This window comes from Phyllobates terribilis, unplaced genomic scaffold (genome assembly GCF_046119375.1).
Source record: "Phyllobates terribilis strain yellow unplaced genomic scaffold, ASM4611937v1 Scaffold_5__5_contigs__length_657084704, whole genome shotgun sequence".
In the NCBI taxonomy this organism is placed as follows: Eukaryota; Metazoa; Chordata; class Amphibia; order Anura; family Dendrobatidae; genus Phyllobates; species Phyllobates terribilis.
In genome coordinates, this window is record NW_027362765.1 from 110,829,699 (window position 1) to 111,118,056 (window position 288,358).

At 45.2% G+C, this 288,358-nt stretch overlaps 1 protein-coding gene across 3 annotated transcripts; it reads left to right on the plus strand.

Moving 5' to 3' along the window:
* The first annotated feature begins 68,166 nt into the window (after positions 1 to 68,166).
* DOK5 (docking protein 5) lies at positions 68,167 to 190,654 on the plus strand. Of its 3 annotated transcripts, none has more exons than XM_073682761.1 (8): positions 68,167 to 68,485; positions 149,579 to 149,686; positions 159,305 to 159,419; positions 167,137 to 167,256; positions 168,499 to 168,646; positions 169,858 to 169,993; positions 172,411 to 172,531; positions 187,143 to 190,654. In XM_073682761.1, the coding sequence occupies exons 1-8, from the start codon at positions 68,420 to 68,422 to the stop codon at positions 187,205 to 187,207; spliced, it is 879 nt and encodes a 292-aa protein (XP_073538862.1). In that variant the 5' UTR covers positions 68,167 to 68,419; the 3' UTR covers positions 187,208 to 190,654. The 3 variants fall into 3 exon arrangements, with proteins under 3 accessions (XP_073538862.1, XP_073538860.1, XP_073538859.1); XM_073682759.1 differs by having other exon boundaries at positions 68,169 to 68,485; positions 168,538 to 168,688; XM_073682758.1 differs by having other exon boundaries at positions 68,170 to 68,485; positions 168,499 to 168,688.
* Positions 190,655 to 288,358: the final 97,704 nt, after the last annotated feature.

A 288,358-nucleotide genomic window follows, 5' to 3' on the forward strand; every position in this document is an offset into this window, starting at 1 on the left:
ATTCTCCCCCTCTTCAGGCCATCCATGCTGAACAGACGGTATGGTGTAGTTGGCACAGCCTGTAGCGAAGGTAAACAGCTCCTGTTCCTCCTCCTCTTCATTATCTCCCAAACCCCATTGAGATGAGATGAGGCTGGGCTGTGTAGCATCACCTTGCATAGTTCCTTGCTCCAGCTCATTGTGCTCCGCCTGCAAAGCCTCCTCTTTATTTACAGCAGAACAGGTAGTGGTGTCACCCGCAGACACTGATTATGGACCCTGGCATTTGACCCTACTAGTCGGGTGCTTTGCTGTCATGTACCTGGTGTATGCTGGTGGTGGTCAGGCTGGTAGTTTTGCTGTCCCTGCTGATGCTGGCATGGCAGATGTTGCAAATGGCCTTTTTTGGGTTAACAGGACAGTTTTTAAAAAAGAGCCAGACTCGAGAAGACCTAATAGTTGGACTGGCAACTTCCCTCAAAACCAGGGGAGGAGTCCTGAGGAGATAATTTGCATATTCCCACTGCATTTTGCGGTAAGTGAAAAGTCTCCGCGAGCTCAAAGAACACTGGATTTTGGCTGTTGGAGCTGAAAAGAGGACATCGGTAAACCAGGGGAGGAGTCCTGAGGAGATAATTTGCATATTCCCACTGCATTTTGGGGTAAGTGAAGAGTCTCCGCGAGCTCAAAGAACACTGGATTTTGGCTGTTGGAGCTGAAAAGAGGACATCGGTAAACCAGGGGAGGAGTCCTGAGGAGATAATTTGCATATTCCCACTGCATTTTGGGGTAAGTGAAGAGTCTCCGCGAGCTCAAAGAACACTGGATTTTGGCTGTTGGAGCTGAAAAGAGGACATCGGTAAACCAGGGGAGGAGTCCTGAGGAGATAATTTGCATATTCCCACTGCATTTTGGGGTAAGTGAAGAGTCTCCGCGAGCTCAAAGAACACTGGATTTTGGCTGTTGGAGCTGAAAAGAGGACATCGGTAAACCAGGGGAGGAGTCCTGAGGAGATAATTTGCATATTCCCACTGCATTTTGGGGTAAGTGAAGAGTCTCCGCGAGCTCAAAGAACACTGGATTTTGGCTGTTGGAGCTGAAAAGAGGACATCGGTAAACCAGGGGAGGAGTCCTGAGGAGATAATTTGCATATTCCCACTGCATTTTGGGGTAAGTGAAGAGTCTCCGCGAGCTCAAAGAACACTGGATTTTGGCTGTTGGAGCTGAAAAGAGGACATCGGTAAACCAGGGGAGGAGTCCTGAGGAGATAATTTGCATATTCCCACTGCATTTTGGGGTAAGTGAAGAGTCTCCGCGAGCTCAAAGAACACTGGATTTTGGCTGTTGGAGCTGAAAAGAGGACATCGGTAAACCAGGGGAGGAGTCCTGAGGAGATAATTTGCATATTCCCACTGCATTTTGGGGTAAGTGAAGAGTCTCCGCGAGCTCAAAGAACACTGGATTTTGGCTGTTGGAGCTGAAAAGAGGACATCGGTAAACCAGGGGAGGAGTCCTGAGGAGATAATTTGCATATTCCCACTGCATTTTGGGGTAAGTGAAGAGTCTCCGCGAGCTCAAAGAACACTGGATTTTGGCTGTTGGAGCTGAAAAGAGGACATCGGTAAACCAGGGGAGGAGTCCTGAGGAGATAATTTGCATATTCCCACTGCATTTTGGGGTAAGTGAAGAGTCTCCGCGAGCTCAAAGAACACTGGATTTTGGCTGTTGGAGCTGAAAAGAGGACATCGGTAAACCAGGGGAGGAGTCCTGAGGAGATAATTTGCATATTCCCACTGCATTTTGGGGTAAGTGAAGAGTCTCCGCGAGCTCAAAGAACACTGGATTTTGGCTGTTGGAGCTGAAAAGAGGACATCGGTAAACCAGGGGAGGAGTCCTGAGGAGATAATTTGCATATTCCCACTGCATTTTGGGGTAAGTGAAGAGTCTCCGCGAGCTCAAAGAACACTGGATTTTGGCTGTTGGAGCTGAAAAGAGGACATCGGTAAACCAGGGGAGGAGTCCTGAGGAGATAATTTGCATATTCCCACTGCATTTTGGGGTAAGTGAAGAGTCTCCGCGAGCTCAAAGAACACTGGATTTTGGCTGTTGGAGCTGAAAAGAGGACATCGGTAAACCAGGGGAGGAGTCCTGAGGAGATAATTTGCATATTCCCACTGCATTTTGGGGTAAGTGAAGAGTCTCCGCGAGCTCAAAGAACACTGGATTTTGGCTGTTGGAGCTGAAAAGAGGACATCGGTAAACCAGGGGAGGAGTCCTGAGGAGATAATTTGCATATTCCCACTGCATTTTGGGGTAAGTGAAGAGTCTCCGCGAGCTCAAAGAACACTGGATTTTGGCTGTTGGAGCTGAAAAGAGGACATCGGTAAACCAGGGGAGGAGTCCTGAGGAGATAATTTGCATATTCCCACTGCATTTTGGGGTAAGTGAAGAGTCTCCGCGAGCTCAAAGAACACTGGATTTTGGCTGTTGGAGCTGAAAAGAGGACATCGGTAAACCAGGGGAGGAGTCCTGAGGAGATAATTTGCATATTCCCACTGCATTTTGAAGCTTTTTTTTTAAGCTTTTTTCACTGTTTTCAGAACATTAACAATAAGAACATGGAAGAGTCCAGGAGCCATTTGGTGAGCTGCATATCCTGCTACATGTTCACAGACTTGCCAGTGGAAAAGCCAAACTTCACATGCCAGAAATGCAAGCTTGTGTCCCTGTTGGAGGAAAAGTTGCGAAATCTAGAAGAGAGGTTAACTACCTTGAAAATCATTAAGGAAGGTGAAGAGTTCTTAGACAGAGCAGAATTATCTCTTCATGATTCAGAAAGAGAAGAAATTCGAACTGCACCTGACGAAACAGAGGAATGGAAGCATGTGACCCACAGAAGCAGGAGGATCGAGAGGCAGTCAGCACCCATACTGCTCAGGAACCAGTACCAGGCTCTCACGCAGGAGAACCATGAAGAAATACAGCAAAATAAGACTTTGCCAGCAATGAATAACCTTGTAAGCCCTCAGAATCCTCCTGGATGGAGAAAGAAGAATGTTGTGAAGAAAAAACGGAGAGTGGTGGTCATGGGGGATTCCCTGTTAAGAGGAACAGAGGCCGCTATCTGCAGACCAGACATAACCTCAAGAGAAATGTGCTGTCTTCCAGGAGCAAAAATTAAAGATGTGTCTGACAGGATATCAAGACTCTTCAGACCTACAGATCACTACCCATTCCTGCTAATACATGTGGGGACAAATGACACCGCAAGAAAGGACCTGGAAACCATCTGCAGTGACTTTGAAGACTTAGGCAAGAAAGTGAAAGAATTGGGAGCGCAGGTGGTCTTCTCATCCATCCTCCCAGTGGATGGCCATGGAACAATGAGGTGGAATAAGATTCTACAGGTGAACAACTGGCTACGTCGATGGTGCCGTCAACAAGGATTTGGATTTCTGGATCACGGAATGAATTACCTATACGATGGACTACTTGCTAGAGATGGGGTGCACCTTACGAAGACTGGAAAACATGTATTTGGAAGTCGCCTTGCTACACTCATCAGAAGAGCTTTAAACTAGAACAATGTGGGAAGGGAAGCAAAAGGCCAGAAAAAGCCATACAGCTGACAAATACTATTGAGATCTCTGCTACTGGAAGTGGAAAGGAAGAACAAAGACAAAACAATTTATATAATAAAAATATGGGAGGAAGAGAAACCAATCACAAACTAAAATGTTTTTATACAAATGCACAAAGCATGGGCAACAAACAAGGAGAATTGGAACTACTAATGCAGGAAAAGGAATATGATGTCATTGGAATCACTGAAACTTGGTGGGACGATACACATGATTGGAATAAAAGGCTAAAAGGATACAACTTATTTGCAAGAAACAGACTTGATAAACGAGGAGGAGGTGTTGCATTGTATGTTAGAAAAGCGTATATCTGCACAGAGATTGAAGCTTCAGAGACTGGGAGTTCTGTGGAAACTGTTTGGGTAAGAATACAAGGAGAGAACAACGGAAAGGACACCATTGTAGGCATTTACTACAGGCCACCTGGGCAAGCTGAAGATATGGATGAACTCTTTATGTATCAAATGACCAAGTTCTCCAAAAAATATGACGTAGTGGTCATGGGAGATTTCAACTATCCAGACATTTGTTGGGAATCTCTCTCAAGTAAAACTAACAGGTCAAGCAAATTCTTATCCTCTCTTGCTGACAACTTTATCTTCCAAAAGGTAGGGGAGAAAACAAGGGGATCTGCTACTTTGGATCTAATCCTTATAAACAGGGAGGAAATGGTTGAGGAGATAAAGGTGGCTGGGACCCTAGGAGGCAGCGATCATGCTATTATAGAATTTTGGATAACTAGAGGAGGAAGACATGTGAAGACTCAAACTTCAAGGTTAGATTTTAGAAAGGCAGATTTTAAGAGACTCAGAAAGAGAATAAGAGGGATCCAATGGCTGGATGTCCTTAAGGACAAAAATGTCCAGGAAGGATGGGAAATTTTTAAAAATGAGATTCTCAAAGCACAATCGTTAACAATCCCGAAAAGTAGGAAGAATGGGAAGCATTTAAGGAAACCAGGATGGATGAACACAGAACTTAAACACATGCTAAAAAGAAAGAAAGAAATGTTTATTAAATGGAAAGAGGGAGGCATATCTAAAGAAGATTATAATGCAGTCTGCAGATCCTGCAGGGCACGTATCAGGTTAGCTAAAGCTGACAATGAATTAAGGCTTGCAAGAGATGTCAAAAGCAATAAAAAAGGATTTTGGGGGTATGTCAAAAGTAAAAGAAAAGTCAAAGATGCTATAGGATTTTTACAGGATGAAAATGGAGAAATGGTAAGAGAGGATGTTGAGAAGGCCGAACTTTTTAATTCCTATTTTGCATCTGTTTTCTCTCAGAAAGAAAATGTAACATCAACTGATCTTCACTGTCCTTTTAAAGGAATAGAGGAATCCAAGTTATCTGTAAACAGAAAGATTGTGAGGGAATATTTAGCTAACATAAATGAGTTCAAGTCTCCAGGTCCAGATGAATTACACCCCAGAGTACTGAAGGAGATCGTAGAAGAAATTTTAGAACCACTCTCCATAATCTTTGAAAATTCTTGGAGAACAGGAGAAGTCCCAGAAGACTGGAGAAGAGCAAATGTTGTTCCTATCTTCAAAAAGGGGAAGAAGGTGGACCCAGGGAACTATAGGCCGGTGAGTCTGACTTCTATACCAGGAAAGATCTTTGAACAAATTATTAAACAACATGTATGTAAGTACATGGATAAGAATGAAGTGATTAACCAGAGTCAGCATGGGTTTGTAACTAACAAGTCATGTCAGACTAACTTAATTTCCTTCTATGACAGAATCACTGACTGGGTGGATCAGGGAAGTGCTGTAGATATAGTATATCTTGACTTCAGCAAAGCATTTGACAAAGTATCTCACACCATCCTTATTGAAAAAATGACCAAGTATGCAATGGACCAGGCAACTGTTAGGTGGATTCATAACTGGCTTAGTGATCGGACTCAAAGGGTGGTTGTAAATGGCTTCACATCCAGCTGGATGAATGTCTCAAGTGGGGTACCACAGGGCTCTGTCCTGGGACCTGTATTGTTCAACATCTTTATCAATGATTTAGATGAAGGAATTGAGGGTAAACTGATTAAATTTGCTGATGACACAAAGCTAGGAGGGATAGCTAATACTAGAGAAGAGAGAGAGAGGATTCAAAAAGACCTAAATAAACTGGAGCAGTGGGCAGCAACCAACAGAATGGTTTTTAACAGGGAAAAATGCAAAGTACTACATCTGGGCAATAAAAATGAAAAAAGCATATACAGAATGGGAGGAATAGAGCTAAGCAACAGTACATGTGAAAAAGACTTAGGTATACTAATAGATCATAGACTGAACATGAGTCAACAGTGTGATGCAGCAGCAAAAAAGGCAAATACAATTCTGGGATGTATTAACAGAAGCATACAGTCTAGATCACGTGAAGTCATTATCGGTCTTTACTCCTCTTTGGTCAGACCTCATCTGGAATACTGTGTACAGTTTTGGGCACCACATTTTAAAAAAGACATAGACAAACTGGAGCAAGTTCAGAGAAGAGCGACCAGAATGGTGACTGGTCTGCAAACCATGTCCTATGAGGAACGGTTGCAGGATTTGGGAATGTTTAGCTTGCAAAAAAGAAGACTGAGAGGAGACTTAATAGCTGTCTACAAATATGTCAAGGGCTGTCACATTGTAGAAGGATCATCATTATTCTCATTTGCACAAGGAAAGACTAGAAGCAATGGGATGAAACTAAATGGGAGGAGACACAGATTAGATATTAGAAAAAACTTTTTGACAGTTAGGGTGATTAATGAGTGGAACAGGCTGCCACGAGAGGTGGTGAGTTCCCCTTCAATGGACGTCTTCAAACAGAGGCTGGACAGACATCTGTCTGAGATGATCTAGTGAATCCTGCTTTGAGCAGGGGGTTGGACCAGATGACCCAGGAGGTCCCTTCCAACTCTACCATTCTATGATTCTATGATTCTATGATGTTTTGGGGAACAGTTGCCTGCCTTGTGTCTGTGGCCACCCCACTGCTTCTTCCTGCCTGTTGTGGGGCTACAGCTCCCTCCCCCTCTACTGCTGTCCTTGCTATGCATGTCACCTACGTAGGTTGGGTCAGTGACTTTCTGTCCATTGTGTCTCATCATCATCCACCTCTTGCGACAGTAATTGTACTTTCAGGAACAGCAGTGAGGGAGGGCATCACCCAAATAATCAAGAGAGGTCAACCCAAAGCATATGAAGCAATGATTGAGAACAAAGAGAGATATGCAAAAACTGGGGATCTCTCAAAAAATAAAAAAAATATATTTTTTATTTACGCATGATATATATATAGACAACAAAAAACAATTAAAAACAAAACAGCCCAAAAGGCACATTATTACAAACCATAGACTCCAAATAAAGACCCATGGCATACCCACACTAATAACAGGTGTTACAATAAAGGTACAAATAAACCAATTGATTAAAGAAGACTCATAAATTTGATACAAGGCTTTACCATGATCTGAGAATGAAAACTGGATAACCCTAGAGATTTGTTCAGAAAAATATTCGTGACCACATATCATATATAATATATAATACACAATTTATACAGATAAAGTGCCAGTGCATATAAGGGTTATTGATAAATCCACCAGTATTAAAATGCCATACAAAATAGTATAACCCTATATCCAAGATAACATCCTGAGCAAATACGAACATGGACATAACAATCCATTGTTAAGCAAAAGCTAATACAAAACCTGCATAGTCAAATAAAGTTAGGTAGGGTAAGAGCAACCCCACGTGTATCACTACAAAGAGGTTTAGCTTCCTCAGGGGCAATGGTATGAATGCCAAATACTTGTTACCAATATATATATATCACGATAATTTATTAATTATTTACCAGCTGGCGGCGAGAGGACACGATAATCCCGACTGGATGCAATAAGGAGTTCAAACGGTTTTTTACTGCGCTGCTGGTCATCCACATGGAAATGACGTCTCAAATCAAAAGATTCCAATAAGGATTTTCTTTTTTGTTTGTTACAAATTAAAAATCTACTCGTTTCGAAGTCTCTCCAACTTCTTCATCATGATGGGGTATAGCCCCGACGTCACAGTGTTTCAGGAAGTAGGTAAGTAACACAATACGATCACGTGGGATCACATGTTCGGCGCTAGCCAAAGAGGTGAAGGATGGAAGAAGATATTAGCGGAATCAAACTGCAAAGGACCTACTGCGCATGAGTACCCGGGCAAGAAATGAGCCGGAAGTTCAGTAATACACTGACGGAAATGTTCCGCAACAGACTATGGCGCAATATTTGGGCATCGCTGCATGCGATCTCCTCATTCCCCACTTGAAGTGGACAGAGCAAGAGGCCAGACTCTATAAATGAAAATGTGAACAGCTCTTTGGAGTGTCCAAGTGTGGTATTGACTCGCCCCCTGGGCCGTGGGGCACTCGAGACCGGACTTCAGGGCAATGCTGGGAGTAGTAGTGGCGACCCGGTCCCGTGGCTCAGGGTGGTCAGACCAGTGGCAGCCTTTTATATGTTTTAGGTAATGTCCGACTACGCCACCCGTGGATTGCGGTCAGAGAGGACCGCCGCTGCAAAGCAGACCGCTGAGGCTGGTGTTGGGGAGGCAGCAGGGAATAGTACAACTCCCCACGGGAGGAGTGTAGCCTCAGGGCAGTGTAATGGGATGCTGGGGGTGATGGTGCAGGCGCAGCAGTAACCACACAGAGTCCAATAATGCAGTCCAGGGTCTTTTACTGATCTTATCACAGACCCAACAGGAGTACAGGGTAGGAATGGACCTGGGTGTCTGAGGGCATTCAGGCAAGCTCCGCTGGTCAGGGTGAGTGAGTAGGCCTACCGTTCTCTCTCTGCCCTTGCTGACTATCTCCCCCTTTAGTGGTATGATAGCCCACGTCCCTGAGCTTGCCGTGTACTACACCTGTATGGCTTGCGACTCGGGCCTTAGGTACCTGTAGCTTCTCCGTGCTGTACCGGTCCCTCTGTGTGGCGGAACCTCCAGGCTTCTTGGCCAAGGGACCTGAAATCCCTTGCGGGTTGGTTATCTGCTGCAGGGTTTGCAACCCTGACAGCCTCGGACCCCAGTGTCCGGTTGTGTAGTCTCTCTCTGTCAGGACCGGCTCTCATCGCCTCTGTCCCTGGCTTTCTGTTCCTCCTTTGCCTCCTGGACTCCTCAGCTGCGGCTGACCTGTCCCTCTCTTCTGGGAACCCTTCTGGATGCTTCAGAAGTGGGTCCTGGTCCCTCTAACCCTGCCCTCAGTACCAGTTTTTATAGGGGCAGCCTGCTCCCCCCTACTGGCCTGGGACAGGAGGTGCGGCATGCAAATGGTCCATGAACAGAGAACCTCCCTCCTGCTCTCAGACACAGCTTTACAAGTTTGTGGCATCCAGGCCTGGGGTGACACATTCCCCCCTAGGAAAGCTTAGTACTCCGGGACTAAACGAGAAACACGATATAGGGTAAAAATTATAACATAAACATAACAGAGAAGAAAACAACAAACAACACCACATATTGAGTTCTTTAGGTCACAGTATGGCCTGTGACCGAGAGTGTCCATATCACCAACACAAGAAGAGGGTCACAGTATGATCCGTGACCGGGTGTCCATTTCACCAACACAACGGGAGCCTTAAGCAGGTGGGGGTCTGTCCTTGCCCCGAGTCCTTGACAGTCTCTATTCTTTCCTTTGGTTAGGCTCCGAACATATTTACAAGGAAGTCCCGGTTACTCAAAGTTCATAACCTTTTAGTCCATTTGTCACTAAGAAAAACTGGAAAACAGTATTAATAACCAGGGTACAAACATAACACATTAAATATATACATTATACATTTAGATCTTCCAGCGAGCTGGCATTTGACCCCTAGTGCTCCGGGTTGACCTCCGTAGCCCACTGTCTGGTGGTGGTCTAACCTGGCTTTCCCCACTATCATTGAGGGTACAGATACTAGCTGAGTGTACAGGTAGGGCAGGTAGCTGTCTGCGGGTCCTTTGGCTTACCGCAGGCATGGCAGGCTCACTGTCAGCAGTGGGTTGACTCTCCTGGGCTGCTGGCGTGGGTTCTTCCACCTCTGGGGCCGCTTGCTCTTCTTGTTCTTCCTCTCCTCCTGTAGGCTCCTGCTGGGTAGGCTGAAGGAAGTGAAGGACAGGTACCACTATTGCGCCATTTATCTGAGTCCAGGTCCGGGGTAACTCTCTGAGAACTGAGCTGATCATCTCTTCCTTGTCCTCTGTGGGTTCAAGGTCATCTTGATCTTCATTTGGACTCTGTAGTTGCTCGGGGCACCGTTTTAGGTGATCTCTGGAGATGGTGCTAGTGGTTTCTCCTCCATCCTTGGTAATCACACATACCTTCGGGTTGTCGTGGTCGGACTGCAGTACTGTGTACGGGTCTCTCTCCCACTGGTCATCCAGCTTGTGTAACCTTCTCTTCCGCTTCAGGACCTGCTCACCAGGTTCCAGGGGACCAGCAGGGGCGTGTTGGTTGAAGAGCCTCTCTTGCTTTTCTCTCGCTTGAGCCAGACTCCTCTCCACACTCTCCTGTACCTTCTTGTACTGTAGCCGCCGTTCCGTATCCCAGTCTGCAAATGGGGAGGTGTCCTCAGGTGTCAGGACTCCCATGTCCAGGTCTATCGGCAGTTTACCTGGTCTTGCTCGCATCAGGTAAGCCGGGGTGCAATTTGTAGCATTCACCGGGATGTGGTTGTACAAGTCAATCAGATCTGGCAGCTTCTCCGGCCACAGGCTGCGTTATTCCAGGGGTAACGTCTTGAGGAGATCGATGACGATATTGTTCATTTTCTCACACAGCCCGTTGGTTTGCGGGTGGTAAGGCATTGTCCGAATCTTCCTACAGCCGTAGAGGTTGCAGAACTCCTGGAATACTTCAGCCTCAAACCTTGATCTGTTAAGACCTGTTCCGGGTACCCATGTGGACGACAGAAGTGTTGCTGGAAGGCTCTGGCCGCTGTCTGGGCTGTCAGGTCTTTAACAGGAAACACCACCAGGAACCGGGAGTAATGGTCCACAATTGTCAGGGCATAGACGTAGCCCGACCGGCTCGGAGTCAATTTCACATGGTCCAGAGCTACCAGCTCAAGAGGCTGCCTGGTGACGATGGGCCTCAAGGGTGTCTGCTGGCTGGTACGGTCCTTCCTTCTGAGGTGACATGGGCCGCAGTCCCTGCTCCACTTCTCGATGGCCCTTCTCATGCCGACCCAGTAGAACCTCTCTCTCAGTAGGAACTCCAGTTTCTTCCACCCGAAGTGTCCTGCTCTGTCATGGTAGGCCTCCAGGACCATTGCTGCATCTCGCCTTGGGACCACTATCTGCCAGGTCAGCTCGTGCGTCCGGTGGTTGACAAGCCTTCTGCACAGCTTACCCTCATAGAGGAATAGTCTACTTTTCTCCTTCCATATCTGCTTGGCTTCCTCTGGATCGTCCGGGCCAGGGCTAGCGTCTTCCTGGGTTAACATGTCTTTCACCAGGCGTATTGCAGGGTCGCTATCTTGCATTTCAGCCCAGCCGTGGTGGGGTAAGGGGTTGAACATGACAGTGGTCAAGTCTTTGTCTCTTACCCGGTGAGAATACTGAGTGGCCCCATACCGGTGGAACGCAGGGAGCTCTATTTCTTCCAGCTCTTCCGAGTCGTCTTCTCCTTCAGGTAGGTGGGGCATTCTTGATAGGGCGTCTGCGTTGGCGTTGGTTCTGCCTGCCCGCTGTTCTAGGGCACCTAGTCTTGCATTGTCCAGATGTGTCAGCGGGTTGTTGTCCGTGTACACGGTGAACTTTGCGGAGGCCAGGTAATGCTTAAACCGTTCCGTGACGGCCCACACCACTGCCAAGAATTCTAGCTTGAAGGAGCTTTAATTCTCCGGGTTTCTTTCAGTGGGCCTCAGCTTCCGGCTGGCATATGCGATCACCCTTTCTCTGCCCTGTTGGTTCGGTGACAGTACGGCTCCCAGCCCCACATTGCTGGCATCTGTGTTGAGGATAAAAGGCTGACCATAATTGGGGTAGGCCAGGATCTCATCCCCCGTGAGGGCCATCTTCAACTGGCGGAAGGACTCCTCTTCCGGCTTGTACCACTTGAAGGTTGGCATGTGACTTCTGGATTTAGATTGCCCTATCAGGTGCTGCCATCTTAGTGAACCCGGGGATGAACCTTCGGTAGTAGCCTACCAACCCGAGGAATTGCCTCACTTCCTTGATGTTAGAGGGGCTTGGCCAGCTCTTGATGGCTGTGACTTTGTCGGGGTCGGGGGCTACTACCTCTGCACTCACCACGTGTCCTAGGTACTGGACCTTCGGTTTTAACAGGTGGCACTTAGAAGGCTTCACTTTCAGGCCGTAGCCTGCCAGGGCTTCGAACACCTCGGCCAGGTGCTTTAGATGGTCCTCGTAAGTCTTCGAATAGACGATCACGTCGTCCAGGTAAAGGAGGACCGTCTTGAAGTTTCGGTGCCCTAGACAGCATTCCATCAGCCTCTGGAAGGTTCCTGGTGCGTTGCAGAGCCCGAAGGGCATACAGTTGAACTCGCTCAGTCCCATCGGGGTGGTGAAGGCGGTCTTCTCCTTGTCAGCCTCTGCCACAGGAACCTGCCAGTACCCGCTAGTAAGGTCCAAAGTAGAGAAGAAATTAGCTGATTTTAGAGCTGCTAAAGACTCCTCTATCCTAGGTAATGGGTACGCATCTTTATGGGTGATACGATTGATTTGCCTATAGTCCACGCACATTCTCATGGTACCGTCTTTCTTTTTTACCAAAACTAAGGGAGCTGCCCAGGGGCTACAGCTATCTCTAATGACCCCAGCTTCTTTCATTTCTCTCAGCATACCCTTGGCGTTCTGATAATGTGCAGGGGGTACAGGCCTGTGTCTCTCTTTTATTGGTGGGTGGCTCCCCGTGGGGATATGGTGTTCTATCCCTTTTACTCTGCCGAAGTCTAGCGGGTGCTTACTAAAAATTCTCTCGTACTCTTGAACCACCCGGTAGACTCCTTGTTTTTGGTGCAGGGGAGTGGAGTCAGCACCCACATGGAGTTCCTGGCACCAGTCCTCCTTTTGTTTCTGGGAGCCATTACCCTCCGCCTGTGGAGATGGAGGCAACGGTTCCACGGCCCTGATAGCTTTGTGCTCAACAGCGAACAGTTTGGCAAGTGTAGCGTACCTGGGTAGGTGTACCTCCCTCTCCCCAATGTTGAGAATGCGAACTGGCACCCTCCCATGACGGACATCAACCACCCCCCGGGCTGTCAAAATGGTGGGCCTGCTGTCTGAGTACACGGGTTCTACCATGGCTTGGTAGTCTCTGCCTCTCAACCCGATTGCAGTCCGACACCAGATCATCATTTCACTTTTGGGAGGCATGGAAATGAGGAATGGGTCGCTCATCCTCACGCTACCGATCTCACCACCAGACAGTTCTACCTGCTGCCGTCTCATCAGGGCTCTTATCTCTTTCTGGAGGACCCTCTGTTGGCTGGAGCTCGCATTCATCGCCACCTGCTGTAAAATCACAATTACTTCTGAAAGACAGTTTTCAATCACATTAGTACCCACAGTGATTTTAGGGTGACTTTCACGACGGTCAATGTCCACAATGATCACTCCCTGTGCCGGCAGTTCCACCTTACCAATCTTGATGGTCATCTCTCTGAACCCCACCTGCGGCACGGGTTGGCCATTGCTGGCAATGATGCTTAAGTCATCGTCTGGGTAGCGGGTTATGTCAGCGTCACTCCAGTACCGCTTGAAAAGTACGTAGGGGATGGTAGTCACTTGAGACCCGGTGTCCAGCAGTGCACTCATGGGGATACCGTCCAGCACTACGGGTAAGACCGGGCGTCCTCCCACGTACTTATCACGCCAATTAGATGGGCCTGATGACCTTATGCCTGGGGGTTGGCCCTCTGCCCCGGGTCGGACCCATTTAAAGTACAGTACATTGCTATGTGTCCTGGCTGACTGCAACGGCAGCAAATCGGCTGTCCATCCTCAGCGTAGCGGTCGGCGGGCCTCCCTCTGAACGGCGGGATCCTCCTCTGTCGATGCCACGGGACATCCTCCGGACTGGAAGCCAGCTCGATTGGTCTTGACGGTTCCACCTGCAACGACTGTACGGTCCTGGTTAATGCAGCCACACTCTTTGTTAGCTCCTGGACCTGATGGTGCAGGTCTGCAGGCTGGGATGGATTTAGGGCCTGTGCATCAGCCCCCACAAGGTCTGCAGGGTAGGGCACTGCCCCCTGGTGGTAAATGATGGCACGGCGCCGGGAAGCTACAGCGCCACCTGCTGCGGGTTCTCTGAGCACTCGGATGGCCCGATCCTTGAACTGCGCAAAAGTCAAATCGGAGTTCTGTAGGGCCATGAGGCGCAGCTGGGTTCTGTGGGAGCTGGACAGCAGACCTTCTATGAACTGGTCAGTCAACAGTTTATCAGAGTCCTGCACGCTACCAGGGTCAGCTTGTTTGATAGCTTTCAGGACTTCTTGCAGGTTCAAGGCATAGTCTCTGATACTATCCTGGGCCCGCTGCTTACAGCCATAGAACCACATTTTTATTTCTGCTGAAGTACGGGTATCAAAGGTACTCCGCAGCCGGGTCAGAATGTCCTTTCCTGTCTTTTTCTCTTCATCTGACCATGATTTCACTTCCCGCTGGGCTGCACCGGTAAGCTGCCCCGTCAGAATGCTCACTTTCTGTTCTTCTGTCAGGGGATAAACTTTGAATAAACTGTGCAGTCTTTCCCTAAAGTCAGTTAAGGTATGAGGGTCCCCTGAGTATTGGGGTAGCCAGGCTGCTCCGGGGAGAACGGCATCACAGCTGCTGCAGCCCCGCTGGTTGTAGAAGGCCCCTCTGTGTCCGTCATTTTCCTCCCCCCAAGTTAAGCGTGGCCTACCTTCCGACGATCCTCTTCTGTAGGCCGCGGCTCCGCTAGTGCTGCTCCGTGTGAGGACCTTGCGTCGCGTCCTGGTGACGTCAGCGTCGCTCTCTCTCCCTTCCAGGACCTTGCGCAGCGTCGGTGCGTAGGGCGGGGCTTCAAGTCTCGCGCGCTTTGGACGTCCACGCCCCTCTTCTTCCCGCGCGGCATCCTGAAGATGGCGTCCGATGGCGGGAAAACGGCTGAAGATGGCGGGAACCGACGGAAGATAGCGGGAGACGGCTGAAAATGGCGGGAAACCGCTCCGGATGTGGGAAACCTCTTCTTCAGGTACGTGTACAGTCTTTTTCAGGTACGCAATACCCGTTTGTGGCGGGTTGGTCTCAATCCTGCCGACTACGCCAAAGCTGACTCGCCCCCTGGGCCATGGGGCACTCGAGACCGGACTTCAGGGCAATGCTGGGAGTAGTAGTGGCGAACCGGTGCCGTGGCTCAGGGTGGTCAGACCAGTGGCAGCCTTTTATATGTTTTAGGTAATGTGCGACTACGCCACCCAGGGTCAGTCTGGGCTGGCGGGATACCGGGAAATTTCCCGGTGGGCCCCGCCCCCTGCTGCAGAGTAGAGGGGGCAGAAGAGAACAAAAAAAAATCCTGCGGTTTTAAGGGGCACGGGCCCTTTAAAAGCGCAGGCACAGTGTATGCAGGGATGCGCGCACGTCCCAGTGAAGCAGCTGAAGCTGCGTGTCTCCCTTCGCCGGCCTGCGTATGACGTCATCGTCATGCGCCTGCTGTGAAGGAGGCGCGCAACTCAGGAGAAGGAGGACACCGCACGGGAGCGCAGGAAGGTAAGAGGTGTGTGTGTGTGTGTGTGTGTGTTTGTAATGGTCTGGACCCACTGGCTGGACACACAAGGCGGGGGCCAGCTGGACACACAAGGGAGGGCCCAGCTGGACACACAAGGGGGGGCCCAGCTGGACACACAAGGGGGGCCCAGCTGGACACACAAGGGGGGGCCCAGCTGGACACACAAGGGGGGGCCCAGCTGGACAGACACACAAGGGGGTAGCCTGGCTGGACACACAGGGGGGGAACCCTGGCTGGACACACAAGGGGCAACCCTGGCTGGACACACAAGGGGAGCCCAGCTGGACACACAAGGGGGTAGGCTGGCTGGACACACAAGGGGGGAGCCAACTGGATACAAAAGCGGTGGTCCTGGATGGACACACAAGGGGGGAACCCTGGCTGGACACACAAGGGGGGGCCCCTGGCTGGACACACAAGGGGGGGCACAGCTGGACACACAAGGGGGGAGCCGACTGGACACACAAGGAGGGGCCCTGGCTGTACACACAAGGGGGAACACTGGATGGACACACAAGGGGGGGCCCAGCTGGACACACTAGGGGGGCCCAGCTGGACACACAAGGGGGGCCCAGCTGGACACACAAGGAGGGGCCCAGCTGGACAGACACACAAGGGGGTAGCCTGGCTGGACACACAAGGGGGTAGCCTGGCTGGACACACAAGGGGGTAGCTGACTGGACACACAAGGGGGGAACCCTGGCTGGACACACAAGGGGGGAACCCTGGCGGGACACACAAGGGGGGAACCCTGGCGGGACACACAAGGGGGGAACCCTGGCTGGACACACAAGGGGGAAACCCTGGCTGGACACACAAGGGGGGGCCCATCTGGACAGACACACAAGGGGGTAGCCTGGCTGGACACACAAGGGGGTAGCCTGGCTGGACACACAAGGGGGTAGCTGACTGGACACACAAGGGGGGAACCCTGGCTGGACACACAAGGGGGGAACCCTGGTTGGACACACAAGGGGGGAACCCTGGCTGGACACACAAGGGGGGGCCCAGCTGGACAGACACACAAGGGGGTAGCCTGGCTGGACACACAGGGGGGAACCCTGGCTGGACACACAAGGTGCAACCCTGGCTGGACACACAAGGGGAGCCCAGCTGGACACACAAGGGGGTAGGCTGGCTGGACACACAAGGGGGAGCCAACTGGACACAAAAGCGGTGGTCCTGGATGGACACACAAGGGGGGAACCCTGGCTGGACACACAAGGGGGGCCCAGCTGGACACACAAGGGGGGAGCCGACTGGACACACAAGGGGGGGCCCTGGCTGTACACACAAGGGGGAACACTGGATGGACACACAAGGGGGGGCCCAGCTGGACACACAAGGGGGGGCCCAGCTGGACACACAAGGGGGGGCCCAGCTGGACAGACACACAAGGGGGTAGCCTGGCTGGACACACAAGGAGGTAGCCTGACTGGACACTCAAGGGGGGAACCCTGGCTGGACACACAAGGGGGAACCCTGGCGGGGCACACAAGGGGGGAACCCTGGCTGGACACACAAGGGGGGAACCTTGGCTGGACACATGAGGGGGGGCCCTGGCTGGACACACTAGGGGGGGCCCTGGCTGGACACACGAGGGGGGGCCAAGCTGGACACACGAGGGGGGGCCAAGCTGGACACACGAGGGTGGAGCCCTGGCTGGATACGCAAGGGGGTCCCTGGCTGGACACGCAAGGGGGAACCCTGGCTGGACACACAAGGGGGGGCCCGGCTGGACACACAATGGGGGGAGCCCTGGCTGGACACACAAGGGGGGGGAGCCCTGGCTGGACACACAAGGGGGAGCCCTGGCTGGACACACAAGGGGGAGCCCTGGCTGGACACACAAGGGGGGGCCCTGGCTGAACACACAAGGGGGAACCCTGGCTGGACCCAGGCAAAGGGGGGTGGGCAGGCTGGACACATGGAGGCCAGGATGGATATATGGGGGGCAGGATGGATATATGGGGGGGCAGGCTGGACTCATGGAGGCCAGGAAAGATATATGGGGGGGGCAGGCTGGACTCATGGAGGCCAGGATGGATATATGGGGGGGCAGGCTGAACACATGGAGGCCAGGATGGATATATGGGGGGGGGACAGGCTGGACACATGGGGGCTAGGATGAATATGTGGGGGGGCAGGCTCGATACACATGGGCTAGCATAAATATATGGAGGGGCACGCTGGATATATGCGGGGTGTCAGGATGGATATATGCAGGGGGTAAGGGCAGTATGGATATATGAGGGGGGAGGCTGGACACATGGAGGCCAGGATGGATATGTAGAGGACAGGCTGGACACATGGAGGATATATGGGTGGGATATATGGGGGCGCAGGCTGGAAACATGGAGGCAAGGATGGATATGTGGGGGGGGCAGACTGGCCACATGGGGGGGCTAGGATGGGTATATGGGAGGGGGCAGGCTCGATACACGTGTGCTAGGATAAATATATGGAGCGGTCACACTAGACAAATGGTGGCCAGAAGGGACATATGGGGGTGCCTGGCTAGACAAGGGACTTAATTACTGTCTGGGAGCCAGATTGAGGAACATACTTTATTAGTTTATGGTGATCAGTGGGGAACATTATTACTTTAGATTCCAATTATTATTATTACATTATTACTTCTGTAATATAATTTACTTTTTAGGAAATTGTTTTCCATGGGATGGGACAAAAGAGGGGTCCTGTTACTGTGCAGGACGGCACTATGTTGCTTTTTTTCTTCAACTGGTGTAGTGTAGAAGTCGGGGGGAAAAGTGGGAATATTTTCTAGAAGAGATCAGTTATTGATAACTGTGTGTTATTTTCTGCAGAGATGATTCCTGGCTGGAAGAAGTGATGGCTGTCTGTGCCAGATGAAGAAGAAAAGCGAAGATGAAGGACTTCACCTAGAGACATCACTGGAGAGTCAGTGTATTACATGTACACTTACACTACACACGTGGTCAAAATTGTTGGTACCCCTCGTTTAATGAAAGAAAAACCCACAATGGTCACAGAAATAACTTGAATCTGATAAATTACAAATTTTTGAAAATGAACAAATGAAAGTCAGACATTGCTTTTCTGCTTCCACAGAATTTAAAAAAAAATTAACCTCATGAAATAGGCCTGGACAGAAATGATGGTTCTTCTTAACTTAATATTTTGTTGAACAACCTTTTGTGGCAATCACTGCAATCAAACCATTCCTGTAACTGTCAATGAGACTTCTGCACCTCTCGACAGCTATTTTGGCCCACTCCTCATGAGCAAACTGCTCCAGTTGTCTTGTGTGTGAAGGTTGCCTTCTCCAGGCGGCATGTTTCAGCTCTTTCCAAAGATGCTCCATAGGATTTAGGTCAGGGCTCATAGAAGGCCACTTCAGAATAGTCTAATGTTTTCCTCTTAGCCATTCTTGGGTGTTTTTAGCTGTGTGTTTTGGGTCATTATCCTGTTGCAAGACCCATGACCTGCGACTGAGACCAAGCTTTCTGACACTGGGCAGCACATTTCTCTCTAGAATCCCTTGATAGTCTTGAGATTTCATTGTACCCTGCACAGATTCAAGACACCCTGTGCCAGATGCAGCCAAGCAGCCCCAGAACATAACAGCCTCCCCCATGTTTCACAGTAGGGACAGTGTTCTTTTCTTGATATGCTTCATTTTTCCATCTGTGAACATACAGCTGATGTGCCTTGCCAAAAACTTCCATTTTTGTCTCATCTGTCCATAGTACATTCTCCCAGAAGCTTTGTGGCTTGTCAACATGTAGTTTGGCAAATTCCAGTCTGGCTTTTTTATTATTATTTTTTTCAACAATGGTGTTCTCCTTGGTCGTCTTACATGAAGTCCACTTTGGATCAAACAACGGTGGATAGTACGATCTGACACTGATGTTCCTTGAGCTTGAAGTTCACCTTTAATCTCTTTAGAAGTTTTTCTGGACTCTTTTGCTACCATTCATATTATCCGTCTCTTTGATTTGTCATCAATTTTCCTCCTGCGGCCACGTCCAGGGAGGTTGGCTACAGTCCCATGGATCTTACATTTCTGAATAATATGTGCACCTGTAGTCACAGGAACATCAAGCTGCTTGGAGATGGTCTTATAACCTTTACCTTTTAACATGCTTTTCTATAATTTTCTTTCTAATCTCCTGAAACAACTCTTTCCTTTGCTTCCTCTGGTCCATGTTGAGTGTGGTACACACCATGTCACCAAACAACACAGTGAGTATCTGTAGCCCTATATACAAGCCCACTGACTGATTACAAGATTGTAGACACCTGTGATGCTAATTAGTGGACACAACTTGATTTAACATGTCCCTTTTGTCACATTATTTTCAGGGGTACCATCATTTCTGTCCAGGCCTATTTCATGAGTTTAATTTTTTTTTAAATTCAATGGAAGCAGAAAAGCAATGTCTGACTTTCATTTCTTCATTTTCATAGATTTTTAATTTATTATTACTTTTGTCAGATTCAAGTTATTTCTGTGACCATTGTGGGTTTTTCTTTCATTAAACGAGGGGTACCAACAATTCTGACTACGTGTGTATATAGTATATACAGAACTCCTGTGTAGGTCACTGGTGATCACTGTATTATGTATACACTATATACAGAGCTTCTGTGTATGTCACTGGTGACCACTGTATTACCTGTACACTATATACAGAGCTCCAGTGTATAATGTCACTGGTGATCACTGTATTACCTGTACACTGACACTATATACAGAGCTCCTGTGTATAATGTCACTGGTGATCCCTGTATTACCTGTACACTATACACTATATACAGAGCTCCTGTGTATAATGTCACTGGTGACCACTGTATTACCTGTACACTATATACAGAGCTCCTGTGTATAATGTCACTGGTGACCACTGTATTATCTGTACACTATATACAGAGCTCCTGTGTATAATGTCACTGGTGACCACTGTATTACCTGTGCACTATATACAGAGCTCCTGTGTATAATGTCACTGGTGATCACTGTATTACCTGTACACTATACACTATGTACAGATCTCCTGTGTATAATGTCACTGGTGACCACTGTATTACCTGTACACTATATACAGAGCTCCTGTGTATAATGTCACTGGTGACAACTGTATTACCTGTACACTATACACTATGTACAGAGCTCCTGTGTATAATGTCACTGGTGACCACTGTATTACCTGTGCACTATATACAGAGCTCCTGTGTATAATGTCACTGGTGATCACTGTATTACCTGTACACTATACACTATGTACAGATCTCCTGTGTATAATGTCACTGGTGACCACTGTATTACCTGTACACTATATACAGAGCTCCTGTGTATAATGTCACTGGTGACAACTGTATTACCTGTACACTATACACTATGTACAGAGCTCCTGTGTATAATGTCACTGGTGACCACTGTATTACCTGTACACTATATACAGAGCTCTTGTGTATAATGTCACTGGTGACCACTGTATTACCTGTACACTATATACCGAGCTCCTGTGTATAATGTCACTGGTGACCACTGTATTACCTGTACACTATATACAGAGCTCCTGTGTATAATGTCGCTGGTGGTAATAACAGTGTTGTTAGCATTGTGGTTTCTATTCATTATCAGTATTGTAGTATTTGGTCACTTTGGGGTGGTAATATGTGGTCTGGTCATGGTGTGGCCGTATTTGTTCCTTGTATGTGGTATTATTCAGTCACTATGTGGTGGTAATATGTGATCTAGTCATGGTGTGGCGATATTTGTCCCTTTTGTATGTGGTATTATTGGTGTTGATATAGTGGACTGTGTTGTGTATGGCAGTCATTTTGTACTTGCTGATATTAACTAGGAAAATATTTTTTTCCATTAGGCCACAGCCCCACCATTAGTATTCGGTCAGTATTTTTTCTCAGGAGTCGCTGCCAAAACCAGGAGTGGGTGATAAATGCAGAATTGGTGACTTGTTTCTATTATACCTTTTCTCTGATTGTTCCTCACCTGGTTTTGGCTCCCACTCCTGAGAAAATATACTGACCGAATACTGACCAAATACTGATAGTGGGGACGTGGCCTTAGAGATTAAATACTTGGACCAGAGCGGCAGAAATGCACTTACAGTGGTTCTCTGGTGAAAACAAGTAATCACCTCTCCACAGGATCAGTGATAATATTGATTGGTGGGGGTCTGACTGCTGGGACACAATCGGCAGAATGTGAAGCTTTTCACCCCATTAGACTGGAGCGGCATGTGAGATGCGACCACTGATCCATTCATTCCCTCAGTGACTGTGAGCGCTGCTCTTTTTTGGAAGCTGCATTTTAAAATGGGGATAAGTGTCCTGTCAGCGATGAAACTTCCCCATTCTTCTGATAGGCGCGTTTTCCAATGTTCGGACCCAAACGATCAATAAGTGATCACCGATCCTGTGGATCCCATGGATCGGTGATAACTTGTTTTAACCAAAGAACCCCTTTAATGCAAACTACAGTAATTGTACATCCCAGTTAGTGTCGCACAGTAGATGTGCAGGAGCCGCCTGTCAATGCTCCACTATAACAGGGATAGCGGATAACAGATATTTGCATATGGCTGTAGGTGGGCCCCTAGAGTCAGTTCTCCCTGTGGGCCCCAGACACCCCAGTCCGACCCTGACGCCACCCGTGGATTGCAGTCAGGGAGGACCGCCGCTGCAAAGCAGACCGCTGAGGCTGGTGTTGGGGAGGCAGCAGGGAATAGTACAACTCCCCACGGGAGGAGTGTAGCCTCAGGGCAGTGTAATAGGATGCTGGGGGTGATGGTGCTGGCGCAGCAGTAACCACACAGAGTCCAATAATGCAGTCCAGGGTCTTTTACTGATCTTATCACAGACCCAACAGGAGTACAGGGTAGGAATGGACCTGGGTGTCTGAGGGCATTCAGGCGAGCTCCGCTGGTCAGGGTGAGTGGGTAGGCCTACCGTTCTCTCTCTGCCCTTGCTGACTATCTCCCCCTTTAATGGTATGATAGCCCACGTCCCTGAGCTTGCTGTGTACTACGCCTGTATGGCTTGCGACTTGGGCCTTAGGTACCTGTAGCTTCTCCGTGCTGTACCGGTCCCTCTGTGTGGCGGAACCTCCAGGCTTCTTGGCCAAGGGACCTGAAATCCCTTGCGGGTTGGTTATCTGCTGCAGGGTTTGCAACCCTGACAGCCTCGGACCCCAGTGTCCGGTTGTGTTGTCTCTCTCTGTCAGGACCGGCTCTCGTCGCCTCTGTCCCTGGCTTTCTGTTCCTCCTTTGCCTTCTGGACTCCTCAGCTGCGGCTAACCTGTTCCTCTCTTCTGGGAACCCTTCTGAATGCTTCAGAAGTGGGTCCTGGTCCCTCTAACCCTGCCCTCAGTACCAGTTTTTATAGGGGCAGCCTGCTCCCCCTACTGGCCTGGGACAGGAGGTGCGGCATGCAAATGGTCCATGACCAGAGAACCTCCCTCCTGCTTTCAGACACAGCTTTACAAGTTTGTGGCATGCAGGCCTGGGGTGACACAGTATCATTTGTCTTCGGGAACTCGGCATGTTGGGAGGAAGGAGGATCAGGGTGAGGAATATATGGCTCACGACTACTGAGAGTGGACCGTGTGGAAGACAGGGTGGTGGTGGTGGTGGCCAACTGACTGGAAGCATTATTTGCTATCCAACCAACAACCTTTTCACACTGGTCTGGCTTCAAGAATGGTGTTCCGTGGCCCCTTAGAAAGTGAGACAGGAAGGTAGGTCGACATGATGTAGGTGCTTGTTGTGCTTCCTCAGCAGGCACAGTTTCATCTTGCCCAAGGCCTCAGCCTCTGCGTGCACCATCAGCATCACGTTCACTTCCCCATTCCTTACCACGCGCCCCGCCCATTTTAAATGTAATTTGCAGCTTGCAAAAAATGTCCGGATTATAACTGCAGTAATATTTGATCACCTCCGATGACCAATTTTTTATGCAGTGCCGGTATAGCGATGCTACTGGTCAGCGACCAAGTGTGGATATGTTTTGAATGCACAACTGTCAGACTTTAAATGGAGTATAATATTTGTCAGCTTCCAAAAAAATTCTGGATTATTACCACAGTAATATTTGACCACCTGAGATGATGGACAAGTTTCTCTGCTTGCACAATACAGCAATGCTATTCAAATCAACCAAATCTGGCTGCATGCTGCTGACAAGCAAATGGAGCAGTAAAAGTGATGTATTATATTGCTTTTCAACAAAATTAGCAGAATTAAGAGCAAAAAGAATATTATTAGCCCTGATATCTAGGGCTATGGATAGGAGTTCCAGCAGCAGAAACATCGTGCAATGGACCATTTTCTGTACTTTACTAGGTCTCTGCTTAACTACTGCTAACAGCAGTATTAATATTCATCAGAATGAGCCCTTACAAAGACTGTTAGTGCAGATGAAATTAATAATAGTGGTGTGGAATCTCTGTTTAAAACAACCGCCAATTCTCTCCGTTGCCTCTTTGACAGGTACATGAGCATAGGGACCCGGGTCTTATATAGACCTGATGATGCTGTGCGACCAGCCAATCACTGTAATGCCACAACCAACATGGCTACGGCATTACAGTTACTGCCAGGCAATCCCTGCATGGTAATTGGCTGCCTATTATGCGGCAAACATGCGGGGGGGACTCGAGCTCCCGCCCGAACATTCAAAAAATACTCGCCGAGTAACGAGCATCTCAAGCACTGTGATGCTCGGGCGAGTAATGAATAGTGACGAGCATGCTCGCTCATCACTACCCACCACCTCTCATGTGTAGTAGTCTCCATTATGACAGACCCCGGGAATGAGAGGTGTCACAAACTGAAGAGGAGTCATTTACCAGAGCAGGTCGGGGTGACGACCTTTAGCAGTACATTATCTATAGTGGCAGAATCACAATCACACGGCAATTGAAGTAAAGTGCGATCGTTAAATCCATGCTGATAAACTGTAATTAATAAAAATCGACCGTCACCTAGCGAGCGCCGAGAGCAGCCGGCTAATCTCACCCTCTAATTGATGGATTACGTCAATATGGTATGGACGGAGCAGAATAATAGAGCTGCTGTGTGTTATGATAGTATTGTGCGGGGGCGTAATGACTGAGAGGTGATATCATTCTATATGACACGGTCAATACGCCTGACAGGTCAGCTGTGCCAGCTCGGCTAGATTTTAGCCTGGGTTAATGCAATAAATCACAGTCAATTGCTGAAATGTTATAAACCAGTAGATACAGTCTACAAAATGTATGAAGGTAACGCAATGAATTTCACATGCAGCCCTATGTAATATCATATGATAATTCTCTGAGTACAGAAAATGTAGTAGACGTCACCCGCAGTCCTATGTAATATCAAAGATAATACATTGATAACTCTGAGTACAGATACTATATGTCCCATGCAGTCCTATGTAACACCACAGATAACAGTCAGTAACTCTCTAAGTGCAGATAATGTATTATATATGTTACCTGCAGTCCTATGTAACACTACAGATAACGCAGTGATAACTCTCTGAGTACAGATAATGTTAGATGTCACCTGCAGTCCTATGTAATGCTACAAATGACAGTAATAACTCTCTGTGTACAAATAATGTAGTAGATGTCATATGCAGTCCTATGTAACACTACAGATAGCACAGTGAGAATTCTTTGAGTACAGATAGTGTATTAGATGTCACCCGCAGTCCTATGTAATGTTACAAATGACAGTAATAACTCTCTGTGTACAAATAATGTAGTAGATGTCACGTACAGTCCTATGTAACACCACAGATAGCACAGTGATAACTCTCTGAGTACAGATAGTGTATTAGATGTCACCTGCAGTCCTATGTAATGCTACAAATGACAGTAATAACTCTCTGTGTACAAATTCTGTAGTAGATGCCACATGCAGTCCTATGTAACACGACAGATAACACACTGCTAATTCCCTGAGTACAGATAATTTTGTAGATGTCACTTGCAGTCCTATGTAACACTACATTGTGATCCATCTTCTCTATCTTATCTCTTATGCTATGTGTAACATGGCTGTGACCATTTTAGGTGATCCGGCTGAAAGAAATCAAGAAAATTATTCAGTTTCACAAACTTTGATGAATTTTGAAAAGTTTGTACTGAAATCAATTTGTGCAGAATGGATTTACTAATTTCTAGTAAACACATCAGTAATGATCCCTCACCTGCTCTGATCGTTACAATGTATCAGTGCAGGGAAAGTGTATCAGTCTGGTCAGCTGGTAAATAATTGCCAGGAGGGGGTACAAGTATTAGATCTGTCCAGGTTTTCTGTGAACAAAAATGTTATAATTTACTATCAGCAAGTGGAGATCTTAGAAATGGTAAGGTTGCAGAACTTTCTATTAATCAATAATGAACCCTCATTTCCATAACACTGGACGCTGGTCTGTTAACCTCTTAATACAGGAGAAAGCAGGAAACATCTCACAAGGTGCAATTATATAAAGTGTGTTCTCCATTTCATCAGTGTCGTGCTCAATTTCGATAAAGAAGCGATTGCAGCACCACGCCGTGTTGTGATACCACGCCGCTCCCCATACACTCAAATGGGGCTTCATTAAGGAAATGGTTTCAAGTTCTAATCCTTAAGTGGTTTCAGTGTCTCCATGTTGGCAAGAATCTCTGCTGAGCTCTACAAAAATGAAGGAATCAGAATGAGCAAGAGCTGCGATCCAGCGGTGATCCAGCCGTGGCCTTCATGACACCTGGAACATGTACTAATACATAGATCTAAATATTGTCTACAAGAAACCAGGAAACATGTCCAATCATGACGGTGGCGAAATTAGTCAGTAGTTTGCTTGTGCTGCACATTGGACTGTTATTAGAGAGGTTATATTATATAAAGGGAGGCTTTTTTGTCATCAACGGATTTTAGAGAATTCTACAGATTTCCATTAGTTGAACCCTATTTTTTGGCAACATAGATGCAGTAATTTTTAGTTTCAGATCCTTTGTGACATCTGTATGTGTTGAGGAATATCAGGCTGGTGACACTCAAGATTGGCATTAGAAGAGAAACCCAATATCTGACATATAAACTCAAGGAATTACCTGTGGCACCCTGCTACTACAGGTACCACAGGACCCAAAAGGGCGCATGGATGGACTTCTCCACAAGAGGCCCTCACTACAAACAGACACCTCCACCCTTCCACCTCATACCACCAGAGGGAGCCCTGTTAGGGATATATATACTGGAGGGTGGAGTTAGGCAGTCAGTCTCTCAGTCAGAGAGAGTGTGCTGGCACTTAGACCAGTGAAGGAGCAGCACGTGAGCTGCTGTGTTCTGAGGGCCCCAAGTGTGGCCGGAGGCAAAGAGGGGAGAAGGAAGGAGTTAAGGGGGCAGAGGAGCATCACAGGCTCACCCCAGAATACAAACTGGACACCGGGTCCACGCCTACAGGGTCCTCTACACCCAGTAGGGATTACCAGCATACCAGGAGGATTACAGATCCCTGGTCGACCTGAAGCTAAACCCTTAAAAGGACTAGGAACCACGAAGGCCCCAGCGTCCAGGCATAGTGGTTGCCAGAGAAAGGTCCTACTGCCAAGCGACAGGTGAGAGAACAACACAACACAGAAGCTAGGCCCAGTTGCAGGCTGGCCAGGAGCTTAGAGAAGGAGAAACGGACCAGGAGGCCTTATATCCGCTCACTGGGGAGAGTCCTGAAGTGCACCCTTCCTACCGAGTACCCTGGACCATACCTGACATCTGCACCAGTAAAGGTACTGAAGTGAATCTCCTGTCTCTGTCAGTTACTCCTGCTGCGCCATCTCTTCTGCACTACAACGCCCATCTGCACCTACACTGCCCTGGGGCTGTGCTCTGCCTGTGGCGAGTCGCACCAACCCAGCTGCCCTAACACCTGCCCCGGAGGTCTGCAGCAGCGCTGGTACCCGTTACCAGAGACCACAGGTGGCGTCACGAGACAAAAACTGTTACCGACCAAAAAAACCCTTTTTCAAGAGAGACCCCAGAGTACGGGCCCGGGAGCCGACTGCCGTGACATCCTAATCAAGGTAAAAGGCCCGGGTACCGAGTCCCCTATATCCCCCTGGGCGAGACACACCCCTAATATGGGCCTCAAGGACCATAATCTGAGGACATCAGTCAAAGTTAAGGACTATAGACCACACAGGAGAAATGGCCACAAAGAAAATCAAAGCAGCTAACAAGGTCCAAGCCTGGTCAGATCTAGAAGGACTGGACATGTTTGAGGAGTTCAGGGGTCATCGATAACGTCAAAGATCATGACAAAATAATGGACGCTCTGCACTCACAGTATTTAGATACCTGATTTATTAAACAGTTATTCCCAAGATAATATGGCATACCATGTTTATAGTATAGGTAATACCTTCCTGATCACTGTGGGACTGATCGCTGGGACACCCAGCAACCCTAAGAACAGTGCTCTGGAGCCAGGCTCTACAGAGTTCTATCATGAGTGGTGCATTCTCCACTTTCGCTATTTTAATTGTTGATGGGGCTTCTGAAGAAAGACGAACACTGTGCTCCACTATTTGAAGATCACGACACTCACTGGCATCATGAGTCACATTATGTATTATGAAAATGCTCTATATTCAGAATGGGCTCGGTGCTGCCTGGATAGATGAGTTAGGACATGGAGTGGATTAAAATATTAGTACTGATAATAGGATCCTCATCATTATATAGCCGTATTTGGCCTCACAATGCAAAACTGTCTATTGTAGCCCATAAACCTTGATTGGGATTATATTGCTAAAATCCTATCTCAACTGTTTGAGAACTAGATTCACTGATGGATAATAATCAACTCTGCAGGATGACGTTTAATATAATTCTAAGTAATGCCTTACAATATAAGACAAAGCTTTATACAAAACTCTGCAGAAAACTCGTATCACATTCATCTAATCTAGTAGTACTGAGCTGTGCAGCTGTGAATCTAGCCCTAAATTGAGATAAAATCATTTGGTAGAAGTTGCAGCACAACCTGTGAACGTGAAATTTTTAAAACATCTCGATTTGTTCAGTGTCAAGTATGAGTGTCTCATGCAGTATTCCCGGCACTTACAGCCTTGTCTGCTATCAATGAGGTAATTAATGGTTGTCTGAGGAATGTTCTGCCAAACTGAATGCACTTGGAAGATATTTTTTTTTGGCACGACAACACCAAGGCACATGTTGCGCTTGCTATTGTGAACCTAAATGAGATACCATGTCCTGCAGCGTTACAGGACTTGTCTAACATTGAGCAAATCTGGGATTTCATTGGTTGGCAATTTTTTTATGTTTTTACAAATTTTATTGTTTTTTTACTTTTACTTAGTGCCACTATGGGGCTTAAATATCTTTCAGTTTTTTTCATTGAGTACATGGCAGGCCCTAACAAGCCGCCATACACCAAGGTCAGTACATGGGCTGCGGTACTCGAGATCATGGGGTGCCAGTAGGGTCAAAGAAGGAGCACTCACCCTCTTTTAACCTTGTGTCTCGATTGACAATGACATTTAAGTGGTTAAACAGCCACAATCGGTGATAAAAACTGATCGAGACCGATGCCGAAGGGTATCAGCTGTCATATGCAGCCGAAAACCATGGCATTCTTGTCCATTGGGGGTGCAATTCATTTATTGCTCAGCGCCGTAAAAAGTTATTGCTGAGGAATAAGGCTCTTTAATCCTTTAACGACATGCACCTTACATGCAGTAAGAAGTGTGTCCCCACAAACAGCCGTACATGTATAGCACAAAGATCGAACCAGCTCACTAGCAGAGCCAACGAAATCATCAGCGGTTGTCAGCTATACTTCATAGATGACACCCTGCATTAACACCTGATTGCGGGTGTTTAACCCATCTGATAACACTGTCAATAGTGACAGCGACATCGATCTTTGCTCCCTCTTTGCGCTAATCAGCACAACGCCATTGCGATCACATCATGCCAATGATCTCCATGGTGACCCCAGGCCGAATAATCATCACGAGGTCACCCAAGTTCGGTGGCCTGTAAGGTCCTGCCGTGAGCAGAACCTGGCACGTCTACTGCCTGTGTGCGATTGACTGATCTAAAACCCTGCAGTGCAAAAGCATTGCAAAGTATTAGACCAGCGATCAGACCAAGGAAAGTTGATGTCTGATACTGGGACTCAGTAACAAAAAGTTTAACAAAAAGTGAAATAAAGTTAGAAAAAATGTAACAAAATAAAAAAGTATGGGAAAAATAAACAAAAGTAAAGGGGAAAAAAGTACATATTTGGTTTGATGAACACCATAAAAAATAATTAGAAAACACCCTAAAAATATAGCCATTTCCTCATACTGACACACAAAACATGAAAAAAGTGATACAAATATACAAAAAAAATTGCTATCAAAAACTTCATCTTGTCCTGCAAAACCAGGCCCTGTATAGCTCCCTTGACAAAAAAATAAAAAAGTTACATCTATCAGAGTATGACGATGGGAAAAAAAATGATTGTAAAAAACATAAAAAGCCCTATATAAAACTGTTATCACTTTGATCTAATGATTTGAAGCATAAAGCTGCCTGATCACGTTTATACTCAGTTTACCCTCAGTAAAAAAAATAATAAATAATAAAAACCATTTATGAATTTCTGGTTTTTGTTAATTCTGCCACTCAAAATCGAAGAAAAAAAAAAGCGATCAAAATAAGCTATGTAGGAAATGGTACGAATGAAAATGTCAACTTATCCCGCAGGAAAAAAAGCCCAAGCACGGCTCGTTTAGCTGAAAAATAAAAAAGTTATAGCTCTCACAATATGGCAATGCAATAACAAATACTTTTTTTGTAAATCAGTGTTTTAGCGAGCAAATTTGAAAATACTTTATAACCCTGGCATCACTGTAATTGTGCTGACCTGAAGAATAAAGTTGTCTAATCACGATTACCACATGGTGAACAGCGTAAAATGGCATAAAAAAATTAAAGACTAGTGATGAGTGAGCATGCTGGCCACTGCTCGGTACTCGCCCGAGCATCTCAGTACACGAGATGCTCGGAGCTCGCCGAGTACTTGCACGACGCTCGGGCGGGAGCTCGGGTCCCAGTCCTGCAAGTTTGGCGCTATTTAGAGCACCAATCATGCAGGGATTGTCTGCCACTCACTGTAATGTCACAGCCATGGTGGTTGTGGCATTACAGTGATTGCCCAAATCGATGGGAACAGTGCTCACAGTGAAACATGAAAAGCCGGCAATTCATCAGCGGCATACACCGGTACCCGACAATTTAGAACAGAAAGAATAGAGCATCACACATAGATTAGATAGATAGAAACATGTCAGTCACATATATAATAAGTACAGTGACAGTGTTGGTTACTGTACTTGTTATTTAGTGTTAAAGGATTTATTAAAAAAAAAAGAATAGTGTTTTTGTCTCTTTAAAAAAGCCAGCCGGCAATTCATCAGCGGCATACATGGGTACCCGATAATTTAGAACAGAAAGGTTAGAGCATCACACATAGATTAGATAGATAGAAACATGTCGGTTACATATATAATAAGTACAGTGACAGTGTTGGTTACTGTACTTGTCGTTTAGTGTTAAAATAAAGGATTTATTAAAAAAAAAAATTGACGTGGGGTAGATGTTTGAAGCCTGGGAAGGGGGTAATACCCACAGAGATTCCCGGGCTACTAATATCAGCCCCCAGCTGAATACCTAGCCTTTACTAGCTATTAAAATGGGGGACCCCCCCAAAAAAATGACGTGGGGTCCCCCCTATTTTAATAGCTAGCAAAGGCTAGGCAGACAGCTGGGGGCTGATATTAATAGCCCAGGAAGGGTGCCATGGATATTGGCCCCCTCCCAGGCTAGATACACCAGCCGTCGGCTGCACCAGAAATGGCGCATCCATAGGATGCGCCAATTCTGGCACTTAATGAAAAAACAAGCAAAGATGTCTCCAGCAGGACCAGGGTTGTAAATATTTTGTTAAAACATCACTTTTAATTTCGTGTTATAAAAACCAAGGATGAGTTACAAAAAAAGCAGTGTAACGGCTCTCAAATACAGCACATTCCAACGCGTTTCGGCTAAACCTTATTCCATGAATAAGGTTTAGCCGAAACGCGTTGGAATGTGCTGTATTTGAGAGCCGTTACACTGCTTTTTTTGTAACTTATCCTTGGTTTTTATAACACGAAATTAAAAGTGAAGTTTTAACAAGATATTTACAACCCTGGTCCTGCTGGAGACATCTTTGCTTGTTTTTTCATTACTTGAACCTTGGTAGCCCGTGACCTGGGCGTCTCCGCTGCAAGATTATTTTGGGACTGGATGAATCTGGCTACTACCCGGTGAGCTGACAACGTTTTCCCCTTTCCCTTTTCCTTTGCTTTATAAAAATTCTGGCACTTAGCCTCGCTCTTCCCACTGCCCTGTAGCGGTGGCAGTGGGATAATAGGGTTGGGGTTGATGTCAGCTTATAATGCCAGCTGACATGAAGCCCGGGTTAGTAATGGAGAGGTGTCTATAAGACACCCCCATTACTAACCCCATAGTGAAAGTTAAAAAAAAAACACAAACACCCAGAATAAAGTCCTTTAATTGAAATAAAGACACAATTCTTTAATGTTCTAAAGCACCTGTAAGTTTAATATACTCAACACACCCCTAGATGAATTCATTGAGGAGTATGGTTTCCAAAATGGGGTAATTTGTGCGGGGTTTCTACTCTTTTGGCAGTACAATGGCTCTACAAATGTGGCATGGTACCCGCAAACCATATGAGAAAAGTTTGCTTTCCAAAACGGTACTCCTTTTTTTGGAGCTCTACTGTGTGCCCGAACAGTAGTTTTCCCCCACATATGGGGCATCAATGTACTCAGGAGAAATTGCACAATAAATTGGGTGGCCTATTTTCTCTTGTTACCCTTGTGAAAATGAAACTCTTGGAGCTAATGCAACATTTTTGGGGAAAAAATTTAATTTTCCATTTTCACATTCCAACGTTATATAATCCTTTTAAGAACCTGTGGGTTCAAAATGCTCACCACACTCCTAGATAATTTGCTTGAGAGGTTTGGTTTCCAAAATTGGGTCATCTGTGGGGGTTACTGCTCTTTTGGCAGTACAAGTGCTCTAAAAATGCAGCATGGTGCCCTCAAACTATATGAGCAAAGTCTGCTTTCCAAAACAACACTTCTTCTTTTGGAGCTCTACTGTGTGCCCGAACAGTAGTTTTCCCCCACATATGGGGCATCAATGTACTCAGGAGAAATTGCACAATAAATTGAATGGTCTATTTTCTCCTTTTAACCTTATAAAGAACACCAATCATAGATGGGTAGTATAAATCACACCATGTGTGTAGATATAGGTATGATATGTACCTTTTATTAATTACTACCCTATATGGACTAAATGCGACTCCATCGCCAAATATAGAACTACCAGAGAAAAAAGCGAAGACCGAATCAACAATTCTGTAGCAAAAAATGGTCAATATTTATTATGATACAAAGATCAGACATATACAAAGGTCAGTACAATATTATAAAAAAGGACAATAAAATCAATAACAGCCCTCTCCACATGTGACTCCACACAGGGACCCATAATATAGGTAATCCATAGCAGACCTAGATCCTATGTATTTACTTTTATTATATCATATCCGCTGTATATATAACACGTATAAGCATTGAAATGGATACTATATATGCTGATTACCCTCACTGCTGTGTAGTAGAAACCAATCGAAGTCATTTACCATATCACCCTCCTATTATCTACTATTATTGTCATGTGCGGTGCACTAGATGAAGGGAACAGCCGAAACGCGCGTAGGGGCGTCTCTCTCGACATGTGCCTCCCCATTATGGACCCCTAACAGTGTTATTGCCCCCTGGTGATTACATTTGGATACTGGAGAGTTGCGGTAAGCATTCAATGGGGACTCCTATGTTCCCTCTATTCATCTAGTGCACCGCACATGACAATAATAGTAGATAATAGGAGGGTGATATGGTAAATGACTTCGATTGGTTTCTACTACACAGCAGTGAGGGTAATCAGCATATATAGTATCCATTTCAATGCTTATACGTGTTATATATACAGCGGATATGATATAATAAAAGTAAATACATAGGATCTAGGTCTGCTATGGATTACCTATATTATGGGTCCCTGTGTGGAGTCACATGTGGAGAGGGCTGTTATTGATTTTATTGTCCTTTTTTATAATATTGTACTGACCTTTGTATATGTCTGATCTTTGTATCATAATAAATATTGACCATTTTTTGCTACAGAATTGTTGATTCGTCCTTTTAACCTTGTAAAAATGAAAAATTTGGGGGTAAGGCAATGTTTTTTGAGAAAAAAACGTAATTTTTGATTTCCACGGTCCTATGTTTTAAAATTCAGTGAAACACTTGTGGGTTCAAGATGCCCACCACCCCCCTAGATAAATTTCTGGATGGGTATAGTTTTCAAAAAAGAGTATCTTGTGGGGGGAATGCTCTTGTTTTGGCACCTTGGTGGCTTTTCAAAGAGGACATGGCATCCGCAGTCTATTCCAGTCAAATCTGCGATAGAAAAGTAAAATAGGGGTCCCTCCCTTCTAAGCCCTCCTGTGTGCCCAAACAGTAGTTGTTCCCCACATATGGGACATCGACATACTCGGTGGTCCATTTTCTCCTGTTACCCTTGTGAAAAAGAAAAATTTAGGGCTAAAGCAACATTTTAGTGAAAAATACATAATTTTTTCTTATTTTCTTCCACTTTGCAATGATTCTTGTGAAGCATCTGAAGGGTTAACAAACTTTCTGAATGTGGTTTTAAATACCGTGAAGGAGTGACATTTTTACAATGGGGTTTTGTTTGGGGGTTTTCTGACACATAGAACCCTTGAAGTCACTTTAAAAATGAAGTGAAAATGTTTAAAAAATAATGCTGACATAAAGTCGACATCTGTTAAATGTTATTTTTTTATTATTTTATGCGGTAAGACTAACAGCAGCATTAAAATAGTGAAACAGTAGCAATCAAGGCTAGCACTGATTGCTGCTGTTAGGGGCATATGTAAGCTGTATAATAGAGCCATCATATGCCCTTCATGGAACTGGCAAAGCTCTTGAGCCCGCTCCATACACACACCCCCCGTAATCATGATGTACATGAACAGCAGGGTGCGAGAAGGGTTAACCATTATATACATGTTTGCAATGTCTCCACCAGCCCACCCACCCCTCGATGCATCTACGATCAAAAATGAAGAACTTGTTTTGGGTCTACAGCTCTAGGCAGAAGTATGCATCTCTATAGCAACAGAGAACAAGGAAACCCTGCATGGTCTAATCCTTCAGTGATTTTTTTTTTCATTCTGTTGCTTACTTGATGCTAACTTACATCCAGTAGGTTACTAAGAAATAGGGGACTAATGGAAGAAAGCAAAACTGCAGGTTTGCTTCTTGTCTGTTGCCTTGGAGACACACAGATTTGCATAGGAGCTGTTTATATATCAGGACATATCGCACAGTTCTGTCCCATTTTTATTTTAGATTCATTTGTGCATTAAAATAAAAAAATGGTTGCAAAGGAATGTAAGCCACAAGAAATATGAGTGTGGAGCCAGAGTAGCAACTCGATAAACACAGTGCCTTAGAGGCATCTGTAGCGGTGTCTGAAGAACACCACAAGGCAGGATTCAAGTACGGCACAGCAGACGAGAAGGCAGAAATAAAACTCCATCTTTATTATGTACAAAAGAATTATATGCTGGGAGATGAGAATAACAGTATTTACAATGACAATATCAATAACATGAACATGGGAAGAAATAACTAAAGCGAGTGACAGAACTATACTTCAGTTATGGCAATAAAAGCTCAATACAAACAGTACAAATCAAGTTTCACAAACTACTCTAGGTTAGTGCTCTATCTGGCTTTTCATTAATCGTGCAACTCTGCTACAGTGTCCTAACTAAAGAAAACTGCGCTAAACACTAGCACAGTTCACCACCGGTGAGTCACCCACAATTGTGCAGGTCAGGGACAGAAAGATAGCAGCTGCTTGTTTCAGACGTAGCTGTGCCGAATCAGTCACAATTGAATCTTTTCTCCTGTATATTGAATCTCTTTCCCTCTGCAGGTATGCAAACCTTGTTTCACTTTCAATGTTTCAGAAATGTCTGTTACTCTGTGTTGTCTGTACCTCAGGTCACCAATCCTCAGGAAAGCTGTTCTACCGAAAGGATGAAGTCCTCTACTTCTGGACACAGTCCTGTCAACAAATCTTTCAATAGTCTGTACTTTTATCTTTCCAGGAAATAATCAGTTCCTCTTTTAGTCTCTCCTTATCAGGAAACTGATAGAAGTCTCCCTGTTACCTCAGACACACAGAGGTCACTCTGCTTCCTGGTTCATTTCCCTCTCTCAGCACACACCAAAACAACAAGAGGGGGAGATGACTAGTCCAAAAGCAAAACTCAGAGGGGAGCATGATCTCTTAAAGCCGCAGTGTCATTCAATGTCCAGTAAGGGCTAACCCCCTACACATCTGTGACTAGTAAACTCAAACTTCTGGTGCATTTGTAGTATATGTGGTGTTGTGGGGACATACAGTACAGACCAAAAGTTTGGACACATCTTCTCATTTAAAGATTTTGCTGTATTTTCATGACTATGAAAATTGTACATTCACACTGAAGGCATAAAAACTATGAATTAACACATGTGGAATTATATACCTAACAAAAAAGTGTGAAACAACTGAAAATATGTCTTATATTCTAGGTTCTTCAAAGTAGCCACCTTTTGCTTTGATGACTGCTTTGCACACTCTTGGCATTCTCTTGATGAGCTTCAAGATGTAGTCACCGGAAATGGTTTTCACTTCACAGGTGTGCCCTGTCAAGTTTAATAAGTGGGATTTCTTGCCTTTTAAATGGAGTTGGGACCATCAGTTGTGTTGTGCAGAAGTCTGGTGGATACACAGCTGATAGTCCTACTGAATAGACTGTTAGAATTTGTATTATGGCAAGAAAAAAGCAGCTAAGTAAAGAAAAACGAGTGGCCATCATTACTTTAACAAATGAAGGTCAGTCAGTGCGAAAAATTGGGAAAACTTTGAGAGTGTCCCCAAGTGCAGTTGCAAAAACCATCAAGCGCTACAAAGAAACTGGCTCACATGAGGACCGCCCCAGGAAAGGAAGACCAAGAGTCACCTCTGCTTCTGAGGATAAGTTTATCTGAGTCACCAGTCTCAGAAATCGCAGGTTAACAGCAGCTCAGATTAGAGACCAGGTCAATGCCACACAGAGTTCTAGCAGCAGACACATCTCTTCAACAACTGTTAAGAGGAGACTTTGTGCAGCAGGCCTTCATGGTAAAATAGCTGCTAGGAAACCACTGCTAAGGACAGGCAACAAGCAGAAGAGACTTGTTTGGGCTAAAGAACACAAGGAATTTGACATTAGACCAGTGGAAATCTGTGCTTTGGTCTGATGAGTTCAAATTTGAGATATTTGGCTCCAACCACCATGTCTTTGTGCGACGCAGAAAAGGTGAACGGATGGACTCTACATGCCTAGTTCCCACCGTGAAGCATGGAGGAGGAGGTGTGATGGTGTGGGGGTGCTTTGCTGGTGACACTGTTGGGGATTTATTCAAAATTGAGGGCATACTGAACCAGCATGGCTACCACAGTATCTTGCAGCGGCATGCTATTCCATCCGGTTTGCGTTTAGTTGGACCATCATTTATTTTTCAACAGGACAATGACCCCAAACACACCTCCAGGCTGTGCAAGGGCTATTTGACCAAGGAGGAGAGTGATGGGGTGCTACGCCAGATGACCTGGCCTCCACAGTCACCAGACCTGAACCCAATCGAGATGGTTTGGGGTGAGCTGGACCGCAGAGTGAAGGCAAAAGGGCCAACAAGTGCTAAGCATCTCTGGGAACTCCTTCAAGATTGTTGGAAGACCATTTCCGGTGACTACCTCTTGAAGCTCATTAAGAGAATGCCAAGAGTGTGCAAAGCAGTCATCAAAGCAAAAGGTGGCTACTTTGAAGAACCTAGAATATAAGACATATTTTAAGTTGTTTCACACTTTTTTGTAAAGTATATAATTCCACATGTCTTAATTCATAGTTTTGATGCCTTCAGTATGAATGTACAATTTTCATAGTCATGAAAATACAGAAAAATCTTTAAATGAGAAGGTGTGTCCAAACTTTTGGTCTGTACTGTATGTGGCTGGTACTAATAGAGACATTTGAGACTTGCACAATAATAAAGGGGCATTTAAGGCCTCAACACTGCAAAGTGGGAGGCATGCTGCTGTGGGGCCATTTTAGGCTTGCACAATGTTATGGAGGCATATGAGGCTTATAAACCTATGGGGCATCTGAGGCGTTCATGTTGTTATGGAGCATCTGAAGCTTACATACTAAGGCCTGCATGCTGGTATAGGATCCTTTTAGGCTTCTGCAATGCTACTGTTACGGATCCGGGTGGTGGAACCTCTGTGCCACGGTGCAAGGAGAGACCCAGAGGGGCATGACTAAGTATCAACCCAGACCGACCCTGGTCGTACGGCGGTTAACGACTCCGTGACCAGGGAGGGACCGAGCAGAGGGACCAGGTGCTACTCTGGGGACGACCTTGTAAGAGAGCAGGTGGCTCCCACGGGTCAGCAGACTGGGACTGACCGGTATAGCAGAAGGACACAACAGGCAGGCAGAAGTCTCTGGATAGTTGACGGGTGGTCACGGCAAGTGATGGCAGTAGTCTCTAGGTGGTCACGGCAGGTGCTCCCAGGTGAGCGTGCTGGCAGGCACGGCAGGTAACAGGTAAGTGCTCCCAGGTGAGTGGGCTGGCAGGCATGGCAAGTAACAGGCAGGTAACAGGCAAGTGCTCCCAGGTGAGCGGACTGGCAGGCACGGCAGGTAACAGGCAGGTAACAGGCAGGTGCTCCCAGGTGAGCGGGCTGGCAAGCATGGCAGGTAACAGGCAGGTAACAGGAAAGTGCTCCCAGGTGAGCGGGCTGGCAGGCACGGCAGGTAACAGGCAGGTAACAGGCAGGAAACAGACTGGCGGGCAAGACTGGAAGTCAGGCTAGCAGCGGTAACTAAGGGCTGAGGCAGAGGTCAGAAACACTGTGCAACAACTTTTGCTCAGGTACCTCCATTTTGGAGGAGGTGCCTTATATATGGGAGAACCCTCGGCTATTGGCCGGGGACTCCTTAGGACGACGCGCGCGGCCCCTTTAAGAGAGAGGAAGCGCGCGCCCTAAGCACAGTGCCCGGGAAGCTGCGCGCGCCGGCAGCAGCAGGAAGAGGAGCGCAGGAGGATGCCGCGCGGGGAGCGGGGAGGTGAGAAGGACGGTGTCTCTGCCTGGCAGGGGGCAGAGACGCCGATGCTACAGTACCCCCCCCCCTTTACGCCCCCTCTTTTTTAGGCCAGAAAGAAATTTTTCAAGGAGAAGCGGGGCATGGATGTTCTCCCTGGGTTCCCAAGTTCTCTCCTCTGGGCCAAACCCCTTACAATCCACCAAAAAAAAGTTTTTTCCTCTTACCCTCTTGGTGGCCAGAATATTCTGTACCTCAAACACGTCCTCAGCAGAAACCGGAGCAGGGGAAGAACCTGGATTATTGGAAAAAGAGTTAAAGACAACTGGTTTGAGGAGAGATACGTGGAAGGAGTTGGGAATCCGTAAGGTGGCTGGGAGTTTTAACTTGTAGGCCATTGGATTGATTTGCTTAAGGACTTCAAATGGACCGATGAATCGGGGGCCCAACTTGTAGGAGGGTATTTTGAGCCGAACATGTTTGGAGGAGAGCCAAACCTTGTCTCCCGGACAGAATTGAGGCGGATCCAGACGTCTCTTGTCAGCATGTCTCTTCATCCGCTCAGCGGACTGAAGAAGTGCGGACCTAGTACTCTCCCAAATGGTGGAAAATTTGCTGACCAGAGACTCCGCGGCAGGGTTGTCCACAGAAGCGGAGACGGGAAACGGAATCCGGGGATGTTGACCATAAACTATAAAGAACGGAGACTTGGAAGATGATTCGCTCTCATGGTTGTTGTAGGAGAATTCGGCCCATGGCAGGAGATCCACCCAATCAGTATGGTGAGCATTAACAAAGTGCCGGAGGTAGCTGGTAAGGATCTGGTTGATCCGCTCCACTTGACCATTGGACTGTGGATGATAAGCGGAGGAGAAATCCAGGGTGACATCCAGCAGCTTACATGTAACTCGCCAGAAACGAGAGGTGAACTGAACCCCTCGATCCGACACGATGTGGAGGGGTAGGCCATGGAGACGGAAGATGTGGAGGAAGAAGTCCTTGGCTAGCACTGATGCAGACTGGAGACCAGGCAGAGGGATGAAGTGAGCCATTTTAGAAAAGCGGTCGGCTACCACCCAAATGACTGTACAACCGGCAGAGACAGGGAGATCTGTGATAAAGTCAATAGCAATGTGTTGCCACGGAGCATCAGGTACGGGAAGAGGCAGGAGACGACCGGCTGGTAGATGTCTGGGAACTTTGTTGCGGGCACAGGACGAACAGGCTGAAACGAAGTCTACCACATCCTTGCGCAGGGTAGGCCACCAGTAATGCCGGGCAATGAGCAAGAAGGTCTTCTTTTGGCCAGCATGGCTGGCTAGTTTAGATGAATGACCCCAGCGAAGAACCTTCACACGATCCGGTACTGCTACAAACGTCTTACCGGGTGGAAGACGAGTCAGATCCAAGGGGGCCACATTCATCACTTTGGAGGGGTCGACGATGTGCATAGTCTCCTCCTCTTGATCGGAGGACAAGAAGGAACGGGACAAGGCGTCGGCTTTGACATTCTTGTCCGCCGGGCGGAAGTGTAGGACGAAGTCGAAGCGGGCGAAGAACAAAGACCACCGGGCCTGGCGCGGGTTGAGTCTTTGGGCATTCTGGAGATATGGCAGGTTTTTGTGATCCGTATAGATGATCATCGGGTATAGAGCCCCTTCAAGCAGGTAACGCCACTCCTCCAAGCGCCAATTTAACGGCTAACAGTTCTCGGTCTCCTATAGAGTAGTTGCGCTCCGAGGAGGAGAAGAGTTTGGAGAAGAAGCCGCAGGTTACCATTCTCCCGGAAGAAGACTTTTGGGTGAGCACTGCTCCGGCTCCGGAGGAGGAAGCATCAACCTCCAGGTAGAACTGTTTGTTGCAATCCGGACGGTGCAGCACTGGGGCCGAGGAGAAGGCTTGCTTTAAGGAAAGGAAGGCCTCCTCAGCTTCGGGTGACCATTCCTTAGATTAGCTCCCTTAAGGGTGAGCGCAGATATGGGAGCAGTCTGAGAAGAGAAGTGCGGGATAAAGAGACGATAGTAGTTGGCGAAGACCAGGAATCGCTGAATCGCCTTCAACCCCTCCGGACGGGGCCACTTTAGGACAGCAGAGATCTTCTCAGGATCCATTCGTAGGCCTGTCTGGGAGATAACGTAGCCCAGGAAGGGAAGAGAGGTCTGCTCGAAGAGGCACTTCTTGTATTTTGCATAGAGGTGGTTCTGCCTGAGCCTAAGCAGGACGTGACGAACATCCCTCCGGTGTGTGGGAAGATCCGGAGAGAAGACCAAGATATCGTCCAGGTATACCACCACGCAGGAGTAAAGGAGATCACGGAAGATGTCGTTGACCAATTCTTGGAAGACAGCGGGAGCATTGCAGAGACCGAAGGGCATCACACGGTACTCATAGTGACCGTCCCGGGTATTGAATGCCGTCTTCCACTCATCTCCTTGACGGATTCGGACCAGGTTATACGCTCCACGTAGATCCAGCTTGGAAAAGATCCTGGCGCCCCTAAGGTCATCAAACAACTCGGAGATGAGCGGCAGGGGATATTTGCTTTTTACCGTGATCTGATTGAGTCCTCTATAATCAATACAGGGGAGTAGCGAACCATCCTTCTTTTTGACAAAGAAGAATCTGGCTCCAGCCGGGGAGGTAGATTTCTGGATGAATCCCCTAGTCAGATTCTCCTCAATGTACTCAGACATGGCCTGGGTTTCGGCCGCCGACAACGGGTAAATATGCCCACGGGTTGGAGTGGCGCCAGGTACCAGGTCGATCGGACAATCATATGGCCTATGAGGTGGCAGTGTCTCTGCTTCCTTTTTATCGAAGACATCCGCGTAGGACCAGTAAGGAGCCGGTAGACCGGGTAGATTAGCTGGGGTAGGTGGAGGACGAGTCGGGCGAACCGGAATCAGGCAGGTCCTATGGCAGTCCTGCCCCCAGCGGAGTACTTCACCAGATTGCCAGTTCAGCATGGGTTCATGTGTCTGGAGCCAGGGTAGACCTAGCAATAGGGAGTGAGAGAGTCCGGACAGCACATGGAAGGAGATTTTCTCCGAGTGCAGCATTCCCACCTGCAGGGTTAGGGGCTCAGTGACGAGCAGGATGGTCACCGGAAGGAGTCATCCATCCACAGAGGCAACGGACAAAGGTTCAGCCAGAGGTTTGGTGGGAATTCGGTATCTCTCTACCAGGGACTGGGAAATGAGGTTTCCAGCAGTTCCAGAATCCAGATGAGCAATTTCAAAGAGACGGTTCTCTCCCCAGGAGATAGAGACAGACAAAGTCAGGGATGGAGAGGGCTTACTTTTGCCTAGGATGACCTCTCCGAGCGGTCCTAGACACTGAAGTTTCCCGGCCTCTCCGGGCAGGAACGGATCAGGTGCTCTTTGCTGCCACAATAGAAACAGCTCCCCTCGGCTCGACGTGACTCTTGGCGAGATTTGACCATCTTGGTCTGGTCGATCTGCATGGGTTCGGGCGAGTGCGCCCGGAGAGTAACTGGTTGAGAGGCGGGTCTCTGGAAAGTAGGAGCAAGGCGGAGGAATTTTCCCTCCCGGGTGGTCTCTTTGGTGCATTCTTGGAACCGGATGTCAATCCGGGTAGCGAGTGACACCAGGTGATCCAGGGTGGTAGGAATGTCCCGACCGGCTAGCTCATCCTTAATCCGGCTGGAAAGGCCCTCCCAGAACACGGACACCAGAGCCTCGTTATCCCAGGCAAGCTCAGAAGCGAGGTTACGGAACCGTATGGCATATTGGCCCACGGTGAGACTCTCTTGGCGGAGACGTAGCAGAGAGGAGGCTGAAGAGGATTTTCGTCCTGGTTCATCGAAGACTTTCCGGAAAGCAGCGAGGAAAGATGATAGGTCGGACACCAGGGGATCCCCTCTCTCCCACAGGGGATTTAGCCATGCCAGTGCTTCCCCAGTGAGATGGGACATGATGAATGCCACCTTGGCCCGGTCGGAGATGAACTGATGTGCCAAGAGTTCAAAGTGCAGGGTGCACTGGTTTATGAAACCCCGAGCTAAGGCGGGGTTGCCAGAAAACGTGGAGGTGCCGAGAGCAGGGGTCCATAGCCGGAAGCCATAATAGGAGTAGTTGGTGGTGCCGCGGAAGTAGGCGCTGCCTGACCAGAGAAGGACACAGACGGATCGGATAATGCACCTAGGCGAGAGTTAACAGACCGCAGGTAGGACAGGACCGACTCCTGTTGAGCCCTATGACGTAAGACCTCCTGGTGCAGGTTGGATATTGCGGGGGTCTGGGGGCCACCGGGTTCCATGGCCTGAGCAAACTGTTACGGATCCGGGTGGTGGAACCTCTGTGCCGCGGTGCAAGGAGGGACCCAGAGGGGCGTGACTAAGTATCAACCCAGACCGACCCTGGTCGTATGGCGGCTAACGACTCCGTGACCAGGGAGGGACCGAGCAGAGGGACCAGGTGCTACTCTGGGGACGACCTTGTAAGAGAGCAGGTGGCTCCCACGGGTCAGAAGACTGGGACTGACCGGTATAGCAGAAGGACACAACAGGCAGGCAGAAGTCTCTGGATAGTTGATGGGTGGTCACGGCAAGTGACGGCAGGAGTCTCTAGGTGGTCACGGCAGGTGCTCCCAGGTGAGCGGGCTGGCAGGCACGGCAGGTAACAGGCAGGTAACAGGTAAGTGCTCCCAGGTGAGCGGGCTGGCAGGCACGGCAGGTAACAGGCAGGTAACAGGCAAGTGCTCCCAGGTGAGCGGGCTGGCAGGCACGGCAGGTAACAGGCAAGTGCTCCCAGGTGAGCGGGCTGGCAGGCACGGCAGGTAACAGGCAGGTAACAGGCAGGAAACAGACTGGCGGGCAAGACTGGAAGTCAGGCTAGCAGCGGGACCTGAGGGCTGAAGCAGAGGTCAGAAACACTGTGCAACAACTTTTGCTCGGGCACCTACATTTTGGAGGAGGTGCCTTATATATGGGAGGACCCTCGGCTATTGGCCGGGGACTCCTTAGGACGGCGCGCGCGGCCCCTTTAAGAGAGAGGAAGCGCGCGCGCCCTAAGCACAGTGCCCGGTAAGCTGCGCGCACCGGCAGCAGCAGGAAGAGGAGCGCAGGAGGACGCCGCGCGGGGAGCGGGGAGGTGAGAAGGACGGTGTCTCTGCCTGGCAGGGGGCAGAGACGCCGATGCTACAGCTATAGACTAAATATAGAGGCATCTGAGACATGAAAACTCTTATGGGGGAATTTGAGGTTTGGATGCCGTTATGGAGGCATCTCAAACATTCACGTTGAAATGAGGCATTTGAGGCTTTAATGCTGTTATGGCATATCAGGCCTGCAAACTATTATGGAGGCATTTTAGGGATGTAACAGTTATAGCAGCAACTGAGACTTTCATACTATTATGGGACATCTGAGGCTTACTCATCGTTCTTGGGGCATCCGAGACTTAGGGTATGTGCACACGATGCAGAAATGCTCAGGATGTTTTCCTGAGCATTTCTGCATCTCCCTGGCAGGAAAAAACGCATGCGGATTGTACATGCGGTTTCCTGCCAGGGACATGCGGAAATGAAGCGGTCTTCACTTTCATTTCCGCATGCGGGTTGACAAGCGCTTTCCAAGCGATTTTAGCATCACTTGGAAAGTGCTTGTCAACTTCACACTATATAAATCCATGCAAACAGCATGGATTTATATAGTGTGTGAATGTCAAAAAATAAAAAATAAATATATACTTTACCCTCTGATGTCCCCCGGTGTCCTGTTTCGCTCGGTCCCGGCTACCGGCAGTGAAGACTGAAGGACCTGCCGACGTCAGCGTCACGTGACCCGTCACATGACTCTGACGTCAGCGATGGTCCTTCTTCATTCAACCGCGAAGTGCCGGGAACCAAGCAGGAGCGCTGAGCGGGCCGTCAGAAGGTGAGTATATATATATTTTTTATTTTATTCTTTTTTTTTTAATGGTACCTGGGTACCATCCGCACATTAGACCGCATGGAATGCGCATCAACATATACAGTGATGCGGATTCCATGTGGTCTAATGCAAGTCAATGGCGCCAAAAAAGCAACGTTTCCGCAAAATTAATTGACATGCTGCGGATTTTTGAGCGCAGCGTTTACGCTGCGGAAAAATCTGCATCATGGGCACAGCACATGCGGATTTCAATTGGGGAACATTGCTGCCCTTCTACCATGCGTTTTTCATGCGTTTCCGCGGCGTTTATGCAACTGCAAAAATGCCGCGGAAACGCATTAAAAACGCATCGTGTGAACTCAGCCTAACATGCAGTTATCAAGGCTCCTCTAGTTTGTTTTTAGTTGCAGGACACTCCAAAGAAAGGACATGTAATGACATGGCTCCTTGATTATACCCTATATATCCTGCTAGCTGAGTGGGGATGGTGATTGTACATACGTGTACTTTTAATTTGAAGGGTTGGTTGTGGGTGGCTTCGTTTCTACAGGTTTGGATGTCCCCTTGTTGGTTCTTCCTATCTCTACCTATAAGCCCACTCTTCAAGGCAATATCACTGTTCATTAACCAGAGTCCCTCTGACTCATTTTGTTGTGACCCTGCTAAAAGAGGGAACGTGGTAACAACTGCCCTGTAGTTAATGAATGAAGTGGCAGATGAATGCTCACTACGTTGCGATGCATCACCAATTTGTAGACTTGACCTGCAGCAGGTCACTCCGGTAAAAGTGCGAGAAATATAAATCGGCTAAATTTAGCCGTATGAATCGCTTGATGGGTCTCAGTTTAGGTCGTCATGGAGATGCTACAATTAAGAGCTTAGTCTCCGGAATAAAAGCAGAAGACTTAAAACCAGAGTTGATAGACAGATGGGCAGAAGAGGAAAATTTTCCGTATGTTTGGCACCAGGAACGTTCCCGGCTGACAAATCTCAGAAAAGTCTTCCTAGTAACCCTTTCATTGCAAAAGCAATATGTTTTTTCACTCGCTAAGAAAAAAGCTAATTATTTTAGAGAAATCTATTTAAGCATGATATGGGGAAACTTTACACATACTGATCGATAGATACAGTATATCATCAATTACACACTAGTCACATCCAAAGCTGCAGTCGCAGTTGTTTTTAGTTATCATTGGGAATTAATTTTAACTGTACACCACTGCACTGAATTAGGCAAGTCTTTGTCCCCGATTTATTAAGACTGGTGTTTTGGAAGCCAGTCGTAATGATAGACGTGTAGGAATAAGAAGTGTCTAATTTATTAATAGGCGCATGAATGAAGAATGAATCTGATGAATCTTACTAGTAGCGTGTACCTCCGTGCCCCTCGTTAGAAACGATACTCCAGTTGGGTACTGGAATAACATTTTGAGCGCAAAGAACCCCACCATTTTTAATGAAATTGTCAGGCATCATGTTGCCATGCCCCATCTGTACTCCATCCAAGCTCTGCCCAAACTGGTGTGAAACTACTAAAAGTCGCAAAATTTGAGCAAAAAATCTGCAAGGTGTTTTACGTCACAGTTCTGTCTTAAACACCATGATGAATGGGGACCATAGTTTTTCTGGTTATAGTAAGGAACACTACAAATCTTAAACCAGCAGGGGTGTAGAATTGAGAATCGAAGGCCAATTGGGAAAACCTGATGCAATGTAGGGTCCATAATAAAATGACTGCAATACTGCCCCCTATGTAAAAAAACAAAACAAAAACAAAAACAATATGGCCCTCAAAGGAAATGTGAAGTGTCACCCGTATCTGCGGCATTGCGCCAATGTCTTACAGGAAATATTAAAGATACATTTTCTGGTGTAATCTAAGCATCGTGTGTGATCAGTGGCGAGGAGCTGAGCTAATGAAGACGAATGCAGCGACGGCTGCTTCTCGGTATAATTCTTTATGGCTGTTTTGGGCTCATTGTCCCGGCTTCATCATAGTGATATGGTAATAAGAATCTATCAGAGAGACACCTGGAATAACACAGATATCAGGACGACACTAAAAGCACATTCTGAATCTTTATCGGTTGTCACATAGGAAACAGATGGAGCTTTTCCTAGGACTTGATCCTCACCTGTGGAGGAGACATATTGGCTTTGTCTGCACTTTGTCTTCTCACTGCATAATTTAATGTCAACAATAAAATATGCATTAAAATCGCAACCGGAATACCGACGGGGATTTACATAGCACTGGATATAGAACCTTCCGGTAAGGTGTCGCTTTTCCTGATTTATTTATCATGATACCGTTATAAAGTTCTGCTCCTGATGATTATATGTCGTCTTAAATATGAATTAAAGGATCGTTTCACCCAACATGGCTCCATAATGCTGCATGACCGGCAAGAGGATGTGTACATTGTGAAAAAAACTATGCAAAGCAAGATGCAGGTACATAAAAGGGTACTGACATTTACATTAGATAGATTTGGTATCAGCCATGGGCGTAGCTAGGGCTTTGGTTCAGGGGGGGCAAAACTTCGGATGGGCCCCTTACCAGGTAACCCTGATTACAACTATGGTGGCGCACCCTAATAGTGGATGTAGGAGAACCTCAGCAGATGACCGCGCTGTTACTGAAAATAATCTCTATACAAAGATCAGCACTGATACTACTGCCATATGGTGATATATATTGATAGATGCTAGTCCTGCAGAACATATAAGAGATCACAGCACAGTTATATATATATAGTGACTTAAGGCCCCGTCACACTTATCGATGCTGCAACGATCCCGACAACGATACGACCTGTCAGGGATCGTTGCTGCGTCGCTATGTGGTCGCTGGTGAGCTGTCAAACAGGCAGGCTCACCAACGATCAGGGGAGCAGCGACATCGTGGAAAGAATCTTTCCACGATGTCCTGCTCCTGGTTACGAGCCTGCTGAAGCAGGAGCAGGCTGGTAACTATGGTAAACATCGGGTTACTAGGGGCACACGCGCTCCTAGTAACCCGTTGTTTATCATGGTTACCACTCTGCTACAGTGAGCGGGAGGTTACCGCTCACTTTAGCAGGCTCGTAATCATGATAAACAGCGGGTTACTAAGTGCGCGTGTGCCCCTAGTAACCCGATGTTTACCATAATTACCAGCCTGATCGCTGCTCCCGCTGGTCACACACAGCGATGTGTGCTGACCAGCGGGAGAGCAACGACCAAAAAATGGTCCAGGACACTTTGCAGCGATCAGCGACCTCACAGCAGGGACATCGCTGGTGAGGTCGCTGTTGCGTCACCAAAACCATGACACAGCAGCGATCTCGCTAGCGATCTCGCTATGTGAGACGGGGGCTTTACAGCTGACATTCTTTCTGATTAAATTGTTCACTTTTCCCATCTTGTCCAACTGGCCCAGACCGACACGACAACGTCTCCATCCAGGACTCAGAGTCTCGGGTCTCCAGAGATCACAACAAAGACACATTTGACTCCTTGCATTTCAGGCCCTGTCCTCATATATTCCCAACTTGCACAAACGCCTCATCCTGCTGATACCCCAATACTGAGTCGCTGCTGCTGTATGTGTCCCTATTTCTGCATCTGCTGTGCGCTCTCTAGATGGTAAAACAAGCCTCTAGAATATAGTAATGCCGTGTGCAAGTGCCCTAGAAAACAGTGCCCACATTTTGCCCCCTAGAAAGTAATAGTGCCCTCTGTGTGCCCCTTTGACAGTCACAATAACCTGAGTTCCCCTATAACGATAAGTGCCCACTTAACATTTAATAATGTCCTGAGTCTCCCCCCATGTACAGCTCCCCTCTACACAGTATGATGCTTTCTTATACACATTATAATTCCCCCTCACTGTATACTGACTCCTTAGTAGCCTCCAAACTGATGTCTCCAACACGGTATGATGCCTCCCACACTGTGCAAAGACCCCACATTATCTCTCACACTGTATGACCCCAACTGTAATCCCCACACTGTATAACTAGCCTACATATAGTATAATGCACCCCCATAGGCAGACTCTATATAGTATAATGCACCCTCATAGGCCTCTATATAGTATAATGCACTCCCCATAGTCCTCCATATAGTATAATGCATTCCCCATAGTCCTCCATATAGTATAATGCACCCCCATAGGCCTCCATATAGTATAATGTACCTCCATATAGTATAATGCACCCCCATAGGGAGACTATAGTAAAATACAACCCCATAGGCAGTCTATAGTATAATGCACCCCATAGGCAGACAATAGTATAATGCACCCCATAGGCAGTTTGTAGTATAATGCACCCCATAGGCAGTTTGTAGTATAATGCACCCCATAGGCAGAGTATATAGTATAATGCACCTCATAGGCAGACTATAGTATAATGCACCCCAAAGGCAGACTATAGTATAATGCACCCCATAGGCAGTCTATAGTATAATGCACCCCATAGGCAGTCAATAGTATAATGCACCCCATAGGCAGAGTATATAGTATAATGCACCCCATAGGCAGACTATAGTATAATGCACCCCAAAGGCAGACTATAGTATAATGCACACCATAGGCAGACTATAGTATAATGCACCCCCATAGGAAAAAATAAACACAATACTTACCTCTCCTCCTCGTTCCCCTGCTGCTCTGAGCGCCCGCACATCGCAGAACAGCCAGGCGCCAAGTGATGACGTCAGTGACGTCAGACGCAGTGGGGGGACTGATGAGAGAGGGAGCATCGCGCAGGGGGGCCTGATGTTGGCACCGGGGCTCCCCCCTGCTTAAGGGCCCGACAACGGCCGCCGGGCAGGGCAGTGACATCGAGTCTCCCTGCTCTGCACAGGAGTGTAACTGTATAAGTTACACTGGCGCAGCTCTGGGTGGGCCCCTAAGAGCACAGGGCCCGGAGCCACCGCCCCCTCTGTCACACTACTGGTATCAGCTAAAACTTCAGCAAAATGTTATCAGTAGTAGTAGTTAGTAGTCAGTTTCTGCGGATATAAATATAACTACTACAATACTGCCCCCTATGTACAAAAATATTACTACTATAATGCTGCCCCCATGTACAATAATATAACTACTATAATAGTGCTCCTATGTACAAGAATATAACTGCTATAATATTGCTCCTATGTACAAAAATATAACTACTATAATACTACCCTATGTACAAGAATATAATTACTATAATACTGCCCTCTATGTACAAGAATATTACTCCTATAATGCTGCCCCCATGTACAAGAATATAACTACTATAATACAGCCCCCTATGTAGAAGAATACAACTAGTATAATACCGTCCTCTATGTAGAATAATATATCTACAATAATACTGTCCCCATGTAGAAGGATATATCTACTATAATACTGCTTTCTATGTACAAGAATATAACTACTATAATACTGCCCCCTGTGTACAAGAATATAACCTCTATAATACCGCCCCATGTACAACAATGTAACCTCTATAATACTGCGCCAATGTACAAAAATATAGCTAATATAATACTGCCCCCATGTACAAGAATATAACTGCTATAATACTGCCTCAAATGTACAAGAATATAACTATAATACTGCTCCTATGTAAAAGAATATAACTACTATAATACTGCCCCAAATGTACAAGAATATAACAACTATAATACTGCTCCTATGTAAAAAAATATAATTAGTATAATACTGGTATGTAAAAGAATTTAACTACTATAATACTGTCACTATGTACAAGAATTTAACTGCTATATTACTGCTCCCTATGTACAAGAAGCATGTAACCTCTATAATACTGCTCCAATGTTCAAGAATATAACTACTATAATACTGATACTATGTAAAAGAATATAACTACTATTATACTGCCCCTATGATCAAGAATATAACTACTATAATACTATCTTCTATGTATAAGAATATAGCCTCTATAATACTGCTCCTGTGAAGAAGAATTTAACTACTATAATACTGTCACCTAAGTACAAGAATATAACTACCATAATACTGCACTATATATACAATAATATAACTACTATAATAATAATAATGCCTCCTATGTACAAGAATATAACTACTATAATAGTGCATTCTATGTACAAGAATATAACTACTATAATACTGCCCATATGTATAAGAACATAACTACTATAATACTTTCCTCTATGTATAAGAATATAGCATCTATAATACTGCTCCTATCAACAAGAATATAATACTGTACTCTATGTAGAAGAATTTTAACTACTATAATACTGTGCCCTATGTACAAGAATATAACTACAATAATACTGCACTATATGTACAATAATATAACTACTATAATAATAATGACTCCTATGTAAAAGAATATAACTACTATAATAGTGCCTTCTATTTACAAGAATATAACTACTATAATACTGACTTATATGTACAAGAATATAACTACTATAATACAGTCCCCTATATGCAAGAATATAACTTATATAATACTGCTTATATATACAAGAATATAATTACTATAATACTGCCCTCTATGTACAAGAATATAACTACTATAATACTGCTTCCTATGTACAAAAATATAACTACTATAATACTGCTCCTGTGTCCAAGAATATATCTATTATAATACTGCCCCCTATGTACAAGTATATAACTACTATAATACTGCTCCTATGTACAAGAATATAACTACTATAATACTGCCCCCTATGTACAAGAATATAACTGCTATGATACTGCCCCTATGTACAAGAATATAACTACTATAATACTGCTCCTATGTACAAGAATATAACTACTATAATGCTGCCTCCTTTGTACAAGAATATAACAAATAAAATAGTGCCCCCTATGTACAAGAATATAATTACTCTAATACTACCCCTACATAAAAGAATAAAACTACTATAATACTGCTTCCTGTATACAAGCATATAACTACTCTAATACTGCCCCTATGTACAAGAATATAACTACTATAATACTGTCCCCTTTGTACAAGAATATAACTACTATAATACTGCCCCATACATACAAGAATATAACCTCTATAATACTGCCTCGTATGTACATGAATACAACTACTATAATACTGACCCCTATGTACAAGAATATAACTACTATAATACTGCCCCCTATGTGCAAGAATATAACTACTATAATACTGCTCCTATGTAAAATAATATAACTACTACAATATTGCTAACTATGTACAAGAATATAACTACTAAAAAGCTGCCTTCTATGTAGGAAATTACTTACTTTATTACTGCTACCTAGTACAGAGAAGGATGAGGTCTTGTGAGGCTACAGTATCTTTATTTTTCAGACTGCAGTTGATACATGAAGATATATTGTAAACCAGATGGATACATGACATGTGCCCTGTGTGCTGTATCCTTATAAGCTGTGAGGCAGAGGTGACTGATAATATCAGTGACCTTTTCATGTAGCTGGTGAGGAATTTTTCGGCGCTGCACCATGTGGCGGGATAATACTGCGGGGCATCTGACAACACAGGTTATTGATATAACAGATGTGGAGATTGGTGACTTTACAGGAAAAGGTTACAGAAAAATTGCTTGTGTTGTATTGTACAATACATCATGTACATTCTCCAGTGGAGGGACCTGCACGGAGTTTATCTACTTCTCATGGGATATACAGTTATATGAAAAAGTTTGGGCACCCCTATTAATCTTAAGCTTAATGTTTTATAAAAATTGGTGTTTTTGCAACAGCTATTTCAGTTTGATATATGTAATAACTGTTGGACACAGTAATGTTTCTGCCTTGAAATGAGGTTTATTGCACTAACAGAAAATGTGCAATCTGCATTCAAACAAAATTTGACAGGTGCATAAGTATGGGCACCCTTATCATTTTCTTGCTTTAAATACTCCTACCTACTTTTTACTGATTTACTGAAGCACTTTTTTTGGTTTTGTAACCTCATTGAGCTTTGAACTTCATAGCCAGGTGTATGCAATCATGAGAAAAGCTACTTAAAGTGGCCACTTGCAAGTTGTTCTCCTCTTTCAATCTCCTCTGAAAAGTGGCATCATGGGCTCCTCAAAACAACTGTCAAATGATCTGAAAACAAAGATTATTCAACATAGTTGTTCAGGGGAAGGATACAAAAAGCTGTCTCAGCGATTTAACCTGTCAGTTTCCACTGTGAGGAACATAGTAAGGAAATGGAAGAACACAGGGACAGTTCTTGTTAAGGCCAGAAGTGTCAGGCCAAGAAAAACATCAGAAAGGCAGAGAAGAAGAATGGTGAGATCAGTCAAGGACAATCCTCAGACCACCTCCAGAGAGCTGCAGCATCAACTTGCTGCAGATGGTGTCACTGTGCATCGGTCAACTATACAACGCACTTTGCACAAGGAGAAGCTGTATGGGAGAGTGATGCGAAAGAAGCCGTTTCTGCAAGCACGCCACAAACAGAGTCGGCTGAGGTATGCAACAGCACATTTGGAGAAGCCAATTTCTTTTTGGAAGAAGGTCCTGTGGACTGATGAAACCAAGATTGAGTTGTTTGGTCATACAAAAAGGCATTATGCATGGCGGCAAAAAACACAGCATTCCAAGAAAAACACTTGCTACCCACAGTAAAATTTGGTGGAGGTTCCATCATGCTTTGGGGCTGTGTGGCTAATGCCGGTACCGGGAATCTTGTTAAAGTTGAGGGACGCATAGATTCCACTCAGTATCAGCAGATTCTTGACAATAATGTTCAAGAATCAGTGATAAAGTTGAAGTTACGCAGGGGATGGATCTTTCAGCAAGACAATGATCCAAAACACCGCTCCAAATCTACTCAGGCATTCATGCAGGGGAACAATTAAAATGTTCTGGAATGGCCATCCCAGTCCCCAGACCTGAATATCATTGAACATCTGTGGGATCATTTGAAGAGGGCTGTCCATGCTCGGCGACCATCAAACTTAACTGAACTGGAATTGTTTTGTAAAGAGGAATGGTCAAAAATACCTTCATCCAGGATCCAGAAACTCATTAAAAGCTACAGGAAGCGACTAGAGGCTGTTATTTTCGCAAAAGGAGGATCTACTAAATATTAATGTCACTTTTCTGGTGAGGTGCCCATACTTATGCACCTGTCAAATTTTGTTTGAATGCAGATTGCACATTTTCTGTTAGTACAATAAACCTCATTTCAAGGCAGAAACATTACTGTGTCCAACAGTTATTACATATATCAAACTGAAATAGCTGTTGCAAAAACACCAATTTTTATAAAACATTAAGCTTAAGATTAATAGGGGTGCCCAAACTTTTTCATATAACTGTATCTGTGTAGGTTTTTCTTAAAGGGAACCTGTCAAGTTGAACATACAGTCATATTTGCAGCTTGCTTTGTGAAAACCTCATATCTTATTTTGGGATTTGGAGTGCAATGGGCAGTCATATTTGTGATTGACAGTCTTCCTTATAGAAGTATTCATGCAGAGATAGATGACAATTATTAAGTAGGACCGCCCACTGGACACTTGAGTCTACAATGAACAGAAATTAAAACATGTTTATTAAAAATATGCCTATATTACAATGTGCTCACCTCCTTCTTTTCTATATTATTCTGCCCAAAGATCAAAGTTTATTTTTCAGTGATATTTACATCAATTAGCCACTAGGAGCGCTATTGGGTTCTATTCTCTAATGAATTATGCAGTTTTTAAACAGCTCATAAACCTGCAGTATTTATCTATTGTTTTCTGTTATCAGACAGTTTAGGGTAGGGAACATAAGGGTCCTTTTAACACAGTCTATTGATCGGTGGTCATTTAAGATCCTGTTTACACAGGCTGACCTGGCTTCAGATGCACACTGTCCAATCAGTAATAGATTATTCAGTGCACATAGGCTGCCATAATTCTGTTTACACAGGACAATGCACCTTTATGCAAACTAAAGGATCATTTCACCCAACGGTCGAGCACTTTGTTCATTCGTCGGGTGATCGGCAGCCTGTTTAGGCTGCACAATTATTGGGAAACAAGTAGTCCTAGGAACCCTCATTCATTCTAATTGTGCAGCGTAAATTGAACGTTAAACTGTAGAAAAGGTGAATACAATGTATTCCTCCTTGTAATCAGCCATTTGTTTGGGAAAAGTTATTTTTTTGGTTTTGTGCTGAGAACCTTCAGAGGCATATACAGTATATTAAAATTAAGCAAAAAAATTTTCAGGTTGAGGACAATGGTCCAGTGCCCAAGTCAGTAGTCTGTGTCCATCTTGCTAAAGTCCTGCAAACCTCTTGTTTCCTGCTGGCATCCCTGTCACCTCTGCTGATTAGTAAACTCTAAGCAATGCCATTGCCATCATTGAGGTGCGACACATGTATGACATCACTCTGAGCTTATCAATCAGAAGGGTTGCAGGAAAAGCGGGCAGGGAGGAGAAGGTTTTTGTCAGACTGTGGTGCCAAGGGCCCACTAGTAACCAACTCCAGGGCCCCAATTCTCAGCTACATGCAAATGTGACTTTATCCTCAATCACAAATGTACAGTGGGTACGGAAAGTATTCAGACCCCTTTAAATTTTTTACTCTTTGTTTCATTGCAGCCATTTGGTAAATTCTAAAAAGTTCATTTTTTTTCTCATTGAAGTACACTCTGCACGCCATCTTGACTGAAAAAAACAGAAATGTGATATTTCAGTTTTTCTTTTTTAATAAATTTGCAAAAATTTCTACATGGTCATAAGTATTCAGACCCTTTGCTCAGACACTCATATTTAAGTCACATGCTGTCCATTTCCTTGTGATCATCCTTGAGATGGTTCTACTCCTTCATTGGAGACCAACTGTGTTTAATTAACCCCTTAAGCCCCGGAGCATTTTCCGTTTTTGCATTTTCGTTTTTGCTCCCCTTGTTCCCAGAGCCATAGCGTTTTTATTTTTTGGTCAATATGGCCATGTGAGGGCTTATTTTTTGCGGGACGAGTTGTACTTTTCAACGTCATTACTAGTTTTACCATATCCTGTACGGGAAAACGGGAAAAAAATTCCAAGTGCGGTAAAATTGCAAAAAAAGTGCAATACCACAGTTGTTTTTTATTTATTTTTTTACCACGTTCACTGAATGCTAAAACGGACCTGCCCTTCTTATTCTACAGGTCATTACGAGTTCATAGACACCAAATATGTATAGGTTCTTTTATATTTAAGTGGTGAAAAAAAATTCCAAAATTTGGTAAAAAAAAAATAAATAAAAATAGCGCCATTTTCTAAGACCCGTAGCGTCTCCATTTTTCGTGATCTGGGGCTGATTGATGGCTTATTCTTTGTGCACCGGGCTGACGTTTTTATTGATAACATTTGGGGTAGATCCGATGTTTTGATCGCCCGTTATTGCATTTTATTGCAATTTTGCAGCGACCAAAAAACGTAATTCTGGCGTTTAGAATTTTTTTCTCGTTACGCCGTTTACCGATCGGATTAATTCTTTTTTTATATTGATAGATCGGGCGATTCTGAACGCGGCGATACCAAATATGTGTATGTAGGTTTTTTTTTTTATATTTTATTTTGAATGGGGCGAAAGGGGGGTGATTTAAACTTTTATATTTTTTTATTTTTTTTTTATATTTTTTAAAACTTTTTTTTTTTACTTTTTGCATGCTTCAATAGTCTCCATAGGAGACTAGAAGCAGCAACTGTCCGATCGCCTCTGCTACATACAGGGGACGAGCATGCAGCAGAAATGGTCCTGTGCTATGAGCGCCGACCACTATGTGGCGCTCATAGCGACAAGATCATGACAACCACAGGCGTCTGCTGCAGACCCTGGGTTGTCATGCCCACCCATCGGTGACCCGCGATCACGTGACGGGGTCGCCGGTGGGCGGGGCTTATGACGCGCTACCCGGAAGCGCGCGTTAAATGCCGCTGTCGGAGATTGACAGCGGCATTCAACATGTTAACAGCCGCGGGTGGATCGCGATTCCACCCGGGGCTGTTGCGGGCACATGTCAGCTGTAATAATCAGCTGACATGTGGTCGGTTCAGTGAGGGATCAGCGCAGCAGCCCTCACTGAACGGGCAGTACGCAAATATGTGTACTAATACGGCACCGGTAGTTAAGGGGTTAAACTGATAGGACTTGATTTGGAAAGGCACACACCTGTCACAGCTCACAGTGCATGTCAGACCAAATGAGAATCATGAGCTCAAAGGAACTGCACAAGGAGCTCAGAGACAAAATTGTGGCAAGGCACAGATCTAGCCAAGGTTACAAAAGAATTTCTGCATTACTCAAGGTTTCTAGGACCACAGTGGCCTCCATAATCCTTAAATGGAAAAAGTTTGGGACCACTAGAAGTCTTCCTAGACCTAGCCGTCCAACTAAACTGAGCAATTGTGGGAGAAGAGCCTTGGTGAGAGAGGTAAAGAAGACCCCAAGATCAATGTGGCTGAGCTCCGAGATGCAGTAGGGAGATGGGAGAAAGATTCACAAAGTCAACTATCACTGCAGCCCTCCACCTGCCTTTATGGCAGAGTGGCCCAACGGAAGCCTCTCCTCAGTGGAAGACATATGTAAGCCCGCATTTAGTTTGCTCAAAAACACATGAAGGACTCCCAGACTATGAGAAATAAGATTCTCTGGTCTGATAAGATGAAGAGAGAACTTTTTGGTGATAATTCTAAGCGGTATGTGTGGAGAAAACCAGGCACTGCTCATCACCTGCCCAATACAATCCCAACAGTGAAACATGGTGGTGGCAGCATCATGCTATGGGGGTGTTTTTCAGCTGCAGGGACAGGACTACTGGTTGCAATTGAAGGAAACATGAATGCGGCCAAGTACAGAGATATCCTGGATGAAAACCTCTTCCAGAGTGCTCTGGACCTCAGACTTGTCTGAAGGTTCACCTTCCAACAAGACAATGACCCAAAGCACACAGCTAAAATAGCAAAGGAGTGGCTTCAGAACAACTTTGTGACCATTCTTGACTGGCCCAGCCAGAGCCCTGACCTAAACCCAACTGAGCATATCTGGAGAGACCTGAAAATGGCTGTCTACCAACGTTCACCATCCAACCTGACGGAACTGAAGAGGATCTGCAAGAAAGAATGGCAGAGGATCCCCAAACCAGGTGTGAAAAACTCTTGTTGCATCATTCCCAAGGAGACTCATGGCTGTACTAGCTCAAAAGGGTGCTTCTACTCAATACTGATCAAAGGGTCTGAATACTTATGACCATGTGATATTTCAGTCTTTCTTTTTTAATACATTTTCAAAAATTTCTACATTTCTGTTTTTTTTTCAGTCAAGATGGGGTGCAGAGTGTACTTTAATGAGAAAAAAATGAACTTTTTAGAATTTACCAAATGGCTGCAATGAAACAAAGAGTGAAAAATTTAAAGAGGTCTGAATACTTTCCGTACCCACTGTATATAACAATGAACTGGGTAGTTTGGTAAATGAATAAGATACTGCCTTTGTCTGTACATAGTGATTCAAATATATGCCAAGTACTGCTCATATAAGAGGGTGGTGGCCCACTCCTGCACAGGGGCCCACCGAAGAATTCTCCTCTTCTCCTGTGGGCCAGTACAAGCCTGTGCAGTGCTGCAGTTTGGTAGCCACAGACTTCCAATCTGTCTGCTGTTGGGCCTTGTTCCTGCAAATCCTTTTGCTCAACCTATGAAATATTCATATATCTCACAGTTGAGCAAAAAAGATTTGTAGGATTATGGCCTAGCAGCAAGGTCAGAAGTCTATGGCCTCCAGACTGCAGTGCTGCAAACCTTCTCCTCCCTGCCCGTTACCTGTGACTCTTCTGATTGATAAGCTCAGAGTGACGTCATGCGTGCGTCGCACCTCAATGATGGCGGTGCGCTGGGTCTACTAATCATAATAGGCTCCGGGGATGTGCACCTCTAATTGTTATCTCTGAGCTTTGGCCAAAGACCCTTGTCCCCGTTAACTAAATATGTACTGATAGAAAACATGTGGAATGAGGTTTTCTCTCTAAAGCAGTAAACTCCTTCAATCAAAGGTGACATAGTAACATAGTCTTCCTTCAACCTTAAAAAACTGAGTCCATCTAGTTAAACCCATAGCCTAACATGTTGATCCAGAGGAAGGCAAAAAAAAACTATGTGGCAAACACTAAGCTCCACATTGGGGAAAAAAATTCCTTCCTGACTCCATACGACAATCAGACTAGTTCCCTGGATCAACGCCCTATCAAGGAATCTAGTATATAAAACCTGTAATGTTATACTTTTCAAGAAAGGCATCCATGCCCTTCTTAAATTTTAGTAGTGAATCACTCATTACAACATCATGCGGCAGAGAGTTCCATAGTCTCACTGCTCTTACAGTAAAGAATCCCCGTCTGTGATTATGATTAAACCTTCTTTCCTCCAGACGTAGAAGATGCCCCCTTGTCCCCGTCTCTGGCCTCAGAGTAAAAAGATCAGTAGACAGGTCTTTGTACTGTCCCCTCATATACTTGTACATAGTAATAAGATCACCCCTAAGCCTTCGCTTTTCCACAGTAAATAACCCCAAGTGTTATAACCTGTCTTGGTATTGCAGACCCCCCAGTCCTCTAATAACCTTGGTCGCTCTTCTCTGCACTCGCTCTAGTTCAGCTGTGTCTTTCTTATACACCGGAGTCCAAAACTGTACACAGTATTCTAAGTGTGGTCGCACTAGTGACTTGTATAGAGGTAAAATTATGTTCTCCTCATGAGCATCTATGCCTCTTTTAATGCATCCCATTATTTTATTTGCCTTTGCAGCAGCTGCCTGACACTGGCCACCAAACGTGAGCTTGTCGTCCACCAATACACCCAGGTCTTTTTCAGTTACAGTTTTGCCCAGTGATTTACAATTAAGCATATAATTATACATTTTATTTCCTCTGCCCAAGTGCATTACCTTACATTTATCCCCATTAAAGCTCATTTGCCATTTATCAGCCCAATCTTCTAGTTTACATAGATCCTCCTGTAATATAAAATTGTCCTCCTCTGTATTAATTACTCTGCAGAGTTTAGTGTAATCTGCAAATATTGAAATACTACTCTGTATGCCCCCTACAAGGTCATTAATAAATATGTTAAAAAGAAGGGGGCCCAATACTGACCCCTGTGGTACCCCACTGTTAACTGAGACCCAGTCTGAGTGTGTTCCATTAATAACCACCCTTTGTTTCCTATCACTGAGCCAATTATTAACCCACTTACATATATTTTCCCCTATCCCCATTGTTCTCATTTTATGTATCAACCTTTTGGAACCGTATCAAAAGCTTTTGAAAAAGTCCATATACACAACATCCACTGCATTTCCTTGGTCCAGTCCGGAACTTGCCTCCTCATAAAAGCTGATCGGATTAGTTTGACAGGAACGGTCCCTCGTAAACCCATGTTGATACTGGGTCATGAAGTTATTCTTCTTCAGATTCTCTAGTATAGCATCTTTTAGGAAACCCTCCAGGATTTTACCCACAGTAGAGGTTAAGCTTACTGGCCTATAATTTCCAAGTTTAGTTTGTGTCCCCTTTTTGAATATTGGCACCACATTTCCTATACGCCAGTCCTGTGGTACAGACCCTGTTATTATGGAATCTTTAATGATTAAAAATAATGGTCTATCTATGACGTTACTTAATTCCTGCAGTACTCGCGGGTGTATCCCATCCGGGCCCGGGGATTTGTCAACTTTAGTGATTTTTAGATGCCGCCGTACTTCCTGCTGGGTTAAGCAAGTGACATTTAATGGAGAATTTTTGTTATCACTGATCATGTTTTCTGTCATGTGATTTTCTTGTGTAAATACTGTTGAAAAAAAATCATTTAGCATATTGGCTTTTTCCTCATCCTCATCCACCATTTCACCCAGACTATTTTTAAGTGGGCCAATACTATAATTTTTTCATTTTTTACTATTTATGTAGTTATATTTTGTGATTATTTTTACTTTCTCTGGCAATGAGTCTCTCTGTCTCAATCTTTGCTGCCTTGATTTGGTTTTTACAGAATTTATTTAATTTTCTGTATTTATTTAATGCCTCATCACTACCTACTTGCTTTAGTTCTCTAAATGCTTTCTTTTTGTCACTTATTGCACCCCTTACAGCTCTATTTAGCCATAGTGGTTTCCTCCTATTTCTAGGATGTTTATTCCCATAGGGTATATATTGTGCACAGGTCCTGTTCAGGTTTCTAATAAATGTCTCCCATTTGCTTTGTGTAGTTTTCTGTCTCAGGATATCGTCCCAGTTTATTGCACTAAGATCATCTCTCAACCGTTGGAAATTTGCCTTCCTGAAGTTTAGTGTCCTTTTAACCCCTCTACTACACATCTTATTAAACGATACATGAAAACTTATTATTTTGTGATCACTATTAACCAAGTGACCCCCAACTCGTATATTTGATATGCGTACTGGCCTGTTGGTTAATATTAGGTCTAGCAGTGCCCCCCTTCTTGTTGGGTCCTGAACCAGTTGTGAAAGGTAATTGTCTCTCATAGTTGTCAAAAACCTATTACCTTTGCTGGAACTTCAGATTTCTGTTCCCCAATGTATTTCAGGGTAGTTAAAGTCCCCCACAATGATGACTTCTCCTTGAGTCAAATTGATTTTTGTATCACACTTTGTAATTTTTTTTTTTTTCTATTAATGCAATTGTTAGGACATTAAATGAATTTTCCATTACCAGACAACCTCAGCTTAATTGATGAAGAACCCCAACTGAAATGAAAACAGTATATACTCACCTTCCACGGCTGTGCAATTCCAGTGACATCAGGAAACAGTGGGAACAATAAAGGTGCAATATGGTGTTATCCAAATTACAGCGTTAGGGTGCTTTCGCACTGCACTATGACGTACGCTCAGGCGTATGAAGGGCCGCCATCAGGGCATTGCTGCCCTTACTGGCGTATGGGGTCCGGTGAGCAGAGGGGGCTTTCTGCTCACCTGGCTCCAGCAGCAGGATTCTGCAGGTTCACTTTAAATCTATTACCTTGCGGGAAGCTGCCCGCATGACAATAGTTAACAGCCGACGGCCAATCACAGGCCGGCGGCTGGCATTAGAGTACATGTCACTGGCGTATGATGTCACTGTCATGTGCCAGCGATCGTGCTTCGGGTGATGGGAGAGCCTGGCGCCGCTGGAGCCCTGCAAGGTAAGGATAAACTTTTTTTTTTTTACTTTTTTTTTTAAAGCTGTACCGTGGGGGCAGGATCTAAGCATGGGGCCCCTATGGAGGGAGAGACATCGGGACCTTATGGAGAGACACGGGGTCCTTATGGAGAGGCATGGGGGCCTTATGGAGAGACATGGGCGTCTTATGAAGACATGGAGGGCAAAATGGGAAACATGTAGGGCAGAATGGGAAATATGGAGGGCAGAATGGGAAACATGGAGGGCAGAATGGGAAACATGGAGGCAGAATGGGAGACATGGAGGCCGAATGGGAGACATTGGGGACAGGGTGGAAACATTGGGGGCAGGATGGAGACATTGGAGGCAGAATGGGGGTAGGATGAAGACAATGGGGGCAGGATGGAGACAATTGGGGCAGAATGGAGACAATGGGGGCAGGATGGAGACATTGAGGACAGGATGGAGACATTGGAGGCATGATGGAGACATTGGGGGCAGGATGGAGACATTGGGGGCAGAATGGAGACATTGGGGCAGAATGGAGACAAATGGAGATATGGAGGCAGGATGGAGAAACATTGGGGGCAGGATGGAGAGACATTGGGGGCAGGATGGAGAGACATTGGGGTCAGGATGGAGAGACAATGGGGTCAGGATGGAGACAATGTGGGCAGGATGGAGACAATGGGAGCAGGATGGAGACAATAGGGGCAGGATGGAGAGACATTGGGGGCAGGATGGAGAAATTGGGCAGATTGGGGCAGGATGGAGAGACATTGGGGTCAGAATAGAGACATTGGGGGCAGAATGGAGAGATATTGGGGGCAGAATGGGGAGACAATGGATGCAGGATGTAGAACATTATTACTGTAGGGGATAATTAAAGGATATTATTACTGCTGTGATGTATGTTATTTTTGAGGATACTGTTTTCAGTGAGGGGGGTCCTGTTACTGTGCAGGGTGACACTATGTCACTTTTTTTCTTCATCTGGTGTAGTCTAGAAGTTGGGGAAAATTGGGGAATGTGCTTTGTAAGCTGCTCTAGATAACTGTGTTATTTTATGCAGAGATGAGTCCTGGCTGGAAGAAGTGATGACAGTCTGCGCTGGATAAAAAGGAAAAGCGAAGATGGAGGACTTCAACTAGAGACGTCACCTGTGAGTCAGTGTGTTATCTGTACACTGACACTATACACTACATACTATATACAGGGCTCCTGTGCATAATGTCACTGGTAATCCCTGTATTACCTGTACACTGACACTATATACAGAGCTCCTGTGTATAATGTCACTGGTGATCCCTGTATTATCTGTACACTGACACTATACACTGTATACTATGTACAGAGCTACTGTGTATAATGGCACTTATGGTAATATTAGTATTCTGTTTTTTTATTCATGATCAGTATTGTAGTATTCGGTCACTATGTGGTGGTAATATGTGATCTAGTCACAGTGTGGCGGTATTTGTCCCTTGTATGTGGTATTATTCGGATACTATGTGGTGGTAATATGTGGTCTGGTCATGGTGTGACGGTATTTGTCCCTTGTATGAGGTATTATTTGGTCACTATGTGATGGTAATATAATAATAATAATCTTTTTATTTATATAGCGCCAACATATTCCGCAGCTCTACATTCCCTATCAGTATGTCTTTGGAGTGTGGTAGGAAACCAGAGAAACCAGAGGAAACCCGCGCAAACACGGAAAGAACATACAAACTCCTTGCAGATGTTGTCTGCCCCTAAGAAAACCCATTAAAACTATGGGTAGTGTGGTACTTTTTGGATATTTGTACAGACATAGGTTTAAATATACACTGCTCAAAAAAATAAAGGGAACATTGAAATAACACATCCTAGATCTGAATGAATGAAATATTCTCATTGAATACTTCGTTCTGTACAAAGTTGAATGTGCTGACAACAAAATCACACAAAAATCATCAATGGAAATCAAATTTATTAACCAATGGAGACCTGGATTTGGAGTCACCCCCAAAATTAAAGTGGAAAAACACACTACAGGCTGATCCAACTTTGATGTAATGTCCTTAAAACCAGTCAAAATGAGGCTCAGTATTGTGTGTGGCCTCCACGTGCCTGTATGACCTCCCTACAACGCCTGGGCATGCTCCTGATGAGGTTGCGGATGGTCTCCTGTGGGATCTCCTCCCAGACCTGGACTAAAACATCCGCCAACTCCTGGACAGTCTGTGGTGCAACGTGACGTTGGTGGATGGAGAGAGACATGATCTCCCAGATGTGCTCAATCGGATTCAGGTCTGGGGAACGGGCGGGCCAGTCCATAGCTTCAATGCCTTCATCTTGCAGGAACTGCTGACACACTCCAGCCACATGAGGTCTGGCATTGTCCTGCACTAGGAGGAACCCAGGGCCAACCGCACCAGCATATGGTCTCACAAGGGGTCTGAGGATCTCATCTCTGTACCTAATGGCAGTCAGGCTACCTCTGGCGAGCACATGGAGGGCTGTGCGGCCCTCCAAAGAAATGCCACCCCACACCATTACTGATCCACTGCCAAACCGGTCATGCTGAAGGATGTTGCAGGCAACAGATCGCTTCCCACGGCGTCTCCAGACTCTGTCACATCTGTCACATGTGCTCAGTGTGAACCTGCTTTCATCTGTGAAGAGCACAGGGCGCCAGTGGCAACTTTGCCAATCCTGGTGTTCTGTGGCAAATGCCAAGCGTCCTGCACGGTGTTGGGCTGTGAGCACAATCCCCATCTGTGGACATCGGGCCCTCATACCACCCTCATGAAGTCGGTTTCTAACCGTTTGTGCAGACACATGCACATTTGTGGCCTGCTGGAGGTCATTTTGCAGGGCTCTGGCAGTGCTCCTCCTGTTCCTCCTTGCACAAAGGCGGAGGTAGCGGTCCTGCTGCTGGGTTGCTGCCCTCCTACGGCCCCCCCCCATGTCTCCTGGTGTACTGGCCTGTCTCCTGGTAGCGCCTCCAGCCTCTGGACACTGCGCTGACAGACACAGAAAACCTTCTTGCCACAGCTCGCATTGATGTGTCATCCTGGATGAGCTGCACTACCTGAGCAACTTCTGTGGGTTGTAGAGTCCGTCTCATGCTACCATGAGTGTGAAAGCACAACCAACATTCAAAAGTGATCAAAACATCAGCCAGAAAGCATTGGTACTGAGATGTGGTCTGTGCTCCCCACCTGTAGAACCACTCCTTTATTGAGGGTGTCTTGATAATTGCCAATAATTTCCATCTATTGTCTATTCCATTTGCACAACAGCATGTGAAATTGATTGTCAATCAGTGTTGCTTCCTAAGTGGACAGTTTGATTTCACAGAAGTTTGATTTACTTGGAGTCATATTCTGTTGTTTAAGTGTTCCCTTTATTTTTTTTGAGCAGTGTATATATAATTATATCCATATATTTTTTCCGTAGCTATTACAACAGTAGGCTAACTACAAGGAAAACGGGAAAAAATTCCAAGTGCGGTGAAATTGCAAAAAAAGTTCCACAGTTATTTTTATTTTTACCACGTTCACTATATGGTATTATGATTCTCCAGGTCATTACGAGTGCATAGATGCCAAACATGTATAGGTTTTTTTTTATTTAAGTGGTGAAATAAAAATCCAAAGTTTCTTAAAAAAAAAAAAAAGTCGCCATTTTCCGAGACCCGTAGTGTCTCCATTTTTCAGGATCTGAGGCCGGATGAGGGCTTAATTTTTGCGCACCGAGCTGACGTTTTTATTGATACAATTTAGGGTAAAAAGATGTTTTGATCGCCCATTATTGCATTTTATCGCAATACTACGGCAACAAAAAAAACGTAATTCTGGCATTTTGATTCAATTAATTCTTTTTATAAATTGGTAGATTGGGCATTTTTGAATGTGGCGATACCTAATATGTGTATATTTGATTTTTTTATATTGTTTTATTTTAAATGGGGCGAAAGGGGGGTGATATAAACTTTTATATTTTAAACATTTTTTAAAAACTTTTTTTTTTACTTTTCACTTGCTTTAATAGTCTCCATGGGAGACTAAAAGCTGCGATCATCAGATCGCCAGTGTGTAGCAAAAATGCTCACTCGCTATAAGCCTCCCAGCAATGACAACTGCAGGGGTCTCTTGCAGACCCCAGGTTGTCATGCCAACCCATTGACGACTCGTGGTCATGTGAAAGGGGTGCCGATGGGAGGGACTTATGACGTCCTTCCGCCACGGCCATGTTAAATGCTGCTGTTAGAGATTGACAGCGGCATGTAACATGTTAACTGCCGTGGGTGCATCGCGATTCCACCCACGGCTGTTAGGGGCACATGACAGCTGATCAGATCAGCTGTCATGTCCTCGGAAAGATACAGGCTCATCGCCGGAGCCCGCGCCAAAGGGAGAGACACGACATGTGCCGTACATGTACGGCACACGTCGGAAAGGGGTTAAACTTCAGTTTCTGCAAAACGGATGCTGCAATTAGAACACTAAGGCCAGAGTCACACGAGCATATAACACGACCAAGTGCTATGTGATAAAACATCGCATAGCGCTCAGACCAATGTTATACTATGGGGCAGCTCAGATCTGCGATTATTTTCTCATGCTAATTCAGCATGAGAGAACATTCACAGCATGCTGCGATTGCATCCACAAATCACATCGCACACACCCATATAAGTCTATGGGTGTGTGTGAAACATTGCGCTGCACTCAGATATGATCCGAGTGCAGTGAGATTATTGCAGATGCTGGCAATAGAGGAGATGGAGAAATTACGTTCTCCGTCTCCTCCGCACCTGTACTGTGATTCTCTCATGCGAGATAATTGGAGCACTGACACTCAGCTCTCGCTCGCAGCAGAATTTAAACTGAGATATTCTCGCATCGGATGCTGTACGCTAATGTAACCCCGGCCTAAAGGTGCTATTTTTATAGAGGCCAGATCCCCTACAATGCTATGTGACTAGTCTATACTGTGAGTTTGGGCTGAAAGACTGCCTTTAAAGGGGTGGTTCAAAATACAAATTCATTTTAATTCTAAAGCTCTATCTATTTACTGCTATAATCTAATCTACTTTCCAATATATTTTAATTGAAAAGTCTCTACCCTTCCCTCAGTATTCAATCTATCGGGTCACTGCCACAGCCTCTGCCCCCTCCCTAAAATGAAGCATCAACACTCAACAGTGAACTTTGTTTCAGGAGTTAGGCTAGTCCCTGCACTATTGAGCATGTGTCGGTTGTCAATTCTGATGTATGCTCTGTAGATTCCTGACACTGCACAATACGCACAGTGCGCTACCTTGCTGGCTCTGATCAGACGTAACGAGCCAGCAACTGAGTGCACTGTCAGTGCTCAATATAAGAGGATCACCGGTGTACAGATACCATGGCCATCACTTGTAGGGGCGGTGCTGGTCTCAGCAAGCCGGGTATTCATCTTACAATGTGCTCTGGCAATGCGCTCTGTTGTTGGCTCGTTAATTCTGATCAGAGTCGGCGAGAGAGCGCACTGTCATTGTGCAGATTGCACTGAGACAAAAATCTACTGAATTATCAACTGCTGCATTCTAATAGAGCAGGGACTTGCCCAGTCCCTGAAACCAAAGTCACTGATGACGCTTCGTTTCAGGGAGGAGGAAGGGGCTGCGGCAGTGACCGCAGCCTCCGCTTCCTGATGACGCTGGGATTCGCAAACAAATCATCATCAAAATGGAAGCAGTAAAAAAAATAAATAAAGCAGTTAGTGTAGTGAGGGAAGGATAGGGACTTTTTAATTAAAGTATATTAGAAAATATATTTGATTATGGCATTAAATAGATAGTGATTTAGAATGGAAATTTATTTGTGATTCGGGCCACCCCTTCAGGTGATAAAATGTTGCTTTCTGCAAATATATTATTTGAAACTCCTGTGCCACAGGCTGCATTACCTTACGGTAACCACACAAATAAAGAAATAGCACAACCGTGCTGATGAAATAAACACACAGCATTGTCGTCTATGGAGGATGCACAGCGCAAGTGAATTCTTTTTCAAATGCTGTAATAGAGCGAGGATTCCTAAGGTTATGATAAGATGTTAGATCAATGCCAAAGCGGCAGAACAACAGCATCTCCAGCTCCCATGCAGTCCCCACAGCTCCACAGAGGATTTCAGCAGCTAAGGTGTCAGTAATTTTGCATTGACCTTTGTGGAAGATACATTGGATGCTACTGTTTGCTTTGCTTCTATGTTAATCAGAGAGAGAGAGAAGGAGAGAGTGTTTGCTTTCTCTCAGTGCTTCCCACACTGTGGAGGAGCTGAGGGTGGATGCTGCCATGGCTGCCGCAGGTTACCACAATGCACAACGCCTTCCCCCCCGTACGACAGCGACTTGCAGCAGAATGGTACATCCCAGAATAGAAACCAGGCAGATCTATCAGCTGCCGCCTGCCCCAGTCTCATTAGTTTTCCCAGCCTCTTTTTTTACATCTCACTTTCTTTTCCTTCGCTCCAAAGTGGATTTAAAAAAAAAAAAAGCGAAAGGAGGAAGAGTCCGATGAGCTCGCTCCTTGCTCAGCACACACGGTTTGGGCTTTGCTCCATCCTCCCAACTTTCCTACTCCTTGGTCCTTCTGACTCCTGCTGGTGATGGGTTCAAATTTTAACGATATTGTCAAACAGGGTTACGTCAGGATAAGAAGCAGGCGACTCGGGGTAAGTTACTTGCTCCTTATTAATTCTCTTTTTTTTTTTTTTTCTTTAATATATATATATTCCACGGTGCTGTACATAGGATTTATAAGTAATAATGAACTTTGTCTGTAAAGGGGCTAAATATCTAAAACAGGTATGGTAAGTCCCATTTTCTAAAATGCACTTAAGCCAAGTAAATCCATGAGAACAAGGGGAGAACATACAAACTCCATGCAGATGTTGCCTCCTGTGCATCATGCCTCCTTTTACCTGTCTACTGACTATCAATCTATTCTTCTGGATCCACACAATGCTTAAGAGTGATATATTGTATCTAATAAACAGGTGTTTACAGCTTGACTGCTACATTGTTGCCATAGCCAGGAGAAGGCAATGCACATGTAGGTAGAGCAAACAGCATTGTCTCATTCAGAAAATCAATCTCCCTACTTAAAAGGATTCTGCCTCCAGCTCTTCCCGAGATAACACAATAGGGCGCTGGGTACCCGGAGCCTCGGTGTAAGGAGCTGTGACATGTGAGTTTATGTCTATCGTTGCCGCTTTTTGCCATATTGTTGCTGAGGAGGGAGGGTCACACATCTTGATCATCAGGGAAGGTAGAGATTTATGAATGAAAGGCAGCTGTTACGCCTGTGCTGTTCTCCCACTGATCAGGACATGCTGGGAGTTGTGGTTTTGTAGCAGCCTAAGAGCCACAGGTTGGAAACCATTGCTTTAGGGAATGATCTGGTATAGGTGGAAAATGAATGAATTTTAGATACCGAATAGTGTATATACAGTAATAATAGTAACGATCATCACCATCATCACGATAATAACATGATGAAACCTTACATCACATACACGTTATGAGACAGCAATGATTTAGCATTTACAAAGAATTTTTGGTAGATCATTTTTTGTATTTTTTTATTAAATTAATTGGGGAAACTGTAAATTTTTCAAGGTTTGTTTTATCTGTAAATTTTTTATATTACAGTGTTTATTTGTAATATTCTAGAGTATTGTATGATGTCAATATATTAAGGCTATGTGCCCACGTTGCATTTATGAAGCAGAAAATTTCTGCTGCATAAATGCAAGTTCTCTCCCGGAAAAACGCATGCGGAATTCCGCACGCGTTTATCGCGCATTTTTCGCGCGTTTATCACGCGTTTTCCACATGCGGAATTGCCTTGCGTTTTTTATGCATTGGACAAAGGCAATTCCGCTTGCGGAAACGCAAAATTAAATGACATGCTGCGGATTTTTGAACGCGGCATAAACGCTGCGGAAAAATCCGCAGCATGTGCATAGAACTTGCGGAATCCCATTGGGGACCATGGGGTGCGGATATACATGCGTTTTTCAAGCGTTTACGCTGCGGAAATTCCGCAGCATATACGCTTGAAAAATGCTACGTGGGCACACAGCCTAAGTTACATTCTAGTATATTATATCTCAAATTATTATCATTAATAATACATACTACTAATAATACAAGTAATAATGTGTGATCATAATAATAATTTGGGATATAATATACTACAATGTAACTATGATATTATACAATATTTATTTATTTTACTCACTTATATAGCGCCATCAATTCCACAGCACTTTACGGACATTTTCAGCACTGTCCCCATTGGGGCTCACAATCTTTTTACCCTATCAGTATGTCTTTGTAGTGTGGGAGGAAACCGGAGAACCCTGAGGAAACCCACGCAAACACGGGGAGAACATACAAACTCCTTGCAGATGTTGTCATTCGTGGGATTTGAACCCAGGACCCCAGGGATGCAAGGCTATAGTGCTAACCACTGAGCCACCCTACTACCCAATATTCTATAATATTGCATTAATAATAATAATAATATCACACCTAGTATTATTAGCACAGATCATGGTTCCACCAAATTTTGCTGAGTCTGCCGATGATCTGTAGATAAATATCTCATGTCTATGGCCTTGTATAGGACAGTGATAATCGACTATCCACAGGCAAAGACAGGGTTAAGGGGGAACGGGTTAATGAATAACTGAATAGTAATTGTAGCAGAATTACTAAACTTCTTTTAATTTCATAAGTAGCAGAGATGAGTTTCTCCTTTGGTTCAGTTTATAGTGAAATCACAATGTGATATTTTGATATTACATAGGACTGCAGGTAAATTCATCCCAAAGCAAAACAATTACAAATTCAACTTAGCTTCATGTGTATAACCTGAGGGGGTCGGACACCAATGACAAAAAATGGATACGTCTCTCTTAAATCAGATATTTTGGAGTTAGAAAAAGTAGTTCCAAGAACTTACACTGTAATATTCAAGTCATTTGGAAATACAATGACAATGTAGTAATTTGACGAATTGAGAAATCCTGATTGATTCATTACTGTAGATCCCGCCCCATACCCCAAAGATTGCTGTCGACCGAACAATCGTTCAGTCAATCGTTCAGCTATCGACTCTGTCTCCTGACTCCCCCATACACAGGAAAACTCAGTTCTTTTGTTCTCTATGGGCGAGCGGTTGGCTGACTATCTCCTGAAGAACAAAAGGATCGGCCATTGGAAACCCAACAGGCAGTGTCCTTCTCTCTCCCGCGTCATCATCTATCGGAGGAGAGTCGGGGGGCCCACTTACAAATTAGACTGTCCATCGATTCTGTCGATATCAGTGTGTTTGGCCAATATTAATCTAATGTATGGGGGTACCTTAATTTGGTCCGTGACTATGAGATGACAAATGCATTGAAGCTGATCAATTGGTCAAGAACATGACACTCTTAAAGGGGAGTTCCACTTTAAGCAGATCAGAGGGCTGAACTCAGGAGAGAGCACTTGATTAGACACCTGAAGTCCTTTAGCTTCCAAGGGTTTGTGTCTATTTCTAAGCCCCGCGGACCCCTGATATTGTGAATCAGCAGCACACTTGTTATCTTACAGTCCATCCTAAGACAAAGATGTGGAATTCCCCTTTAAATGAAAAAATGATTACAATTATTAGGAAAAAAATCATTGCAATTACTATTCTACTCTGGTATCCTTGTGATATCGCTAGTATCATGTGATGCTCCTGTGTCCATTCTCCACCTCCATAAATCATTATTGTTCCATGGGAAACCTAAAACTTTGCTACACAATAACCTTCCCATGTAACAATGTAACCCCCCCCCTTCCCGTTAACTCCTTTAGTCCCAGACTTGACAGTAGCCAGCACAAAGAAAAGAAGCCTGCGGGCTGAATAAATATTTCACATGGTAGACATGAGCGCATTATGTTTCTGAGGCTGCCTCCTGTGCTGGGAATCAGCTGAGGTTACGGTGTGAAGGCAGCAAAATCCTGGAGGACAGAAGAAAAATTGGGGAATATCTGATGAATTCTCTAAGACCAGAGATATTTATATGCTGACCATTGGAAGATACGATCCTGCCTGTTTTACTAAAGGCCCCCATACACTTAAGATTAAAGTCGGTTGAAGCCACCAATATCGACAAGTTTGGCCAATGGTCTTATGTGTATGGGGGCACCGGCCGACTGTCGGCCAAGCGAGCGCTCCTGTATATGGGAGAGACAGATGAGATGGCTGTCTTACGAACAATCAGCCAAACCATCGTTCAGCCAACAACCATGTAATGTGTACGACTGGCCTAAGATCTGCTGTTTATCTGACGTGTGTGACCGCCACACATCAGATTGACTAAGGATCCAATGAAGCTGGATCTGCCACAGATAAATATCTCATGTGTATGGCCATCGTTAGGTCAATAATAGTTGACAATCCGCATGCAGAGACAGCAAAGACAGAGGCAAAATGGCATTGTATAATGAATAATCCAGAGTTTCATATGAAGCAGAGCTGAGTTTTTCCTTTGGCTCAATTTACAATGATATGTGTGTTGTTACATAGGACTGCAGGTAGACTCATCTCAGATTTGAGATATTAAATTCAACGTTGCTACATCTCTGTGAGTAGGCAGGGCAGGTCACACATCAGAGGATCAGCACAATATTCTCTTAAGTGGTCACTGTTATTTCAACAAACTGTGTATAAATGAATAGTATAAACGATTGTGAAAAGCTTTATAATACATCTTATCAGAAAATTCTGCATCTTTCTCCACTTATGAGCCATATTTCTACTCCCCCGTCCCCTAAACTCATCTGTCGCTCTGAAAAAAACTGTTAAAAATCTGTCATGCTCAAGCCAAGACAGACTGCCAGCTCACTGAAGGATCAGGTGCTGGAATCACATCTACACTGCTCAGTACTACTGTATAATATCCTCCTTACTACTGCTGCTTCTGACTATGAAGTTGGTGAGCAGGAAACCTTTGTGTCTGTGTGTACTGTGTATGGGAGACATTATAGCAGCTAATCTTTACCCACCAGCTCAGAGATAACTGAAAATTACAGCCTAAACCATAATAGTCATGGCTATGTAACTCTCAGGTTGTAATCTCCCACAAGATCAGCACATTCCTCTCCTGAAATACAATTTACAATGTGCTTACATACACTATATACAAAGACACATATGCATGTTTTTCTCAATAGTTGACATGAAATCAAAATAAACCTTTCCCGTAATAGGTCAATTAAAATTACCATAATTATTAATATTTGCCAAATGCCAGAATGATGAGAGAGAGAATGTTTTATGGCATTTTTATTACTTACTGAAAAGTCAAAAGTTGGAAGCCTAAGAACACCATCCCAACTGTGAAACACGGGGGTGGCAGCATCATGTTGTGGGGTTGTTTTGCTGCAGGAGGGACTGGTGCACTTCACAAAATAGATGGCACCATGAGAAAAGAAGATTATGTGGCAATACTGAAGCAACATCTCAAGACTTCAGCCAGGAAGTTAAAACATTCTCTCTCTCTCATATTACTCCGGCATTTGGCAAATATTAAAAATGATGGTAATCCTAATTGACCTAAAACGGGAAAGGTTTATTCTGATTTCATGTCAGATATTGAGAGAAACATATATATGTGTTTTTTTATATAGTGTATGTAAACTTCTGGTTTCAACTGTATGTATATGGACACTGTTCAGCCTAAATACTCTGCTACTGGAAAATCGAGCTCAACCTTTTTGTGCTAGATATACAGACCCTCTGTTCCGCCTAAATACTCTGTTCTGCTGTACGTTTAAGTTGACTGATTTTATGGAATGAGACTCCCATTGTTTCTGTGGTTCTTATTTTTGGTGGTTGCCTTCCCCTAACACAGTGAGTAATATTAGATCAGGTTGTATAACACAACATGGAGATTCCCCGTCTCCTCTAGGCCCAGAGCCAAAGTCTTCAGCACGTAGTGGACATTCCTCACCCCGAGTCCGAGGCTTTCACAAGGACAGAGATGGAAAAAGGAACACTGACCCCAGAGTCTCGAGACATCTATAAAATCCTCTGTCTGCTGGGTGCCCCTCCCCCGCCCACGACATGGTTATTTCTAGGACACAGCAGATTTATATAAAGTGCATTGATTAAAATAAATCCATCTGGCACATCTCTGCTGAATATGATCCGGGGACTGGGCTCTCCCATCACACATAGAAAATGTCAATCCTAAGACAGCGGCAAAACCAGCAGCATCAATGTAACACCGGCACTCCACTTGATACATTTGGAGCATCTTCTCAGTAGTGTGCGCCTCCGTGCACCTCGCCAGAAATGCTACTACAGACGGGGACTAGAGATACATGGATGATGTGAATTACGCTACTATAATGGGTTAACTTTTCATGAATTGGCCACCACCATACCCCATCCCACCCATCCTCCACCCACTTTTGTGGATGTTGCCCAGACCGGTGTGAAAAGGCCAAAAGTCGCCAAATTTTTGTGAACTTCACATTGTGCAATTTTTTTTTAAAGTTTTTACAGTATCTTATTCCAGTTTTCTGGTGTAAACACTTTCATATATCAGCCCTTCTGTGTTTAATAGGAGTTGTCTCATTGCCATGAAATGGCAAAATTGAAAAGTGTTTGTAAAAACAACCAAGTTTGCAATTTACTTCTTATTAAAAATCCTCTCCGATATCAAGAATAAAGACATTGTTAATGCTGCTGTGCACTGCTCATTGCCTAAGTTATAGTTCATCTCTGCAGCCTGTCAGTGGCAGCCGGTCTCCTAGGCACAGAGCAAAGCGCTTACAAGCTCCATGCTGTAGAGATTGTAAGCGATGCTCTGAAGCGGACCGGATCGCTGCATCCCTGCCACCTTCAGTCCCCTGTGGTGCAGAGGCAAAGCTGTCACTGCTTGGAGCATCAGAGAGCTCACAGTTCGGGCCAACGGTGTGACCATGCTGCTCACCCAAACTGACAGTCAATCAGGAGCGCCCTCCTCACCGCGAGGAGGAAGTCGAGAGGCAGAGAGCAGTGCGCCCTTAAAAAGCCATCATGAGAATAACTCTTTAATTTAAAAGGGTATTCCCATCTCCAAGATCCTATCCCAATATGTAGTAGGTGTAATAATAATAATATTAGCAAATACCTCCAATTAGAAATTTAGTATAGTTCTTCTGATTCGCTATGTCTCTTTCCTCATGTGCAGGCATTGCAGGACCTTAGGGATCCATGACCACTGATATAGTGACAGGTAGTTGCTAGTGGTTGTAACCATGGATACCTAAGGTCCTGCAATGCCTGCACATGAGGAAAGTTATAGCACATCAGAAGAGCTATGCAACATTTCTAATTGGAGGTATTTGCTAATATTATTATTATTATTACACCTACTACATATTGGGATAGGATTTTGGAGATGGGAATACCCCTTTAAGGATCTGTATAGACAGGACTGTAATAGATAATAAGCTGAGGGTGGCTCATAAGGAGTAATGATTCTATTCAGTGACAGCAAACCAAGAACTTATAAATCACCAGGAAATAAAGCAGGAGGTGTGGTAGAAAGTTTCAGAAGTTATTAAATGGATTTACAGAAGAGTGAACGATCTATTTAAAGGTAAATGACTGACAAGTCAGATGAGAGAAGGAGAGGTCCTAGGAAAAAGGGGCATAAGGCTGTTATTTGGATACCCTGGATGTTCCTATGATGGTTGAGGGGGCACTGTCACTTTTATAGGTGCACTTTGACTTTTATCGTAGCACCGTGACTTCTATTGTCCTGGGGGAACTGTGACTTGTTCTGATATTGGGGAACTGTGATTGCCATTGTACTGGGGGCAACGTGGCTTGTTTTCTGATGATGGCACTGTGCCTGATACTGTACTGGGGGACCTGTGGCTTGTTCTAATAAGGGGTGACTGTTCCGGTCTTTATCCTGGGGGCCCTATGGACTGTTTCAATATGGTGGAACTGTGTCTGTCATTGTACTGAGGGAAAAGTGGCTTGTTCTGATACGGTTGCACTGTGCCTGCTACTGTCCTGGGGGCAATGTGACTTGTTCTGATATGGGGAAACTGAGACGGCTATTCTACTGGCGGAAATGTGACTTCTTCTGAAATTGGAGGCACTGTGTCTGCTACTGTATTGAGAACAATATGGCTTGTTCTGATATGGGATAATTTTTCCTGCCATTGTAATGGGGGCATTGTGACTTGTTCTGACATTGGGGCACTGTGTCTGCCACCGTACTGGGGCAATATGGCTTTTTCTTATATAGGGCACTGTGTCTTCTACTCTACTGGGGGCACTATGATTTGTTCCGATATAGAAGAACTTTGTCTGCTACTCTACTAGGGGCAATGTGGCTTTTTTGATATAGGGGAACTGTGCCTACCATTGTACTGGGGGCAATGTGACATGTTCTGATATGGGGGCTCTGTGTCTGCTACCTTACTGGGGGCAATGTTGTTGTGTTGAGGACACTAAGGCTTGTTTTAATATGGGGGCACTTTGGCTTGTTCGGACATGTGGGCACTGTGCCTGCCATTGATGAGCGCTATGGTTTGTTCTAATATGGGGGCACTTTGGCTTGTCCGGTTATGTGGGCTCTGTACCTGCCATTGATGAGCACTGTGACTTGTAATATGGGGGCACTTTGGCTTGTCCGGTTATGTGGGCACTGTGCCTGCCATTGATGAGCACTGTGACTTGTTGTAATATGGGGGCACTTTGGCTTCCCGGTTATGTGGGCTCTGTACCTGCCATTGATGAGCACTGTGACTTGTTCTAGTATGGGGGCACTTTGGCTTGTCCGGTTATGTGGGCTCTGTACCTGCCATTGATGAGCACTGTGATTTGTTGTAATATGGGGGCACTTTGGCTTGCCCGGTTATGTGGGCTCTGTACCTGCCATTGATGAGCACTGTGACTTGTTCTAATATGGGGGCACTTTGGCTTGTCCGGTTATGTGGGCACTGTGCCTGCCATTGATGAGCACTGTGACTTGTTCTAATATGGGGGCACTTTGGCTTGTCCAGTTATGTGGGCTCTGTACCTGCCATTGATGAGCACTGTGGCTTGTTCTAATATGGGGGCACTTTGGCTTGCCCGGTTATGTGGGCTCTGTACCTGCCATTGATGAGCACTGTGATTTGTTGTAATATGGGGGCACTTTGGCTTGCCCGGTTATGTGGGCTCTGTACCTGCCATTGATGAGCACTGTGACTTGTTCTAATATGGGGGCACTTTGGCTTGTCCGGTTATGTGGGCACTGTGCCTGCCATTGATGAGCACTGTGACTTGTTCTAATATGGGGGCACTTTGGCTTGTCCAGTTATGTGGGCTCTGTACCTGCCATTGATGAGCACTGTGGCTTGTTCTAATATGGGGGCACTTTGGCTTGCCCGGTTATGTGGGCTCTGTACCTGCCATTGATGAGCACTGTGGCTTGTTCTAATATGGGGGCACTTTGGCTTGTCCGGTTATGTGGGCACTGTGCCTGCCATTGATGAGCACTGTGTCCCTTGACGATATCCTGCACACAATACATCCATGACAATGTATAGAAATTCTGCTGTTTACTACATTTTACATCTTTCTTGTAAAGTACATCAGATAGATTCTACAATATTAGTCTCATGACATTTTATGAACCGCCCGCTGCTTCAAAAAAATCCATTCCAGACGCAGGTTCCCTGGTGGCGGCTGCTCCGCTCGCCGTGACTCATCGCTCTTTGCCTACTAATAAAATGCTTTTTACCAGGGCCGTTAATATTGGGGGTTTTATCTTTGCTGTTTGAAAATCAATGTGGCTTCCCTCAATAAACCATACAAAAGGCGAAATACAAAGAGTGCACTTAGAGCGCCCGTCTTCTGCTCATCCTCAGGAGCTCAGTGCGTCCTGCGCTCAATATCTTAATTCAAATCCATTTTTCCTGGGAGAGTTCAGCTCCGGAGCTAAATTCCTTCTCAGAGTTAAGCAGTGGATAATGATTTGCTGCTAATGGCTCCTTAATGTCATTTCCTGCCATCAAGATTTATGCTTTGTGTACACACAGGGTTAATGTGAAGGACATGTCAGTCTTGAAAAAATCTACAATTCAGGACACAGATGAGAACAAATTATTGTAGAAATACATGAAAAGAAATGATCAGATCAAAACTGTAAATTGATCAATGACTCCAGCTTGGCTGCATTGTCTGTTGGAGTCAGAGGATGTCTAAAATCCACCTCCTGTCTCATAAGAAGCTCAGACAACTGTTCTGTCTCCCCCATACTTTATACTAATGCATTACTTTATTAGGACACAGCTATGACCAGTGACTCCAGCTTAGCTGCATTGTTTATTGGCATCTTGGGTAGTCTAAGATCCACCTCTTGTCTCAAGAAGCTCAGACGACTGTTCTGTCCCTCCTTACTTTACACTGAAAGTCTAATTCATCATCTGCATTGTTTGTTGGAGTTTAAGGTAGTCTGTAGTCAATGTCCTGTCTTATTACAGTTTTTAGCTGCTGTGCTTCTCCCCCATACTTTATTGTTACACGCACGCCGCTAGGTTCAGATAGGGGTAAGACAGGTTACATGAATTCTTTGGAATCCTGGGGGAACCGTTACTCAGGGCGACCATAGACCTTGTGCTGCAGCTTCTCTCAGGGATATTGACCCTCAGGCACAGACACGTAGGTTGTTTCACTTGCTGATCAGACACACTTGACAAGAGTCCTCATAAACAGTAGAACAGTAGCATTTAATAAGAAGCCGCACAGCCAGTGCAAGTTAAGTCTTATAAGCAACAGGCTCCAGTGACAAACAGTACAGTTTCCTTAGCAGCACAGCAGTTCACAGTCTTCCCAGTAGTACAGGACAGCACAGTTCTAATGCAAAGGCACATTAATGAGCACAGCATTCTTTACAGCACAGTGAGATGGAGGAGGGAGGGGAGTTTGCTGAGGGAGATGATCCCTGTGACACAATTTCTTCCAGTCCTTATCTTTCTGCCTGACAATACTCTGCCCTGCTAGTTCAGGAAATCTACCTGACCTGTGCTTAGCTTCACTCCTGACTTGAATCCTTTTCAATTGCAGGGGCACTTCTGTGAGGTACAGATCACACACACCACCTTTCTCTTTGGCTCCAGCCAGACAGTAAACAACTTCCCCACAGTCCCCCTGTGGCTCTGCTAAAACACTCCCCTTCTCCTGTGACTGTGTTAACCCCTCTAGTTGCTGGATGCTTCTGAAGCACAACACTTCCTGTCTCATGTGCTTGTGTTACTTCTAATAGTTGCTGAATGCTTTTAAAGCAACAGCACTACTTCTGCATGTCACATTATACTGATGCATTTCTTCGTTAAGGGACAGGTAAAACCAGTGACTCCAGATTATCTGCAATGTCTGTAGGAGTCAGAGGTAGTCGTAAATCAACTTCTTGTCCTATTAGATCTGCTGCTCTGTCGCTCCCTCCTATTTTACACTGAAGTTCTGCTCCATTAGGTCACAGCAGTGATTATTACCTGCAGCTAAGTTTTTCAGTGCAGATGTGTCAAAAAACCAGAATAGTTTCCTGGTCCCAGCAAAGTAAATGAGAATCCTGAAGTGTACACGTTGCTAATGAGTGGGGAAAAATCTGCACCAAACACGGATGTAAAAACACAGCAAAAACAAGGCAAATATGCAGTGTTTTTCTCGAGATGCACCAAATACTTATCGTGTGCGCATACCCTTAGTCTATGAGATAGTATGGCACTGCCACTGGTGGACACAGACAGGAGAGGTGTATCTAGATTTTCCAGCACTCGGGACAAGAATTTAGTTTGGTGCCTCCCCCAGCACATATGCGATTTGCACACTTAGTCAGGTGCCGATGAGCTGCTCTTCCAAATTCTCTCAATGTTTAGTGAAAAACTGAGAGAAGCAGAAAGAGAAGCGAGTTGTCACGTGACCGCAAGATTGAAAATCACATATGAGTGAAGTGGCCGTGTGATGACTGCTGGAATCTGCAACCAGAGCTGAATCCTGACAGTGAGTATATTACACGCTGTTAGGATTGGCTACAGGGCTTCATTTTAAAATTAAAGGCCTCATTTCCTTTGAGATAAAAATCTGCAGTCATTCTAGGTGACCGCAACCTTCTGAATTCTCACAGTGCATGGACTGCACACTTTTAGAATTCTCCCTTGCACAAGTATACGATTTGTATACTTCTGGCCACATTCCGACTAGACGTGTGCGGCCTTGCTCAATTCATTTTCATTGAGTGAGGCCACGCATGTCTAGTCTGCACGTGACCGCATGTATGTAAATCGCCAGCACGAGAGAATCCAGACAGCGTGCAGTGCAAACTGTGAAAATTCAGAAGTCTGCAGTCACATAGAATCACTGCAGACTCATCACAACCTTGACAATCCCTTTAATGCTACTAACATAAATAAAAATATGAGAATTAGTCAGTATCACAAAAAAAACATTTACATCCAGGTACTTTATAGATGACGTTGTCTCTGATTGGAATAATTCTCTTTCTTTTCTTCATCTTGTCTAGACGCCATGATGAGTTTTCTCATCTACAGCTCTCTGCAGACTTCCATCTTCTCCAGTCTTCTGCAGCACATCCCGACACGATGCCCTTATAGATAGCAGTGTCATTATAATGCTCCTGAATAAATATTTCAGCCCTACGCTGAGCCTCTGAATAAATAATTGCCCCTCACTATATTCCCTGCACAGAATATGACCCCACTCTGTACCTCTTATGGTACATGCCCTCCACACTGCCCTCTCCTTACCCACTGCTCTTCACACTGTCCTCTCAAACTGTGTCCCCCCTATAGCGACCAGTCTCTATACTGTACGTACTCCCCCTCCTTGGTATACTGTCCCCTCCAGGTTGTGTCCTTACACTGTTCTCCCATGACACCCCCCACACTACTCTACTGTCTCTTCACACTATTCCCCTCAACAGTCTCCTTACACGTTTCCCCCTCCCTCCTCATACTGTCTCCTCTCACATCCGCCTGCTAACCATACTGTCTCCTCATACATTTACCCTTTCACTCTCCATACTGCCTCCTCACACATCCCCCCAATTGCCCATACTGTGTCTGCATACATCCCATCACCTTCACTCACCATACTGTGTCTGCATACATTTTTCCCCTCGCTACTCATACTGTGTCTGCACCCATCCCACAACTCACCATACTGTGTCTGCACCCATCCCCCCATACTGTTTCCTCATACATGGCCCCCATCTCCCCCTTGCTCCTCATATTGTGTCTTCAAATTTCTCCTGCTCTCCATATTGTGTCTACACCTAACTCTTCCTTGCTCTCCAAACTTGTGTCCTCAAATCTGCCTCTGTTACACTAAATCTCCCCCACCACAGTAAATCTCCCCCGCCACACACAATAAATCTTCCCCGCCACACACAATAAATCTCCCCCCACATGCAGTAAATCTCCCCCACACACAGTAAATCTCTCCCCCCACACACAGTAAATCTCTAGCCCCAGACAGTAAATCACTCCCACCCACACACAGTAAATCCCCCCACACACAGTAAATCTCCCCCACTATACTCAGTAAATCTCCCCCACACATAGTAAATCTTCCCCCACCACACACAGTAAATCTCCCCCCATGCACCATAAATCTCACCCCCAGACAGTAATTCTGCCCCTACACACAGTAAATCTCCCCCCACACACAGTAAATTTCTCCCCCCATACACAGTAAATCTCCCCCACTATACTCAGTAAATCTCCCCCACCACACACAATAAATCTCCCTGACCACACACAGTAAATCTCCCCCCATGCACCATAAATCTCACCCCCACACAGTAATTCTGCCCCTACACACAGTAAATCTCCCCCCACACACAGTAAATTTCTCCCCCCATACACAGTAAATCTCCCCCACTATACTCAGTAAATCTCCCCCACCACACACAATAAATCTCCCTGACCACACACAGTAAATCTCCCCCCATGCACTGTAAATCTCCCCCTACACACAGTACAGTAAATCTCCCCCGCCCTAAATCTCCCATTACATTTGGTCTTTGGTGTCTTCACGCTTCGGCGCGCCGATGAGTGACGTCAGCAGCGTGATCACATGACCTGGCGGTCAGAGCTTCAATTGTACGCGTGTCTTTCAGACACAAGAATGCAGCCTCTGGAGGAGACACTTCGGACTGCCGCATTAGGCGGCCCAACTGCACCCCCCTGTTGGCTGCACCCATTGAAGATGCCCTGTCTGCCCCCCACCCCTAGATAAGCCTGTGACAAACAGAAGGGGGCCCCTTCTGTTAAGAACAATATATGTGCACTTTGCATTCCAATAGCTCATCATAATGTACAATTCCACCTGCTTTGGAGATGATAGTGGTCCCCTTACCTATTGGGCCCCTGTGAGTTTACACAGGTTGCACCAGTGATATGTTTGCTTCTGGGCACAGGGTCTGACTAGTCCAGCAGAGTACCACAGGATCTTTCATTGGGCCTTGACTCTTACCTTTGATAGGGCCCAAAAGTCAATGACTAGACAACCCCATTGGGGGTCAATCTCTGGCCCCTAAGGTTCATTCATTTTTTATTACCATATGTGCAATTATAAAATTGACTCTTTTTTGCACTCATGGTTGGCACATTGGTCAGTGCATTAGTGGGCACCAAATGTCAAGCAAGGTGTGGGAAAGACTTAGTGCAACACATAGGGAAGAGGGAAAGGGAGCCCAGACTCTAGGGGAAGGGGGAGTGGAGACCTCCTAGGCTGATCTAATATCACTCTGTCTCCACTAACGTCCCTGTATTGGCTCTTCACCAATCGCCACACGCGAACCTTGTCCTGTCTTTCCCTGGCGCTTGGCTCTGGCTATGGGAGGGAGGGGGATGAGTGCTAATCGATCCCCACTGACCACCAAAGACAACAAGGGGGAACAAACAAGGGAAGATAGCTTAGCTTTTAGTCGACTTCACAGAGATGAACACCCATTCTCATAGCTCCAGAAAGGATGAAGTAATGCAATTGCTCCGAGCCCTCACAAAGGGTAATGTGAGTATCGCCGGCACCTCCCTCTAGCAGACAGCAGGCATTTATACACCCAGGCCATGGTGTTAATTAGTCAGAGGACGGTAGCTGCTGGGTCCTAGAGAGACAGCCTTTAAGAAGGTGTCTGCAATGCCAAACGTAGAGATCTCTTCCAACCAACTGCAGAGCGGCTGTCTGTCACTTCTGACACACCCGTGACACCATGGCACCCACTAGTCCAGGGCTTTGTATAGAAGTTCTGATCCAAATAGAACACCATATAATGAAAGGTTTCCTTTAAATGACACTATGACAGTAAGGTTAAAGAGGATGGAGCAGCTCCATAACTAAGCAGTTTTGGTTGACACGGAGAACAGCTGATCAGCGGGGGGTGCCCGGTGTTGGACCATCACCGATCAGACATTGATGACCTATCCTAAGGACAGGCCATCAATATTAAAGTAGTGAACAACCTATTTAAGTTTTGTGGGGCTTTGTTGTCCTTACATAGTTCCTTATGGGAGAAGGGAGGTGGAATTGAAAGGGTGGGAGAATCGGACACTGCTCATGACTGCCACCTACAGGTAAGCAATCTTCAAAAAAGAAAGATAATTTGCAATTTTCCATCTCAGAAGTAATACAATCTTGAGATCTGAATCAGGAATGTTTCTTTACTGCAGTGAAGGCTCCTTGGCAGATGTTCGCTCTCAGGCCTGGAGATGACTCTAAGACGTAGCATTAGTTCTCAGTATCTCTGATTACTTTCCCAGTCCCCCTCTCTGGTGAGCTCCATATATCATAAGTTTGTCACACTATGATGATGTACAGAACCCTACGACAACCCTTCAAGTCACTCCCCGCCGCCGCTGCTCTACCGCAGTATGTATATCTTACTCAGATCTGACCGGTCGCCAATTTATGCGAACTCAGACTTGGCAGAAGATTCAGCCAAAGATTAAAAAGGAGGAAAATAAAATAAAAATGAGAGTCAATATTTGAGTCCTATTATCAGCACATCTCTCACTTAACTCCCCAATTTCTGTACTTTGCAGTTATATAGGTCTGCATAGAAGCTGCATACTCAAAACGGTTTTAACGTTTGGAAAAATACTTTACTGTTTATTTTAGATCCATCACAGCGATGATTAAAAAAAATTAGTTGGAAAACTGTACAGAATCATTTTAGGGAAAATGCAACGTGGTATCTGCAGCGTTAATATAGGAAGAGAGTAAAACGGCCTCTGCTACATCCCGCTGCACAGTGTTAGTTAATCACTGCACTAAATATCCCTCAAAACCCTCCATCCCTGCCAGGACCCACTGGAAGAACTATTAATTATCGATGGCAGCACTCTGAATTATTAATAGATCCCCGTCCCGATGATGATTTATGACATGTAGGATCCATAGTGGCTGTGCCGATCCCTGTACATCCCGTACACTTGCTGGTAATCCCGCTGCAGAGCCCATAATCCCACTGCTCTCACGGTGACTCAGTAAGTACACAATATTCTACACTTCTACTGATCTTGTTTTGTCTTCTACTCTAATCCAGAGCTGAGTTCACTATTGTAATCATTTTTATGTAAGTGACAGTAAAGTAGAAAAAGAGTACAGCTCCTGTAAAGCAATGCAGCATGTCTTGTACTCTGATATCACCAAGAGCTGCATTCAATATTCTTCTTATCACTTGTTCAATGGAAGGCAGACAAAGATCAGTAATGAGGTGGGAGGTCTGGTGGTCTGACAGTGAATGGAAAACAAGCGGAATAGTGAGTGCAGCTGTGGAGTATAATACAGGATGTAACTCAGGATCTGTACAGGATAAGTAATGTAATGTATGTACACAGTGACTGCACCAGCAGAATAGTGAGTGCAGCTCTGGAATATAATACAGGATGTAACTCAGGATCAGTACAGGATAAGTAATGTAATGTATGTACACAGTGATTGCACCAGCAGAATAGTGAGTGCAGCTCTGGAGTATAATACAGGATGTAACTCAGGATCAGTACAGGATAAGTAATGTAATGTATGTACACAGTGACTGCACCAGCAGAATAGTGAGTGCAGCTCTGGAGTATAATACAGGATGTAACTCAGGATCAGTACAGGATAAGTAATGTAATGTATGTACACAGTGACTGCACCAGCAGAATAGTGAGTGCAGCTCTGGAGTATAATACAGGATGTAACTCAGGATCTGTACAGGATAAGTAATGTAATGTATGTACGCAATGACTGCACCAGCAGAATAGTGAGTGCAGCTCTGGAATATAATACAGGATGTAACTCAGGATCAGTACAGGATAAGTAATGTAATGTATGTACACAGTGATTGCACCAGCAGAATAGTGAGTGCAGCTCTGGAGTATAATACAGGATGTAACTCAGGATCAGTACAGGATAAGTAATGTAATGTATGTACACAGTGACTGCACCAGCAGAATAGTGAGTGCAGCTCTGGAGTATAATACAGGATGTAACTCAGGATCAGTACAGGATAAGTAATGTAATGTATGTACACAGTGACTCCACCAGCAGAATAGTGAGTGCAGCTCTGAAGTATAATACAGGATGTAACTCAGGATCAGTACAGGATAAGTAATGTAATGTATGTACACAGTGACTGCACCAGCAGAATAGTGAGTGCAGCTCTGGAGTATAATACAGGGTGTAACTCAGGATCAGTACAGGATCAGTAATGTAATGTATGTACACAGTAACTCCACCAGCAGAATAGTGAGTGCAGCTCTGCAGTATAATACAGGATGTAACTCAGGATCAGTACAGGATAAGTAATGTAATGTATGCACACAGTGACTGCACCAGCAGAATAGTGAGTGCAGCTCTAGAGTATAATACAGGATGTAACTCAGGATCAGTACAGGATAAGTAATGTAATGTATATACACAGTGACTCCACCAGCAGAATAGTGAGTGCAGCTCTGGAGTACAATACATGATGTAACTCAGGATCAAGATAAGTAATTTATGTACACAGTAACTATATCAGCAGAATAGTGAGTGCAGCTCTGTAGTATAATACATGATGTAACTCAGGATCAAGATAAGTAATTTATGTACACAGTAACTATATCAGCAGAATAGTGAGTGCAGCTCTGGAGTATAATACAGGATATAACTCAGGATCTGTACAGAATAAGTAATGTAATGTATGTATACAGTGACTGCACCAGCAGAATAGTGAGTGGGGCTCTGGAGGGTAATACAGGATGTAACGCAGGATCAGTACAGGATAAGTAATGTAATGTAATGTATGTACACGATGACTCCATCAGCAGAATAGTGAGTGCAGCTCTGGAGTATAATACAGGATGTAACTCAGGATCAGGATAAGTAATTTATGTATACAGTGACTGCACCAGCAGAATAGTGAGTGCAGCTCTGGAGTATAATACAGGATATAACTCAGGATCTGTACAGGATAAGTAATGTAATGTATGTATACAGTGACTGCACCAGCAGAATAGTGAGTGGGGCTCTGGAGGGTAATACAGGATGTAACGCAGGATCAGTACAGGATAAGTAATGTAATGTAATGTATGTACACGATGACTCCATCAGCAGAATAGTGAGTGCAGCTCTGGAGTATAATACAGGATGTAACTCAGGATCTGTACAGGATAAGTAATGTAATGTATGTACACAGTGACTCCACCAGCAGAATAGTGAGTGCAGCTCTGGAGTATAATACAGGATATAACTCAGGATCTGTACAGGATAAGTAATGTAATGTATGTATACAGTGACTGCACCAGCAGAATAGTGAGTGGGGCTCTGGAGGGTAATACAGGATGTAACGCAGGATCAGTACAGGATAAGTAATGTAATGTAATGTATGTACACGATGACTCCATCAGCAGAATAGTGAGTGCAGCTCTGGAGTATAATACAGGATGTAACTCAGGATCAGGATAAGTAATTTATGTATACAGTGACTGCACCAGCAGAATAGTGAGTGCAGCTCTGGAGTATAATACAGGATATAACTCAGGATCAGTGCAGGATAAGTAATGTAATGTATGTACACAGTAACTATATCAGCAGAATAGTGAGCGCAGCTCTGGAGTATAATACAGGATGTAACTCACGATCAGTACAGGATAAGTAATGTAATGTATGTACACAGTGACTGCACCAGCAGAATAGTGCGTGCAGCTCTGGAGTATAATACAGGATATAACTCAGGATCAGTACAGGATAAGTAATGTAATGTATGTACACAGTGACTGCACCAGCAGAATAGTGAGTGCAGCTCTGGAGTATAATACAGGATGTAACTCAGGATCAGTACAGGATAAGTAATGTAATGTATGTACACAGTGACTCCACCAGCAGAATAGTGAGTGCAGCTCTGAAGTATAATACAGGATGTAACTCAGGATCAGTACAGGATAAGTAATGTAATGTATGTACACAGTGACTGCACCAGCAGAATAGTGAGTGCAGCTCTGGAGTATAATACAGGGTGTAACTCAGGATCAGTACAGGATCAGTAATGTAATGTATGTACACAGTAACTCCACCAGCAGAATAGTGAGTGCAGCTCTGCAGTATAATACAGGATGTAACTCAGGATCAGTACAGGATAAGTAATGTAATGTATGCACACAGTGACTGCACCAGCAGAATAGTGAGTGCAGCTCTAGAGTATAATACAGGATGTAACTCAGGATCAGTACAGGATAAGTAATGTAATGTATATACACAGTGACTCCACCAGCAGAATAGTGAGTGCAGCTCTGGAGTACAATACATGATGTAACTCAGGATCAAGATAAGTAATTTATGTACACAGTAACTATATCAGCAGAATAGTGAGTGCAGCTCTGTAGTATAATACATGATGTAACTCAGGATCAAGATAAGTAATTTATGTACACAGTAACTATATCAGCAGAATAGTGAGTGCAGCTCTGGAGTATAATACAGGATATAACTCAGGATCTGTACAGGATAAGTAATGTAATGTATGTATACAGTGACTGCACCAGCAGAATAGTGAGTGGGGCTCTGGAGGGTAATACAGGATGTAACGCAGGATCAGTACAGGATAAGTAATGTAATGTAATGTATGTACACGATGACTCCATCAGCAGAATAGTGAGTGCAGCTCTGGAGTATAATACAGGATGTAACTCAGGATCAGGATAAGTAATTTATGTATACAGTGACTGCACCAGCAGAATAGTGAGTGCAGCTCTGGAGTATAATACAGGATATAACTCAGGATCTGTACAGGATAAGTAATGTAATGTATGTATACAGTGACTGCACCAGCAGAATAGTGAGTGGGGCTCTGGAGGGTAATACAGGATGTAACGCAGGATCAGTACAGGATAAGTAATGTAATGTAATGTATGTACACGATGACTCCATCAGCAGAATAGTGAGTGCAGCTCTGGAGTATAATACAGGATGTAACTCAGGATCTGTACAGGATAAGTAATGTAATGTATGTACACAGTGACTCCACCAGCAGAATAGTGAGTGCAGCTCTGGAGTATAATACAGGATATAACTCAGGATCTGTACAGGATAAGTAATGTAATGTATGTATACAGTGACTGCACCAGCAGAATAGTGAGTGGGGCTCTGGAGGGTAATACAGGATGTAACGCAGGATCAGTACAGGATAAGTAATGTAATGTATGTACACAGTGACTCCACCAGCAGAATAGTGAGTGCAGCTCTGGAGTATAATACAGGATGTAACGCAGGATCAGTACAGGATAAGTAATGTAATGTAATGTATGTACACGATGACTCCATCAGCAGAATAGTGAGTGCAGCTCTGGAGTATAATACAGGATGTAACTCAGGATCAGGATAAGTAATTTATGTATACAGTGACTGCACCAGCAGAATAGTGAGTGCAGCTCTGGAGTATAATACAGGATATAACTCAGGATCAGTGCAGGATAAGTAATGTAATGTATGTACACAGTAACTATATCAGCAGAATAGTGAGCGCAGCTCTGGAGTATAATACAGGATGTAACTCACGATCAGTACAGGATAAGTAATGTAATGTATGTACACAGTGACTGCACCAGCAGAATAGTGAGTGCAGCTCTGGAGTATAATACAGGATGTAACTCACGATCAGTACAGGATAAGTAATGTAATGTATGTACACAGTGACTGCACCAGCAGAATAGTGAGATCAGCTCTGGAGTATAATACAGGATGTAACTCACGATCAGTACAGGATAAGTAATGTAATGTATGTACACAGTGACTGCACCAGCAGAATAGTGAGTGCAGTCTCTTTAACTCAGAGGTGTACAACTGGGTAGGCGCCTCCATTGGCTGACCGCTACAAATAATTTCTAGTTAGCTTAGTGTATCACACGTGGAATGCACGGTGCTTAGTATCAATGCAACGAAAAATCCTCCGATGATTAGGACCATACTCAGTGACCTGGTGAAGATGCGCTCTATGGAGCATGAGAGACTGGGCACAAGTAGGGTGCTAGTCTGGTCATCTCCTCTCCTGGTGGTGGGCTGCAGCTGACACCATAGATTTTTTGTTTAAGTCAATATACAGTGATGTAGGGCTGCAGGCGCTCAACTTGAGCTTTGTTAGTTGTGTTTTATGTTTATATTGTGATATGGTTCTGATTTACAGTATGTTGTGAATGTCTCTATATACTCTATAGAGGGAGACATGGGTGTAGGGTTAAGTGGAATGGGGGGGGTGGAAGGGAGGAGGTGAGTTTTTCTTGTGGAAATTTTGGGACATTGGGGAATTTGGTTGAGAACCTGGCGCTGGCCTGATCTGGCCTATGGACATGGACTGAATCATAAAGCGCAGGACTGCTCTCAGGTCAGTGCAGCGGTTGGGTGTCGTGAGCTCGGTGTGGAGGGTATAGCTTAGTTTGGACTTGTATATGTGTTTATTCATGTTGTTAGTATTTATTTAATATTATTTAAAAAAGTGTGTATATTTGTATTTATTTGGTCTAGGGTTAATGTATGTACATGTGTATACTAATAATATGTGTGTTTACTGATAGAATGAGTGGCTGGACCAGTTTTTCATTATATTAATTATTTACTTTACTGATTGATATTTTTTATATATTTCTTTTATTATTATTGTTATGTTTGTGATTTTTATAACAAAAAAAAATACAGATTTACAGTACAGGATATGTAATGCATTTATAGGGTGAATTCACTGTTAAAAATATAACCTATGAAATGCTGGTCAACCATGGACATTCCCTTTTAATCATTATATAGATGATCTCATTTAACCCCTTAACTGACGTGTATTACACATCATAGGCTGTGTCCCCCCCTTTTCCGGCACATGACAGCTGATCTGATCAGCTGTCATGTGCCCCCAACAGCCACCCGCGAACCACCCGTGGCTGTTAACTAGTTAAATGCCGCTGTCAATCTCTGACAGCGCCATTTAACTGGCACAAACCGGATGTGTTTCTTAACTTCGCCCATCGGCGCCCGTGTCACGTGACCGCGGGTCGCCGATGGGTTGGCATGACAACTCGGGGTCTGCAGGACTGCATTGCCGAACTGCTATGAGCGCCGCCCGGTGGTCGGTGCTCAAAGCAGATGAGCATTTTTGTTACACATAGCAGGGCTGCAGCCCTGCTATGTGTAACATAAGTAATCAGAAGATCGCAGCTGCTAGTCTCCCATGGAGACCATTGAAGGAAGTAAAAAGAAAAAGTTTTACGAATATTAAAAAAAATTAAAAAAATATAAAAGTTCAAATCACTCCGCTTTTGCCTCATTCAAAAAAAAAATACACATATTTGGTATCACCGTGTTCAGAATCGCCCGATCGCCCGAGTTTACACAGCATAATCCGCTTCTTGTTTTTTCTCTATCTCCACAGACAAATCAGCAATTAACAAACAAATGTCACAGTAAATGTCGGCCTTGTAGTTCCTTTGCTGACAGAACGGAGAATACTGCAACGCTGCAAAGCAAAACAAATGGTGCAAAGTAACGGAGAAGTCAGCAATACCCTTAATATGTCAAAGTCTGCGAAACTTCTCAGGGACAAGTATCTGAAAGGACAGAGCTCCATAAAATGATTGCAAAAGTAGGACAATGAGCAGAACCTGAGCAAAGGTTACTTTAATAATCCTGACCATTGGAGCTAACAATCCATGAGAAGGTCATGTGCCTAAATTCATGTTAAGTGTAGTCACAGTAACATATTTTGTCAACTGTGACCGCAGCAGGCAATCACTGGACTCAGCGGTCATAGAATCATAGAAGACCGCTAAGCTCAGTCATTGGTTGAAGCGGTCAGATGAGTTCTTGTCGTGGCATCACTGATGCAGCCAGGGGCAGCACGGAGAAGCATCTCTAGACCTGCGGAATGTGAGTTTCATTTATTTTCCCTAGTGCAAGTCTATGGACTAAAAAATAAAACAGAAAACCCCTTTACTAGAGGTCAGCTTCAAGAGTCTTGACTCAAAACCTAATAAAAGCTGAAATAGTTTGCTTTGATAATAGAGATATTTTTTACACTAAATCTACATCTCCAGGCCCATTACCCTAATTCAACTCCGAGATCTGGCTGTCTCAGAGCCATCATCATGGGTGACAACAGCTGGAGAGCAAGACAATAATGGTCTTATATTCAAGACACAGACAAGAAGTGGCAACATCATGTACTAATATAGAACAACTCCAGTCCTAACATGGAGATGTACTTAGGGTGACCGTATAGGATGGCATCTTATATATAGAAATATTATACATACAGTGTGTACAAGAGTGTAACCCTCCCATGGGTGAGAGAGATGGATGATAGATAGATAGATAGATAGATAGATAGATAGATATGAGATAGATAGACAGGATTAGATGGACTGTATGGAGAAAAGTATTGTGCCCTGTCCACATTACACCTACCGGAACTTTTATGACTTCCCATTCTTCATCCATTACGGTTAATACGTAGTCGGTCTCTTTGCAGCTATAACAGCTCGCAGTCTTCTACGAAGGTTTTGTATAAGATTTTGGAGATGTCTGTGAGCCCGAAGAGCATTTGGAAGGTCAGACACAGATATTGGAGCAGAGGCTCAAAATCTCCGATCTACTTCATCCCAAAGATGTTGTATGTTGTTGAGGTTGGAGCTCTGTGCGGCCGGTCATGTTCTTCCGAAAAAAACTCCACCTACCATGTCTGTATGGACCTTGCTTTGAGTACTGGGCACAGTCATGGGAAACAGAAAGGAACTTCCATAAACCTCTCCAGCAAAAGTTGGAAACTAAAATTGTCCAGAATGTATTGTATGCTGAATCATTATGATTATTAAAACTTAGGGTCTAAGGTCGACCCCTGGAAAACACTCCCATAGCATCATCCCTCCTCCACCAAACTTTAACCTCTTAAGGACCCTGGGATTTTCCTTTTTTGCATTTTCGTTATTTGCTCCCCTTGTTCCCAGAGCCATAGCGTTTTTATTTTTTGGTCAATATGGCTGTGTGAGAGCTTATTTTTTGCGGGACAAGTTGTACTTTTGAACAACATTACTGGTTTTACCATATCGTGTATGAGAAAACGGGAAAAAAATTCCAAGTGAGTTAAAATTTCAAAAAATGTGCAACACCACAGATGTTTTTTGTTTTTTTTTACCACGTTCACCAAATACTAAAACTGACCTGCCATTCTTATTCTCCAGGTCATTACGAGTTCGTAGATACCAAACATGTATAGGTTCTTTTTTATTTAAGTGGTGGAAAAAAAATCCAAAGTTTGCTAAAAAAAAAAAAAAAAATGGCGCCATTTACCAAGACCTGTAGCGTCTCCATTTTTCTGGATCTGGGTCCGGGTGAGGGCTTATTTTTTGCGTGCCGAGCTGAAGTTTTTAGTGATACCATTTTGGGGAAGATCCGATGTTTTGATCGCCCGTTATTGTATTTTATTGCAATGTTGCAGCAACAAAAAAACGTAATTCTGGCGTTTAGAATTTTTTTCTCGTTACGCCGTTTACAGTTCGGATTAATTATTTTTTTATATTGATAGATCGGGCTATTCTGAACGCGGCGATACCAAATATGTGTATGTGTGATTTTATTTTTATCATTTTATTTTGAATGGGGCAAAAGCACCCCTCTTTTGCCCCATTCAAAATAAAATGATAAAAAAAAAATGTTTTTCAATGGGGCAAAAGGGGGGTGATTTAAACTTTTATATTTTTTTAAAAACATTTTTTTTACACTTTTTGCTTGCTTCTATAGTCTCCATAGGAGACTAGAAGCAGCAACTGTCTGATCGCCTCTGCTACATAGAGGTGATCAGCAGATCACCTCTATGTAGCAGAAATGATCCTGTGCTATGAGCGCCGACCACTAGGTGGCGCTCATAGCGATCAGCACATAACAACCACTGGGGTCTGCTGCAAACCCAGGGTTGTCATGCCCACCCATCAGTGACCCGTGATCACGCGACGGGGTCACCGATAGGCAGGGTAAGTGACGCGCTTCCGGCGCGATGCTGTTAAATGTCGCTGTCAGAGATTGACAGCGGCATTTCACTGGTTAACAGCTGCGGGTGGATCGCAATTCCACCCGCGGCTGTTGCGGGCTCATATCAGCTGTATAAATCAGCTGACATGTGCCCGGTTCAGTGCGGGCTCAGCGCCTGGTGGCTTTACACTACTCCATCCAGCACTTGGCATTGTGCTTGGTGATGTAAAGCTGCATGCAGCTGCTTAGCTATAGAAACCCATGTCATAAAGTTTTTGTACTGAAGTTAATGTAAGAAATGTAAGAGGAGGTTGGCAATTTTTCATAAATCCACTCCTTGTTTTATCTACAACACCTGCATAAAAAACCTAAACAAAAACAGATGTTATGGCCTCACCCCAAGATAGATATTATCTAGATAGATATATGGATAGTTAGATATGCACATATGAGATACATCCACTGTATCCCTCTGCAGCCTATGTCCTTCTCCAGTCAAAAAGATAATAAGCAAGTGACTTTACGGTCTGTGGGCATTCTCTTGCTGTGATCAGACAGTAGTACATTCTTTATTCAAGTAATGTAGCAAGTTGCTACAGTATATACTCTATATATGATTGCTATATATGATTGGCAGGGTTCTATAATAAAGCCACTACTTGCCCTTTAAGACTTTCATACAACAGGTGAATGATCTCATTTGCATATTTCTCTATTTAGCATATTATGCAATAGACCCTCATTTAGTTTTCTAATTTATACAAGGGGGGAGACTTCTACCAAAGAGTGCTCACAAATTGAGTCACGCTTCAGCTCCCGCCTCATCTATTAAAACATAGACGGAATTTGCAGCAGGTTCAATTAGTAAAACCTTCAATGTGCTGTAAAATCGGGGGAGGGGAATATCCCGCGGGGTCTATTGTGCATTGTGTTTGTTGACCATTAATTAAGTCACATTCCCGTTAAAAAAAAAAGTATAAAATATTTTTCGCGTTTTTTTTTTTTAATTTTAAATGCCATTTTATTTTTGTGTTTCTTTGTGTTAGCGAGAGGCATGTGATAATAAATGATCTCGTTATATAATGCATCGCTTGCCAGATGTTTTAACATTGATTAAAGATTTAAAGGGATGTATATTTCCCTAGGCGGAGGGGATATTGCTTTCCTAGATTAATGACGGGCCCGAGAGAACGCCGACGATCTATATCTTAATCAAATGGCGTTCAAGAGACAAGCCGCAAAAATATAAGTGAATTAAACTGGCGGTATTCCCTTTAAAATGCCCACAAAGGGTTAATTATATCAGTGCGTATGACAGGGACTGTCAGGTCCAATTTACCAGGTTTATGGGAGAAATCGCTGGGCGCCTGTAATTAGAGACGAGGGGATAGATCAACGCGTTTCGGGTTCTGACTTTTTACCGGTCGTTTCATAGTTCTAGTATTTATCCTTGAGGAAAGCAGTAGGCTGGACCTTACGCTTCACACATTTATCTTCAGCATTTGGATGAACTTATATAACGAGTTTTTCATCTAAATTTTTATTATAGGGCTCAATGGGGCCACAATTCACAGCAATGTATTCCAGTATTAGCCTGGGTGGGGATTCTGCTTCACCTCTGTGCCCTGGATTTGACAACATCTCTGGCCACCACAGAGATAGCACTGAGAGCAGGTGTCACCTGTCATGGGATGAAATCAGCAAACTTGTGAGTCAGAAGAGCTGCTGCTTAACCTCTTTACCCCCGAAGGTGGTTTGCACGTTAATGACCAGGCCAATTTTTACAATTCTGACCACTGTCACGTTATGAGGTAATAACTCTAAAACGCTTCAACGGATCCCACTGATTCTGAGACTGTTTTTTTCGTGACATATTGTATTTCATGATAGTGGTAAAATTTCTTCGATATCACTTGAGATTGTTTGTGAAAAAAATGGAAATTTGGCAAAAATTTTGAAAATGTTGCAATTTTCAAACTTTGAATTTTCATGCCCTTAAATCAGAGAGATATGTCACACAAAATAGTTAATAAATAACATTTCCCACATGTCTACTTTACATCAGCACAATTTTGGAACCAAATTTTTTTTTTGTTAGGAAGGTTTAAGGGTTAAGAGTTGACCAGCGATTTCTCATTTTTCCAACAAAATTTACAATATCATTTTTTTAGGGACCACATCACATTTGAAGTGACTTTGAGGGGCCTTTATGAAAGAAAATACCCAAAAGTGACACCATTCTAAAAACTGCACCCCTCAAGGAGCTCAAAACCACATTCAAGAAGTTTATTAACCCTTCAGGTGCTTCACATGAATTTTTAGAATGTGGAAGAAAAAAATGAACATTTATTTTTTTTCACAAAATGTTACTTTAGACAAAATTTTTTTTTATTTTTGCAATGGTAACAGGACCCCAAAATTTGTTGTACAATTTCTCCTGAGCACGCAGATACCCCGTATGTGGGGAAAAAACACTGTTTGGGAACACGGCAGGCCTTGGAAGGTAAGGAGCGCCATTTGACTTTTTGAATGTAAAATTTGAATAAAAATAGCGGACGCCATGTCACGTTTGCGGAGCCCCTGATGTGCCTAAACAAGTGACACCATTTTGGAAACTAGACCCCTCAGGGAACTTATCTAGATGTGTGGTGAGCACCCTGAACCGCTAGGTGCTTCACAGAAGTTTATAACATGGAGCCATGAAAGTAAAAAAATTAAACTTTTTAGCCCCAAATTTTTTATTTTCACAAGAGTAAGAAGAGAAAATGGACCCCAAAAACTGTTGTGCAATTTCTTCTGAGTACGTCGATACCCCATATGTGGGGAAAATACACTGTTTGGGCGCACGGCAGGGTTCAGAAGGGAAGGAGAACTGTGTGAGTTTTTGAACGCAAAATTGGCTGGAATCGAGAGTGGACGCCATGTCCCATATGGAGAGGCTCTGATGTGCCTAAATAGTGGAAACCTCCACACGTGACCCCAATTTTGAAACTAGACCCCTCAAGGATTTTATCAAGGAGTATAGTGAACATTTTGAACCCAGAGGCACAACACAGAATTTGATAACATTAGGTCATCATATTGAACAAGTTGTCATTAGTCTTGAGTGCAAGTGCTCGCTACTTGAGTTTGCATCGGGTACTCGGGTATGCACCATGTATCGTGGGTGCTCGAGTGACATGCTCGAGTCCCCGCCCCGCATGTTTCACGGTTGTTAGACACCCAAAAAAAAACATGCAGGGATCGCTTGTGCATGGCAGGCAATCCCAGCGAGGTTTTTTTGGCCACAAAGCATATGGGGTGGAGACTCGAGCATGTCACTCGAGCACCCGCGATACTCGTGCATACCCGAGCACTCTATGCAAATTCAAGTATCAAGCACTTGCACTCCACCCTAGTGGCAATATCGTCATCATTTTTTTTTCTTTACTTTTGAAAAAATCCCAACGCCAGCACAACCCTAACCCTAGCACCACCCTAACCCTAGCACAACCCTAACCCTAGCAATAACCTAACCCTAGCATAACCCTAACCCTAGCACAACCCTAACCCTAGCATAATCCTAACCCTATCATAACTCTAAACCTAGCACAACCTTAACCCTAGCACAACCCTAACCCTAGCATGACTCTAACCCTAGCACAACCCGAACCCTAGCACAACCCTAACCCTAGCACAACCCCAACCCTAGCATAACCCTAACCCTAGCACAACCCTAACCCCAGCACAACCCTAACCCTAGCATTACCCTAACCCCTGCACAACCCTAACCCTAGCATAATCCTAACCCTATCATAACCCTAAACCTAGCACAACTTTAACCCTAGCACATCCTTAACCCTAACACAACCCTAAACCTAGCACAACCCTAACCCTAGCACAACCTAACCCTAGCACAACTCTAACTGTAACACAACCCTAATCCTAACACAACCCTAACCCTAGAGTTTGTTTTTTACGCCGTTCCTAGTGCGGTATAAGTGATTAGACGACTTTATTCTCCAGGTCAGAGCGATTACAGCGATTCATATCGGGTTTTTATGTTTGGCAGCTGTCATACACTAAAAGACGCTTGTTTTTGCAAAGACTAGTTTTTGCAATAATTTTTCCATATTTCGGCCAACAGAGTCATGGAAGGGCTTGTTTTTTGCAGGACAAGTTGACGTTTTTATTGGTTCAATTTTCAGGCACGTGACATTTTTTGATCACTTTCTATTCTGATTTTTGGGAGGCAGAATAAACAAAAACCAACAATTCAGGAATTGTTTATTTTTTTTTTATGCCATTTCGCGTGTGGTAAAATTGATAAGGTAGCTTTATTCTTCGGGTCAGTACGTTTACAGCAGTACCACATTTATATCATTTTTTTATGTTTTGGCGCTTTTACACAATAAAAACTATTTAACAGAAAAAAGAATTTCCTTTGCATCGCTTCATTCTAAGAGCTATAACTTTTTTATATTTTGGCTGATGGAGCTGTATGGTGTTTTTTTTTTTGTGGGACAAGATGACGTTTTCAGCTGTACCATTTTTATTTACATTCATATTTTTGATCGTGTTTTATTCCATTTTTTTTGGCGATATGATGATAAAGCATCGTTTTTTGCTTTGTTTTTTATTTATTTTACCGTGTTCACTAAAGGGGTTAAATAGTGGAACAGTTTTATAGGTCAGGCGATACCAAATATGTGTACTTTTATTGTTTTGGTTTTTTTCATGATAATATTTATTTATGGGTACAGTACATTTTTATTTTTTTGGATTACTTTTTTCATTTTTTTAATATTTTTACAATTTTTCTAACACTTTTTTTTACTTTTACACTTTGTCCCACTATGCGACTTTCATTTTTTGCAGGCTGATCACTAGCATAGCATAGAAATGCAGCAGCATCTCTATGCTATACAGCCTGTCAGTGCTGCATGCAGAAGTTACTTTGGTCGCGCACTGCCCATGATCAAAGTAACTTCCTGCTGCCTGGTGACTCGGATGTCGTCATGATGACATCAGGTCACCATGGCAACTACCGGAACCCGGCACAGACATCGCGGGACACCGGAGAGGAGGTAAGTAAGCCGCGCTTACCTCCCCTTGCTCCCGGAATGCTGCGATCGACATTATGTGCATGTCCATGAGGAATTAAAACACTGTACCTGGCCATTTTTTACTGCTGGCTCTATCTCTCATTTTTGGTTCTCTCTAGGCTAGAAGGGTGGAAAATAGCTGCTATGATGTCTCCCATATACAGCACGCTCAGAGAGATGGATTCCAGCTCTTCAGGAGCACACACAGACAGAAGAGAACCCCTGTGAAAGAACAATATACAGGCTTTTGGCAGTCTAGTAGCTCATCATAATGCACAATTCCACCTGCTTTGGAGTTGATATTGGCCACCTTACCTCATGGGCCCTGTGCGGCTGAATAGGTGGCTACAATTATATGTCCGCCCATGCAATTCTTTCTTCTTTGTAGCACAGAGAAAGAAGCAACAGTAGCAAAAAAGACATTATATAGCAGTACTGAGCTTTGTGGCTGTGAATTCAGCTCTGGAGTGAAATAAAACAGTTGCTTGAAGCTGTTGCCTGTGTCTGACTTTCTCGTACTGTGCTGAGTGCTCCTCATTAGCAATGAGCGGACCTGTGGATGTTCCGGTTCGTCGGATTTGACCAAACTATAGTTCAAAGTTCGGATCGGGAACCAGAACTGTACTCGAACTTGAACCTGAACCCAAACCCCATGGAAATCTCTCTCTCTCCTGTAAAAAGGACTTCCAGGAGAAGTCCATGTTCGGAGTTCAGCACTGGACACTAGGTGTCCGTTACGAACCCCAAACTTTACAGTTTGGGTTTGCTCATCCCTACTCCTCACTCCTCCCCCTTCTTTGCTCTCCATAGGGTATACAATAATAGGAGGTGGAACCTGTGCTGGCAGTCTTGCTTTGACTAAGAAGGATTTTAGTTGTTTTTTTTCAGAGAGGATGGGGAATTAAGAGGGCATGGGGAGGGAAAGAAGTGTCTCATAAGTGGAGAAAGAAGCAGATTTCTTTGACAAGATATATTACAAAGTTTCTACTCATCTGCTCTATTGTTTTATGCAAAGTTTATTGAAACGGTAGTGGCGATTAAAGGCCAGTGTAACTATCTCCATCATGTGTGTAACGGACTGCTGAGCTGCTGTATCTAACCCTATCATTTGTAATATTGTTTGATGTTATGTCTGTCAATTCTCAGATACAGTCCCAGAAAATTCGGGGCTTCCTATGCCAAAGGGTGGGAGGGGGTCCTCATCCAAAAATGGTCCTTCTAGGATGGGTGGAGCGCTCCCAGACGGGATTGGCACCAGGACTTATAAATCTATATTCCACAAAACAAATGTTGGAATCTGTGATATATGTGATGATAAAGTTCTTTGAGCCACATTATCTGTCAGGTGTGATACTTTCTGCTGAGCTGCTGTATCTAATCCTATCATGTGTGATACCATTGGCTGAGAACTGTTCTAAGAGCATTGATCAGTTTTGAAGAATAAATCTCACACTAGATATAAGACTAATAAATCTCAGTAATGGCGGCGAGGATTCGCTTCATCAATCATCATTTAGGGCACTTGGAAAATCTACAAATCTCGCTCTGGTGTCGGCCATATTGACATTTGTGACATTATTCAGATATATAGATATAAATGTGTTTATAGAGAAGTTTGTACAGAATTCTCGGCTTCCGAGGAGCAGTTGCCTGGAAACTCAGATTCTGATCTACAAGAACTAAAAAAGGAAGAAAAATCTGGTCCGTACAGGTCTCCGTGCCAGAGGGCGGGCGGCCACGAACCAATGCACCATTTACATCATGTTACATGGAATCAGCTGCTATAAAATATTTAGATTTAGATTTCATTTTAATTTACAATGGAATTGGCTAATTTCAACCGGATTTAAATTGGATTAGAATGGCTTTCTGGGCATCTTTACAATCACCTGGCTCATGAAACCGTGACACATGTAGACCAGGTTGGAATTTCACTTTAGCAATTCATTTCTTTTTCATTTTTTAAAAACATTTTTGTTACTCTAATTTATTCTACTTTATAATATTTAAAAGTGTAAATAGATGTTTAATAATAGATTTATAATTTTCCTCAAGGCCGGCTCCAGGTTTTTCTGGGCCCCGGGCGAAAAAGTCTCAGTGGGCCCCTTTAACCCATACCACGATTCATGATGCACAGATACCGCAGAGAAATATAGGTATAGTACAATGCTACAGATTTTACTTCTTAACATTACATAAATGAAATCTATTGTAAATTCCACAATAGCTCAGAAACCAGCAAATCCTTGAAGCGAACAGTGCGTGACCTGGGGGGATTAGAAAGTTTTCATTTTAGACCGTAATGTATAGTCCTCCATACAGTATTATGGGCACTACATAGTCCTCCATACAGAATTATGGGCACCACATAGTCCTCCATACAGTATTATGGGCACCACATAGTCCTCCATACAGTATTATGGGCACTACATAGTCCTCCATACAGTATTATGGGCACCACATAGTCATCCATTCAGTATTATGGGTACCACATAGCCCTCCATACAGTATTATGGGCACCACATAGTCTTCCACACAGTATAATGGCACCACATAGTCCTCCATACAGTATTATGGGCATTACATAGTCCTCCATACAGTATTATGGGCACCACATAGTCATCCATTCAGTATTATGGGTACCACATAGCCCTCCATACAGTATTATGGGTACCTCATAGTTTTCCATACAGTATAATGGCACCACATAGTCCTCCATACAGTATTATGGGCACCACATAGTCTTCCATACAGTATTATGGGCACCACATAGTCTTCCATACAGTATAATGGCACCACATAGTCCTCCATACAGTATTATGGGCACCACATAGTCTTCCATACAGTATTATGGGCACCACATAGTCTTCCATACAGTATCATGGGCACCACATAGTCCTCCATACAGTATAATGGGCACCACATAGTTTTCCATACAGTATAATGGCACCACATAGTCTTCCATACAGTATTATGGGCACCACATATTGCTCCATACAGTATTATGGACACCACATAGTGCTCCATACAGTATTATGGGCACCACATAGTGCTCCATACAGTATTATGGGCACCACATAGTCTTCCATATAGTATTATGGGCACCACATAATGCTCCAAACAGCATTATGGGCACCACATAGTCTTCCATACAGTATTATGGGCACCACATAATGCTCCAAACAGTATTATGGGCATCACATAGTGCTCCATACAGTATTATGAACCCCATATATTGCTCCATATAGTATAATGAGCCCCATATATTGCTACATATAGTATAAAGAGCCCCATATATTGCTCCATACAGAATAATGGGCCCCATATAATGTTCTATACAGAATGGACCCCATATAATGCTGCATACAGAATGGGCTGCATACAATGCTCCATACAGAATGGGCCCCATATAATGCTGCATATAGAATGGGCCCCATATAATGCTCTATACAGAATGGGCTCCATATAATGCTGCACACAGAATGAGCCCTATGCAATGCTCTATACAGAATGGGACCCATATAATGCTCCATACAGACTGGGCCCCATACAATGCTCTATACAGAATGGGCCCCATATAATGTTCCATACAGAATGGGCCCCATATAATGCTCCATACATAATAGGCCCCATATAATACTCCATACAGAATGGGCCCCATATAATTTTCCATACAGAATGGGCCCCATACAATTCTCTATGCAGAATGGGCTCCATATAATGCTCCGCGCTGAGATGTCACAGAGTCAGAAGACACGGAAGACACCAGAGCTGCGGAGGGACAGGGTGAGGTAAGGATTTCAGTTTAAAGCAAAGATGGGGGGAAGCCCAGTGCCAATGCCCGTGCTGGCACCGGGCCCCCCCTGACACACGGGCCGCATAGCGCGCCCGGGTGCGCCGGGTGGTGATGCCGGCCCTTATTTTCCTTGTAAGTAAAAGAAACAGTTTAAAATAATAAATAAAAGAAAGAAACATAAAAAAATTTGAAATAGAGACAGATAAATAAAAACAAATTAAACATCCTTCTAAAAAAGGGGTGGTCCATAGTCCAAAGTAATTTTCCTCCTAAATCCCAATCTAATTAGTGTCATAACCTAAACTATTTTCTAATATACTTGAATTAAAAATTCCCTATCCTTCCCTCACTATGCTTTTCATTATTTTTTTTCACTTCCTTTTTGATGATACTTCATTTGACAATCCCAGTGCATGCTGGGATACTCAAACAAAGCGTCCTCAGGGGCCAAAGGCTGGGGTCACTGCTGCAGCCCCTGACCCCTCCCTAAAACGAAGGGACATGAGCGACCTCTGTTTCAGGGGCTGGGTTTGTCCCTGTGTGATGTGCAATGTGTGATGTGCACAATGACAGTGTGCTCTCTGTTGTTGGCTCAGATCATCGATAACAAGCCGGCAACAGTGTGTTGTCAGAATACCCAGCGTACAGAGACCAGCGCCGCCTCTGCAAGTGACGTCACTGGTCTCATCATGCCGAGTATTCTGACAACACTGTTGCCGGCTCATTACTGCTGATCTGAGCCAAAACCGAGTATGCACTGTCATTGTGCACATCAAATTAGTTCAGCCCCTGAAATGAGCGTCACTGCTGACACTTCATGTCAGGGAGTGGGCAGAGGCTGCAGCAGTGACCGCAGCCTCTGCACCCTGATGACGCTTCTTTTGAGTATCCCAGCATGCACTGGGATTCTCAAACGAAGCGTCATCAAAAAGGAAGTGAAAAAAATAAGAAAAGTAAGTAAGTTAAGTAGTGTAGTGAGGGAAGGTTAGGGAATTTTTAATTCAAGTACATTAGAAAATAGTTTAGATTATGGCATTAAATAGATAAGGATTTAAGAGGGAAATTAATTTTTCTTTGGACCAGCTCTTTAGTAGTGATTTTCTTATTTCTAAGCATAAAAACCTACGCTAATCTTTAGGAAATAAAGACTATAGATCCATTTACACCAGCCCATAATCCTTCAGATTCTAATGGTAACAACTCATCATTCATGACAATTGTGTAATGCAATTGGATTGAGCAACTGAATGATGTGTCCAAAAACGCTTGTTCATCGCGCATGAAATTGTTCAGGTGAGCAGAAAAATTCTGGTTCATTTTTCAAATATTGTGTGATGTAAATGGAGATCGTTTGCTCATTCAACAATTGGACTGGCAAAAAGGAGGAGTGGAAATTTAAGTCCTAAATATGTCCGGCTATCAGTTGTTTGTTGATCATGTTCCGTGGAGACTGTTCAGTAACTGTTGGGAGCGTTGGGACAAGAACATGTTTGTGTCATATTGTTCCTCATCATTATTACAAATACTATTGCTGATATAAAACTATGAAATTGATTGTTTAAAGTGAATCTGACAGCTGATACATGGCCGATCCAGGGGCAGCAGTGATCAGACACTGATTGTATGATCTACCTCAGGTCTATTGGCTCTGAAATGCTGCGGCAAGTCTCAGCTTGCGTCTGCGTATAGGCAGACACCTATCAATTTCAGAGTCAAATATACCTGACTGAGATCATATGGCCTGTATCTGATACTGCTGTATCAGCTGTCAGTTGCACTTTAACATTTTATTGCTAAATTGATTACCTTTTCTTTGTACAGTAGCAATGGAAAAGTTTGGACAAAACTTTATGAATTCATGTATTTGAAATAAGTAGAATCACTTATGGGATATGAACGCTGAACCTACACGTTAGATTATCTGTCTGGGCATGATGTTCCAGGTTACGATGTAACGATCGCTGTTCAACCATTTCTTTCACGATTCTCATCCTGTATAAACACTTGTCTGACATAGTTTGTAAGTCGTGTGTTACGATCGCATCGTTCAGTGTTTAAACGATTATCTTCTTGTGTAAACGAAACCGTTGGTTACATTTTTTTGGCTGTTATAAAATAATAATGGGAGACATACTTACCGCCTGTCACCTTCCTTAGATGTAGCACAGGTGATGGGACAGGTAACTGGAACAGCGTGGCATTGTATGTTTCTCTGATGACTTGCTGCAGAGTAAACTGTGGGGTTGAAATGCACAGTATGCCAATTTATGTTGCGGATAGCCCAGCCGGCATATACCGTTTGTAATGCAAAATGGTAAAATCTGTAGAGATGCTGTTGCATTTCATTCTGCTGCAGGAGGTCCACAGTGGTAATGTCCCCTGGGACACACTCTTAGAGTTTGATCAATGGGGGCTTCATTGCCGACACTACCACCTATCAGCAGAATAAAGGGGCTGCTGTACTTCCTCTTCTTTAGTACCCCAAATGTGATGCTATATTTATAGTTGTAGCTGTTTCTGGTACTACAGTTCTATCCCAAAGCTTGTGGACATTCAGCAGACATTTATCTCTCCTGACTAACCAACCTCATGAACATTCGGTTTTGTGTTCATGTGATTTCAACAGGGAGAGGAAAAAGCCACTGCCACAAAATTGTGGCAGCGACTTATCTCCCTTGAAAACAAAAAGAATCGGGCATTGAAATGACTCGAGCCCAATCCTTCCATTCTCTGAAATTACCTATTGCTGGATTTCGGGAGGCCCAACACACATTTGATGGTCAACCGTTCAAATTGGCGGCTTTGAATTTCATTTACGTACTCCAGTATTGAAGTCCTGGCGCCCTGTAATACTGACAAGATAATGAAGTGGAATCTGGGTGTCACTTTGTGTATTCCCGCAGATGCAAAGTATTCTTCAGCTAGATTTACAGCACAAATTAGAAAGTGACTAAGAAAATCTGCATGACAATAGCAGGAAGGAAATTATAGTAATTCTCAGACTCGTTTCTTGCCGAGTCTCTCAATATAGGAAACCCTGGGAAGCACATGTACTTTTTATATCATGAGTCTGGATTTGGAAGCTTCTCCAACTTTATTTGGAGAAATTACAATATTTTATATATTTACTAGTGATGAGCAAGTGTGCTTACCGAGTATCTTTGACGTGCTCGTATATTATGTTCGAGTCCCTGCGTCAGCATGATTTACAGCTGTAAGACAGCCTCAACACGTGAGGATTCACTAACAAACACGCAATCCCTGCATGTATTGAGGCTTCTTACAGCTGTAAATCATGCAGACGCAGGGACTCAAACATAATATACAAGCACGTCGAAGATACTCGGCAAGCACCCGAGCATGCTCGGTTAAAGGGTTAAACGAGCACACTCTCTGATCACTTATATTTACCAAATTGAATAAATCACCTAGACAATAGTCAACCCTATATTCCCATGTGTAACCGTTTGATCGAAGGGGTTCTCCTACACTAAAAAAAAATCGATTGTCTTTTCCTAGGATTGGCCATCAAAATCAGGTGCCTATCGGACCCCCTCTTGACCACTATGTCTTCCTCCATTGTTTGCTATACACAGAGTGGTCCTTTTAGAAGTGTCTGTTTTGTAACTGGAGTTCCCCTTTAAATAAGGCTAAGATGCAGTGAGCTGCAGTATCAGGTTTAGCCACCACCATAAGTATGGCACTGTGCCTGGTAATCCATGAAAGATGAATACAATCAGATGCAGAAATATTGTACATATTTTTCACACTGTAATAGTTGATATTGTAAGCAGAAAATTACATGGAGAAGTAATATGCTAAACAAAATATCTGGCCAATCCTTGAGCAATATCTTGCCTGCAACTGAAATATTCAGCCACAAGAGGCAGTATAATATGTCTCATCCCCTGCAAAAAGAGATGAACTAAAACCCTTGCTTGATAGTATAACGTAGGAGTATTGATTTTTATTTCAATACCCCTCTATGGTTTTCTTAAAATCTGGACATTGCTGTGGGCTCCAGATTAAATCTTCCACCCTATATATATGTGGTATAAAAAACACTAAATCCAGAACTGTACAATAACCAAGCAAAACTGCAGGAAGCATCAGTGTGGGGGAGGACAGCCGGGAACAGCTTGTAGGACAAATATAGCAAATTGAATATATCCCACAAGTTGCTGTACATCAGGGGATCGCATTCACAGGGGGTCTGACACCTTGAATTGGATGTAAGGCATATAGACAGTGCCGATGTAGAATCTGCTGAGTTTTGGGGTGCCAGTTAAAGGGGTTTTCCCACGAACAAAAGTTAATTTTAATCAATAGATCTTGGAATAATAATAATTTCCACAATTGGATGTGTTTAAATAAAATGTTCCTGTGCTGAGATAATCTTATAAATGTGCCCCTGCTATGTGTAACACGGGTACTTTACAGTAGATGCAGTGACACAGAAACACAGAGCAGCCAATACGGGGTTAATAAACAGGGGAGGTTTATGATAACAGGGTCAACCTCCACGCAGGGAGTAACAGGGGAAAATATGGGGGAAAACAAGGGAAGCAGCAGGTAAAAGTCTATTACTGACAGTTCACAGTTTAACTAGATGTAGCAGAGTCGAACCGGTTGTAATCGACAGTTTTTTCACTTAGCTGACTCTTGCTCCTCACAAGGCAGTTGCCAGCTGGTGCCGGTGTTGATTTTTTCATGCGTCCCCGCCCAAACAATGCTCCGTCTTCTGACTGCAGCGGGAGGTCTCCGGTTTTACCCGCTGAGCCCCTAGTCCATAACAAGGCACCTCACGTGCTCGGCTCCACGGACCCTGCGTCTCTTCTCCCTCGAGTCGGCTTGACTCCTCCGGTCCACTGCACTCGGATCTTGCTCCAAGTACTGTAGCCAGGAGCCTGGACCCTCTCACACTGCTCTGCTGAGCAGGACCCAGCTCCGCTTTTCCGCGCAAACGTCCTCGTCTCTTCTTCTCTCTAGCCACGCAACCAGTTCCCCGGTCACCTGACCTCCCAGCTCTCTCTCTGGACACGCCCACAGCTTCCCAGTCACCTGACTCCTGTGCTCACAGTCTGTCTTCCCCCTGCAACCAGAGGCACGGCCCCGGCAGTTCCGGATCCCTTGCTCTGAAAGTACTTACACCCGGTCTTCCCCCTTACACTCCCGTTCTCCTTTAACTCTCCATTCCACGGGTGAGAGTTCCTTCATCAAACGTTCACATTCTTGGACTTCCTGGACAATACGGTACCATATGAATTGATCTTGTTCGTAACGGTGAGGAGGCACTCCTGCTGTTGTCCGTTCTGACTGGCGTAACTCAGTTTGACCGATGGGGGATGCAGGGTCACTCGGATTTCCAATCTCCGCCTGCTCGGTGGCTTCAACTGATGTCGTTCCCTCGCCGCCTGCACTGGGTACTGCAGGTAATCGAGTGCTGGGGCTCGGAAGTAGAATCAACAACTCTTCTTCATCCACATCGTGGCTTGGGGCAACTGTGACAGGACCCTCTCTAGAAGCAGGTGATTCTTCTCCATCCTCGTCATCTTTAGACAGACAGGGTCGCAGCATACTACGATGAACCACTCTGGTAGGGGCTCCTTCAGCCCCCTCGGGTTGAACTTCATACACAGGTCCTTCAGCGCCAATCCTGCGCTTCACTCGGTGCGGGGTCCGTTCCCACTGCCTACTCAATTTGCCCCGGGGACGCCTGTCCCGAACCAACACCCGCTCCCCGGGCCTCAGAGCTATCCCTCGAAGAGGCAATGTCTCATGATGTTTGAGCTCCTGAAACTTTTGTTGTACCAACCGTCGGAGGGTCTGCAGTCGATGCCAATGTTCCCGGACCCAGGAAGACACCCCCGTCCGTGGGTAGTCCTCCTCGGGGTCCAGCTCTAACTCGGTAATCTCTCACTCCTTTCGCCCGAACAGCAAGGTATAAGGAGTGAACCCCGTCGTACTATTCACTCGGTTGTTGTAGACCCACACCAGCTCGGCCACAAATTCAGGCCACCGTACCTTCCGATCTTCCTCCAACGTGCGGAGCATTTGGATCAGTGTCCAATTAAAGCGCTCACAGGCCCCATTTCCTTGAGAGTGGTAAGGAGTAGTCCGTGACTTCTCAATCTTGTACAACCGATGCAGCTCTTCCATCACCCGGCCTTGGAAGCAGGCGCCTTGATCAGAATGAATCCTCTTTGGGCAGCCATACACCCGAATGAAGTCTCGGCAGATGGCCTGCGCAGCTGACTCAGCGGTCTGCTCTCTGGTCGGGGTCACTACCGCAAACTTTGTGAAGTGGTCTGTCATTACCAGGCAATGTTCATACCCGAGATGCGCCGATCCAGCAGTCAATCATCAGCACCTCCAAGGGGGCAGAAGTCACAATGGTTTGTATGGGGACCCGCTGCTCCGGGGGCTTAACCAGCTCACAGCTCCGACATCTTCGACAAGTGTCTTCTATTGTTGCTCGCAGTCGGGGATGATACACCAGCCTCTGCAACCACTGAAACGTCTTCTCTGGTCCGAAGTGAGCCCCTTGTTCATGAGCCTCTTTAGCCACTACTCCGACCAACTTCTCTGGGATCACCACTTGCCAGGTGGTCCCGAACTACCGCAGTAGCTGCACCCGTCAGTACAGCAGCCCGTCTCGCAAACACAGTCTCTCCCATTGTCCCAGCATCTTCAGTGCTCCCGGGGACAGGGTACTCCTCTCTTCTCGACTGGGGACTTGCTGCAAAGCCACCCATTGACGTAATTGAGCAACTTCTCTGTCAGCCTGTTGAAGTCGGATCCAGTCATCTCTTGGCCGCCCTAGCACTTGTTCTTCCGACGTCTATCCGATCTGTCACTGCGCCGCGACCAGTGGTCCCACGAAACTTCGGAAGCTAGGGGTCTCATCCGCCTCCAAATCTTCATCGCGGTCATTCATATGTCACTCTGGAGAGGGCGTCGGCATGAGTATTCTCTGCCTTAGGCCAGTAGGCGATCTTATACCGGTACCTGGCCATGCGGGCCACCCACTGCTACTCCAGGGCCCCCATTTTCGCATTCTCCAGGTGGGCCAGCGGGTTGTTATCTGTTCTCACCAGTACTTCGGACCCGGACAAATACTCTGCAAACTTCTCGGTCTTTGCCCAAACCAGGGCCAGCAACTCTAATTTGAAAGAGCTATAATTATCCGGGTTCCTCTCGGAGTCGTGAAGGGAGTGGCTGGCGTACGCAATCACGCGCTCTTTCCCCTCCTGTACTTGGGATAACACGGCTCCCAGACCATGTAGGCTCCCATCGGTGTGGAGTATGAAGGGTTGGGAGAAATCCAGAAATCCGCATAGGCAATTATTGGGGCCTCGGTCAGGGCCATTTTTAGGGCACAGTAGGCCTCTTCCTGGCTGTTTCCCCACCGAATCGCCTGATTCTTGGAGCCCGCCAGCACTCCCTTAAGTAGCTACAGCAATGGATTGGCTATGCGGGTGAAGTTCTTCACGAATCTTCGGTAGTACCCGGCAAGTCCCAGGAAGGCCCGAACGTCCTTCACTGTCTTCGGGGTAGGCCACTCCTGTACGGCGGCCACCTTTTCCTGGGTGGGCCTGACTCCTTCACCGAACACAGTATGACCGAGATATTCAATCTGTTTGCAAAACAGGTGGCACTTCAGGGGCTTCACCTTTAGGCCATGACTCTGTAGGCGACTCAGTACTTGCTCCAGTCACTGGAGGTGCTCCTCGAAGGTGGCGGCATAGACAATTATGTCGTCAAGGTAAATCAGTGTCGCCTCGAAGTTTAAATCGCCCAGGCACCTCTCTATCAGACACTGGAACGTCCCGGGGGCGTTAGTCAGGCCGAAGGGCATCCGATTGAACTCGAACAGTCCCATGGGTAATATGAACGTCGTCTTCGCACAGTCATGTTCGGCCATGGGCACCTGCCAGTACCCACTGGCCAGATCCAAGGAGGAGAATATCTTGCCTTCCCTAAGGCTGACAGGGACTCTTCCATTTGGGGTAGTGGGTAAGAGTCCCGTACTGTACAGACATTCAGTCGTCTATAGTCCACACAGAACCGCAGGGTCCCATCTTTCTTCCGGACCAGGACAATCGGGGCTGCCCACGGGCTCTCACTCTCCCGTATCACACCATTCTGTAACATATGGGCTAGCATCTCCTTAACCTCTTTATACATCTGGGGAGGTATCTGCCAGTATCTCTTCCACACTGGGGCAGCGCTCCCCGTGGGAATCTCGTGGGTAATGGCTTCGGTGCAACCAAAATCATCCTCATGGCGAGCAGACTTCCTAGTACTGCTCCAGCACCTCCTCAACCTGCGGCACCTGTCGAGGTGTAAGTCCCGTCAATTCAGCCCACATTCATTCTAGGATTCTTCGTCCCCCCTCCGCACTAGCCCGGTGGGATTCCGGCGGCACGGTGACCGCGAGAGTCCAGGGTCTCCTCGTACAGCGGACAACTGTACCACATCAGGTCGCACCAACTTCTCTGGCATTCCCAGAATCTGGGCTATTTCCACCCTGGGAGGGAGTATGAGATCATCTTCGCCCAGATTAACACACCACACTATAACATTGCCACCCTGGACGGTGGCCAGTGTCCGAGCTACCAAGGGTCCGGGGGGTACTTTGTCCATCGATGTAGGTGCTATCTGAACTTCGACCCCCTCAAGAGGCGGGCAGGCCCTTGTGGTCTTCCCTTCACTAGACGTCTCCTGAGCCTGGGCAGCTCGGATTAGTTGTTGAAAGACCCTCCTTTGGGGAGTTTGCGGGTCCCACTGGTCTAGAGGAATCTCCTTTGGCTCACTAAGCAGGATTTGCCTGATCTCTTTCAGCACATTCATTTTGAGGGTCACCGGGGGCCCACTTCCGGTTCCCCCTGCGACCAGGACGACTCCTTTTTTTTCCACACACTCGGATCTTTATCCACACCACCCCTGTGACCGGGATGGGTAATTGATTAGCTGCCGTGAGTCTAATTACTGGTCCCCATTCAGGCCGCACTATCTCTGGAAATCGCTGTTGAAAGTAGGCTTCTGTCATCGTAGTCACCTGGGATCCCATGTCAATCAGGCAGTGAACAGCCCGACCACTTATTTCGGCCCAGACAGTTGGGCTGGTGGAAACCAGGTCCTAGGGACTTCCTCTTTTTCTTTCCCCTTCCTCAGGCTCCGGGCTGTGTCCCCCAAACACGGAGCCGGCTAGTTCAACGGCTGCCGCGACAGGGGCCGCACTTGGCTAGCACAGCCCCTGGCGTAATGTCCTGCGCCTCCACACTTCCAGCAGGTCATGTCTCTGTCTGTGTAGGTCTGCCTCACTTCTCTACGGAACTTTTCTGCAGGGCGGGGCCTGAATTCAATTCTTTCCATAACTGGGGCAATCGATCTTGGTATCTCTGGTGTCGGGGCAGGGGTCTTCTTGAGACTGGACCATTCATCCCGCATCTCCTGTATCTCTTTTTGCATCTCTCGAGCCCATTCCGGTTCAGCTGCAGGCGGGGTGGGTACCTCGTTACTCCGGACCATCCCTGCCATGGCCGTCACCCCCATCTCCTGCTCTCTCACACATGCCTCTGCCCCCACTTCTAGAAAAGTTATTCGTGGGTTGGCGTGCAGGCGCTCCCGCAAGGCCTGCTTCAGCTGAACATCCCTGAGGCCTGCCACAAACTGGTCCCTTAAGATCACGTCAGGGGGGCCCATTCCCAAATTCCCCATGTCGTCTTTTCTAGTGATATAGGCATGCACCCTCTGTAAGGCATTAACATACTGCGTCACAGTCTCCCCCTCCTGCTGCACTTGGTGAAACAGCCGTATCCTCAGCTCTCCTACATTGGTGGGATCCCCATGCATCTCCTCCAGTATCCGCACCACTTTTTCTACAGTATCCCAGTCATGGGGAGGGTGGTACATCACGGATTGTCGGGCCTCGCTGTCCAGGGCCAGTAAGGCTATTTCGACACCGAGGGCGGCAGGTTGCAGGGGGGCGGCAACAGCATGAAAAAGTTTAAAGAAAATCATTTTTTTTTTAATCTGCCCCTTTTTCTCCGATTGACATAGTGTCAATAAAGCTGTTTAAGTTTGGGAAGATGGGAGGGAGAAGGTGGTGAAAGTTGATGCGGTGAGCGCTGCATGGGCAGAGGAGCAGTGTTAAACTCCCTGCCAGGACAGAAGAGATAATTAATGCTAAAGGTGAAGGACCTGTGATGATGTCATCTCCATGTGACTAGTATGGGAGGAGCCATTCTAGAGATTGCTGGAAGTGAAGTGTTTTCCCATGCAGGTCAGGAAGCAGCAGCAGCAATAGCTGGAGAAGATGGGGCACAATTAACAGGTAACCAGGGTACAGGGGTACATGGGGTGCAGTCTGTATATGGGGGTGTGCAGTCTGTATATGGGGGTGTGCAGGCTGTAAAGGGGATGTGCAGTCTGTATATGGGGTTGTGCAGGCTGTATATGGGGGTGCAGTCTCTATATGGTGGTGTGCAGGCTATATATGGGGGGTGCTGTAGGAATATGGGAGGGTATAGCCTGTATATGGGGTGTACAGGCTGTTTATGGGGGTGCAAGTGGCATATGGGGGTGCAGTCTGTATATGGGTGTGCAGTGTGTATATAAGATAAGATAAGATATACTTTATTTATCCCGGAGGAAATTGCGGTATCACAGCAGCAGAACACAGATCTCGAACATGACACATATGATAACATAACATTTGGAATGCTTTAGACATTGCTTTTCAGACATTTGTTAAACACCCCCATAGCTGTTGGAACAAACGATCTCCTGTATTTTTCCTTTTTACACCTTAGTTGTATTAGGCGATTGCTGAATGTGCTCTTCTGTTTCGCAAACAGTTCATAAAGCGGGTGTGTGTTGTTGCCCATTATAGCTCTGCACTTCTTCTTAATCCTATCCTCTACCACCTCTTCAAAAGTCCCAAGCTGTAGGCCCACCGTCGCGCTAGCCTTCTTTATAAGTTTGTTGAGCTTGTTGGCGTCAGCAACACGCACACTGTTACCCCAGCAAATTATTGCCGCAAAGGTGGCACTAGCCACAATGGATTGGTAGAACACCTCAAGCATTTTGCCACACACATTAAAAGACCTTAACTTCCTTAGGAAGTACAATCTACTCATCCCCTTCTTGTAGACCTTCTCCATGTGGCACTTCCAGTCTAGCTTGCTATCCAGGTAAACCCCCAAATATTTGAAACTGTCCACCATCTCCACATCCTGACCGTCAATGGTAACAGGTAGGCATACCTTCTTGCACCTTCCATAGCTCATCACCAACTCCCTGGTTTTCTTAACATTTAGTTCTAGATGGTTAGCCTGGCACCATACTACAAAGTCCGCAACCACCCTTCTATATTCCTCTTCATCCTGGTCCTTCCCAATACCGCCAACTATCACAGAGTCATCCGAGTACTTCTGGAGGTGACAACGGTCTGATTTATACTGAAAGTCAGCTGTGTACAATGTAAAGAGGAATGGCGACAGCACTGTTCCCTGCGGGGCTCCGACACTGCTCAGTACACTATCTGATGTAGCCGTCCCCCACCTAACAAACTGTGGCCTATCCGACAGGTAGTCAATTATCCAGTTCACAAGTCCCTCATCCACCGCCATTTTAATCAACTTTCCACGCAGTAAGAGTGGCTGTAATGTGTTGAACGCACTAGAGAAATCAAAGAACAAAGCACGCACTGTGGTTCCATCATTGTCCAAAAAGGAATGTACTGTTTGTAGCAGAGACGCTATAGAATCGTCCACCCCCATTCCCTGCCGGTACGCAAACTGAAGAGCATCAGTATGCGCCATCACCCTCGGACACAAGTGAGCAAGTACTATTCTCTCCAAGGACTTCATCGCATGCGATGTTAAGGCCACCGGTCTATAGTCCCCCGGGGAAGCCGGGAAGGTAGTCTTGGGAACCGGCACCAGGCAGGAAGTCTTCCATAGCACTGGTACTCTCTTTGATTGTAAGCTCTGGTTAAAGAGATGCTGGAAGACAGTACACAACTCATTTGCACACACTCTGAGGACACGTGGACTGAGACCGTCAGGCCCTGCTGCTTTGCCAATGGCCAGCTTACTAAACTGGTCCCTCACGTCATTTTTGGAGACCGAGAAATGATCTATTTCACCCCCTGTTAATTTAGCTAGTTGTTCCCCGGCCTCCTCCCCCTTCCCTGCTGCTACCGCACCTTTATTGCTGAATCTATTGAAGAACTCATTCATTTCATTAGCCATTCTAAGTCCACCACCCCCCTGCTCCGACCTTGCCTTAAACCCAGTCACTAGCTTCATTCCAGCCCACACCTCTCTGGAGCTTTTTTGTGCAAATTGATTTTCTAATTTAACTCTGAATGCCTCACGAGCAATCTTAATTTTCCCCTTTAGGTCTCGCTGTATAATTTTCAATGCCTCCTTGTCCTTCCTTTTAAAAGCCAGTTTTTTCATGTTTAGTAAATGTTTCAACTCTTTTGTAATCCATGGCTTATTGTTTGCATAACACCGAATCTCTTGAACAGGTACTACAATGTCCATACAGAAGTTGATGTAATCAGTAACTCTGCCAGTAATCTCATTAACATCACAATTCTCTTTCATGGTACACAACTCCTCCCAGTCTGTACAATCAAAGCAGTCTTGTAACGCCTCCTCTGCTGCTGGACACCACTTCCTTATCTTTTTAATTGTCACTGGTTGTTTGCGGACGTCTGGTTGGTAAGCAGGAGACAATAGTATGAGGTTGTGGTCAGATTTCCCCAGGGGGGGTAATGCAGCCGATGAATAAGCATTCTTAACATTAGCAAAGAGGAGATCCAGTGTGTTGTTGTCCCGTGTAGGACATTTGACATATTGATAGAACTTTGGTATTGCAGATGATTGAAATCCCCAGAAATTACAGTTAGAGAGTTTGGGTGTTTAGTCTGAAGCCGGGCCATCACCCCTGACAACACATCCCCAGCAGCCTCTGGGTTCGCACATGGTGGTATATACATCACAACTACAATAACAAGAGTGAATTCTCTAGGCAGATAGTAAGGCCTGAGGCCCACTGCTAACAGTTCAATATTTGGACAGCAATGTTTCTCCTTAACAGTTACATGCCCCTGATTGCACCATCTGTTGTTAATGTAGAGTATCACTCCTCCACCTTTTTTCTTGCCGCATCTAACTCTCTCTCTATCAGCCCGAACCATTTGAAACCCTGGTACCGAGACACATGAATCTGGGACCTCCTCATGCAGCCAGGTTTCTGTAAAGCACATGAGACTGCATTCCCTAAACTCCTTCTGGGTCTTACTCAGAGCCAGCAGTTCATCCGACTTATTTCCCAGCGATCGTACGTTACCCATGATAATGGATGGGACCACTGGTTTAAACCTTCTCCTCCAGGACTTGATCTTCTTGCCTGCTCTGCAGCCTCTGAAAGGTCTCCTTATTTCCCGTGGAACATTCAGTATTGCCACTGCTGGAGAAGACTTTATCCTGCGCAGTTCCAGAAGACGATCCCTAGAATACACTGCTCGTTTAGCAACAGACCTAGGGTCCACCATCCCGTCATTGTTTCCACCCGTCACACCAGTCCTCTCCATGGCAAATCGTATGCAGTGACCTCCACCGCTCACATATGGCTGTATCCCTGTCACAGGCTGTGGGTAGCAGCATGCATCCTTCAGTAGCATTAGCTGAGATGGTCCGTATTGCGTGCCCCAGAGTGTCTGTACCTGCAGGAGACTTGTAAGTGGTAGAGGAAGATCCAGGTGCAGATCTCGTGCTGTGTGCCCAGCAGCAGTTGATAGTGTGGGAAGTGTTGCATATGGGGATGTGAAGTCTGCGTATGGGGGTGCAGTCTGTCTATGGCGATGCAGTCTGTATAGGGGTGTGCAGGCTGTATATGAGGATGTGCAACCTGTATATAGGGGTGTGCTGTCTGTATATGGGGGTACATGGCATGCAGGCTGTATGTGTGGTGGGATGCAGGCTCTATATGGGTGTGCAGGCTATATATGGGTGGTACATGGGGTGCAGACTGCATATGGAGGGGGATGCAGGCTGTATATGGGTGGTAAATGGGGTGCACGCTGCATATGGAGGGGGATGCAGGCTGTATATGTGGGTACATGGAGTGTAGGCTGAATGTGGGGGTGCAGGTTGTATATGAGGCTGAATATGGGTGAAATATGGAGTGCAGGCTGTACATGGGGGAAACATGGGGTGCAGGTTGTATGTGGTGGGTATATGGGCTGCTGGCTGCTTTGGGGTTACATGGGGCGCTGGCTGTGTGGAGCGTAAATGGGGGTGCAGGCTGTGTGCGATAGAGTGCAACAAAGGAGGGGAAGGAGTGTAAGGGAGGTATGGTGGTTATAGTATATAAGAGGGGATGGGGGAGGCAATATTTTGTAGGAGATGAGTCCATGTATCATAAGAGGGACAGTGTGGGTGGCATTTTTTGTGCAGGGAGCACAGTGAGGGGTAATTATGTATACGGTGACACAGCATAGGGCTTATTTAGGGCACAGTAGGGGCAGCTTTTATTCCGAAGGAATTTTAATGACACTTTTATTTTTAAGAGCACATAGCCTTAGACTGTAAGCTGAACACATTGATATTGGCGAGTGCGTCCGATGTTGGTCTAGTGTGTATAGGGGACCTTAAAGGAGTTATTCCAGGACTATATAATTTTTTTAACTATGGGCCTAAGAACTAACAGGCAAGTAGCTGCTAACCTGCCTGTTCTACCTGGCGCCGAACTCAGCAGGCACAGAGAGGTCACAGACCGTTCATGCCGGCGATTCTGCTTCTTCTGCTGACATCACTTCGATAGAGCAGCAGCTACTTTTCTGCTCTGCTCTGTTAATGGGGTGTGATCTGCCAATGTCATGGTGATTGACAGCTGGCTTCCCACTGCCTAACTGCGGTAAGCCAACTGTCAATCAGCATGACGTCGGCAGTCAAGCCCCGTCAACAGAGCAGCCCGGAAAAGGAAGAGTTGCTCTGTTGATGTGGAGCAGCTGAATCGCCAGCCAGAGCGGTCAATGACTGATCTGAGCCGGTGTCGGATAGAATAGGCAGGTTGTTAGCAACTACCTGCCGGTTAGCTTTTTGGCTCATACTAAAAAAAATATAGCCCTGGATAACTCCTTTAACTACTATCTAACGGGTATGTGCACTTTTAGTCTGACTTACCAGTAGGGGGCGTGACCACTTAAAGTGTCTAGGGCAGCATGAATGCCAAATAAGGCCCTGAGTATAGTCACCAGTGTAAACAAATCATCCAGACTGCAAGTTAAGGTACCGTCTTACATAACGACGCACCAGCGATCCCGACAACGATGTGACCTGGCCGATATCGCTGGTGCGTCGCTAAGTGATCGCTGGTGAGCTGTCAAACAGGCAGGCTCACCAGCGATCAGGGGAGCAGCGACATCATAGAAAGAATCTTTCCACGATGTCCTGCTCCTGGTTACCAGCCTGCTGCTGAAGCAGGAGCAGGCTGGTAACCATGATAAACAGCGGGTTACTAGGGGCACACGCGCACCGTAGCAGAGTGGTAACCATGATAAACAGCGGGTTACTAAGTGCGCGTGTGCCCCTAGTAACCCGCTGTTTATCATGGTTACCAGCCTGATCGCTGGTCCCGCTGGTCACACAGCGATGTGTGCTAACCAGCGGGAGGGCAAGGACCAAAAAATGGTCCAGGACACTTTGCAGCGATCATCGACCTCACAGCAGGGGCCTGATCGCTGCAAAGTGTCACACATAACGACATCGCTGGTGAGGTCGCTGTTGCGTCACCAAAACCGTGACTCAGCAGCGATCTCGCTAGCGATCTCGCTATGTGAGACGGGGGCTTAAGAAGCTTTCTCAAGCCCGTACCACAGACAGATCCTGGGTGTGGGTGATCCCTGTGCAGACTTTCACTTCCATAGATTGATCATGAGAGCAGAGACACTGACCAACGATAAGGGAATCACACCTGCGGCAACGTTTTGGGTGACATCCCCCTTTCTCTGCAATCTTTCTTCCATCCCCTCCTTTTACTGACGCACCGTATATATACTGAATGAAATATTTTTGGATAAATTATGAAGAAAAACAACTTGTGCCATTTTATGTTTTCTATGGTCAATCATAAGCCTCTTCATGAAGCAGGAGCATCGGACATGCGGCGTACACCTCTGTGTGCGCTTCTCCACAACTCCTACTCCAGTCCCTGCTGGAATAATTTGTAGCGTCTCCACACCCCCAGACCCACCACTGCTCGAGTCATTTCAGCGGAGCTAGGAGAAACCGATACAGTTGATATCTGTATTTTGTATGCAACCCCTTCTCATGTACGGAACCATGGAATCAATGGTGCTATATTAATAATAATAATAATAATAATAATAAACTGGAGTTAAGACACCAAAAGTCGTAAAATTTAGGTACAAATCCAAATTGCACCTACATTTTTCGACTTTTCAAATCTTTTACGTCAGAATTCTGGCATGAAAGTTGTGCTGAATCTAGCCTAAATATATGAATTTAACAAGACCAGTTTTTCATATGCCAGTATTGATTAATAGTGTGCTCACAGCTCTTTATAAATCTGGCATATCTTTGGGCTGACTGTGCACTAGAAAATGAATTCTACATCAGCCAGAAAATGGCATATACAGTATTATAGAATTAAATCTATATAATAATAATAGAAATGAGTCTATGGCACTCACCCAACTGTAATGGGCTCAACTGGTAACGTGGATTCTCTAAGCTTTAGGTCAGGGTGAGCAGCACGGACTGATGGAGTTGGTGCAGCGGAGTTGGACTTGTCAGACTGCACGTGGATCAAATATGACCAGTACAGCAGGGTATGCAGGATGGTATATGGGCGAGCGAAGCTAAAAGCACTAGATGCAGCTGGAGGGAAGTGACACACAAGAACAGCAGAAATGGGTATGCAGTCTGATATCTTGCAGCAAAGATGAAGTAACTGACAAGAACAGCAGTAAATTATCTTTGAACAGCAATATAAAGATACATACGTAATAAGGTTCTTTTTGCAGCAAAGTTGTGAGTGCAAAAGCACCTGCATTCTGAGGCATGTATTGTGTTTTTTTGCAAAAGCACCTGGTTTTAATAGACTTGGCTTGGAAGTAGAAATCGGCTGCTAGATAGCAGACAAGAGTTGCTGGGAAGATAATTAAATACCTGGCTGGAGCAGAATCAAGTTGAAACTCATGGAAAAGCATGAGATGGCAAAATGATATACGGTACCTCCTGAATATCCAGACGATGCCCAGCCTTCTGAGCCACCTTAAAAGGCATTGAATGATGATGTTAGAGGTGTTAGCAGGATTACCCTAGTAACAGGCCATGGAATAGCACAGATGGAGCTGGCGACAGGAGAGGGAAGCAGAGCCCGGCATTGGACCGAGACCGGTGAACAACATCAATAATTTTAAAAGGGTTGCCAACCGTCCAGAAATTCCAAGACAGTCTGTAAAAATAGAGCACGTTTTTGTCCTGTCTGTAAAAAAAAAATTAAGAAGTGTGATTTATTTTTTGAAGCTGAAGAAACTTATATAGATTATTTTGACTGTAATTAACATCATTGTACAGTTTACAGTGAATGCAGCTGATGTTTTCATATCAGAATTATTGGCTGTGGACATGGATCACTGATAATCTGAGTGATTTATTATGGTTTTCCAACGCGTCTGTAAAAATATTGTCTGTTCATGATTTTTTGTTAAGCTGTCCAGAAAAAATAAAACGGCAAGTTGGCAATCCTGAAACCGACCTTTCCAGACATAAGATATAGAACAAACAGTGTTGACCATTTCACGCTATTCAATGCTTCATATAGGCCTCAGCGTCTCATCTAACCACTTTCTACCCTGTTCTAAATAATTTATTAATAATTTATTAATAATACAAAGAAAAATACAAAAACACATTATAGAGGAGGTTTTAATTCTCACAATAAATTACTTCATTAAACCAATTAAATCACCCTTTTTAAAAATGGACTGAGATCATTCCTGTTATTCAGACCTAAATCTTCCAAAGACTCAATTTCAAGATCAATGCTCCTTCCTTGCACAGGAACACATTATGTATGTTACTCCTTGAGCTGGTAAGGGTTCAACATGCAGCAAACCAGCAAACTGCATTGCCTGAAGGATGCTGTTGTGAACCTGTCAAATATGCCTAAAAGGGTTTCCAGGACTTTAACATTGATGGCCTGTTCTTAAGATAGGTCATCAATGTCTGATCAGTGGGGGTTCGACATCCAGCACGCCTGCTGATTAGCTGTACCCGGTGTTGGCGGTGGACAGAATTGCTCAGTTACAGAGCTGCACAGCTAGACAGTGGCCATGGCAGGGTACTGCACACCTGCCACCTATTCAAATCAATAGGGGGCAGATGTGCAGTACCTGGCCGTCCCCACTATTCTGTCGACAGAGCTGTGCTGTGGAACTCCGTAACTGAGCAGTTCTGGCCGCCGCTGACACCAAGGACAGCTGATCGGTGGAGGTGCTGGGTGTCGCACCCCCACTGATCAGACATTGATGACCTATCTTAAGGATAGGCCATCAATGTTAAGATCCCGGAAACCCCTTTAATAAGTCTTGGTGAACCCAGACCTGTTTCTAAAAATCTTACGTGCTCACTAAACCAGGGTCAAAAATTACTGTATAGACCATGTAATTGGTTTTATATATCAGAAATTATTTCACAGCGAGAAGTGAACCCCCACAATTTAAGATCTTCACCATCTATTAATTGCATAAAATTTACACTGTCCACCTCTGTGACTGCCTCTTGGCAATGTGTTGTTTAATTAACTAGCGGTAGATTCATTAAAGCTTTTACTCGTAAGTGAGCTGAGCTGTGGAGGAGCCAGAGGGGGACAGGACATGGCTATGCCCATCCTTCAAATTTACCAAAAGGGATAGTTCTGACTTAGAATATGACTCCAGCGAGCCCATCATTAAAAATGGCATGTGCAAGTCTAAATGAACCAGCCTATTACAGCACTTCCAGCATCTAACATTTCACTTTTATTTCCTGATGACAGATCTAATAGTATATTCCATAAAACCATATTTAAATAAGAGCACAAGCCTTTTTTCCTTAATTATTTTCCTATATTTTAGGAAATGATTTGTGCTTTCTCTGGTTTAATCTTGCACTCAATTCTCCAGCTTGAGAAACAAACACCTCATCTTTATCATTAATATGCTGCAATCTTAAAAACTGCCCATATGGCAAGGAATTCTTTATGTGACATGGATCATAGCTGTCATATCTTAAAAGGAAATTAGTTGCTGTTTGCAAAAACTCTAGTGGAAATTGTGACATTAACCATATTAATTTCCACATCTGGAATTCAATTATATTGCCCCCTAAATTGCTGGTGAAGTGAATGTTCGCATCATTATTATTCATATAAGACATGAGTTCAGAAAATTGCACCACTGAGCCTGCCCAGATGAAAAATACATTGTCGATATTGTAATGATGATGATTGTAAATCATGAAGTCTTCAAAGTCGGCTAGAAAAATATTTGGGACCCCATTGCGGTCCCAGATATTTGTGTGAACCAGTGATTATCAAATACAAAAGAATTGTGGCTCAATAGAAAATCAAGTAATTCAAATACAAAATTCAGGAATGCACGATTTTACTCACTGGACAATTGATGTGTTTCAGAAATAAGTTCTAAGTAATATGAAAGTATTCATTTATCTGGTATGTAAACCCAGGATTGCAGAAGATGAAAGAAAAGCATTGTATAATCTTGCATCAAATGATAAAATAGTGTTAGACACAGGAGAAAATATCATTACTATATCCAAGCCAACAGTAAGCTTTGCATCAACTAAACTATAGGTCTCTATATGTACCTCTGACAGGAGATCCTGGACACACATTTCAAAAGATGCTTAAAAATTTGATGAGACATGCAGTGGAAGGTAGTGTATTGTCTATGTAAAGTCTTTCTGAAGCTATCTGCCCAAAATAACTTCCTCAGACAGACTTGGCTCAAGCCACTTTATATTATCAGATCTCAGAGGAAACTTAGCCTTCACTCTTAGCTCCTATAAAGTGATCTGCACTACGGGGCGCCCTGGTTTGCTTCTTGGGATTCCTGGAGTTCTTGCAGAAGGAACTGAGGAGGAACAAACTATTTTTGGATGGGAATATTGTCTGGGGCTAAATTTCCAAATATATGGATCTCTTTTTTAGATCAAGAGAAACTGTAGACACAACTGTACCCTCAGCAAGAGTAGGAATTAGTTTACAGTCCTCAGTGTGAAATGAATAGAAACTTCAGGAGAGTACATCTTCTTTAACTTTTTTAGTACTAGTTCTGAATATTACCGCAAAATGAAATCTAGAAGAGAACAAAGCGCATGTAATTTGCCTATGGTGTAATCTCAGAGCTGCTTCTAGATAAGTCAGATTTTTCTGGTCTGACCGCCTGTAATAACAATGAATTCATGTTTAGCCTTCTTTGCCAGCATTTAGCTTGATTGCCAACATTTCATGGTCACTGATATAGTAGTTTTTCTGTTATGACTGCCAAAGCACAATGATATGGGTAACGTACAAACCAGGAAGAAAAATACCTGAACCAGACAGGTCCCTGTTCAGGCTAAGAAAAATCCTTCTCTGACCCTGGTCTGTCCCTGCCTGAACGCGGAGGTTGGCCCCCTAAGGTGATGCAATGGCGCTTCCACTCGGCTGCTTCCTTAGCAGCTCCTAGAATCACTAGAGTAGCAGTTCCCTAAGGAATAAAGGAATCACACATAAAGAAACTGCAACCAACACAAACTACAGCACAGTGAATTAAACCAAAAAAGTCTATCACCAGCAGGAAACACCAAGAAGGGGAAGGTATTTAAGGCTGCACCCAAAAGGTGATAGAACAGCAAAACGGAGTAAGTAGAAAACATGTTACCCAAAACCAACAGAAACAAAGATAACAGAACTAAAACACCCAAAAAAAATCCATCAACGTTTTTATCCTCTTAATATACTGCAATCATCATATTATTTATTTTACTCACTCGTATAGCGACATTATTTCCGCAGCGCTTTACATGTATTGCCATCGCTCTTCCCATTGGGACTCACAATCTAGATTCCCTATCAGTATTTATTTGGAGTGTGTGAGAAACACAAGGAGAACATACAAACTCCTTTCAGATGTTGTACTTGGTAAGATTGGAACCCAGGACCTCAGCACTGCAAAGCTACAGTACTAACCACTGAGCCACTGTGCTATGCAGTTACAATTGCTCATTTTGCCTTTCTACACAGTTAATTCTCTTCTCTCTGCTCTGTGTAGAAACAGGACATCTCTTTTCCCTGCATCAGTCATCCCACTCTTCAACTTCAGACTCAGCTGCTTCGCTTTACCCCCTGCCAGGTACTTTTGCAATGATGACTCATGCAGTGAAAAGAGGCTTCCTAAAGCTGCACCCGAAAGGTAATGGGACAGACAAACAGAGTAAATGAAAAACACCTGTTACCCAAAACAGACAGAAACAAAGATCCGACAGCGTTTGTCTTGGGCAGGCACTTATATTATGACCAGACCCTTCACAGTGGCCACAAAAGAATCTGGAGGAGGAAACTGTACTAAAATGTTCTTACATTTAGAAAGTCCAATAGTGAACAGATGGCAGTGGTTCTAGTTAAACCATACATGCACCAATGCCACAACTCAGCAGTACGTATATCATCCTTAGTGTAGGGATGCTAATTTTATTTCTGCTACTACTACCTGGTCAGGGTTTTCATACAGGTGCCCAAAGACCACAAAAAATGAGTCAAATGAGGAAAGCTCTCAGGGGTTTGAGAGAAGGTTCAAACCTGGCGGTCAAACTGCAGCAAAAATATGATGAGTCTGATATGTTGGCTCTCAGAACCAGACAATGGTAGATGAAGTCTGAAGTACAAGCAACAGTTTTCCCTAAAGGTGATAAAGTCTTTATGGTTACCTGTAAATCAGTCAGGAGGGTCCACCGTAGGTTCTAGAATGGCTTGGGCCTGAATAGCTTCTTGACATTGCAGCTGTTCTTTAAGATCTTGAACCATTTAGGCCAAGTCTTGCATATGACATATTTAACAATTGTTGGTTCACCTAAAAAGCGGGGACCGGCATAGGTATCCCAGTGGTCCTTTCGCAAATATTTTCATAGTCTATTTTTATGACTAAATAATTTGCAATGTGATCAATCCATTTGTTAAGTGTTTGAAAATATACATTTTATTTATCGACATTGTAGTCGTCTGGGCAAGCGCAGAGGCCCAGTTTCCTGAATTCATGTCTGAAGTGAATAATAATGTGTTTTACCAGAAAATTAGGGCATAATTAAATTGAATTCCTTGATGTGGAAATTAGTATCGTTAATGATACAGTTCACATCAGAGCATACCACAAATCGACATTGGCTTATTTCTTTTTAAGATATGACAGCTATGATCCATATCACATAAAAAATAAATTGCCATAGTGGGTGCTTTTAAAATTGCAAGGTACCAATGATGAAGATGAGGTGTTTATTTCACATGCTGGAGAACAAAATAAGAAACGTACAGTACATCACTCCTAAGATACAAGAAACTAAAAAGGATAAAAGATATGTGTTCTCATTTAAATATAGTGATATGTAAGATATTATTAGGCCTGTATACTTATGTGTCCTCCCATTTATTTCTGGAGTTGCTCTAAAAAATTGTACAATTCCTTTGATGGTGTTCCAATTTAAGGGATATGCTGGCTAAAGCCAGAGTTTATGTAAAAAAAACATTTGAAATTGGGAGGATTCACTCCTCGTTGTGAAACAATTTATGATGTAAAACCAATTAAATGGTCTATACAGTAATTTGTAACTTTGGTTTCTTTTATATTGAAAAAACCATCCGCTCCATTTTTAAAAGGTTCAGTGATCACATGTATGTTATTTAGAAACAGGTGGTTTTATATAGTAATTTACATAGTAATGTGAATTCAAACTTGCTCTATAATGTGTATTTGTGTTTTTTATTACTTGTTTGAATGGAGTTAATTTAGAATAGGATATAAGGTTCGGTGTGGATAGATGAGATGCTCAGCCCTAGATGAAGCTCTGGTTAGCGCGAAACGGATGAAGCAGTTTGTTCTGTATCTCCTGTCTGTAACATGAATATGGGTTAGTTTTAAAGATTTATATAGTACTGTGCACATGTTTTAGGGAGGTGTGAAAATAATCGCCAAGTTAAAAATGCTTTAAAAATAGAAGTGTTAATCATTTATTTTTATTAGTTAACAAAATGCAAAGTGAATGAACAGAAGAGAAAACAAATCAATATTTGGTGTGACCGCCCTTTGCATTCAAAACATCATCTTTTTTTAGTCAATAGAGGTGAGTATCCAGCAACAGGATCAGGAGAGCGTGATTTAAAACAAACATTTTTTATTATGAATACATTAAAAGGCATTTTAATGTATTCATAATAAAAAAAAAAAAGTTTTTAATCACGCTCTCCTGATCCTGTTGCTGGATACTCACCTCTATTGCTTAGTCCTGCTGCCGACACAGCTGAATCCTTGCACTGCCGGAGGGCTCCTTTCACATTGGTGAGCTGGAAAAACTTTTTTTCTTTAACCCCTTAATAACATCTGACGTACTAATACGCGTCTGTGCCCTGGGACTTAAGAGCCAGACCCGTATTAGTACGTCATGGCGATCGCGCGCGCACACAGGCTGTGCGGGCGCGATCGCCGCCGGGTGTCAGCTGATTGTCACAGCTGACACCCGGTACTATGTGCAGGGAGCGGTCACGCACCGCTCCCAGCACATTAACCCCCGCGATGCTGCGATCGAAGTCGATCGAAGTCGATCGCGGCATTGCGGGGGCAAGGGGAGGTGATCGCCGATACTCACCTCCTCTTCCGGCTTCCAGCGCAGTCTGCAAAGGCTTCCCGGGTGTTGCCATGACGACCCGATGTCGTCATGACAACATCCGGGTCACCAGAGAGCAGGAAGATTGCTTGGACATGCGCAGTGCATCTCCAAGCAATCTTCACACTGTGCACTTCTGACAGCCTTCATGGCATAGGGATGGTGCTCCATTCCTGTGCCATGCAGGCGATCAGAAAAAAAAAAGTGAAAGTCCCAGAGTGGGACAAAGTAATAAAGTGTATAAACTGTGTGAAAGTGGAAAAAAAAAAAAAAAAAAAATGTGCAAAAATATTATAAAAAAATAAAAAAAATAATACACCAAAAATAAAAATATAATGTACCCATCAATAAATATTATTATAAAAAAAATAAAAAAAAAACAATAAAAGTACACATATTTGGTATCGCCGCGTCCGGAACAACCTGACCTATAAAACTGTCCCACTAGTTAACCCCTTCAGTGAACACGGTAAAAAAAAAAAAAAAAAAACCAAGCAAAAAACAATGCTTTATCACCATACCGCCAAACAAAAAGTGGAATAACACGCGATCAAAAAGACGCATATAAATAAAAATGATACCGCTGAAAACGTCATCTCGTCCCGCAAAAAACAAGCCGCCATATAGCTCAATCAGCCGAAAAATAAAAAAGTTATAGCTCTCAGAATAAAGCGATACTAAAAAATATTTTTTTCTATAAAATAGCTTTTATTGTGTATAAGCGCCAAAACATAGAAAAATTATACAAATGTGGTACCGCTGTAAACGTACTGACCCGAAGAGTAAAGCTGCCTCATCAATTTTACCACACGCGGAACAGAATAAAAAAAAAAAAAAAAAAACAATTCCTGAATTGTTGGTTTTTGTTTATTCTGCCTCCCAAAAATCGGAATAGAAAGCGATCAAAAAATGTCACGTGCCTGAAAATGGCACCAATAACAACGTCAAGTCATCCCGCAAAAAACGAGCCGTCACATGACTGTCTGCCAAAATTTGGAAAAATTATAGCTCTCAAAATATGGCGATGCAAAAACTAGATTTTACAAAAAATGCGTCTTTTAGTGTGTGACAGCTGTCAGTCATAAAAACCCCATATGATTCTGGCATTGCTGTAATCACACCGACCCGAAGAATAAAGTCGTCTAATCACTTATACCGCACAAGGAACGGCGTCAAAAATAAACTCTTGAGTTAGGATTGGGCTAGGGTTAGGGCTGGGTTTGGGGCTAGGGTTGTGCTGGGGCTAGGGTTGTGCTGGGGCTAGGGTTGTGCTGGGGCTAGGGTTGTGCTGGGGCTAGGGTTGTGCTGGGGCTAGGGTTGTGCTAGGGTTAGGGCTGGGGTTGGGATTTTTTTCAAAAGTAAGAAAAAAAGATGACGATATGGCGACTAGTGTTGAGAGCAAGTGCTCGCTACTTGAGTTTGCATCGGGTGCTCTGGTATGCATTTAGTATCGTGGGTATTTGAGTGACATGCTCGAGTCTCTGCCCCATATGCTTCGCGGCCAAAAAACTTTACGGGGATTGCCTGCCATGCACGAGCGATCCCCGCATGTTTTTTTTTGGGTGTCTAATAACCGTGAAACATGCGGAGCAGGGACTCGAGCATGTCACTCGAGCACACGCTGTACATGGTGCATACCTGAGTACCCGATGCAAACTCAAGTAGCGAGCACTTGCGCTCAAGAATAATGAAAACTTATTCAATATGATGACCTAATGTAAACAAATAATGTGCCGTACCTCTGGGTTCAAAATGTTCACTATACACCTTAATAAAATCTTTGAGGGGTATAGTTTCCAAAATGGGGACACTTGTGGGGGAGCTCCACTGTTTAGGCACATCACGGGCTCTCCAAACGCGACATGGTGTCCGCTAACAAATTGAATGGAAAATCGGCTCAAATTGTTAGCGGACGCCATGTTGCGTTTGGAGAGCCCCTGTGTGTCCAAACATTGGAGCTCCCCCACAAGTGACCCCATTTTGGAAACTAGACCCCCCAAGGCACCTATCTAGATGCATAGTGAGCACTTAGAACCCCCAGGTGCTTCACAAATTGATTCGTAAAAATGAAAAAGTGAAAATAAAACACTTTTTCATTTTTATGAATCAATTTGTGAAGCACCTGGGGGTTCCAACTGCTCACTATGCATCTAGATAGGTGCCTTGGGGGGTCTAGTTTCCAAAATGGGGTCACTTGTGGGGGAGCTCCAATGTTTGGGCACACAGGGACTCTCTAAATGCAACATGGTATCCGCTAACAAATTGAATGGAAAATCGGCTCAAATTGTTAGCGGACACCACATTGCGTTTGGAGAGCCCCTCTGTGCCCAAACTTTGGAGCTCCCCCACAAGTGACCCCATTTTGGAAACTAGATCCCCCAAGGCACCTTTCTAGATGCATAGTGAGCACTTGGAACCCCCAGGTGCTTCACAAATTGATTCGTAAAAATGAAAAAGTGAAAAAAAAAACACTTTTTCATTTTTATGAATCAATTTGTGAAGCACCTGGGGTTCCAAGTGCTCACTATGAATCTAGATAGGTGCCTTGGGGGGTCTAGTTTCCAAAATGGGGTCACTTGTGGGGGAGCTCCAATGTTTGAGCACACAGGGACTCTCCAAATGCAACATGATATCCGCTAACAAATTGTCGGCTCAAATTGTTAGCGGATATCATGTTGCATTTGGAGAGTCCCTGTGTGCCCAAACATTGGAGCTCCTCCACAAGTGACCCCATTTTGGAAACTAGACCCCCCAAGGCACCTATCTAGATGCATAGTGAGCACTTAGAACCCCCAGGTGCTTCACAAATTGATTCGTAAAAATGAAAAAGTGAAAATAAAACACTTTTTCATTTTTATGAATCAATTTGTGAAGCACCTGGGGGTTCCAACTGCTCACTATGCATCTAGATAGGTGCCTTGGGGGGTCTAGTTTCCAAAATGGGGTCACTTGTGGGGGAGCTCCAATGTTTGGGCACACAGGGACTCTCTAAATGCAACATGGTATCCGCTAACAAATTGAATGGAAAATCGGCTCAAATTGTTAGCGGACACCACATTGCGTTTGGAGAGCCCCTCTGTGCCCAAACTTTGGAGCTCCCCCACAAGTGACCCCATTTTGGAAACTAGATCCCCCAAGGCACCTTTCTAGATGCATAGTGAGCACTTGGAACCCCCAGGTGCTTCACAAATTGATTCGTAAAAATGAAAAAGTGAAAAAAAAAACACTTTTTCATTTTTATGAATCAATTTGTGAAGCACCTGGGGTTCCAAGTGCTCACTATGAATCTAGATAGGTGCCTTGGGGGGTCTAGTTTCCAAAATGGGGTCACTTGTGGGGGAGCTCCAATGTTTGAGCACACAGGGACTCTCCAAATGCAACATGATATCCGCTAACAAATTGTCGGCTCAAATTGTTAGCGGATATCATGTTGCATTTGGAGAGTCCCTGTGTGCCCAAACATTGGAGCTCCTCCACAAGTGACCCCATTTTGGAAACTAGACCCCCCAAGGCACCTATCTAGATGCATAGTGAGCACTTGGAACCCCTAGGTGCTTCACAAATTAATTCGTAAAAATGAAAAAGTGTTTTTTTTTTCACGTTTCATTATTACGAATCAATTTGTGAAGCACCTGGGGGTTCCAAGTGCTCACTATGCATCTAGAAAGGTGCCTTGGGGGGTCTAGTTTCCAAAATGGGGTCACTTGTGGGGGAGCTCCAAAGTTTGGGCACAGAGGGGCTCTCCAAACGCAATGTGGCGTCCGCTAACAATTTGAGCCGATTTTCCATTCAATTTGTTAGCGGATACCATGTTGCATTTAGAGAGTCCCTGTGTGCCCAAACATTGGAGCTCCCCCACAAGTGACCCCATTTTGGAAACTAGACCCCCCAAGGCACCTATCTAGATGCATAGTGAGCACTTGGAACCCCTAGGTGCTTCACAAATTGATTCGTAAAAATGAAAAAGTGTTTTTTTTTTCACTTTTTCATTATTACGAATCAATTTGTGAAGCACCTGGGGGTTCCAAGTGCTCACTATGCATCTAGAAAGGTGCCTTGGGGGGTCTAGTTTCCAAAATGGGGTCACTTGTGGGGGAGCTCCAAAGTTTGGGCACAGAGAAGCTCTCCAAACGCAATGTGGTGTCCGCTAACAATTTGAGCCGATTTTCCATTCAATTTGTTAGCGGATACCATGTTGCATTTAGAGAGTCCCTGTGTGCCCAAACATTGGAGCTCTCCCACAAGTGACCCCATTTTGGAAACTAGACCCCCCAAGGCACCTATCTAGATGCATAGTGAGCAGTTGGAACCCCCAGGTGCTTCACAAATTGATTCATAAAAATGAAAAAGTGTTTTTTTTTTCACTTTTTCATTGTTACGAATCAATTTGTGAAGCACCTGGGGGTTCCAAGTGCTCACTATGCATCTAGATAGGTGCCTTGGGGGGTCTAGTTTCCAAAATGGGGTCACTTGTGGGGGAGCTCCAAAGTTTGGGCACACAGCAGCTCTCCAAACGCAACATGGTGTCGCTAACAATTTGAGCCAATTTTGCGTTAAATTTGTTAGCGGACACCATGTTGCATTTAGAGAGCCGCTGTGTGCCCAAATATTGGAGCTCCCCCACAAGTGACCCCATTTTGGAAACTAGACCACCCAAGGCACCTATCTAGATGCATAGTGAGCACTTGGAACCCTCAGGTGCTTCACAAATTGATTCATACAAATGAAAAAGTGTTTTTTTTTTCACTTTTTCATTGTTACGAATCAATTTGTGAAGCACCTGGGGGTTCCAAGTGCTCACTATGCATCTAGATAGGTGCCTTGGGGGGTCTAGTTTCCAAAATGGGGTCACTTGTGGGGGAGCTCCAATGTTTGGGCACACAGGGACTCTCTAAATGCAACATGGTGTCCTCTAACAAATTTAACGGAAAATCGGCTCAAATTGTTAGCGACACCATGTTGCGTTTGGAGAGCCGCTGTGTGCCCAAACATTGGAGCTCCCCCACAAGTGACCCCATTTTGGAAACTAGACCCCCCAAGGCACCTATCTAGATGCATTGTGAGCACTTGGAACACTCAGGTGCTTCACAAATTGATTCATAAAAATGAAAAAGTGTTTTTTTTTTTCACTTTTTCATTGTTACGAATCAATTTGTGAAGCACCTGGGGGTTCCAAGTGCTCACTATGCATCTAGAAAGGTGCCTTGGGGGGTCTAGTTTCCAAAATGGGGTCACTTGTGGGGGAGCTCCAAAGTTTGGGCACACATGGGCTCTCCAAACACAACATGGCGTCCGCTAATTATTCAAGCAAATTTTACAATCAAAAAGTCAAATAGCGCTCCTTCCCTTCCGAGCCCTGCCGTGCGCCCAAACAGTATTTTTTCCCCAAATATTGGGTATCTGCGTGCCCAGGGGAAATTGCACAACAAATTTTGGGGTCCATTTTTTCTTGTTACCCCTGTGAAAATAAAAAAAATTGGGTCTAAATTAACATTTTTGTGAAAAAAGTTAAATGTTCATTTTTTTCTTCCACATTCAAAAAATTCCTGTGAAGCACCTGAAGGGTTAATAAAGTTCTTGAATGTGGTTTTGAGCACCTTGAAGGGTGCAGTTTTTAGAATGGTGTCACTTTTGGGTATTTTCTGTCATAAAGACCTCTCAAAGTGACTTCAAATGTGATGTGGTCCCTAAAAAAATGGTTTTGTAAATTTTGTTGGAAAAATGAGAAATCGCTGGTCAACTTTTAACCCTTATAGCTCCCTAACAAAAAAAAATTTTGGTTCCAAAATTGTGCTGATGTAAAGTAGACATGTGGGAAATGTTATTTATTAACTCTTTTGTGTGACATATCGCTCTGATTTCAGGGCTTAAAAATTCAAATTTTGAAAATTGCAAAATTTTCAAAATTTTCGCCAAATTTCCGTTTTTTTCACAAATAAACGCAAGTGATATCGAAGAAATTTTTCCACAATCATGAAGTACAATATGTCACGAAAAAACAATCTCAGAATCAGGGGGATCCGTTGAAGCGTTCGAGAGTAATTACCTCATAAAGTGACAGTGGTCAGAATTGTAAAAATTGGCCCGGTCATTAACGTGCAAACCACCCGCGGGGCTTAAGGGGTTAATCATCTTCTTCTAGGTACACTTGCAAAAAGTCATGTATTTTGTAGGATTATTGTCAGTTATATGAGTAACCAATACCAGGTGATAATGATCATCATCTTGATATGTAAGTTAAAACACTGCCATTAACTGAAACAAAAACAGCTGTGTGGGAGGCTTAAAACTGAGTGAGGAGCAGCCAAGCATTGCCACCAAGATGAGATTGTGGAAGACACTTTCATGTGCCATGTCATACGCCATTTCAAAACTGAGCACAGCAACAAGACACAAGGTAGTTATACTGCATCAGGAAGGTCTCTACCAGGCAAAGATTTCAAAGCAGACTGGGGTTTTAAGATGTGCTTTTCAAATTCTTTTGATGAAGCACCAAGAAAAATTGCAATGTTATGGACTTGAGATGCAGTTGTCAGGCAAGTAAACTTAGTGTAGCAGATGAAGGACACAACATGCTTACTGCCCTTTGAATCAAAAAATGTTCAGCTGTGCCATCAGTCAATGAGACCCACTACACAAATCTACTATGCAGAGAAGTCTGGCCAGAAGTGATCTTAACGGAAGAATTGCAGCCAAATCAGTCTTGTTCAAGTGAAAAACTCGCATGAGAAAAATGCTTTTCTGTTGGAGGAGACTGATGGACAAATGTGGTCAGATGCTCCTCCACCAGCAGCCATTGTATAGACCGAAGAGCTATGTAGTCTATGAGGAAAACTGCACTAAGAAGAGCAGGAGGATAATCTGTCACCCCTATATAATAGGAAGTGCCACAAAATCATGTCCCCAACACATCTGATAAAATAAGGGTAATGTGGCCAGCAATGCATAGTATTATACAGCGGCTAAAGGAGGCAAAAGTTTTAATGAAGCTCAATTTCAAAATCTGTTTTTTTTTTTTAGCCACAATTATTTACATTTAAGTAAGAAAAAAATGACCGCAAAGATGGACAACCCCTTTAAGTAAAACACCTCATTTAAAGGGAATCTGTCTGCAGGTTTATACTATGGAATCTGAGAGTAGCATAATGCGTTGTGCCTGATCCCAGTGATGTATCACTTACTGGACTACTTGGTGCAGTTTTGATAGAATCCCTGTTTTCTCTGTTGTAGATGTAGCAGTGGTCAGAATTCTGATCTGTGTATGACCCGCCCACACCCCTGATTGGCAGTTTCCTGTGTACACTGTGCACTGTCAGCAAGCTGCCAGTCAGTGATGGGGCCGGGGTTACACAGATTAGCTGGACTGGTCTGCACCTGAAACCTAGTCAGGCAGTAATAATCTTTTGCTGATGAAACACTGATTGTATTGAAACTACAATACACAGCCTAAGTGATACATCTCTGGAATCAAGGTTTCTGCCCCTAGATTAAGCTGCTCTCAGATTACCAAGCAGAAACCTGTTGACAGATTCTCTTTAAAGGAATCTAATTTCTAATTTTTAGATACTAATATTTGCCTAGTCTATCATTCTTAAATTTTTATATAAGGGATACTGGGTGCATTCACAGTCCCATCTCTTCTGCTGGAAGACTCAATAGAAATACTTTTGGAATATATTGTCTTTATTTTTGGCTCCAGATAGGACCTTCTTCATGACCTTGAGCGTTTTGGTCAATATTCTATTATCTTGTGGAGTCGGAGTCGGTGTCCATTTTGATGGAGTTGGTATAAAATGGATCTACTCCGATTCCTAAAATATATAATAAATTGGTACAGTAGTTCAATGCAGTATGTGCTATAAATGTTCTCATAAGAATTTGGGAAAGTTATGAAATGTCCTATAAATGTTTGTTCTGTTCCTGATCTAAGGATCTCGGCTTTTAGTTGAGATGAATCTGTGCTGCACTTTATGTACATGCTCAGTAGTGAGGCAGTGCTGTGGAGTGAGGAGTCGGCGTCAGTATTTAGGGAAATTGAAGAGTCTGAGTCGGAGGTTTGGCTTATAGACTCCACAGGTCTGTGTCTAATCAGAGGAGGGATAAGAGGACAGTGCCGGGGAGGATTGTGGTCTCCTGGGAGGACAGCGCTGGGGAAGATTGTGGTCTCCTGGGAGGACGTCACCTAGGAGGATTGTGGTTTCCTAGGACAGCGCTGGGGAGGATTGTGATCTCCTGGGAGGACAGCGCTGGGGAAGATTGTGGTCTCCTGGGAGGACGTCACCTAGGAGGATTGTGGTTTCCTAGGACAGCGCTGGGGAGGATTGTGATCTCCTGGGAGGACAGCGCTGGGGAGGATTGTGGTCTCCTGGGAGGACAGCGCTGAGGAGGATTGTGGTCTCCTGGGAGGACAGCACTGGGGAGGATTTAGTATCTCCTGGGAGGACCGCGCTGAGGAGGATTGTGGTCTCCTGGGAGGGCAGCGCTGGGGAGGATTGTGGTCTACTGTGAGGGTAGCGCTGGGGAGGATTGTGGTCTCCTGGGAGGACAGCGCTGTGGTGGATTGTGGTCTACTGGGAGAACAGCACTGGGGAGGAATGTGGTCTCCTGGGAGCAAAGCACTGAGGAGGATTATGGTCTCCTGAGAGCAAAGCGCTGAGGAGGATTGTGGTCTCCTTGGAGGACAGCGCTGTGGTGGATTGTGGTCTACTGGGAGGACAGCACTGGGGAGGAATGTGGTCTCCTGGGAGAAAAGCACTGACGAGGATTGTGGTCTCCTGGGAGCAAAGCGCTGAGGAGGATTGTGGTCTCCTGGGAGGACAGCGCTGGGGAGGATTGTGGTCTCCTGGGAGGACAGCGCTGGGGAGGATGGTGGTCTCCTGGGAGTGCAGATCTGGGGAGGATTGTGGTCTCTTGGGAGGGCAGCGCTGGAGAGGATGGTGGTCTCTTGGGAGGGCAGCGCTGGGGAAGATTGTGGTTTCTTGGGAGGGCAGTGCTAGGGAAGATTATGGTCTCTTGGGAGGGCAGCGTTGGGGAAGATTGTGGTCTCTTGGGAGGGCTGCGCTGGGGAGAATTTTGGTCTCTTGGGAGGGCAGCACTGGTGAAGATTGTGGTCTCCTGGGAGGGCAACGCTGGGGAGGATTTTGGTCTCCTGGGAGGACCACACCGAGGAGGATTTTGATCTCTTGGGAGAGGAGCGCTGGGGAGGATTGTGGTCTCCTGGGAGGACAGCGCTGGGGAGGATTGTAGTCTCCTGGGAGGACAGCGCTGGGGAGGATTTAGTATCTTCTGGGAGGACCGCGCTGAGGAGGATTGTGGTCTCCTGGGAGGGCAGCACTGGGGAGGATTGTGGTCTACTGGGAGGGCAGCGTTGGGGAGGATTTTGGTCTCCTGGGAGGACCACGCCGAGGAGGATTGTGGTTTCTTGGAAGGACAGCACTGGGGAGGGTTGTGGTCTCCTGGGAGGACAGCGCTGGGGAGGATTTAGTATCTCCTGGGAGGACAGCGCTGGGGAGGATTTAGTATCTCCTGGGAGGACCGCGCTGAGGAGGATTGTGGTCTCCTGGGAGGGCAGCACTGGGGAGGGTTGTGGTCTCCTGAGAGGACAGCGCTGGGGAGGATTGTGGTCTCCTGGGAGGACAGCGCTGGGGAGGATTGTGGTCTCCTGGGAGGACAGCGCTGGGGAGGATTTAGTATCTCCTGGGAGGACCGCGCTGAAGAGGATTGTGGTCTCCTGGGAGGACAGCGCTGGGGAGGATTGTGGTCTCCTGGGAGGACAGCGCTGGGGAGGATTGTGGTCTCCTGGAAGAACTGCACTGGGGAGGGTTGTGGTCTCCTGGGAGGGCAGCGCTGAGGAGGATTTACAAAAGCAATGAAAGACTGACATCTTACTTCTGAGAATACTAAAGTGTTTTACCCTAGCGGCAATTTACAAGGATTCAATATCTTGGGGCACAAAATTAGGTAGTGCTCCCAACAGCACAGAGTATTTCAAGAGAGGAGTTTGCTGATTTTGATAACAGACTGTAGTTACATAGTGTAAAAAAAGTAAGGCTCTTCCATGAAGCACAGAGCATTTAAGAGGACAGTGCCGAATGATAGATAAACGTCTGAGGGAGGAACAGGACCTTTCCCAGCAGCACAGATGATTTCAAGAGCAAGGTGTACAGTTGTGATTACTGTATACAGATTACTCTATGTAGTATAAGAAGCAAGCTTCCAGCAGCACGGAGTATGTCAGGAAATGAGACCAGGCCAGCGTGATAATTTTTTAAGGACACACAGATGTATAAAAAGAGTAATGAAAATAAAAATGGTCTCTAGCAGCACATACTATTTCAGGAAGCTACAACTTGAGAGTTAGTGTTAAAAAATGAAAGGAGCACATTTGCAGCAGCACAGAGTATGTCAGGAGTTACCTTGTATGACTGCAGTGATAACACAGCTACATATAAAGAGAGCAATGGTAATTACTGGGGTAAGTCGGGTCTCCAGCAGCACAAAGCATTTCAAGAAAAGGGTAAAATAGTAGAAAAACTATGAATACATGACAAATAGTTCACTGATAAAATGTCGAGTATTGTGTTTTCTCTACTCCTTAAAGCAACCTTTAAGCAGTAAATGGACGACTTTAGTGTAAACCTCGTAAATCTCAGAGACATTCGGACACGGATTATGTGACGTCACCTTGCTGCCAGCACATAATATAGGACAGTCTATTTTTGCAGATCGCTCTCTCGCCTTCGCAGCTGTTTTATTTAGGATCTGGCCGGTGGCGGAGAAAAGCAAATTAGGCGATCACTGAAGTCTGTGACCACCCCGAGGTGGATTGGATACACACTGAATACATTCTGCGAGAACCGAATCTGCCCGGAAGGGTTAAAAATGAAAAACAATAAACTCTTCTACTCACGTTTCCTAGACCCTCCACGTACCTGTTTCCCACCATGTCCTCCAATCAGCTCACCGGTCTTCCGGTGAGCCCATTGCTCAATAAGCCCCACGCTGTCTCCTCCTTATCAACTGTCTTCAGTCGATGTTACTAAATAATAAATGCAAAAAAAACCATGTCTGCTTATTCCTCAAAAACAGCAACACACCATTCATCTGATTGGAGCTAAATTGCAATACCAGACAAGACCATGGGCAGGTGTGGTGCTGTTTCTGGAAGAAAACAGACATTTTTTCTACTTCTAGGCAGTTTTAGAAAATTACCTTTTTACTGGATCAAGATGTTAGGCTATGGGTTGAACTTGATGGGACTTATATCTATCTTTAACGTTAAAGCACCATTCCGGCGTTTTTTTACATTTCACTGCCAGAGCAATATTACTAATGTAATGTGTGCAGCAAGATTTTTTTCTCACTTATTGTCTATGTAAAATCTTTTTTTTTTTTTTTTTTTTACAGCAGCAGCTATTGATCATTTACAATCAATTTCCGTAAAAATTGGATGTGATAGTGTGGCTCCATACGGCATCCAATTTTTTTCTTATACCTTTAGACTTGAATGGATGAGTCTCATCCGATTTACAGAAGAAACTAGTGCAGGCTGCGATTTTTTTCTTGCTCCCATAGACTTCAATGGGTGAGCCTCATCCGATTTACAGAAGAAACTAGTGCACGCTGCGATTTTTTTCTTGCTCCCATAGACTTCAATGGGTGAGCCTCATCCGATTTACAGAAGAAACACTAGTGCAGGCTGCGATTTTTTTCTTGATCCCATAGACTTCAATGGGTGAGCCTCATCCGATTTACAGAAGAAACTAGTTCAGGCTGAGATTTTTTTTCCCAAGTAGATTCGGTCAGTGAATAAAATCGTTCATCTTCTCTGCCCCATTGAATAACTCTGGTCCAAGGGTGGTTCGTTTTTTTTCACAGACAACGCTTGGACCAAAAATACGGTCATGTGAACAAGCACATAGACATACATTAAGAGCTTTTGACCATTACCTCTGAATTCCGGTCAGTCAGAAGCTGCGGTTACAAGATGGCAAAACGAGACCGGGAAGAGAAGAAGGTGAAGGCTGGTGAGTATATTACTATGGGCAAAGAACAAACATTAGTGATATCACTCCGGCGATGAAATAAAAAACTTCCAAAACATGGGCCCCGATTCATCATCGATGAGGTTCACGCTGGTTTTGATGAGGGGGCATGTTAGAGTCAGACACTGCCGATTCATGAAGAGGCACCTGACTTTTAATAAATCAGCAGCATCTGATAAGTGGTGTGCGCCTCACCACAAATCTTACTCCAATCCCTGCCTGGAGTAAGATTTCTGGAGTGAGGAATGCCGCTGATTGTCATTAATTAGACGAGTTCTGGCGTCACACCCCATGCCGTACCCCTACTCCACCAAAACGGGGTGAAGAAACTGCAAAGATTTTGCAACTTTTTAAAGCAATTTATGCCAGAATTCTGGTGATATTGCTTTGATGAATTGGGGGCTTAGTCTTTAACCCTCCGTCACATACAATATCGGTTCTAACGAGTTCACATACAATGTGACTGTCAGGCGCAGGCTAGAAAAATACCTATAATATCTAATGTTTGCAATTTCAGTGCTCTAAAAGTGATCAGTGACCTTCATAGGGATGTAATAAAAGAGACTACACATAATCAGGTGCAAAAAAACCCATTTACTTAACATAAAACTAATAACTCTGAAATACAAACATTTCAAAACTCCCGCCAAATAGTCCCCAGTTCAACTCTGTCAAAAAACTCTGCAAAGAAAATTTATGGAAACAAACTTAATTTTAAGGTACCTTAAGTACTATTAAACACATATTCAATCAGAATTAGATCCTGAAGTTTCCCCAGAAAAATTACCCTTGCAGAGCAAAGAGCAAGAATTACACATCATTTTTGCATGTGTCAGGCAGATTGCATTATGACATTTGTGACATTCATAATTAGAAAGCCTTCTGATTCCGCTTTCCGTGGTGCAGGTGGTGCATTTCCTTCTTTTGGGAGGTGGTACAGGTGGTGAATTTTCACTATCATCTTCTGGGCGGAATCTTTTGAGCTGAACTTGAAGGCGAGAGGGGATACCGATTGTTTTCATACTTCTCCTGCGTAGCTCTCCAAGCACTAGTTCATGGGCCAATTTTTTCAGATAGAATCGTCTATGGAGTGGTTCAAGCTTGTTTTCAAGGTGAATGACTTGTGAATTTATACCACCCAAATTCAGCATAGCAAAAAATATGACCATTGGCCAGCGTTTGGTGTTTCTGCTGACGTTGAAAGTTGAGCACATCTGATCAGCTGTATCAACACCCCCTTTGGTTGTATTATAAAATGTAATTATCTCCGGGTTTTTTTGTGCCTCAGTCCCAGGATCGATGGCATCATCATCATGAAGTGTTGATAGAAGAAGTACAATTTTTTTTGCTTGTGGTACATAGGAAACCAAAACCTTTCCGTTATGGAATGCAAACATACTGCTGTACTGTTGTCTCCCTTTCACACTTACAAACTGTGTAGGCAATTCTTTTTTATTTTTTCTTACAGTTCCGACATATGAAAGCTTCTGCAATTTCAGATAATCAGATCACAATTTGAAAACCAATTGTCAGCTGTTATATTGCGACCCCATCCAAATAAGGGCTCAGCCAGTCTTTTTACAACATCACTGGGTTTGTTGCTGACACAGTAAGGACCTTCTGGTTGTTTTCCTGCATAAACTTCCAGGTTGTAAGTGTAGGTCTTACTGGCATCAACAAGGGCATACATTTTTATTCCATATTTGTTAGGCTTTGATGGAATATATTGACGAAAGGCACATTTACCACGAAAACCAGGGAGCATTTCGTCAATAGTGAGATTCTCCCCAGGGCAATAGCTTTTTTTACAGTTTTCAACAAATTTTTGGAATATATCACGAATTGGAGCAAGTCGGTCATGTGTTTTACGTTCGGGTCGGGTAGTTCTGTCGTCAAACCGAAGGCAACGAATTAGAAGCTTGAATCTGTTTATGGACATAACAAGACCAAATTTTTCAACTCCATCCCCATCTTTACTCCAAAGTTCCTCCAAACTTTGTCTATTTGCCCTATAAGCTCCTGCAAGGTATAATAATCCAAAAAAAGCACGCAGTTCTATTTCATCTGTGGCCTTGATGGTTCTGTTGCAGATGAACTTGTCCTTTATAATGTCTATATATTGGTTGGTATATGTGACAATAGAGTCAAGAATGTCATCTGTGAATAAAGTATTCCAGCATTCAACTGCAGTTTTTGCATTACTTGCAGTTCCTATAACTGCAGGAAGGTGAGTAATAATGTTGTGAGGTTCCCTACGTTTTTTCTGGAGTGGCTTCTTGTTCCATTGTTTTTTTTTATCTTTTCCCATATAATAAGATTCTACATCTTCATCCTCATCACTGTCACCATCTTGCTCTGTTTCAGAATCCACTTCACATACTTCCACCTCATCATGAGAATCAATCTCACTTTCCTCTCCTAAATCCTCATTCAGTGTGGGGTCTGCATCATCTAACAGCATGTTTGTTACTTCCTCAACATCAAGGTTTTTTGATAAATTGTACATTTTCCTCTCCATTTCAGCAGATAATCTGAAGCAAAAGAAGGAATATGTGTTAGAGAACTACTGTATATGCCTGAGCAGCACACTTTCTTTTTTAATCTGCCTTATTTCTATGAAATATCCTCACACTTTGTGCTATACATTCATAAAACAAGCTAAATAAACAATTGTGATGAATAAAAACATAAAATACCAACCTTATTGAGTGTGACATGTTCACATACAATGAGCCTGAGAGATTAGCGCAGTTATATCTGTCCTCCTGAAGCTCTGCAATCCAACTGTGGTATGAGGTTTCACAGAGCTGCTAGAGACAAGAGACTACCTGGAGGGAGGGGATTTCCTCACAATCTGGTGAGGAAGGAGAAATGAAAGTAAAAGAGATGTGCCTGTCAGGCCTATTGTTTGTGACGAAGGGTTAAGGTAAAAAAAAAGCTACATAGAAACCATCAACAACAAGCAGGTTAACCATTGGTGCAACTAGGCCTTCCTTTAGCCATTTCTTGAAAAACTTCCATTCTTTTGTGTAAATGTCTACTAAAAAGTCACCCTAAAAGGCACCTCTGCAAAAATTGCAAAATGGGTGTTTTTGGGGGGATTTTGTGGGTGTTCCTAAGTAGACGGAGGTGTGGATTAAAATGCAGCTCCAGTTGAATTGATTTATTTTAGGTAGGGATGAGTGAACCCAAACTGCTGAACTCCAACCACAGAGTTTTTTACTGTTTACTGTGCTGAATAAAGTTTGTTGAAAAGCTTCAGCGCAGCAATTCAACAAGCTTTTAGGCTGTGGGCACTTATGGAGCATTGGCTATCGCACCACGTGATCTAACCTGTATGAATGTCGGATCACGGGTGGTGCCGCCATTCTGTTCTGAGCAGACTTGCATTCGATGCTGTAAATCCGCAGTTTAAAAAAAGGACGTGTTGTAAAGTGGGTTTACGCTGTGCAAATGCACCCAAAAACGCATCTATATCATAAATAAATAATAATAAAACAATTACTTTGGGTCCCCCTTATTTTTGACAACCAGCCCAGGTAAAGCAGACAGCTGTGGGCTTAAATTATCAGGGGAAAGTCCATGGATATTGGTCCCTTCTCAGTCTAAAAATACAAGCTCACAGCCGCCCCATAATTGGTGCATCCATTAGATGTGCCAATTCAGGCGCTTTGCCCAGCTCTTCCTGATTGCCCTGGTGCGGTGGCAATCAGGGTAATGGTTTATTGGGTTGGTGTCAGCTGTGTAATGTCAGCTGGCATCAAGCTCAGGGTTTAGTAATGGAGAGGAGTCTAACTAACCCAGTAATCCACAAAAACACACAGGAAAAAATTGTTTATTTTAAAAAACACTCTACCACAGCTCGTTCACCAATTTATTAAAAAAAAAAAACTATTAGGTTCCAACGTAATCCAGTGAAACAGAAGTAGTCTAAAAATGGGAACCTGAAAGACATAAAAAGAGTTAAATAAAAGCAAGAAACTCTCCCTAATTCACCAATTCATTATTAAATAAAAATCCCCGCAGCTCCGACATAATCCATGGTGTTCCCACGACGTCCAGTGATTCTGTACAGCAAGCTATGGAGCGTTGTTCTTAGAACGACGCTTCATAGGTCGCTCACTGTCAGGTCTCATAAGCGATGACGTCAGTAGCTCAATAGCGTCATCACTCGTGAGACATGACCAGGAGTGACCTATGGTTGCAGAACTGAATCAGAACTCCTGGCTCCCGCACGACCCGGCAGCTCTAAGCAGCGGTGACATCAGTAACTACACCAATCATCAGAGTCGCCGAGACTCATAGAGGATTGCGTCGGAGCTGTGGGGATTTTTATTTAATAATAAATTAGTGAATATCTTTCAGGTTCACATTTGCAGACTACTTCTGATTTGCTGGATTACGTTGGATCTTCATGTTTTTTTTTTTTTTTTCCTTTTTAATAAATTGGTAAATGAGGTGTGGGGGAGTGTTTTTTTAAATAAAGAATTTTTTCCTGTGTGTGTGTTTTTTTTATTAGATTACCAGGTTAGTAATGGGGGTGGCTTATAGACACCTCTCCATTAAATAACCCCTGGGCTTGATGCCAGTTGACACTACAAAGCTGACATCAACCCCATAAACTATTACCCTGATTGCTACCGTGCAAGGGCAAACGGAAAGAGCTGTGCATAGTGCCCGAATTGGCGCATCTAATGGATGTGCCAATTCTGGGGCGGCTGTGGGCTTGTATTTTAAGGCTGGGAAGGGGCCAATATCAATGAACTTAACCAGCCTAATAACATAAGCCCACAGCTGTCTGCTTTACCTGGGCTTGTTATTAAAAAAAAAAGGGGGGACCACACGTTAATTTTTTAAATGATTTATTTATTAGGTTAATACAAGTAAGCAAGGTACTAATTCATCTGACGAATATCCATCTATCCCATATCTATCTAGTTCAAGATTATTATTTTAATTTTTTTTATTCTGTGTTATTTTAAGTCATTTGCCTACCCTATTGACATTTGTTTGCAGGGCAATTGTCCTGCTCTTACCCCCATTTTTCTTCCTTTTGCAGCCCCCTAGCCCTTACAACGAACATTTTAAAGCCATTATGCAGCACCAAAGGTCAGGTCACCATTGGCTTCTATGGAGTTCTGGTCAAGTTCGGGTCAAGTTCTGGTACCCAAACCGAATTTTGGACTACAGTTCGACCAAACCCAACGAACCTGAACATCCACGGGTCCGCTCATCCCTACCCTAATTTTAGATGGTGAGGAGGATAAGGTTATGTGCCTACGATGCAGAAATGCTCTGGATTTTTCCTGAGCGTTTCTGCATCTCCCTGGCAGAAAAAACACATGTGGATTGTACATGCGGATTGTACATGCGGATTGTACATGCGGATTGTACATGCGTTTTTCCTGCCAGGGACAAGCGGATGTGAAGCGTTCTTCACATGCATTTCCGCATGCGGGTTGACAAGCGCTTTCCTATTGATTTTAGCATCACTTGGAAAGTGCTTGACAACTTGGTCACTCTATATAAATCCATGCAAACGGCATGGATTTATATAGTTTGACCGAAAGAATGGTAAAAAATAAAAAATAAATATATACTTACCTTCTGATGGCCCCCGGAGTCCTCGTTTCTGCTTGCCGCGTGACCCATCACATGACTAAATGACGTCACCGCAGGTCCTATAGGCTGCCGGCAAGCAGAGACGAGGACACCGGGGGCCATCAGAAGGTAAATATAATGTTTATTTTTTATTTTATTCTTTTTTTTACAGGTTCTATGGTACCCGGGTCCGGAGGAGAGTCTCCTCTTCTTCAAACCCGGTTACCATCCGAACATTGAAACGCATGGATTCCGCATGTACAGATGCAGTGATGCGGATTCCATGCGTTCCAATGCAAGTCAGTGGCGGCGAAAACGCAGCGCTTCCGCAAAATAATTGGTAGTGCTGCGGATTTTTCCTCAATGATAATCCGCAGCGGAAATTTCCGCAGCATGTGCACAGCACATGCGGATTATCATTGGGGAACATGGCAGACCTTCTACCAAGCGTTTTGTAAGCGTTTCTGTGGCGGAATTGCCGCTGCGGAAACGGTTAAAAAACGTATAGTGGGCACACAGCCTAACACTAGTTGTGATGGTTTTTTTTTATAATTATACTTATAGTTTATATATCATATTACTTGCTGCAGCTCCTCAATATTGAACTAGACTAATAATAAGATCAGATCAGAGAAAAGCAGCTCGCTAACAGTTTCCTAACAACAGCAGTATATTTTTTATTTAAAAAAACAAACACAAAAGACTAAAGAGGCTGGAGATCACAGACTTGGGTATAAACTAATATAAGAATGATCTAATATTTTCTCAATGTCAGTGAGGGAAAAAAATGATGACAGATCAACCATGATCAGATCCCTTCTCTCCTCATTCGGATCCATATAAAGGTTTCCCGCAATCTTTACATATGAACCAAACTCTTGTCCAATATAGAAAAACAAGAGAATCTTCCAGCGATAGCCAAAAAATATATAAAAAAACATGAAACTTATTGATCACATTAAAAGCTTAAGTAGCAGGTCACCAAGACGAGTCCAAGAGAATGATACAAACAGACTAACGCGTTTCAGTACCATGATTAAGGCGATAAGCTGAAACGCATTGGTCTGTTTGTATCATTCTCTTGGACTCATCTTGGTGACCTGCTACTAAAGCTTTTAATGTGATCAATAAATTTCATGTTTTTTTATATATTTTTTGGCTATCGCTGGAAGATTCTCTTGTTTTTCTATATTGTGTTTCCATGTCCGAGACTGAGACGGCTCCGTGCGCTGCCTGATACGTGAAAACTGCTAATTAACGATTGGCGAGCTAACTATTCCTTTTCCTTATTCCCTTCTGTTTTCCTTAGTAAACTTTTGTCCAGGTTTATCACGAAAGTCTGCAGTCACCCTATGTCTCCTCGATTTATCTTTCACTCTCAATTCCCCTTTCTTACAATTTGTGCGGGTCCCAGTGGTCGGACTCCCACAGATCAGCAAGTGATCACTAGACAACCCTTTTAAGCATTTTTTTATACATTTATGTCATAAATGATGACATTACTTATTTCATTATTCTATATATACCACAATGTGTGATGTCATCACTATCAGGTTGGTGGTACACGTGTAGCTTTTGCACGGGGTCCTCAGGTTGTAACTTTATTTGATGACATTCCTGAAACACATAAAACCGGAAAGAATCAAATTATTGAGATGTAAATGGAGTGGTAATCCGGATAATCTTTATTGATTGCTTGACGGATATAACAGCAGAGGAGAAGTGTGCACCAAACAGACCCCCGACCTGTGAGCCCGGATCATAGAGGACACACAGCCGTCTCCGACATCCTGGGTCACTACTATTGATCATCACTACCGGCGTAATCCACTTGGAGAATGAAAGGTTATATGACCCGTGCATGGTTCGATATTCCCCCGCAGCCCGGATACAGCGGTTCCTTAATTAAACTGTATCAGAATGAGTTTAATGCAGAAATTGCTGCATCCTGGAAATCCACCAACATTTAAAGTGACGATTACATCAATGCAGAATGTAGTGAGATTATCTATGTCCATTTTTTATTTATATAGCGCCAACATATTCCGCAGCACTTTACAATTCAATTTACAGACATTATGGGCACTGTCCCCATTGGGGCTCGCAATCTCCATTCCCTATCCGTATGTCTTTGGAGTGTGGGAGGAAACCGGAAAGCCCGGAGGAAACCCACGCAAACACAGGGAGAACATACAAACTCCTTGCATTATGCTCTACCAGAGGTTTTCTAGAGTGGATGGGGAAAATCTCCACCATCAATAAACTCTAAGCAGCTGTGGGAGGGGGAACAGGAAAGTGAGATATTAGTGACGCGCCCCCTGGGACGTGGGGTGCTCGGTAGCCGGTGATGGGGGATGTCACGGTGGCAGTGACCCGGTCCGTGACCCAGGGCGGTCAATAAAAGGGGAAGGTAAAAGGGGAATAAAGTTTTTATAGAGATAATGTTCGTGACGCCACCTGTGGTATGCAGCTATATGGGGCCGCCTCTGCGGTGCAGATCCTCTGGAGCTGGTGGTGACACAGCAGAGTTGGTTCAGCTCTCCATAGGCAGAGCTTAGCTCCAGGGCAGTGTAGATGATGTTATGAGGTAGAAGTTGCTGGTTCTGTGTAGTGCAGGGCTGGTGATGGCGCAGCAATTATTCAAGGACACAGTGGGGTGCAGTCTTCAGGTTTTACTCACAGTTGTTAAATTCCTCAGATTACACTTTCCGGATTATAACCGCCCAATTCGTCCTGTGTTCACCAAGGAAGGGGTTCAGCAGCTCTCAAGTATTTCAGGAGTACTTAAACGGGACCCTGTTCTATGTGCCTTTCCCGGTCGTCTCACTGCACTGGCTCTCACCCTCCTGCCCTGCACCTCACAATCAGTGTCCCAAGCCAGTAGCCTCGGATCTTGTCGGGCGACGTGCAGTCCCCTGGACCCTATGCGGCCACCTTTTCGGCAATGTAATTGTGGTGGTTGGCAGCTGCACCTTGCAAGTACAGTAGCCTCCGGTTATCTAGCTGAGCCTGATTGCTCTCCACTAGTTTAGGGGCCGGTCCCTTTTGCGGTCTGATCCCTCCACGTCCGTGTAGATTCGGGCGCACGGGTTGCTTCCTGCACTCCCCGTGCCCCTGGGATCCCCTCTGTCTCTGGAGCCTTCCCTCTGCTCCCGTCCTCTCTCTCCTGGGCCTCTCAGACTAGGCCCGCTCTCCTCTCTCCTCTCAACTCCTGCTCCAAGCACTAGAGCCAGGAGCCTGGACCCTTCCACTGCTCTCCTGAGCAGGACTGGCTCTGACTCAACTCCTTCTAGATGGTTCCCTTTCTTCTTATACTTCTACTGACGGTGCTCCCCTGAACTTCTTCCTCCACCCACACCCACTACATGGTTCCCCCTCTCTTGGCTCCCCCCCTTCCAACCAGGGACAGGGCTCAGCAGTGGCTTCATGCAACTTGCCCCTCCTGCTGGTCTGGAGTGGTGTCGTGTTGGATTTGGGTGTGTGGGTCCCGGGTAGTACTCCCTCCTTACCTGAGAGTGGGGTACCACACCTCTGAGTGAGATGCAGTACCTCTGTGGCGACTGAACCCACAGGGGTGCCACATTAGCCATAATGCAGCATTAGGGTCATAGGGAAAAGAAACACATAACCTTCCAACCGATGGAGCCACCTAAGAGCACAATGTCACATCATTGCTGACTGGCCTCTTGTTCTATCCGTGGATGTCAAACTCAAATACATAGAGGACTAAAATTAAAAGCTTGGACAAAGTCGTGAGCCAACATTGATATTTATTAAAAAAAATGTCTACAATTAAGAAAGTTTTTCCTTATTATCAAATATAACGATGAACTTTTTCCTACGGAAATAAACATAAAGGGGTTGTCCCACAAACAAAGTACATTTTAATTAATAGATCTTAGAATAAAATATTGGAATAATATAATATGTTATGTAAGAGCAGTAAAAAGCATATGGCCCAATGGTCTGATTTAAATATGTAATAACAAAGCATAAAAAACCTTGAACAATATAGATTATAAAGTATGATGCAAACAAAAGTGCCCCCAAACACAGTATGCTACCCCCACAGTGAATTCCTCCACACGCATGATATGATGACCCTACTGAACTCCTCCTCAACCTCCCCTGGCAAAGTATGGGACCCCATCACAACTGTAATCCTCACACAGACCTCCACATATTATAATGGACCCCACATAGTCCTCCATACAGTCTAATGGCCTCACATAGTGCTCCATACATTATAATGGCCCCACATAGTCCTCCATATAATCTAAAGGCCTCACATAGTCCTCCATACAGTATAATGGCTCCACATAGTGCTCCATACAGTATAATGGCCCCACATAGTGCATAGCACAGTACCAACTTCTCTTATTCTGTATGCATGGACACTACACAGTACCACGTTTATTATTCTGCATATAGAGACACTGTATGGCACCAATTCTCTTATTCTGTATATACGGACACCGTAAAGTACTACTTCTCTTATTCGGTATATATGGACACTGTGCAGTACAAACTCTGTTATTCTGTACATACCGTATATGGATACTGCACAGTATCAATTCTGTTATTCTGCACTGTTCCACTTCTCTTATTCTGTATGTATGGACACCGCACAGTACCACTTTTCTTATTATGTATGTATGGATACTGCACAGGACCAATTCTCTTATTCTGTAAATATAGACACTGCACTGTACCACTTCTCTTATTCTGTATATATGGACATTGCACAGTATCACTTCTCTTATTCTGTATATATGGACACTGCACAGTACCACTTCTCTTATTCTGTATATATGGATACTGCACAGTACTACTTCTATTATTCAGTATATATGGACACTGCACAGTACCACTTCTCTTATTCTGTATGTATGGACACTGTCCAGTACTAGTTCTATTATTCAGTATATATGGACACTGTGCAGTACAAATTCTCTTACTCTGTACATATATGGATACTGCACAGTACCAATTCTGTTATTCTGTATATATGGACACCGCACAGTACCACTTCTCTTATTCTGTATTTATGCATACTGTACAGTACCATTTCTCTGATTGTGTATATGGACACTGCACATCTGTTGGCATAATACTGGTTTAAAAGCCCCTAGTCCCCGGACGGCTTGTTGACAACGTTTCAGACTAAAACATACAGTATCTAGCTGCCCATGTACTGCCAGTGTCTGATTCATGCTGCTCGTGGTTCTGGCAGCCTGAATCTGATGACTGGTTCCTTTTAATTTATTTTGTTGTGTTCACTGATATGCATTTGCTTTGTCACAAGGACTACTATGGATGTGATAACCTTATGAGTTTACCTCCTGCTGGTCTAAGAGAAAACCTATGTGACCCCCCTGCATATCTTGCTCGCTTCTTTGGGGAGATGGGCGGAAATACAGTATGGCTCTTGGCCAACAATGGCATGGCTGCCCATGTGGATGCTATGAGCAACATTGGGCTCTCTAAGAATCAGCAAGAGAAGGTCACCTATTCCCAATCTCCGCTTTGGCCTTCTGGGCCCTTGTCTTCTGGGAGTGGGCTTACGATGGACCACATCCTTGATAGCTTTTTATGTGACATGTTGTACTTGGGTACAGAAAGCCACAGCCTTGAGCTTTCAAAAAAATGTAGGCAATATATGAACAATATAAAACTTAACGTATTTTGGGGTTACAATAAGTTTCTCCAAACTTTTCAGTGTGTGACAGATCTCTGCTTTTCTACCTGCAGATTTATCAGAGGTGTTGGTTAGTATTCAAGAAGGCTTCCAGTAAAGGACCAAAGCGTATCGAAAAGTTTTCAGATGAGCGAGCAGCATACTTCCGATGTTATCATAAGGTAAATATGAGACATTCTGCATGAAGGCATGAGAAGCTTTATATTCATCTCCACCGAGAACAGTATTATAGTAGTTATATGCTTGTACATAGGAGCAGTATTATAGTAGTTATATTGTTGTACAGAGGGAGCAGTATTATAGTAGTTATATTCTTGTATATAGGAGCAGTATTCTAGTACATAGGGGGCAGTATTATAGTAGTTATATTCCTGTACATAGGAGCAGTATTATAGTAGTAATATTCTTGTACATAGGGGGCAGTATTATAGTAGTTATATTCTTTTACATAGGAGCAGTATTATAGCAGTTATATTATTGTACATATGGGACAATATTATAGTAGTTATATTCTTGTACATAGGAGCAGTATTATAGTAATTATATTCTTGTATATAGGAGCAGTATTATAGTAGTTACATTCTTACACATAGGAGGTAGTATTATAGTAGTTATTAGAGATGAGCGGTGTTCGACTAGAACTGTTCGCCAATCTCAAATTCGAGCTGTTTTGGGCGGTGTTCGAGTTGTTCGACGAACCCGAACGATTTGCAAAAAATTCGGCTGTTGGAGGTTATGTTCGATAACTGTTCGTGCACCAAAAAGCGTGTCCTGCATGTCTGGCGCTATTTAGAGCACCAATCATGCAGGGATTGTCTGCCACTCACTGTAATGCCACAGCCATGGTGGTTGGTGCCCAAATCGATGGGAACAGTGCTCACAGTTAAACATGTAAAGCCGGCAATTCAGCAGCGGCATTCACTGGTACCCGACAATTTAGAACCGAAAGAATAAAGAATCACACATAGATTAGATAGATAGAAACATGTCAGTCACATATATAAGAAGTACAGTGACAGTGTTGCTTACTGTACTTGTCATTTAGTGTAAAGGATTTATTAAAAAAAATAATAGTGTTTTCATGCACCGTCTCTTTAAAAAAGCCGGCCGGCATTTCAGCAGCGGTACCCGACAATTTAGAATAGAAGGAATAGAGAATCACACATAGATTAGATAGATAGAAACATGTCAGTCACATATATAAGAAGTACAGTGACAGTGTTGCTTACTGTACTTGTCATTTAGTGTAAAGGATTTATTAAAAAAAATAATAGTGTTTTCATGCACCGTCTCTTTAAAAAAGCCGGCCGGCAATTCAGCAGCGGTACCCGACAATTTAGAATAGAAGGAATAGAGAATCATACATAGATTAGATAGATAGAAACATGTCAGTCACATATATAATAAGTACAGTGACACTGTTGATTCCTGTACTTGTCATTTAGTGTTAAAATAAAGGATTTATTTAAAAAAAAATTGACGTGCGGTTCCCCATAATTTTAGGCTCTAGCGGAGGTTAAGCAGACGGCTGGGGCAGATGTTTGAAGCCTGGGAAGGGGGTAATACCCACGGAGCTTCCCAGGCTACAAATATCAGCCCCCAGCTGAATACCTAGCCTTTACTAGCTATTAAAATGGGGGACCCCCCCAAAAAAATTACGTGGGGTCCCCCCTATTTTAATAGCTAGCAAAGGCTAGGCAGACAGCTGGGGGCTGATATTAATAGCCCAGGAAGGGTGCCATGAATATTGGCCCCCTCCCAGGCTAGAAACACCAGCCGTCAGCCGCCCCAGAAATGGCGCATCCATAGGATGCGCCAATTCTGGCACTTAGCCTCGCTCTTCCCACTGCCCTGTAGAAGTGGCAGTGGGGTAATAGGGCTGGGGTTGATTTCAGCTTATAATGCCAGCTGACATCAAGCCCAGGTTAGTAATGGAGAGGAGTCTATAAGACACCCCCATTACTAACCCCATAGTCAAAATTAAAAAAACCCACAAACACCCAGAATAAAGTCCTTTAATTGAAATAAACACACAATTCTTTATTGTTCTAAATTAAACCATACGAACCATCACGCCCATTCCAGCTGAAGCCAACGATCTCCTGCAATAAAAGAAAAATAATAAAGCAACATCATCCTTACCTTTCGATGGTTCCCAGGGGCAGTATTATAGTAGTTATATTCTTGTACATAGGGAGCAGTATTATAGTAGTTATATTCTTGTACATAGGGGCAGTATTATAGTAGTTATATTCTTGTACATAGGGAGCAGTATTATAGTAGTTATATTCCTGTACATAGGGGCAGTATTATAGTAGTTATATTCTTTTACATAGGAGCAGTATTATAGTAGTTATATTCTTGTACATAGGGAGCAATATTATAGTAGTTATATTCTTGTACATAGGGGCAGTATTATAGTAGTTATATTCTTGTACACAGGGGGCAGTATTATATTAGTTATATTCTTGTACACAGGGGGCAGTATTATAGTAGTTATATTCTTGTACATAGGGAGCAGTATTATAGTAGTTTTATTCCTGTACATAGGGGCAGTATTATAGTAGTTATATGCTTGTACATAAGGGGCAGTATTATAGAAGTTATTTTCTCGTACATATGGGCGTTATTATAGTTGTTATCGTCTTGTAGATAAGGGTTAATATTATAGCAGTTATATTTTGTACATATGAGCAGTATTATAGTAGTTATATTCTAGAACATAGGGGCAGTATTATAGTAGTTATATTCTTGTGCATAGGAGGCAGTATTATAGTAGTTATATTCTAGAACATAGGGGCAGTATTATAGTAGTTTTATTCTTGTGCATAGGAGGCAGTATTATAGTACTTATATATATATTTTTTTTACATAGGGACAGTATTATAATAGTTATATTTTTGTACATAGGGGGCGGCATTTTAGTGCTTATTTTCTTGTACATGTATTGCAGTTTTATCCACATTGAACAATTCCCTGTTCTGAATTATGATTACTTCACTCCAACAATTTATAAATTATATTGTAGAGGGCCAGTCGGGACCTTTGCAGGAGAATTATAGTGACAACTGTTATTTTGCTGTCACACTTTTCAGAGGCATTTATCACACATTAGTGAAAGGCGCAGGAGGAGAAACCTTTAATGTCACATAATTATGCCCCACACAATGTATATCAGAGTGGCTGCACACGTCCAACACCTTCTTATGCTTTCTGCCATATAAATGATGTTTTCAGCCGTAATCATTAGCGGAGAGTGCAGTAATTGAAGTATATAGAGGATTTGCTGGTGATTATTATTAATGCACTGCCTTTACTGCTGCCACCATCTACGCTCAGGTTATGTCAGACTGACAGAGAGCTCAGCCACGGTCGGTGACCCCTGGACCTAGTGGGTAAATGTTTCCTGTGTTTTTTTTTCTTTTGCTTGTTATAGAAAATATTGGTTTAGATTCTTCGGGAACGTATCACACAAGATAAGCTTAGATACAGCAGATTTGTGAATAGTATCACACGTAATAGGCTTAGATACATTAGCTGTGCAAATAGTATCACATAAAGCAGGCTTAGATATTCCGGCAGGAATTGGTACAATGTTTCTAGCTTTTATTTTGTACCCTATTAATGAAGCAACTAACTTGCATCTTAAATAATCTGTGCTGCTGTGAGGGTCTTGCTTCTTGCACTGCATAAATGTAAGTCTGTGGCTTCCAAAAAAGTTATTACACTTCAATCCTGGAATCATCTGTGCTGCCTGGAGACCTTGCTCCTGCCACTCTCCTTAAATATTCTGTGCTGCTGTGGACCTTTCAGTTTCCACTATATACAGTGGTGGCCAAAAGTATTGGCACCCTTGCAATTCTGTCAGATAATACTCAGTTTCTTCCTGAAAATGATTGCAATCACAAATTCTTTGGTCTTATTATCTTCATTTAATTTGCTTGCAAGGAAAAAACACAAAAGAGAATGAAACAAAAATCAAGTCATTGATCATTTGACACAAAACTCCAAAAATGGGCCAGACAAAAGTATTGGCACCCTCAGCCTAATACTTGGTTGCACAACCTTTTGCCAAAATAATTGCGAACAACCGCTTCCGGTAACCATCAATGAGTTTCTTACAATGCTCTGCTGGAATTCTTCTTTGGCAAACTTCTCCAGGTCCCTGATATTTGAAGGGTGCCTTCTCCAAACTGCCATTTTGAGATCTCTCCACAGGTGTTCTATGGCAGGGTTCCCCAACTCCAGTCCTCAAGGCCCACCAACAGGTCATGTTTTCAGGATTTCCTTAGTATTACACAGGTGATAATTGCATCACCTGCACAGGCAATAATTCCATCACCTGTGCAATACTAAGGAAATCCTGAAAACATGACCTGTTGGTGGGCCTTGAGGACTGGAGTTGGGGAACCCTGTTCTATGGGATTCAGGTCTGGACTCATTGCTGGCCACCTTAGAAGTCTCCAGTACTTTCTCTCAAACCATTTTATAGTGCTTTTGGAAGTGTGTTTTGGGTCATTGTCCTGCTGGAAGACCCATGACCTCTGAGGGAGACCCAGCTTTCTCACACTGGGCCCTACATTATGCTGCAAAATTTGTTGGTAGTCTTCAGACTTCATAATGCCATGCACACGGTCAGGCAGTCCAGTGCCAGAGGCAGCAAAGCAACCCCAAAACATCAGGGAACCTCCGCCATGTTTGACTGTAGGGACTGTGTTCTTTTCTTTGAATGCCTCTTTTTTTTTCCTATACACTCTATGTTGATGCTTTTTCCCAAAAAGCTCTACTTTTGTCTCATCTGACCAGAGAACATTCTTCCAAAACGTTTTAGGCTTTCTCAGGTAACTTTTGGCAAACTCCAGCCTGGCTTTTTTATGTCTCAGGGTAAGAAGTGGGGTCTTCATGGGTATCCTACCATACAGTCACCTTTTCATTCAGACGCCGACGGATAGTACGGGTTGACACTGTCGTACCCTCGGACTGCAGGGCAGCTTGAACTTGTTTGGATGTTAGTCGAGGTTCTTTATCCACCATCCGCACAATCTTGCGTTGAAATCTCTCGTCAATTTTTCTTTTCCGTCCACATCTAGGGAGGTTAGCCACAGTGCCATGGGCTTTAAACTTCTTGATGACACTGCGCACGGAAGACACAGGAACATTCAGGTCTTTGGAGATGGACTTGTAGCCTTGAGATTGCTCATGCTTCCTCACAATTTGGTTTCTCAAGTCCTCAGACAGTTCTTTGGTCTTCTTTCTTTTCTCCATGCTCAATGTGGTACACACAAGGACACAGGACAGTGGTTGAGTCAACTTTAATCCATGTTAACTGGCTGCAAGTGTGATTTAGTTATTGCCAACACCTGTTAGGTGCCACAGGTAAGTTACAGGTGCTGTTAATTACACGAATTAGAGAAGCATCACATGATTTTTCAAACAGTGCCAATACTTTTGTCCACCCCCTTTTTTAGGTTTGGTGTGGAATTATATCCAATTTGGCTTTAGGACAATTATTTTTGTGTTTTTTTCATTGAAGACAAATTAAATGAAGATAATAATACCAAAGAATTTGTGATTGCAATCATTTTCAGGAAGAAACTGAGTATTATCTGACAGAATTGCAGGGGTGCCAATACTTTTGGCCACCACTGTATGGTATTTATCAGTGTGTGCCCTCCAACAAGATCAGCACATTCCTCTGCTGAAATACTCTGCACAGCTGTAAATATTTTTCTTTTTTTTGGACTAGTGCACGCTATGGTCCTATAAAGGCTACAGTATAATACCAGGCAGATATGTTCTCATTATTTTACTCCATCATCCATGGTAACCAGCAGAGGGTGGTTTGCTGGGGAAAGTGTTAGTAGGTTTAGCGGTGGTGGAGGACGGGGTCAGGTTGGTCACAACATGCATCTTAAATACTATGTGCTGCTGTGAAGGTACTGCTTCTTGCAATGCATAAATCTAAATCTGTGACTTCCCAAAAAATTATCACATACCATTCCTGGAATGCTCTGTGCTGCTGGGAGACCCCGCTCCTTTCACTATGCTACTCTCAGTCTTCTACCTCCCATAAGATAAGCACTGCTGTGCTCCTTATACAGTGCCTACAAGTAGTATTCAACCCCCTGCAGATTTAGCTGGTTTGATAAGATGCAAATAAGTTAGAGCCTTCAAACTGCAAATGAGAGTAGGTTTTATGAACAGAAGCATAAATCTTACAAACCAAAAAGTTATGTTGCTCAGTTGAATTTTATTCAATTTTAAACATAAAAGTGTGGGTCAATTATTATTCAACCCCTATGTTTAATATTTTGTGGAATAACCCTTGTTTGCAATTACAGCTAATAATCGTCTTTTATAAGACCTGATCAGGCTGGCACAGGTCTGTGGAGTTATCTTGGCCCACTCCTCCATGTAGATCTTCTCCAAGTTATCTAGGTTCTTTGGGTGTCTCATGTGGACTTTATTCTTGAGCTCCTTCCACAAGTTTTCAATTGGGTTAAGGTCAGGAGACTGACTAGGCCACTCCAACACCTTGACTTTTTCCCTCTTGAACCAGGCCTTGGTTTTCTTGGCTGTGTGCTTTGGGTCGTTGTCTTGTTGGAAGATGAAATTACGACCCATCTTAAGATCCTTGATGGAGGAGCGGAGGTTCTTGGCCAAAATCTCCAGGTAGGCCGTGCTATCCATCTTCCCATGGATGCGGACCAGATGGCCAGGCCCCTTGGCTGAGAAACAGCCCCACAGCATGATGCTGCCACCACCATGCTTGACTGTAGGGATGGTATTCTTGGGGTCGTATGCAGTGCCATCCAGTCTCCAAACGTCACGTGTGTGGTTGGCACCAAAGATCTCGATCTTGGTCTCATCAGAACCTTGAACCAGTCTGTCTCAGAGTCCTCCAAGTGATCATGAGCAAACTGTAGACGAGCCTTGACATGACGCTTTGAAAGTAAAGGTACCTTACGGGCTCGTCTGGAACGGAGACCATTGCGGTGGAGTACGTTACTTATGGTATTGACTGAAACCAATGTCCCCACTGCCATGAGATCTTCCCGGAGCTCCTTCCTTGTTGTCCTTCGGTTAGCCTTGACTCTTCGGACAAGCCTGGCCTCGGCACGGGAGGACACTTTCAAAGGCTGTCCAGGCCGTGGAAGGCTAACAGTAGTTCCATAAGCCTTCCACTTACGGATGATGCTCCCAACAGTGGAGACAGGTAGGCCCAACTCCTTGGAAAGGGTTTTGTACCCCTTGCCAGCCTTGTGACCCTCCACGATCTTGTCTCTGATGGCCTTGGAATGCTCCTTTGTCTTTCCCATGTTGACCATGTCTGAGTGCTGTTCACAAGTTTGGGGAGGGTCTTAAATAGTCAGAAAAGGCTGGCAAAAGAGATCTTTAATCCACACATGTGAAGCTCATTATTCTTGGTGCCTGAAATACTTCTTAATACTTTAGGGGGACCAAACAGAATTCTTGTGGTTTGAGGGGTTGAATAATAAATGACACTCTGAATTAACTTTTAACGTTTTAAAAAAAAACAAAAAAAAAAACAAAAACAAAATTTGCTGCAGTGCATTTCCCACTTCCAGGCTGATCTACAGTACAAATGTCACAATGCCAAGTTAATTCCGCATGTGTCAACCAGCTAAATCTGCAGGGGGTTGAATACTACTTGCAGGCACTGTACATTCTTTTCTGCTGTGGACCCTCCTGTTCCCAGTAAACAGTATCTCATGGTCTGTCACCTCTCCTGAAATACTCTGTGCAGCTGTAAATGCTATAAATATTTCATTTTTTTAAAGGCTATAATGAGCTCCCCTATTTCCTTGTCATGTACCAGGCAGATACTTTGATGTAATTTTTTTTTCATCATCTATGGTAACAGGCAGAGAGAGCGGTTTGTCGGTGAAAGTGTTAAAGGGTTTGGTGGTCGTGGAGGACGGGGTCAGGCTGGTCACCGCTTTCAGCTCTTTGTTCCCTTAATGAAGCTGTTTGTACATTTTGCAAACGCTAATCAATACGTGTTTCTGTGACATGAGGCACGAGGTATCGCAGGGGAGCGCAGAACCGAGAGCGCTGCCTGCATATTATTCTTCAGGACATGATTTATGGAGGGTTTCTAGGTCGCTGTTGCTCCCAAAAAAAATATATATCGTAAGAAAGCAAGCAGTAAGGTCCTGGATGGCAGGTATAGGTTACTGAGATGGTTTTTATTTTGGCTGGATTTTGGGTTCAGGATTTAGGAGTGACAAAATGATTCTGGGTGGGAAAGGTCGCTCCCATACTCTAGCCTAGGTCCTACAGGCCAAATAACAGGCAGCTGGGTAAGTTCATCAGTGTGTGTTGTGTTGGAGCTGAAGAAAGACTCTTCATGGTGGACTGTTTTTTTTAATTAATTTGTGTTGAAGAAAAGCTGTTTTCATTTTGGAGCTGTAAAGTTTATGAAGAACAATACACTTTATTCCGTTTTTATATAAAAATCCTGTGACTGTGTATCCATGCAGCTACCAGAGAGCTGAAACCCCTACAATATACACACATACAGTACAGACCAAAAGTTTGGACACACCTTATCATTTAAAGATTTTTCTGTATTTTCATGTCTATGAAAATTGTACATTATACATCAAAACTATGAATTAACACATGTGGAATTATATACTTAACAAAAAAGTGTGATACAACTGAAAATATGTCTTATATTCTAGGTTCTTCAAAGTATCCACCTTTTGCTTTGATGACTGCTTTGCTCCTTCAAGATTGTTGGAAGACCATTTCCGGTGACTACCTCTTGAAGCTCATCAAGAGAATGCCAAGAGTGTGCAAAGCAGTCATCAAAGCAAAAGGTGGCTACTTTGAAGAACCTAGAATATAAGACATATTTTCAGTTGTTTCACACTTTTTTGTTAAGTATATAATTCCGCATGTGTTAATTCATAGTTTTGATGCCTTCAGTGTGAATGTATCAAAACTATGAATTAACACATGTGCATATATGTATGCGGCCAACCGGGCTCGACTAATCAGCGAAGCAGTGTTTAAATGGGTTGTGCACTACTTTAAATTAACACCCCAATTTATTCCCCCGGGGCCCTTAATGAATTTTATAATTACGTCATGTTGTCAATACTGCTTGTGACAACATCGCTGACCACGCACAGCCAGCACGTAATTAGCGGCGCTGCCTGTGCGGGTACTTCCGCTTTTTAGCAGCCGGGAGATGACCGGCTAGTGCCGGTCATCTCCCGGCTGCATCGCCGCTGACCTCCATGCGGCTACCGTCGGGAGATCAGCGGCTAGGGCTGCGGATCTTCCGACGGCAAGTGTGAAGGGAGGACCGTGGAGCGGCGCCGCCTAGGCTGCCGGTCGGGGTACTTCTGCTGCGAGCAGCCGGGAGATGACCGGCTAGCGCCGGTCATCTCCCGGCTGCATCGCCGCTGACCTCCGTGCAGCAGATGGGCCGCTAACGGCCGCCATCTTGTTCTGAAATCCCGCGTCGCTGATTGGCCGCGGCCGGACCAATCAGCGACGCGGGATTTCCTGGACGGACAGACGAGATAAGCCGATTATATAGTAGATTTTTTTGGTTTGTTTTGTTTTGTCTTTATCTTCATTGTGGGAACCTGGTTTTATTCGAGTGATGATGGGGGTCCATGTGATCATGAACAACTTTCCAACTGCATGAGCCCCTGTTCCTCCTTGCAGGCCCAGTCTATGGGATAGCTGGAGACTGCAGATTACATCCATTCAATAACCATCCATACATCTTCTTATTCCAGGTCACAGAGCTCAACAATGTAAAAAGCATCGTCAGACTCCCGAAAACAACCAAGAAGCACGCGGTGGAAATATTCTTTACGGATGAAACCTCCAAAACGTTCGCTTGTGAGTCAGGTAAGATATGGGATGTACCTATAGAGGCTCATCCAGGCCAGGCGCCATGCTGCAGTTAGACCATCACTCCCTGATTGCTCTCTGGCCTCAAAGACCCCATTACACTGTATTTATATCCGTTTTACATAGAAGATGAAGAATGGCCGTACCCTGTCAATATCTGTCATAGCAGAAGTACAATGTTGTGCTATATTGAGGGGTATAGAAACTGACATGATCATACTGTCTGATCATAATGTAATTATATGATTAGTATATTATAGTCAATAACCGGGGAAAGGGCTGTGACAATCTCTCAATGATGATGTAGATGCTGGTTGTCAGCAGTAATAGATGTAAAGCTGTTACTGTAGTATAAAATGTGTATATACAGTCTGATCACAATGTCAATATATTACTGATATATACTCCTCAAAATTAAAATTGCTACACCAACAAAGAAAAGTCGTGGAATTACGGCAATCACCGGATGGGTAGATATGTAAATGATAAAAATATGGAAACAAAATTTTAAAAGCATCTCGATTTATTCAGTCTGGAGTATTACCATTATGTGTAGAAATCTCCAGAATGTTCTGCTGAATACACTTGGGCAAATCATCAAGATCCGCTGACAATTGCTGACTAATGATGTCCCCAATGTGCTCGATGGGAGACAAGTCTGGAGACGCTGCAGGCCATGACAGCACGTTTAGGCCACACAGACAGCTCACAATAGCACGAGCAACATGGGGCTTGGTGTTGTCATGTTGAAAAACGGCTCTTGGGACACTTTGGAGAAATTGCCTTACCACTAGATCCACCACCAAATCAATGTAACGCAGAGCTGTTAGTATACCTGGAATGAAGACTAGAGGGGTCCAACTACTGTACATTATCCCACCCCACACCATATTCCCAGGAGTAGGACCGATGCGACTTTCCCTCGTAAAGGCCTCTTCATGGCATTGATTAGTGTATTAAACCAGTGATATCAGTAACCATGACAACCTATCAGACATGATGTGGTGGCTGGATGTCAGCAACAATTGATGCAGTAATTGATGGAGAAGCTGTTACTTTAGTATAAGATGTGTGAATCTCACGGACATCTGATCACCTGTAATAAAGTAAAAAATGAACAGGGAGGTGGAGTTACCACTTAAGAATGGTGTTAAGTGTATAAAACTCACTTTTGAATATCATATTAATAAGTACTAAGTTGATAGATTACTGGGCCCCCACATTTAAGACCCTTCAAAGAACTGGCCCTTTCAGGCATTGCACAGAGAACCTATTGACTGTAATGGCTCTGCTGTCTGATATCCCGGAGCTAGGGGCTCCTTCCCTATCACTAAAGCTAGGGGCATCATAGCTATCCCTGCTGACCAGATTACTTCTAATGGTGAAGACGCCAGGGCCACGTACCTTTCTGAGCTCTTGAATCAGCCCTTATCTGTCCCTCACCCAAGGAAGTGGGGAGTAGTTGTATGTAAGTATACACAAATCAGACTAGCAAGGGAAGACATACAGGGATAAATGAAAATACTAGTGATGAGCAAGTATGTTCTGTTAACCCTTTCGCCGAGTATACTCGGGCCGAGCACTGAGTAGTTACAGCTGCTCGGTGTTATGTTTGAAACACTCTCAAGTGTGCATGACTTGCGACTGTTTGACAGGTTTAATACATGGGAGGAATGTGTAAGAAATAGACATTCCTCCCATGTATTAAACCTGTCAAACAGTCGCAAATCATGCACACGGGAGTGTTTCAAACATATCATCGAGCAGCTGTAACTACTCGGTGCTCGGCCGAGTATACTCGGCGAAAGGGTTAACAGAACATACTCGCTCATCACTAGAAAATACCAATCATACAAATATGCACTCACAAACAACAGAGTGGAACACCGGGAAGTATAGAAAGGAAGGAAAAAACAAATAGGAGGGAATGAGGATAAGCACACAGACAAGTAACCAAGCAAGAGTCTTTAGCACAACACTTCAAATGCCTCCTCAAACAACCAACAACTCCACTCCACACCAGGCAGTATGAAACTAACATTGGCAATCCTGATTGCCAGAGGCAGTATATATAGGAGAGGGGAGTGGCCAATACTGAACAGCTGAGAAAGCTGGAAAGCTCCAGCAGCTTTCAACTGAACAGTTTAACCCTTGCACTGTTAACAGAAACCTTGCACCATTTAATATGATGTTGAAGTGCTTCTAATCAGTGCAGGAGTACGTGAAATCAGATGCTGTGGTCTTCTGGTCCCTCTCTGTTGTGGTAAACCCCTTGATGTTAGCTATACCCAGAACTGTGTAATGCCTCTATTCTGTCACCGATGCACGTGGGTGAGATGTGTCTGAGGGATGTGAGCACGGATCTCTGTACATGCAATGGCTGATAGTGTTACTCGCTAACCTCTGCTCCTATTCTTGACCAGCTGCATGTAGTTAATCCGGAAAGACGATGCAGTGATGAATTTTAACAGGTTTTATTCACAGTACCTTGGTGAGATGAGGTAAGACATGGAGGATGAAGGTTAGAGGTTGAAGTTAAAGTTTTAGATTAGCGGTAACAGGAGAATCCTCTCTTCAGTTCTGATACACATGTTGCCTAAGATGGTACTGACCACAAGAAGGAAGTGAGGAAAAAGATAGGAGGAGTTGCAGAAAAAGAGGTATTATGGGAAATCACAGTCATAATACATGAACAACATATTATAACAATGGCCCAGTAGATGGCAGCAAAGTACAACAAATACTCTAACCATCATATCTATCAAAGATAGATAATGAAATAAAACATATAACATTATGCAAATGTCCCTGGACTGGCAGAATGCCCTTGCAGATGATTAGCTGGACAGCATAGCCTCACTTGGCCTGGGGAGGAGCTGCAGGGAAACTGAGCACCGATCACAGAGGATCACTCAGCAGGAAGCCGACCTGTGATCAGCTCATTTTTACTGAACTCTTCTGGTAGAAGTGAGAACCACAGCACATAATAGAAATGGCATATGAAACATAATTCATATGATGTATTCAGCCCCCCAAGCTACAGGTTGACCCCTAACAACTAACATTGCGGATTCCTCTCACACTTGACCTTCTACCACTAATTTACACGACTGATGAGAGAAGCGATATTTTAGTCTCCATTTTCCAATTAAGCCTAAAAACCAGATGTGAAATTTATTGACCGTTTCTGAAGACCATCGATGATGCGCTTTGTAGAAGTAAGTGCCGTGAGACACAGAGCGACCGTCACTGCTGCTGAAAACCAGCCTTAATGGGCTGGAGAAGAGCCAATTATATAATTGCAACTTAAAACGCATTTGGAGGAATAACAATCTTCAGCCGTGTAAGCAGGACTTAATTAAATGGATTTTCATCTTCTGGATATAAAAAAAGAATATATCCATTCACTGATAGCATGCAGAGATCTTGATAATGATGAGAGATTGAAACACAAAGGTCGGATTCATTATGACATTTCCAACTTTTTTTTGTCTAGTTTTTGTTTTCACTATTTTTCTTATGTGCTTTATTCTTTTATTTGCATCTTTTTAATTTTTTTTATGTTCGGCATTGTGGGCTAGGTTTGGGGTTTTCACCTAATTTATCAATTGCAACTTTTCGAAAAGTCGCTAAATTTTTGAGCAAATGTACTCCAGTGACCTCCCGGGAGTGATTTTATGCGTCTAAAATTTTTGCACCTTTTTTGTGATATTTAAGCAGCACATGCAACTTTTTTTTTAGATAAAAAGTTTTAAAAAAGGTTAAAGTAAAAAATAAATAGCATTTTTGATTTTGCACTAAATTCATAAGTGGCAGGCGCCATTATGAAGAATTTGGAGCAAAAAAAGGTCTACAAATACCATAAGACAAATAAAGAAAAGTGACTAAAAACAAATATTGAATTGGACTCTTTTGTCTATTTGAAAGTTTCTTAACCCTTGTTATGTATTGATTAAGACTAGTGATGAGCGAGCACTAAAATGCTCGAGTGCTCGGTTCGAGTAATGAGCCCAATGTAAGTCTATGGGAAACTCAAGCATTTTTCCGGCGGCCCCCCGGAGGTCTGCAGGGGGCCGAGAAATTGATTGGGAACAGTGCTCAAATGACATGGGAACAGCATGGGAAGATCCCTGGAAGCATCTCTGACTCCCGGGTCACTGCTGTGAACAATGTTGTCAGAGTATTACGCCACTTTTACGGACTCACAATAAAACATACAAAAACTAAACCAAAATGGATTTTCCTTTGAAAAATGTTAAGGAACATCCTTTTCAGGGTAATGACTTGTATATAAGGTAAAATAAATAACCAAAAACAAAAATGCTCCTCCACACCTTGGGCTATGTTCACACGTAGCATTTTTGATGCATTTTTGCACTTTTGCATTGCTTTCAACGGTGAAAAATACATTTACCGTATTTTTCGGACTATAAGATGCACCGGACCATAAGACGCTCCTAGGTTTTAGAGGAGGAAAAAAAAAAAAATTTAAGCCAAAATGTGTTCATGATGCACTTTTAAGGGGGAGGGGGTCTTCTGCTGACACTGGTATAGGGGTAATGTCCCCCAGTTCTGACAATATCCCCCATCCTGGTATATATGCCCCCCTTCCTTTTATACGTAGTCCCCATCCCCATCCTGGTATGCATGGAACCCCTCCATCCTGGTATGCATGGAACCCCTCCATCCTGGTATGCATGGCTCCCTCATCCTTATCCTGGTATGCATGGCACCCCTCATCCCTATCCTGGTGTGCATGGCACCACTCATCCCTCTCCTGGTATGCATGGCACCCCTCATCCTTACCCTGGTATGCATGGCTCCCTCATCCCTGTCCTGGTATGAATGGCACCCCTCATCCCTGTCCTGGTATGCATGGCCCCTCATCCCTATCCTGGTATGCATGGCACCCCTAATCCCTAGCCTGGTATGCATGGCACCCCTAATCCCTAGCCTGATATGCATGGCACCCCTAATCCCTAGCCTGGTATGCATGGCACCCCTAATCCCGATCTTGGTATGCATGGCACCCCTCATCCCTGTCCTGGTATGCATGGTCCCTCATCCCTGTCCTGGTATGCATGGCACCCCTAATCCCTATCCTGGTATGCATGGCACCCCTAATCCTTATCCTGGTATGCATGGCACCCCTAATCCCTAGCCTGGTATGCATGGCACCCCTAATCCCTATCTTGGTATGCATGGCACCCCTAATCCTTATCTTGGTATGCATGGCACCCCTAATCCCTATCCTGGTATGCATGGCACTCCTCATCCTTACCCTGGTATGTATGGCCCCCTCATCCTTACCCTGGTATGTATGGCCCCCTCATCCTTACCCTGGTATGTATGGTCCCCTCATCCTTACCCTGGTATGTATGGCCCCCTCATCCTTATCCTAGTATGCATGATCCCCCTAATACTCATCATGCTGCACATAAAAAAAATAAACACTCCTACTCACCTTTCTTCTCTCTCCTCCAGCGCTGCGACCTGTCTGCCCGCACTGATCTCTTCATGTGAGCTGCGCATGACGTCACTGCCATGCGCGGCTCACAAGGAGAGATCAGCTGCCGTAAGTCACTGCTCCCCACGCCGGGACTGTGTGCGCGGGGAGCAGTGACTTCACTCTCCTCCATAGCCGGCACACAGAGGAGCTGCGCTGCGGCTCCTGCTGCTGCCGGCTATCTCGTGTGCCCGCTTATTAAAGGGCATGAATATTCACCCCCTCCCCACCCCCATGGGCATGGAGAGAGGTTGAATATTCTTGCCCTTTAACAGCGGGCACAGGCGATTCCGGCAGCAGCAGGAGCCGCAGCGCGGCTACACTGTGTGCTGCTATTAAGGAGCATGAATATTCAGTGCTCCCCATGCCCCATGGGCGTGGGGAGCAGTGAATAATCATTTTCTTTAGCAGCGGGGACAGTGTAGGCTGCAGCGGGCGGCTGCTGCCTCCTGTGCCCCGCTCCTCCACCGATACCGCTCCCCCCACACCCCACATATATATACACCCTCCCAACATTCGGACTATAAGACGCACCCCCCATTTTCCTCCAAAATTTTGGAGGAAAAAAGTGCGTCTTATAGTCCGAAAAATACGGTAACGGTAAATATCATTTTAACATTTTACTACCTTATCTTGCCATGAGGTGTGTGAGACATGATCAGACACATCCTGTTTCATTTATGAAGGCGGAGCTCTGAAAGTCACAAAGCCTATTTTTATAGGGCCATCAGGCGGCCCTTACTATTCTTAAAGGGCCAGCAGTCAGCCCTCACTATTGTTAGAGAGCCATCAGCCGGCTATGCTTTGTTGTTCCCATTATTAAAGAGCGGGTCTCCTATACTGTTATTGCGTATGCAGTGACTGCAACGGCTGCCAAAAATTTGGACGCACTCAATTGCCCCTTGGAAGAGACGTAGAGGAGGGCCTTATTACATTTTTTTTCCCATTATTAGAAAGTGGGTCTCCCATACTGTTATTGACTATGCAGTGAATGCAAGGGCTGCCAAAAATTTGGAGGCACTCCAATGCCCCTTGCAAGAGACGTAGATATGGTAGATATGGTGGTGATATGGTGGTGGAGGATGAGGATGAGGAGAAGGAGGAGGACAACAGCAAATAGACAAAATCAGGAAGCGTATACCCATGTCTGGGTGTGAAGAGGTGCATGGGAATAGACCTCCCAAAAAAAGACACTGGATTTGAGTTTATGTTACTCTGCTATCATTCGGTGGTGTTGAGAAGTCTGGCCCAATCCAGCGCTTGTTCATTTTTATAAGAGTCAGCCTGTCAGCATTATCAGTTGATAGGCGGATGCGCCTATCAGTTATAATTCCCCCGGCGGCACGAAGAACCCGCTCTGACAAACCCTAGCGGCAAGGCAGGCCAGGACCTCCAAGGTGTAGAGAGCCAGTTTATGCCACGTGTCCAGCTTGGATAGCCCCTGCTGATGCTGGCCTGGCAGAGGGTGCAAATGGCCTTTTTGGGGTTATCGGCAGAGTCTTTAAAAAAGATCCAGACTCGGGAAGACCTAACAGTTTTACTGGAAACTTCCTTCATGTTGGTTTTCTGGGGAACGGTTGCCCGCCTTGTGTGTGTGGCCACCACACTGCACGTCTCTGCCTGTTGTGGTGCTACGCCTCCCCCCCTTGTGTGCTGCTGTCCTCGCTCTGCATGTCACCTTGCCAGGTTGGGTCAGTGACTTCATCATCCACCCCCTCATCTTCCACTTACTCACCCTGGTCCTCCTCCTGACTTTCTGGCAATTGTGTCTCATCATCATCATCCACCGTCTCTGCTCAAATATTTGGGCATCGCTACATGCTTTCTCCTCATGCCCTGCTTGAAGCTGGCAGGGCGAGAGGCCCGAATCTACAGATGGAAAAGTGAACAGCTCTTCTGAGTGTCCAAGTGTGGGATCAGTTGTCTCCAGGCACTCAGCATGGTGGGAGAAAGGAAGATCAGGGTGAGGAATATGCGGTCCAGACTCACGGCTACTGAGACTTGAGCAACTGAGCAACCCGGAAATACTCGCCGAGCTTCGAGCATGTCGAGCAGGGTGATGCTCGGGTGAGTACCGAGCAGTGACGAGCACGCTCGCTCATCACTAATTAAAACATATTTACATAAGGCTGGTCTGGCCCTTTAAGAGTTGTATATTATCGACACAATGATATTTATGGTATACCTGCCTTGTTTTGTGTTTTGCAGATCTTGAAGCTGATGAGTGGTGTAAAGTGCTGCACACTGAGTGTCTTGGGACCCGGATCAATGACATAAGTTTGGGGGAACCAGATCTGCTGGCAACTGGTGTAGAAAGAGAGCAGAATGGTGAGAGATCATCCACGACCGTCTTAAACACCATTAGTGAAAATACTCCAGTCACATCCAAAGCTGAATAGATTTGCTGACTTCACCTACCAGGAATCTTGTGTTGGCAGTCACATCTTGAACTGAGATCCTTAATTAAGGGTGTTAGAGGGGGTTGCTTAACCCCTTCTAATCCCTCATGTTTGGCCCCGTTAAAATAAAAACATGTATGCTCGCCTCCCGTGCGGACACCGTTCCAGCGGTGTCAACATTCTCATTCCTGGGGCTCACGTGAGGTTGTTATGACACATGAGCACGGTGCCCAAACACCGCTGGCGTCACTGTCCCCGGCTTCGGACAAATCAAACAACAAGAGGAAGTCAGTGAGCAGCCGCAGTCCTCACTTTATGTTGATGTTCAATGCGTCCGAGTGCTGACACCGCTGGAATGGTGCTGGTTGCAGGGGTGAGTATACGTGTTTTTATTTCATGGGGCCAAGCATGGGGAATGAGAAGAAATTGTCCAAGTAGTGGACAACCCCTTTAAGTCTCATTACATGGTGGGAGATGTAGGGTTTCTTCACTACCTAAGTTTATGCTATTCACGTTCACTAAAAGGGACTCTGACACCAGGAGCTTGCTACCAAATTTGAAAGCAGCATGATGTAGGGACAGGGACTGCAGCAATGTATCACTAGCTTTACTGAGTGCTGCACTTTTCTCTGCTGCAGATTTATCGGTTCTCTGAATGCTGAGCACTGTATAACCCCGCCCACACTACTGATTGGCAACTTTCACAGTGTACACAGAAAGTGGCCAATCTGTGGTGGGGGCAGGGTTGGACTATATGGCATCAGGCCAACTAGTCCTCTAGTGATAATCTCCTGCTGATAAAACTGTGATTTTATAAAAACTATAGCAGGATGCCCAGTAAATGACGGAATCAGGGTCTCTGCCCCTACATTATGCTGCTCTTAGATTAGGAAGCAAAAAGCCGATGACAGATTCCTTTTGAACAACAGGGATCAGCAATGAAACATGAAATCATGCAGCAAAACTGAATGCAGCTTTGAATGTGACTGTAGAAAACATTTCATAAACTACTAAAGATTATGTACTAATCCCCATGCTGAAATCATAAAATCCATGTCAGGTTGTTACAATGGCTCATTTTATAATCTATGGATGACTTTGTTTTTCTGAATATTTTCAATCCCAGTTTCTTTTATAAAGATTTTTGACTAACGTTCTGTTTTTCTCCCAGAGAGATTCAATGTGTATTTGATGCCGTCCCCTAATACAGATGTCCATGGGGAGTGCACGCTGCAGATCACCTTTGAGAACATCAGCTTATGGGACGTGCAGAACCCCAGGTTGAAGCTGGTGTCTTGGCCACTAAGCTCATTGCGGAGGTACGGGCGGGACCCAGCCTGGTTCACATTTGAAGCTGGCAGGTGGGTAGACAGAAGCCTCACATGACCTGCTATTTTTAAATGGTTCCCTGATCCTTAGATAAAGGTCCAGCAGTACATGAATGCCCATTATTGGATTAAGGTCCATCATTGAATAAAAAAAAATGAAAATGTCCAGAATTAGATCAGGCTCCATTATTAAATAAAGGTCCATCAGTGGGCAGATGATTGTCATTAAATGTCATCATTAGATAAAGGTCCTTCATTAGATGAAGGGCTATTATTGGACAAATCATTACATGAAGGGATATTATTGGACAGAGGTCGATTTTTAAAGAGTGGTACAATTTTGGGTAAAGGTCAGTCATTGAATATAGGTCCATCTTTGGAAGTATGTCCACAATTGGATGTTGCTTCATCAATAAATGAAGGCTCATCATTACAGAAAGGTTCATCACTGTATAAAGGTCCATTATTGAATATTGGCTTGTCATTAGATAAATGTCCATCACTAAATGTAGTGATGGAGAAAGGTCCATTATTGGATGTAGGTTCATTGTTGAGTATAGGTTCATTATTGGGTGTAAGTTCATCGTTGGAGAATGGTCCATCATTAGATGTATGTTCATTATTGGATAAAGGTTCATCATTGAATTAATGGTCCATTATCGGGTCCATTGGATAAAGGTAATTTAATAGGTAATGGTCATACATTGGATAAATGTCCATCAATGTTTCACTCATGGTGCAAAAAGTCTATCATTGAATAAATGCAGGGATGAATTTATATAACTAAATATCCATTATTGGTTGGACTGGCAAACTACAAAAATTTATAGTATCGAACATGTCTCCAAGCTGACAATGATACCATGTAGATTTGGCACAAATGTTCACTCATTTCATATATTTGTAAGGTATAATGAATCTATATAAGATCTTCATATACTTCCTGTCTTGTTACGTCCACCTCTAATCTTCCAGGGGACATTTCATATGACACAATCCCAGAAGACTCACTCAGTGATTAGCAGTTTTTTTTATACTGATAGATAATCCTGGGGTGGGTGATAATATTCTTATCTCAGAGCGTGTTTGCACAGGGCAGGGATGTTCGTGCTGTGATGGCGGTAGACAAGCGATGACACTCTCTAGGGGAAGAGTTATGGATTTGGCTGCAGAAGACTCATGTTATGCTTGTCTGTCGGCAGAATGTGTGACACCGGGGAAGGACTGTTTATCTTTCAAACCAGAGAAGGTGAAGCCATTTATCACAAGGTTCATTCAGCCGCTCTAGCGATAGCCGAACAACATGAGCGGTTACTGCAGAGCGTCAAGAATTCAATGGTATGTTTTCAGATGATTCTAATTCTATCTATCTCTCTATCTATCTCTCTATCTATCTCTCTATCTATCTCTCTATCCATCTATGTGTCTTCAGTCTTAGTACAATGAAGTCAATCAATGTCTACTAATTACTGACCTAAATAGCTCAAAATGGGCATTCTCCAATATATGGAGTAAACTTCCATAAAGTATATGCTTGATCATCCAAAGGGGTTGAGCACTTTAGGACAATCGTCTACCTACCTCCTCCTGGGTCATAAAAGGGAACACCCCCTCCTAAGAGGAGTTTGTTCCCCATGGGTCACATCTTCCTGCACTGTGTTATGATATGGAGTATGCAATAGTCTTCAGGATGTCCCTATATTACTATTCAGCAGTAGTGCCTTTTTAATAAAGACTAATGATGACATAATGATGATGAAGGGGAATCGGACATTATCTTCTTTTCCAGAGCAGCATGAAGAACCGTCAAATCAAGCATAGCAACTAAATAAACATTTGTAATTAGGGAAGATGTTGTCCTTATCTGATGAATCTGGCCATCTTGAATTTGTAACTCTAGTGCACAATACCTGAAACTTGTAATACAAGACTGAGCCTTCAACCCTCCCGGAGTCATCTCAAAATACAGCAAAAAGGATTTTAGAACACATAGACAAAAAGAATACCAACTAGTGGAGGATTGATTGAATTAGAGTGCCATCATCCTGTATCCCAAGTGTCATTATTCTGTACCACTAGTGGCAGTGTGAATATCCTTTGCCCCAAGTGTTAGTATCATTGTTCTGTACCCAAGGGTCATCATGTGTCATTAACCTGTCCCCAAAGTGTCAGTGTCATCATCCTGTAAACCAGATGTCAGTGTGTCACAATCTTCTACCTCAATCATCAGTGTGTCAAAATACCGTTCCCCAAGTGTCAGTTTCATTATCCTGTTCCCCAAGTGTCAGTGTCATCATCCTGTACCTCAAGTGTCCGTGTCATTGTCCTGTAAACCAATTATCACTGTCCTAGTGTCAGTATGTCATGATCCTCTACCCCAAGTATCAGTGTATCAAAATCCTAATCAAGTTCACCTAGTGTCTGTGTCCTTGTCCTGTACCTCAAGTAGCACAGTCAGTGTCCTGTACCCCAAGTGTCAGTGCCATTGTACTGTACCCCAAGTGTCTGTGTGCCATTGTACTGTACCTCAAGTGTCAGTGTCATTGTCCTGTACTCAAATGTCTGTGTCCTTGTCCTATACCCCAAGAGTCAGCATCATTACCCTGTACCCAAGTGTCGGTGCGTTATCCTGCACACCAGGTGTCGGTGCATTATCCTGCACACCAAGTGTCACTGTCACTGAGTAGAGCTCCTTTTCCATCTGGACAATCAATAACTGAAATTTGCACCTTCTCCTGACACTCTGATCACTGATTAGGGATGAGTCCATGATTGTGCTTGTAGCCACCACTGCTCAGTATAATCTGCTGGTTATTGTGATGCCGCTCTCCGTAGTCCTGAAATTGATGTCACTACATTTAGAGCACAGAAGTTCCTGAATCTCAGGAATGTGTGATGATTGCCGATGGCAGCCGCCATGTAAGAAATGACTGTTGTTTGCCAATCAATGTCAATGAAGAAAATGAAGATATTAAAGGGTACCTTTGATTTCAGCTGACTATTCAGAATCAGCTGCTGTGTGTGTACATGAGGAATAACAATGTCTCATATGACTTGTGTCCTGTATTTTTCGCCACTTTTCCTCTCTGCAGGCTCTCTAGAATTGTCAGCTGTCTCTGAGCTAGTGGGTGGAGTGAAGCTGCTAGCATGCACATACAGAGACATGAGGATTTCTGCACTTCTGTCTCTATACAACAAATTCTCATAAGTAGTAGCAGCAGCGTGGAGGACATTATACAGCGGTACTGAGCAGTGTAGCTGTGAGCTCAGCAGCAGCATCACTCTGTGTCTCTCTCCTACTTTCCCTCACTCTGTACCTTCACTCCCCTTCTTCAATTGACAACTGTAATCTTACTCTTCAGTAAAACTGGAAGTTTGTCATATTTTGGCCAAGATGGATTTTAGCAGTTTTCCAGTGAGTGGAAAAAGAAGCAGCTTTCTCTGATACAGTAGATTGCAAAGTTTCTTATTTTCGCTTGTACTGTTGATTTAAATAAAATTTAGTGAATCGGCAGTGACCATTTAACATCAGCTGGAATGGGCAGATTTCTATACTTATATTGTTAATTCTAAGGCATCGGCATAGCTATCAGGCAGAAAATCCGCTATAACAACTAAAGGGTTCAGTCAGCGTGGAAAAATGAAAGCTGATGACCAGGAGACCAAGGAAAATGGTATCATGAAGAATTTTAGCAAGTAGTGTCCTGATCTTGTGGAAGGAAGTTGTTAATAAGATTATTGTGTTTTTCTTGCAGCTTCAAATGAGAATGAGCGAGAGGACAGTGTCTCTCAACACCATGGTCCCTTTACCTCGCAGCGCATACTGGCAGCACATTACAAGACAGCACAGTACAGGACAGCTCTACAGCCTGCAAGGTGAAGTACAAAGAATTTCACCTTACATCATTGACGTTTAGAAGAGCACTGACTTATTATTTCAGTGCACTGACTTTTTATATTGTAGCACTCTTATAGAAGCACTGACTTATTATCTCAGGGCACTGATTTATTATACTAGAGAACTTACACCATAGGAATACTGACTTATTATATTAAAGCACTAATAGTATAAGATCACTGGCTTATTATCACAGGACACTGACTTACTGTATATTTTAGCACTCACTTAAAACATAAGAGCATTGACTTATTATTTCAGTGTACTGACTTATTATATTGTAGCACTCTTATAGGAGCACTGACTTTTTATCTCAGGGCACTGATTTATTATACTAGAGAACTTACACCATAGGAATACTGACTTATTATATTAGAGCACTTATAGCATAAGAACACTGGCTTATTATCTCAGGACCTTGATTTATTTTGGAGCACTCACTTAAAACATAAGAGCACTGACTTATAATCTCAGGGCTCTGATTATTCCGGAGAACTTACAACATAGGAATACTGACTTATTATATCACAGCACGTTTAGCATAAGAGCCCTGACTTATCTCAGGGAACTGATTTATTATACTAGAAAACTTACACCATAGGAATACCGACTTATTATATTAGAGCATTTATAGCATAAGAGCACTGACTTATTATCTCAGGGAACTGATTTATTATGCTAGAGCACTTACTTATCATATAGGATCACTGGCTTATTATCTCGGGACACTGACTTATATTGGAAATGTGGCACCCCAGGGGTCTGGTTTCCACAGTAACAGCAATGTTATGTCTGAGAGCAGGTGGGAGGTCTCTTGGTCAGGAATCCTATGCATGCCACACCTCCTGCCCAGTCCTGGGAGGGGAAGAACTTCCCCTATATAAACCTGGGGCTGAGGCAGGGTTAGAGAGTTCAGAGGGAGAGTTCAGCCAGGAGGGCTGACAGGGAGCTGTGGCTCCGGCTGGGCCCAGCTCCTGGGCCATGCCAGAAGTGGAGACAGAGAAGAGAAGCAGCTATGGGAAGAAACAACAGGAGCTCTGTGGGAGCAGTGTTACAAGGAGTCAGGGGCTGGCAGCTGCAGAGCTCGCCCTGACTGAGAAGATTTCTTACCGGACCCGGAGTCCGAGGCTGTGGGGACTAACTCCTACCCAGCAGCAGAAACCGACCGGCAGGGGATTTCAGGTCCTCTGGCCAAGAAACCCGAAGGCACGGTCACACGCATGGGACCAGCACCGCCGTCGTGGAGCGGAAGCTACTAGAAGGCCCCGAGTCACCGGCCATACGGGTGAGCACCACACGGTACACTCAGGGACGTGGGCTACTTATACCCGCTTCTAGCAAGGTAGCCAGAAGAGTATCGTTAGTTTGGGAGGCTTACAACTCCGCCTGGCCAGGGGAGATCCCATCTGCTCAAGGACTGACCAGGCCCCAATCGCTAGCCAGTACTCCGGGAGGGTCTATCGTTGTCACCAGTAAAGACCCTGAACTACACCGTACCGTCTCCGAGTGGTTCCTGCTACCCCCATCATCCACGTCGGCTGCCCTGAGGCCATACCCCTCGCGTTGGGGGTTATACTATCACGCTGCACAATCCTACCACCGGCCTCAGCGGTCTGCCCTACAGCAGCAGCTCCTTAGCTGTACTCAACGGGTGGCGTAGTCGTCCAACATCTACCGCTAATACAGCGCCACTTAGTCTGACTCCCTGGGCACGGACCGGATCACCGCCACGAGACTACAACCCTCAAGAGATCCGGCTCCGGGTAAGCTCCCGCGTGCGCAACGCAGCGCGACACAGGCCCAGGGGCGCGTCAACTTTTGGCGTAGTCGGCAGGATTTCGTGCCCGCAACCACCGGGTACTGCGTGCCTGAAAAAGACTGTTCAAACTTACCTTTGGTGAAGATTCCCGCCATCCGGCGCCATCTTCCGCTTCCTTCCCGCCATCGGTGGAGTTTTCCCGCCATCCGGCGCCATCTTCGGCCTTCTTCCCGCCAGCCGTGGAGTTTTCCCGCCATTGGACGCCATCTTGAGGACGCCGCGCGGGAAGAAGAGGGGCGTGGACTCCGAAAGCGCGCGAGAAACTGAAGCCCCGCCTCACGTCCGGACGTTGCGTAAGGTCCTGGAAGGAGCCCAGCAGACGCCGACGTCACAGGAGCGCGACGGAAGGTCCTCAACCCTGACGACCCACTGCGGAGCCGCGGCCTACGGAAGAGGATCATCGCAAGGTAGGCCACGGTCCACTAGGGGGGAGAAGGATGTCGGATACGGAGGAGAGCTTCACCGCTTCAACCCCCGCCAGCGCCACCGCTGTTGCGGTCATGCCTTTCACCATGCCCTATATCCCGGGGGCAGCCTGGCTACCCCAGTACTCAGGGGAGTCACATACCCTGCATGACTTTAGAGAAAAGCTGGATAGCCTCTTCCAGGTGTACCCCCTCACAGAGGAGCAAAAAGTGAGCATCCTGGTGGCCCAATTAACCGGGGCAGCCCAAAGGGAGGTAAAGTCCTGGCCACCTGGGAGGAGGACTGTCGCAGAGATACTAACCCAGCTAACCGAGGAGGAGCTGCAGTACTACCAATACGAGGAAAGCCAAGAGGACCCGGACGGGTCTGAGGACTACCCTCAGGAGGGAGCACAAAGAGGACATAGCTACTGAAGGGAAGTAGCGTGAATAAAGAGCTGTAAATAGTTACCCGTAAGGGTACAAGGACTGCTGCTAATTAAAATATGGTCCCCGTTGGGATTAGTGAATTGTTCCCCATGTGCCCCTATCTTAAACCAGGCTGAGGACTGTGAGCAGCCATTCCTTATCCCCACTGGCCGAGGACTGAGAGCGGCCATATCCTGTAAATAATTATGTGTTTCTAGTAATTTATGGGAGTCTTTGGTGGATTTACCGGGAATCCTTTGTACATGGTTGTAGCGTAACCCAGGAATGGACTAAAAACTGTTAAGGACTCGAGGCAGGACAGACCCCTACCTGGTTACATCTCCCTGTTTTGGTGAAATGGACACCTTGCTTTTCTTCAAAACTGCACCCGGTTGCGGACACGCCGTAACCATCTTTATGTGTTTTTCTTATTGTATTATTATTGTTTATACCTTGTTATGTTTTTCTAAAAATATGTTTAGTCCCGGAGTACTAAATTTCACTAGGGGGGAATGTGGCACCCCAGGGGTCTGGTTTCCACAGTAACAGCAATGTTATGTCTGAGAGCAGGTGGGAGGTCTCTTGGTCAGGAATCCTATGCATGCCACACCTCCTGCCCAGTCCTGGGAGGGGAAGAACTTCCCCTATATAAACCTGGGGCTGAGGCAGGGTTAGAGAGTTCAGAGGGAGAGTTCAGCCAGGAGGGCTGACAGGGAGCTGTGGCTCCGGCTGGGCCCAGCTCCTGGGCCATGCCAGAAGTGGAGACAGAGAAGAGAAGCAGCTATGGGAAGAAACAACAGGAGCTCTGTGGGAGCAGTGTTACAAGGAGTCAGGGGCTGGCAGCTGCAGAGCTCGCCCTGACTGAGAAGATTTCTTACCGGACCCGGAGTCCGAGGCTGTGGGGACTAACTCCTACCCAGCAGCAGAAACCGACCGGCAGGGGATTTCAGGTCCTCTGGCCAAGAAACCCGAAGGCACGGTCACACGCATGGGACCAGCACCGCCGTCGTGGAGCGGAAGCTACTAGAAGGCCCCGAGTCACCGGCCATACGGGTGAGCACCACACGGTACACTCAGGGACGTGGGCTACTTATACCCGCTTCTAGCAAGGTAGCCAGAAGAGTATCGTTAGTTTGGGAGGCTTACAACTCCGCCTGGCCAGGGGAGATCCCATCTGCTCAAGGACTGACCAGGCCCCAATCGCTAGCCAGTACTCCGGGAGGGTCTATCGTTGTCACCAGTAAAGACCCTGAACTACACCGTACCGTCTCCGAGTGGTTCCTGCTACCCCCATCATCCACGTCGGCTGCCCTGAGGCCATACCCCTCCCGTTGGGGGTTATACTATCACGCTGCACAATCCTACCACCGGCCTCAGCGGTCTGCCCTGCAGCAGCAGCTCCTTAGCTGTACTCAACGGGTGGCGTAGTCGTCCAACATCTACCGCTAATACAGCGCCACTTAGTCTGACTCCCTGGGCACGGACCGGATCACCGCCACGAGACTACAACCCTCAAGAGATCCGGCTCCGGGTAAGCTCCCGCGTGCGCAACGCAGCGCGACACAGGCCCAGGGGCGCGTCAGAAAGCTCACTTAAAATATAAGAGCCCTGACTTATCTTCTCGGTACATATATATCAACACTTCAGACATAGAAGCACTGACTTATAATCTCAGTTCATCAACATTATTTTAGAGCACTTACTTTAACAATAGGTACACTGACTTATTATCTCAAAGCACTGACATGTTAGAGCACCTACTTATAGCATAGGATCACTGACTTATTATCTTCAAGCTCTGACTAATTATTTTAGAGCACTCATCTACTGTATATCATAAGAGCACAGAGTTATCTGGAACACTGACTTACAGGAGTGTAACTATAATGTGTACAGGGGTTGCAGTTGCACCAAAACTCTGGTGCCTCATTGGGGGTTAGGGTGGGCAAGGTCACATTGGCCAATATAAGAAGTTTAATACTATTAAAGACCTCTGATAGTGGGGCCCTGTTGGAGATTTTGCATTGGGGTCCACAAGCAGCTGATTTATTATATTGCTGCACTCACTTAACATAAAAAAACTTATTAGAGCCCTCAATAATAAGAGTGCTAACTTTACTACTGACTTATTATCTCAAGGCACTGACTTATAATAATAAAACACTCATTTATAATGCAACAGCCCTGACTTATTTTATTACTGCACTTACCTATAAAATAAAAGCACTGACTTATCTCAAATACTGACTTATCATATTAAAGCCTTCCATTATGATGTAAGAGCTTTTACTTATTATATTAGAAAACTCACATATAGCATAAGAGCATTGACTTACTATATTACTGCACTTTTGCATATAAGATAACAGCACTGACTTATCATCTCAGGATACTGGCATAGAACATAGCAGCACTAATTTATCATTATACAGTAGGTCACTGACTTATTATCTCAGGACAGTCAGGCATTTACTTATTTTATTAGAGCATTTATAAAATAACAGCAGAGACTTATTTTGGACACTGACTTATAATATTAGAGCATTTACTTATAACATAAGAGCACTTACTTCTTGTCTCAATACACTGACTTTACATATTGGAGCATTCACTTATATAAGCAAGGACTTACCTGAGGGCACTGATTTATTATATTAGAGCACTCACTGATATCATAGGAACGCTGGCTTACAGTTGTGCTCAAAAGTTTACATACCCCGGCAGAATTTTTCCTTTCTTGGCCTTGTTTTAGAGAATATGAATGGTTATTGGTTGGGTGAAGCCATTTATTGTCAAACTACTGTGTTTTCTCTTTTTAAATCTTAATGAGAACCAAAAACATCCAAATGACCCTGATCAAAAGTCCACATACCCCAGTTCTTAATACCGTGTATTGCCCCCTCTAACATCAATGACAGCTTGAAGTCTTTTGTGGCAGTTGTGGATGAGGTTCTTTATTTTTTCAGATGGTAAAGCTGCCCATTCTTCTTTGCAAAAATCCTCCAGTTCCTGTAAATTCCTGGGCTGTCTAGCATAGACTGTGCTCTTGAGATCTCCCCAGAGTGGCCCAATGATATTGAGGTCAGGAGACTGAGATGGCCACTCCAGAACCTTCACTTTGTTCTGCTGTAGGCAATGACAGGTTCACTTGGCCTTTTGTTTTGGGTCGTTGTCATGTTGGAATGTCCAAGTACGTCCAATGCGCAGCTTCTGGGCTGATGAGTGCAAATTTGCCTCCAGTATTTGCTGATAACGTGCTACATTCATCTTTCCTTCAACTTTTAAAAAGTTTCCTGTGCCTGGGTAGCTCACACATCACCAAAACATCAGCGATCCACCTCCGTGCTTTACTGTAGGAATGGTGTTCCTTTCCTCATAGGCCTTGTTTACCTCTCTCCAAGTGTAATGTTTATGGTTGTGGCCAAAAAGTTAAATGTTGGTCTCATCACTCCAAATTACCTTGTTCCAGAAGTTTTGAGGCTTGTCTCTGTGCTGTTTGGCGTATTGTAGGTGAGATACTTTGTGGCATTTGCACAGTAGTGGCTTTCTTCTGGCGACTCGACCATGCAGCCCATTTTTCATCAAGTGCCTCCTTATTGTGTATCTTGAGACAGCCGCAAAGCTAGTTTTCAGAGAGTCCTGAATTTCAGCTGATGTTATTTGTGGGTTTTTCTGTGCGTCCCGAACAATTTTCCTGGCAGTTGTGGCCGAAACATTTGTTGGTCTACCTGACCGTGGTTTGGTTTTTACAGAGCCCCTGATTTTCCATTTGTTAATCACAGTTTGAATGCTGCTGACTGGCATTATCAATTCCTTGGATATCTTTTTGTATCGCTTTCCTGTGTTATACAGTTCAACTACCTTTTCCCGTAGATCCATTTACAATTCTTTTGCTTTCCCCATGACTCACAATCCAGAAACGTCAGTGCCTGGATGAAAGATGCAAGAGTCTGTCTGGATCCCAGAAACTCACTCAGCTTTTATGCACACACACTAATTACAAGCAAACAGGTCACAGGTGAGGATGTTACCTTTAGTCACCATTCAAACCCATTTGTGTCAAATTCTGTGCATGTTATCAGGCGAAAATCACCAGGGTATGTGAACTTTTGATCAAGGTCATTTGGATGTTTTTGGTTGTCATTAAGATTTAAAAATAGAAAACACAGTAGTTTGACAATAAATGGCTTCACCCAACCAATAACAATGAGTGAAGAACAAGTTTTTTTGTTATCATTCATATTCTCTGAAACAAGGCCAAGAAAGCAAAAATTCTGCCGGGGTATGTAAACGTTTGAGCACATCTGTATTATCTCAGGGCATAGACTTATTATCTCAGGGCACAGAGTTATAATATTAGAACATTTATAAAATAACAACATTGACTTATTATATTGCTGCACTAACGTAAAACATGGCAGTATTAACTTTTAAGTGCCCTAATATAATAACTCATTGCATTGAGATAATAAGTTAATTCTTTTAAGTTTTACATTAGTGCAGTAGTCCTGTTATTTATTAAGTTATAATAGTGTCAGTGCCCTGATGTAATAAGTCGGTGCTCTCATTATTTTACAGCATTCACCTATGTCATAAGGGCACTGATTTATCACCTCAGTGCACTTACTTTTTATATTAAAACTTGTCAAGAATAATCACAGCCCGGGAAGGTCAGGCAGAACCACCCGCTGTGATCTCGGTGTCAAAGAGCTCTCTGCTGCCCCCTATCGTCCAATTATATGATTAGCCAATGATCAATGGAAGAGGCCGCAGGCTGTCTTCACTAATAGGCGGTTATCGGAAAACTTAACAGTGAGTGTATGGTATGTACACCTCCGGATTCCAACACATGGAATATATGTATAAACCTCCGTACGATCACTGCTAACTCCACGATAACCCCAGACTTCTTGGTGCCACTACCAGTGTTTTTTTTTTTTAAAAAAAAACTGACTGGAGGCCTGGTTCTGGTTCTGGAAGCTTAAGGCTTCAGGGCGCAGTGTACAGAACAAAACTATTCAATTTTATATTTAATCCAAAGGGAGGCAGTGTTTATAAAAAAAAAATATATAAAAGATTTTATAAAGGGGACAAAACAATACAGCATATACCATTACAGAAAATAAAAGGGATTACCAAGAGAATTTACTACACCGATCGCAGAGACAATTCAGTTTAGCCGAAGGAGAGCGCTTTGCTTGGGGCCATTTAGTAAATGGGATTCATGCATACACTGCTATGTATCTCTCTACAGGAACCAAGATCATAATTCGGCTTGATCTTTTATCAGCCCCTGAGTTTCACCCCCACCCACTCTGCACTAGATGACCAAACATGGGCTGGGTTGTGGGCTGTCCAGCTTTTATGAAATCCCAACTTATGTGATTACTCCTCAAAGGGATGATTGCAGAAGTTTGAGATCACCGCCATATTTTCCATCGGGATTTTATCTTTACTTAGAGACCAAACATGGCATGGCTATTGGCAGTTATCTGTCCCCTATGGATCTGCCCTCTGTGGATTTGGGGCTGATAGACAGTGGTTAATATGAAAAATTATGCATCTTCTTTTTGTAGATACAGTGCAGAAAATGTCTCATCAATGTCGGATTTATACAAATTTCGATATTCAATATTTCCTTTCGGAGACATTAAGTCTGAGCTGGCTTATTGTAACATTTCCCCTGCAGGAAACCACAGTGTGCAACATGCATTTCTTGTGGACAAAAGGGCTTCCACTGTCCTGTTTATGTGGATGCTGGGTGACAATGGCTATTTCTTTCTAAAGGGTGTGAGGTATTTGCTTTAATCCTCTCAAAACTTAAAGTCCTTTTCCAATCTTAACTATTAGTCCAATCTGTACGCTTTGTCTCTGCACAATATGCATCCTCGTTCGTATGCCAGGGTCTATTGTCGCAAAAGGAGTTTCTGCATTTTAATTAGGATTGTCTCTTCTCTTTGTCTCCAATCTATACATCGCAGTCTTACTCATTTCCCATATTTTAAATTGTGCAACTCACATCTTAGAGACTAAAGACTGTGTGACAGAGAAAAAGGAGGGAGGGGAGGAGGGAGAGGGGTGAGAGGGGTTTCAGAGATAGTAATATTTTCTATGACAAAGCTCTTATAAAATAAAAGCACTATCTTATTATACTGCTACACTAATGTAAAACACTAGCAGTCATAGCAGCACTGACTTATTATCTCAGGGCACTTACTAATTATATTAGATCACTTACTTATATCATAAGTCAGTGCCCTGAGATAATAGCATAAGAGCGCTGACTTTTATTTTAGAGCATTCATTTACATGAACACTGACTTGTTATCTCAGAGCTCTGACTTATTACCTCAGAGCTTTACATTATTATCTCAGAGCTCTGACGTATTTGCTCAGAGCTCTGACTTATTATCTCAGATGACTCAATTATCATCTCAGAGCTTTGAGATAATAGTGCGCTCACTAAATACAAATAATACATGAGCTACTTGCAAACCGAGGCCCCAGTATAACTAACCACAGTACAGCCACAGCGAAGGTGAAACTTGTTAATCAGCCGTTCACTCCCGTCATTAATATATGTGCAGGATTATTAATTACTCCTCTACTAATGAAAAGTAAATCAGTTTACATATTAAGGAGCCGGCGGCCGCTCCACATGGAAACCAGGTAGGATAATTAAATTAAATGAAAAATAAAAAAATGCTGCATGAAATCGGCCACAAGTACATCAGTAAATGATCTGCATCAATCTCAATTACATGAACCGGCTGCGGACATGTTATTGATTTCTAACATACTTGGCTTCATTTACTTGGATACATTATATGAATTTATAATCGCCTCCAAGGAAGAGAATGGATTTGTCTCAGCTTTTGCCTGTGTCTCACCTCTACTTATACCTCTTGCTTCAGGGTCAGGCCCAACTGTGCAGCCTGCAGTTGTCAGCTATCGCCATCTAGAGGTGTTCTTGGGTATTACAGCGTTGCGTGTCATTAAAGATAGCATATTTTCACAGATTAATAAATGTATGGTAATATTACATGGCCTTGTGATATTTATAATACAAGGTTGCTATTTTAATTTAATATATCAGTGCACAAACTAATTAATAATTAGTCCATACACTCAAGTGACAATGACCAATCTCATACTGACATAATATTTTCACATCTGAGACGATAAATCAGTTCTCCACACAATTATATTGAGCTATGAGACTATTATCCAGTGTCCTAAAAACAGATAGTTCCTGAGACAATGGATCTGAGATAATTATTTAAAGCTGTGAATTAATAATAAAAAAAAATAATTCTGAATGTAGATTTTTTTTTATAATAAGTCAGTGTCCTGGGATATTATGCAGTCATGGCCAAAAGTGTTGGCACTTTGAAATTGTTCCAGAAAATGAAATATTTCTCCCAGAAAATTATTGCAATTACAAATGTTTCGTTATACACATGTTTATTTCCTTCGTATGTATTGGAACAACATAAAAAAACAGAAAAAAGGCAAATTGAACATAATTTCAAACAAACCCAAAAATGGGCCGGACAAAATTGTTGCCAACTCAACTTAATATTTGGTTGGAAACCTTTTGGAATAAATAATTGCAATCACTTCTTATAACAATCACCAAGCTTCTTTCACCTCTTAACTGGAATTTTGAACCACTCTTCTTTTGCAAACTGCTCCCTTCACCCAACAGCAATTGTAAGATCTCTCTACAGGTTTGCACTGGGATTTAGATCCGGACTCATTGCTGGCCACTTCAGAACTCTCCAGCTCTTTGTTTCCATCCATTTTTGGGTGCTTCTTGAAGTATGTTTGTGGTCTTGTCCTGCTGGAAGATTCATGACCTAGGATGCAAACCCAGATTTCTGACACTGAGCACTACATTGTGATCCAAAATCCTTTGGTAATCTTCAGATTTCATGATGCCTTGCACACAGTCATGACTCCCAGTACCATAGGCAGCAAAACAACTACAAAAAAATCTTTGAATCTCCACGATATTTGACTGTATGCACTGTGTTCTTTTCTTTGTAGGCCTCATTTCATTTTCGGTAAACAGTAGAATGATGTGCTTTACTAAAAAGCTCTATCTTCGTCTCATCTGTCCACATGATGCATTACCAGAAGGATTTTGCCAAACTGCAGTCTAGCTCTTTTATGTCTCTGTGTCAGCAGTGGGGTCCTCCTGGGTCTCCTGCCATAGTGTTTCATTTCATTCAAATGTTGATGGATAATTCATGCTGACACTGATGCACCCTGAGCCTGCAGGTCAGCTTGAATTTCCTTGGAACTTGATTGGGGCTGCTTATCCACCATCAGGACTATCCTGCGTTGCAATCTGTCATCAGTTTTTCTCTGCCGTTCACATCCAGGAATAATAGCTATAGTGCCATGGGTTGTAAATCTCTTATGTTGCACACCGTGAATAAAGGAATATCTCTGGAGATGGACTTATAACCTTGAGATTGTAGATATTTTTATCAACAATTTTGGACCTCAAGTCCTCAGACAGTTCTCTTCTCCTCTTTCTGTACTCCATGCTTAGTGTGGCATACACAGACACACAATGCAAAGATTGAGTCAACTTCTCCCCTTTTGTATTTGGTTTCAGGTGTGATTTTCATATTGCCTACACCTGTTACTTGCCACAGTTGAGTTTGAATGAGTATCACATGCTTGAAACAAAGTTGTTTACCCACATTTTTGGAAAGGTGCCAACAATTTTTCAGGCCCATTTTTTGGGGTTTTGTGTGAAATTACGTCCAATTTGCCTTTTTTCACTGTTTTTTTGTGTTGTTCCAATACACACAAAGGAAATAAACATAATAAAATATGTATAATTGCAATAATTTTCTGGGAGAAATACTTCATTTTCTGGAACAATTTCAAGGGTGCCAACACTTTCGGCCATTACTGTATATAAATGTCTTCAATCATAAAGTAGTACTCTGACACTATCTACCAGATTGGGTAGAATAAGCTAGTATCATGAGATAATATATAGATGTCTGAAATAATAAGTCAGTACCCTGAAATAATATATAGATATATGAGATAATCAGTCAGTACCCTGCATAATATCTAAATGTCTGAGATAATAGGCCAGTACCCTGAAGTAATATCTAGATGATTTAAATAATCAGTCAGTACGCTGAAATAATATTTCAATGTCTAAAATAATAAGTCAGTACCCTGACATAATATATAGATATCAGAGATAATAGGTCAGTACACTGACATAATATCTAGACATTTGACTTAATAAGTTAGTACCCTGACACATGTACATGTTTGCAATATTAAGTCGGTATACTGACATAACATCTACAGTAGATGTATGAGATAATAAGTTAGTGCCCTTATATAATATCTTGTTGTTTGAGATAAAAAGTAATTGGCCTACATTAATATTTGGATGCTTGACATAATAATCTACTGTAGTATCATGAGATAGTATGTAGATGTCTGAGATGATAAGTCAGTGCTATGAAATAATATCTGGGTGTCTAAGATAAAACATCAGTGGCCTGAGATCATATATAGATATTTGACAAAATAATATACACTGCTCAAAAATATAAAGGGAACACTTAAACAACAGAATATAACTCCAAGTAAATCAAACTGCTGTGAAATCAAACTGTCCACTTAGGAAGCAACACTGATTGATGATCAATTTCACATGCTGTTGTGCAAATGGAATAGACAATAAATGGAAATTATTGTCAATTATCAAGACACCCTCAATAAAGGAGTGGTTCTGCAGGTGGGGACCAGAGACCACATCTCAATACCAATGCTTTCTGGCTGATGTTTTGGTGACTTTTGAATGTTGGTTGTGCTTTCACACTCGTGGTACGGACTCTACAACCCACAGAAGTTACTCAGGTAGTGCAGCTCATCCAGGATGGCACATCAATGCGAGCTGTGGCAAGAAGGTTTGCTGTGTCTGTCAGCGTAGTGTCCAGAGGCTGGAGGCTCTAGCAGGAGACAGACCAGTACACCAAGAGACGTGGAGGGGCCGTAGGAGGGCAACAACCCAGCAGCAGGACCACTACCTCCGCCTTTGTGCAAGGAGGAACAGGAGGAGCACTGCCAGAGCCCAGCAAAATGATCTCCAGCAGGCCACAAATGTTCATATGTCTGCACAAACAGTTAGAAACTGGACTCCATGAGGGTGGTATGAGGGCCCGACGACCACAGATGGGGGTTGTGCTAACAGCACAACACCGTGCAGGACGCTTTGCATTTGCCACAGAACACCAGGATTGGCAAAGTCGCCACAGGCGCCCTGTGGTCTTCACAGATGAAAGCACGTTCACACTGAACACATGTGACAGACGTGACAGAGTCTGGAGACGCCGTGGAGAGCGATCTGCTGCCTGCAACATCCTTCAGCATGACCGGTTTGGCAGTGGGTCAGTAATGGTGTGGGGTGGCATTTCTTTGGAGGGCCGCACAGCCCTCCATGTGCTCTCCAGAGGTAGCCTGACTGCCATTAGGTACCGAGGAGATCCTCCGACCCCTTGTGAGACCATATGCTGGTGCGGTTGGTCCTGGGTTCCTCCTAATGCAGGACAATGCCAGACCTCATGTGGCTGGAGTGTGTCAGCAGTTCCTGCAAGATGAAGGCATTGAAGCTATGGACTGGCCCGCCCATTCCCCAGACCTGAATCCGATTGAGCACATCTGGGACATCATGTCTTGCTCCATCCACCAATGTCACGTTGCCCTACAGACTGTCCAGGAGTTGGTGGATGCTTTAGTCCAGGTCTGGGAGGAGATCCCACAGGAGACCATCCACAACCTCATCAGGAGCATGCCCAGGCATTGTAGGGAGGTCATACAGGCACATGGAGGCCACACACAGACTGAGCCTCATTTTGACTTGTTTTACATCAAAGTTGGATCAGCCTGTAGTGTGTTTTTCCACTTTAATTTTGGGGGTGACTCTAAATCCAGGCCTCCATTGGTTAATAAATTTGATTTCCATTGATGATTTTTGTGTGATTTTGTTGTCAGCACATTCAACTTTGTACAGAATAAAGTATTCAATGAGAATATTTCATTCATTCAGATCTAGGATGTGAATTTGAGTGTTCCCTTTATTTTTTTGAGCAGTGTAGTATCCTGAGATATCTAAAAAAAAAAAAAACATCTAATTTTTTTCAGTTTTTTTTGCCCGAGATAATGTCTAGATGTCTGATGTAAGTCAGTGCCTAAATACATAGATGTCTGATATGAAAAGTCCATGCTCTGAGATAAAATCTAAATGTTTTAAGTAAGAAACTCAGTGCCCATGGATATTATCTAGCTGCTGTCCATAATAATGAGGTATCAAAAAATATGTAGATTTCTGAGATAATAAGTCAGTGCCCTGAAATAATATCTAAATGTCTGATACAATAAGTCAGTATCCCAAGATAAAATCTAGTTGTCTGACATAATATGATATCCTAAGACGCCTGAAATAAAATGTTAGTGTTAGTGACCTGAGATAGCGTAGATGTCAGAGACAATAATAGAATATTCTGAGATAATGAGTAAATGTCTGATATTTTAATCGTATCGTGAGATAATATCTACGTGTCTAAGATAATAAGCCAGCGTCCAAATATCTAGATATCAGGAATAAGACCCGAGATAATATTTAGCTGTCACAAATAATAATATGGTATCCTTAGATAATATTAATAGTAGAATCTTCTGAGATAATGTGTAACTGTCGGATATGAGAACATGCCTGAGATAATAAGTCAGTGCCAAGATATCTGGATGTCTGAAATAATGTTATAAAATTCTGAGAATATCTAGAATACAGTTTCTGAAATACATCAGCTCTCACGTTATTGTCCAAATCAAATGATAAAAAAGGTAATTTTTTCATTTTTCTTTCTTCTTCTGTCTCCTCTTGGTGAGAAGACCTCTCCAATCCACAGAAGCTTCACCGGACAGACACATTTCCCACGTACCGGTCTGAGCACTGACAGACGCTGATGTGGACTTCTTGGTTACACTTTAACAATAAACTATTTGGAACTAAAGAGAAAGCTCGAACTACTTATCTCCTGTGACCGACGAGACGAGCGGCGCCAACCATCCGCCCGGATATTTAGATATTCAAAAATGCAACTTTTTTTTATTCTCACCAACACTGTGCTTTAAACATTTAGGAAGAACTTTTTTTTTTATTTTGACCTTATTTGGTAATGAAATATCTTCTGTTCATATCAAGTAGTGTAATCCGGTGACTTTTTTGCTTGTTGTGGAACTACAACTCCTAGCATTCTATCAGATACTGTTGAGAGTAATTTCACATGAGCTGGAGAGCAACCTATGATTTTCACTTTTGCATTTTCTTGTTTTAAGTTATTTTTGGGGGGTCTGAGTCTTATCCTTTTGTATTTCCCTGCTTGGTTATTTTATACACATCATCCTTTTCCCCACGTGTCTCTAAATCCCTGGATCGGTGAAATGTTTCTGCTGTGGAGAAAATCTAAAATGGCTAAAATTCAAATTGAGGAAATTTCAGAATTTATGAATGGTAGAAAATTAATCCTTTTTAATTTTTTTATGAAGCTAATGACCATCCTGAATGAGCAGTTTTAGGCTTTTTACAGATGGGTCTCCTTACCTCACTGTCTTCTATTTGAACAAAAAAAGACAAAGACCTGGTGTAGAACATTTTGGATATATGTTAAAGGGAATCTGTCAGCAGGTTTTTGCTATGTAATCTGACAGCAGCATTATGTAGGGGCAGAGACCCTGATTGAAGCAATGTATCACTTACTTTACTTGGTGCAGCAGTTGTTATAGAATCACAGTTTTCTTTGCTGCAGATCTTGCAGAGCTGTGAATGCTGAGCTGTGTATAAACCACCCACACCACAGCTTTCTGTGTACATTATACAGACAGAGAGCTGCTAATCAATGGTAGAGATGTGGTTGGACTTGGAGGCATGAAGCCAGTTGTACTGTATTGATAATCTCCTGCTAATAAAATGCTGATTGTATTGAAACAGCAAAATACAGCCCAGTAAGTGACACATCGCTGTAATCAGGAACTCTGCTCTTACATTATGGTGCTCTCAGATTACATAGCAAAAAAACTGCTGACAGATTCTCTTTAATACAACACATACCAGAGCCTGAAGTGTGGATGAGGCCAGGTTGTAAGGGAGAAAGCAATAATTTGCAGAATATAGCACTATGGATTCACACAAGTTTAGCTCTAATTGGATTTTTTTTATTTTTTCATATCATTATGAAGTATTATTAAGTAGTATTTAAAGAGTGGAGTTAGTTCAAGCTCACACTTCCTGTTCCTTGAGTTAATTCACATGTACATTGGCAACAATAGACTTACTCCAACCCTACAGGGGCATAGCAGTCATGGTTGCAGAGCGTGTGACTGTGACCGGGCATGTGGGGGGCCTGCCAACTCTAGCTTCAGCTGGATGTACATCCAAGCCAGCCAATCAGAAGCCGGCAGCTGACCTTAGCGTATTAGTCAAGAGCAGAGCATGGCAGTGATGGCATGCACTGCCGCATCGGCTCTCTGAAGTCAGGTACAGAAGAGGACACCGCATGTCGTGGGAGCGGAAAAAGATAAGAAGAATCTATTTTTTGTTTGTTTTATGTTTTGTTAGGAGCCCAGAATGGGGGTCATTATACAAGGAAGGGGGCTAAGGATGGGGTCATTATACCAGAATGGGGGTCATTATACCAGGAAGGGGCCCATGATGAGGATTATTATACAAGGAAGTGGTCCAGGATAGAGGTAAATGTACCAGAATGGGGGTCATTATAAAAGAATGGGGTCCAGGATGGGAGTCATTATACAAGGAAAGGGCCCAGGATGGCAGACATTATTATAAAATGGGGGATAGTATACCAGAATTAGGTGCATTATATAAGGAAGGGGGCTTTGGATGGGGTCAATGTACCAGAATGGGGGGTCATTGTACCAGAATGGAGTCTAAGATAGGGGTCATTATACAAGGAAGGGGCTCAGGCTGGCGTACATTATTATAAGATGGGGGACAGTATACCAGAATGGAGGGGGCTTTGAATGGGGTCAATGTACCAGGATGGGGATCATTGTACCAGAATGGGGTCCAGGATAGGGGTCATTATACAAGGAAGGGGCTCAGGATGGATGTCATGCCAGACAGAGGTCCATGATAGGGGTAATTATACCAGGAAAGAGCTTAGGATGACGTACATTATTATAAGATGTGGGACAGTATACCAGGAAGGGGCCCAGGATAGGGGATATTATTACAGGATGGGGCCCAGGACAGGGGATATTATTACAAAAAGGGGCCTAGGATGAGGGACATTATTACCTGAAGGTGCCATGATGGAGACACTTACAGGTATGTCTATAGAATCTAGAATGCTACTAAGGCCCTTACATCTAACCAACATAGAGGTGAGGGCCCTGGTCCAAATATTGCATCGGGAATATAGGGGGAGCAGGGGAAGATGTGACATCTCTTATTGTGAATGGTGGATCCTGTGTTATTAGCTGTGTACAGTGGTGCTATCTGTCATTGTAATCCTGCCTCTGATGATAATGCGCCTGCTGATTTTTTTTTTATAAAGAATAGGAAGTACAAGCCTAAAGTAACCTCAGTGGTCTGTGTGAAAATTCAAAACAGATTGTGATATGAAAAAAATAACTCTGCAAATTTGTTTTGAAGAAATACATTTAACACAAAAACCTGATTAAAACACTAGTTCATTTTCTGATGATACATTCGTTTTAACATTCAAAATATATACAGTTGTATGCTTTTTAATTTCATTGTGGATTTTCTTTCAAGGCTGATCAAAAATCCTTAAGGAAAATTTCCAATGCATGTGAACAAGGTTGCCTAAATCCCATTCTCATGAATTGTAGGTAGATTTAAAAAATATTTAAGTACAGAATCATTGCAGAAATCTGACATGTGTGAACATACCCCATTCATAGGAAATATCTAGGGAACAGAGAAAAACACAATAGGTAAAACAATGTGGTAAAACAAAGAAATAAAATAAAGGTTATACTAACCTGATGAAGTGTTCACACAACGATATTAAAGCATGAAATCCCAGCTGCTGCAGGTCCACAGGTCATCAGACCAGAGATTCTGCATTACAAAATAAAATCTGATGCGTATTTTCCACAGCAGAAATCTAAGACTGACCCGTGGATTTCCTTTGGATTTGCAGTTGATCTGCAGGAGACTTAGCCCTATTGTCATTCAATGGTGCAAATCCTCATATTTTCCATATGAAATCAATCAGAAATAAGTATCTTTGATGCTTCTAAACTGGATTCACATGCATAAGAAGCAGATTTAACATGTATTTAGCCTTGAAACTTTCTATAGAATAACAGATACAGTGGGGAAAAACAGTATTTAGTCAACCACCAATTGAGCAAGTTCTCCCACTTAAAAAGATGAGAGAGGCCTGTAATTGACATCATAGGTAGACCTCAACTATGAGAGACAAAATGAGAAAACAAATCCTGAAAATCACATTGTCTGATTTGGAAAGAAATTGTTTTAAAATTTTGGTGGAAAATAAGTATTTGGTCAATTACAAAAGTTCATCTCAATACTTTGCTATATATCCTTTGTTGGCAATGACAGAGGTCAAACGTTTTCTGTAAGTCTTCACAAGGTTGGCACACACTGTTGCTGGTATGTTGGCCCATTCCTCCATGCAGATCTCCTCTGGAGCAGTGATGTTTTGGGGCTGTCGCTGGGCAACACAGACTTTCAACTCCCTCCAAATGTTTTCTATAGGGTTTAGATCTGGAGACTGGCTAGGCCACTCCAGGACCTTGAAATGCTTCTTACGAAGCCACTCCTTCGTTGCCCTGGTGGTGTGCTTGGGATCATTGTCATGCTCAAAGTCCCAGCCACGTTTCATCTTCAATGCCCTTGCTGATGGAAGGAGGTTTGCACTCAAAAACTCACGATACATGGCCCCATTCATTCTTTCATGTATACAGATCAGTCGTCCTGGTCCCTCGGCAGAGAAACAGCCCCAAAGCATGATGTTGCCACCCCCATGCTTCACAGTAGGTTTGGTGTTCTTTGGATGCAACTCGGCATTCTTTCTCCTCCAAACCCGACGAGTTGTGTTTCTACCAAACAGTTCTACTTTGGTTTCATCTGACCATTTGACATTCTCCCAATACTCTTCTAGATCATCCAAATGCTCTCTTCCAAACTTCAGACGGGCCCGGACATGTAATGGCTTAAGCAGGGGGACACGTCTGGCACTGCAGGATCTGAGTCCCTGGCGTATTGTGATACTGATGGTAGCCTGTGTAACGTTGATCCCAGCTCTCTGCAGGTCATTCACTAGGTCCCCCCATGTGGTTCTGGGATTTTTGTTCACCGTTCTTGAGATCATTAGGACCCCACGGGGTGAGATCTTGTGTGGAGCCCCAGATGGAGGGAGATTATCAGTGGTCTTGTATGTCTTCCATTTTCTAATTATTGCTCCCACAGTTGATTTCTTCACACCAAGCTGCTTGACTATTGCAGATTCAGTCTTCCCAGCCTAGTGCCGGGCTACAATTTTTTTTCTGGTGTCCTTCAACAGCTCTTTGGTCTTCACCATAGTGGAGTTTGGAGTGTGACTGTTTGAGGTTGCGGACAGGTGTCTTTTATACTGATAACAAGTTCAAACAGGTGCCAGTACTACAGGTAATGAGTGGAGGACAGAGGAGCCTCTTAAAGAAGAAGTTACAGGTCTGTGAAAGCCAGAAATCTTGCTTGTTTGTAATTGACCAAATACTTATTTTCCACCAAAATTTGAAAAAAATTTCTTTCCAAATCAGACAATGTGATTTTCAGGATTTGTTTTCTCATTTTGTCTCTCGTAGTTGAGCTCTACCTATGATGTCAATTACAGGTCTCTCTCATCTTTTTAAGATGGAGAATTTGCACAATTGGTGGCTGACTAAATACTTTTTTTCCCCACTGTACATAGTGATATGTTTCAGAGATTTGGACATCGCTGACGTTTCTATAGATCGGCAGAACACTGCTCTGCCCCCCTCCCCCTACTATTATAGAGGGGGAAGAGCAAAGTTCTGCAAATATCCATAGGGGTCAGTGATGTAATACTCTGCAGAATATATCACCATGTACCAGTCAGGAAGTAGAGGAGCAAAATTCTGCAATCAGTAATGTGGGAGAAGATTTGCATGATCTGGAGATAATAAATTATTCTGCAATTGAGGATTTCTTTTATATTTAACATTCACTCCATTTCCAATCTCAGAGTTCTTTTCTCAGGCGATCTTTGGCTTTGGATCATCTTGTTGCCATCATTACTTAAATCTTCCACTGATTTCTTAAAATAAATTACATCCTGATCACATTTTAACCTAAATGTCACACAATTCTTTTTAATTTCTATCTTTTCTGTGGCTTTTTTTGTCTTGTTCGAATTTTAAACCAACAGCTGAGGTAGACATCAAGAGGTTCTGCAGCAGCAACAGTGATAATAAATGGATAATAAATTGGAATAGTGGGGTACCACAAGGCTCTGTCCTGGCCCCAGTGTTGTTCAACATTTTTGTAAATGATCTAGATAAGGGAACTGAAGGTAAACTAATCAAATTTTAAGGCGATGCAAAGCAAGTAGGGATAGTTAACACTAGAGAAGACAGAGAAAGGATTCAGAAGGATCTAGATAAGATTGGACAATGGGCAGCGACTAATAGAATGGTATTTAACGGAGAAATGCAAGATTCTACATCTGGGCAAGGAAGGCAAAAAATAAATTACAGAATGGGAGGAACAGAACTAAACAACATCATGTGTGAAAAAGACTTGGGTATACTAATAGATCACAGGCTGCACATGAGTCAACAGTGAGATGCAGCAGCAAATAAGGCAAAGACTGTTCTGAGATGTATTAAGAGAAGCATAGAGTCTAGATCACATGAAGTAATTATCCTCCTCTGCTCCTCCTTGGTCAGACATCATCTGGAATACTGTGTCCAGTTCTGGGCACCACATTTTGAAAAACTGGAGCAAGTTCAGAGAAGAGTTACCAGGATGGTCAGCGGACTGCCAACTATGTCCTACGAGGAACGATTAAAGGATCTGGGAATGTTTACCTTTTAAAAAAGAAGACTGAGAGGAGGCTTAATAGCTGTCTACAAATATCTGAAGGGCTGTCACGGTGTAGAGGACTCACTCTTTTTCTCTTTTGCACATGAAAACACGAGAAGCAATGGAATGAAACTGAAAGGGAGAAGAAACAGATTAGATATTAGAAAAACCTATTTGACAGTGAGGGTGATCAATGAGTGGAACAGGCTGCCACGAGAGGTGGTGAGTTCTCCTTCAATGGAAGTCTTTAAACAAAGGCTGGACAGACATCTGTCTGAGATGGTTTAGTGAATCCTGCACTGAGCAGGGGGTTGGACACGATGAGCCTGGAGGTCCCCTCCAACTCTACCATTCTATGATTCTACGATACGTACTATTTGTAGTACAAAATGAAGTTTGTAAACACATGTTATTTTGTGACACTTTATAATATATTTTATTATAACTAAATGTTCTGTGGTGGGATCTATTACGGACTTTGTAGTTTTGATCAGTCTTGTGCATGTTCATATTGTCACGTCCGGTTATAATCCTTATAATACGAGAACTGATCAAATGCGGCTTATATCTGCAGGCCCGGTCATGCTGAGACTTCTGAATTTGTAACAGCTCAAAAACAACTGTTCTGCACAGATCTAGTGCCCGGCCTGGACCTTCCTTACCATGGCTGCAGTAGTATCAGAATTACATGTATACCACAGATCAAAAAAGCATAGCTTGCAATTGATCTCTTCTATGAAACATGGCAAGATGACACTTGATATTCATACAATGCACCACTTGTGACATATAATTATTTAACAACTAATAATATCTTGTAATATCAACTTTTGAATGATATTTTGCATCACAAAATACAATTTATTGATATTACTCAATTAAACAATTACTCTGGCAATGAATCAATGAGTCACCCTAAGGATAAGCATCATAATATTCAACTATGAGACATAATTACTGAATGACATTGAACACAGGGCAAGAAGCCACCCACAAATGATTGGGAATCAGTACTGTAATTAACTGGGAAGTAACAGTAACATGAATTTGCTGAGAGCCAATAATTACCTTTTATATAAGAATGAAAGATCTAAGGCATAAAACTGGGCAACAAAAATATATGTTTTGTACAAGATGAAAACTGAATAATACTGTCCTCTATGCAAAAAATTATAACTACATACTGCCACATATGTGCAATAATATAACTACTATAATACTGCCCCTATGTACAAGAATATATCTACTATAACACTGCCCCTGTGTATAAGAATATATCTACTATAATATTGCCTCCTATGTATAAGAATATAACTACTATAATACTGCCCCATGTACTAGAATATTACTACCTTAATACTGCCTCTATGTACAAGAATATAACTATTATAATACTGCCCCTATGTACAAGAATATAGCTACTATAATACTGCCTCCTATGTATAAGAATATAGCTACTATAAAACTGCCCCATGTACAAGAATATAACTAATATAATACTGCCCCTATGTACAAGAATATATCTACTATAACACTGCCCCTATGTACAAGAATATAACTACTATAATACTGCCCCTATGTACAAGAATATATCTACTATAACACTGCCCCTATGTACAAGAATATAGCTACTATAATACTGCCCCATGTACAAGAATATAACTAATATAATACTGCCCCTATGTACAAGAATATATCTACTATAACACTGCCCCTATGTACAAGAATATAACTACTATAATACTGCCCCTATGTACAAGAATATATCTACTATAACACTGCCCCTATGTACAAGAATATAGCTACTATAATACTGCCCCATGTACAAGAATATAACTAATATAATACTGCCCCTATGTACAAGAATATATCTACTATAACACTGCCCTATGTACAAGAATATATCTACTATAATACTGCCTCCTATGTATAAGAATATACTTATAATGTCTATAATACTGCCGCTATGGCCAAGTAGATAAATATTATAGTGCTGCCCCTATGTGCAAGAACATAAATAGTATTATATTGCCTCTATGTACAAGAATATATCTACTAAAATACTGCCCCTATGGACAAGTATACAACTATTATAGTGTTGCCCCCTATGTACAAGAATATAAATAGTATTATATTGCCTCTATGTACAAGAAAATAACTACTATAATGCTGCCCCCTATGTACAAGAATATAACTACTATAATACAGCTCCCTATGTACAAGAATATAACTACTATAATGCTGCCCCCTATGTGCAAGAATATAACTACTATAATACTGTCTCTATGTACAAGAATATAACTACTATAATACTGCCCCCTATGTACAAGAATATAACTACTATAATACTGTCCCCTTTGTACAAGAACATAACTACTATAATACTGCCCCCTATGTACAAGAATATAACTACTATAATACTGCTTCCTATGTGCAAGAATCTCATATACAGTCATGGCTAAAAGTGTTGACACCATTGAAATTTTTCCAGAAAATGAAGTATATCTCCCAGGAAATTATTGCAATTACACATGTTTTGTTATACACATGATTATTTTGTGTTTATTGGAACTACACAAAAAAGATAAATAAAGGCAAATTGTACATAATTTCTCAAAAAAAAAAAAAAAAAAATGGGCCGGACAAAATTGTTGGCACCCTCAACTTAATATTTGGTTGCACACCCTTTGGAATAAATAACTGCAATCAATCGCTTTCTATAACCATCAACAGCTTCTTACACCTCTGAACTGGAATTTTGGACCACTCTTCTTTTGCAAACTGCTCCATGTCTCTCATATTTGAAGGATGCCTTCTCCCAATTTTAAGATCTCTCCACAGGTGTTCAATGAGATTTAGATCCGGACTCATTGCTGGCCACTTCAGAACTGTACAGCACTTTGTTTCCATCCATTTCTGGGTGCTTCTTGAAGTATGTTTGGGGTCATTGTCCTGCTGGAAGACCCATGACATAGGACTAGAGATGAGCGTTGTTCTACTCGAACTGTTCGCCAATCTCAAATTCGAGCTGTTTTGGGCGGTGTTCGAGCCGTTCGGCGAACACGAACAATTTGAAAATAATTCGGCTGTTCGAGGTTATGTTCGATAACTGTTCGTGCACCAAAATCATAACTGGATTTTTTCTCAGTAATGATGAAAATTAATGTTAATACGCAGTTTGAGTGTACAGCGGGGTGGGGGGAGGGGCAGGGGATGGATCTCTGCAGGAATAATGAAGATCTCCATTTTTTTTTCTCTTTCCCGCATTTACAGTGGGGAGGTGCAATCTGTCAGCCTATCAGCAGCGCACACACGGAGCGAAGTGCTTTTTTTCACACAAGCAAGGGCATGTGTCATTGGCAGTGTATGTCACATGTCCTTGCCCTATAAGACCCAGCCATTTTCCCCGTCGCCACCATTTTCTCACTGCTGCAGCTGCGTGTTAGACGGCACCGCTGTTGCTGTGTGCGCTATACTTTGTTAATTTCAAGCCAATTTTCGCACAAATCTACAGATAGCTTGGGAGTTGTGATTGCAGTCCTTTTAAGGACTAGGTTACATCATTTCCTACGACTTTTATCAGGCAGGTCTGTGCTCTTAAATAGATAGGTTGGGAGTAAAGACTAATTGTAATTGCAGTCCTTTTCAGGACTAAGTTACATCAGTTCCTATCAGTTTTTGCCAGGCACGTCTGTACCAGTGCTGTGCAAGTTTTTTTCACAGCATTTGGCTAAATCTAGCAAAGCAAATCCTTTTTGGCCTCTTACAGTGTGTGTTAGTCAGTGGAGTAGCCTATCTGTGTTGCAAGCTACACCACCTGTGTATAGAATACAAATTTTTTTACTACACCTAGTGAAGTAAAACCTTTTGGGCACAGCATCATTCTATTAGTCCATCTATACTGACCTCCATCAGGTTGCAAATTCAATATCATTTTTATCTGCATCTAGCTCTGAAAAAAAATTTCGGCTTGTAGCAGTATGTGGGATTTGTTCTATTAGTCCATCTATACTAACCTCCACCAGGTTGCAAATTCAATATCATTTTTTTCTGCATCTAGCTCTGAAAAAATATTTCGGCTTGTAGCAGTGTGTGGGACTTGTTCTATTAGTCCATCTATACTAACCTCCACCAGGTTGCAAATTCAATATAATTTTTTTCTGCATCTAGCTCTGAAAAAATATTTCGGCTTTTAGCAGTGTGTGGGACTTGTTCCATTTGTCCATCTATACTAACCTCCACCAGGTTGCAAATTCAATATAATTTTTTTCTGCATCTAGCTCTGAAAAAATATTTTGGCTTGTAGCAGTGTGTGGGACTTGTTCTATTAGTCCATCTATACTTACCTCCACCAGGTTGCAAATTCAAAACAATTTTTTTCTGCATCTAGCTCTGAAAAAATATTTCGGCTTGTAGCAGTGTGTGGGACTTGTTCTATTAGTCCATCTATACTAACCTCCACCAGGTTGCAAATTCAATACAATTTTTTTCTGCATCTAGCTCTGAAAAAAAAATTCGGCTTGTAGCAGTGTGTGGGACTTGTTCTATTAGTCCATCTATACTAACCTCCACCAGGTTGCAAATTCAATATAATTTTTTCTGCATCTAGCTCTGAAAAAATATTTCGGCTTTTAGCAGTGTGTGGGACTTGTTCCATTTGTCTATCTATACTAACCTCCACCAGGTTGCAAATTCAATATAATTTTTTTCTGCATCTAGCTCTGAAAAAATATTTTGGCTTGTAGCAGTGTGTGGGACTTGTTCTATTAGTCCATCTATACTTACCTCCACCAGGTTGCAAATTCAAAACAATTTTTTTCTGCATCTAGCTCTGAAAAAATATTTCGGCTTGTAGCAGTGTGTGGGACTTGTTCTATTAGTCCATCTATACTAACCTCCACCAGGTTGCAAATTCAATACAATTTTTTTCTGCATCTAGCTCTGAAAAAAAATTTCGGCTTGTAGCAGTGTGTGGGACTTGTTCTATTAGTCCATCTATACTAACCTCCACCAGGTTGCAAATTCAATATTATTTTTTTCTGCATCTAGCTCTGAAAAAATATTTCGGCTTGTAGCAGTGTGTGGGACTTGTTCTATTAGTCCATCTATACTAACCTCCACCAGGCTGCAAATTCAATACAATTTTTTTCTGCATCTAGCTCTGAAAAAATATTTCGGCTTGTAGCAGTGTGTGGGACTTGTTCTATTAGTCCATCTATACTAACTTCCACCAGGTTGCAAATTCAATATAATTTTTTTCTGCATCTAGCTCTGAAAAAATATTTCGGCTTGTAGCAGTGTGTGGGACTTGTTCTATTAGTCCATCTATACTTACCTCCACCAGGTTGCAAATTCAATATAATTTTTTTCTGCATCTAGCTCTGAAAAAATATTTCGGCTTGAAGCAGTGTGTGGGACTTGTTCTATTAGTCCATTTATACTAACCTCCACCAGGTTGCAAATTCAATATCATTTTTTTCTGCATCTAGCTCTGAAAAAATATTTCGGCTTGTAGCAGTGTGTGGGACTTGTTCTATTAGTCCATCTATACTAACCTCCACCAGGTTGCAAATTCAATATAATTTTTATCTGCATCTAACCCAGCCAATACTTTTGGGCTAATACCACAGTTTGGCCACTCAGCTCTGCTCGGTTCCCATCCATTGTTTTTTGTGCAAAGAACTCCAGAGTTGTGAATTAGTTAACCACCAAAATGAGTGGAAAAAGGCCTGCTGCTGGTGGAAAGGGGAATAGGCGTGTTGGGAAGGGAAAAAAAGGTTGTGTCCGTGGGGTAGGTGTTAAAGCAACAGTAACATCTGCAGAAGAAAGACCATCTTCCAGCCAAACTAAGATGTCTACTTCTTTTAGCGGACAATGTGATAAGATCCCTTTCTTACGGCCACGCCAATCGCTACAAATTCCAGATGAGGCACAAAAACAGCAGGTGCTTCAACGGATATCAAGTGCTCCTTTAAGTGGGCTCTCCTCCACCTCAACTTCAACATCACAAATACTCCAGTCCTCAGAGGTGTCACCCCAATCGCAGTTGCTTCCTCACAGGTCCCAAGTCTCCAGCTGCCCGTCTGAGTATGGGGTAGAACAGATGGTTGAGTCTGCAGAGCTGTTTATGACGCGCCCCCTGGGCCGTGTGGGGAACCCGGAACCGGGCCTTTTTGTGGATGCTGGGGGTTGTAGTCACCGAGGCGGCGACCAGGTCCCGTGGCTCAGGGTGGTCAAACCAGTGGCAGTCTATTTATGGGGTTTTTATGATTTAATGTCCGACTACGCCACCCGTGGATTGCGGTCAGGATGAACCGCCGCTGCAGGGCAGACCGCTGAGGCTGGTGTGAGTGCAGCAGAGTGTAGTACAACTCCCCACGGGAGGAGTGTAGCCTCAGGGCAGTGTACGCAGAGGATGGGGGTGATGGTGCAGGAGTAGCAGTGACGACACAGAGTCAGTGATGCAGTCCAGGGTCTTTACTCACAGTTCTTATTATCCAGACTACTTCTGCAGGTAACGGCTGCCCACGTCGTACTGTGCTCACCAGGTGAGGGGCTCGGCCAACTCCCAGGTAACTTTGGAGTGTTTCACAGGACCCCCTTCATGTGTCCTTTCTCTGGCTTGTCATACCCCACAAGTGACCACGCTTCTGTCCGGCTGCCTCGGGCCTTGGCGGGCAAACGTGCGTTCCGTTTCCCTAGACCCTATGTGGTGCCTTCCTAGCGGGTGTAGCGAGGGGCTGCGCCACTTGAAATGTCGCAGCCTCCGGTTTCTAGCTGAGGGTAGTTCCCCGCCTCCACTAGTTTCAGGGACCGGTCTCCCCCCTTGGCCTGACCAAACTACTCAGGTAGATACGGGCGTATGGTGGCTACCAGCCGGTCCACACCCCTGGGGACCCTTCTTTCCTCCATGTTCTGGAGCCTCCTCCGCTCCCCTCTCCTTCCTCTCTTTCTCTTTCTCCAGGCTAAGGCCTCCTGACAGGGCCTGCCTGGGGAGCAGAGCCATGCAGCAGCTCTGCTCCCTGACTTCTCCTCTCACAGAACTCACTCACTAAGATGGCCCCCACCTTTTATATCTCTATCTTGTGCATCCAGGAACTGCTTCCTCTCTGCCCCTGCACTACTGGGTTCCCGCTTCCTGGGTGTTCCCTCCCTCCCACTCCAGCCAGGGACAGGGACTGTCTTGCTCATCTCAGGAGCATATCGGTCGCCCTGTCCCCCGGAAATGTGGTGTAGTGCATGCAGCTGTCAGGGTCCTGATCCACACTCCATCCTTACCTGGAAGTGAGATATCACACATCTGGTTGAGATGCAATACCTCTGTAGCGGCCGAACCCTCGGGGCGCTACATTTACTCATACTATAGCCTGGGAATCAGAGGTCGGCTCCAGAGCTTCTGTGAATCCAGACGAGGAAATGATCTGCACTGATGCCCAGAATCTTTATGAGTCGGATCCAGGACCAGACGCAGAAGGTTCTGACCATAATGTAGAGCCTCGTTCCCAAGCTGTAACTCCTGTTGGTGGAGACAATGAGGAAGACGATGATGAGACTCAAATACCTGATTGGAGCGACAACTTTAGTTTTTTGTCAGGGCAGGGAGAGGTTGGCTTTGAGAACGACGGGTGTGATAACACACAGGGTGATGATGATGAGGTTGGAGATCCCACTTACTGTCAACCCACAGTCAGCCAAGAGATGAGGTCAGCAGAGGAGGTGGAGGAGGATGCTAGTGACGACGAGGTCAGGTTACGCCTTCCTGGACAGAGACGTAGTACTGGAAGTACATCAACAACTGCATCCTCAAACACAACTCTGCCTCTGACCACAAGTCGTGGTGGCTCTTCAGATCGCATGGGTGCTAAGCCTTGCATAGCCTGGGCATTTTTTCACATCGATAAAGATGACCCAACTCGTGTTATCTGTAACATTTGTCAGCAAAAGCTAAGTAGAGGCCAAAAAATACATAGTTTGAGTACTTCATGCATGAACCGGCACATGGATATGAAGCATAAGTTGCAGTGGGAAGCTCACTGTGCTACAATGCGGCCTAGCCGGCCGGGCCAACCACCGTCTGCCACATCTTGTGCATCCGCGGCCTCTTCATCCTCTGTGACTGGGGGGTCAGCAGTCACACCTGTTTTGGGACGCAGACCTGCCACCTCTTTACCCGCAACAGCCAGCGTGATTGTCAGGTCATCATTTTCTTTGGAGATGGAAACACCAGCTGGTGTTCAGCGCTGTCCGACATCAATAGCACCACCTTTGGATCAAGGCAACCTATCATGTCCGCCTGCATCTTTCTCACAGACCGGCAGTTTGCCGGGGACACCCTTCTCAACCCCGTCTAAGCACAACAGCTAGCCCTCGGTCCCTCAGATGTGGACAAGTAAAAGACCATTTCCTCCTAGCCATGAGAAAGCTAAGAGGTTGAATTTCACCATCTGCAAGCTCTTGGCTACAGAAATGGTGCCTTTCCGCCTGGTGGACACAGAGGATTTTCGAGACCTTAGTACCAGTGCCCCAGTACCAGATGCCCAGTCGGCACTACTTCTCAAAGAAAGGTGTGCCTGTGCTCCACCAGCATGTCGCACACAACATCACCGCTTCTTTGAGAAACTCTGTGTGTGACAGGGTGCATTTGTAGCACCCTGAGGATTCGGCTGCTACAGGAGTATTGCACCTCAACCCAGAGGTGTGATATTCCACTCCCGGGTAAGGATGGAGTGTGGAACTGAGCTCAGATAGACTGCATGCACTACATACATCCCATTCCAGAGGAGCAGGCCGACGGCACTCCCACTTAGAAATGTGCAGGTGCGACCGAGCCTGTTCCTGGCTGGAGTGGGAGGGGGGAGGAACATCCCATGTAGTGTAGGGGCAGATAGGGGGAGCAGTCTGGGTAGTGATAGGAGCTCATTGGGTGCTGGTCACCTGAGCTCACACATAGAGGGTGTATATAAGGTGGGCACCATCAAAGATCAGGGTCAGACGCAGAGGAGCCTGTCAGTCAGCTGCAGAGGACAAGTCAGATGCAGAGAGCAGGAAACAGCAGCCCTGGAGAGAGAGAGAGTGGAGTGAAGAAAGACCCAGAGGGGGACAAAGAAGGGACCCAAGAACCCAAATAAGAACACCGGGTGAGGAGTCAGCAAGAGGGTACCGGAACCCAAGCTGGTGGGGGTAAAGACATTCCCCAGCCAGAGACCGGAGACCGTGGGCAGTGTCTGTCACGGTCACCCACTACATTCACCCTGAAGGCACACCACATGGAGGGTCAGGGAACCTGAGGCCAAAGGTTGCCCAACAGAAGGCCCGAGGGAGCTGGATTTAGGTGAATCACTGGTGGGGACGGCTGAAGTAAGGACAGAGGGAGAGCTCAGGGCCACGCTCCGGACTTGTTTGGGGGTTGGCCGGATCCAGGACCTGGTGGACGCAGCACGGCTCGGGAGGTCACTTGGAGCTAGAGTGACCAGGAACATCTGCAGTAAGTAAAGACCCTTAACTGCACTACCCGAGTCTGTCATCATTACCGGCTGCACCGCACCACCACAACCCCCATCCTCTGCGCCTGTCCCCTCTGAGGCTATACCCCTCCCGTTGGGGGTTATCCCACCAAGCTGCGCATCCACCATCAGCCTCAGCGGACCCTGCTGCAGCGGCGGCCACAGTGACCGCATCACAACGGGTGGCGTAGTCGACACAACGAACTTTAATAACATCAGTAAAGACTGCCACATAACCCTGAGCTTGACGCCCTGGGCACGGGACCGGGTCACAGCCGCTCGGAGACTACAACCCCCCATCTGATCCGGTGCCGGGTATTCCCCTCAAAAAGGAATATGTCCCAGGGGGCGCGTCAACTTTGGCGTAGTCGGCAGGATTACGTGCCCGCAACACCCGGGTACTGCGTGCCTGAAGAAAAGTGCAAGTTTACCTCAGAAAGAAGACTCCTGCCGGTTCCGGAGGGTCCACGCCATCGGACTCCATCACCAGTCGTTTCCCGCCGATTGTCCGCCATTTCCAGCTTGTTCCCGCCATCTGCAGAGTTTCCCGCCACTGGGCGACGCTTCCCGCCAAAACCGCAGATTTCCCGCCTTGGAAGAGCAGCGGACGCCATTATGGGCGTGCCAAAGGAGGGCAAGAGGCCACCTCCCATCGTGGGCCAGGACAGAAAATGGCGCCAAAAGTGGAAACCGCCCCCACCAACAGAGACTGTGATGCTGGAGGTGTCTGTCAGCGTGAAAGAACTACCCCTGGAGCTGACAGTCACCGAGTTGCCCCGGGACCGCCCTCGGAGGGGGAGGAGACGAAAGAAAAGAGCAAAGATGGGTGTCGCTTGGAGCAGTCTAGAACGAGCGCACCCGGAGGCAAGGTGTCCAGAGCGAGAGCACCCGGAGTCGAGAAGAGGAAGAGTAGACCCGGGAATGGAGCGGCAGCAGAGCAGCACCGGCCCGCTGGCCAGGAGCCTGCAGAAGGAAGAAGGAGGAGAGCAGAGCAGCACCGGCCCGCTGGCCAGGAGCCTGCCGGAAGCAGAGCAGAGCAGCACCGACCCGATGGTCAGGAGCCTGCTGGAGTCAACAACCCCGCTAGGCTTAGCGGAGATCCTGGCGCAGCTTCCCCGAGATCGGGAGTGCGCGCGGAGTGCCCTGGAGGGCCTCGCGGGAAGGATGGCCCGAGTGCAGAGGGAGATCCTGGCGGAGTGGGGCCGGGAGATGGCCCAGCAAGCTGGAATCCGTCCACGGAACCCGCTCCCTTGGAAGAAGACACCGACTACCTCTGCGGATGACGCGGGAGGACCCAAGGCCGGAGACGGCGCAGAAGAGGGAGCGAGACGTATGGCAGCAGGTAAGGGGGACGCCTATACCCCATACCGGAAGACCACCCACCTGCCCCAGCTCCCCGTCGCAGAGCCCGAAAGTCCCCCTGCCGTACCCGAGACCGCCATGACACCGCCACCGACTAGGCCCCGACCGGAAGCCGCCGTCGCGACCCCAGTGACGTCACGCGTCGTGACCCGGAGCGTGGCGAAGGAAGGGAAGCCTCCGGCCTGGTCGCAAGGCCTAGCGTTTCCGGGCGCCGCATCCCCAGCAGAGCCATCTACCTCCGCGGAGCCTCCGGCCTGGTCGCAAGGCCAGGTGGCCCAGGGTGCCGCCGTGTTAACAGTTCCATTTACCTTCCAGATGCCCCCGGCCTGGCCGCAAGGCCTGGGCAACCTGGGCGCCCCCACCATCGCGCCCGCACCCGTAACATCAAGGGTGCCAAATCTGGGAGAGGACCCCTTCAGCCAGCTAGCGTGGCCGGACGGGCGGCCCTTCATCTGGCCCAAAGAATTCTTGGAACTGGAGCGACAAAAGAAGTTAGGTCCCCTGTGTGAGCCCCTGATCCCGGCTCCAAAGCCCGTGACTCGGGTCTCGCCTCCACTAGAAGAAGCCCAATTCGTGTGGGACCCCACGGGAGAAGATTTGATGGGGTTCACCGGAGAGACTCGGGCAGCTGCAGCAGAGCGTACCGAGTGTTGCCGTCAACAGCTGGCAGAGTTTAAGAGAGAGCGGGAGGAGAGGCGGGCCAGAGAGCAATGGGCCCGGACCCGCAGCGCGGAGCAAAAGAGTCGGACCAGAAGGGACCCCTATGCAGCAGATCGTCCCCGTACCATCGGGACGGTAATAAAGTTTAATGCGCAGCATGGGTGGGGCTTCATAAAGGACCGGAACACCATGGGTGACGTCTTCGTTACCCGACGGGATGTCGAGTCTCACCTGCCAGAGGGTCACAAAGGCCGTGACCTCTACGTCGGTGACGAGGTAACGTTCACCCGGCACAAGTGTGCCAAGGGACCTTACGCCCTCCACGTGCATCGCCTGACAGAGGAGGAGTTGCGGTGTAGGGAGGAGGAGCCAGAAGACCCGGACGGGTTCAAGGCTAGAAGGTACTATGACTGAAATAGTACAAAGGAGATGTAAATAGTTACCCGTCGGGGTACACAAGTAACCGTGGCTGCTTTAAAGTTTAGTCCCCGTTGGGACCAGTGAACAGTTTAACCCGTGTGTCCCCTACCCAAACCAGGCTGAGGACTGTGAGCAGCCATCCCATTCCCTTTACTTGGCCGGGGACTGAGAACGGCCAAAACTTCCCTGTACATAGTTGCGCTTCCTAAGGCGCCCCCTACTGGTTTTATGAGAAACTGCTTATCAAAAGACTGTCGCACTTTACCTGGTCACGAGTTGCACGGTGACCAGAGGAGGAAGAAAGAAAGAGACGACGAGAATGTTATAATGATGTCTATATGAAAAAGTTATATATATATAATATTTTATATGTTTTATATGTTTATAAAAATTTGTATGTTTTGGTGTTTTTGTCTTTGCAGCCCGAGGACGTGCTGTGGTTTACCAGGGGGGAATGTAGCACCCTGAGGATTCGGCTGCTACAGGAGTATTGCACCTCAACCCAGAGGTGTGATATTCCACTCCCGGGTAAGGATGGAGTGTGGAACTGAGCTCAGATAGACTGCATGCACTACATACATCCCATTCCAGAGGAGCAGGCCGACGGCACTCCCACTTAGAAATGTGCAGGTGCGACCGAGCCTGTTCCTGGCTGGAGTGGGAGGGGGGAGGAACATCCCATGTAGTGTAGGGGCAGATAGGGGGAGCAGTCTGGGTAGTGATAGGAGCTCATTGGGTGCTGGTCACCTGAGCTCACACATAGAGGGTGTATATAAGGTGGGCACCATCAAAGATCAGGGTCAGACGCAGAGGAGCCTGTCAGTCAGCTGCAGAGGACAAGTCAGATGCAGAGAGCAGGAAACAGCAGCCCTGGAGAGAGAGAGAGTGGAGTGAAGAAAGACCCAGAGGGGGACAAAGAAGGGACCCAAGAACCCAAATAAGAACACCGGGTGAGGAGTCAGCAAGAGGGTACCGGAACCCAAGCTGGTGGGGGTAAAGACATTCCCCAGCCAGAGACCGGAGACCGTGGGCAGTGTCTGTCACGGTCACCCACTACATTCACCCTGAAGGCACACCACATGGAGGGTCAGGGAACCTGAGGCCAAAGGTTGCCCAACAGAAGGCCCGAGGGAGCTGGATTTAGGTGAATCACTGGTGGGGACGGCTGAAGTAAGGACAGAGGGAGAGCTCAGGGCCACGCTCCGGACTTGTTTGGGGGTTGGCCGGATCCAGGACCTGGTGGACGCAGCACGGCTCGGGAGGTCACTTGGAGCTAGAGTGACCAGGAACATCTGCAGTAAGTAAAGACCCTTAACTGCACTACCCGAGTCTGTCATCATTACCGGCTGCACCGCACCACCACAACCCCCATCCTCTGCGCCTGTCCCCTCTGAGGCTATACCCCTCCCGTTGGGGGTTATCCCACCAAGCTGCGCATCCACCATCAGCCTCAGCGGACCCTGCTGCAGCGGCGGCCACAGTGACCGCATCACAACGGGTGGCGTAGTCGACACAACGAACTTTAATAACATCAGTAAAGACTGCCACATAACCCTGAGCTTGACGCCCTGGGCACGGGACCGGGTCACAGCCGCTCGGAGACTACAACCCCCCATCTGATCCGGTGCCGGGTATTCCCCTCAAAAAGGAATATGTCCCAGGGGGCGCGTCACATTTCACCACAGACACTTGGACGAGTAGGCATGGATAGGGGTGTTACATGTCGCTGACTAGGCACTGAGTAACTATGGTGACAGCAGGACAAGGGGCTGCTGTCCAAGTCTTGCCGTCCCCACGAGTTGTGCGTCAATCCTCTTTATCTCAAAGTTCCTCCACTGCTTCTGCCTCCTCAACCTCCTCTCGGTCCTCCACCTGCACCGAAAGCCTGTCTGGTCATGCCACAAGCTTTCTAGCTGCACAGAAGGGATCCTGCACACCTCCTTACTATGCTGGCAACAGGGCTCAACGTCATCAGGCAGTTTTTACTTTGAAATGTCTGCGAAATGTGAGTCACACAGCTGAGGAGTTGTGGTCAGCTCTGGAGAACCAATTTCATGAATGGTTGTCTCCACTGGACCTGAAACCAGGGAAGGCCGTGTGCGACAATGCTGCAAACCTGGGTGCGGCCCTTCGCCGGGGCAATGTCACACACGTGCCTTGTATGGCTCACGTGTTGAACCTGGTTGTCCAGCAATTTTTAGCCCACTATCCCGGACTAGATGGCCTTCTGCAGAGGGCACGGTCGCAGTGTGCTCACTTCCGCCGTTCGCATCCCGAAGCTCAGCGACTTACATCTCTACAGAAGTCATTGGGCCTGCCACTTCACCGGCTAAAATGCGATGTGCCTACCCAGTGGAATTCAACTCTGCACATGTTGCAGCGACTGTGGCGGCACCGACAAGCCCTGGTGCAATACGTTCTGACGTATAGCCTGGGCCAACGAGATCCAGAGGTGGGGCAAATCACGCTGGAGTGGTCTCAGATCAGGGACCTATGCACCCTTCTGCACAGTTTTGAAATGGCGACGAAGATGTTTAGTGCTGACGATGCCATTTTCAGCATGACTATTCCGGTGATTTATATGCTGGAGCACATGTTAAACAGAATTCGGAGTCAGGTGGTGGCACAAGAGGAGGTGGAGGAAGTAGAGGAGGAGGAGTTGTATGCGGAAGGGCTAACATCTGCAAGGTCCAGACGGTCGGCAGCACCAAGGCGGCAGGCATGTGAGGGTTACCAGGGCACATGGTAGCAGCCAAACTAGTGAGGAAGGTGCAGGAGCCCAGGAAGAAGTGGAGGACGAACTGATGGAAGACTCATCAGATGAGGGAGACCTTGATCACATTTCTGTTGTGCGAGGTTGGGGGGAGAGGACAGAGGAAGGAAGCATGATTGTTACCTCGCCACCAACACAACAGGGACTTGGTGCTCCTGGATGCGCAAAACACATGAGTGCCTTCTTGCTGCACTACCTGCAACATGACCCTCGAATTGTGAGAATTAGAAATAATCCTGACTACTGGGTTGCCACACTGTTAGATCCCCGGTACAAAAGTAAATTTGCAGAAATTATTCCTGCCATAGAAAGGGATGCACGCATGCAGAAGTATCAGCAGAGACTGTTGCAGAATCTTACATGTGCTTTTCCCCAAAACACTAGTGGTGCACGTAGTGAATCTCACAGTTTCAACTTGCCAATTGTGGGACCGTCGAGTGTTCAGCACTCAAAACGTAACAGAAACACAGTATCTGCTGGTAACATCAATTTTGCGGAATCATTTCACCACTTTTTTAGCCCATCTTTTGCAAGGCCACAGGAGACAAGAAGTCTGACACATATTCAACGCCTAGAGACGATGGTACAGGAATATCTCCAAGTAAACATTGAAGCCATGACTGTGTCACTGGACCCTTGCTCTTTTTAGGCTTCCAATCTGGATAAATGGCCGGAGCTCGCCACTTACGCCTTGGAGATCTTGTCATGCCCCGCAGCCAGCGTTCTGTCTGGACTTGTGTTCAGCGCTGCTGGTGATGTTCTGACAGATAAGCGCACGCGGCTCTCCACTGATAATGTAGACAGACTCATGTTCATAAAGATGAACAAATCATGGATCCGAAACGACTTTTCTACCCCTGTGTCATCCTGGGGAGAGTAAAAGCTTGATGATTTGTTAAAATCACCTCACCAACCGTTTTAAGCTTTCAAATTACTAATCATGTTTATCTGTATCTTGACTGGAAAATAATTTGGGCCTTGTAGCAGTGTGCAGTACTGATTCTATTAGGCCATCTATACTAAACTCCACCAGATTTAAAATTACTAATAGTGTTGAGCCACCCCCGTAGTGTTCGAGTTCGGTTCGTCGAACACCCGTGTGTTCGCCGAACTGTTCGTCGAACTGTTCGTCGAGCACCGTTAAAACCAATGGCAGGCAAACAAAAACACATAGAAACACATAGAAAACACCTTCAAAGGTGTCCAAAAGCTGACAAACTGCTCAGAAGACATAACTAACACATGGAAAAGTGATAAGTACATATAGTCATGCGAAAAGAAAAGAGGTGGAGGAGTAAAAGGAGGGGGAGACACAGATATAGGCATGTCATGCCCTTCTAAAACCCAAAAAGTGAGAAGCCGACATGGCCAGTCCGTTCCTGCCCGTGCGACCTCCGTGTCGCCGGGTTTGTGCCAGAGCCGCGGTGGACCCTGACGGCCAGCCCCCCTCTCCCAATACTGGTGCCTGTCCGCTGGTGGGTCAAGCGAGCCCCCCTGTGGTGGAGGCAGGTCTAAGCTTTTTAATTTAAATTGTCTCTCTAATTTGAATGAATACACTTTAAATCCTTTTACAAGGATCTATTGAAGGGCAAGTCTCATGCCAGCAGCCGCGTAATTCCAGCTCCAGTAGCGTCCACTAAAGCTGCTGCAGTTAAAAAGCTTTTATAAGGATCGAGCTTGGCGGTCCACCGCAAGGCGTCCTACCGCCAGTCCCAGCCCCTATGCCATGGGGTGCCTCCTGATGCTCTTCACTGAGTATCCCGGGGTCCCGAAGCATTTCCTTTGAAAAAATTAAGTGTCCAAACTACAGGTGGTGTAGCTTGCTTAACAGCTGGGATAATCCGCTGACTAGCAGACACTGCTACTAGGCACAAAGTATTTCCTGGGCTAGATGCAGTTAAAAATTTGTAATTAGATACTCTCGTTGGATGCTGAGAAAGCATTCCATAGAGTCTCCTGGCACGCCATATATTATTCTCTTAAAAAGCTTGGGGTAGGGGTCTAGGGGACCCTTTTATAGCCAAAATAACGGGCCTGTATCGCAATACGTCACCTAGGCTGAAGATAAATGGAACTGTAGCACCCCGAGGGCTCGGTTGCTACAGAGGTATTGCAACTCACCCAGAGGTGTGATATCTCACTCTCAGGTAAGGATGGAGTGTGGATCAGGACCCCGACACCTGCATGCATTACACCACATTGCCGTGGGGCAGGGCGACCAATATGCCCCTGAGATGGGAACGACAGGCCCTGTCCCTGGCTGGAGTGGGGGGAGGGAACACTGAGGAAGGGGAACCCTGTAGTGCAGGAGCAGGGAGGAAGCAGTTCCTGGGTGCATTGAGAAGGGAGTATAAAAGGTGGGCACCATCTTAGTTAAGTGCAGAGAAGTCTGAGCAGAAGTGACAGGGAGCAGGGGCTCTGCATGAGCTCTGCTCCGGAGGCGGGCCTAGTAACAGAGGCCCAGGCCTGGAAGAGGGAGAAGGAAGGAAGAGGAGCGGAGAAGGCTCCAGGAACGAGGAACGAAGGGATCCCAGGGGTGCGGACGGGCGAGTCGCCACCGCACGCCCGAATCCACCTGCGTGGAGGGGTCAGGCCAAAGGGGGAGACCGGTCCCCGAAACTAGTGGAGGCGGGAAACGACCCTCAGTTACAAACCGGAGGCTGTGACATTTTATGTGGCGCAGCCCCTCGCTACACCCGCTAGGAAGGCACCACATAGGGTCAGGGAAACTGGCGCCAAGTTTACCAAGAGGAGGCCCGAGGCAGCCGGACAGAAGCGTTGGTAAGAAAGGCCAGACAAAGGACACACAAAGGGGGTCCTGTGAAGCGCTCCGAAGCTATCTGGGAGTTGTCTGAGCCCCTCACCTGGTGAGCACAGTACGACGTGGGCAGCCGTTACCTGCAGAAGTGGTCTGGATAATAAGAACTGTGAGTAAAGGCCCTGGACTGCATCACTGACTCCGTGACGGAGCACCTGCTCTCATCAATTCGCCATAACCCCAATATTAGGTGGATTGAGGTGGGAGGCACCAAGCACAAGTGCTCTCTATTTGCTGATGATGTCCTAGTATATATCACTCAATCACATATATCCATCCCTGCTGTTATGGCTGAAATAGATCACTTTGTTACATGGTCAAATTTTAAAATCAATGCAGCGAAGTCTGAGGTCCTCAATGTCTCCCTCCCCAAATCCATACAGGATTCCATCCAGTCCAACTTTCCCTTTGCCTGGCCCTCACAGGGTATCAAATGCTTAGGAATTCCTATTCATAGAGACCTCTCCCGTCTATGTTATCTTAATTTTGGGCCCTTTATTGAACAACTCCATACAGACCACGGTTGGCAAGTTAGAACTGTAAGATTCACTACGTGAACCACTGGTGTTTTGTGGAAAAGCACATGTACACTGTGTTCCAAATTATTATGCAAAAAGTGTTTAGGAGTGATAAGGTAAGAATTTTTTTTGTTTGTCAGTTAAACTCATTGATGGTGATGTGTGTCAGGGCTCTTTATATCACTGTAAGCAATTGCAGACACCTGTGCTAATTAGTTTGGCAGGTGTGTCCAATGAAAGGCAAGACTACTTAAGAAGGCTGTCCCACATTATTAAGCAGCCTACATCTTCTGCCAAAATGGGAAAGAAAAAGGATGTGTCGGCTGCTGAGAAGCAACAAATTGTGGAGTGTTTAGGTCAAGGCATGACTACAATCAACATTGTGCGATGATCAGGATGAAGTGTCTTGGCAATCAAGAATTATGTAGCTGATTCACAGTACACACGTGAGCGTGCTGATAAGGGAAAATTGAAGACTCTTTCCTATAGGCAATTACGTCAGGTTAAAAGAGCAGCGGCAAAAAAGCCTTGTCATAGCAGCAGACAAGTTTTTGAAGCTGCTGGTGCCTCCAACGTCCCCCGAGCAACAAAATGCAGGGTACTTCAGAGGTTTGCAGCTGTGCGTAAGCCATCCTGTCGACCTCCTCTATCCACTGCACACAAGCAGAAACGGCTCCAGTGGGCCAAACAATACATGAAGACTGACTTCAAAACTGTTTTGTTCACGGATGAGTGCCGTGCAACGCTCAATGGTCCAGATGGATGGAGTGGAGGATTGCTAGTTGATGGACACCCCACGCAAACACGGCTACAGCGCCAACAAGGAGGAGGTGGAGTAATGTTTTGGGCTGGAATCATGGGGAGAGAGATTGTTGGCCCCTTTAGGATCCCTGAAGGGGTAAAGATGAACTCCATAAAGTATGTGGAGTTTCTCAAACAGCACTTCCTGCCATGGTTCAAGAAGAAGAACCATGTATTCCACAGCAAGATCATTTTCATGCATGATAATGCACCGTCTCATGCTGCACATAACACATCTGCATCTCTGGCTGATATGGGCATAAAAGGGGACAAACTTATGGTGTGACCCCCATGCTCCCCTGACCTCTACCCCATTCAGAACCTCTGGAGCATCATCAAAAGGAGTGTCTATGATGGCGGGAGGCAGTTCACATCTAAGCAACAGCTCTGGGAGGGTATTCTGTCCTCATGCAAAACAATTGAAGCAGAAACCATCCAAAACCTGACAAATTCTATGGACTAGACAGTTCAGAAGCTCCTTTCGAACAAGGGGTCCTATGTGCAAATGTAACATTACCTAGAATAAAGTTTTGAGTTGAAAACTGTTTGATTTCAGTTTCTAATAACCTGCTAATGCTTATAATTTCAAAAATGACCATTTTTTTGTTCTTTATTAAAATGAAAAGGTTGATCGAAGAGTGTGGGGGATCTAAGAGTGTGGCAACCCAGTAGTCAGGATTACTTCGAATTCTGAGAATCTGAGGGTCATGTTGCAGGTAGTGCAGCAAGAAGGCACTCATGTGTCTTGCGCATCTAGGAGCCCCAAAATTATTTTCCGGGCTAGATGTGTGTCACCCTGGCCTGGATGCCACAAGTGTAAATAAAGCTGTGTCTGAGAGCAAGGGGGAGGTTCTCTAGTCAGGGGAACATTAGCATGCAATGCCTCCTGTCTCAGGCCAGTAGGGGGAGTAGGCTGCCCCTATAAAAGCTGGTGCTGGGGGCAGGGTTAGAGAGAACTTGATGGCCTGTCTCAGCACTGAGACTTGTCCCAGAGCAGAGCAGGGACAGACAGTTGCACTGCACCTAAGAGGAAGTATGGCAGGAGGAGAGCCACAAGCCAGAGACAAGAGGCGAAGCAAGCCTGTCTTGGCAGATAACGGACTAAACTTTACCAGACTTTGGTGTCTGAGGCTGGAAGGATTCTACATCCTCCAGCAGATAACCAGTTCGCAGGGGACTGTATATTCCTTGGCCTAAGAAGCCCGGAGGCCCTGCCACAACCGAAGGGACCAGTAAAGCCGTACAAGGCTGGGAGGAGAAAGGAACCCACGTCGCAGGCCATACAGGCGAGAATACACGGAAAGCTCGGAAACGTGGGCTGTTACCCTATAACGAGGAGATAGCCAGAAGGAGCGCAGAAAGCACGGTAGGCCTACACCCTCACCCTGACCAGGGCCAATTTCCCCGTTGCTCTCAGACATCCAGGTCCCCTCCTAGCTGGGACTGTTTATGGGTCAGTTTACCTGTTTCAGTAAAGACCCTGGACTGCAACCTATTGTCTGTGTGCTCCTTCGCGCCTCCAGCACTACCGGTACTGGGACTCTCACCACCATCGCTCCCACCATCCACTACACTGCCCTGGGGCCGCACTCTTCCCGTGGGGAGTCACACCATCCCAGCTGCACACCTCATCAGCCCCAGCAGTCTGCCTTGCAGCGGCGGTACCTAATGACCGCAAATCCACGGGTGGCGTAGTCGGACATTATCAATAGCACATAACGGACTACCACTGGCCTGACCACCCTGAGCCACGGAACCGGGTTGCCACTACTACTCCCATCGTTCCCCCTATTGCCCGGATCCGAGTGCCCCACGGCCCAGGGGGCGAGTCAGCTTTAGCGTAGTCGGCAGGATTTCGTGCCCGCAACCACCGGGTACTGCGTGCCTGAAAAAGACTTTTGTAACTTACCTGTGGCGAAGTTTTCCACCGTCCGGAGTCGTTTCCCGCCATCCGGAGCCGATTCCCGCCATCAGACGCCATCTTGGACCGTTTCCCGCCGTCTTCTGCCGTCTTCCCGCCATCCGCAGCTGTTTCCCGCCATCGGACGCCATCTTCAGGACGCCGCACAGGAAGAAGAGGGGCGTGGACAAGTAACCACTATCCCTTATGTACTTTTTAAGCAGTATTGGACTGATGCTGATATCACACGGTATCCAGACAGTAACTTGAGCATCATCGCCAAAAGCGCGCGAGATCCGAAGCTCCGCCCCACGCACCGACGCTGCGCAAGGTCCTGGCAGGGAGAGAGAGCGACGCTGACGTCATCAGGACGCGACGCCAGGTCCTCGTCCATAGCAACAGCTGCGGAGCCGCGGCCTACAGAAGAGGATCGTCGGAAGGTAGGCCACGCTTAACTAGGGGGGAGGAAGATGTCGGACACAGAGGCGCCCACTACCACCAACGCAGCTGCAGCAGCGGTGATGCCCTTTTCCCTGCCCTACATCCCTGGAGCGGCCTGGCTGCCCAAATACTCAGGGGAGCCCCATGCCCTAACTGACTTCAAGGAAAGGCTATACAGTTTGTTCCACGTTTACCCCCTGACAGAGGATCAGAAGGTCAGCATACTAGCAGGGCAGTTAACTGGCGCAGCCCAAAGGGAGGTAAAATCATGGCCCACTGAGGAGAAAAGGACTGTGAAGGGAATTCTGGCCCGGCTGCGGTGTACCTTTGACACACGTACCTCCGCTGAAATTAAAATGAGGTTCTATGGATGTAAGCAGCGGGCACAGGACAGCATCAGAGACTATGCCCTAAATTTGCAGGAAGCCTTGAGGGCTATTCAACAAACTGACCCTGGCAGTGTGCAGGAAACGGATAAGCTGCTAACAGAACAATTCATAGAAGGTCTGCTGTCTAGCGCCCACAGGGCCCAACTGCGTCTCATGTTCTTTCAGAACCCCGACCTGACCTTTGCCCAATTTAAGGACAGGGCCATAAGGGTGCTCCGTGAATCTGCAACCAGTGGCGCTATAAACCCCCGGCGCCCTACTCTCACCAACCACCAGGAGGCGGCGCCCTCCTCTATGGATCCCGTGGGGGCTGATGCACAGGCCCTGAACCAAGCCCCGTCGAAAGACCTGCACCACCAAGTCCAGGAGCTGACCAGGAGCGTAGCGGCGTTGACCAGGACCGTCCAGGCGTTGCAAGTGGACCCGGCAAGACCCATCGAGCTGGCTTCAAGTCCGGAGGATGTCCCGTGGCGTCGACAGAGGAGGATCCCGTCATTCCGAGGGAGGCCCACAGACCGCTACGCAGAGGGTGGACAGCCCATTTGCCGTCGATGCAACCAGCCCGGACACATTTCCAGGTACTGTAATTTAAACGGGTCCAACCTGGGGCAGAGGGCCAACCCCCAGGCATAATATCACCAGGCCCTTACAATTGGCCTAATAAGTACGTTGGGGGGCGCCCGGTTTTACCCGTGGTGCTGGACGGTATCCCCATGAGCGCCTTGCTGGATACTGGGTCACAAGTAACCACTATCCCTTATGTACTTTTTAAGCAGTATTGGACTGATGCTGATATCACACGGTATCCAGACAGTAACTTGAGCATCATCGCCAGTAATGGCTTACCCGTGCCACAGATGGGGTTCAAGGAGATGACCATTAAAATTGGTAAAGTTGAACTACCGGCACAGGGAGTAATTATTGTGGACATTGACCGTCGTGAAAGTCACCCTAAAATAACTGTGGGTACTAACGTAATTGAAAATTGTCTTTCAGAGGTAATTGTAATTCTACAACAAGTGGCGGTGAATGCTAGTTCCAGCCAACAGAGAGACTTCAACAAGGAGATAAAAGCCCTGATGAGACGGCAGCAGGTAGAACTGTCTGGTGGTGAGATCGGTAGCGTAAGACTGAGTGACCCATTCCCCATTTCCATGCCTCCCAAAAGTGAAATGATGATCTGGTGTCGGACTGCAATCGGGTTGAGAGGTAGAGACTACCAAGCCATGGTAGAGCCCGTGTACTCGGTCAGCAGGCCCACCATTTTGACAGCCCGGGGGGTGGTTGATGTCCGTCATGGGAGGGTGCCCGTCCGCATCCTCAACATTGGGGAGAGGGAAGTACACTTACCCAGGTACGCTACACTCGCTAAACTGTTTGTTGTCGAACACAAAGCTATCAGGGCCGTGGAACCCTTGCCTCCATCTCCACAGGCGGAGGGTAATGGCTCCCAGAAACAAAAGGAGGATTGGTGCCAGAAACTCCATGTGGGTGCTGACTCCACTCCCCTGCACCAAAAACAAGGAGTCTACCGGGTGGTACAGGAGTACGAGAGAGTCTTTAGTAAGCACCCGCTAGACTTCGGCAGAGTAAAGGGGATAGAACACCACATCCCCACAGGGAGCCACCCACCAATAAAAGAGAGACACAGGCCTGTTCCCCCTGCACATTATCAGAATGCCAAGGGCATGCTAAGAGAAATGAAAGAAGCTGGGGTCATTAGAGACAGCTGTAGCCCCTGGGCAGCCCCCTTGGTTCTGGTCAAAAAGAAAGACGGCACCATGAGAATGTGCGTCGACTATAGACAAATCAACCGTATCACCCACAAAGACGCATATCCGCTGCCTAGAATAGAGGAGTCTTTAGCCGCACTAAAATCTGCTAACTTCTTTTCTACTTTGGACCTTACTAGCGGGTACTGGCAGGTTCCTGTGGCAGAGGCTGACAAGGAAAAGACCGCCTTCACCACCCCGATGGGACTGAGCGAATTCAACTGTATGCCTTTCGGGCTCTGCAACGCACCAGGGACCTTCCAGCGGCTGATGGAATGCTGTCTAGGGCACCGAAACTTCGAAACGGTCCTACTTTACCTGGACGACGTGATCGTCTATTCGAAAACCTACGAGGACCATCTAAAGCACCTGGCCGAGGTGTTCGAAGCCCTGGCAGGCTACGGCCTGAAGGTGAAACCATCAAAGTGTCACCTGCTGAAACGAAAGGTCCAGTACCTAGGGCACGTGGTAAGCACGGAAGGAGTGGCCCCCGACCCTGACAAGGTCACGGCAATCAAGAGCTGGCCAAGCCCCTCGAACATCAAAGAGGTGAGACAGTTTCTCGGGTTGGTAGGCTACTACCGAAGGTTCATCCCCGGGTTCACTAAGATGGCAGCTCCTATGCAAGACCTCCTGATCGGACAGTCTAAGTCCCGAAGTCAAAAGCCACCCTTCAAGTGGGATAAACCGGAAGAGGAGTCCTTCCGCCAGCTAAAGATGGCCCTCACGGGGGATGAGATCCTGGCCTACCCTGATTACGGCCAGCCTTTCATTCTCCACACAGACGCCAGTAATGTGGGACTGGGAGCCGTACTGTCCCAAAACCAACAGGGCAGAGAAAGGGTGATCGCGTACGCCAGCCGGAAGCTGAGACCCACTGAGAGGAACCCGGAGAATTACAGCTCCTTCAAGCTAGAATTCTTGGCGGTGGTGTGGGCCGTGACGGAACGCTTCAAGCATTACCTGGCCTCCGCAAAGTTCACCGTGTACACGGACAACAACCCGTTGACACACCTGGACAATGCAAGACTGGGTGCCCTAGAACAGCGGTGGATGGCCCGTCTCTCCAACTATGACTTTGTGATCAAGTACCGGGCCGGCAAAACCAATGCCAACGCGGACGCCCTATCAAGAATGCCTCACTTACTTGAGGGTGACGAAGACCCAGAAGAGCTGGAGGAGGTAGAACTCCCCGCGTTTCACCGGTATGGAGCCGCTCAACACTCTCACCGCGTGAAGGAGGAGGATCTAACAACTGTGATGATCAATCCCCTACCTCACCACAGCTGGGCCGAGACCCAAGATAGTGACCCTGCAGTCCGCCTGGTGAAAGATCTGCTGACCCGGGAAGACGCCCGCCTAGATCCGGATGCCCTAGAGGAAGCCAAGCAGCTATGGAAAGAGAAGAGCAAGCTGTTCCTCTACGAAGGCAAGTTGTGCAGAAGGATTGTCAACCACCGGACGCACGAGCTGACCTGGCAAGTCGTGGTCCCAAGGCGGGATGCAGCTATGGTTCTGGGGGCTTACCATGACAGAGCGGGGCACTTCGGTTGGAAGAAACTGGAGTTCCTGCTAAGAGGAAGGTTCTTTTGGGTCGGCATGAGAGGAGCTGTAGAAAAGTGGTGCAGAGACTGTGGCCCTTGTCACCTGAGGAGGAAGGACCGTGCCAGCCAGAAGACACCCTTGAGGCCCATCGTCACCACGCAGCCTCTTGAGCTGGTAGCTCTGGACCATGTCAAATTGGCTCCCAGCCGGTCAGGATACATCTATGCCGTGACAATCGTGGACCACTATTCCCGTTTTCTAGTGGTGGTCCCGGTAAAGGACTTGACAGCCCAAACAGCGGCCAGAGCCTTCCAGCAATACTTCTGCCATCCACATGGGTATCCGGAACAGGTCCTGACAGACCAGGGTCCAGCGTTCGAGGCTGAAATCTTCCAGGAGTTCTGCAACCTCTATGGCTGTAAGAAAATTCGTACAACGCCTTACCATCCACAAACCAACGGGATGTGTGAGAAGATGAACAATATAGTTATCGATCTCCTGAAGACGTTGCCCCTGGAGGAACGCAGCCTGTGGCCAGAAAAACTGCCGGACCTGATAGACCTATACAACAATATCCCGGTGAATGCTACAAACTGCACCCCGGCTTACCTGATGCGAGCCAGACCCGGTAAGCTGCCCGTAGACCTGGAGATGGGAGTCCTAATACCTGAGGACACCTCCCCGGATGCGGACTGGGATACGGAAAGGCAACTGCAGTACAAGAAGGTACAGGAGAGTGTGGAGAAGAGCCTGGCCCAGGTGAGAGAGAGGCAAGAAAAACTCTTCAATCAACACGCCCCTGCTGGTCCCCTAGAACCTGGTGAGCAAGTCCTAAAGCGAAAAAGAAGGCTACATAAGTTGGACGACCAGCGGGAAAGGGAACCCTACACCGTACTGCAGTCTGACCACGACAACCCAAAGGTGTGCATAATCACCAAGGACGGAGAAGAAACCACTAGTGTCGTCTCCAGAGACCACCTCAAAAGGTGCCCCGAGCAACTCTGTAGTGCAGAAGAGGATCAGAGTGACCTTGAACCTGCAGAGGACAAGGAAGAAATGATCAGCACCGTTCTCGGAGAGTTCCCTCAGTCCTGGACTCGCATAAATGATGCCATAGTGGTACCTGTCCTGCATTTCCTGCAACCGGCACAGCAACAACCAACACCAGAGCCGGAAGGTGAAGAGGAGCAAGCGGTTCCAGAGGCAGAAGAGCCTGTACCAGCAGCCCAGGAGAGTCAACCCTCTGCTGACAGTGAGCCTGCCATGCCTGCGGTAAGCTAAAGGACCCGCAGACAGCTGCCTGCCCTACCTGTACACCCAGCTGGTAGCTGTACCCCTAACGCTAGTGGGGAAAGCCAGGTCAGTCCACCACCAGACAGTGGGTTAAGGAGGTCAACCAGGAGCACAAAGGGACAGATACCCGCTAGCTGGAGAATATAGAGTGTGCTAAACTTGTAAATAACCCTGTTACCAAATGTTGAATTGTTTGCAAAGTTACATGCATGTTTGGTAATTCTGTGTTTCAGTTTCTTGCAGCTACCCTAAGGACTCAAAGGTTATGGACTTTTTATAACCGGGACCTTGTATGGACTGCGTTCGGAGCCTGACCAAGGAATGAACTAAGACTGTGAAGGACTTGGGGTAGGACAGACCCCCACCTGGTTAAGGCTCCCCGTTGTGTCGGTGATATGGACACCCGGTCACAGGCCACACTGTGACCTTAAGAACTCAATCTGTGCGTCACTTGTATACTAATGTTTTATGGTATGCATATTGTCTTTGTTTATTGTTTAGTCCCGGAGTACTAAATTTTACTAGGGGGGAATATGTCACCCTGGCCTGGATGCCACAAGTGTAAATAAAGCTGTGTCTGAGAGCAAGGGGGAGGTTCTCTAGTCAGGGGAACATTAGCATGCAATGCCTCCTGTCTCAGGCCAGTAGGGGGAGCAGGCTGCCCCTATAAAAGCTGGTGCTGGGGGCAGGGTTAGAGAGAACTTGATGGCCTGTCTCAGCACTGAGACTTGTCCCAGAGCAGAGCAGGGACAGACAGTTGCACTGCACCTAAGAGGAAGTGTGGCAGGAGGAGAGCCACAAGCCAGAGACAAGAGGCGAAGCAAGCCTGTCTTGGCAGATAACGGACTTAATCTACCAGACTTTGGTGTCTGAGGCTGGAAGGATTCCACATCCCCCAGCAGAGAACCTGTCCGCAAGGGACTGTATATTCCTTGGCCTAAGAAGCCTGGAGGCCCTGCCACAACCGAAGGGACCAGTAAAGCCGTACCAGGCTGGGAGCAGAAAGGAACCCACGTCGCAGGCCATACAGGCGAGAATACACGGAAAGCTCGGAAACGTGGGCTGTTACCCTATAACGAGGAGATAGCCAGAAGGAGCGCAGAAAGCACGGTAGGCCTACACCCTCACCCTGACCAGGGCCAATTTCCCCGTTGCTCTCAGACATCCAGGTCCCCTCCTAGCTGGGACTGTTTATGGGTCAGTTTACCTGTTTCAGTAAAGACCCTGGACTGCAACCTATTGTCTGTGTGCTCCTTCGCGCCTCCAGCACTACCGGTACTGGGACTCTCACCACCATCGCTCCCACCATCCACTACACTGCCCTGGGGCCGCACTCTTCCCGTGGGGAGTCACACCATCCCAGCTGCACACCTCATCAGCCCCAGTGGTCTGCCTTGCAGCGGCGGTACCTAATGACCGCAAATCCACGGGTGGCGTAGTAGGACATTATCAATAGCACATAACGGACTACCACTGGCCTGACCACCCTGAGCCACGGAACCGGGTTGCCACTACTACTCCCATCGTTCCCCCTATTGCCCGGATCCGAGTGCCCCACGGCCCAGGGGGCGAGTCAGATGCAGCTAAAAATTATTATTAATTTTAAATCTGGTGGAGCTTAGTATAGATGGCCTAATAGAATCAGTACTGCACACTGCTACAAAGCCCAAATTATTTTCCAGCCAAGACACAGATAAACATGATTAGTAATTTTAAATATGGTGGAGCTCAGTATAGATGGCCTAATAGAATTAGTACTGCACACTGCTACAAAGCCCAAATTATTTTCCAGCCAAGATACAGATAAACATGATTAGTAATTTGAAAGCTTAAAACGGTTGGTGAGGTGATTTTAACAAATCATCAAGCTTTTACTCTCCCCAGGATGACACAGGGGTAGAAAAGTAGTTTCAGATCCATGATTTGTTCATCTTTATGAACGTGAGTCTGTCTACATTATCAGTGGAGAGCCGCGTGCGCTTATCTGTCAGCACACCACCAGCAGCGCTGAACACACGTTCAGACAGAACGCTGGCTGCAGGGCATGACAAGATCTTCAAGGTGTAAGTGGCGAGCTCCGGCCATTTATCCAGATTGGAAGCCCAAAAAGAGCAAGGGTCCAGTGACACAGTCATGGCTTCAATGTTTACTTGGAGATACTCCTGTACCATCGTCTCTAGGCGTTGACTATGTGTCAGACTTCTTGTCTCCTGTGGCCTTGCAAAGGATGGGCTAAAAAAGTGGTGAAATGATTCCGCAAAATTGATGTTACCAGCAGATACTGTGTTTCTGTTACGGTTTGAGTGCTGAACACTCGACGGTCCAACGGTTGGCAAGTTGGAACTGTGAGATTCACTACGTGCACCACTGGTGTTTTGTGGAAAAGCACATGTAAGATTCTGCAACAGTCTCTGCTGATACTCCTGCATGCATGCATCCCTTTCTAAGGCAGGAATAATTTCTGCAAATTTACTTTTGTACCGGGGATCTAACAGTGTGGCAACCCAGTAGTCAGGATTATTTCTAATTCTCACAATTCGAGGGTCATGTTGCAGGTAGTGCAGCAAGAAGGCACTCATGTGTCTTGCGCATCCAGGAGCACCAAGTCCCTGTTGTGTTGGTGGTGAGGTAACAATCATGCTTCCTTCCTCTGTCCTCTCCCCCCAACCTCGCACAACAGAAATGTGATCAAGGTCTCCCTCATCTGATGAGTCTTCCATCAGTTTGTCCTCCACTTCTTCCTGGGCTCCTGCACCTTCCTCACTAGTTTGGCTGCTACCATGCGCCCTGGTAAAACCATCTCCCCCACCCTCACATGCCTGCCGCCTTGGTGCTGCCGACCGTCCGGACCTTGCAGATGTTAGCCCTTCCTCATACAATTCCTCCTCCTCTACTTCTTCCACCTCCTCTTGTGCTGACTCCGAATTCTGACCTGACTCCGAATTCTGTTTAACATGTGCTCCAGCATGTAAATCACCGGAATAGTTATGCTGATAATGGCATCGTCAGCACTAAACATCTTCGTCGCCATTTCAAAACTGTGCAGAAGGGTGCATAGGTTCCTGATCTGAGACCACTCCTCCAGCGTGATTTGCCCCACCTCTGGATCTCGTTGGCCCAGGCTATACGTCAGAACGTATTGCACCAGGGCTTGTCGGTGCTGCCACAGTCGCTGCAACATGTGCAGAGTTGAATTCCACTGGGTAGGCACATCGCATTTAGCCGGTGAAGTGGCAGGCCCAACGACTTCTGTAGAGATGTAAGTCGCTGAGCTGCGGGATGCGAACGGCGGAAGTGAGCACACAGCGACCATGCCCTCTGCAGAAGGCCATCTAGTCCAGGATAGTGGGCTAAAAATTGCAGGACAACCAGGTTCAACACGTGAGCCATACAAGGCACGTGTGTGACATTGCCCCGGCGAAGGGCCCCACCCAGGTTTGCAGCATTGCCGCACACGGCCTTCCCTGGTTTCAGGTCCAGTGGAGACAACCATTCATGAAATTGGTTCTCCAGAGCTGACCACAACTCCTCAGCTGTGTGACTCACATTTCGCAGACATTTCAAAGTAAAAACCGCCTGATGACGTTGAGCCCTGCTGCCAGCATAGTAAGGAGGTGTGCAGGATCCCTTCTGCGCAGTTAGAAAGCTTGTGGCATGACCAGACAGGCTTTCGGTGCAGGTGGAGGACCGAGAGGAGGTTGAGGAGGCAGAAGCAGTGGAGGAACTTTGAGATAAAGAGGATTGACGCACAACTCGTGGGGACGGCAAGACTTGGACAGCAGACCCTTGTCCTGCTGTCACCATAGTTACCCAGTGCCCAGTCAGCGACATGTAACGCCCCTGTCCATGCCTACTCGTCCAAGTGTCTGTGGTGAAATGCACCCTGTCACACACAGAGTTTCTCAAAGAAGCGGTGATGTTGTGTGCGACATGCTGGTGGAGTGCAGGCACACTTTTCTTTGAGAAGTAGTGCCGACTGGGCATCTGGTACTGGGGCACTACGACGGACATAAGGTCTCGAAAATCCTCTGTGTCCACCAGGCGGAAAGGAAGCATTTCTGTAGCCAAGAGCTTGCAGATGGTGAAATTCAACCTCTTAGCTTTCTCATGGCTAGGAGGAAATGGTCTTTTACTTGTCCACATCTGAGGGACCGAGGGCTGGCTGTTGTGCTTAGACGGGGTTGAGAAGGGTGTCCCTGGCAAACTGCCGGTCTGTGAGGAAGATGCAGGCGGACATGTTAGCACCACCTTTGGATCAAGGCAACCTAACATGTCGGACAGCGCTCAACACCAGCTGGTGTTTCCACCTCCAAAGAAAATGATGACCTGCCAATCACGCCGGCTGTTGCGAGTAAAGAGGTGGTAGGTCTGCTTCCCAAAACAGGTGTGACTGCTGTCCCCCCAGTCACAGAGGATGAAGAGGCCGCGGATGCACAAGATGTGGCAGACGGTGGTTGGCCCGGCCGGCTAGGCCGCATTGTAACACAGTGAGCTTCCCACTGCATGAAGTACTCAAACTATGTATTTTTTTGCCTCTACTTAGCTTTTGCTGACAAATGTTACAGATAACACGAGTTGGGTCATCTTTATCGATCTGAAAAAAATGCCCAGGCTATGCAAGGCTTAGCACTCATGCGACCTGAAGAGCCACCACGACTTGTGGTCAGAGGCAGAGTTGTGTTTGAGGATGCAGTTGATGACATGCTTCCAGTACTACGTCTCTGTCCAGGAAGGCGCAACCTGAGCTCGTCGTCACTAGCATCCTCCTCCAACTCCTCTGCTGACCTCATCTCTTGGCTGACCTTGACAGTAAGTGGGATCTCCAACCTCATCATCATCACCCTGTGTGTTATCACACCCGTCGTCCTCAGAGCCAACCTGTTCCTGCCCTGACAAAAAACTAAAGTTGTCGCTCCAATCAGGTATTGAGTCTCATCATCGTCTTCCTCATTGTCTCCACCAACAGGAGTTACAGTTTGGGAATGAGCGTCTACATTATGGTCAGAACCTTCTGCGTCTGGTCCTGGATCCGACTCATAAAGATTCTGGGCATCAGTGCAGATCATTTCCTCGTCTGGATTCACAGAAGCTCTGGATCCGACCTCTGATTCCCAGGCTATAGTATGAGTAAACAGCTCTGCAGACTCAACCATCTGTTCTACCCCATACTCAGAAGGGCAGCTGGAGATTTGGGAGCTGTGAGGAAGCAAGTGCGATTGGGGTGACACCTCTGAGGACTGGAGTATTTGTGATGTTGAAGTTGAGGTGGAGGAGAGCCCACTTAAAGGAGCACTTGATATCCGTTGAAGCACCTGCTGTTTTTGTGCCTCATCTGGAATTTGTAGCGATTGGCGTGACCGTAAGAAAGGGATCTTATCACATTGTCCGCTAAAAGAAGTATACATTTTAGTTTGGCTGGAAGATGGTCTTTCTTCTGCAGATGTTACTGTTACTTTAACACCTACCCCACGGACACAACCTTTTTTCCCCTTCCCAACACGCCTATTACCCTTTCCACCAGCAGCAGGCCTTTTTCCACTCATTTTGGTGGTTAACTAATTCACAACTCTGGAGTTGTTTACACAAAAAAACAATGGATGGGAACCGAGCAGAGCTGAGTGGCCAAACTGTGGTATTAGGCCAAAAGTATTGGCTGGGTTAGATAAAAATGATATTGAATTTGCAACCTGGTGGAGGTTAGTATAGATGGACTAATAGAACAAGTCCCACACACTGCTAGAAGCCGAAATATTTTTTCAGAGCTAGATGCAGAAAAAAATTATATTGAATTTGCAACCTGATGGAGGTCAGTATAGATGAACTAATAGACCAAGTCCCACACACTGCTAGAAGCCCAAATATTTTTTCAGAGCTAGATGCAGAAAAAAAATTATAGTGAATTTGCAACCTGATGGAGGTCAGTATAGATGGACTAATAGACCAAGTCCCACACACTGCTAGAAGCCCAAATATTGTTTCAGAGCTAGATGCAGAAAAAAATTATATTGAATTTGCAACCTGATGGAGGTCAGTATAGATGGACTAATAGACCAAGTCGCACACACTGCTAGAAGCCGAAATATTTTTTCACATCTAGATGCAGAAAAAAATTATATTGAATTTGCAACCTAATGGAGGTTAGTATAGATGGACTAATATAACAAGTCCCACACACTGCTAGAAGCCCAAATATTTTTTCAGAGATAGATGCACATAAAAATTATTTTTAATTTGCAACCTGGTGGAGGTTAGTATAGATGGACTAATAGACCAAGTCCCACACACTGCTAGAAGCCCAAATATTTTTTCAGAGGTAGATGCAGAAAAAAATTATTTTTCATTTGCAACCTGATGGAGGTTAGTATAGATGGACTAATAGACCAAGTCGCACACACTGCTAGAAGCCGAAATATTTTTTCAGAGCTAGATGCAGAAAAAAATTATATTGAATTTGCAACCTGATGGAGGTTAGTATAGATGGACTAATAGAACAAGTCCCACACACTGCTAGAAGCCAAAATATTTTTTCAGAGATAGATGCAGATAAAAATTATTTTTAATTTGCAACCTGATGGAGGTTAGTATAGATGGACTAATAGACCAAGTCCCACACACTGCTAGAAGCCGAAATATTTTTTCAGAGCTAGATGCATAAAAAAATTATATTGAATTTGCAACCTGATGGAGGTCAGTATAGATGGACTAATAGACCAAGTCCCACACACTACTAGAAGCCCAAATATTTTTTCAGAGCTAGATGCAGATAAAAATTATTTTTAATTTGCAACCTGGTGGAGGTTAGTATAGATGGACTAATAGACCAAGTCCCACACACTGCTAGAAGCCCAAATATTTTTTCAGAGCTAGATGCAGAACAAAATTATATTGAATTTGCAACCTGATGGAGGTCAGTATAGATGGACTAATAGACCAAGTCCCACACACTGCTAGAAGCCCAAATATTTTTTCAGAGCTAGATGCAGATAAAAATTATTTTTAATTTGCAACCTGGTGGAGGTTAGTATAGATGGACTAATAGACCAAGTCCCACACACTGCTACAAGCCGAAATGTTTTTTCAGAGCTAGATGCAGAAAAAAATTATATTGAATTTGCAACCTGATGGAGGTCAGTATAGATGGACTAATAGACCAAGTCCCACACACTGCTAGAAGCCCAAATATTTTTTCAGAGCTAGATGCAGATAAAAATTATTTTTAATTTGCAACCTGGTGGAGGTTAGTATAGATGGACTAATAGACCAAGTCCCACATGCTGCTAGAAGCCCAAATATTTTTTCAGAGCTAGATCCAGAAAAAAATTATATTGAATTTGCAACCTGATGGAGGTCAGTATAGATGGACTAATAGAACAAGTCCCACACACTGCTAGAAGCCTAAATATTTTTTCATAGCTCGATGCAGAAAAAAATTATATTGAATTTGCAACCTGATGGAGGTCAGTATAGATGGACTAATAGAACAAGTCCCACACACTGCTAGAAGCCGAAATATTTTTTCAGAGCTCGATGCAGAAAAATATTATATTGAATTTGCAACCTGGTGGAGGTTAGTATAGATGGACTAATAGAATGATGCTATGCCCAAAAGGTTTTACTTCACTAGGTGCAGTAAAAAAATTGGTATTCTATACACAGGTGGTATATCTTGCAACACAGATAGGCTACTCCACTGACTAACACACTCTGCAATAGGCCAAAAAGGATTAGCTTTGCTAGATTCAGCCAAATGCTGTGAAAAAAAACTTGCACAGCACTGGCACAGACCTCCCTGGCAAAAAGTGATAGGAACTGATGTAACTTAGTCCTGAAAAGGACTGCAATTACAATTAGTCTTTACTCCCAACCTATCTATTTAAGAGCACAGACCTGCCTGATAAAAGTCGTAGGAAATGATGTAAGCTAGTCCTTAAAAGGACTGCAATCACAACTCTTCCCTACTCCCAAGCTATCTGTAGATTTGTGCGAAAATTGGCTTGAAATTAACAAGGTATAGCACACACAGCAACAGCGGTGCCGTCTAACACGCAGCTGCAGCAATGAGAAAATGGTGGCGACGGGGAAAATGGCTGGGTCTTATATGGCAAGGACATGTGACATACACTGCCAATGACACATGCCCTTGCTTGTGTGAAAAAAAGCACTTCGCTCCGTGTGTGCGCTGCTGCTAGGCTGACAGATTGCACCTCCCCACTGTAAATGCGGGAAAGAAAAAAAAAAATGGAGATCTTCATTATTCCTGCAGAGATCCATCCCCTGCCCCTCCCCCCGCCCCGCTGTACACTCAAACTGCATATTAAGATTAATTTTCAGCATTACTGAGAAAAAATCCAGTTATGATTTTGGTGCACGAACAGTTATCGAGCATAACCTCGAACAGCTGATTTTTTTTCAAATCGTTCGTGTTCGCGGAACGGCTCGAACACCGCCCAAAACAGCTCGAATTTGAGATTGGCGAACAGTTCGAGTCGAACACCTCTCATCTCTAATTACTAATCATGTTTATCTGTATCTTGGCTGGAAAATAATTTGGGCCTTGTAGCAGTTTGCAGTACTGATTCTATTAGGTCATCTATACTAAGCTCCACCAGCTTTCAAATTAATAATAATTTTTAGCTGCATCTAGCCCGGAAAATAATTTTGGGGCTCCTAGATGCGCAAGACACATGAGTGCCTTCTTGCTGCACTACCTGCAACATGACCCTCAGATTCTCAGAATTCGAAATAATCCTGACTATTGGGTTGCCACACTCTTAGATCCCCCACACTCTTCGATCAACCTTTTCATTTTAATAAAGAACAAAAAAATGGTCATTTTTGAAATTATAAGCATTAGCAGGTTATTAGAAACTGAAATCAAACAGTTTTCAACTCAAAACTTTATTCTAGGTGATGTTACATTTGCACATAGGACCCCTTGTTCGAAAGGAGCTTCTGAACTCTCTTGTCCATTGAATTTGTCAGGTTTTGGATGGTTTCTGCTTCAATTGTTTTGCATGAGGACAGAATACTCTCCCAGAGCTGTTGCTTAGATGTGAACTGCCTCCCGCCATCATAGACACTCCTTTTGATGATGCTCAATGGGGTTGAGGTCAGGGGAGCATGGGGGTCACACCATAAGTTTGTCCCCTTTTATGCCCATATCAGCCAGAGATGCAGATGTGTTATGTGCAGCATGAGATGGTGCATTATCATGCATGAAAATGATCTTACTGCGGAATACTCGGTTCTTCTTCTTGAACCATGGCAGGAAGTGCTGTTTGAGAAACTCCACATACATTATGGAGTTCATCTTTACCCCTTCAGGGATCCTAAAGGGGCCGACAATCTCTTTCCCCATGATTCCAGCCCAAAACATTACTCCACCTCCTCCTTGTTGTTGCCGTAGCCGTGTTTGCATGGGGTGTCCATCAACCAGCCATCCTCCACTCCATCCATCTGGACCATCGAGCATTGCACGGCACTCATCGGTGAACAAAACAGTTTTGAAGTCAGTCTTCATGTATTGTTTGGCCCACTGGAGCCGTTTCTGCTTGTGTGCAGTGGATAGAGGAGGTCGACAGGATGGCTTACGCACAGCTGCAAACCTCTGAAGTACCCTGCATCTTGTTGTTCGGGGGACGTTGGAGGCACCAGCAGCTTCAAAAACTTGTCTGCTGCTATGACAAGGCTTTTTTGCCACTGCTCTTTTAACCTGACGTAATTGCCTGTGGGAAAGAGTCCTCAATTTTCCCTTATCAGCACGCACACGTGTGTACTGTGAATCAGCTACATACTTCTTGATTGTGCGATGATCAGGATGAAGCGTCTTGGCAATGTTGATTGTAGTCATGCCTTGACCTAAACACTCCACAATTTGTTGCTTCTCAGCAGCCGACACATCCTTTTTCTTTCCCATTTTGGCAGAAAATGTAGGCTGCTTAATAATGTGGGACAGCCTTCTTAAGTAGTCTTGCCTTTCATTGGACACACCTGCCAAACTAATTAGCACAGGTGTCTGCAATTGCTTACAGTGATATAAAGAGCCCTGACACACATCACCATCAATGAGTTTAACTGACAAACAAAAAAATTCTTACCTTATCACTCCTAAACACTTTTTGCATAATAATTTGGAACACAGTGTACATGTGCTTTTTCACAAAACACCAGTGGTTCAAGTAGTGAATCTTACAGTTCTAACTTGCCAACCGTGGTCTGTATGAAGTTGTTCAATAAAGGGCCCAAAATTAAGATAACATAGACGGGAGAGGTCTCTATGAATACGAATTCCTAAGTATTTGATACCCTGTGAGGGCCAGGCAAAGGGAAAGTTAGACTGGATGGAATCCTGTATGGATTTGGGGAGGGAGACATCGAGGGCCTCAGACTTCGCTGCATTGATTTTTAAATTTGACCATGTAACAAAGTGATCTATTTCAGCCATAACAGCAGGGATGGATATATGTGATTGAGTGATATATACTAGGACATCATCAGCAAATGCAGAGCACTTGTACTCGGTGCCTCCCACCTCAATCCACCTAATATTGGGGTTATGGCGAATTGATGAGAGCAGGTGCTCCATCACTAGGATGTATAAGAGAGGGGACAGAAGACATCCCTGCCTTGTCCCTTTGGTGATTATGAAAGGTGATGAAAATGTTCCATTTATCTTCAGCCTAGGTGACGTATTGCGATACAGTGCCGTGATTTTGGCTATAAAAGGGTCCCCTAGACCCCTACCCCAAGCTTTTTAAGAGAATAATATATGGCGTGCCAGGAGACTCTATGGAATGATTTCTCAGCATCCAATGAGAGTATCTAATTACAAATTTTTAACTGCATCTAGCCCAGGAAATACTTTGTGCCTAGTAGCAGTGTCTGCTAGTCAGCGGATTATCCCAGCTGTTAAGCAAGCTACACCACCTGTAGTTTGGACACTTCATTTTTTCAAAGGAAATGGTTCGGGCCCCCGGGACACTCAGTGAAGAGCATCGGGGAGGCACCCCAAGGCATAGGGGCTGGGACTGGCGGTAGGACGCCTTGCGGTGGACCGCCATGCTCGATCCTTATAAAAGCTTTTTAAGTGCAGCAGCTTTAGTGGACGCTACTGGAGCTGGAATTACCGTGGCTGCTGGCATGAGACTTGCCCTTCAATAGATCCTTGTAAAAGGATTTAAAGTGTACTCATTCAAATTAGAGAGACAATTTAAATTAAAAAGATTAGACCTGCCTCCACCGCAGGGTGGCTCGCTCGACCCACCAGCGGACAGGCACCAGTATTGGGAGAGGGGGGCTGGCCGTCATGGTCCACCACGGCTCTGGCACAAACCCGGTGACACGGAGGTCGCACGGGCAGGAACGGACTGGCCGTGTCGGCTTCGCACTTTTTTGGTTTTAGAAGGGCATGACATGCCTATATCTGTGTCTCCCCCTCCTTTTACTCCTCCACCTCTTTTCTTTTCGCATGACTATATGTACTTGTCACTTTTCCATGTGTTAGTTGTGCCTTCTGAGCAGTTTGTCAGCTTTTGGACACCTTTGAAGGTGTTTTCTATGTGTTTCTATGTGTTTTTGTTTGCCTGCCATTGGTTTTAACGGTGTTCGACGAACAGTTCGACGAACAGTTCGGCGAACATACGGGTGTTCGACAAACCGAACTCGAACACTACGGGGGTGGCTCAACACTACTTACAAACCCAGCTTTCTGACACTGGGCACTACATTGCAACCCAAAATCCTTTCATAACTTTTCATGATGCCTTGCACACAGTCAAGTCACCTATTGCCAGAAGCAGCAAAACAACCCCAAATATCGGCCGCGACCAATCACCACAGCGGTGTTCAAATGTGGAGCCAAGATCGGTGATTGGTCGCGGCCGATATTTAAATTTGGCGCCCAAATCGGTGATTGGTCGCGGCCGATATTTAAATTTGGCGCCCAAATCGGTGATTGGTCGCGGTCAGCGTCCGCGACCAATCAGCGATTTTTAACACAAATGTCCGCCCGTGACCAATCAGCGATTTTGGCGCCAAATTTAAACACCGCTCTGCTGATTGGTCGTGGCCGCCATCCGCGACCAATCAGCCAGATTGGCGCCAAATTTAAACAACGCTCTGCTGATTGGTCGAGGCCGGCGACCGCGACCAATCAGCAGAGCGATGCAGAGCGGGGTTTAAATTTGGCCCCAAAGTCGCTGATTAGTCGCGGCTGACGGCCGCGACCAATCAGCAGAGCGTTGTTTAAATTTTGCGGCAAAATCGCTGATTGGTCGCGGCCGGCGGCCTCGACCAATCAGCAGTATTGGCGCCAAATTTAAACACCGCTCTGCTGATTGGTCGTGACTAATCAGCGATTTTGGTGCCAAATTTAAACATGCTCTCCAGTCCTCACTAACACGGTTCGCTGATTGGTCGCGGCCGCCGCCCGCGACCAATCACCAATATTGCCGCCAAATTTAAACACCGCTTTGCTGATTGGTCGCGGTTGCCGAACGCGACCAATCAGCGATTTTGGCGCAAAATTTAAACACCGCTCTGCTAATTGCGCCCCGTCGGCCGCATACCTATTCTAGAATACCCGATGCATTAGAATCGGGCCACCATCTAGTAATTAGTATAATTCTGCTTCTATAAATAAGAATATAACTACTATAATACTGCCCCCTATGTACAAAATATGATTAGTATAATACTGCCCCTATGTACAAAAATATAACTGTTACACACCTGTCCCAGGTATTTCAGGCTCTGCTTCCTTTCCCTGGGTCCGCCGCCTGCTGTTGTGCTCCATGTTGGGTTTTGCAAGTTGCCTGGAGTGGATCAATGACATCATTCTTTACCTTCATTTCCCTCATCCATCTCAGGGGTGCATGATCTGACACTAGCCTGAACTTCTGGACTAACAGGTAGTACCTCAGGGTTCCAATTGCCCATTTGATGGGCAAGTATTCTTTTTCTACAATGGCATAGATTTTCTCACAGGAGGAAAGTTTCCTACTGTGGATGTTCCTCCCCGTTTACTTCTTGGAATAACACGGTTCCCAACCCTATCTCTGAAGCGTCCGTCTAGACCACAATTTCCCTAGTGAAGTCAGGTGCGATCAAGACCGGCTGCACAGGGCGAGCATCAACTCTTGAAATACCATCTCCATTTCAGAAGACCATTTGGCCATCGACCATTTGTGCCCTTAAGAAGGTCAGTCAGAGGTGCGGCTATCATGGCGAAATTCGGAATAAACCGCCAATAGTATCCCACAATTCCCAGAAATGCCCAAACCTGTTTCTTGGAGACAGGTTGCTGCCAATTTTGGATTACCTCCACTTTATTCACTTGTAGCTTTATTTTGACTCTTCTGACGATGTAGCACAAGTATTTTACCTCCTCTTTCCCCATGGCACACTTCTTTGGGTTATTGGTAAACCCGCCTTCCTCAGCGCATCCAGTATGGCCTGGACCTTCAGCAGATAACTTCCCCCAGTAGCTGAGGTTCCTTGCAGCCTGAACGGCATTCTGATATACTGGTATACATCAGGTGTAGAGAATTTCTTTGGCACTTTGGGAGAGGAGGATTTGCCAGTACTCCTTCATTAGGTCCAGAGTGGTGATGTATCTGGCTGACCCTAGCCTCTCAATAAGTTCATCTATGCGGGGCATCAGATATGCGTCGAATTTGGACACCTCTTTGACTTTCCTGTAGTTGTTATAGAAATGCCACTCTCCATCAGGCTTTGGTACAAGGACAATGGGGCTTGTGGTAGAGTCTCTCGCTCTGTGGTACTCGGAGGTAGATACAGGACATTGCCTCCTTAAATGACTTGGTGGGTTATTAAAAGAAGCAGAATAAAGCACGGCCAAATGCAAAACAGAAACATAGCCTTTCTGGCATAACAGGAAACAAAAAGGAAAAAGGTACAGTACAGTCCTTACTTCAGCCGAGGTCCGGCCGCTCAGGGTCATAAATAGCACATGGTCCAGTTTTAGCACAAACACAAACTCCTCTCTCTCAGGAGCTTGCTTCCACACACTGCCCACCTGAGTGTCAGGGCTGGCTATTTAAAGCCCAGACACTCCCCTGATTGGAGGGATGGTGGATAACGTCCCGCCCTGCACTTCGTTACCCACTAAAAACATTCCCTTGTAAAAGTGGTTCTATTAACTCTCTCTGCACCGACTGTGCAGGAGAACTTGCATGTTTTCACATCACTGAAGCTAAGAGTCTCAGCGACACATACCTCCCTTCTGACATGCTACCAGTGACTTTATCACAGGCTGTACCTGACGCGCCCCCTGGGCTGCTGGGCTGTGGGGTACTCGGTAGCCGGGTCGGTCGAGGCTGGGGGATGTCACAGTGGCAGTGATCCGGTCCGTGACCCAGGGCGGTCAATAAAAGGGCATTATAGTTTTTATAGTTTAATGTTCGTGACACCACCTGTGGTATGCGGCTATATGGAGCCGCCGCTGCGGTGCTGATTCTCTGGGGCTGTTGGTAATGCAGCAGAGTTGGTTCAGCTCTCCACAGGTAGAGCTAATCTCCAGAGTGGTGCTGTGATGGTTAATGACGAGGTAGATGTTGCTGTGCAGTGTAGTGCAGGGGATGGCGCAGGTAATAATTCTAGGACACAGTGGGGTGCAGTCTTCAAGGTTTACTCACAGTTGTTGACCTCCAGGTTACCAGTACTAGAGTAACCTCCCACGTCGTCCTGCGGTCACCAAGGAAGGGGTTCAGCAATCTCTTGAGTAACTCAGGAGTACTTAAACGGGACGCCGTTCTACGTGCCTTCCTCGGTCGTCTTCCTGCGCTGGCTCTCACCCTCCTGCCCTGTGCCTCACAATCAGTGTCCCAAGCCGGTAGCCTCGGATCTTGTCGGGCGACCTGCTGTCCCCTGGACCCTCTGTGGCTACCTTTTCGGCGATGTAATTGTGGTGATTGTCAGCTGCACCCTGACAGTACAGAAGCCTCCGGTTTCTAGCTGAGCCTTGTAGTTCTCCACTAGTTTAGGGGCCGGTCCCCTCTGAGGCCTGATCCCTCCACGTCCTGGTAGATTCGGGCACACGGGTGGCATCCGCACTTCCCGTGCCCCTGGGGTCCCCTCACTCCTGGAGCCTTCCTCTGCTCCCTTCCTCTTCAGCCTTTCCTCCTGGGCCTCTCAACTCAGGCCCGCTCCTCCTGAGCAGAGCTCCTACACAGCTCCTGCTCCCCACACTCTCTCCTCACTGTTCTGACCACTCCCAAGATGGCTCCCCCTTTTATACAACTGCTGAAGTGCTCCCCTGAACTTCTTCCTCCACCCACACCCACTACATGGTTCCACTCTCCAGCTAGGAACCGGGGACTGTGCTCTCCCTTAGGAGCAATCTCGTCCTTCCCTCTGAAGTGGAGTGTAATGGATGCAAGTGTGTGGGACCTGGGCATTACTCCATCCTTACCTGAGAGTGGGGTACCACACCTCTGGGTGAGATGCAGTACCTCTGTGGCGACTGAACCCGCAGGGGCTCCACATACCTGCCGCACTTTGACTCCTCGATGACTCCTAGGCTCAACATTCTCCTCACCTCCTTCTTGCGGCGGGCTTCGGGGATTCTATATGGCTTTAGGTTCACCCGTACATATGGTTCCTTCAGTGTTTCATGGTCCACAACTTGCATTGTGGCAACTCCAAAAACAGGTCCTGGTTCCGCTGAAGCAGTTCTCGGCACTTTTGTTTCTGGGCCAGTGACAATGTCTCTGCCACTGTGATCTCCTCAACTTTGGCTTCCGGATTGGCTCCTAAGCACGTAGCTTTCACTGATTCTCTGTTTTTCCACGGTTTAAGAAGGTTGATGTGGAACACCTGATACGGCTTTCTTCTCCCAGGCTGGTGGACCTTGTAGTTTACGTCACTCAGCTTCTCAACCACTTCGTATGGCCCATGTCAATTGGTCAGAAATTTACTGTCGACCATGGGGATCAATACCAATACCCCGTCTCCTGGGCTAAAATGTCTCAGCCTGGCCGACTGATTGTAGACCCCTGCCGGGGCCTCTTGTGGTTGAAGGAGGCTCTCCTTCACAATCGGCATCATCCTAGCGATCCTGTCCTGCATTTGCGCCATATGCTCGATGATACTTCGGTGGAGTGTAACCTCTGCTTCCCAGGTCTCTTTTGCAATATCTAAAAGTGTCACGGATGTGTCAGGTGTGACAGTCGTCCTGGATCCAGCTGTAGAAGGTCATTGTGCTTGGCTCTGCAGGCAACTTCTTGATCTTCTCTTCTCTGTAGTGTAGTGATATCCTTCTCCTTCTAGGACCTAGCAGTGACCTCCACATTCTGCTGCTAATTGACACACACTTGTTGGATGTTTAAATACCTTCAGTATCTCCAGAGAGTTGCCGGTGATTGCTCTATTTTCCTCTGTCCAGGCTTGAAGTACTAGTTGTTGGCTAGTGTCTTCTTGGAGTTCCCTTGGAAGATAGTTGGCGTGATCTCTTTGGTGTCTTCTCAAGCTAAGTGTTTACCTTTTCTGTTTACCTGTTTGTCTTTAGTTGCAGTGGGGGCTGACTAGTGCTCACCGTGTTCCCTCCCTCCCTAGGGCCTATCGTTAGGGAAAGTCAGGGATTAGGTTTCCTGCTTGGCAATAGGTGCGGAGCCTATTTAGGGACGTTAGGGGAGTCAGGGTGACTGTCAGATCTGCCTAGGAGTCTCCAGTCCCCCTTTCCCTAGTGTTTAGGCCCCCCCCTCTTCCCGTCATTGTGCGCTTAGTCTTTGCCTCACCCTGCGTGACAAAAAGTCCCCAAGGGTGCCGTCAATATAACAACTTGAATGGTGAGAACCCCGTAGAGGCCTGTGGAGCTTCCCTAATAACGAACAGCAGTTACGGGAGTAGGCAATCCCAGTCCCAGTCATCCTTTTCCATGACCTTCATAAGCACGGACTTCAAGGTCTTATTGAATCTCTCCATCAGGCCGTTTGTCTGTGGATGGTACACCGACGTCCTGAGTTGTGCAATCTGGAGAGCCTTATTATAACTCTCTCATTACCTTGGACATGAACCGCATTCCTTGGTCCATCAGGATCTCCTTTGGCAGGCCTGTCTGGGAGAAAATATAGCTTTCGGGATATGCTCCTTGCGGAGGAGTCTCTTAGTGGTACCACCTCTGGGTACCATGTTGCATAGTCCATGACCACCAGGATATATTGGTGCCCTAGGGTGGACTTAACTAGGGGCCCAGAAAGGTCCATGGCAATCCGGTCAAATGGGACCTCTATAATGGGTATTGGCGCTAGGGGACTGTGGAAGTGGGAGATGGAAGCAATAAGCTGACAGGTAGGACAGAACCGGCAATAATTAATAATCTCTTGGTGACATCCGGGCCAGTAGAACCTTTGAAGTACCTGCTCTTGATTATTATATATGCCCAGATGCCCACTCAAGACATGAGAATGGGCCAGGTCTAATACCCTACGCCTTATAGGGTCCCGGTACTAACAGCTGCTCTAATACGTTTCCTCTCAGTTTAGTGACCTGATATAGCAAATCCTCATTTACTGCGAAATATGGAAACCTGGTGTTGGCCCCTGGCTCTTGGGCAGCCCCATTTATCAAAGTAACATTGTTCTATGCCCCTTTTAACGTAAGGTACTCCATTTGAGCATTCCCAAAATTCCCCCCAGAAACCCTCAACTCAGGAATCTCTGCCTCATTGTCACAGTCTCATCCTCATCGCCAGCAAGGAGACACAGGGGGAAATCATCCGCCTCCGACTGCGATGGGTATTCTTTATGGTTGAATCAGCTCCTATTTGAGTAACTTTGCACCCCCACCTTTCGGCATAAGTCCCAGAACAAGTTAAAGTCCCACTCTATTATTACTGGGTGTAGCGGGTCTTTAACTACTCTGACCTCATGGGACTCAGTGCTACAGTTAGTTTTTATAGACACTCTAGCAATGGTAAAGTCCTTGGCGTGCATCCCCGTGAATACAGCGGACACCCACGAGTTTTCCGGGGATCAACTGGTGGGGAAGTGTGTCCCTTACCAGGGTCATCAAACTCCCCAAGTCTAAGACTCCAGACACCAGTATCCAATTTATTGTTATGGGGCATGCCTGTGGCCCCTCACTGGGCTGATATTCCACACAGCAGGCTGGATAGGCATAATACGAACAGCGCCTCCCTATGCTACACTCCATATGTTTGGTGGACATAGGACCACGGACAGATATATGCCCAGGACCGTGACATTGCCAACAAATTAAGTCCTTTCCAGCGGCCTTTGGCAACCCCTCAGCGATCCCTTGGTACCTCGGACTCCCCTCAGTTGTGGCTCTATTACATTTCTTTTGAGAGTCAAGCTCCTTCTGGGTACCACAGTACGGGGATGCAACAGGGCCCGGTATCCTTAAGGACTTCTCGACCACCTGGTACCTTTCCACTAGGCCAACCAGGTTGTCCCCATTCCGAGGGTCTCCCTGAGCAACCCAGGTCTGCACTGGCTTAGAAAGGGAGTGGACGAATCTGTCCATAGCAACTCCCTCGACCATCTGGGCTGGGGTGGAGGACTCTGGCTGCAACCACTTCTGTACTATATGTAATAGGTCTAACATTTGGGAGTGAGGGGGTTTGTCACCGCAATACGCCCAGTGGTGGACCATTTGAGCTCTAACAGACATAGTCACTCCTGAGCATGCCAATATGTCAGTTTTAAATTTGGCATACTCCTGTGCATTCTGTAAAGCCAGGTCATAGTAAGCCTTTTGGGGTTCACCAGTTAAATAGGGGGCCAGCACCTCCGCCCACTGCTTTTCCTGCTTTGCTACACTTTTAAACACAGTCAAAAATGCCTCAACATTATCACCTGGGGTCATCTTTTGTATAGCGTGTCTTACCGTCTTCTGGACGTATCACCTGGACTTGGAGGAGGGTTGGTGTGACGATACAGCTTATAATCCTAATAAGCCAGACGATTAGATTAGTTAAGCCCAGATAAATACACTATAGTGTTCATGTTGACTTGTAAATGTGTGTGTTTTTCTGTGGCTTGTCAAGAATGTCATACTATTTGTACAAAACTGAATATTTGACTTCTCTTCGTTTGGAAACAATGATGTTTACTAATATGCTAATTACATATTGTACTAAAAGCCAACTGAATGTTGATTTAAAGAGCCCACTGTATACCAACTACTGTATGTAAATTGATTAGCTTAAACAATGAGATCTGAGCTTTGCCCTTTCCCCTCAACCTGTGACTGATGACCTTACACAGATGTAAATATAAACAGGAATGTCTGTAGTGCTGAAGGCAGAATCAAGGAGCATCAGAAAGATTTTACAAGGAGAATGAGAGACATCCTTCAGGACAGTAGATGGATTGCATGGCGGCTCCATCCAAAGAGACACAGATTTGGATTCTACATGATTCCAGCCTAAGGGTATATAGCCCTGACTGGAAAGATACGGATCTACTCCATTGACCATCAGAGAGCCCATGGATACCTTTGGCGAGACCATGTTGGGACGATGAAGTCGCCTGGCCCCCATGGATATGTTGTTTGGACTCACCGGTCACCTGGAACCCATGGAGACATTTGGAGAAGCCAGATTGGGACCCTCAGGTCATCTGGCCCCATGGAAACTCTCGGAGAGGCCAGGGTGGGATCCTCAGGTCTCCTGGCCTTGTACCTCGATGAACTGCTAGCTTCCTATGCTTACCGCTACCTTCTCTCTGTGTGGGCACGCCAGAAGCGGGAGGCCATTGGTTGAGGTAGTAGGCCCTGGAAGTCCCAAAGTCGCAGCTGTTCTATCTCAGGTGGGTCAGGGGAAGGGTGAGACTGTGTAATGTTGTACCATCTTGGGTATTTGCTGGGACTGTTCTATGTGTTTATTGTCCACTTTGTGGTTCAATAAAGTATTGCCACACTGTTTTACCCTCACCCTGTGTTGTCTGAGTAGTATTACCCCCACGGAAGACCCCGGGTCTTCACAATTGGTTTCTCTGCTGCAGACATCCCCAGCCAAGAGTTCTATGTGCCGTTGCTGCTGTTGCATCTGCTGCATCAGTTTATTTGTCTTCTGCTGGACTGGCTTCTGCTCTTGGTGCTGCTGGTGCTGTTGGCGCTGCTGCTCGCTTATGATCAGGTGCTTGATCAGCTCCTCCATTTTGTCTGACTGCTCTTCCATCCCTATAGCCGCTTTCACGCAGGACATGCAGTTTGTCCACAGTCATCACACTTGCTTCCTGTGGATCTTGCATGCACTTTTAACACCAACTGTGGTAGATTCAGTCACTCGGCTGCTCACAGGGGTAGACACAGGAATGCTTTCCATTTAAATCTTCCACTGGTTAATTAAACGTGCTGCATAAACCAGCACAAAGTTCAGTAAAATAAAAACGGTCCCTTCTGGTATAATGGGAAAACAAAAGATAACATATAGCACAGTCTATTTGGCTGGGGGATCCGCCCACTCAGGCAAAACAACATGGTTCAGCAATTAGCTTATACCATGGGCTTAGCTCTGGAGCTCTTACCTCCAGGCACACTGAACACTGAATGAGTCAGAATGTTGGGTATTTACCTTCTGGTCCTGGGTGGAGATATGTTGGACAGCCTCCAATCCACACTAGAGCTGTTTACAAAACCCAGCCCTTAACATGGTCAATTAACCACACTCAGCACTTAGTGTGCCGGAGCATTTTTCCAGGTTCATATCACTGAAGCATCCTCAGTGATACATATCTCCCCTCCAGTACTTTACCAGTGACCTTGTCAAAACATGAATATAACTACTATAATTTGGTCCCTATGTTACACGCAAGCCGCCTAAGTTCAGATAGGGGCGAGACCGGTTACATTAATTAGTTGGAATCCTGGGGGAACCGTTACTAAGGACGACCATACGCTGCAGCTTCTCTCAGGCACACGATAGATTCAGTTGCTGACCAGACACATCTGACAAGTCTTCATAAACAGTAGAACAGTAACATTTAAAGAGGCACGGCCAGTGCAATGCAAATGTCTCTTTGAGCAACAGGCTCCAGTAATAACAGTACAGTCTCCTTTGCAGCACAGCAGTACACAGTCTATTATCCGGTAGCACAGTACAGCACAGTTTTAATGCATACACAACCCCATGATTTCCTTCACAAGGACTCAATATTACACAGCATTCTTTATCCTGCTTGGAGATGGAGAGGGGTAAGAGTATGATGAGGGAGATGATCTCTATGACAGGCTTCCTTCCAGTCCTTATCTTCCTGGCCGATAATGCTCCACACTGTTAGCTCAGGGAGTCTAACCAACCTTTGTTTAGCTTCGCTCCTGACCTAAATTCTGTTCCCTTGCCTTCTGTGAGATACAGATCATAAGCCACCTTTCTCTTCGGCTCTGGCCTGACAGTAAATAATGTCCCCACAATCGCCCTGGGGCTCTGCTATAACACTCCCCGTCTCCTGTGACTGTGTTAACCCCTCTAGTTGCTGGATGCTTCTGGAGCACAGCACTTCCTGTCTCCTGTGCTTGTGTTACTTCTAATAGTTGCTGAATGCTTTTAAAGCAACAGCACTACTTCTGCATGTCACAGTCTGCAACAGCACTACTTCTACATGTCACACCTATACACAAAAATAAAACTACTATAATGTTAACTCTATGTACAAGAAAATAACTACTATAATACTGCCCCCTATGTACAAGAATATAAATACTATAATAGTGCCCCATGTACAAAATATAGTAAAAACTACTATAATACTGCACTGATGTAAAATAATATAACTACTATAATACTGCCCCTATATGGAATAATATAACTAATATAATACTGCCCCCTATGTATAAGAATACAATTATTATAATTCTTCTCCCTCTGTATAAGAATATAATTAATATAATACTGATACTATGTATAAAAATATAACTACTATAATACTGCCCCTATGTACAAGAATATAACTGCTATAATACTGCACCCTATGTACAAGAATATAACTACTATAATACTACTCATATGTACAGGAATATAACTACTATGATACTGCCCCTATGTACAAGAATATAACTACTATAATACTACTCATATGTACAGGAATATAACTACTATGATACTGCCCCCTGTGTTCAAGAATATAACTATTATAAAACTGCTCATATGTGAAAGAATATAACTACTATAATACTGCCCCTATGTACAAGAATATAACTACTATAATACTGCCCACTATGTACAAGAATATAACTACTATAATATTACTCGTATGTACAGAAATATAATTACTATAATACTGCTCCCTGTGTTTAATAATATAACTACTATAATACTGCCCCTATGTATAAGAATATAACTGCTATAATACTGCCCCCTATGTACAAGAATATAATTACTATAATACTACTCGTATGTACAGGAATATAACTACTATGATATTGCCCCCTGTGTTCAAGAATATAACTATTATAAAACGACTCATATGTGAAAGAATATAACTACTATAATACTGCCCCTATGTACAAGAATATAACTACTATAATACTGCCCCCATGTACAAGAATATAACTATTATAAGGCTGTGTGCCCACAATGCGTTTTTTAAGCGTTTCCGCAGCGGCAAAAACGCTGCAGAAACGCTTAAAAAACGTATGCAAAACCTACAAAAGACAAAAAATATATCTCATACCCTACCATCATTATATATAAATGTAAAGCAAAGTTGCATATGAAATATAGGGTACTTGGTGAACTATTTTTGATCAAAAAAAGTATACAAGCCGTCCCATCAGCGACAAGGTGACCCTAAATTGGGACGGTCCTACACTGTCTATATTAAAAACCTTACTGTATATCAAAGTTGAAGTAATGCATATAAAAGGGTAGACAAATAGAACCTGGTCCCAATATCAGACCACCTAAGCCCGTGGTAAGCTACATATATACTAACCAGCTCAACAAGGGGGATGCCACACCCCTAATTTGCACAGAATGCTAACAAGACAAAAAACCAAGCAATGTGAACTGAGGTCTAAGATGGTACACATGCAAGAAATAGAAGCATGTTCACACTAGCAAAAAGATGCAAAACCTACAAAAGACAAAAAATATATCTCATACCCTACCATCATTATATATAAATGTAAAGCAAAGTTGCATATGAAATATAGGGTACTTAGTAAACTATTTTTGATCAAAAAATGTATACAAGCTGTTCCACCAGCGAAAAACGTATGGTAGAAGGCCTGCCATGTTCCCCAATGATAATCCGCATGTGCTGTGCACATGCTGCGGAAATTTCCGCTGCGGGTTATCATTGTGGAAAAAACGCAGCACTACCAATTATTTTGCGGAAGCGCTGCGTTTTCGCCGCCATTGACTTGCATTGGAACGCATGACATCCGCATCACTGCATCTGTACATGCAGAATCCAAGCGTTTCAATTTGCGGATGGTACCCGGGTCTGGAGGAAAGGAGACTCTCCTCCAGACCCGGGTACCATAGAACCTGTGAAAAAAAGAATAAAATAAAAAAGAAATATTATATTTACCTTCTGATGGCCCCCGGTCTCCTTGTCTTCGCTTGCCGGCAGCTCGCGGTGGACTGAAGGACCTGCGAGGACGTCATTTAGTCATGTGACGGCAGGTCCTTCAGTGTACTGCGAGCTGCCGGCAAGCCAGGACGGAGCGAAGCAAGACTATGGGGCCATCAGAAGGTAAGTATAGATTTATTTTTTGACATTCTTTGGGGTCACACTATATAAATCCATGCCATTTGCATGGATTTATAGAGTGTGACCAAGTTGTCAAGCACTTTTCAAGTGATGCTAAAATCGCTTGGAAAGCGCTTGTCAACCCGCTTGCGGAAATGCATGTGAAGAACGCTTCAAATCCGCATGTCCCTGGCAGAAAAAACGCATGTACAATCCACATGCGTTTTTTCTGCCAGGGAGATGCAGAAATGTTCAGGAAAAAATCCAGAGCATTTCTGCATCGTGGGCACATAGCCTAATACAGCCCCTATGTTCAAGAATATAACTACTATCATACTGCATACAAGAATATAACTACTATAATACTGCCAATATGTACAGGAATATAACTACTAGTGTTGAGCCACCCCCGTAGTGTTCGGGTTCGGTTCGGTTCGTCGAACACCGGGATGTTCGTGGAACTGTTCGTCGAACACCTTAGAACACCGTCGAACACCGTTAAAACCAATGGCAGGCAAACATAAACACATAGAAACACCTTCAAATGTGTCCAAAAGCTGACCAACTGCTCAGAAGACACTCTCTTTAAAAAAGCCGGCCGGCAATTCAGCAGCGGCATACACCGGTACCCGACAATTTATAACAGAAAGAATAGAGCATCACACATAGATTAGATAGATAGAAACATGTCAGTCACATATATAAGAAGTACAGTGACAGTGTTGCTTACTGTACTTGTCATTTAGTGTTAAAGGATTTATTAAAAAAAATAATAGTGTTTTCATGCACCGTCTCTTTAAAAAAGCCGGCCGGCAATTCAGCATCGGTACCCGACAATTTATAACAGAAAGAATAGAGCATCACACATAGATTAGATACATAGAAACATGTCAGTCACATATATAATAAGTACAGTGATAGTGTTGATTACTGTACTTGTCATTTAGTGTTAAAATAAAGGATTTATTAAAAAAAAAATTGGCGTGGGGTTGCCCGTAATTTTAGGCTCTAGCTGAGGTTAAGCAGATGGCTGGGGCAGATGTTTGAAGCCTGGGAAGGGGGTAATACCCATGGAGCTTCCCAGGCTACTAATATCAGCCCCCAGCTGAATACCTAGCCTTTACTAGCTATTAAAATGGGGGACCCCCAAAAAAATGACGTGGGGTCCCCCCTATTTTAATAGCTAGCAAAGGCTAGGCAGACAGCTGGGGGCTGATATTAATAGCCCAGGAAGGGTGCCATGAATATTGGCTCCCTCCCAGGCTAGAAACACCAGCCGTCAGCCGCCCCAGAAATGGCGCATCCATAGGATGCGCCAATTCTGGCACTTAGCCTCGCTCTTCCCACTGCCCTGTAGCGGTGGCAGTGGGGTAATAAGGCTGGGGTTGATGTCAGCTTATAATGCCAGCTGACATCAAGCCCAGGTTAGTAATGGAGAGGCGTCTATAAGACACCCCCATTACTAACCCCATAGTGAAAGTTAAAAAAAACACAAACACCCAGAACAAAGTCTTTTAATTGAAATAAACACACAATTCTTTATTGTTCTAAATTAAACCATACTTACCATCACGCCCATTCCAGCTGAAGCCAATGTCTTCTGCAATAAAAGTAAAATAATAAAGCAACATCATCTTTACCTTTCCATGGTTCCCACAACAGCTTCAGCTCTGCTACATTCACATGACAGGCTGGATCGCAGCCGAAAGCTGGCATCCAGCTTGCCATGCCGCAGACACTGAGAAGCGCAGGCATGCTTGTGCTCCTCAGTGTCTGGCTGTGACGGCATCCAGATGAGCCGAGGTCATGTCCAATGAACTCGGCTCACCTCATGCTAACCCCTTTATTACCCAGTGAGCCACCGCACCAGGGCCCTGGATGAGTTGGGTACAGCGCCATCGCTTCTATGAACGCGCCATTTTCTGGGGTGGCTGCGGACTGCAATTTGCAGCGGGGGGGGGCCATAAAGCTTGGACCTCCCTGCGCTGCGGATTCCAGCCTCCAGCTGCCTAGTTGTACCTGGCTGGACACAAAAATAGGGCGAAGCCCCACGTATTTATTTTTAAATTATTTCATGAAATTCATGAAATAATAATAAAAAAAAAGGGTTACCTATATTGTTGTGTCCGGCCAGGTACAAATAGGCATCTGGTGGTTGGGGGCAGCCCGTTCCTTTTTTAAAGAGACGGTGCATGAAAACACTAATGTTTTTTTTAATAAATCCTTTAACACTAAATGACAAGTACAGTAACCAACACTATCACTGTACTTATTGTATATCTGACTGACATGTTTCTATCTATCTAATCTATGTGTGATACTCTATTCTTTCTGTTCTAAATTGTCGGGTACCGGTGTATGCCGCTGCTGAATTGCCGGCTTTTCATGTTTCACTGTGAGCACTGTTCCCATCGATTTGGGCAACCACTGTAATGCCACAACCACCATGCATGATTGTTGCTCGAAATACCGCCAGACATGCAGGACACGCTTTTGGTGCACGAACAGTTATCGAACATAACCTTGAACAGCCGAATTTTTTGCAAATCGTTCGCGTTCGTTGAACGACTCGAACACCGCCCAAAACAGCTCGAATTTGAGATTGGTGAACAGTTCTAGTCGAACACCGCTCATCTCTAATAACTACTATAATACTGCCCCTATGTACAAGAATATAATTACTACAACCCCTGGCAAAAATTATGGAATCACCAGGGCTCGGAGGATGTTTATTCAGTTGTTTAATGTTGTTGAAAAAAAGCAGATCACAGACATGGCACAAAACTAAAGTCATTTCAAATGGCAACTTAAGGGCTTTAAGAAACACTAAAATAAATTAAGATAAAAAATGTGGTAGTCAGTAAGGGTAATTTTTTTCAGACCAAGGAGAGGGAAAAAAATTATGGAATCACTCAATTCTGAGGAAAAAATTATGGAATCATGAAAAACAAACACACAAAAGAACACTCCAATACATCACTAGTATTTTGTTGCACCACCTTTGGCTTTAATAACAGCTTGCAGTCTCTGAGGCATGGACTTAATGAGTGACAAACAGTACTCTTCATCAATCTGGCTCCAACTTTCTCTGATTGCTGTTGCCAGATCAGCTTTGCAGGTTGGAACCTTGTCATGGACCATTTTCTTCAACTTCCACCAAAGATTTTGAATTGGATTGAGATCCGGACTATTTGCAGGCCATGACATTGACCTTATGTGTCTTCTTTCAAGGAATGTTTTCACAGTTTTTGCTCTATGGCAGGAAGCATTATCATCTTGAAAAATGATATCATCATCCCCAAACATCCTTTCAATTGATGGGATAAGAAAACTGTCCAAAATATCAATGTAAACTTGGGCATTTATTGAAGATGTAATGACAGTCATCCCCCCAGTGCCTTTACCTGACATGCAGCCCCATATCATCAATGACTGTGGAAATTTGCATGTTCTCTTCATGCAGTCATCTTTATAAATCTCATTGGAACGACACTAAACAAAAGTTCCAGCATCATCACCTTGCCCAATGCAGATTCACGATTCATCACTGAATATGACTTTCATCCAGTCATCCACAGTCCACGATTGCTTTTCCTTAGCCCATTGTAACCTTGTTTTTTTCTGTTTACGTGTTAATGATGGCTTATGTTTAGCTTTTCTGTATGTAAATCCCATTTCCTTTAGGCGGTTTCATACAGTTCGGAAACAGACATTGACTTTAGTTTCCTCCCATTCGTTCCTCATTTGTTTTGTTGTGTATTTCCTGTTTTGGAGACATATTGCTTTAAGTTTCCGGTCTTGACGCTTTGATGTCTTCCTTGGTCTACCAGTACGTTTGCCTTTAACAACCTTCCCATATTGTTTGTATTTGGTCCAGATTTTAGACACAGCTGACTGTGAACAACCAACATCTTTTGCAACATTGCGTGATGATTTACCTTCTTTTAAGAGTTTGATAATCCTCTCCTTTGTTTCAATTGACATCTCTCGTGTTGGAGCCATGATTCATGTCAGTCCACTTGGTGCAACAGCTCTCCAAGGTGTGATCACTCCTTTTTAGATGCAGACTAACGAGCAGATCTAATTTGATGCAGCTGTTAGTTTTGAAAATGAAAATTTACAGGGTGATTCCGTAATTGTTTCCTCAGAATTGAGTGATTCCATAATTTTTTCCCTCAGCTTGGTCTGAAAAAAATTACCCTTACTGAGTACCACATTTTTTATCTTGATTTCTTTTAGTGTTTCTTAAAGCCCTAAAGTTGCCATTTGAAATTACTTTAGTTTTGTGCCATGTCTGTGATCTGCTTTTTTTCAACAACATTAAACAACTGAATGAACATCCTCCGAGCGCGGTGATTCCATAATTTTTGCCAGGAGTTGTATAATACTGCCCCCTATGTATAAAAATATAATTACTACAATTCTGCTCCCTTTGTATAAGAATTAGTGTTGATCGAGCACTAAAATGCTCGGGTGCTCGAAGCTCGGGCCGAGCTCGCCGTGATACTCGGGTGCTCGACCCGAGCAACGAGCCCAATGTTAGTCTATGGGAGACCCGAGCATTTTTGCGGTGGCACCCCCGGCAGTCTTTTAAAAGCCTAACAAGTGCCCAAAACGATAGTGACAGTGCTCAAATGACATGGGGACAGCATGGGGATTGCCCCAGGAAGCATTTCTGACCCCCAGGTCACTGCTGTCAACAACGTGGTCAGAGGTATTAAGCTACTTTTATGGGCTCACAATAAAACGTTCAAAAACGAAACTGAAACTTTTGTTAAGGAATTTCTTTTCCAGGGTAAAGACTTGTGTATAAGGTAAAATAAATAACCAAAAACAAAAATACTCCTCCACACCTTGGGCTATGTTCACAAGTAGCATTTTTTATGCGTTTTTGCACTTTTGTATTGCTTTCAACTGTGACAAATACATTCACCGGGAAATGTCATTTTAACATTTTACAACCTTATCTGGCCATGTGCTGTGTGACACATGCATAAAGTGCTGAAAAGACATGGGAACAGCATGGGGAAGACCCCTGGAAGCACCCAGGTCACTGTTTAAAAGTGTGCCCATTATAAGTGATCCTTGCCGCATCAGAAGATGCAGACTTGCAACTATCCCCGTGCAAGTTCTAGTCCCAGGGCAGTGTTCAATTGTACCTCCCCCGTTCCTTGCAATACAAGCGCAAGTATGCAGCCTGCCACCCACCCACCCCCAGGCTGCAATACTATACTGCTTGCTTGCTTGCACTTGAAATTGGGCCTTTTAGGCATGTGGAGGCAGAATCTGGCCACCACGTCATGGCTGCGTTGGCGGCCTGGAATCCATACTCAGTCCAGAGCCGCCCGGCGGCCGGTTGTCCATGCTTGGTCCCCAGCCGCTCCGCGGCCGGGTGTCCACACACGGTTCCCAGCTGCCTGGGGGCAGCCGGGTGTCCATAAACGGTCCCCAGCCGTCCCTATTTCTCCTTGGAACATCCCCCCACACACTTTTCTTAGCCCGGCCTGCTTTAGGGCAGCATTGGACGAGCCCACCAGAGAACCAGACTCCTCCGGTGGGCCCTGGCTTCTCCATCAGGGGAGTTGAGAGTGCCAAGGTGAGGAGCATGATGATGATGACAGAAGTTAGCATCTGCTTTGTTTTCTTTTAATGCAAGTGTAAGTGTGCAGCCTGCCACCCACCCACCCCCAGACTGCAATGCCATACTGCTAGCTTGCACTTGAAATGGGGCCTTTTAGTTTGGAGGAGGCCGAAGCTGGCCACTACCTCATGGCTGCTTCGGCAGCGAGGTATCCATACTCAGTCCCCAGCCGCCCCTATTTGTCCTGGTGTGCTTTATACATAAGATTAAGCGCGTATACCAAAACATTACCTGTGCCCTCCCCAGTGCATTTAGTGGGAAGGAGAGCCTATTCCGCTGTAGTGTGTGCATGCCAAACCCCTGTTCATGGTACATGCGAAGATGCCTCCCACCCTGCACCTGTCGTTGCAGACTTGCAACTATCCCCGTTCAAGTCCTTGTCCCAGGGCAGTGTTCAATTGCACCTCTCCCATTCCTTTCAATGCAAGCGCAAGTATGCAGCCTGCCACCCACCCACCCCCAGGCTGCAATCCCATACTGCTTGCTTGCACTTTAAATTGGGCCTTTTAGGCATGTGGAGGCGGAATCTGGCCACCACGCCATGGCTGCGTCGGCGGCCTGGTATCCATACTTAGTCCCCAGTCGCCCGGTGGCGGGATGTCCCCACTTGCTCCCCAGCCTCCAGGGGGCGGCCGGGTGTCCATACTCGGTCCCCAGCCACCCCTATTTGTCCCGGTAACCTTTCCCACACTTTTCTTAGCCTGGCCTGCTTTAGGGCAGCATTGGCCGAGCCCACCAGACAACCAGACTCCTCCGGTGGGCCCTGGCTTCTCCATCAGGGGAGTTGAGAGTGCCAAGGTGAGGAGCATGATGAGGATGATAGAAGTTAGCATCTGCTTTGTTTTGTTGGAATGCAAGCGCATGTATGTAGTAGCGACTAGGCCTGAGGTGGTCAGCATTTTGGTGAATATCCTACCTCCTCCGAGGATTGCTGGATGTTTTCCTGCTACTATCCAAGTTCTATGACTCCCGTTAAAACAAAGCTTCAGGTGATAAATGATGGATGAGGTAGTGGCAAAGGAGAAAGAGCAGGAGGAACAGGGACCATTCACATCAATATCAGGCCAGTCAACCAGATATGTCTTGTAGGATATGTTTCTGTAACAAAAGGAGCGGTTCGGCTACACAGTTATAGGGCATACAGTGAGTGCAATGCCTACCAAAAATTTCGAGGCACTCCAATGCCCCTTGGAAATGACATGGAGGTCAGAGGGCCTTAACTAAACCTTTTTTTCCATTTACAGCAACTGGGTCTCCTGTGCACTGTTGGCCTAAGCAGTGAATGGAAGGCTTTCCAAAAATTATGAGGAACTGCAATGCCCCTTACAAGAGCCATGCAGTACAGCATATTACAAACATGTCCCATTATCGGGGAGTGGGTCTCCCATAGGATTTGCCTATGCCTTCCAAGCTAAAGCTTCCAAAAATTAGGACGGAGCAACTTGCAATGCCCCTTACAAGAGCCATGCAGTACAGCATATTACAAACATAAGTCCCATTATTGGGGAGTGGGTCTCCCATAGGATTTGCTTATGCCTTCCAAGCAAAAGCTTCCAAAAATTAGGACGGAGCAACTTGCAATGCCCCTTACAAGAGCCATGCAGTACAGCATATTACAAACATAAGTCCCATTATTGGGGAGTGGGTCTCCCATAGGATTTGCTTATGCCTTCCAAGCAAAAGCTTCCAAAAATTAGGACGGAGCAACTTGCAATGCCCCTTACAAGAGCCATGCAGTACAGCATATTACAAACATAAGTCCCATTATTGGGGAGTGGGTCTCCCATAGGATTTGCTTATGCCTTCCAAGCAAAAGCTTCCAAAAATTAGGACGGAGTAACTTGCAATGCCCCTTACAAGAACCATGCAGTACAGCATATTACAAACATAAGTCCCATTATTGGGGAGTGGGTCTCCCATAGGATTTGCTTATGCCTTCCAAGCAAAAGCTTCAAAAAATTAGGACGGAGCAACTTGCAATGCCCCTTACAAGAGCCATGCAGTACAGCATATTACAAACATAAGTCCCATTATTGGGGAGTGGGTCTCCCATAGGATTTGCTTATGCCTTCCAAGCAAAAGCTTCCAAAAATTAGGACGGAGCAACTTGCAATGCCCCTTACAAGAGCCATGCAGTACAGCATATTACAAACATAAGTCCCATTATTGGGGAGTGGGTCTCTCATAGTATTTGCTTATGCTTTCCAAGCAAAAGCTTCCAAAAAATAGGACAGAGCAACTTGCAATGCCCCTTACAAGAACCATGCAGTACAGCATATTACAAACATAAGTCCCATTATAGGGGAGTGGGTCTCCCATAGTATTTGCTTATGCCTTCCAAGCAAAAGCTTCCAAAAATTAGGACGGAGCAACTTGCAATGCCCCTTACAAGAACCATGCAGTACAGCATATTACAAACATAAGTCTCATTATTGGAGAGTGGGTCTCCCATAGGATTTGCTTATGCCTTCCAAGCAAAAGCTTCCGAAAATTAGGATGGAGCAACTTGCAATGCCCCTTACAAGTGCCATGCAGTACAGCATATTACAAACATAAGTCCCATTATTGGGGAGTAGGTCTCCCACAGTCTTTGCTTATGCCTTCTAAGCAAAAGCTGGTGGTGGAGGCTGAGGATAAGGAGAAGAACATAAAATAGCCGAAATGAGGAAGCGTATACCCATGTGTGGGTGTGAAGCGGTGCATGTGAATACACCTCCCGAAATAACACAGTCGATTTGACTTTATGTTACTCTGCTGTCCTTTGGTGGTGATGAGAAGTCTGGCCCAATCCAGCCCTTGTTCATTATGATAAGGGTCAGCTTGTCAGCATTGTCAGTTGACAGGCGAGTGCACTTATCAGTTATAACTCCCCCAGTGGCACTAAAAACACGCTCCGATAACACGCTAGCGGCAGGGCAGGCCAGGACCTCCAAGGCGTACAGAGCGAGTTCATTCCAAGTGTCCAGCTTGGATACCCAATAATTAAAAGGCACAGAGGAATCACGGAGGACCCTGGTACGGTCGGCAAGGTACTCCCTCACCATCTTTTGAAACTTTCCACTCCTTGTGAGAGTACCCCGCGCCTCAGGTCCTGTAAGCTGGGCGGGTGTCAGAAATCTGTCCCAGAACGTTGACAGTGTTCCCCTGCCTCAGCTGGATTGGAGTTGCATCTCTCTCACCTGTATGCCTTGGTTGGGCAACGAACTGTGACCTCTGCCGCTAGCGTGCTCAGATGGGAATTTTTTTTAAGAGTTCTGCAGCAAGGGCCTTCTGGTACTGCCCCATTTTTGTAGACCTCTCCACCTCAGGAATAAGAGAGTGAAAGTTCTCCTTGTAGCGGGGGTCTACAAGTGTCACCAACCAGTAATGACTGTCACCGAACATTTTGACAACGCGAGGGTCACGGTTAAGGCAGCGTAACATAAAGTCAGCCATGCGTGAGACTGGTAACGGGCAAGATTTCCGTGTCCTCACCAAGATGACGACTGACCATGCTCTCCTCCTCCTCCTCCCCCCTGTCCTCAGGCCACCCACTCTGAACCGACGGTATGACACGTGTACAGGTACTACCGTCTACAGCACATGATAGCAGCTCCTGTTCTTCCTCCTCCTCCTCCTCCTCTCCCTCATTGTCCCCCAATGCACGTTGCGATGAGATGAGGCTGGGCTGTGTGTAATCGCCCACTACGGCTTCTTGATCCATCTCATCATACTCTGGCTGCAATGCCTCCTCTTTAATTCTCTGCAGAGAGCGTTGCAAAAGACAGAGAAGTGGGATGCTGACACTAATGATGGCGTCATCGCCACTCACCATCTTGGTGGCCTCCTCAAAGTTTGTCAGGATGGTACATATGTCAGACATCCAGGTCCACTCCTGAGGTCTTATGTGTGGAGTCTGACCTGAATATCGACGGCCTTGTTGCATCTGGTACTCCACAACTGCTCTCTTCTGCTCACAAATCGTTTGCAACATGTGGAGGGTAGAGTTCCAACGTGTGGGGACATCACACACCAGTCGGTGTGCCGGAATCTGCAAACGCTGCTGCAACACAGCAAGGGCGGCGGAAGCTGTAGCCGACTTGCAAAAATGAACTGACAGGCGGCGTACTTTCACGAGCAGATCTGGCAACTCGGGGTACGATTTAAGAAACCGCTGAACCACGAGGTTAAGCACATGAGCCAGGCATGGTACGTGTGTGATCTCACCTTGCCTCAGAGCCGCCACCAGGTTACGGCCATTGTCACACACGACCATGCCGGGATGTAGGTTCAGCGGTCTCAGCCACAGATCTGCCTGCTCTTTCACAGCTGTCCACAACTCACAAGCAGTGTGAGGTTTATCACCTAAGCTTATGAGTTTCAGCACAGCCTGTTGCCGCTTGGCGGAGGCAGTGCTGCAGTGCTTCCAGCTTGTAACTGATGTGGTGATATCTGAGATGGAGACTGAACATGAGGAGGAGGAGGAGGAGGATGTTGCGCAGGAGCTATACACTGTGGGGGCAACTATGACTGACATAGGGCCCGCAATCCTCGGTGTGGGGAGGACGTGTTCCGTCCCAAGGTCCGACTGGGTCCCGGCTTCCACTATGTTTACCCAGTGTGCCGTCAGAGAGATGTACCGTCCCTGGCCACAAGCACTTGCCCACGTGTCCGTTGTCAGGTGAACTCTCCCAGTAACTGCGTTGTTGAGGGCATGGCAGATGCTTTGGGACACGTGATTGTGTAGTGCGGGGATGGCACACCGGGCAAAATAGTGTCGGCTGGGGACCGAGTACCGAGGGACGGCCACCGCCATAAGGTTGCGGAAAGATTCCGTCTCCACCAGCCTAAAAGGCAGCATTTCGAATGCAAGCAGTCGTGAAATGTGCGGATTTAGGACTGTGGCCTGTGGGTCGTTAGCTACGAATTTCCGCTTTCGTTCAAAGGTCTGAGATATGGACAATTGAACGCTGCGGTGGGACGTGGACGTTGATGCTGTTTCTTGAGAAACTGCCATAACAAGTGAAGACTGAGAGGAGGGGGCATCTTTACATGCAGTATGGACAGGGGATTGCCTTGCACACACAACAGGGGGTTCTATTGCACACACAACAGTGGAAGAAGCAGTGGTGACACTCGCTGACACTGGTCGTGGACCCTGGGTTTCGCCCCACAAAGTCGGGTGCTTTGCTGCCATGTGCCTGATCATGCTGGTGGTGGTCAGGCTGGTAGTTTTGTCACCCCTGCTGATGCTGGCATGGCAGGTGGAACATATGGCCTTTTTGGGGTTATCAGCAGAGTCTTTAAAAAAATTCCAGACTCTGGAAGACCTACCGCTTGTACTGGCAACGTCCCTCGTGTTGGTGTTACGGTGAACGGTTGCCCGCCTTTTGTCTGCGGCCACCACACTGCTTCTTCCTGCCTGTTGGGGTACTCTGCCCCCCTCCCCCTGTGTGCTGCTGGCCTCACTCTGCATGTCCTCCTGCCACGTTGGGTCAGTTACTAGATCATCCACCACCTCCTCCTCTTCCACTTGCGCACCACGATGCTCCTCCTCACTTCCTGGCAATTGTGTCTCGTCATCGTCCACCTCTTGTGACAAATTGCCAGCGTCGACTTCCTGTGGCCGTGGCTGTTCAAATATTTGGGCATCGCTACATGGGATCTCCTCTTCCACCACTTCAAGCGTATCAGGCGAGGGGCACAAATATGGAAATGGACCAGTGAACAGCTCTTCAGAGTGTCCAAGTGTGGGATCAATTGCTGTCTGACGACACTCGGCATGGTGGGAGGAAGGAGCATCAGGGTGAGGAGGAGTATGCGGTCGAGACTCACGACTACTAAGAGTTGACCGTGTGAAAGACAGACCGGAGGTAGTGGTGCCCAGGTAACTGGAAGTATTATCTGCTATCCAATTAATAACCTGTTCACACTGATCAGTTCTCAATACTGGTGTTGTTCTGTGCTTCCCTAGTAATTCGGTCAAGAAGTGGGAGCGAGACGATATGGCTGTTGGTTGTGGCACATTTTCACCTTGGCCACGGCGCCGTCCTCTGCACGAACCATCACCAGAACGTCCACTTCCATGTCCCTTGCCACATGCCTTGCCCATTGTAAAGGAAGTAAAATAGCTTACACTTGCACTATCAATGGAAAAATGGTATTAAAAAGTAGATTAGAACAGTGGAAGAGGAAAACCACAGTTCTATTTCTCTGGCCTACACCCGACTCTTTTATACAATCTAAACAATCAGGGAGAAACTATTACTGTTTTTCTTTTCGGAAAATATACCAAAACTTGAATAATAGAGATTTTTTACCGTGGGATGGCAAAACCACAGTTATTGTTTATTGGGGTATACCAGACTTTTTTAAATATATAGATTTTCGGCTGAACAGTGAGCGACACACTCAAACTGTATTTTTTTAGATACCAAAGGCCCAAAACTGGATAGTACAGAGATTTGAACCGTGGAACTGCAAAACCACACTGGGATTTGTCGAGCCTACACCAGACTATTTTCAACAGATATGTTTTTGTGTCACAACAGTCAGGAGACACTACTGTTTTTCTTTACGGAAAATATACCAAAACCTGAATAATAGAGATTTTTTACCGTGGGATGGCAAAACCACAGTTATTGTTTACTGGGGTATACCAGACTTTTTTAAATATATAGATTTGCGGCTGAACAGTGAGCGACACACTCAAACTGTGTTTTTTTAGATACCAAAGGCCCAAAACTGGATAGTACAGAGATTTGACCCGTGGAATTGCAAAACCACACTGGGATTTGTCGAGCCTACACCAGACTATTTTCAACAGATTTATTTTTGTGTCACAACAGTCAGGAGACACTACTGTTTTTCTTTACGGAAAATATACCAAAACCTGAATAATAGAGATTTTTTACCGTGGGATGGCAAAACCACAGTTATTGTTTACTGGGGTATACCAGACTTTTTTAAATAGATATATTTGCGGCTGAACAGTGAGCGACACACTCAAACTGTTTTTTTTAGATACAAATGGCCCAAAAGTGGATAATACAGAGGTTTGAACCGTGGAACTGCAAAACCACACTGGGATTTGTCGAGCCTACACCAGACTATTTTCAACAGATATATTTTTGTGTCACAGCAGTCAGGAGACACTACTGTTTTTCTTTTCGGAAAATATACCAAAACTTGAATAATAGAGATTTTTTACCGTGGGATGGCAAAACCACAGTTATTGTTTATTGGGGTATACCAGACTTTTTTAAATATATAGATTTTCGGCTGAACAGTGAGCGACACACTCAAACTGTATTTTTTTAGATACCAAAGGCCCAAAACTGGATAGTACAGAGATTTGAACCGTGGAACTGCAAAACCACACTGGGATTTGTCGAGCCTACACCAGACTATTTTCAACAGATATGTTTTTGTGTCACAACAGTCAGGAGACACTACTGTTTTTCTTTACGGAAAATATACCAAAACCTGAATAATAGAGATTTTTTACCGTGGGATGGCAAAACCACAGTTATTGTTTACTGGGGTATACCAGACTTTTTTAAATATATAGATTTGCGGCTGAACAGTGAGCGACACACTCAAACTGTGTTTTTTTAGATACCAAAGGCCCAAAACTGGATAGTACAGAGATTTGACCCGTGGAACTGCAAAACCACACTGGGATTTGTCGGGCCTACACCAGACTATTTTCAACAGATATATTTTTGTGTCACAACAGTCAGGAGACACTACTGTTTTTTTTTACGGAAAATATACCAAAACCTGAATAATAGAGATTTTTTACCGTGGGATGGCCAAACCACAGTTATTGTTTACTGGGGTATACCAGACTTTTTTAAATATATAGATTTGCGGCTGAACAGTGAGCGACACACTCAAACTGTATTTTTTTTGATACCAAAGGCCCAAAACTGGATAGTACAGAGATTTGAACCGTGGAACTGCAAAACCACACTGGGATTTGTCGAGCCTACACCAGACTATTTTCAACAGATATATTTTTGTGTCACAACAGTCAGGAGACACTACTGTTTTTCTTTACGGAAAATATACCAAAACCTGAATAATAGAGATTTTTTACCGTGGGATGGCAAAACCACAGTTATTGTTTACTGGGGTATACCAGACTTTTTTAAATATATAGATTTGCGGCTGAACAGTGAGCGACACACTCAAACTGTGTTTTTTTAGATACCAAAGGCCCAAAACTGGATAGTACAGAGATTTGACCCGTGGAACTGCAAAACCACACTGGGATTTGTTGGGCCTACACCAGACTATTTTCAACAGATATATTTTTGTGTCACAACAGTCAGGAGACACTACTGTTTTTCTTTATGGAAAATATACCAAAACCTGAATAATAGAGATTTTTTACCGTGGGATGGCAAAACCACAGTTATTGTTTACTGGGGTATACCAGACTTTTTTAAATATATAGATTTGCGGCTGAACAGTGAGCGACACACTCAAACTGTGTTTTTTTAGATACCAAAGGCCCAAAACTGGATAGTACAGAGATTTGACCCGTGGAACTGCAAAACCACACTGGGATTTGTCGGGCCTACACCAGACTATTTTCAACAGATATATTTTTGTGTCACAACAGTCAGGAGACACTACTGTTTTTTTTTACGGAAAATATACCAAAACCTGAATAATAGAGATTTTTTACCGTGGGATGACAAAACCACAGTTATTGTTTACTGGGGTATACCAGACTTTTTTAAATATATAGATTTGCAGCTGAACAGTGAGCGACACACTCAAACTGTTTTTTTTTTAGATACCAAAGGCCCAAAACTGGATAGTACAGAGATTTGACCCGTGGAACTGCAAAACCACACTGGGATTTGTCGAGCCTACACCAGACTATTTTCAACAGATATATTTTTGTGTCACAACAGTCAGGAGACACTACTGTTTTTCTTTTCAGAAAATATACCAAAACCTGAATAATAGAGATTTTTTACCGTGGGATGGCAAAACCACAGTTATTGTTTACTGGGGTATACCAGACTTTTTAAAATATATAGATTTGCGGTTGAACAGTGAGCGACACACTCAAACTGTTTTTTTTTAGATACCAAAGGCCCAAAACTGGATAGTACAGAGATTTGAACCGTGGAACTGCAAAACCACACTGGGATTTGTCGAGCCTACACCAGACTATTTTCAACAGATATATTTTTGTGTCACAACAGTCAGGAGACACTACTGTTTTTCTTTACGAAAAATATACCAAAACCTGAATAATAGAGATTTTTTACCGTGGGATGGCAAAACCACAGTTATTGTTTACTGGGGTATACCAAACTTTTTTAAATAGATATATTTGCGGCTGAACAGTGAGCGACACACTCAAACTGTTTTGTTTTAGATACAAATGACCCAAAAGTGGATAATACAGAGGTTTGAACCGTGGAAGTGCAAAACAACACTTCTGTTTCTCTAGCCTACACCTGACTATTTTCAACAGATATATTTGTGTCTGAAAAATCAGAGACACGCTTTTTTTTTGGGGGGGGGGGGTACACCAAAAGGTTAATAAGACGGGTATTTGTACAGTGTGAAGGAGGAAAAAAAAAAAGAGGATTTAGATGAAAAAAAAAGGATTTTTCCTGTCCCCTGAGACCTGGAGCTAAGTCCAGCAATTTCAGCAACAGGAGCACACAGGACTGTAATGCAGCGTTTGCTGGTATAACCACTGCGTCTCCTATACAGCCTGCCTGCCTGCCTGATATCTGGGATGGATATTAGTCCTGAGAAGGACTGTTTGTTTGTTCTGGCAGCCTTTACAGACCCTACACTAACTATTTTGCAGTTTATATCTCTCCCTAAATCAGCAGCGCTGTCCCTACACTGTCTGATCCGGAGCGACTGTGTCCAAGATGGCGGCGCCCAGTTTTAAATACTCGAGGTGACGCTGTGCGGCCAGCCAATCACTGTAATGCCCACACCAACATGGCTGCAGCATTACAGTGACTGGCTGGCAATCCCTGCATGTTCATTGGCTCTGTAAAGAGCGGCAAACGTGCAGGGCGGAGACCCGAGCTCCCGCCCGAGTAACCCGGAAATGCTCGGTGCTCGCCGAACATCCCGAGTAGCGTGATGCTCGGGCGAGTACCGAGCAGCATCGAGCATGTTCGCTCAACACTAATAAGAATGTAACTAGTTAATACTTCTCCTATGGACAAGAATATAACTACTATAATACTGCTCCCTGTGTCCAAAAATATAACTACTATAATACTGTCAGCTATGTAAAGAATATTACTATTATAATACTGCATCCTATGTAAAAGAATATAACTACTATATAACTAGCAGATTTTTAAATCTTGGTTTATTCAGTTTTATATTTTGTGTGTTCAGGTTTTCATGGGAAGCTCATCTGCGTATCGGAACAAAGTAGTTGCTTATTTTTCTGCATGAGAGATGATGTATATGGAAATCCGCACACTTGAATTCACCCGTAGTCTTTAATGAGCCAGTGCTCAGTCTTAGAGGTGTCTGATCTGCCCTCTCACGTGATTGTTCATGCGAATAGGCTCCTAGTGTAGAAAATTCTGTGCAGTTTGAGTTGTCCCGGTTTTTCTCAGGTGAGGAATAGTTAAACATTAATTACACACATCACTAATTATCTCATTACCATCATGGTTTTTACGCTCAGGTGAGTCTCCTCTATCTGCATGTTAATAGAAGAAATGACTGAGGATAAGTTTCCTGTCACTGGTAACATACAGACTGATCAGTATACGAACATCGGGGGTCCTCCGGGTGGGCAGTATGTGTGGTGGGATAATAATCACATTCACTATAATTTTGCTGATATAACAATTCCAGAATAAAATGTTGGAAAATAATTGATTATTTAATAATCTGAGATAACATTTTCATTCTTTGTAAATGAATCTGTAAATAATTACTAGTTCTTAAAAAAAACTAAAATGAATCATTTACAATTCTATTACAGATTATTGATATACTAGTTATCATCCAATTACGCTCTTAATATCCTCCCTGATCACATTATGGTGGTGCAGTTAGATATTTTCTATGCATGTGATCATATAATGACCTGAGCTCTGTTACACTTTTACTTCAGGCAGATGAGAGAGCTTAATTATCTTAATTAGTGATAGAATTTAAATAATCAAAAATAAAATAATAATAATAATAATAATAAAAAAAGACAATGACTTGCTGCCATCTAGTGGCCACGTTAAATAACTGTAAGAAAGAAAGACAAGTCTACAGTAGAAGGAAGAGAATGGAGAAATATAGAAGGCAGAGGATAAGTCCAGAAGGAGCAGCACGGTGTAAAGTTGAAGGCAAATGACAGGTTCAGGAGGAGCACAAGAATTGGGACAAATCTCTAAATCGTATGTCATATGTCACATTGGCTTTATAACTGTTTTTATTTTTAACTTCTTGTTGCTTAAGAATATGTTTTCTATTTAGAAAAAGTAGAAGGTTATACCTTGGAGTTTATTTTTTTTTCTTATATACACTATATACAGAGAAGTATGGACACATGTCTTTATCATTCAATTCAGTGGCGAACACAGAAAGAAAAAGGCCCTTTTGCAAGAACAGTATATGGGCCCTTTGTAATCCAATAGTTCTGTCTATGACAAAAGCTGCTTTAGAGGTGGAAGTGGGCCCCCTTTTCTTGTGGTCCCCTGTGTGTATTCACCGATTATATGTCAGCCCCTGATTGAATTCAGGTTTTTCACTCAGTCCCATTAACCCCAGTGTATAACATCTGGCCCCTTGTCATGCTGTAACACGGGTACTTTAGATGCAGTGACACAGAAACACAGAGCAGCCAATACAGGGTTAATAAACAGGGGGGGTTTATGATAACAGGGTCAATCTCCACACAGGGAGTAATACGGGAAAATATGGGGGAAAAACAAGGGAAAAGCAGGTAAAAGTCTATCACTGATAGTTCACAGTTTAACTGGATGTAGCAGAGTCGAACCGGTTATAATCGACAGTTTTTTCACTTAGCTGACTCTTGCTCCTCACAAGGCAGTTGCCAGCTGATGACGGTGTTGATTTTTCAGGCTTCCGCGCCCAAACAATGCTCCGTCTTCTGGCGGCATTGGGCTGTCTCCGGTTTTACCCGCTGAGCCCCTAGTCCATAACACGGCACCTCACGTGCCCGGCTCCACCGACCCTGCGTCTCTTCTCTAGTCGGCTTGACTCCTCCAGTCCACTGCACTCGGCTCTTGCTCCCAGTCCTGGAGCCAGGAGCCTGGACCCTCTCACGCTGCTCTGCTGCGCAGGACCCAGCTCCGCTTTCCTGCACAAACGTCTTCGTCTGTTTTTCTCTCTGCCCCCGTCACCAGTCTCTCCGTCACCTGACCTCCCAGCTCTCACTCTGGACATGCCCCCAGCTTCCCAGTCACCTGACTCCCGTGCTAGCAGTCTGTCTTCCCCCTGCAATCAGAGGCACGGCCCCGGCAGTTCCGGATCCCTTGCTCTGAAAGCACTTACACCCTGGTCTTCCCCCTTACAATGCCATCTGCCTTTACTATCATGTGTTATAGAAGAATTATCCCCCACACTTTTGTAACATGGCACGGGGTGGTAGCAGTGGGCGAAATACTCATCTTTTGTGCCCTGGCACGTAACTCAAAGGTGGGATTTCTGATTGGGTGTTTGGACCTGTGGTTTCGTTGTGCTTTGCCTGTGCAGGCCGCATGTAACTGATGTTGCGGATTGGCCAGGAATAGATGTTTGACAGTTCAAGGAGGGAGACCACCAGTTCAAAATAAACTTTTTACTGAACATTCCTTGGGGAGGGTTATATACAGTAGATAGCGGGTACATATCTTCTCAAACATTTCTTCGATAATGTGTAACATTTTCCTCTCACAAATTCAATCCCTTTCTCTTCTCTTTCTTTACTTGTTCTCTGTCTTTACTATTCCTCACTACTTCACCACAACCCAGCTCGACACTACAGTTCAGCTAGCAAGAGTCCTTTACTCAACCCGTGGTTCTGCATCTTCTTTCCCCTCTCGGGAGCTATTGTGGCACCCCTGTGGGTTCAGTCGCCACAGAGGTACTGCATCTCACCCAGAGGTGTGGTATCCCACTCTCAGGTAAGGAGGGAGTACTGCCCGGGACCCACCCACCTGCATCCAACACTACACCATTCCAAACCAGCAGAGAGGGGCAAGATGCATGTGTACAATGCTGAGCCCTGCCCCCTGGTTGGAAGTGGGGGGAACCGAGAGCGGGGGAACCATGTAGTGGGTGTGGGTGGAGGAAGTAGATCAGGGGAGCACCTTCAGTAGGAGTATAAGAAGGGAACCATCTTGAAGGCGGTGAGTCAGTCTGAGGAGAGAGTCAGAGGAGAGAGAGTTGGGAGCAGGAGCTCTGTAGGAGCTCTACTCAGGAGGAGAGGAGGAAGGAGCAGGGCCTAGACTGAGAGGCCCAGGAGGACAGACAGAGAGGACAGGAGCAGAGGGATGGCTCCAGAAAGACAGATGGGATCCCACGGGCACGGGAAGTGCAGGAAGCCACCCGTGCGCCCGAATCTACACGGACGTGGAGGCATCAGGCCTCAGAGGGGACCAGCCCCTAACTAGTCGAGAACTACAAGGCTCAGCTAGATAACCGGAGGCTACTGTACTTTCAAGGTGCAGCTGCCCAAAATCACAATTATATTGCTGAAAAGGTGGCCGCATAGGATTCAGGGGACTGCACGTCGCCCGACAAGATCCGAGGCTACTGGCTTGGGACACTGATTGTGAGGTTCAGGGCAGAAGGGTGAGAGCCAGCGCAGGAAGACGACCGAGGAAGGAACATAGAACGGGGTCCCGTTTAAGTACTCCTGAGATACTTGAGAGATTGCTGAACCCCTTCCTTGGTGAACGACGTGGGAGGTTACACACTGGCGCTGGTAACCTGGAGTCAACTGTGAGTAAAACCTTGAAGACTGCACCCCACTGTGTCCTAGAATTATTGCTGCGCCATCACCAGCCCTGCACTACACAGCACCAGCAACATCTACCTCATAACATCACTATTTCCTGCCCTGGGGCTTGTGCCTGTGGAGAGCTGTACCAACTCTGCTGCGTCACCATCAGCTCCAGAGGGTCTGCACCGCAGCGGCGTCTCCATATAGCCGCATACCACAGGTGGCGTCACGAACATTATCTCTAAAAACTTTATTCCTTTTACTGTATTCCCCTTTAATTGACCGCCCTGGGTCACGGACCTGGTCACTGCCACCGTGACATCCCCCAGCACTGACCAGCCCGGCTACCGAGTACCCCACGGCCCAGGGGGCACGTCACTATGGTGCCAATATGACCGGTCTTTATCTTCTCTTCTACTGGAACTCCCACATGAAGCACTCTCTTCATCCTCATACTCCATCTTGTCTAGGCCATTATGTTTAGAAGTCATAAACTCTGGGCCATACTGCTAGACGTCCTCTCCCAGGACCCGTCTCTGGTAAATCACTCTATCTCTCAGTGACTCTTCCTCGCTTCTGCTCCAGATCACGCTACCTCTTTCTCTCGGTCTCCTGTCACTACTAGGGACATTCAAGATATGCAGCACTGCTCACAACAGACCTTAGGTCTCTTCTCTATGCACTCCGGGTCCTATCTGATGTCTCAACAGGAAACTGTCTCTTTCATCTCAGCTTATCCACTCCCACTCTGGGCTGGTCCCAAACTTTAACTCTTGCTATTCCTTCTGTCAAGCAATTCACAATAATAACATCATTAACGCATATTACAGTTCACATTACACAACATAACAATATTCTTGTTCTTCAAGGAGGACAGTGAGCAATATGTTCATCTCCTTACACTCTCATGGGTTTGATTTAATTCTACGATAATGGATAATTCTTCTATGATATTTTGGGATAATATGTCACTCAACCAGCACCTCCTTCCCTTCTCGAGTGCAGACCAACACTCGCTACGATACTATTGTGAATGACAGAATGGCTGGTGGTAAAGAGCTCACTGATACCAGTACGGTACTGTAATAGGAGCCACCAGTGTAACAAGTTCATGACATTTCTTTCATCCTAAATATTCCAACATCACGAGATTTTAAAAATGTAAGGAACCGCAATAACTCAGCCAAGAAGAGGAGATCATGTAAAGTTACAGAACGGGGTCACCGAGTGCTGAGGAGCAGGGGGCAGAAAAGTCACCAACACTCTGCTGACCCCATAACTGCAGAGTCCAAACCTCTTCTGCACAAAAACTGTTCATCACTAAGCACAATGTCGGATGGAGCGGTGCAAAGCCGCCACCACTGGACTCTGGAGCAGTGGAGTGATGGATCAAACTTCTCTATCTGGCATCTGATGAGTCTGGATTTGGTGAATGTCTCAAGAGCGTTACCTCCTTGACTGCATTGTGTCCGCGGTAAAGTTTGGTGGAGCAAGGATAATGCTATAGGGATGTTTTTCAAGAGTCGGCCTCGGCTCCTTAGTTCCAACTTTTTGGGAGCAGTTTAGGGAAAGCTTTATCCTGCTCACCTTGATATTGTCCCAGTGAATGAGGTTCATAAAGTCATGGCTGGGGAACTTTGGTGTGGCAGAACATGACCGGCTGCACAGAACCCGGACCTCAACCCCATCCAACACCTTTGGGATGAACTAGAACCGAGATTGCCAATCCGACCGTCTCCTCCAACATCAGTGTCTGCCTCACAAATACTCTTCTGGATGAAGGGGCAAAAATTTCAAAATCTTGTAGACATCCTTCACAGAAGAGTGCAAGTGGTTATAGCTGCAAAAGGGACCAACAAAATATTAATGGCTATGGATTAGTGTTGAGCGAGCACTAAAATGCTCGGGTGCTCGAAGCTCGGGCCGAGCTCGCCGTGATACTCGGGTGCTCGACCCGAGCAACGAGCCCAATGTTAGTCTATGGGAGACTCGAGCATTTTTGCGGTGGCACCCCCGGCAGTCTTTTAAAAGCCTAACAAGTGCCCAAAACGATAGTGACAGTGCTCAAATGACATGGGGACAGCATGGGGATCGCCCCAGGAAGCATTTCTGACCCCCAGGTCACTGCTGTCAACAACGTGGTCAGAGGTATTAAGCCACTTTTACAGGCTCACAATAAAACGAAAGTGAAACTTTTTTGCTGTGAAATATGTTAAGGAACATCCTTTCCAGGATTATACTTGTGTATAAGTTAAAATAAATGACCAAAAACAAAAATACTCCTCCACACCTTCGGCTATGTTCACAAGTAGCATTTTTTATGCGTTTTTGCACTTTTGTATTGCTTTCAACTATGACAAATGCATTCCCCGGGAAATGTCATTTTAACATTTTACAACCTTATCTGGCCATGTGCTGTGTGACACATGCATAAAGTGCTGAAAAGACATGGGAACAGCATGGGGAAGACCACTGGAAGCATCTCTGACTCCCAGGTCACTGTCTAAAAGTGTGCCCATCATAAGTGATCCTTGCCGCATCAGAAGATCCCCATGCAAGTTCTAGTCCCAGGGCAGTGTTCAATTGTACCTCCCCCATTCCTTGCAGTACAAGCGCAAGTATGAAGCCTGCCACCCACCCACCCCCAGGCTGCAATACCATACTGCTTGCTTGCTTGAACTTGAAATTGGGCCTTTTAGGCATGTGGAGGCGGAATCTGGCCACCACGTCATGGCTGTGTTGGCGGCCTGGAATCCATACTCAGTCCCCAGCCGCCCGGCGGCCGGGTGTCCATACTCAGTCCCCAGCCGCCCCGCGGCCGAGTGTCCACACGGTCCCCAGCCTCCTGGGGGCAGTCGGGTGTCCATAAACGGTCCCCAGCCGCCCCCATTTCTCCTTGGAACATCCCCCCACACACTTTTCTTAGCCCGGCCTGCTTTAGGCAGCATTGGACGAGCCCACCAGAGAACCAGACTCCTCCGGTGGGCCCTGACTTCTCCATCGGTGGAGTTGAGAGTGCCAAGGTGAGGAGCATGATGATGATGACAGAAGTTAGCATCTGCTATGTTTTCTTTTAATGCAAGTGTAAGTGTGCAGCCTGCCACCCACCCACCCCCAGACTGCAATTCATACTGCTAGCTTGCACTTGAAATGGGGCCTTTTAGTTTAGAGGAGGCCGAAGCTGGCCACTACCTCATGGCTGCTTCGGCAGCGAGGTATCCATACTCAGTCTCCAGCCTCCCCTATTTGTCCTGGTGTGCCTTATACATAAGATTAAGCGCGTATACCAAAACATTACCTGTGCCCTCCCCAGTGCATTTAGTGGGAAGGAGAGCCTATTCCGCTGTAGTGTGTGCATGCCAAACCCCTGTTCATGGTACATGCGAAGATGCCTCCCACCTTGCACCTGTCGTTGCAGACTTGCAACTATCCCCATTCAAGTCCTTGTCCCAGGGCAGTGTTCAATTGTACCTCTCCCATTCCTTGCAATGCAAGCGCAAGTATGCAGCCTGCCACCCACCCACCCCCAGGCTGCAATACCATAGTGCTTGCTTGCACTTTAAATTGGGCCTTTTAGGCATGTGGAGGCGGAATCTGGCCACCACGCCATGGCTGTGTCGGCGGCCTGGTATCCATACTCAGTCCCCAGCCGCCTGGTGGCCGGGTGTCCCCGCTTGCTCCCCAGCCTCCAGGGGGTGGCCGGGTGTCCATACTCGGTCCCCAGCCACCCCTATTTGTACCGGTAACCTTTCCCACACTTTTCTTAGCCTGGCCTGCTTTAGGGCAGCATTGGCCGAGCCCACCGGACTATCAGACTCCTCCGGTGGGCCCTGGCTTCTCCATCAGGGGAGTTGAGAGTGCCAAGGTGAGGAGCATGATGAGGATGATAGAAGTTAGCATCTGCTTTGTTTTGTTGGAATGCAAGCGCATGTATGTAGTAGCGGCTAGGCCTGAGGAGGTCAGCGTTTTGGCGCATATCCTACCTCCTCCGAGGATTGCTGGATGTTTTCCTGCTACTATCCAAGTTCTATGACTCCCGTTAAAACAAAGCTTCAGGTGATAAATGATGGATGAGGTAGTGGCAAAGGAGAAAGAGCAGGAGGAACAGGGACCATTCACATCAATATCAGGCCAGTCAACCAGATATGTCTTGTAGGATATGTTTCTGTAACAAAAGGAGCGGTTCGGCTACACAGTTATAGGGCATACAGTGAGTGCAATGCCTACCAAAAATTTCGAGGCACTCCAATGCCCCTTGGAAATGACATGGAGGTCAGAGGGCGTTAACTAAACCTTTTTTTCCATTTATAGCAACTGGGTCTCCTGTGCACTGTTGGCCTAAGCAGTGAATGGAATGCTTTCCAAAAATTATGAGGTACTGCAATGCCCCTTACAAGAGCCATGTGTGGCACCCCAGGGGTCTGGTCACCACAGTAATAGAGATTACGTCGGAGAGCAAGTGGGAGGTTTCCTGGTCAGGATCCCTTAAACATGCAACATCCTCCTGCCCCAGTCCTGGGAGGGGAGAATTCTGCCCTTATAAACTGGATCTGGGGTGGGGTTGAGTGAGTCAGAGAACAGAGAACAGTCAGAGTCAGAGTGAGAGCAAGGGAAAGTAACAGCAAGGAGCTCTGTAGGAGCTAGGAGCTAAAGACGAAGGGCTGGAAGCTGAGCAGAGCTCGCCCTAGCAGAAGACAATAGGAACCGGACACAGGAGTCCGAAGCTGTGAGGACTTATATATCCAGCAGCAGAAACCAGCCGGCAGGGGATTTCAGGTCCTCTGGCCATAGAAGCCCGGAGGCTCAGTCACAAGCAAGGGACCAGCACCGCCGTCGTGGAGCGGAGGCTAACAGAAGGCCCCAAGTCACCAGCCATACGGGTGAGCACTACACGGTACACTCAGGGACGTGGGCTACTTCTACCCGCTTACAGCAAGGTAGCCAGGAAGAGTGCAGACAGACGGGGAGGCCTACAACTCCACCTGGCCAGGGGAACTCCTGCTTGCTCACAGACTGACCAGGCCTCTTATGCTAGCCAGTACTCCCGGGAGGGTCTACCTTATAATCATCAGTAAAGACCCTGAACTGCACTGCAAAGACTCTGAGTCATTCCTGCTGCGCTCGTGCACCATCACCCCCATCATCCACACTCACTGCCCTGAGGCTATACTCCTCCCGAGGGGAGTTATCCCATTTTATGCTGCGCACACAACACCAGCCTCAGCGGTCTGCCTTGCAGCGGTGGTACTCCCTGACCGCAATCCACGGGTGGCGCAGTCGGACAATTAACCTCAAAACCTAAGAAAGATTGCCACTGGTTTGACCAGCCTGAGCCACGGGACCGGGTCACCGCCACAGAGACTACAGACCCCAGAGACCCGGCACCGGGTATCCCACACACGTGTACACACGGCCCAGGGGGCGCGTCACATGCAGTACAGCATATTACAAACATAAGTCCCATTATTGGGGAGTGGGTGTCCCATAGTATTTGCTTATGGCTTGCAAGCAAAATCTGCCAAAAATTAGGATGGAGCAACTTGCAATGCCCCTTACAAGAGCCATGCAGTACAGCATATTACAAACATAAGTCCCATTATTGGGGAGTGGGTCTCCCATAGTATTTGCTTATGCTTTCCCAGCAAAAGCTGCCAAAAATTAGGACGGAGCAACTTGCAATACCCCTTACAAGAGCCATGCAGTACAGCATATTACAAACATAAGTCCCATTATTGGGGAGTGGGTCTCCCATAGTATTTGCTTATGCTTTCCCAGCAAAAGCTGCCAAAAATTAGGACGGAGCAACTTGCAATGCCCCTTACAAGAGCCATGCAGTACAGCATATTACAAACATAAGTCCCATTATTGGGGAGTGGGTCTCCCATAGTATTTGCTTATGCTTTCCCAGCAAAAGCTGCCAAAAATTAGGACGGAGGAACTTGCAATGCTGGCACCCTGGTGGTATAGTGGTGGTGGAGGCTGAGGATAAGGAGAAGAAGATTAAACAGCCGAAATGAGGAAGCGTATACCCATGTGTGGGTGTGAAGCGGTGCATGTGAATACACCTCCCGAAATAACACAGTGGATTTGACTTTATGTTACTCTGCTGTCATTTGGTGGTGATGAGAAGTCTGGCCCAATCCAGCCCTTGTTCATTTTGATAAGGGTCAGCTTGTCAGCATTGTCAGTTGACAGGCGAGTGCGCTTATCAGTTATAATTCCCCCAGCGGCACTAAAAACACGCTCCGATAACACGCTAGCGGCAGGGCAGGCCAGGACCTCCAAGGCGTACAGAGCGAGTTCATTCCAAGTGTCCAGCTTGGATACCCAATAATTAAAAGGCACAGAGGAATCACGGAGGATGCTGGTACGATCGGCAAGGTACTCCCTCACCATCTTTTGAAACTTTCCACTCCTTGTGAGAGTACCCCGCGCCTCAGGGCCTGTAAGCTGGGCGGGTGTCAGAAAACTGTCCCAGAACGTTGACAGTGTTCCCCTGCCTCTGCTGGATTGGAGTTGCGTCTCTCTCGCCTGTACGCCTTGGTTGGGCAACGAACTGTGACCTCTGCCGCTAGCGTGTTCAGATGGGAATTTTTTTAAGAGTTCTGCAGCAAGGGCCTTCTGGTATTGCCCCATTTTTGTAGACCTCTCCACCTCAGGAATAAGAGAGTGAAAGTTCTCCTTGTAGCGGGGGTCTACAAGTGTCACCAACCAGTAATGACTGTCACCCAACATTTTGACAACGCGAGGGTCACGGTTAAGGCAGCGTAACATAAAGTCAGCCATGCGTGCCAGACTGGTAACGGGCAAGATTTCCGTGTCCTCACCAAGATGACGACTGACCATGCTCTCCTCCTCCTCTTCCTCCACCCCCCTGTCCTCAGGCCACCCACGTGGAACCGACGGTATGACACTTGTACAGGTACTACTGTCTACAACGCATGATAGCAGCTCCTGTTCTTCCTCCTCCTCCTCCTCCTCCTCTCCCTCATTGTCCCTCAATGCACGTTGGGATGAGATGAGGCTGGGCTGTGTGTAATCGCCCGCTACGGCTTCTTGATCCATCTCATCATACTCTGGCTGCAATGCCTCCTCTTTAATTCTCTGCAGAGAGCGTTGCAAAAGACAGACAAGTGGGATGCTGACACTAATGATGGCGTCATCGCCACTCACCATCTTGGTGGCCTCCTCAAAGTTTGTCAGGATGGTATATATGTCAGACATCCAGGTCCACTCCTGAAGTCTTATGTGTGGAGTCTGACCTGAATATCAACGGCCTTGTTGCAGCTGGTACTCCACAACTGCTCTCTTCTGCTCACAAATCCTTTGCAACATGTGGAGGGTAGAGTTCCAACGTGTGGGGACATCACACACCAGTCGGTGTGCCAGAAGCTGCAAACGCTGCTGCAACACAGCAAGGGCGGCGGAAGCTGTAGCCGACTTGCGAAAATGAGCTGACAGGCGGCGTAATTTCACGAGCAGATCTGGCAACTCGGGGTACGATTTAAGAAACCGCTGAACCACGAGGTTAAGCACATGAGCCAGGCATGGTACGTGTGTGATCTCACCTCGCCTCAGAGCCGCCACCAGGTTACGGCCATTGTCACACACGACCATGCCGGGATGTAGATTCAGCGGTCTCAGCCACAGATCTGCCTGCTCTTTCACAGCTGTCCACAACTCACAAGCAGTGTGAGGTTTATCACCTAAGCTTATGAGTTTCAGCACAGCCTGTTGACGCTTGGCGGAGGCAGTACTGCAATGCTTCCAGCTTGTAACTGATGTGGTGATATCTGAGATGGAGGCTGAACATGAGGAGGAGGAGGATGCACAGGAGCTGTACACTGTGGGGGCAACTCTGACTGACATAGGGCCCGCAATCCTCGGTGTGGGGAGGATGTGTTCCGTCCCAAGGTCCGACTGGGTCCCGGCTTCCACTATGTTTACCCAGTGTGCCGTCAGAGAGATGTACCGTCCCTGGCCACAAGCACTTGTCCACGTGTCCGTTATCAGGTGGACTCTCCCAGTAACTGCGTTGTTGAGGGCACGGCAGATGCTTTGGGACACGTGCTTGTGTAGTGCGGGGATGGCACACCGGGCAAAATAGTGTCGGCTGGGGACCGAGTACCGAGGGACGGCCACCGCCATAAGATTGCGGAAGGATTCCGTCTCCACCAGCCTAAAAGGCAGCATTTCCAATGCAAGCAGTCGTGAAATGTGCGAATTTAGGACTGTGGCCTGTGGGGCGTTAGCTGCGAATTGCCTCTTTCGTTCAAAGGTCTGGGATATGGACAATTGAACGCTGCGGTGGGACGTGGACGTTGATGCTGTTTCTTGAGAAACTGCCATAACAAGTGAAGACTGAGAGGAGGGGGCATCTTTACATACAGTATGGACAGGGGATTGCCTTGCACACACAACAGGGGGTTCTATTGCACGCACAACAGTGGAAGAAGCAGTGGTGACACCCGCTGACACTGGTCGTGGACCCTGGGTTTCGCCCCACAAAGTCGGGTGCTTTGCTGCCATGTGCCTGATCATGCTGGTGGTGGTCAGGCTGGTAGTTTTGTCACCCCTGCTGATGCTGGCATGGCAGGTGGAACATATGGCCTTTTTGGGGTTATCAGCAGAGTCTTTAAAAAAAATTCCAGACTCTGGAAGACCTACCGCTTGTACTGGCAACGTCCCTCGTGTTGGTGTTACGGTGAACGGTTGCCTGCCTTCTGTCTGCGGCCACCACACTGCTTCTTCCTGCCTGTTGGGGTACTCTGCCTCCCGCCCCCTGTGTGCTGCTGGCCTCACTCTGAATGTCCTCCTTCCACGTTGGGTCAGTTACTAGATCATCCACCACCTCCTCCTCTTCCACTTGCGCACCACGATGCTCCTCCTCACTTCCTGGCAATTGTGTCTCGTCATCGTCCACCTCTTGTGACAAATTGCCAGCGTTGACTTCCTGTGGCCGTGGCTGTTCAAATATTTGGGCATCGCTACATGGGATCTCCTCTTCCACCACTTCAAGCGTATCAGGCGAGGGGCACAAATATGGAAATGGACCAGTGAACAGCTCTTCAGAGTGTCCAAGTGTGGGATCAATTGCTGTCTGACGACACTCGGCATGGTGGGAGGAAGGAGCATCAGGGTGAGGAGGAGTATGCGGTCGAGACTCACGGCTACTAAGAGTTGACCGCGTGGAAGACAGACCGGAGGTGGTGGTGCCCAGGTAACTGGAAGTATTGTCTGCTATCCAATTAATAACCTGTTCACACTGATCAGTTCTCAGTACTGGTGTTGTTCTGTGCTTCCCTAGTAATTCGGTCAAGAAGTGGGAGCGAGAAGATGTAGCTGTTGGTTGTGGCACATTTTCACCTTGGCCACGGCCCCGTCCTCTGCACGAACCATCACCAGAACGTCCACTTCCACGTCCCTTGCCACGCGCCTTGCCCATTGTAAATGAAGTAAAATAGCTTACACTTGCACTATCAATGGAAAAAGGGTAATAAAGAGTAGATTAGAACCGTGGAAGAGGAAAACCACAGTTATATTTTACTGGGGTATACCACACTTTTTTAAATAGAGATATTTGCGGCTGAACAGTGAGCGACACACTCAAACTGCTTTTTTTTTAGATACCAAAGGCCCAAAACTGGATAGTACAGCGATTTGACCCGTGGAACTGCGAAACCACACTGGGATGTCGGGCCTACACAAGACTATTTTCAACAGATATATTTTTGTGTCACAACAGTCAGGAGACACTACTGTTTTTCTTTACGGAAAAAAATACCAAAACCTGAATAATGGAGATTTTTTACCGTGGAACAGCAAAACCACAGTAATAATTTACTGGTGTATACCAGGCTTTTTAAAATATATATATATTTGCGGCTGAACAGTGAGCGACACACTCAAACTGTTTTTTTTAGATACAAATGGCCCAAAAGTGGATAATACAGAGGTTTGTACCGTGGAACTGCAAAACCACACTTGTATTTCTCGGGCCTACACCAGACTATTTTCAACAGATATATTTGTGTCTGAAAAATCAGGGAGACACTATTTTTTTTTTTACAGCAAGAAATGCAAAAAGCAGGATAATAGAGATTTTTTACCGTGGAACAGCAAAAGCACACTTCTGTCTCTTTGGCCTACACCAGACTATTTTCAACAGATATATTTGTGTCTGAAAAATCAGGGAGACACCACTATTTTTTTTTTTTTTACAGCAAAAAATGCAAAAAGCAGGATAATAGAGATTTTTTACCGTGGAACAGCAAAAGCACACTTCTGTCTCTCTGGCCTACACCAGACTATTTTCAACAGATATATTTGTGTCTGAAAAATCAGGGAGACACTATTATTATTTTTATACAGCAAAAATGCCAAAAACAGGATAATAGAGATGTTTTACCGTGGAACATCAAAACCACAGTAATAATTTACTGGTGTATACCAGGCTTTTTAAAATATATATATATTTGCGGCTGAACAGTGAGCGACACACTCAAACTGTTTTTTTTAGATACAAATGGCCCAAAAGTGGATAATACAGAGGTTTGTACCGTGGAACTGCAAAACCACACTTGTATTTCTCGGGCCTACACCAGACTATTTTCAACAGATATATTTGTGTCTGAAAAATCAGGGAGACACAATTTTTTTTTTTGTTACAGCAAAAAATGCAAAAAGCAGGATAATAGAGATTTTTTACCGTGGAACAGCAAAAGCACACTTCTGTCTCTCTGGCCTACACCAGACTATTTTCAACAGATATATTTGTGTCTGAAAAATCAGGGAGACACTATTATTATTTTTATACAGCAAAAAATGCCAAAAACAGGATAATAGAGATGTTTTACCGTGGAACATCAAAACCACAGTAATAATTTACTGGTGTATACCAGGCTTTTTAATATATATATATATATTTGCGGCTGAACAGTGAGCGACACACTCAAACTGTTTTTTTTAGATACAAATGGCCCAAAAGTGGATAATACAGAGGTTTGTACCGTGGAACTGCAAAACCACGCTTGTATTTCTCGGGCCTACGCCAGACTATTTTCAACAGATATATTTGTGTCTGAAAAATCAGGGAGACACTATTTTTTTTTTTTTTTACAGCAAAAAATGCAAAAAGCAGGATAATAGAGATTTTTTACCGTGGAACAGCAAAAGCACACTTCTGTCTCTCTGGCCTACACCAGACTATTTTCAACAGATATATTTGTGTCTGAAAAATCAGGGAGACACTATTATTATTTTTATACAGCAAAAAATGCCAAAAACAGGAAAATAGAGATGTTTTACCGTGGAACATCAAAACCACAGTAATAATTTACTGGTGTATACCAGGCTTTTTAAAATATATATATATTTGCGGCTGAACAGTGAGCGACACACTCAAACAGTTTTTTTTAGATACAAATGGCCCAAAAGTGGATAATACAGAGGTTTGTACCGTGGAACTGCAAAACCACACTTGTATTTCTCGGGCCTACACCAGACTATTTTCAACAGATATATTTGTGTCTGAAAAATCAGGGAGACACTATTTTTTTTTTTTTTACAGCAAAAAATGCAAAAAGCAGGATAATAGAGATTTTTTACCGTGGAACAGCAAAAAGCACACTTCTGTCTCTCTGGCCTACACCAGACTATTTTCAACAGATATATTTGTGTCTGAAAAATCAGGGAGACACTATTATTATTTTTATACAGCAAAAAATGCCAAAAACAGGATAATAGAGATGTTTTACCGTGGAAAATCAAAACCACAGTAATAATTTACTGGTGTATACCAGGCTTTTTAAAATATATATATATTTGCGGCTGAACAGTGAGCGACACACTCAAACTGTTTTTTTTAGATACAAATGGCCCAAAAGTGGATAATACAGAGGTTTGTACCGTGGAACTGCAAAACCACACTTGTATTTCTCGGGCCTACACCAGACTATTTTCAACAGATATATTTGTGTCTGAAAAATCAGGGAGACACTATTTTTTTTTTTTTACAGCAAAAAATGCAAAAAGCAGGATAATAGAGATTTTTTACCGTGGAACAGCAAAAGCACACTTCTGTCTCTCTGGCCTACACCAGACTATTTTCAACAGATATATTTGTGTCTGAAAAATCAGGGAGACACTATTATTATTTTTATACAGCAAAAAATGCCAAAAACAGGATAATAGAGATGTTTTACCGTGGAACATCAAAACCACAGTAATAATTTACTGGTGTATACCAGGCTTTTTAAAATATATATATATTTGCGGCTGAACAGTGAGCGACACACTCAAACTGTTTTTTTTAGATACAAATGGCCCAAAAGTGGATAATACAGAGGTTTGTACCGTGGAACTGCAAAACCACACTTGTATTTCTCGGGCCTACACCAGACTATTTTCAACAGATATATTTGTGTCTGAAAAATCAGGGAGACACTATTTTTTTTTTTTACAGCAAAAAATGCAAAAAGCAGGATAATAGAGATTTTTTACCGTGGAACAGCAAAAGCACACTTCTGTCTCTCTGGCCCACACCAGACTATTTTCAACAGATACAGTCATATGAAAAAGTTTGGGCACCCCTATTAATCTTAAGCTTAATGTTTTATAAAAATTGGTGTTTTTGCAACAGCTATTTCAGTTTGATATATGTAATAACTGTTGGACACAGTAATGTTTCTGCCTTGAAATGAGGTTTATTGTGCTAACAGAAAATGTGCAATCTGCATTCAAACAAAATTTGACCGGTGCATAAGTATTTGCACCCTTATCATTTTCTTGTTTTAAATACTCCTGCCTACTTTTTACTGACTTACTAAAGCACTTTTTTTGGTTTTGTAACCTCATTGAGCTTTGAACTTTATAGCCAGGTGTATGCAATCATGAGAAAAGCTACTTAAAGTGGCCACTTGCAAGTTGTTCTCCTGTTTGAATCTCCTCTGAAGAGTGGCATCATGGGCTCCTCAAAACAACTGTCAAATGATCTGAAAACAAAGATTATTCAACATAGTTGTTCAGGGGAAGGATACAAAAAGCTGTCTCAGAGATTTAACCTGTCAGTTTCCACTGTGAGGAACATAGTAAGGAAATGGAAGAACATAGGGACAGTTCTTGTTAAGGCCAGAAGTGTCAGGACAAGAAAAACATCAGAAAGGCAGAGAAGAAGAATGGTGAGATCAGTCAAGGACAATCCTCAGACCACCTCCAGAGAGCTGCAGCATCAACTTGCTGCAGATGGTGTCACTGTGCATCGGTCAACTATACAACGCACTTTGCACAAGGAGAAGCTGTATGGGAGAGTGATGCGAAAGAAGCCGTTTCTGCAAGTACGCACAAACAGAGTCGGCTGAGGTATGCAAAAGCACATTTGAAGAAGCCTATTTCTTTTTGGAAGAAGGTCCTGTGGACTGATGAAACCAAGATTGAGTTGCTTGGTCATACAAAAAGGCATTATGCATGGTGGCAAAAAAACACAGCATTCCAAGAAAAACACTTGCTACCCACAGTAAAATTTGGTGGAGGTTCCATCATGCTTTGGGGCTGTGTGGTCAATGCCGGCACTGGGAATCTTGTTAAAGTTGAGGGACGCATGGATTCCACTCAGTATCAGCAGATTCTTGGCAATAGTGTTCAAGAATCAGTGATAAAGTTGAAGTTACGCAGTGGATGGATCTTTCAGCAAGACAATGATCCAAAACACCGCTCCAAATCTACTCAGGCATTCATGCAGAGGAACAATTACAATGTTCTGGAATGACCATCCCAGTCCCCAGACCTGAATATCATTGAACATCTGTGGGATCATTTGAAGAGGCTGTCCATGCTCGGCGACCATCAAACTTAACTGAACTGGAATTGTTTTGTAAAGAGGAATGGTCAAAAATACCTTCATCCAGGATCCAGGAACTCATTAAAAGCTACAGGAAGCGACTAGAGGCTGTTATTTTTGCAAAAGGAGGATCTACTAAATATTAATGTCACTTTTCTGGTGAGGTGCCCATACTTATGCACCTGTCAAATTTTGTTTGAATGCAGATTGCACATTTTCTGTTAGTACAATAAACCTCATTTCAAGGCAGAAACATTACTGTATCCAACAGTTATTACATATATCAAACTGAAATAGCTGTTGCAAAAACACCAATTTTTATAAAACATTAAGCTTAAGATTAATAGGGGTGCCCAAACTTTTTCATATGACTGTATATTTGTGTCTGAAAAATCAGGGAGACACTTATTATTTTTATACAGCAAAAAATGCCAAAAACAGGATAATAGAGATGTTTTACCGTGGAACATCAAAACCACAGTAATAATTTACTTGTGTATACCAGGCTTTTTAAAATATATATATATTTGCGGCTGAACAGTGAGCGACACACTCAAACAGTTTTTTTTAGATACAAATGGCCCATAGAACTGCAAAACCACACTTCTATTTCTCTGGCCTACACCAGACTATTTTCAACAGATATATTTGTGTCTGAAAAATCAGAGGCACACTTTTTTTTTGGGAGGGGGGGCACCAAAAGGTTAATAAGATGGGTATTTGTACATTGTGAAGGAGGGAAAAAAAAAGAGGATTTAGATAAAAAAAAAGGATTTTTCCTGGCCCCCGGGACCTGGAGCTAAGTCCAGCAATTTCAGCAACAGGAGCAGCACACAGGACTGTAATGCAGCGTTTGCTGGTATAACCACTGCGTCTCCTATACAGCCTGCCTGCCTGCCTGCCTAATATACCTGGGATGGATATTAGTCCTGATAAGGACTGTTTGTTTGATCTGGCAGCCTTTACAGACCCTACACTAACTATTTTGCAGGATATATCTCTCCCTAAATCAGCAGCGCTGTCCCTACACTGTCTGATCCGGAGCGACTGTGTCCAAGATGGCGGCGCCCGGTTTTAAATACTCGAGGTGACGCTGTGCGGCCTGCCAATCACTGTAATGCCCACAAACAACATGGCTGCGGCATTACAGTGACTGGCTGGCAATCCCTGCATGTTCATTGGCTCTGTAAAGAGCGCCAAACATGCAGGGCGGAGACCCGAGCTCCCGCTCGAGTAACCCGGAAATGCTCGGTGCTCGCCGAACATCCCGAGTAGCGTGATGCTCGGGCGAGTACCGAGCAGTGTCGAGCATGTTCGCTCAACACTACTATGGATGTAGAATGGGAGGTCACAAAAGCCAAAGAAGGTGTAATGTGGAGGAAGCACACTACTCTTTTCCTTCTACTGTATATAAAAAGCAGAGGACAGATCGAGAAGGCAGAGTATGGAGTGATGTAGAAGTCACAGGAGAAGTCTACACGGAGGAGCACATTATATTAATACTAATATAAAGGACGTAAACAATTACTTTCTATACACAGAAGGGAAGAAGGGAAGATGCAGGCTGTGAAAAAACGACAAGAGTGAAAACAAAAAGAGGAGAGTTGTGAATGAATCTCTGCTGTGAGTCTTGAGAGAATATGTAATGAATGAGTCTGTGGCTGCCACATCTGGTGATGCTCTGCATTACTATCTCATCAGGTTTATACTCCCAGTACAGGCGGCTTATACAACCCCCACCTTCCACGATGTTATAAAGTGTCCATCACTATGTTAGTATATCCTCTAATAAACACATGAGAATATATGTGACTTTCCTATAAACAGGAGAGGATGTAGAGCTCATCTGCTGAACACTACTACTGTGTTCTTATCATGAGACACATCCAGTTTTACTGTCCAGTCACATATAGAGCATTTAGAGGCTTTAGGGTATTTCTGAGACTGCAGAACTTTAATTCACACTACTTCCCACAGCTGGTGCAGCAGGAGGAATTGCTGGCCAGGAGCAGGCTGTCAGGTGTCTCCAGGATTATGGAATAGGCTAATCAAAATATGTTGTGTTTTGTGACTGATGAATAAGACAGAAAAATGTCTCACAAATGCAATATATTCAGAATATTTAATTTCCATGGTCTACCGCAGACCTAAGCAAAGTGAGGCCAGCGGGGCACATCAGGCCCCCTGGCTGTTCCAGTCCAGCCTACGGACCGAAACTGCCAAAAGGCTGAAACCAGTCGCCCACAGGCCGCATCATGACCTCATCTTCCGCCTGTCCACCGTCGCCATCCTCAGAATGCAGGTGGCGGTGAATACATTGGTGGAAGACAGAGCCACCGGCCCCTTCTTCCACCAATTAGAGTGTGGGACTGAGACAGCAGACACAATGACGTCACTTCATCATGTCTCCTCTGCAGAGCCTCAGTGCACACAGCAAAGGACCGAGCAGAGCGCCGGGGGAACAGGAGCAAGGTGAGTATGTGTTGTTGTTTTTTCATATGTGTATAAAATGTATGCCTGTATATAGGAGGCTATGTGAGTCTCATACTGTACATACTGATGTTATCTGCGTGACAGTGTGGCAAATCAGGGATGTTCATGGGTGGAGCCGATTTTTTGGCGAGAACAAGCCGGAACCCCGAACACGAATCCGAATTTGAAATGCCGAACAAATTTGTAGCACCCTGAGGATTCGGCTGCTACAGGGGTATTACACCTCAAGCCAGAGGTGTGGTATTCCACTCCCGGGTAAGGATGGAGTGTGGAACTGAGCTAGTAGGCTGCATGCACTACATACATCCCATTTCCGGGGGACAGAACAACGGTACTCCCACCAGTATATGTGCAGGTACGACAGCGTCTGTCCCTGGCTGGAGTCGGAGGGGGGTGGAACATCCCAGTAGTGTAGGGGCAGATAGGGGGAGCAGTCTGGGTAAAGCTAGGAGCTCATTGGGTACTGGTCACCTGGGCTCACACATAGAGGGAGTATATAAGGTGGGCACCATCTTAGAATAAGGTCTTTAGTCAGAGAGAGGAGGAGCAGAGCAGAGGAGCTCAGCCAGGAGGGCTGACAGGGAGCTGTGGCTCCGGCTGGGCCCAGCTCCAGAGCAAGGCCTGCAGAGAGAGAGAGAGAGAGGAGTCAGAAGGACCCAGAGAGAAAGACAGAAGAAACCCCAAGAACCCAGAAACAGACCAGAAAGGGTGAAGGGTTGGCGGACACGGGTACCGGAACCCAAGCTGGCAGAGGCAGAAGTAACCCTTAGCCAGGAACCGGAGGTCGTGGTCAAGATTTGCCACGACCCTCACCAAATCCACCAGAAAGGCACACCAAGCATAGGGTCAGGGAACCCAGAGGAGGTTTGACCACCAAGAGACCCGAGGGAGCCAGCCAAAGGTGGATCCCTGGTGGGAACGGCCAGGAGGAAGAGAGAGACAGGGAAGCTCAGGACCACGCTCCGGACTGCCTGGGGGTTGGCCGAGTCCAGGACGTGGTGGACGCAGCACGGCTCGGGTGGTCACTCAAGGCCAGAGTGACTAAAAGGACACCAGTAAGTAAAAACCCTGAACTGCATCTCCCGACTCTGAGTCTTCTTACTGCACCGTCACAACCCCCACCATCTACACCTGCTGCCCTGAGGCCATACCCCTCCCGTTGGGGGTTATACCATCACTGCTGCACATATACCACCGGCCTCAGTGGACTGCTCTGCAGCGGCGGCGTCAAAGCCGCACTCAACGGGTGGCGTAGTCGACACATCAAATTAACATCTACTGCCATAGACTGCCACTTAGTTTGACACCCTGGGCACGGACCGGGTCACCGCCACAAGGACTACTACCCCCATACAGACCCGGCTCCGGGTATCCCCTTGAACATGGCCCAGGGGGCGCGTCAACTTTGGCGTAGTCGGCAGGATCACGTGCCCGCAACCACCGGGTACTGCGTGCCTGAAGAAAAGTTCGCATTTACCTCAAAAAGAAGTCTCCCGCCGGTTCCGGAGGGTCCCCGCCATCGGACGCCATCTCGGATCGGTTCCCGCCATTTGCCCGTCATCTGCAGTCTTTTCCCGCCATCTGCAGTGTTTCCCGCCACTGGGAAGCGGTTCCCGCCATCTGAGAAGATTTCCCGCCTTGGCAGAGCGGACGCCATTATGGGCGTGCCAGAGGGTGGCAAGAGGCCACCTCCCATCGTGGGCCAGGACCAAGAATGGCGCCAAAAACGGAGACCGCCCCCACCAGTGGAGACTGTGATGTTTGAGATGTCCATCAGCGTGGGGGGTCTGCCCCTGGAACTGACAATCACCAAGTTGCCCCAGGACCGCCCTCAATGGGGGCGGAGAGAGAACAAAAGAGAGAAGATGGGAGCAGCTTGGAGGAGTCTGGAGGAGTCGTTCCCGGAGATGGAGGGGGAGGCAGGCAGCACCGACCCAGCGGTCAGGAGCCTGTTGCAAGCGACAACCCCAGAAGGCCTGGTGGAGATCCTGGCGCAGCTCCCCAGAGATCGGGAGCATGCACGGACCGCACTGGAGGGCTTGGCTGAGAGGATGGCCCGAGTGCAGCGAGACGTACTGGCCACATGGAGCAGAGAGATGGCCCTGCAGGCAGGAACCCGCCAACGGAGCACGCCACCCGAGACGAGGAGTCAGACCGCCTCTGAGGATGGCGCAGGAGGAATCAAGGCCGGAGACGACGCCGAGGAAGGAGCTAAAGAAACGGAGGCAGGTAAAAGGGACGTCACTACCCCGAGCCGAGAAGCCGTGAGCCTGCCCCAGCTCCCCGTCGCAGAGCCCGAAATTTCCCCTGCCGTGCCCGTCGTTGCACCGTCACCGCTCCCGACTAGGCCTCAAACAGAAGCCGCGGCCACGCCCCCTGTGACGTCACGCGCCTCAACCCTGAGCGCGGCCAAGCAGGAGACGCCACCGGCCTGGTCGCAAGGCCGAGTGCCCCCGGGCGCCGCAGTACCAACAGCGCCCTCTACCTCTGCCGAGCCACCGGCCTGGTCGCTGGGCCAAGTAACCCCGGGCGCCGCCGTTTTCACGGTGCCCTTTACATTCAGGGTGCCCCAAGCCTGGTCGCAAGGCCTGGTAAACCCGGGCGCCGCTACCACCACCGCGCCCTCAACGTCCACAGCGCCACACCTGGGTGAAGACCTATTTGCCCAGTACACTTGCCCGGATGGGCAGCCCCCTGTGTGGCCACCGGAGTACCACCATCCCCGACTCCGGAAAGAAAGACCCCTGGATGAGCCCCTGATCCCGGCTCCGGCGCCCGCCAAGATCACCCCACTCTCGTTGGAGGAGGCGCAGTTCGCGTGGGACCCCACTGGAGAAGACCTCATCGGGTTCACTCAGGAGACCCGGGCGGCCGCAGCTGAGCGTGCGGAGTGCTGTCGCCAGCAGTTGGACGTCTTTGACCGAGAACGAAGAGAGAGGCGGGTCCGTGAGCAGCGGCTGCAAATAAAAAGTGCAGAACAAAAGAGCCGGACCCGAAGGAACCCCCGTGCAGCCCACGGTCCCCGTGCCACCGGGACTGTAATCAAATTCCAACTGCAGCACGGTTGGGGCTTCATCAGAGATCATCACACCCCCGGCGACGTCTTCGTGACCAGAAGAGATGTCGAGTCCCACCTACCGGAGGGACACAGAGGTCGTGACCTTTACCTGGGTGATGAGGTCACCTTTACCCGGCACCAGTGTGCCAAAGGACCCTATGCACTTCATGTACATCGCCTGATGGAAGAGGAGTTGCGGTGTGAGGAAGGTCAAGAGGACCCGGACGGGTCTGAAGCCTACCCTCAGGAAGGAGCCGGAGGGCATCGTCACCATTAAGAGGTGAACTGAAACTGTAAAATAGTTACCCGTAAGGGTATATGCCATGCTGCTAATTTAAATATGTTCCCCCGTTGGGACAAGTGTGAGCTGTTCCAGTGTGTCCCATCTCCCCACAGGCTGAGGACTGTGAGCAGCCATCCCTTTTCCCCACTGGCCGAGGACTGAGAGCGGCCACCTCCCTTTGTATATAGTTGCGCTTTCTAAGGCGCCCCCTACCGGTTTTATAGGAAACTGTGTTTTTTTTCAGAAGAGACTGTTGCACTTTACCCGGTCACAATTTTCACCGTGGCCGGAGGAACAAGAATGTTTACTATGAAAAGTTTTTATATGAAGAGTTTATTGCTGCTGATGATATATATAATGTTTTATATGTTTATGATGTTTTTGAAAAAATTTGTATGTTTGTGGATGTTTTTATTCTTTTACAGCCCGAGGACGTGCTGTGATTTACCAGGGGGGAATGTAGCACCCTGAGGATTCGGCTGCTACAGGGGTATTACACCTCAAGCCAGAGGTGTGGTATTCCACTCCCGGGTAAGGATGGAGTGTGGAACTGAGCTAGTAGGCTGCATGCACTACATACATCCCATTTCCGGGGGACAGAACAACGGTACTCCCACCAGTATATGTGCAGGTATGACAGCGTCTGTCCCTGGCTGGAGTGGGAGGGGGGTGGAACATCCCAGTAGTGTAGGGGCAGATAGGGGGAGCAGTCTGGGTAAAGCTAGGAGCTCATTGGGTGCTGGTCACCTGGGCTCACACATAGAGGGAGTATATAAGGTGGGCACCATCTTAGAATAAGGTCTTTAGTCAGAGAGAGGAGGAGCAGAGCAGAGGTGCTCAGCCAGGAGGGCTGACAGGGAGCTGTGGCTCCGGCTGGGCCCAGCTCCAGAGCAAGGCCTGCAGAGAGAGAGAGAGAGAGGAGTCAGAAGGACCCAGAGAGAAAGACAGAAGGAACCCCAAGAACCCAGAAACAGACCAGAAAGGGTGAAGGGTTGGCGGACACGGGTACTGGAACCCAAGCTGGCAGAGGCAGAAGTAACCCTTAGCCAGGAACCGGAGGTCGTGGTCAAGATTTGCCACGACCCTCACCAAATCCACCAGAAAGGCACACCAAGCATAGGGTCAGGGAACCCAGAGGAGGTTTGACCACCAAGAGACCCGAGGGAGCCGGCCAAAGGTGGATCCCTGGTGGGAACGGCCAGGAGGAAGAGAGAGACAGGGAAGCTCAGGACCACGCTCCGGACTGCCTGGGGGTTGGCCGAGTCCAGGACCTGGTGGACGCAGCACGGCTCGGGTGGTCACTCAAGGCCAGAGTGACTAAAAGGACACCAGTAAGTAAAAACCCTGAACTGCATCTCCCGACTCTGAGTCTTCTTACTGCACCGTCACAACCCCCACCATCTACACCTGCTGCCCTGAGGCCATACCCCTCCCGTTGGGGGTTATACCATCACTGCTGCACATATACCACCGGCCTCAGTGGACTGCTCTGCAGCGGCGGCGTCAAAGCCGCACTCAACGGATGGCGTAGTCGACACATCAAATTAACATCTACTGCCATAGACTGCCACTTAGTTTGACACCCTGGGCACGGACCGGGTCACCGCCACAAGGACTACTACCCCCATACAGACCCGGCTCCGGGTATCCCCTTGAACATGGCCCAGGGGGCGCGTCAAATTCACTCAACACTATTACAATCACAAAGTGACAACTCCATGTACAGATAATGCAGTATATATTACTTGCAGTCCTATGTAATACTACAGACGTCAGTGACTACTATCTGAGTACAGATAATGTAGTAGATATTACCCGCAGTCCTATGTAATGCCACAATGAACAAAGTGATAACTCTCTGAATACATGTAGTGTTGTAGAAGTTACCTGCAGTCCTATGTAACGCCACAAAGAAAAAAGTGATAACTTTCTGAGTACAGATAATGTTGTAGATGTTACCTGCAGCCTTATGTACTATTACAGATAACCTAGTAGATGTTACCTGCCGTCCTATGTAACATGACAGACAGCACAACTACTTTCTGATTGGAGATGATGTAGTCAAGGGCACCTGCAGTCCTATGTAACACCACAGATAAAACACAGATATGAAGGTATGTGTAGAGATAATGTAGTAGATGTTACGTGCAGTCCTATGTAACACCACAGATAACACAGTTATAACTCTGAGTACTTATATGCAATATCACCTGCAGTCCTATGTAACACTATATCTTTATCCATGAGTTCCTTACACCATATTCTGTGGGGGTTTCTGAACTTCTCTCATTAACAGTTTTATATAAATCCCGGTGAGGAAGTTTTGTCCTTTATGATGTTATACGCTGCAGTAGATCAAATCAGTGATTCACCTGCAGCCCAGTCATCCATCATATCCTAACAACACTGAGGATCCAGGAATATTGAGGTTAACCCTTTACAGAACAGAGGCACAGATGCGTCCTATTGAAGGGGGGAGGCACAGGGCCGGTAACAACACGCTGTGGGCCACAAGTGAGTTCTCTTCGCTCTGTGTCCCCTCTTCTAGAAAGGACTGAGAGTGGAGTGTGTAGTGTGATGAAGGATTTTCTGTACTCACTATTACATTGTCCCTGGGACCGGAACCGGCTTCAAACAAGACAGGAGATCTAAGATCAGGGTTAGCAGGCTCACTTTAACTGTGCAATTCTTCCATACACGGCTGCAGTATACAGATTAAGACATGGTCTCTTGTTATTGTAGTACCCTTGGTTATGTGCCTTTCCAGTGTTCATCCTCGTCCTGTCCTGAGATCCATCATCTTCCACTTTCTCTGCGACCCAGCTGAATTTCTCCCCATGAGGGACACAGAGGTCTGCTTCTCAGTACCTCTTGAAGGCTGTAAGCCCAGGACTGTGCCCGCGTCTAGTTCGAGTATCAAATATGTCCTCATTCTGTTCAGAAAACTTGCACTGATAAAACACTTTCTTCACCGCTGTATCTGCTTGCTGGAACCTGTCTCCCTGTCCGTTCAGTCTTCCTTCTACACTCCACTCTCTCTCTCATTGGACCTGCACCGGTCCTGCTCCATAAAGGTCGTGGACCCAGAACTTGGGTGACTGTGTCATGGACTGCACCCTGACCAACTCCCTAACTAATTGTCTGCAACCCGGAAATTTTTTCTATAAAACTGTTCTAACCCCTTCCAACTGATGATCTAATCTCTGAGTTAACTGTCTAATGTCTAAGTAATGTAATGCAAACTATATACCTACCTATTGTATGTTTCCTGTGGTGGACAGACCTTCTGCATTCCCAGGGACGGCCTTAGGCAAAGCCTGTAGGAGAACCGGCATACAATAACGGCCATAGGGATAAAACACAGCAAACAACTTTATCACATAACTTATAACATACACATTCAACATAATACTTTAACTCTAACAACCCACTGTTGACACGGTGTCTTCGTCAGCCCGCCACCCTCCTTCACTACATCATAATATCGTCCATATAGAATTCTGATCTTCGGACTGACCCCACGTCTTCCCTTATAATTAGCCACTCAACCCTCTAATGGATCCCAGAGGTGCAGTGCAACAGATGATTGACAGGATGAACACAAAGGTCACCAAATGATATTTAATAATGTTAATTACCACATTGTCCTGACCCTCACAGATGAGGAAATGAATACCGGAGACGCCAGGTAGACTTAATTATCATGTTTAGAGATGACACTTATTGAGAAAAAATCAGAGACAGGGACAGATTTCAGTGGGGTTAGCACAGAAATGGGTCCCAAAACTGTGGGAACATAGAGATTGGTCCATTTACATTAACACACCCCAACTGAACTTTCAAGCTAATTTGGATGTGGCTTCAAAGTTTGATTTCTCAGAAGTCGCAGATCAGGTTACTACAGTGCTGGCCAAAAGTATTGGCACCCCTACAATTCTGTTAGATAATACTCAGTTTCTTCCTGAAAATGATTGCAATCACAATTTTTTTGGTATTATTCTCTTCATTTAATTTGTCTTCAATGAAAAAACACAAAAAGAATTGTCCTAAAGCCAAATTGGATATAATTCCACACCAAACCTAAAAAAGGGGGTGGACAAAAGTATTGGCACTGTTTGAAAAATCATGTGATGCTTCTCTAATTCGTGTAATTAACAGCACCTGTAACTTACCTGTGGCACCTAACAGGTGTTGGCAATAACTAAATCACACTTGCAGCCAGTTAACATGGATTAAAGTTGACTCAACCTCTGTTCTGTGTCCTTGTGTGTACCACATTGAGCATGGAGAAAAGAAAGAAGACAAAAGAACTGTCTGAGGACTTGAGAAACCAAATTGTGAGGAAACATGAGCAATCTCAAACCTACAAGTCCATCTCCAAAGAACTGAATGTTCCTGTGTCTTCCGTGCGCAGTGTCATCAAGAAGTTTAAAGCCCATGGCACTGTGGCTAACCTCCCTAGATGTGGACGGAAAAGAAAAATTGACGAGAGATTTCAACGCAAGATTGTGCGGATGGTGGATAAAGAACCTCGACTAACATCCAAACAAGTTCAAGCTGCCCTGCAGTCCGAGGGTATAACAGTGTCAACCCGTACTATCCGTCAGCGTCTGAAGGAAAAGGGACTGCATGGTAGGATACCCAGGAAGACCCCAATTCTTACCCCGAGACATAAAAAAGCCAGGCTGTAGTTTGCGAAAACTTACCTGAGAAAGCCTAAAACGGTTTGGAAGAATGTTCTCTGGTCAGATGAGACAAAAGTAGAGCTTTTTGGGAAAAAGCATCAACATAGAGTGTACAGAAAAAAAAAGAGGCATTCAAAGAAAAGAACACGGTCCCTACAGTCAAACATGGTGGAGGTTCCCTGATGTTTTGGGGTTGCTTTGCTGCCTCTGGCACTGGACTGCTTGACCGTGTGCATGGCATTATGAAGTCTGAAGACTACCAACAAATTTTGCAGCATAATGTAGGGCCCAGTGTGAGAAAGCTGGGTCTCCCTCAGAGGTCATGGGTCTTCCAGCAGGACAATGACCCAAAACACACTTCCAAAAGCAATATAAAATGGTTTGAGAGAAAGCACTGGAGACTTCTAAGGTGGCCAGCAATGAGTCCAGACCTGAATCCCGTAGAACACCTGTGGAGAGATCTCAAAATGGCAGTTTGGAGAAGGCACCCTTCAAATATCAGGGACCTGGAGCAGTTTGCCAAAGAAGAATGGTCTACAATTCCAGCAGAGCATTGTAAGAAACTCATTGATGGTTACCGGAAGCGGTTGTTCGCAATTATTTTGGCAAAAGGTTGTGCAACCAAGTATTAGGCTGAGGATGCCAATACTTTTGTCTGGCCCATTTTTGGAGTTTTGTGTGAAATGATCAATGATTTGATTTTTGCTTCATTCTCTTTTGTGTTTTTTCCTTGCAAGCAAATTAAATGAAGATAATAATACCAAAGAATTTGTGATTGCAATCATTTTCAGGAAGAAACTGAGTATTATCTGACAGAATTGCAGGGGTGCCAATACTTTTGGCCAGCACTGTATGCAACAGGCATCATTATTGTTGTGGTGGTTTTGTTTAGCCAAGTGTGATTTGGAAACTCTGAGCACCAGTGAAACACGTGATGTAGTTACAATATATTCCCTCACGCTAAGGGAACTGTTCCTTTAGGTGGCGGCAATGTAGTGAAGTGGAGGGGACGAACAAGGAAGGAGAAACCATTATAGTTAAAGAAGCACTCCCATCAAAGTTTTTATCCTCCTAATAAATTTCAATCATCATAATATATAGCACTGTGTACTTACAATTGCTCATTTTGCCTTTTTACCCAGCTAATTCTTCTCTTTTTCATTAAGTCTATGACATCACATGATTAAAAACTTACTAGCTGA

Bases quoted from the DNA above. Each gene is read 5' to 3' on its own strand.
- DOK5 (XM_073682758.1), top strand. From the start codon at position 68,420: ATGGGTTCAAATTTTAACGATATTGTCAAACAGGGTTACGTCAGGATA. The intron at 68,486-149,578 runs GTAAGTTACTTG...TTCTACCTGCAG, and splicing joins TAAGAAGCAGGCGACTCGGG to ATTTATCAGAGGTGTTGGTT. The intron at 168,689-169,857 runs GTGGGTAGACAG...GTCTGTCGGCAG, and splicing joins TTCACATTTGAAGCTGGCAG to AATGTGTGACACCGGGGAAG.